Source organism: Eublepharis macularius, chromosome 7 (assembly GCF_028583425.1).
Source record: "Eublepharis macularius isolate TG4126 chromosome 7, MPM_Emac_v1.0, whole genome shotgun sequence".
In the NCBI taxonomy this organism is placed as follows: Eukaryota; Metazoa; Chordata; class Lepidosauria; order Squamata; family Eublepharidae; genus Eublepharis; species Eublepharis macularius.
In genome coordinates, this window is record NC_072796.1 from 97,384,757 (window position 1) to 97,616,974 (window position 232,218).

General features: G+C 41.8%; 1 protein-coding gene across 1 annotated transcript; it reads left to right on the top strand.

Annotated features, from left to right (window-relative positions):
- Positions 1-9,441: 9,441 nt before the first annotated feature.
- Positions 9,442-224,905, top strand: KCNB2 (potassium voltage-gated channel subfamily B member 2). Its single transcript, XM_054985337.1, has 2 exons — positions 9,442-10,020; positions 222,743-224,905. Exons 1-2 carry the CDS (start codon positions 9,442-9,444, stop codon positions 224,903-224,905), a joined length of 2,742 nt encoding a protein of 913 aa, XP_054841312.1.
- Positions 224,906-232,218: the final 7,313 nt, after the last annotated feature.

A 232,218-nucleotide genomic window follows, 5' to 3' on the forward strand; every position in this document is an offset into this window, starting at 1 on the left:
TGCTTATCCAGGTATCTTTCCCACCTCTTCTGGTGATATGATATTATACTAAATGAAGAAGTGTGACAGTTAACACACTTTCAGTAGACAGCCCCAGAAGACTGCCTCTTACCCTTTCCCTCTCTGCCCCACAGCCACAATGGAGGCTTCATTTCTGGCTAGCTTTACCATCAATCATAATGCACCAAAATAAATAAGACGCTTATGGGGATCTCATGTATTAAGCCATATAGCATGGCTCTACATCATTCTTCTGGTATTTCCATAGAACATAGATGGGTGAAAAAGCTCTTTGAATGGACAACAAAGTACCAAGGCTTGTAAGAAAGTGCTAATACTTATCTTCCCAGAGCCCTCACAGGTGATATGGCTCAGGATTTGGATGCAAACAACTGCATGAAATCCTAACTCCACTGGGGCTTCAAGAACAAAACATCCCATAGAGGTAAGTTAGGAAAGGGGAGCCCCTATCTCAAAGTAGGGGTCATAAATTCCCTCCATATCTGATCCAACCAGTTTGTCTTCACTTCTGCTCTCACAATATAGAGGAACTGTGAATTGACTTTGTACTCCTTTCTTACTTTATAGGTTGTGGTTGTATAACTTACAGGCATCACAACATAAGTTTTCAGGTTGCAGATAAAGAAGATCTATTCCCCATAAACACCAAATACAATTTAATTCCCACCATGTGCCAATGTAGGCGATGGAAAACACAATCAGAATTGTTGGTGAAAACCTAACAGTCTACTCTATCTGCTCATCAGATAGTCATGTTTCTTTCTTGCACAATCAAAGCCAGTACAGAAACTATAGAGAGAACTGCAGTGCATCTCCCTACATGGGAAAGGCGAGTATTGTCCAGATGACCACAGTCTCTCTCCTAATATGTAAATCCCCAAAGTATAGAAAATACTAGTGGAAGAGTGAAGACCAGGGCTGTGACATATAGGATGAAATGTTGCATAATCTATTCTCAGTCATTCGGCCAGTGAGCTGCCAATTGCAGATACTGTGTTTTCCAGCATCTGTACTTTCATGCATTACCCTCCCAAATCTTTGTTCTCTTTTCAGGCAACATGGCAGTTCTGTAACATTCAGGAAGCTTTCCTATCTCGGTTCCATGTAGACTACCAGTGAAGAATACAGCAGCAGCCACAGGGAGAAGATGAAAGCCAACTGTACCTTTGTGTAGTTGTTGTCTTGATCCTCTTCTGTGCTTTTCCAGGTTATATAGCAATATCTCGGTTATATAACAATATCATTTGCCTATATCTTGTGTTGAGGACAGCATAGAATTTGATAATGATGGAAAAGTTATCATTGCACATATCATAGCAGGGTCTTGAAGGATCATCATTACAGCTTTAAAAAGGGCAAAATTGACAAGTACTAAATAAGCCAAAAACTTACATAGCTGAGGGCTGGCCTTTCAAGAAGATTCCAGAAAACTTACAGTCATAAAAACATGTGACCCATGGATCATGCCTTTCCTGGGGTGCAATCTCTCTGAAACTTGGGTGGTCTTTGGAGGACAGTGAGGAGTATGTCCCCGGCAAATTTGGTGAGTATTGGACATTGGGAAGGTCAGTTTGTAACCCCTCAAAGTAGCTGCCTTCCAACAGGCAGTTCCATTTTTGCCACTGTGAAGAGAAAATGACAGCCAAGGGGGACCCATGGATCGTGCCTTTCCCGGGGTGCAATCTCTCTGAAACTTGGGGGGTCTTTGGAGGACAGTGAGGACTATGTCCCCTGCAAATTTGGTGGGTATTGGACATTGGGAAGGTCAGTTTGTGGGGTGTTTAAAGGGCCCTGCCCTTGCATGTGGCAGGAAAGGGCCCTTTAAACTATCAGCTGGCAGGCGGCAGGGGGAATTCTCCCTGCCACCTGCCAGCTGATAGTTTAAAGGAATCTCTAAGGGGCCACAAACAATGAACATGTTTGTGAACGGGGTCATGTTCGTTACTGTTCGTTGTTTGTTGTTCGTGGATGGCAACGAATAACAAACAGCTTGTTCATGGTTTTTTTCCCCGTTCATGCCTATGTCTATACCAGACTACCTACTTACCCAGGACTCTCTTTTTTCTGCAAGTCACCTGTTACAGCTCTTTCTGAATATGTTAAATATAAACCAGAAGTATAAACAGTACATTGAATGTAAAAAAAAAAAGAGCCAGACCACACAAGTTTAAAATTGGGAACTTTGTTCATGTCAAACTACCATACTGAATCAGAAAAGTCCTGAAAGCAGCAGATGACAAGAATGCTGACTCTTCTTTTGGACTTGAAAGCCTTATAGATACTGTAGAAGAAAAGGAAGGACACAGAATACCAGAATTTATCCCACCTCCCAGTCCTTGTGCCACTCCAATAATTAGAAGGAGCGCAAAAAAAGAAGGCTGCCTAAAAAACTTGAGGATTTTCTAACTGAGGCCTTTTCTTCATGGGCAATTTACACCTCTCTTTTGAGTGTTTGCTCCTCAAGGATCAGATTTGTTATGGCCACCTACAATGCCGCTTTTAATCCCAATCTGGATGCTGTCCTTTTTTTGTCTACACTACCATAAAATAAGGAGGGTTTTGTGGTGAGGTGTGGACATCGCTCTCAGAATCACTGTTGGTGTTACTGCTGCAGTCACATCACACACACACCCCATTTTTAAAAATTTAATATATACTCAATTGCGTTATTACATTATGACATTACAACATTACGATAACCAGAGGTGCCCAGCACTAAAGTGTTAGCAGTTGGAAAAAAGCAAAAACAAAATGAAAGCGAAAGGAACCCTAACATGGCATGCATGCTGTGTCGGTGCAGAGTAACCCCAAACTCAGAAGTTTTTACACAAAAAGCATAGATAGTTACTCTTTGAAAATCTAAAAGAGATCCATGTAACCACTGCACATATTAAACCTATAATTATATTGTAATTATGCACCTTTTTAAAAAGAAAGTTAATTATGTTATAACATCATCATGTCATTGTTATTGCATTGTGTCAGTTTCCCACCCTGTTGCTGGCCTCTACCTCCCAGCTCTGGAGCAGCCAGGCAGAGCTCTCCAGTTTGGACCATGGGAGGTGTGTGTGTGTGTGTCATAAATCCTAAATAAAAATGTCTACTCAGAGTATGACTGTCATGTACTGGTGAAATTAAAAAAAAAACCATAATGATGATATAACATCATGATGTTGGGTTTTTTGCCTGCATTAAGCCACAAAACTCTGTCTTAAAGAGCTTACAACCCCTTAATGATATTTCAGGACATAGTCTTAAAACACTGGAAGCCCTCAAGATTAGAAGCAGGATTTAAAAAGATGGAATCATGTTTCATATACTGAAGAAGGGGTACATTAGAACTGATTTTTGGCACAATAGTCCACAGTTGTCAAAAGAAGAGACAAGTATTTGAAATAAGCTGTGACAGAAAACCAGTTAGCCAAGCAACAAAGATCATTCTGCAGCATTACAAAAATTTGACTCACTTGTTGTGACAGCTTCCGAAACTAGATTACGGCACATCAAATAAACTAAAAATACAAAAATGTCATTAGAGTATCTATCTATGAGCAGAATGAGAAATAAGACAAATCTCAAAGAATTAAAAACCCTACATTTAAGGTAAAATCAAAAAGAGTCCAGTAGCACCTTTAAGACTAACCAATTTTATTATAGCATAAGCTTTCGAGAATCAAGTTCTCTATCAGGCATCTGATGAAGAGAACTTGATTCTCGAAAGCTTATGCTATAATAAAATTGGTTAGTCTTAAAGGTGCTACTGGACTCTTTTTGATTTTGCTACTACAGACTAACACGGCTAACTCCTCTGGATCTATGACCATGGAAAGCACTACATTTAAGGTAGTGTTTTTTTAGATGATGTATATCTGTGTTTGGGCACATGACCAAGAGAATGATCACAGAAGAAAAATTTGTGTGTTGATGTCTGGTGACCATGGCTCATCAGTCACAGAACACCTGTTTTTCTTGCAGCTTCAGTCCCTGGCATCTCTGTTTAAAGGGATCAGGTAATAGGTGATGATAGGTGATCCTGGAGAGCAGTTACCAGTCAGATTATACAATAGTGACCTTAAAAGACCAAAAATCGGACTCAGTATAAACATCATTATGTGTTCTAAGACCTGTGACCAGAAGACGGAGCATTATTTTGATGCTTCTGGAAATGAAAGAGAAACAAGTCAAGTCAGTCATTATAATTATATGTGAATTTACTATGGAAGTTGCCTTTTTAAAGGCTATGAGACAACACTAGGGAAAGTATCTGAGCTAAATTGGGGTGGTGTGGAATTTATGATTTTATATAAACTGTAAACTCAATACAGTAAAATATTGGAGATGCAGCCTGATCAGTATCTAATTACCAGTTCTGTGATGCTACCCAGCAAAAAGATACCAACAAACCTAAGTGTGCTGTATGCTGTATGTTCATATCCTTGGAGCTAAATAAAGGGGTCAAGTTACAACCTAAAATAAAATATATTATAAAATAGAATAAAATAAAATACATTTAGAAAGTATTTATTATAAATGTGCACATATATAGACAAAAACAAGTTTAAAACTTAAGGCCAATTGACAACTGAGGAAGGCCTTAGGGCCAAAACACGTCTGGCCAGTTTTTGTACTGTAACATGGTCTGTTTGTACTGTCATTGCAGTGTACCATCGTCTGTACATTGGGAATGTTCTAGCAAGATTTAGCATATGCAGGGCCGGATTGACAGGGGGGAAGGGGGTAGTCTGCCCCCAGTGCCGCCGAAGAGGGGGCACCGGGCACAGCTGCCAGCCTCCGGGAGTGTGCCAGCAGCAGTGTGGTTAGCTGAGTGGTGGGTGGAAAGCCGGCCACACCATTCGCCTGCCCCGCAGGACAAGGAGCACGCAGCAAGGCAGCTGCCCCCTCAGCGGGGCAGGCAAATAGCACGGGCAGCCTCCCAGCCGCCCGCACTGCTGCCGCCAGCTCCACAGCACACCGTGTGCCAGAGTAGTCAGCTTGCCACGCTGGCAGCACGCTCCGCCCTGTGTGATGACATCACAGAAAGGACATCATCATGGAGCACCGGGAGCACGTGCGCTGCGCTGGACTTGGGTTGCCCTGGGTGCCGGCAACCCTAGATCCAGCCCTGAGCATATGTATGTAGCCTGCCATTCAAGCCTTATGTTTTAAACTTGTTTTTAATCTGTATATGTGCACATTTATAATTAATACTTTATAAATATATTTTATTTTAGGTTGTAACTTGATCCCTCTATTTTGTTGCCTTGCTTGTTTGGGTTGAGTTTGTGGGGACCTTTCCCCAAACCCCCTTTTTCTTCCATGTTGTCCATATCCCTGGAGCTGTCTGGTAACCATTTTTTCCCAAATTTCTTTTATTGTCAAATAACTTAAAATCTGTTTATAATATGACAACTCAGTTATGAATACCTGGGCATTTTTATAGATTTTTTTAGGCTCACCAGTATAAACCATTTGTAAACTATTTTAATTGGTATGGCTTTCTCAAAGGATCTAAGTAGATGGGAGGGAGTTGAGGAAAGCATCAACAGCCTCTCAGGTAGGGTTGCCAACTCTGGGTTAGGAAATTCCTGGAGGTTTGGAGGTGGAACCATGAGAAGGACGGAGTTTGGGAAGGGGAGGGACCTCAGCAGGGTATAATGCCATGAAGTCCACCCTCGAGGACAGCCTTTTTGTCCAGGGGAACTGATGCAATCTGGAGATGAGTTGTAATTCTGGGAGATCTTCAGGCCCCACCTGCAGATTGGCAACCCTACTCTAACATCTTGGCTCAGCCTAACTCAAATGATATTAATGCTGATTTCATAGTATCTCAGATCACTCAACACAGTATGGATTCAACATGGCTTTTTAAATTGTGTTTATGTAGCATCAGTTTATTGTAGAGGGGGGAAAGTATGGGAAATAGAAAGTTAGTTATGCTACTTTTTATAATTGTTACTTAACTCATCCAAATTTAGCAAGTGGGAGCTGATCAGTTCTACAGTCTTAAACACACAAAGTTAGATCCTAAGCTTTGTTAATTGGCTGGATCTTTCCACCTCTTTATTTCTTCAGCTGCTCCTGAGAGTATGGGAATCCCCAGAAATAGTAGTAGTAGTAGTAGTAGTAATCTGCTCTTCTAGACAGATTAGTGCCTCACTCAGACTCAATGTTATCTCCACAATACATCTGGGGAGCTGGGGCTGAGAAGAATGGCTTACTCAAGGCTCGTGGTAGTAGTGGGATTCAAACCAGCAGAGTGCTGATTTGCAACCCAGTCACTTAGCCACTATGCTACAGCAGTACTCTGTAATGTGAAATGTAATGCTGGGGAGTAATATATCTTAAGTAATAAATCTGAGGAAATAATAGATCACCCCTTTTGTCACAAGTCAGTGAACATAATTTAATCGTTAATGTTGGAGTAGGATATGGGAAACCTAGGATTGAATATCCAGTCTATCATGGAAGCTTGCTGCATAACCTTCGGCCAGTAACACTCTCAACCCAACCTACTTCACAGGATTGTTATGAGTTTAAAATGGAGAAGAGGTGAACAGTGTAAGCTGTTCTGGGTCCCCGTTGGGGAGACAAGTGAGGTACAAATGAAATAAATAAATAATCAAACTAGCGGAAGTGCCTTCCTCTGACCAAGGGGAATCTTTTGTCTCTAACCTTTAGATAAGTTAGAATAGGAAAAATTTTCTCAGGAAATTCTTCCCAATCCAGCCAACCCCTTTGTGATCTGTTTGAGGGCAATTCTATGGTGATAAACTGAATTCTGTAAGTTTAAAACATAGAGCCAATTGACAACTGAGGAAGGCCTTAGAAATGCGTCTGGTCGGTTTTTGTATTGTACCATGGTCTGTTTGTATTGTCATTGAGTGATTCCTCACATGTTGGATAATGCACTTCCAATCCTCTTTATAGATCATTTGGAACAGATTTTTTCATGCGCGGAACAAAAAATCCACCTCAAACGATTGATAAAGTGCATTGAAAGTGCATTATCCAATGTGTGCAGAATCACTCATTGCACTGTACCATCATCTGTACATTGGGAATGAAAATGTGTAGGAATCTGATGAAATTACACAGGACTTTTGGCTGTGTGTAGGCCATTCAGTCTTAGGTCTTATGGTTTTGAGCTCCTCTATTCCACAGCTATGGCCCCAGTTTTAGTCTCACATTTACCTTGGAAGAAAAAGCATCACATTCAACATTCACTCATTCACTTGATTAGTCAGTTCCCAGTGGAATGGAAGGATAGAATCTGTTGGAAAGACCTTGGTCTGAGGTGAAATGAAAGTTCTGTCTATGACATTTATATACCACGACATTTCCATGATACATTATTTAAGGCTTCAGGAGAAAAAAATGCTTTTAATAGAAGGTGTTTCAAAGGAAAAGAGAATAGAAATAAATAGCATGGTAGCTTTGTGTTTCTATAACATTTATTTTCACAAGTGATGTTGCCAAACAACTTTCATGAAGGAGGGAAATAAATATTATAGGATTAAATTATCTGTATGCTTACATGATTTGGGATGCTTTCTCTTTCTGTTGGCCACAGAGGGCCAGGAATCAATTTTTAAGTATAATGCTGAGTACAAAGAATGAAAAGCAAAATCTTTGTGGGTTATGACTTTGCAATTAGTATGTAGTCTTATACTCCTGCTAATTACATTTGTATTTGATCACTCACCACTAAGAAGATAAATGAGTTTTACCATACCCTTTTATTTCTTCAATTGTCCACAGAAGTGAAATGAATTTATTCTTTTGGAGAGAAATATTAGATAAATGTGATTAAAGTATTTTCCTTTTATTTCCTTGCAGTTATTATTGATTAATTGAGGGCAGTCCATGAGAGTGCCTCAGAGGGATGGAATTTGTTTCTTCACACAATGAAGCAGAAAAGGCTTATCAAAGGAACAGAAACATTATTATTAAATCATTCCCTCTAATAGTAAAGTTCACAGTTGAGTGCCTATTGCAAATGGAGACACACATATACAAGGAAGGGATTCCTGCACATTGAAGGGATTTGTCAGGTATTCAGGGAAAAAATTACTTTGCAAATTTAAAAAAGACCCACCAACAGCTTATTAAGGGTAGAACATTCTGATCACTCTCTAGAATGCTCTGAATGTCCAGTTAAAGATAAGCAAAAAATAGAGATGAGAGAGGTGAAAGGCAAATAGGTGTGAGCTTCTAAAGCTGGTATCTGTACTTAACAAATTTAGGAATTATGAAGGTGTTTGTAATACACTCTCAACCTTTGAGATGCTGGTTACTGTAGATGTTGTTTCTGCAATAATTTATTTATCTATGAAGAATTTATATGATATCATCCCAGAGATAAATGTTCTAGTCAAATGAGCACCTCACATGGCCTCATTAACTCACTAGTCTAACTAAAATGTGGCCACCAGCAGCATTCCCTGAACTATGAAACCGAGTGTTTTTGTGTTTATTTTTTTAAAAAAACATTGTTCATAACTGGGGATAGTATAGCATCAAAAGACTAACATACAATAAATGTAACATCCATGAACAAAGCTGCAAAGTTTTGAAGAAGGCAAATGGTGCAGCATCCTTACAGAAGCTAAATACGTATGCAGCTGGCCAGTACTGGATGGAATACTTCTTGGGAACCCCATATACACTGCCTTAAATTCTGTGATAGAAGAAAGGCAGGATATAAATAGAATGGATAAAAAACTTAAATGAAGATTTCATACTGTTGAAACTAGAGATGGGCATGAACTGGAAAAAACAAACCATGCGGTTCGTGGTTTGTAGCATTTCATGAACCACGAACTTTCACGAACCTGCTCCGGTTTGTTTGAGTCGTGAAAATGTCACACAGCAAATTGCCACTTCTGGGTCTGCAGAAGGTCACTTCCGGGCCAGCAGAAGGCCACTTCCGGGTCAGCAGAAGGTCTGCAGGAAGTCCATCCCCTGTTGCCTAGGAACCTGATTGATCAGCACCAGGCTGATCATCACCAGGCTCTTTTGCAGTGAAAAATCAAAAAACAAACCAAATGAACCATCCTAAACTTCATTTCGGTTTGTCAGAAATGGGCTCTGTCGAACCACTGGTTTGCAAACCACAAACTAGCCCGGTTCGTCATGAATTTTGGTTTGTATTTTGTTTCGTGCCCATCTCTAGTTGAAACATTTTGCATTTACTGTAAGAGACTGAGAGGAGTTAGCCGTGTTAGTCTGTAGTAGCAAAATCAAAAAGAGTCCAGTAGCACCTTTAAGATTAACCAATTTTATTGTAGCATCTTACATTATTCTGAACAGTGGATTCTTCTATCTTTCAGCTTCAGAAATGGAGGAAACTCTCTGAAGAGGACCCAACCTGACTTCTTATTCTCCTAAAAATTCTGGCTTTGTTGCTGCATCCTTTTCAGGATGGCTGAAAAGGCTCCTCCAGGGATAAACAGAAAGTCTTCTAGGTCAACCCAGTCCCTGCCTCCAGAACCAGTGGACATAATCAGGAGTAAAGCATGTTCAAGGAGAGTCAAAATCAATGTGGGTGGACTCAACCATGAAGTTCTATGGAGGACTTTAGATAGACTTCCACGGACACGATTAGGGAAGCTCAGAGATTGCAATACTCATGAATCTTTACTAGAAGTATGTGATGACTATGAGCTCAATGACAATGAATATTTCTTTGATCGACACCCTGGTGCTTTCACTTCCATTTTGAATTTCTACAGGACAGGGAAGCTACACATGATGGAGGAAATGTGTGCCCTTTCTTTTGGCCAGGAGCTAGATTACTGGGGGATTGATGAAATATATTTAGAATCTTGTTGCCAGGCAAGATACCATCAGAAGAAAGAACAAATGAATGAAGAATTAAGGCGAGAAGCAGAAACTATGAGAGAAAGAGAAGGGGAGGAGTTTGATAACACCTGCTGCCCAGAGAAAAGGAAAAAACTCTGGGACCTGCTGGAGAAACCCAACTCCTCTGTGGCTGCAAAGGTAGGACAGAAAGATAAAACAAAAATATCTAGAGTATGAGTTCCTGTTGCTTGTATGTCATGAAAAAATAAAAGGAAAATGTTTATTATAAAGATTGCTGGTTTCATAGTTATATGCTGTCTTTTGGATTTCCCTCAATCCAGAATTCTTGTACAGAGTTCCATGCACTTCATGGGGCCTCGGCTGTACATTAAGCTGCCCCCTAACATGCAGAATCCTTAGATGTAGACTTCGGTGCACTGTGAACTATTGTGGCCACATAACAAAATATGGGGAAGTCATTGCATAACCGTATAGAACTGCATACAACTATTTGGTTTGGTTTGTTCTGACTTGTTTTTGTTGTTGTTGAGAAATGGCATGTGAGCAGATGTACTTTTTGTAAATTGTCTATTTAAGCTCCAATTTTATCACTGTGATTAATCACAAAATTTCTCAGTATTAGTATGAGTGAGCTTAGTATAAGGCTGACATTGTGTTTTGTCTGAAACTTTAACAGAGAAAGAACTTGTGACTTGACCAGGTACCTCTCCCAAATAGCTGGGAAACCCATTGACAAAGTGTTATAAGGAACTATCTAGACAAGGCTATGTAGGTTTTTTAAAAAATTGCGCATGTGCACTCTCTCTCTCTCTCTGACTTCTGGCTTCTGTCTCCTCTGTGTGAATTCATTTGTTGGCAAAGGACATGGAATTCCTTTTGTATTTGTACATAGGCTGCCATATTGAGGCACACTTAAAAATTAAATATGCAAAGTATGCAGATTGGATTCATTCAGTAGCTACATGACTTGTATCAAGTTTTAATATGTTTTTGATGGTTTTATGTTTGGAAATCAACAAAAAATAATCATTGCATTATATGGATATAGTGTATGACATTACACCATATGAAGGATGCATAACTCAATTTTGTTGTTGTCTCCCCCACTGTAACATCCGGAAAAGGGGCCTCAGATGTGAGAGGCAGGATGAGAAGGCAGAATAATTCATAAGCTCTTAATTGAGTAATTTCACTAAAAAACCAAAGCACAAGTTAGTGCACAAGTTGACCCCACTGCTCAAACCAAAGATATAATGTCCAAAGCCATTCTTAAGTTATATACTTCACTACCATCTACCAAAGAGAAGTTCTATAGGCTTTAATGAGATAATCCTGATGCAAATGTGTTATGGAGTGCAACTGATGTTTCCTTCCTTCCTTCCTTCATCCTGGTTCAAATACATACTTTCAAGGCCTATTCTTTGAATGTACTTATTCATTTACTATTTAAACATTACTGAATGAGTTCTCAAGCTCCAGTACTATCCCAGTTTAACTATGCAATAATGTTCTTGCATCTAATTCCTAGTTTATTATTTAGAAGCAATGAATTATACTTCACTAGCAACAAAGCCCGTTGTGTGAAAAAAGACAACAGGATCTAGAAAACAGTCATTTTTAAAATTTTACATGAAACATAAAAATCAGTGGTGAAAGATTTCTGTGTCGTCACACAGCCATAAATTTAGCGCCAAACTAGCACCATCTCCAACTGAATGCTCACCTTATTCCAGTTCTGTTGTGATTTCGCCATTCTCCCCAAATCATGCTTTGTGACTCTTTATGTTGTTCTCATCCGCTTCCTTGTAAATGCCCTGGATTGAACACTTTGCAATGCTAAAGCGCTCACTTCCCGGATCATCTGTCCCTCCTAATGCTGATTCTACCGCCCCACACTCCCACAAGCCCCAGTGCAACCCACAATTAAGCCTCAAAGTATTTTTTTTTAAGGTAAGCCTTATAGCGCTATTGCGATCTTCTGCCATGCAAGAACAACTGAAGCAATTTACATCGATTGAGTACACTGACATTTCCTCTAAAATTTTAGTGCCAGGTAGCCAATGCCATGGATTCTCTGCTTCACTGCCCATCTTCCCGCCCCCTTTATCTATATATATCAATGTTGGCCCAGCACAACATTGGTATAACAGAAGTGCAATATAGCGCAACTATGCGGGGGGGATTTTTAAGAGGGGGAGGATTTTCTGGCCCCATTTCCGGAGGCACTTTGACTGCCCATCAAATTGTGCTTTTTCCTGTTAATGTGACCGACTGGAAGCGCAAGCAGTCACCAAAAGATGGGAAAATCCATTCTGATAACGATAACAGAGGAAACGATTTCTAGCGCAAAACTGACGAAATAAGGGGCTGTGTGACGATGGCCAGTGTTTTTTGTAAAGATTTTGTTGTAATTGGGAAGTGACTTGTCATGCTGTGGTCTAGGGACAACAGAGCTTACTCTGAGGAAACTGCCTTCAGGATTGCAGCCTAAGCAATCTTCCCCGTGCCTCCTCTCAGCACTCTCCCACTCTGGCCTCAAGGCCACTGTGAAGCACCCGCTTGCCACTGGAAGGGGACCTGCCGAATCGATGGCCGAAGCACTCCTCCCTGAGCCTCCCCTCAGCACTCTCCTGCTCTGGCCTCCAGGCCACTGCAAACCACCCGCTTGCCACCAGGAAGAGTGTTCAGGCTGTTGATTCACTGGTCCCCCTACTGGCAGCAAGCAGGCACTTTGCAGTGGCCTCGAGGCAAGAGTCATCAACAATGCACCTGTGTGAGAATAAAAAGTCGTCACCAATACAGCTTGCCTTTTATACAGTAGGATAGTGTATTATCCTGTCTATGGTTGCTCTATCTATACAAACAGAATTAAAATTACTGCTTTTGCTGACCCAGAATCCTACAGTAGAATGTTATTAACCAGCTGTGCACTCAAGATTTGAGAGATTAGTCTGGAGTAGATGGGGTATGTCATTGAGCTGACAGACTGAATCCCTGTAGAACGAGACTAAATCAAAAGATTTCTATAACTTGGCCAGCTTACTGATTCCGACTCTGTCGTCCATATATAGTTGACCTACCTTTTTTTTCACAAGGGTAATGACCCTATCTGTGAAGTAAAATAATGGCTTCGAGTGAAATAATTGCTGTACAGCAAAGCTGCACAATGTTTTTTGCTTCAGTCAATATTATGGTTGCCAACCTTCAGACAGGGCCTGGAGATCTCCTGGAATTGCAACACCCTCCCTAGTCTCCACCCTCCAAATCTCTAGGAACTAGGCTTGTCATCCCCTGCCATCATCACCCGCCCTGCTCATTTGGCTGTAGGGATTCTATTCCCTCAGTTGGGATGAGTGATCCCTTGCTCCCAGTCTCTGCCCCCTACCACCTCTCACCTGGCCAGCAGAGGGAAAAGGCACAGGGAATGGGCCCAGGAGGCAAAAAACCTCCAGGGAAAGCATGCAGTAGGTGCACTCCTGGCAGCGTTCAACATTATTTCCTCAAGTGATGTCATTACACTGGTGGTAGGCGTACTACCATGCTTCATAGGGACCAATTTTACCTCTGAAAGGGCTGAATTGGCCCCATGTGAAGCACAAGAGCATGCCTGCCACTGGAGCAATGACATCACTTCCAGGAGGGTATAGGGTTCTGGCAACTCTACCTGGCTTGTGGGCACAAAAGGTTGGAGGGGGAGTCCCTACATTATGTATACCAATATTGCTGCAGTGATTGCCATGTTCATGGTGGGATTGTGGGACAATGCCATCTGTAACCATGTAGAGGACCCATTCACCATAGTATCTCAGGGCCAAGCTACAAGTGACAAATGACACTTGAACGGCAAGTGAATTGAGTGGAGCACAAGTGAACAGGGAGAAATACACTTGCCATTCAAGTGTCATTCATCATCACTTGTAGCTTTGCCCTCAGAAGCAGAATCAGCCAAATGGAACATGTAATCTGTGAGCCATTACCTAACAGTGCATTCCTATACAGAGTTACTCCTGTCTAAAGGTACTGAAACAAGTGGACTTAGACTGGGGTAACTTTCCAAAGGATTGCTGATAGGTGCATAGAGCTATAAATAATCTCTTCTCATGTAGTTCACTTATTTGCACATAGGCAGGATCATATCGTCTTTCCCAATAACCATTCCCAATAATCATTCTAGACCAAAGAGTTGAATTATCATAATGTAGGTATATTGCAAAGCAGTTCCTTCACAGCAAATAATTTCAAACTCTGCAAGCTAGAGAAGTAATGGCAAGTATTAAATGTATGCTCTCTAAAAATAGATTGTTGTTGCTTTAATTAATTAAGAAACCATTAATATTATTACATTATTTTAATAACAGTAAGAGTAAGTAATGTGTGAAAAAGTCCATAATGTCAGTGAATTTGCTTGTTCAAGAAAAAGGAGAAATACAACTCTTCATTTCCTTGTAAAATGTTGGGAATTTTAACGTTAAATCATGCCACATTTTGATCATAAAATGTTGAGACCCTCAAGATAGTATTGTTTTGGGGAAGGAAATTGTGATTACTGCTACTTTTCTGATTTTCAAACATAATGTAGGATGGAACTTAAACTGTCCTGCAGTCCTAGAACTTAAAAGCTGATTGGATAACAAAACAGCTAGAGAAAATTAGCAATATCGTGTTTTTTATCTTCTTTCTGTTTACATTTTCACGAAAAAGTTAAATTAATCAGATCCATTGCTTGTTCTGTAGACTGTTGGCATCATGAGTATACTTGAATGGCTGATTTTTAAAAAAGAGTTTCCAAATATTGTCTGCCTTGAAGTCCTACCACCTGACTCAAGTCTTGCCCACTAATTCATGATGTGATGAGTTGTTGTTTTTGTCATTAAGGGACATTGCACATACTCCAAGAAACTAGTTTCATCATTATTATTTGTACCACTCCATAGATAGAGTTCCCAGGTCTCCTGCTATTGCAAGAGGATTCCTGCTGATTACCTGCATTGCCTGCCACCACTCTGGGTGGGAGCAGGAGAAAAATAAAGCAAAAATGCCAGTGTCCTCCAAGCTGGTACATCCTTTCTATGTATAACCCAAAAGTGGCAGTGGGTAGCTCTGGAATTACCATACTTTCTGATGGTTCTTACAGCCACCCACTGTCACTTCTGAGAGCTGAAATACATGATACAAATGCCATGTGAACGACACGCGAATGGACTTACATGTGTCTTCCCATTGCTTTCCTGCACACTTCCCAACGCAGCTAAACTGCTCTTGATCCTGTGTCCATGATGGCATGGGTTTCTTCTGTACTCCTCCAAGATGCAGGAATGGTATCCCATCATGCACTGCCAGTTTGTACATGCTTAAACCATCTCCTGTAACTGTCCCCTGTCCCCTATTGCCTTTCTGTGCAGGAAGAGGGAAGTGGAAGCAAAACAGAACCACCACTCTGCAACAGTGACTCAATGATATGGTCCTAGACTCCTCCTCCCTCCTCCCTTCCCAACCTAGAGTTAGCAATTCTGCCTAGAACCAAATGAAACCCTGAGATTTATGTCCCAGATCTCCAATAGTTCAGACTATAATATGCATGAGACAGAACCTGGGAGCTTAAGTGCAGTGTCTGATGGACCAGAATATAGAGCTTTGCACCCAGCTCTTCTCTTTTTTACTAAAAAGATATTTCAAGACCCTCTTTCAAACGGATATCCAGAGTAGGATTTATTTATTATATCATTAATGATCTGGATCTAGGGGTGCCAACTCTAGCTTGGAAAATTCCTGGAAATTTGAGGGCAGTGCCTGGAGGATGGAGTTTTTGGGGGAAAGGGAGCTCAGTGGGGACATGATGACATAGGAGTCTGCCCTCCAAAGCTGCCTTTTTCCCCCAGGGGAACTGATCTCTGTAGTGAAGGTGAAAAGATGAACCAAAGTAACATCATATTAGCTTTCAGCAAAAACCTGTAAACTCTGCATAACCACAGAGCTCATGGAAAATGTTTTTCCTTCAGCAAATGTAACTCACATTGTTATATAATCGTTACATGACTAACCACAACCGAAGGATGTAGCCCCCCACAAAAACCACAAGGATTGTTTAAGCTTGCCATAAGAGAGGTTCATATTGGCAAATATAGGCACGTGACACAGGCAAGACAAAGGTCAAATAGAAAAACAAAATTGTGGAAATTATTCAGTGTACTTGCCAGGTAAAAGAAAGGTGACTACAAATCAAACATCAGTGACAGAGATTTTGCCTTTGATCTACCTGTGCACATTTGAATATAAAAGTCAAGTCTGTAGCTATGAAGGGTAGATAATTTGCTTTCAGAACCTGAAAGCAAATTCTCTCTGTGATCCAGATCACAATAAGGACCACAAGGTTGTTTCCAAAATTTGAAGTGGAAGTCTTCTCTTGAATCTACTCCTCAGGTCCTAAGGGGACTAAACAGTTTTCCCATCAGTAGCCTGGAGAGCAGTTATAATTCTGGGAGAGCTCCAAGCTCCAGCTGGAAGTTGGCAAGCCTAGCAGAATCCCATGGAAAAGATCTATTCTACTCACATAAGGGAAGAAGTGATTTTCATTTATTGTCACTCTGCTGTGGCAGCCCTTCAGCTCCCCTTCATGCTGCTCCTGGGAGCAAAATTTTGGGAGGGCCATTCAGGCTGCCAGGTTAAGGGGAAGTTCTGCTTCCATGGATGAAATTTAGACATGATCCAACCCTGTATCCTGCCTTTCAAGGGGGGAAAACCCTACTAAGGTGGCTTTCCATAAGATATTTTAACAACAATAGCATAACAATAAAATACAATAAAGCATAAATTGCAAAAGATACAAGCCAAGCCAAACACCAAGAGAAACATACTGCTTCAGTGACAAACCATCATCCAGTATTAGCAAACAGAATAAGATCAAAATAAAAAAATAAAGTGCCACCATTATCAGATGAGCCCAGATGACCAAAAAGAGGGGTTTTTTTAAAAAAAAAAAGGTTTCTGAAAGTTTGAAGGAAAGGAACTAGATGTATCTCCAGACAAAAGTCCAGTGTCTTGGAGCTGCCACTGAGAAGAGCCATTTTCACACATCCTTATTTTAGCACCACAGTATTGCAGTTGTTCCGCTATACTCACAGCTGTACATATATCCTCATAATCCACCTGTGAAAAACCCATCATCCTCTGTCATCATTGTACTTTCTCAGGGAACGCAGATTTCCCATTTATTTTGCTATGCAATGAGTTTTTATTGCTCTTTTTGCATGCATGAGAATGCTTGGAAATGCCTCTCCAGAGACCGCCCACTCAACCCCTCCTCTTTTCTTGGTTTCTGCTCCCTAGGAAGAGATTTTCCTGACCATGACCAGGACTCCTGCAAGCCTCTGTGGACTCCTGGTGACAATTAGGCCTAAATGTTATTTTAAAAGGACACCTGTGTTGCACTATTCTAAAAGGAACTGACCGTACTCATCTAAAGGGAACTGACCGTACTAACAGCAGCTTTTAAAAACCAAGGACATTAAATGTTTAATGTTAAAGTTACGCTTTGCAAATAACGGAACACCCCCTAGACGGTTGGATTTTTAAAAATATTTGTAGTGGCAGCTCAATCGCTGTCACTATAATGCAAACTGAGTTTTGAGCAGGAACACAACAGCTGGCAGTGGTTTGTTGAGCATGCGTGCACCATTTTGAAATCACTGACTCCCAAGGTTCTCCCCACCAATGTCTTTTAAAATAAATTGGCAGGCAAAAAATACAGCCTATCACAGGCTACCGTTGGGGAGGGGAGGTTCAGTCTTGCATATAGAAACAGTGATATAGCACAAATCTGGGTTCCTTTTTTAAAAAAAAAAAGGCAAAATGGGCAGGAAGGTGCTTTCATCAGCTGTGACATGAGCTTATCCACCACCCAGAATAGCAGTTTTCTGCGGCATGTGAACTGCTGGAAACATACGCAGCTGCACAACTCAAGGCAATGTGAACTGTGCGTCATGATAGCGAGACTGCAACTAACAGCCTCATAGCACAAAAAGTGCTAAAATAAGGACATGTGAAAACAGCCAAGGTCCTGTACCCAACCTTCCAAACCTTCAGTGGCAATGAGTTAAAGAGCAGAGTCTCTCCAGCTGATAAAAACGAGCAGGCAACTTCGTATTTGAAGAAGATCGTTTTCTTTCCCACGAGAAAGCATACAAGACAAATTCTTGTCCTTTTCCCATGATAATTCAAAATATATTTATCAAGCCTTGCTGATGCCCCCTTCAGTATTTCCCATAGAACAAGAGAGAACAGTACAAGAAAGAAAGAACTTGTTATTTAATGCTTTAAATTTTAGAAATAAGAAGGTTGGGGAGAGTTACTTTGAGAAACAGCCTGCTAGTTTCTGACAACACATTGAAGACCTTGAAAAGAAGGAATAAACTCTGAAATCTTGGATAGTAGTGTCTCCCAAAGTCCTCTTTAAGCAACAGTTTTCACATAATTCATATATAGCACTAGAACCTCTACTCAGCTACCCTGAATTGAAAGCCAAGCTTGATACTGTTTACCCTTAGTTTAAAAAGTAATGGTAAAAGTATCTTTAATATCAGGAAATACATGTGAGGTTAGAGTTTTGCTCAAAGATGCAATACAGCTGCAGATGGTAATTGATTTTGCTTTAAAAGCTTGTACTTGTGGTCCAGTAAGTCAATTATTAAAATATTATTTACCTTCAGTACTTTCTAAATAGGTATCATATAATAAATGATTCTGCATTTTTATTTTTATCTGGCATAATTATGAAAAAGTAAGTCCACTATTTGAGCTTTCCTACCTTGGTAGAATTTTATTGCGTTGGTGAATTATAAATGATGTTTCTCTCTGAGTCACTAGTCACTATTTCCACATTACAGAATTCTGATGTTTGAATAAAACAAGTAAAATACCCACTGACAGTGACCTGTTAGTTGTTGACAGTTCCTCATAACTCAGATACACCAGGGATAGTGAGCCAAACTCAGTCAATATATCAATTGCTTCCAACAGCTGCAAAGAGAATATCCCCAGATTCAGAGAAGAAAGGGATCTTTCCTGTCATGAGCTATGAAAGAGGACTCCATTGGATTAACAGTGCTTTATGAGTAAAGCAACAGTACACCCCACTTTCACTTAAGTGGAAAACATTAATAAATAACACTGTGCATAATCTAAAGTGCTTCATAATTCTGTCTTTGACTTATTTTTGTAATCTTGGGCAGACAGCAAAAGTGTGCTGGAATGCAGGCGGGGAGTCTGCCTCAAGCTTCTCTAAGAGTCCGGAGTACAACCAAGCCGACCGGGGAGCAAGCAGGGAGCGTAATCCAGGGAGCCGAATTCAAAGGTCAGAGCCAAGAGAGCAGTCAGAGCAGAGCTGGGTCGCAGTAGAACCGGGCAGGTCTGTGCGTAGGTGCGTCTACAATGAGGGGAAGGGCGTCCCAGCTTAAGAGCAATCACCTCCAGGGCAGTGCTGCATCCTGCTAAGACTCAAAGTCACTATGCCGCTGTTTGAGTGCCTGAAGCCTTGCACTTCATCTCCTTTCCCGTGCAGCAAGATGCTGCCGCACCCTACGCTGCCTTTCAGGCTCAGGGGAGCTTGGTGGGGATGTTGCCCTAGTCTCAACTGCTGGTGCAGGTAGGGGAACAGCCTCTGTCTCTGAGTCTGCCCTGGATTCCTCAGCCTGCTCCGGCAAGGGTTCCTGCTGTTCCCCTCCCTGCTGGTCTTCCAAGCGGCTGACTCTGGAGGGGCTTGGAATACTCTCTCCCCTGTCATCCTCCCTGAGGTCTTCATCCTCTGAGGACTCAGAGCCCACAACTAAAAGGTTCAACAAACTGCATTTGGCTGGGTGTGTTAAATAGTGATGGTTTGACATAGAAGAATCAATCATAGATTAAAATATTTACATTTCTAATCTTTTGGTCAAATTCTAATTAGGCATGAATAATTTTCCTATGAAGCTGTAGGAGTTCCTTGAGACAATATGGTCTCCATATACGCTTCAGTCTCAGAACCAAAACACACGAGAAGAAATACCTAGATTCAGCACGTGTTCTCTTACCTCAAGGTTTGCCGGGATCTGTAGGCGTCCTGGAAGCTTAAAGTTTAGCATTTACAGAGCAGCAGCAGGAAGGGAAATACAGGCGCCTGTATTTCCCTTCTCCTTCCTGCTGCTCTGTAAATGCTAAACTTGTTCTCTTACCTCAAAGTTTGTTGGGAAGTGTAGGTGTCTTGGCAGCTTAAAGTTTAGCATTTACAGAGCAGCAGGAAGGGGAAGGGAAATACAGGTGCCTGTATTTCCCTTCCTGCTGCTGCTCTGTAAATGCTACAGATGCCTACAGATCCCGGCAAACCTTGAGGTAAGAGACACGTGCTGAATCTAGGTATTTCTTCTCGTGTGTTTTGGCTCTAAGACTCCTGTTTAGCATCTTCCTGGAATCTTAGCTTAGAAAATAAATGATGACATATATCAAGTATAAACTTCCATGAATTATAAAGAAATATTTAATAGTCAGTTGATAAATTAAGTGCTTTGGTAGGGATCCCAGGACGCCTCCAGTGGTGAGCAACCCCTTGCCTGCTGGTTGCTGGGTTGCAAGCTGCCCGGCGATTGACTGCCAATGGAAGGCACCCCGGGCATTTGATCAGCATGTGTGCTCACAGCTGGCATGACGACATCACTTTTGGAAATGAAGCCATTGTTCCAGCTGTGGATGGCGCAATAACATCTGTCCTGGAAGTGATGTTGTTGCGTTGGTGCTAGGAGTGCACATGTGCTTTGCATACACAAAAGAACCTCCTGCTGGTGAATAATAGGCCCTCCCCATCCCGCTGGGAGGGTACGGGGACCTGGCAACCCTAACTTAGGGTAACCAAAAGTTTGCTCCATGTAGGCTTGCCCAGGCGGGGGATCCCCTGCTCCCACCTCCTCCTCCCACCCCCATTTACCTGGCCAGTGGGGGGGTGCGACCCCCAGGGCGCCTCCCTGGCAATACGCCGCACCCCCATGCCCTGCCATGGCGCACCTCTGTGCCGAATCAGGCCTGCAGCTGAGCGATTCAGTCCTTTGGTGAGCATGGAAGCGCTCCCAGGCCGCCCTTTGACCTGTGTGATGAAGTCACTTCCTGGAAGACGTCATCATGCATGCTGGGAGCCTGTGCCCGAGAGGAAAGACGCTGAAGCCTCAACAGGGTAAGTGCCAGGCTCCCATGCTTTCTCCGGGGGACTCAAGGGACCTGACAAACCTAGCTCCATGCCATACGCAGAAGTGATCTATTGCATTCTGTAGCATCCTTTGCATTCGTCCGGCCCATGCATGGAGTCACCTGATCTATAACACATCTTAACTGGAATATTTTGCTTAAACCAATGCTAGTCTCTTGTAGTCAACAGAACTTAAACAGTATTAAAACCAAATGCTTTAACTTAATTGGATTGTGGGTTTGACCCATTAATGGTTTGCAGTTTTGTGATCAAAATTTGCTGTGTTTGTCACTTCAGATCCTGCTAGGTTTGCCAGCCTCCAGGTAATGGCTGCAGATCTCCTAGAATTACAACTTATCTTCAGGTGATAGAGATCAGTTCCCTTGTAGAAAATGGCTGTTTTGGAGGGTAGAATTTATGGCATTATACCCTGCTGAGGTCTCCCCAAATCCTTCCGTCTCCAAGCTCCAGCACTGAAATCTCCAGGAATTTCCCAACCTGGAGATGGCAACCCTAGGTCCAGTGCACTATCCGCCTGTGCACCAATTTTAGTGTTTTCCAGCTTTGACCATAGCATGTGCCTTGATTGGCTTAGCTTTCTGTAGCATGCTGCCTTATGAAATAGGTACAGTTTTACTGATGAACAGAACTGCTCTGCACATCCACTTTTAACAGATTCTGTTACATAAGAAATAATCTAGTTGGTACTCATCCTTGCTAGCCATCACTCCCTGATGTACTGTCTTGATGGTAGAAACTATACTGCTTTGCTATTCCCAAATAACCAATTTGATCTTGCTTTTACTTTTCGCTGTTTACATAAAGCCACTCACCCGTCACTTTCTGCTTACCAATACTTTTTCTCTCCTGTTCTTCTCCTGCCCCTTCTTAGATTTCTCCTCCCTTTCCTTAATTTGTCTGACCTTGTTTGTTTGCCAAGCTTAATTTTGTGTACACCCATTCACCAATTACATTCATCCCATGAATTTTTTCTTTAGGCTCCCACTCTCAGGTCATTAGTATCCTTTGTGATCCCTAATCAGAACTTTTGGATTATAATTTTGCTTTGGAAAGAACTGCCAGAGGAAGAAGGATTATATAAGATGGTGTCCCAAGTCTTCTTAGATGAAACATCAATAATAATCTCGCAAGGCAGCTGACGCTTCGTTGCATATTTTGAAGATGTCCGACAGACTTCCAGAATATCGCTTTTTAACTCTTCTTTAGTTGCCTTTGCGGATGACGCCAAAAGTTCCGACACCAAATCCTTTAAGTTTTCACTTTCCTCCTCCTTCACATTCTGAAGGCGCAATACCGTCTGAGCACAATCCACTTGTAGCCCTATCAATTGATTCTCCAAAAGCTTTACTTCTTTGTTTGTTGCTTTCATGAGTACTGCGTTTTCCCGAGCAGACTGCTCTGCCCCAGACGCTACGTCTTTAATGGTTTTCACTTCGTTCTCAACTGAGCCAACCCTTTGACCGATTTCATTTAGCTTATCAACAAAAGGCTTCATAGCTTCAACGACCGACCATTTAACCACCTCTTCAAGAGACTCTCCTTTCCCCTGCAAAGCAGCCGAAACAGATTTGCCCACAGCAGGGCTCTGCTTTTTCGTCGCCATCTTAGGGGGGGGGGGAGTCTGCCAACTAAGTTCCAAAACTCAACGAAGGGGAAGATATCCGAACCTTCTTAGCTTCAACTCCCACCAATCCTTCGCATACGCTTGAAATAACAGAAGAGATTCGCTTACTTACAGGTTTTCACCTTAAATTTGCTTATTGCCGTTCTCCATGGCCCGGCAGCACGCGATGTGCTGCGCAAGTCTGCCGGCCTCCGTAGGAGCAGATGGGCAATTTACCCCCTGCATCGACTTCAGGGGGCTCTTCCCGCAGCGCTCCGGACCCTGACCCCCTCACTGGTAGTCCTGGGGGTTAACCCTTGCAGGTCAACCGCCCGGTCAGGCTGCTCGGGTGCTTCCTCCCGGACCTGCGGAGAGGAGCGTCCGACATGGCCGGGAAAACGAAACCAAATCGAGACCTATCTAGATTCTTCAGTGGATAACACACATCACAAGTTTATGTGTTACCTAAACATGAATTTATGCTGCCTCTCCTAGAGCAGGTTACCAATTGTGTTAAAAATGATACACATTTTATAGCACATTATTCTCAGCAACTAGTCACATTTAGACATGGGCATGAACATCATTACGAACGCAAAAAAGCCCACGAAGAGCCTGTTCGGCTGTTTGTGAACAGGCTGTTCATGAGGCCCCATTCCATATGAACAGGTGGTCATTGGAAGCCTCATTTGTTGCTGTGTTGCTGTTCATCAAGCCAGACAGTCTGGCACCTGCAATCAATTCCCATGGCAACTCAGGCAGGGATTGTCTGAACTCCTGCTGTTGCCCTGGAAACTGGGAATCAAAGAGGAGTTTAAATGCTGGTTCCTGTGCCGCTGCTCAGAGGCACGGAAAGGGGCATTTAAACCCCTGAATCAGCTGCTTGTCGGGGGCTTCCCCGACAAGCAGCTGAATGCCAGCTGCCCCTCTCCTGGTGCGAGAGGGATGGGGAGAATCTCCCCACGCCTCTTAACACCAAGAGAACCGGCGCCACAGGGCTTCTTCTGCCTGGTGCAAGAGGGATAGGGAGAATCTCTCTGGCCCGCTCTCATGGGGCAGATGTGGCCCCAGGGCGCCGGCCCTGCCAGGTGCGTGGGAACAGAAGAATCTCCCTGCCCCATTCACACCAGGCAGAAGCAGCCCTGAAGCACCGGCCCTGCCGGGTGCAAGCAGGCCGGGGAGAAACTCCCTGCCCCATTCGCACAGGGCAGATGCAGCCCCATGGTGCCAGCCCTGCCAGGTGCGAGCAGACCAGGAAGAATCTCCCTGGCCTGCTCACACAGGGCAGATGCAGCTGTACCGCGCTGGCCCTGCTGGGTGCAAGTGGGCCAGGGAGAATCTCCCTGGTCCGCCTGCACAAGGCAGATGCGAACCAGCCGTGCCAGCCCTGCCAGGTGTGAGTGGGAAGGGGAGAATCTCCCTGGCCCGCTCACCCGGGGCAGCTGCGGCCCCGGGGTGCCGGCCCTGCTGGGTGCGAGCAGCCCAGGGAGAATCTCCCTGCCCCACTTGCATGGGGCAGGAGTGACCAAGGGGCACCATCCCTGCCAGGTGAGAGCAGGCCAGAGAGAATCTCCCTGGCCTGCTCATATGGGGCAGATGTGGCCCCAGGGCGCCGGCCCTGCCAGGTGTGAGCAGGAATGGGAGAATCTCCCTGCGCTGCTCACACCGGGCAGAAGCAGCCCTGGGGCGCTGGCTCTGCCAGGTGCGAGCAGGAAAGGGAGAATCTCCCCACACCACTCACACTGGGTAGAAGAAGCCTGGCAGCGCTGGGGTGGGGTGGATGGGGGGTGGGTTTGTTTAAACGGCCCTACCGCTTGCAAGTGGCAGGACAGGGCCCTTTAAACTATCAGCTGGCAGGTGGCAGGGGAGGATTCCCTCCTGCCACCTGCCAGCTGATAGTTTAAAGGGGTCTTTAAAGGGCCAGATAAGTTGATTAGAGGGGAGGGGGGACTAAGTGGGGGAATTTGAGGGGGGCTGCAGGCCCCCACAAACAGCAAACGACAAACCAGTTTGTGACAGCATCATGTTCGTCAATGTTCATTGTTCGTTGTTAGTGGATGACAACAAACCACGAACAGCATGTTCAGGTTTTTTTCCCATTTGTGCCCATGTCTAATTACATTCACTCATATGTGATGTTAATTAAAAATACAATGCTCTGCAATTATGTTGGCCTTTATACAGATGAAAATGAGCAATGATAAATTAGATGCAAATGCAAATCTAGCCATTGATCATACAAATTATATCCACATCCTAGAAAAATAGCAAATCTGTATTATATCACTGTGTGCTGAGTTTGGCATGCTGATCTCTGTCTTATCTGCTTGGTGATGTAATACTACACTTAGGCAGATAAATTCCTGAAGAGTGTATTACTGCCTGTACAGGTTTGTATGTGTTGTTTATGCCAACAAATGAATGACATTTGTCCTATTCCATGGCAGCATTTTTGTTACTATTCCACATTCCTCACTGCTGTGGTATATTAAAGGCTAGAGAAAACACAACTATAAGAAAAAACAGTATCTTATCAGAAAGATCTGTCTGATTGATAATACTGTCGGTTACTTGGTCAGGAACTATTCTCATGCGAGCTCAGTTGAAGTGAATGGTGGTTGCATCTAGAAAGCCATGTCAGTCTGGACAGCACATACGTTATTTAAAGGCCAAGACCATTCTTTAGCAGAAATGCAAAAACCATCATTGGTTTATATCAGCTGAGAGTCTAGCTGTCATGAGCTTTCAAACTGTAATTGCTCAGTTAGTAAATACGGTGTATTCCATATCAGATGGGTATCTGTTGTTCCTGATCATTGTAGGCAAGTCAGGTACTAGTAATAGGGTTGTCAACTCTGGGTTGGGAAATTCCTGGAGTTTTGGTGGTGGAGCTTGGGGAGAGTGGAGGGGAGGGATTTGTGGTATTTACTGGGACATAAACTCTCTCCTATATATTGTCTTAGCGAGCAGTGCTGAAAGATATAGAATAGCCGTATATAATATTCCCATCAAATAGCAACCCTGAAGTAATAATATTGCCAGCTTCCAGGTGGGTCCTAGAATTGTCATGGAATTACAACTGATCTCCAGAAGAAATGGCAGCTTCATAGAGTAGACTCTATGGCAGAGGTCCCCGACATGCAGCCTGTGGACACCAAGGTCCCTACCAACACCCTGTGACTCCCAATTCTTTTTAGAAAGTGAGTGGGAACAGGTGGAGCTTTTGCCTGACAGGGCATCTGATTGACAACAAGACGTATCTCAGTTCTAGACACCTCCAAATATTAAAAAAGTATGACTAATCTAATTTCTGGTTAATATTCAGATCAAGCATAAAATTATAATTCCGTTGACGTTAATGAGAATTTTGTTGCTGACCCCATTAAAACAAATACCTGTCTGCAACATGAACTTACTTTTTATGCAATATGTGTCAAGAGCGGTTTTGCACTTTGTTGGACTAATACCTAAACACTTTGGCTCCACTTGCCTAAAATCTGTGTGGATTATCTAAGATGTTCTGTCCTTTTCTGTGTGAGGAAAACAAAATAGGAGCCTAACCAAGGGAAAGTTCTTCACAAAATACATCTAATAGTAACTCCCCCCTCCAGTGGTGGTGAATTTCACTGCAGGAGGACACTGCCACCATGAATTCAGTGTTTTCACTTATCTTTTATTGTGTTCCAGTTGATGCAACCGCAAGAGTTTGACAGTGCTTAAAATAGCAGAGCTATAGGACATGCCAGAACTTTCCCAAGGGCAGCCAAGTAACAATAATACAGTTCCGGATGTTGACTATCAAATCCAGGATGCTCCTCTGGAACAGAGATGACATTCCTTGCAGTAGAATGTTCACTTCAACTTAACTTTGTTTATTGCAATATTGTATGCATCAGAATTTTCAGAGAACTTTAAGGATACTATCCATAGAGGAAGAAAACAATCCTTTTAAATAATCACTTAAATTTCTAATTTACAAGCATACTGTCTGACTCCATATGAAGCTGTTTCCTCTGATTCCATCTCTAGCAGCCAACAAAAAATGTAAAAATAAGAGTGAACGATAGTGGTCTGGCATGGCCAAAGAGATGATTAGCTGGAAATATGCTGATCTTTCATTCCTTTGGATGTCTGTCCCTATACTGACTAGAGTTATTACAAAACTCCCAGGGAAAAAGTGGTTTATATAATTCTCCTCTCCTAATTTTATCCTCACAACAACCCTGTGAGGTAGGCTAGGCTGGGAAAGCATGACTGGTCCAAGGGCACCCAGCATGCTTCCATGGCAGAGTGAGGATTCGAACCACGTCACCCAGATCCTAGTCTAACATAGTAACATTCTCTCTCAGTGATACTTTGTTCTATGGTGACTCAGTAGTAAATGAAAAACCCAGTGATCTGAATTAGGCTAGAATCCAGCCTTTGTGCTAAGGCTGGCTTGATCATGTATATGGCAGCTGCATGACTATTCTGTTTCTCTGTCATCACTAGTGAAAATTTGGAAGCATAGACACTGGCTACAGACCATCCACTATTTTGTAGTACTTTTCTCCACCAGCCACCATTTCCTCTGTATTTTCTCCTCACTGTGCCACCAGAAGGTTTTTTGAAAACTTTTACAATAATCAGGAAAATAATCCAGAAAGATTTTACCAAACAGTGTGAGAAAGAGTGTACCAAGGACAAGAGAAGCCTGGAGAATGGATGATGAAACGATGTCTTAAAGCAGATGTTCTTTGACCCATAAAAGCTGCAGTTTGAAAGCCAAGACAGAAGAGACACCTCTGTGTAGATGGGGTCTAACTCCATTGTCAGAGAGATGTTGGATGGTATTTGTCAAAAACCAGAAGAAAAAAACGTAATGCTGCATAGCAAATAAAATAGCTTGTGCTGCTTGTGCCAACAAGAAATTCCATTCAGCATGTGCAAGTCTTTACTGGAATGTTGAAGAAAGGGGAAATAGATGTGGCTTCCATAACAGATACTTGGATAGAGGAAATTGATGTGTGGTGTGTCTGTTCCCAGGGGCGGTGCCAGAGTTTCTGGTGCCCGCAGCTGCCCCTACATGCACATGCACAGAGTGCGTGCCCCCTAGACTGCGTGATGACGTCACTGCATGTGACATCATCACGCAGCAAGCTGGCCCCATTGGCCAGCGGGTGGCTGGGATGGTACGCAGAGGCTGGGAAGGTTTCGCACGCTGCCCCGGACACCTGCTGCGCCTGGCCCATGGCTGCTGCACCCGGCCGGGGGTGGTGGTGTTGGCGGCAGCGGCGTGGGGCTGGCCGGCTGTAGCAGCTGTGGGCCAGGCGCACGAGCTCCGTGGCATGCGCCCCCACCCCCCGGCGCCCCCTCCGGTGCCCCCTTCAGTGCCTCAGCGCTCGAGGCGGGGGCCAGGCCTGCCTCAGTGGGTGCACTGGCCCTGTCTGTTCCCTACCTGGCTAAATCAGCCTTGCAATGGCTGAAGGGAGGGGGTTGCTATTATCCTTTGTGAGTCACTCAACTTCCACAGACTTCCAATACAAACTATAGCTGGCATTGACTGTATGCTCCTTTCATAGGAACTAGAGATAGACTGGGTATTCTGCTTGTTTACTGCCCACCCAGCGCCATAAGCACCCTTTCTGAGTCGCCAGAGATGCTGTCAGATGTAGTGTTGGAGACACCTAGACTAACTGTTCTGGGGGACTTCAACATCCATGCGGAGCACTCCACATCAGAGCTGGCCCAGGAATTTATAGCTTCCCTGGCACCCTTAGGCCTCTCTCAAATAGTGGCAGACCCCACGCATGAAAGAGGCCACACCTTAGACTTAGACTTTGCACTGAGCCTTTGAAGGAAAGTCTTGTTTCAGGGTTGTAGATTTGGCATGAACTGTGGTCTGACCATTATCTACTGACAGCAAACATGAATATGGCCCCAACACCCCAACAAAAGGGAGGACTCATTAAAATGGTTTGCCCACAAAGGCTCATAGATCCTTCTAGATTACAAAATGCCCTGGAGGATTTTAGGATTCCAAATGCTTTATTGAGGCTGTAGTAGGAGCTTTGGATACAAGCATTGCATCAGCTAGTTCATGACCATCTCAATTGTTCAAGGTATCTTGACATCTTCTCACTCTTAAATCTGAACCTTTACAGCCTCAAGAACAGATAGTTAGCTGTGATGCCTTTACAAGTTTTTTGCCAATAAAATGGCATGACTGCATTCTTATCAGGATGTCAGGTGTAATATAGGCAAAATGGAATAAATGCTTCACACACTGTCTGTGTCACGTATGGACCACTTTAACCAAGTTACATTGGTGGATATTGACAGGATCCTGACATCTGTGAAGGCCACTACTTGTGCGCTGGATCCATGCCCATCTTGGCTGTTAAAATCATGTGTGAACCACATAAATGAGCCCTTCAGGTCTATTATAAATCAGTCTCAAACTTAGGGCACCTTCCCTCAGCCACTCAAGCAGGCAGTTGTCTGCCCACTAATTTAAAAAACATCCCTAGGCAAAAATGACATGGCCAATTATTGCCCAGTCTCCAATCTGCCCTTTCCAGGTAAAGTGATTGAGAGAGCAGTAGCTTACCAGCTCCAAGTCTTCTTGGATAACTCTGGTGCTTTGAACCCTTTTCAGTCTGAATTCAAGCCAGGCTATGGAATGGAGGCAGCTTTGAGTGATGATCTCTCCTGAATGTAGCCAAAAGCTTCATTGTTGCTCCTCCTGGATCTTTCTGCAGCCTTTGATACAGTAGAAACTGCCATCTTGCTGAGGCAATTGGAGACAGAAGTGGGTATCAAGGGATGTGCCTTGGACTAGTTTAAATTGTTTCTCATCCTGTTGGAGACCAGCTATCTCCAGAGTGGGATTTATCTTGTGAGGTTTCACAGGGCGCAATCTTAACCACTATCTTATTGAATCTTTATGTAAAGGCTTTAGGAGAATCCAATCATAGCTATGGAATTGGATGCCATCAGTATGCAGATGACACCCCACTATGTATCTCATTATCCAAATTACCATGGGATGCAATAGAACTCTTGGGTCACTGCCTGATAGCTGTGGTCAAATGGCTGAAAGCAAACAAACATTCACAACCCAACCACTTAACCACTACCCTACATCAACTTTGCCTTCCCAACAAGCATCACTTCTGTCTTGTCTGGGTTCAGTTTCAATTTGTTTGCTTTCAGCCATTTGACCACAGCTATCAGGCAGTGACCCAAGAGTTCTATTGCATCCCATGGTAATTTGGATAATGAGATACATAGTGGGGTGTCATCTGCATACTGATGGCATCCAGTTCCATAGCTATGATTGGATTCTCCTAAAGGCTTTACATAAAGATTCAATAGTAGTTGGGTTGTGAATCAGCACTGTCCTGGTACAAATCCCACTACTGTCATTAGCTCAGTAGGTGGCCTTGGATAAGCCATTCCTTTCAGCACCAGCTCCCTAACTGTATTGCAGGGATAATAATAACACTGACTTTGTTCACTGTTTTGAGTTGGCCACTAATCTGTCCAGAAGAGTGGTATACAAGCACAGTTATTATTATAAGCACAGTTATTATTATCTTGAAGGACATTGTAGTCCTAACCTTTGATGGAGTTTGTCTGACCCTTACAGACTCAGTTAAGAGCTCAGGGGTTATATTGGATGCAGTGCTACTGCTAGAAAAGCAAATTAAGGCAACTGCAAAGAACACTTTCTACAAACGCAGACTTGTCTGGAAGATGGCCCCCTACTTCAACATGGCCAGTCTTGCCACCTGGATCCATGCCCTGGTAACATTGAAGCAAAGAAGGATTACTATGCCACCTCCATAGCATCTGCAAGCTCACACCCAGCAAAATTGTTTCAAGTAGTTCGGTCCTGGACTGCCAAATTGATAATTTGGTTATTAGCTGTGAGGCTTTGGGGAGCTTTTTTGCAGATAAAGTCTTGTCTCTCCACCGCAACCTGCCTGCCAGTTGATACAGTAAGGGAACGGGAGACCCCTTGGCTGTCCTCTGGGCCAATCTTAGATCACTTCAGTCTGGTCTCCCAGGAGAATATTGACAGGATCCTGCAGCGGGTGAGGCCCACTATGTGGTCCTTGGACCCTTGCCGTTCGTGGCTGGTGAAAGCCAGCGTGGATGGGCTGAGGGCTTCACTGGAGGCCATTATCAACTTATCTTTGAGCTCTGGGGGTTTTCCCCGAGCGTTAAAGGGAAGCTGTGGTGAAGCCTCTCCTGAAAAAAACAACTTTGTACTCCACCGACCTGTCCAGTTACCGCCCAGTCTCGAACCTCCCATTTCTGGGTAAGGTGATTGAACGGGCGGTGGTGGAGCAGCCGCAGGCTTTCCTGGAAGATGCATCGCTCCTGGACCCATTCCAGTCTGGCTTCCTCCCAGGCCATGGGACTGAGAAAGTGTTGGTCGCCCTCGCAGATGATCTCCATAGACATCTGGATTGAGGCAGGTCGGCGCTGCTGGTGTTATTGGCTCTTTCGGCAGCGTTCGACACAGTTGACTATGAATTGTTGACCCACCGTCTTGCCGATGTGGGGATACGAGGAACTGCCTTAAAGTTGCTTGTCTCTTTTCTCCACGGTCGGGGACAGAGGGTGGCACTAGGGGAGAGGGTGTCTGCTCACCAACCATTGGTATGTGGTGTCCCCCAGGGGGCGATTCTCTCCCCATTGTTGTTCAATCTGTATATGCGCCTCCTCGCCTAGCTGGCACGGAGTTTCGGACTGGGTTGCCACCAGTATACTGATGACACCCAGTTGTATCTGTTGTTGGACGGACGGCCTGGCTCAGCTCCAGAAGCCCTGATTAGAGCTTTGGATGCCGTGTCTGGTTGGGTGAAGCAGAGCGGACTGAAGTTAAATCCTATGAAGATGGAGTTCCTGTATTTAGGTCATGGGATGTTGAAGGGGGGTTCCAGCTTCTGGCCTTCGATGGCACACCACTTGTGCCCGTTTCACCGGTCAGAAGACTTGGCATGATGCTGGACTCCTCTTTATCAATGGAGGACCAAGTCACGGTAGTTGCCCGGTATGCTTTTTTCCATCTTCAGCAGGCCAGGCAGCTTGCTCCCTATCTCTCAACCCGTGACCTGGAAACAGTGATCCATGCAACGGTCATCTGCTCTGAGCCTGCTGGAAATGTGGGGAGGGCAGAATAAAAATCGAAAATAAATAAATAAATAAATAAATAAATAAATAAATAAATAAATAAAATCTCCAGATTGGATTACTGGCACTCTCTCTATGCAGGGCTTTTCTTGAATCTGACCCAGAAATTACAGCGGGTCCAGAACTCTTCTGCCTGTGTCTTGATGGGGGTACCTTTCAGGACACATGTAACTCCAGTTCTGCAGCAGCTACACTGGCTTCCCATGGAGTTCTGAATCAGGTTCAAGGTTTTGGTATCAACTTATAAAGCCCTAAATGGACTGGGACCAGCATACCTGAGGGACGGTCTCTTTCCATATACTCCCCAGAGGGTGCCGAGATCAGCTGGTAAACACCTACTGGTGGTCCCTAACCCCAGGGAGGCTTGATTTGCCTCAATCAGGGCCAGGGCCTTTTTGGTCCTGGCCCCGACCTGGTGGAACTCTCTGTCTGAGGACACTCGGGCCTGCCAAGATTTTGTTTCCTTCAGGTGGGCCTGTAAGATGGAGATTTTCCACCAGGCGTATGGTTGAGGCCATCGGGTTTCCACCAAATTAGCCTCTCTCCCGGTCTCCTCTATGTCTGTAGGGGTTATTGACCATCTACCCCCCCATATATGACTGACTGACTACGCATGGTTAAGACACACCTCCACCTCCATCAGATGTTTTTATACGGTGAGCAGGTGTTTTATTAGGAAGCTGTGTTAATTTATTGTGATTTTATCTTGCATATTTTATCTTCTGTTGTAACCCGCCCTGAGCTCACTTGTGGGGAGGGTGGGATATCATCATCATCATCATCATCATCATCATCATCATCATCATCATCATCATCATCATCGAGACTTTGGTTGTTGTGGATTTTCTGGGCTGTATAGCTGTGGTCTTGGTGTTGTAGTTCCTGACGTTTCGCCAGCAGCTGTGACTGGCATCTTCAGAGGTGTAGCGCCAAAAGACAGAGATCTCTCAGTGTCACAGTGTGGAAAAGAAGTTGGCAGGTAATTTATATCTACTCAGGAAGGTAGGGTTGGGCTGAGTCATCCTGTAAGAGTTTCCCAGGGTGTGCGATGCTAATGGAGGGAGGTTTCACTGTATCCTGAGGAGGTTCTTTTGCATATGGATTGGTGCTTGATATGCTAATCTTCTCTGCAGGGTATTGTTGGGTATATAGTATTTTGTTAGCCTGGTGTTTTTCAGGACTGGAAACCATGCTCTATTCATTCTTAAGGTCTCTTCTTTCCTGTTGAAATTGTGCTTATGCTTATGAATTTCAATGGCTTCCCTGTGCAATCTGACGAAGTAGTTGGAAGTGTTGGCCAGTATTTTAGTGTCCTGGAATAGGATACTGTGTCCTGTTTGAGTCAGGCTATGTTCAGCCACTGCTGATTTTTCTGGATGGCCAAGTCTGCAGTGTCTTTCATGTTCTTTTATTCTTGTCTGGATGCTACGCTTTGTGGTCCCGATGTAAACTTGTCCACAGCTGCAGGGTATGCGGTATACTCCTGCAGAGGTGAGGGGGGTCTCTACTGTCTTTTGCTGATCGTAGCATCTGTTGTATTTTTCTGGTGGGTCTGAATACTGCTTGAAGGTTGTGCTTTTCCATAAGCTTTCCCATCTGATCAGTGATTCCTTTGATATATGGCAAAAACACTTTTCCTGTGGGAGACTGTTTTTCCTTGGTTGTTTGATTTATCTTTGGTTTAATTGCTCTTCTGATTTCATTTCTGGAGTAGCCATTTGCTTCAAGTGTGTGATTTAGATTATTAGTTTCCTCATTGAGAAAGTGCGGTTCACTTATCTGTGCACGGTCTACTAATGTTTTTATTATGCCTCTTTTCTGTCGAGGGTGGTGATTGGAGTTTTTGTGTAAGTACCAATCTGTGTGAGTTGGTTTCCTGTAGACCTTGTGACCTAACTGAAAGTTTGCTTTGCGGATGACCAAGGTATCTAGAAATGAAAGTTTTCCCCCGATTTCTTTCTCCATGGTGAATTATATGATCAGGTGGATATTGTTGAGGTGATTTAAAAGGTGGTTTACTTCTTTTCCACACTGTGACACTGACACATCTCTGTCTTTTGGTGCTACACCTCTGAAGATGCCAGTCACAGCTGCTGGCGAAACGTCAGGAACTACAATGCCAAGACCACAGCTATACAGCCCGGAAAATCCACAACAACCATCGTTCTCCGGCCATGAAAGCCTTCGACAATACATCATTGAGACTTGACTGCTGTATTATAAGTCTCCCCTCTAAGTTAACTTGGGGACTTTAGTCGGTGCAGAACACTGCAGCTTGGCTATTATCAGGAGCTAGGAGGAACGTGAACATCCATTCCATTATTTAATCACTCTATTGGCTACCTAACAGGTATCGTATAATTCATGGTATTGACTATCATATACAAAACTCTTCATGGCTTTCATCCATCTTATTTACAGGACTGCCTTTCTCCTGTGGTCCACCATGGCAGCTCTGACTCTTGACAGCTTACACTCTGAAAATCTTGGTGGTCTCTAAAGTGTCACTGGACTCAAATCCTGCGGTTCTACTGAAACCCAACATTGCTAACCATCTAACACTATGTAGATTTTCTGAATAACATTGATATTTCCAGTGCCTTATTCATTAAGCCCACTGCTGCTAGCATGATGTCAAACTCATGTGATCTAAACATAGTTCTACTGATAAATAATGGAAATATTCATCCGTTTCATGTCTTCAGATACATAGTACATTGTGACATACCAGAGATTCCAGATTGTAGTCCAGTTCTCTATCAAGCAGATCATATCATCTCAATACTTACTGCTCAACATTATCCGCCTTTTGAATTAATTATTTTTTGTCATATTTCACCTTGGAAAGGTTTCATTTATCCTTCTGTCTTGCAATTTAATTGGGATGGGTCCACATTTGTAGTCCATTAAGAATCATGTATACTTACACCGCAGCCCTTTGTGAAGGCACTTTGTAGCATTCCCACTTATAAAATGTTCCAAAATTACCATTTGAAGAACCTTGGAAACAATGAACACTTTAATAATTAATGGAACTGATTTCATCTCTCTTACACAGATACTCTGAGGACAAAGTGTACTAAAATGTTCTTATAATGTTCAGATAATTTTCATAATGCTCACTTTTTGTATATAAGCAGAATGTACTGTTTTGTTTATGAGTGGAATGGTCTTAAATATAGCAGTGAGGTGACGTCATGAGTCATGACATGTTAATTTCTATTATGATATTTGTTGCTGGTATTAATGACAACTATAGAAAGAATAAGCAGTCTTAAATATCCCTCCCCACTTTTGCCTATAGACAAGCACAGCTATTTAAAGAGAGGCAGAGGTTTGGATGGATCCTTTCCCTTTCCCTCTTAGTCTGCTTTTGTCTTTAGTTCAACATCAACAGTTTGTTTGATGGGGTATGAAATTGAAAAAAGAAAATTGGTCTTGAAGGAGTCCATTGATACAATGGACTCCTGATCATATATCTACTACCCTCTGGCAGTATTAGAATAACGCTAGTCTATGTAGCCAAAGCATTTTCAAATAAACAAACCGTAGCTTGGCTATTTCAACAGTTTTGATTCCAATAAAGTCACTGTTTGAAGCCATAGGAAGAGTGAATGGGGAACAAACACTAAGATATTTGTGTTTATTTCTTTTCTGCCAGCCTTTTTAGAGATGCATCCTCCCTCAGGGCTTTTTGTCCTGGAAAAAGATTATTTATCTGAAAGGGAACAGTTCAGGAACCAAAGTCTTCAGAGAGTTAACCCAAGCCAAGAAGCAAAATGCTGGCTGAAGGAGATTCTGTTGCAAACAAATGACAGAGTCATCATTTTTCCTACCATTAGAGTTGCCAGATGGGGTCTGCAGAAATACTGGACCCCGAGCAGAGGGGAGGTGGCACTCATCGGTTTTTTAAAAAGCAGCATGTGTGCAAAGCGTGCATGCTCCCCCCTCCAGTGTGATGATGTCACTCCCAGAGTGACATCATCACACTGCCCCATTTCTGGGCAGGAAGTCTGGCCAGCCACCCCTAGGTGGTGTTGCAGAGAAGATCGAGAAGGTCAAGCAGCCAGCTGGCCACTCCTGGGTGGTGCAATGCAGCTGGCTGACTGGCTACTCCCACCAGTGCCAGGAGGCCACCTAAGCACCAAAGCTGACTGAGGAGGAGGGAGGAGGGGTGGAGAAAAGTGGAGGGGCCAGGTGTCAGTTTGGGGGGAATATTTTTCCTGGATGTCCGGAGTGGGCCTCGCCCACCCCGGACTGAGCCCTACCTCCCAGCCCGACGAACCCCGAAGGGGCCCGTCGCCAGCCTCCCGGCCCCCGCCAAGCACCCCCGCTTACCCAAGGGCCCGCAGCGGCGGGCCCAGAGACACCAGTCACCCGGAGCTTCCCCGGCATGCCAACGCTGGGCCTGCCGCCGCCGCTGGAGCAGCGGGGCCTACCGCCGCCATTACGGCCGGGGCGGCCGGGCTTGCTGCCGCCGCCGCCGGAGCGGCCGGGCCTGCCGCCGCCGCGGCTGCCGCCGGGGCGGCCGGGCCTGCTGCCGCCGCGGCGGCCACCGGAGCGGCCAGGCCTGCCACCGCTGCGGCCGCCGCTGGGGCGGCCGGGCCTGCCGCCGCCGCCGCCGCCGCCGAGGCTCGTGGTGGCAGGGAGGCCAAAACCGGGCCGGCCGCCCGGCGCAGCGACGGCAGCAGGATGGAGGGAGGGAAGCAGCCGTGGGAACAGGGCAGCACGGCCGCCGCCGCGGCCGCCCCAGGCAGCATCCCGGGGGCGGGTGCGGCTGAACGCCGGCAGGGGGAGGGCCCAGCTGGGACAGGTGAGGGGAGGGACGCCCAGCCAGCCGTCCCAGCGCTGGGTTGGCTGGATGGCTCCTGGGAGGGCTCCCCAGTCTGAGGGGACGCTGGGGATTGGTGAAGGGTGGGAGAGGGGAGAAACAGGCACAGAGGCAACGGCGTGGGCGGAGGGGGTGATGGAGAGGCGGTTGGCCCAACCAGGTGGGAACAGCCAGGTGTCGGTGCCAGGGACGGGTGATTCTGGGGAGGGGATTGGTGGAGAACCAGGGGGCAGAGCCAGGAGGGACTATAAGAGGGAAGCTCCTGATGACGCCGGGGAGGTTGGAAGGTTGGTCAGAGAGAGTGCGAGAGACTTCCAAGGCAGCAGATAGGAGGCAGACTCTGGTGCCCAAACCACTGCCCCTATCTAGTCTGAGGCAGAGGGAGCACCCTCAACCTCCCCCTGGTGGTAGCCCGGAGGACGGCAGGACGAGGGGAAGGTGCGGCCGGTGGGGCGGCGCCTCACAAACTGGTGGAGAATGCAGGCACTAGCAGCCCCGTGAGGCCCCCGCACCCGCACCTCCCCACCCCAGCCGGTTGGAGCAGCTCCCGGCCCCTCCTACGCCCAGCGGTGCTGAAGGCAACGAGTGCGGAGACCCCTGCCGAGGCCGCCAGCTCCACAATGGATCTCGCGCAGTTTGGCCAGTGGCTAACTGAGCACCAGGGGCAACTACTGAAGGAGGTGGCTCAGCAGCAGCTGGACGCGCTGGCTGCCCTGGCCCGCCAGCAGCAAGATGCCCAGGCGGCTCTCATCAGAGACCTCCAACAAGCGCTGGCCGGCGCCGGTCCTGGAGCTGGCGGCGCGGCCGGGCCCGCCTCCCGGCCGCCTTTCCACTTCGCCAAGCTGGGCCCGGAAGACGACGTGGACGCATTCCTGGAGGCCTTTGAGCGGACAGCAGAAGCTGTGGGGTGGGCGCCGGCTCAGTGGGCCTACATCATTGGACCTTATCTTACGGGGGAGGCGCAAGCCGCCCTGAAGGCCCTCCCCAAAGCCGAGAGTGCTGACTACGCGAGGCTGAAGGCAGCGATATTGGATCGCTACGAGATCACGCCGGAGACTTACCGGCAGAAGTTCCGGTCCATCGCCTTCCAAAAAGGAGACCGTCCCCGCACCCTGGTGGCCAATCTCCAAGACGCAGCCTACCGCTGGCTGAAGCCCACCTCGGACGAGGGCTGGAGGATCGCCGACCAGGTGGTGCTTGAGCAGTTACTGCAGGTGATCCCCGCTCGGGCCCGGAATTGCGTGGCCTACAACAAGCCCGCCACCTTAAAGGAAGCCACCACGTTGTGGGAAAACGTGATGGCCATGGAGTCCCGGGAGCCCGCGAAGCAGGAACTCCGCCCTGGTGGTGAAGGGAGCCGCAACACGGGTGAAAAAGGGGAGCGAGCTCGACCAGGCCCTCGGCCTCCTGCTCCCGGACACCTGGGCCGGGCGACCGGAGGGCCCCCAACCGGGCCCCGGCTAGCCCTTCCGCCACCCGTCACCCCCACCACGGCCAAACCCAGCGGCTCCACCCGGGAGACGGGAGACAAGGGACCGTGCTTCACGTGCGGGCAACGGGGGCACTGGAAGAGGGAATGCCCCCTGATGGAGTGTGATCTGGGCTGGGATACGGCCCTGCCCGCGACGAGCCGGGCCCCCCGGCCCCCTCCCATGCTCGTCCTGGTTTCAGTAGCAGGGAGGAAGTTGACGGTGCTCCTCGACAGCGGGAGCTCCGTGTCGATGATCCGCTCCCACCTGTTGCCCCCGGACCTGCCGGTGATCCACCAAGCCGTCATCGCCTGCGTCCACAATCACGTGGAGGAGTGCCCGGTTGTCCTGGTTCCCGTGACGTACCGCGGGCAGATGTGCGAGACGCCCTTGGCCCGGGTGCAGGCTCTACCCTACCCGGTCTTGCTGGGGATAGACTCCCCCCACTTCCGCCCCGCCATGAAGACGGCCCTCCCCCCTGACCAGGAGGAAGCCGGGGAGACCCTGGTCGGAGAGGACGAGGAAGACGACGAGGGACGCCCGGGGGGGAGCGGAGCCGGGGATGCCCCAGCCCAACTCCGCCAGGGATGGGGAGAAGAACCCCGGTTCGCCACCGATCAAGCCGAGGACCCCTCACTGGAGGGCCTATGCAGGATGACCGCAGTAAGTGAGGGTCGGGTCCTCGATTCCCGCCGGGCAGGGCGGCTACTGCGAGTCGTCCGTGCGGGGGGCGTCGGTACCCGCCTGGTGAAGGGAGGCCAGGGGGAGGTGACCCAGCTGTTGGTTCCGGCTGCCCACCGCCCGGAGGTCCTCCGGGCTGCCCACGACCACCCGTGGGGGGGCCATCAGGGCGCCCGAGGTACGACGGCCCGGATCGAAGCCCACTTCTTCTGGCCGGGGCTAACCAAGGAGGTCAAGCGCTACTGCCAGGCCTGCCTGCTTTGCCAGCGACAAGCCACCCGCCGGCCATCCCGGGCCCCACTGGCCCCGCTGCCCATCATTGAGGAGCCCTTCGCCAGGATTGCTATGGACTTCGTCGGTCCCCTGCCCCGGACCCCGCGAGGAGCCCGTTATATCCTGGTCCTGATGGACTACGCCACCCGGTACCCCGAGGCCATTCCCCTCCGGGACATGAAGGCCCCGGGGGTCGCCCGGGTGCTGCTACGGTTCTTCGCCCAAGTGGGGTTGCCTCAGGAGTTGCTGTCGGACTGCGGAAAGCCCTTCACGGCCCAGCTCACCAGACACCTGTGCCGGACGCTGCGTGTTCGACAGATCTTCACCAGCATCTACCACCCTCAAACTGACGGGCTGGTGGAGAAGTTCAACCAGACCCTGAAGGCGATGATCCACAAGCTGGCCCATGACCGCCCCCAACAGTGGGACTTGTACATAGATCCCTTACTCTTTGCGGTCCGCGAGACCCCCCAGGCCTCCACTGGCTACGCCCCCTTTGAGCTCCTATACGGGCGGCGGCCCCGGGGTATACTGGGGCTGGTGGAGGAGCAGTGGGCCCCGGCGGCTACCCCCGAGGGACGTCCCACCCCCGAGTACGTCCGGGACCTCCAGACCCGTCTCGAGGCGTGTCGGGCCGCCGCTCGTGAACACCTCCGGGAGGCCCAACGGTCCCAGAAGGCCTACTACGATTGGGGGGCCAGGGCTCAAACATTCCAGGTGGGAGAGAAGGTCCTGGTCCACCACCGAGTCATGGGCCCGGGCCCAGGGGCCCCGTGGCGCGGACCCTATCCCATCACTAAGGTGCGGGGGCCCCTGTCATACGAAGTCCAGTGTGGTCCAAACCCCCGGTACCGGAAGAGGCTGCACGTCAATGATCTAAAAGCCTGGCACGAGGCGGAGATGCTCCAATGCAACCTATCCCCTGACCCCCTGGAGCTTCCCGCTGGCAAGTTGCCATGGACCCCGAGCGGCCCCACCGGAGAGGAGCCGGTCCTAGACCCGGGCCTCTGGGACGACCAGCTGGCACAGGCGAGAGCAGTGGTCCGCCAGCACCCTAGCCTTTTCTCCTGCCGGCCAGGCCGAACCGCGGTGCTGGTTCACCACATACCCACCCCCCCTGGGCAGGTGGCGCGAGCCCCCTGGAGACCATTGCCTTTAAAACGATGGGAGATCGTGACCAAGGAAGTAGAGGACATGCTCCGCCTCGACGTGATTGAGCCCTCCCGCAGTGCGTGGCGGAGCCCCATCGTGCTAGTGGGGCAGCCGGATGGCTCCGTCCGCTTCTGCGTGGACTACTGGCAAGTCAACGCCATTGCCACCTTTGACGCCTACCCCATGCCCCGGGCCGACGTGCTGATTGATCAACTGGGAACAGCCCGTTACCTGTCGGCTCTGGACCTCACGAAGGGGTACTGGCAGATACCCATGGCAGCTGAGGACCGGGAGAAGACGGCCTTTGCGACCCCCCACGGCTTGTTCCAGTTCAAGGTCATGCCCTTTGGCCTACATGGGGCCGCCGCCACCTTCCAGCGCCTCGTGGATCATGTGCTGGCCCATTGCCAAGGGTTCGCCCGAGCCTATATAGATGATATCATCATCTTTAGTCTGGACTGGCAGTCGCACCTGCAACACCTGAACACAGTCCTGGCGGCATTGGCCGGGGCAGGCCTGCGAGTCAACCCCCGCAAAAGCCGGATTGGGTTCCAGGAACTCACATACCTTGGCTTCCAAGTGGGCCACGGGGTTCTACGGCCCGTGCCCGATAAGGTCACCACATTGGAGCAGAGCCCTCGCCCTCGAACTAAACGCCAGATGCGACGCTTCCTAGGGCTGGTGGGCTATTACAGTAAGTTCATACCCCACTTCGCCAGCCAAGCCAGCCCCCTGTCCGACTGCCTGCGTAAGGACCAGCCTACTACTATTCACTGGAACCCCGACCGGCTCCAAGCCTTCGAAGCCTTGCGCGGAGCCCTGTCCGGAGCCCCCGTGCTACGGAACCCGGACTTTGAGCGACCCTTCCTCGTCCAGACGGACGCCTCCGATGTCGGGCTGGGGGCGGTCCTATCCCAGGGGGTTGACGGCCAGGAACACCCCGTGTTATTTATCAGTCGGAAGCTGCAACCCGCGGAGGTCAAGTACGCTACCGTCGAGAAGGAGGCCCTGGCGGTGAAGTGGGCAGTCGGTGCACTCCAGTTCTACCTGGCCAACAACCACTTTACCCTGGTCACGGACCACGCCCCCTGCTGTGGATGGCCCGCATGAAGGACCACAACCCACGGGTTCTCAGATGGTACCTCTCTCTGCTCCCTTTCAGCTTCCAGCTGCGGCACCGTCCAGGTCGACTCCATGCAAATGCGGACTACATGTCACGGATCCCGGAACAGCAGGCGGACCAGGAAGCACCGGACTCCAGGGGGGGTGTCCGGAGTGGGCCTCGCCCACCCCGGACTGGGCCCTACCCCCCAGCCCGACGGACCCCCAAGGGGCCCGTCGCCAGCCTCCCGGCCCCCGCCAAGCACCCCCGCTTACCCAAGGGCCCGCGGCGGCGGGCCCAGAGACACCAGTCACCCGGAGCTTCCCCGGCATGCCAACGCCGGGCCTGCCGCCACCGCCAGAGCAGCAGGGCCTACCGCCGCCATTACGGCCGGGGCAGCCGGGCTTGCTGCCGCCGCCGCCACCGGAGCGGCCGGGCCTGCCGCCGCCGCGGCCGCCGCCGGGGCGGCTGGCCCTGCCGCCGCCGCAGCCGCCGCCGGGGTGGCCGGGCCTGCCGCCGCGGCCGCCGCCACTGAGGCTCGCGGCGGCGGGGAGGCCGAAACCGGGCCGGCCGCCCGGCGCGGCGACGGCAGCAGGATGGAGGGAGGGAAGCAGCCGCGGGAACAGGGTAGCACGGCTGCCGCCGCGGCCGCCCCAGACAGCATCCCGTGGGCGGGCACGGCTGAACGCCGGCAGGGGGAGGGCCCAGCTGGGACAGGTGAGGGGAGGGACGCCCAGCCAGCCGTCCCAGCGCTGGGTTGGCTGGATGGCTCCTGGGAGGGCTCCCCAGTCTGAGGGGACGCTGGGGATTGGTGAAGGGTGGGAGAGGGGAGAAACAGGCACAGAGGCAACGGCGTGGGCGGAGGGGGTGATGGAGAGGCGGTTGGCCCAACCAGGTGCGAACAGCCAGGTGTCGGTGCCAGGGACGGGTGATTCTGGGGAGGGGATTGGTGGAGAACCAGGGGGCAGAGCCAGGAGGGACTATAAGAGGGAAGCTCTCGATGACGCCGGGGAGGAGAAGGCTGGTTGGAAGGTTGGTCAGAGAGAGTGCGAGAGACTTCCAAGGCAGCAGATAGGAGGCAGACTCTGGTGCCCAAACCACTGCCCCTATCTAGTCTGAGGCAGAGGGAGCACCCTCAACCTCCCCCTGGTGGTAGCCCGGAGGATGGCAGGATGAGGGGAAGGTGCGGCCGGCGGGGCGGGGCCTCACACTGGATAACTAGCAACTCTACCTTTTCATTTATATCCACCCATTTCTTCCTGGAAAATACAGACATTATTAGAAAATTTGTAAGCCAGCTAACCTTATATATCTTATTTATTGAATTACATTATGACCCCCCTCTGTGTGTGTGTGTGTGTGTGTGTGTGTGTGAGTGAGTGAGTGAGTGAGTGAGTGAGTGAGTGAGTGTGGCTGCTCCTCTGGAGTCCCTGTATCAATCAATTTGAATGCAGTGATTTACATATTAATGAATTTTTATTCAGAGGTACTGACTGACTAGAAAAGAAAAAGAAGTGGATAGGAGAGAAGGAAGGGTTTTTCCTTGCAAAGCTATTAATATGTGCAACAGACATTAAAGAAACATAATGAGATGTCTACAGCTACAGTAGGGCAATAATAGAATATTTTCTCTTATTGTACAGGTTATATGTTTTGCCTATGTAAATCTGTGTACTTATCTGCTGAGAAATCTCAGACTGCAAGAAACAGTTCTCTTCTTTTGTTGATTTACTGGTGAAGTTTATTGAGGATGCTGAAGCTTAGGCTCAAGACATTCACCTGCACATCCAAACCAAAGGCAATTTTGTGTGACAGCCTGACAGGACATCACTATAAAAGGAATGACTATAAATTTTAATGGATGCCTAGCTGGGGAGGGGATGGTACACTTTTTCAGCAGAAGAGGAGGCAGGCCATTCTATTCAATGATATCAAATATTTTGGCATTCATTGTTGAATCATTTTCACAAATAAGGGAGGTTTCATGAGCTTCATGGTGTTATATCAGAACACATTTCCTGTTTGGGAGATATACTGTACTATAATAAATAGACCTGGTGACTTTTATCTCAGTTCATCTATGTCCTAATGTACTGTGCCTCTTAATTAACATATAACAACTTTTTTTCTCATGACAATTCTTCCAAAATAGCAAGGAAAAGAAAACTTTATAATAAAGTCTTCTTGATGTTGCTCAGATTTATTAACCTTCCAGAGAACAAAAATAATCTGTGGTACATCTTTCCCCAGGACCAGCTAATTTTTGCCATCTACAATTGGTAAATCTTTACTAACACATAACAAAGCACAAACACACATAGAAAGCAAAGCACAGTTCTACAAGCACTGGTATATTATGCAGATTCAGTTGAATATATGGTGGTTGCTTTCTAGCAGCTGAATGAATAATGTGTGTTATGTGCTGTCAAATCGCCTCCAACCTATGGCAACTCTATGAATGAAAGATCTCCAAAATGTCCTATCATTAATAGACTTGCTCAGATCATGCAAAATGAGTTAAGCCATTTCATCTTACGTCTTCCTATTTTCCTACTGCCTTCCACTTTTCTTAGCATTATTGACTTTTCCACAGAATCTTGTCTTCTCCTGATGTGACCAAAGTATGATAGCCTCATTTTTGTCATTTTAGGTTATAGGGAGAATTCAGACTTAATTTGATCTAGTACCCACTTATTTGTCTTTTTGGCCATTCATGGTATCTGCAAAACTCTCCTTCAGCACCACATTTCAAATGAATCAATTTTCTTCCTGTCAGCTTTCTTCACTGTCCAACTTTTACATCCATATATAGTAATAGGGAATACCATAGTTTGGATTATCTTGATCTTGGTCTCCATAAAAATACATCCTTATCTTTAAGGATCTTTTCTAGTTCTCTCACAGCTGCTCTTCCAAGTCTCAATTTTCTTCTTATTTCTTGGTTGCAGTCTTCCTTTGGGTTGATAATTTCTCCCTTTCTCTCTCCCTCTCCCCTCATTTCTTGTTATTCTTGCTTCTGCTTCCCTCACTCCTCCTGAGTAAAAGCCCACCCCTCCTATTCCAGGCTTGTTTTTGAGTGACTAGACCAGGCTTCCAAACAAAGTAAACATAATACTAATCTTGACAGAACTATGGCCAGACTCTGAACAAGTCAATTGTATGTATTCAGCATGTTTACCATATGATTATTTTGCAAAACAAGAAGAGATATTGTTTGGCTCTACCTCCTTGCAACAGACACACTAATTTCTATTATAATATATCCACCTCTTAGGGTTTCCAGATGGGCTCCGTAAAAATACCGCACCCTGAGTAGGTGTGTGTGTGGGGGGGTAGTACTCACTTTAAGATTGATTTTGGTACATGCACAAAATGCACATGCTCCTAGCCCCAGTGTGAAGACATCACTTTCAGAAATGATGTCTTCGTGCAAGGTCATACAGGCCCCCAGCCTGAGTTTCTCAGTGGTGGGCTGCATAGTGGGGGCAGGTGGTGGGGAGCTGTCCTGGCCAGGCCAGCCCTCCCTGGGAGCACCCCTCAATGGGGAGTGGAGAGATGGGGTGCTGTGGGCCTGGTCTGTGAGCAGTTCCAGCCCCTGAACCAAGTCCTGCCTGTTCTGCAGTGGTGAGTGGGCAGGCTTCCTCACCTTTCTCCTTCCTCACCTTTCTCTTCCCTTCCTCCTCTTCTCCTTCCAGTCCAGCCAAGTGTCTGGTATTTTCAGGACATTTCTTCCAGACAGTCCAAGGAAATACTGAATTCTCTGGGTGAAAACCATACACCTGTCAACACTACCACCTCTTGTACCAGCCATTTTTGGGTGATGATCACCCCTCCCTCTCAAAATTCCAAAAGTGTCTACATGCTGAAAAGATTTGGGGACCCCACTACATCACCCTGCCTTTCAATGATCCCTATAATTTTGCTTTTCTTTTAAAAGATAATGATAATTTTATGTATATATTTTCAGGTGAAGATGAGCAATTACAAGATCAGAAAGATGTATGGGTCAATTTGAAATCAATAACATGCAGTAGGAAGGAGGCCACAATTCAGACCTGGAGAACTATTACAAAATTTAGAATGCACAGAAGATATGTGTAATTAACCCCACTCCCCTCATTCAGCACTCTACTACTACTGAACAGGGATAAAAAGTGGTCTACCTATTCCTAGTCTCTTGCGAATTGTAAATGTTATTGGTAAAAAGGCTCATGTTTTAAAAAAATAAAAATGTTTTCTTAATGAAACTGCTAGAGATAATATTAAATAGAAAAAGAGCAACACATTTCTGTATCTTATGTTACCTCTTCAGCAGCTTTTCAGCGAATTGCATGCAGAGACAAAGAAATCTATTATAATAACCAGTGCAAAGAAATAGAAGAAAACAACAAAAAAGAAAGAGCAAGAGATTTATTCCACAAAATCTGGGAAATCAAAGGGAAATTCAAACAATGCATAGGGATGCTGAAAAATCAATATGAAAATAAGTATCTGATCAGGACAAAGAAAAGATACGCTGAAGAACTATACAGAAGAGATGGAAGGATGACAGATTCTTTCAAAGAAGAATCTTCAGAGGAAGAACCTGCAACATTAGAAAATGAAGCAGCACTCAAAGAAATTGGGAGAAACAAATCACTAGGAGTAGATGATATACCAACAGAACTATTTCAAGCTATAGAAACTGAGTCCAACAAAATCTTAAGAATATGTCAACAAAAATGGAAAACAAAACAATGGTTCACACACTGGAAATGCTCAATCTTATATATCAGTTCCGAAAAAACGAGATTCCAAAGAGAGCAGCAACTATCAGACCATTGCATTAATTTCCTGCACAAGCAAAATTATGCTCAAAATTCTACAACAAAGACTCTTACCATATATGGAATGAGAAATGCCAGATGTTTAAGCTGGATTTAGAAAAGAAAGAGGCGTTAGAGATCATATTGCAAATTTGCAATGCCTGCAGAGCATACCAAGACAATTCAGAAGAAAATTAGCCTGTATTTTATAGATTACAGAAAAGCTTCAACTGTGTGGATCATGGATGGTGTTAAAAGAAATGGGTATGCTGCAACATCTGATTGTTTTGATGTGCAACCTGTTCTCTGGACAAGAGGCTACTGTTAGGACTGAATATGGAGAAACAGAATGGTTTTCAATTGTATATTATCTTCCTGTCTGTTGAACCTAGATGCAGAACATATCATAAGGAAATTTGGATTGGATTTAGAAGAAGCTGGAGTGAACATTGGTGGAAGGAATATCAACAATTTGAGATATACAGATGACACCACATTACTGAAATATGCAGATGACACCACATTACTGGCAGAAAATAGTGAAGACTTCAAATTACTACTGATGAAAGTTAAAAGAGAAAGTACTGAAGCAGGATTACAGCTGAACATCAAGAAGACAAAAGTAATGACTACTGAGGAATTACACAATTTTACAATTTATGATTGACAATGAAGAAATTGAAATAAAGATGTTCTGTTCTTTGGCTCAGTCATCAACCCAAAGGGAGACTTCAACCAAGAAATCAGAAGGAGATTGAGACAAGGAAGGGCAGCCATAAAGGAACTGGAAAACTTCATAAGAATAAAGATGTGTCACTGGGGACCAATATCAAGATAATCCACACTATAGTATTCCCCATTACCATGTATGGCTGTGAACGTTGGACAGTGAAGAAAGCTGACAGGAATAAAATTGATTCATTTGATATGTGAAGCTGGAAGAGAGTTTTATGGATACCATGGACAGCTAAAAAGACAAATAAGTGGGCTTTAGATCAAATCAAGTCTGGATTCTTCCTAGAAGTTAAAATGACGAAACTCAGACTATCACATCATGAAAAGACAAGATTCACTGGAAAAGTAAAAAAATATTAGAAAAAGTAGAAGGCAGTAGGAAAAGTGAAGACCCAAAATATGTTAGCTTGACTCTAAAAAGGAAACTATGGCCTCCAGTTTGCAAGATTTCCCCGCAATGGATTCAGCCCGCAAATATGAAGTTCCACAAAATATCTAGGTTTATTTTTTTTTCACTGAACAGATAACTTTATTAAACAATTCATTTGTGTACATGCTCGAATAAATTGCAATAGTTTTGTAACACAAACTTGAGACACATCCTACAAACTGAAAATATATGGGTTTATGAAAGGTGGTATAAAATATCTGGGTTGCAGATGAGCGAAATTGGCACCATTCCATATCAGCAACCCAGAGTTTGTCTGCTGCTTCCAAGACAAGTCAACTTTTAAGTAGAAGATGAAATACTTTTAAATTCAGATCATCCTAGCTGCCCTTTGGAGATCGAGAGTGGGTAACAAGCTCCACAGACTAACCACTGATTTAGCATACTCAAGTGAAGATTATATGGCATAGGGTGCATTTTGAAAGCGCAGCTCAAATGCAAGCCTGCAGTTGTTGTTGGGTTTTTTGCTGAACCACAAAATTTTCTTTTAAGTATATCACATAATGCAGCAGGAACAGCTAAATGAGTTCTCATAAAATAGGCCTAAATGTACACTGGCATTAGCTATGCTGTAAATGCAAGCTAGCATCAGACAACTGGTGCTTTTGAGGGAAATGGAAAAGCTCATGTTTAATCTGTTCAACAATGACTCATATGAAAGTTCTTAAAATAACGATAATGATTATCTTCTGTCCAATCATAAGGAGGAGATATTTAGTTCACTTGCAAAAAGAGCTGGGTGCAAAAAAAAAAAAGATAAAGGAAAAAGGAAAGTGGCAGCTGGCTGGGGTTTGTTGTGACAAGGAATATCTCCAATATAACATTTAATTCATATCCAATGGCTGCAGCAGAATAATAGCTCTTTAAAAATGCTAATTAGAAGTGTCTCAAGCACATTCCATTTCTGAATGAGAATACTCCCTCTGTGATTGTAAACAAGATGTCATTAAGCCTTACTGCCATGTTTCTTCAAGAAAATTTGTCCTTTTGAATGCAGTTTTGCCTATTCCTTAATCTCTTTACCCTCAGAATAGTTTCTTCAAAGCATGTTAGTAGCTCAGTTTTAGACTTTGGGCTCAGTCATCTTCATAGAGACACCCACTTTTAAATGATAATACATCCTTTGAATGTAATGCACAGAATAAACATTCAACAAGCTTCTCTCATCTTATTCCACCATCTCCCAGATAAGCACATTTGATGTAATCTGATTATATGCATATTAACAAAGAATTAAATTGCAGTGTGCTCAATAGTGCTGTGAGCTGGGGCTGTGGATTTACATCTGAAAGTCCAGGCCTGATAGTACTGCTGAACAGAGATGAGTACAGAATGAAAAATAAACGAACCGCTCGGTTCATGGTTCGTTAATTTCCATGGAACACAAATTTAACAAACTCACCCAATTTCATAAACGGTTCGAAGTTCGGGGTTCAGGGGGCCCAGGATAGTCCCCTTCATGCTCAGAGAAAAAAGCACCCTTTTCCCAAACACCACCCTAGTCCCCAGGCAGTAAGAAAAACAAGAAAGAAAGAGAAAAGAAAGAAGGCTTTTCAGCCCCTTTTCCAGCAGCCAGAAGTGCAGGCCAAAAATCCCAATCCCAATCCCAATCCCAATCCCAACACCACAGCCAGCCACCAAGCCACCAAACTCTCCTCCCTCTTCCACTCTAGAGAAACTGAAACCAGGAATCACACAGCTTCCCTTATCTATGGAAAAAGCCAAGAGATTGAACAACACTGTTTGGCAGGAAAACCTGCTTAACATGGTTTTGGAAGGAAAAGATTGGTGTTACCATGGCTGCTGAAGGCCCATCTCCTCAGTTGCCTTGGAGATTCTGACCCTCCCCCCCTTTTCCTGGCTGGATAGGCCAGAGTGGAAGCTCTCTAGTTGGCAGGGACAGCTGCCAATCAAGCCTGGAGGCCTCAGATTGGGGGCAAGCTAAAGACTTCCACCGTTGCCTGGGCAAGGGAGTGTTTGGCGCCAAAAGTGTCCAAACCAGCAACGGAACGGTAAGAAAAGTTCGTTTGGTTCAAAAAAATGCAGTCCCACGGAAAGTATGGTTCTTTGACTACTAACTGGCCATTCCGTACGGAATTTTGTTCTGTAGTTTGTTTTGTGCCCATCTCTACTACTGAATGATGTGAACACAAAAATACTGATACTTAAGGACCTTTCTAATGGCTCTAAACATTCTGGGACCACTTAATCCTATATGGAACTGCCTGTCAGATAAAATAGTCTCTGTGTCGCCTACCATAGGACATAACCTAGATGATAACAAGATGCAAGGCCTTCCTTGGGTGGAGCCTTCACTGAAGAACTCCTTCATCATAGTGATTTACTTGGTGCCTGGCATGGTGAACTTCAGGCATGAAGTTTTTAAAACTTTATTCCTAGACTTTTTTAAAGTTTCTTTTTTACTTTCATGGATATTCTGCTACTAAATATTTTTTTTTAGGTTTGTGACTTTATTGCTATTTACAATATTTCCCCATGCTATGTTTATTATTCAAAATGATGCTTTTATTAGTTGCTCTTCTTGATGTTGTTAGTAGGGATGTGCGTTGGAATATTTCCAGTCTGAATATATATATTTGGGTATCCAGACTGATATTCAGGATTCTCGAGAATACCACTATCAAGGTCCCTAATATTATGGGAAATATTTGAGGTGATACTGTTCGTTTGGAAAAGTTGAACTGTTCTGAAGGAAATTTTTCGTTATGTTTTTAATAAGAGTTAACTGCATTTGATGATTTACATATTTAAAAAACACAAAAATTTCTAAGATAGATAGATAGACAGAGACAGACAGACAGACAGACAGACAGACAGATCCATCCATCCATACATACATACATACATACATATGTACACACTATAGGTTTTGTTAGACTTTCAAAATAATAATAAACCCAGTTTTCTGGACTGGTTCAGGCAGGTAGTCATGTTGGTCTGAAGTAGAATAGCAGGATTTGAGTCCAGTGGCATCTGAAGAAGAATCTGGAAGAGTCCAGTGCTTTGACTCTCAAAGGGAGCTTTGACTCTCAAAAGCTCATACCCCGAAAATCTTGCTGGTCTCTGCTGGCAACTGGCAGGAAGTTTAGGGGGTGAGGACATGCACACTATATCACTTGCGGCACAAACCTAGAAGTGACATCATCCCGCTAGCATGACATACTAGGATTGCTTGAAAACTCTGTGGTTTTACCACAGATACTATAACATCCTTCCCTGTACCTCTCTTTTCCATTCCCCCCGTGCCATTCTACTGAGCAGCAATGAGTACTTGGGGGTTCAGGAGGTCAGGAGGTCTTATATTATAGCAGGAGACCTAGTCCCCCTAGGTACATATTTATCTTCATTTGTAGATTTTGACGTGTCATTGAATACTTCATTTACTTCTAGTGCTATCTAAAGCATTTACTGTAGCCTCCTTGTTATATAGTTAGGGGATTTTTATATCTATTATTTGTACCCATCACATTGATTCAATTGCTAGATATTATACCAGCTAAAGGGATTAGTTCTTTTGAAAAAACAAATATAACAAATGTAAAGTATACAGCAGATACTAAAGGTCTGGTTTATGTTGTGCTGGGTTTTGAATTTTGCTTTAATGAGATTTTCACGAGACAAAGTATTTTTCCCCTCTGGGCTCTTTTCATTTGAAAATATCTTTCTGTGAGCTCTTTTTAAGCAGTCTCCAAACATTTCTATAAAACTGGTGTTTGCTCTTGATCAGAGCAAATATGATTCATTTTCAAGTTTGCACACTCCTTCTCTGCTCCCTCATGCATAGGCAAGATTGAACACTTCCTGGTTTAATATGTCTCATGGGCACTGTTACACCCTTCTAGGGTACATTTCACACAAGTGGTTGAAGTAAACTGGGAAATGAGTGTGACTCTATGGCTGTGACAATAATTCAGGCAGGATATCCAGCAACAGTTGCAGTCCTCTTTTATCACTACACAGTAGGCAAATCACTAGTATACAGGTATAATAGTACATTCCGTTGCCTTATGTACAGAACTGAAAAACCAGACAGGTTTGGGCCCAAAGGCCTCCCTCAGTGGCATGAACATCTCGTAACCAGCACCCCATGAATAAATTACATTAAACATTTGTAACGTCTCCTTGTATGGGTTCTATGGGGCGTAGGAAGCAGACTTTGGCCGTTTTCACACAGCCACACGCCCGGAAGATTGCGCGAAACTCACAGCATAAAAGTATCTTCCTAGCATAATTTCCTGGGTCAATCCTGTTTAATGGTCCTTTTTCTGATGTCATCAGGTCATTAAAGAGGATAGTGCCAGGAGATCATGCTAGGAAGACATTTCATGCCATGAGTTTGCACGATCCCCCAGGGCGCATGTGAAAATGGCCTTTCACGCAATTTCAAGTTAAGAAAAACATCTTTTAATAACCTTTTAAAACAATTAAGACAATGGTCGAATCCACATTACTCATTCTAAGTCGCATGTTCCCCACATTCCCCACGCAATCCCGAGTGCCGGTCACATTACCTCATTAAACAGACGCATTTCATTCGCGTTTCTCCTGAATATGTGGTCACAGGTTTTCAACGGGAGTTTTACGGTGGCCGTGAACGGGCCAATGCGCAATTTACGCGGTTTTTTTAAAAACCACCCTCCTTCCTGTCTCTCCGGCCGTTCCGAGAGTTCCTATTGGCTGATTCAACTTGCAAGTGCTCCGTAGTCTGCAAAAGACTGTTTTTGACTTCATAGCATTGGATTTATTGATTATGCTGTTTCTGAATCAAATCTGGTAGTTTGAAAAATCATTTTGGGGTGAATCCATCCTCAGAACAGACTGGCGAAACCCTTTTTAACTGTTTTTAATTTTTTTAATTTTATATTACTGTAATATCGAAATTACGAAATATCGAAATAATGACACTCCAAGGAAGTGAAACTTCAGTAAAATTCAGGCACTGAACTGTCCTGCATAGGAAATGCCCACGAAAGCTTCCCACATGCTTCCAAATTTCCAAAAAAGAAACGGGAGAGAGCCATCAGTGCTGTCAGTGGGGGAAAGAGAGGCATCATTATGTTCAATGATGTTTCTTTATAAGGCAAGATCGAAATAACGGAAAAGTGCGCTCAAAAAAATAAAAAAAAATGGGCCGGAAAAAAAGGTCCCGCCCAAAAAAGCGGTTTTCGAGCAGCTGCGTGACTGGAGGGACGCGCGAGAAAGACGGATTGGAAGCAGGAATGTGAACGAAGAGGAAAAAATCGTGGATTGGAGGCAAATGGAAGATATCCGATAAACATGCAGGTAATGGGTGAATGTGGATTCGACCAATATAACTATTTTTTTCTAAAATCGTAACTCCAACCATACAGAAACTTTAAACCAACAATGTCTTTGAAAAGGTAAACAAATCAACTTGTCTGATTCCACTAAGTGATAGAGTCCTTTTTCACAATCTTAACAATTTGAAGCAACTGGAACCCAGGCTTCTGTCCTCTTCTTGGGGAATTACAGCCCTGCAAAAATAATACAATCCCAGTAACACCAACCAGACACAATACACAAACACCACTTTTAGTCATATTGTTCACATACAACATTTCTGATTACCTTATTCAAGATGATAAGAGCAAATTAATTATTATTCTGCACCCCACCAACCAGCTTCTTTCTCAGCTGCCCGGCTCTAGCTCCTGAGTCCGCCCTACTGTACTAAACCAATAACCTCATAAAGGTTACACATACATGACCTAGCACACAATAAACCCGGAATGGAAAAAAGAGAAAAAAGGAGACAAAATATATAATCATTAATACCAACATAAAACAAATATATTATAATAAAATTACATGGAGAGAAATTTATTAGAATTCTGCCCCAGAACACCATAATTCCAATGAATTCATTCCATGTTCTCTTAAATTTCATCTCAGCATAATTTTATATCTGTATTATACTATTATACAATTATAACTGTACATAAGTGATTTTATTGTGTATATATACCAAGTTTTAGTACTTATATGTAGAACCATTTTGAGTTAATCTAACTTCTGTATTTCTAACTGATGTATTAAATTTTATACCATATTTCTAATTCATATTTTTATATTCAATAATTTTAAATATTTTCTTTTGTTCCAACCTTCTTGACTACCCTTGGTTTGCAGGATTCTTTCGTTCCCTCACCCTTTTTGTTGTCCTTACCTAGAAGTGTATCATCCCAGCCTGGCTAGGTCCATAATAGACCCCCACCAAACTATCACTGTCTATTTATTTCTCCTTTTATTTTTACCCAGAGGCTCTGAATTGACCTTCCATGCTTAGATTCATGTATTTCTTCATAAATACATACATTCTTGACATATGATGCTACTCCTCCCACCTTCCTTATTCATCTATTCCTTTTAAACAAGTTGTACCCCTCAATACTAATATTCGAATTGTGAATCTCATCCCACCAAGTATCAATAATATGTATTCAGTCATAGTCTCCTTCCTATATTAAGAATTCAAGCTCCTCCTGTTTGTTTCCTATACTTGGCCCATTAGTGTAGAGACATCATAATCCATGATTTATGCACCCCAAATGCTTCCTTTTGTCCTTACCTGCAAATTATAGGGTCCCTGCATATAGGGTTGCCAGGCCCCCTCAACCTCCCGGTGGGGGACAAGGGCCTGGCACTTACCTTTGGGGAGAGGGGGTGCATGCGCACAGAGTGCGCGTACGTGCCCCCACAGTCGTGATGATGTCACTTCAGGAGTGACGTCATTGCGCAGCCCCTGAGCAGGCTGTTTTCAGGTGCTGTGGAGCGCACCTGCACTACGCTGCACTGGAAATGGGCTGTTCTGCTGCAAATCGGGCCTGTTTTTGAGGTGCTGCAGAGCACAGAAGTGTTACTGCACTCTGCAGCACCTCAAAATGGGCCCGATCCAGAACGTGCCCGTTTTGGGCGCAGGAGTGTTCCTGTGCTCCACAGCAGCTTAAAACAGGCCCGATCCATGGCAGAACAGGCCCGTTTTGGGGTGCTGCAGAGCGCAGGAGCACTCCTGCACTTGCAGCTGCTGAAAACAGGCCCTGTTTGCCGTAGATCGGGCCCATTTTGAGCACTGCAGAGCACAGGAGCACCCCTGCACTCCACAGCAGCCCCGATCTGGGTCAAAATGGGCTCGATCCCGGAGGCTGTGGTGCACGGGAGTGCACCGCTCCATGGGGAAGCATGCAAGGAAGGTGCACGCCCCACCACTGCTCAGGTCAGTGGGGGCGGGTTGTGGGGACCGGGGGTCTGGGATCCCTACCTGCATATGATCCCTCAAACTCCCCTGCCAAACTATCACACAAAATTCCTTGTTTGCTCCTCATCCTCCTGTTCACTCACTCCAGATTGTGAGCTCACTAGGTTTGTGAGACTATTTATACAGCAGTGTAACTGCAGCTGTATAAATAATATTTTAGTTTGACACATATATAAATAAATTACAGTGCCATCCTAGGCAAGTCTACTCAGAATCCTACTCAGGTCTATTCAGTGGAGCTTACTCCCAGGAAAGTGTTCTGAGAATGTCACTGTTAATTTATTAATCACTGGGGAAGCCTGTTAAAAGATTTTTAGCCAGTGCTATAAATGCTGCTGAAGTCACTTCTAGATACAGCTAGCACGATAAATGCTGTCTGATGTCAGGTCAAGATGATAAGTAATAAAACCGTGAAAGTAAACTTGCTGAGCAATGCAGCTATGGTAATCATTAGCAAGCCCTTGTGTTCAGTCTTCTTCCAGATGGCTACCAGAAGCTGGGGAACAACATTATGAGGGAAACCCCCAATACAGACATGTTTTAGATTGTTCAAAGACTTAAATGTTTTAAATAAAGAACATGGAAATAAGATCCCTTCGTGCTACACTGTTGCTTTGTACACAGTGTTGCGGGTTAAGATATGAACATGCATAATCTCCTATACTGCTGCAATTTTTTTCAGAAGTTTCTTCTGATGTATAAAAATAAATGCAGATTTTGAAAATGTAGAATATCTGTTAAAATGCTATCATTTAATCTTAACCCATGGAATATCAGAAATAATCAAAAGATTTTCCATTCAGCCCCTTATCTTCAGGGGATGAAGAGATTTCCCATTTCATTGAAGGATAAGAAAGTCTCTTCATGAACATAGGCCTTCTTCCTGGCTTGCACTAATAATTTTCTTCTAGGTAAGAAGGGGGGATTTGTAATTGGATGAGCAGAACTCAGAGATCATGGTCTCTGTATTGTCGAAGGCTTTCACGGCCGGAGAACGATGGCTGTTGTGGGTTTTCCGGGCTGTATTGCCGTGGTCTTGGCATTGTAGTTCCTGACGTTTCGCCAGCAGCTGTGGTTGGCATCTTCAGAGGTGTAGCACCAAAAGACAGAGATCTCTCAGTGTCACAGTGTGGACTCCACACTGTGTGTGACAGAGATCTCTCAGTGTCACAGTGTGGACTCCACACTGTGTGTGACAGAGATCTCTCAGTGTCACAGTGTGGACTCCACACTGTGACACTGAGAGATCTCTGTCTTTTGGTGCTACACCTCTGAAGATGCCAGCCACAGCTGCTGGCGAAACGTCAGGAACTACAATGCCAAGACCACGGCAACACAGCCCGGAAAACCCACAACAGCCATCATGGTCTCTGTCTCTAAATACTATTAATTTTAATATATAAGGGCAAGACTGCTTTGTATATGCACAAGGCCAGAACTATTTAGAATTTATACCTGATTAAAAATCAAAATAACATACACAATATTAATAAAATAGGGGAGGAGTGTGGGAACAACAGGGTAAATCCTTCCTTCCAGACTGTCATCTCTGGCCTGAAGTAAGCACAAGCTATATGCTACCTTCTTTGTCATCATTTTAGAAGGGAAGAGAACACTTCTTTTCCTCTGGACAAAAGAGGAAAGCAAATTAGGGTCCCGATACAGTGCACCAAACAGCATTGCCTCTAAGCCCATGCTTTTTCCATTCACTCTGTGATATTTTAGAATCAAATTTCTCCTCTCTCATTCAACCCAAACAACTGCTAACCCTATTTACCCATGCCCTGCATATGAAGGTTGCCAGATCTCCCTCCTTTGGGGTACCAGGGGGGGGGGGGCTGATGTCATGCAACACCATGATGTCACTTCCAGACCCAGAAGTGATGTTATGGTGTCCCACAATACTCTTAAGAATTTCCAAAATGAGTAAAACCTACAGAGATTAGGATAATTCATACATTGTACAATTGGAGAACTGTTTATAAAATATCTTCTAGTTGCAGTTTTCTTCTGATGTGTTGCAAAGAAGGCAAAATGAGAATTAGATGGCTCTGTCTACCATTGTCCACACCATCCACTGCTCCAGCAGCCCACTGGGCCAGCTACCTCTGATTATCAGCTGACTAATTTTTAAACATGGATTGAATCAGAATTGCCTTCCACAGAAGTATATCTTGAGTGACTAAGAGAGATTCATTCAATCAATTTCTGTTTCTCCCGATATGGGCAATGCATTTTAAGGCACCATTCCAAGCCACCTTATTCAAATAACTGAAAATAACAATTGTGTCCCAAGGTCATCCAACCAAGCACCTCCCCCAATGAATTATTGTTTAAAGCAAGACTTGTTACTGAATAAAAGCCTTTCATCTCATGAGATCCCGATTAGTAGCCTGTGTACCTCAACAACCGTCTATGTTAGCAAATGTTATAGATGATCAAACTATTTTTATATATATTGTATGGTCTGTTCCATCAATGACCTCTCATGATTTTGGCTGTTGTAAGAACAAGAATGGATTTACAGGCTGCATTTGTTGTACCATCTGTTGTTCTTTTCCTCATTCACAAATTGTAAGGGGACTCTTCAGCTGGGGCTAAAATTAAACAGCATTTCCTTCCGAGACAATTTCCTTTAGCTGCTCCACAGCTATAGCGACACTACCATTATTTATCCAGTTGATTTGAGGTTTGTACCATCATCCCTGACAGCCAATCAGCCTAAGTGCATTTCCCCACTCATGTGCTTTGCCATTCACATATCTGAAGTGGATGCTGGTAGCCCATACAGCTAGGAGATGAAGCTAATTAGTAGAAGTGGAGTTGCTAGAAGGTACTCATGGGAAATGTCAAGAAGTCATCAGTGCCTTGCAAAATCACTGTAGCTCATCTTGTTACCTGGGCCAGTGATGAAGCACATCTGGGCTAACAATACTGCCAAAAGCACTTGGCATTGCTCTATGGCAGCTAGTGAGTGTTGGTGCCTCTGTGAGAGTTTTGCACAAGATTTCTTTGTTTTACTAAGCCAGTGATAGCTTTTTGGTTGTACCTTTTTAGTCCTTTTGTTTCTGTGACTTCAAAAGAAGATCTGTTTATTGCATGCTTTTAAGGTCATGCACTTTGTAAGAAAGCAAAGGGTGTGAAGTCAAGTTCTATATATCTTGACCATAACCCCAGATGTTTGGTTAGCATTTTTTTAACGGATACTTTTTCATTGCAGCAGCTCTCACAAACTGCGAATGAATAGCAGTTGAAAAAATTGAAAACTTTAAATTATTTACTTGCAAAACCCAGAATGATTCAGTGAGAGCTCACAGGGAAATTTTTCTTATCACAGCACAAAGTCACTTGTGTGTTTTTGGACAGCTGCCATTTTATTTGGGGATAGACAGAAAAGCAGATGCATTGGAAAGGCAATTACCCTTTTATTTCCGTCTCTCCTGTGTCCCTGATAAGATACATGACTGGATCAAGGTTGACAACCATAGAGAACAAATTCAAGATGAAAGAGTATATTACATGTAAGCATTTTTAAAAGTACTATATGACAATCAAAATGCATGGCTAATATTTCAGGTGGGACTGTAAGAGGTTCAAAACAATAGGCTTGTTTTGAGTTAGTATCTGTAAAATTGCACTGTGTCACATCTTGCCTGTGATTTTTTTCAGGGGAGAAAATGGTGTTGTGTGTATATTGCCTCCCAACACATATGTATGTGCCATAGGTACATGTCGCTGCTTCCAATCATTTACTTCCACTTCACTACTTGATCCCAACCAGTAGAGGTAAAGTAGTGGACAAGATAATTGATCACATAGTGCTATAATCAGATGTGGTCACTGAGGTCAAATAAAGAAGCATTATCCTCACTGCCTGGGTGGAAGGACTTGATCCCTTCCTGCATTGTGCTAGAAGGTGACTTCTTTGCCCACCATTGCAGCACAACACAGAAGATGGAGAGTATAAGCTGAATGACTGGCAATACATTTATTAATTGTAAGCCACCTCAACCGGTCTCTGGACAGGTGACATGTAATTTTCCTAAGTAAAAATAATTACCTATCTTACAATGTTGTGCTGTGGACAGTGAAACTATCCTCCCAGTGCAGCGGAGACATATTTTCTCCTCTTTCCCCTAATGGTACAGCTGACTGATGCTTTTGTCCTTTTTAGTGAACCCTCCTGAAAAATTCTTGCAAAGTTCTTAACTTATGAAGACCTAAGTATTAATGTACCTAAGTTTAATGTACCATCTTAGTGCACAATTAAACTGAGTTGAGCTGAAGTAAGGAACACTATTCATGAAAATATTTTATATTTGTTAAGCTGATGAAAATATATGACCCTTTTTGATCACAAATTTCAGAATCTATTCTACCAAATCATTTGGGATAGTAGTTCACAGTAACGTGCAACAATTTCAGGAACCACTGTTTCCTCTTGTGATATATGAAATAGGATCTTTGGTGGGTTATCTGTGCCAAATAAGAGTAACTAAGTCAGTAGCTGAACAGGGACATGTGTCTCGACCCTGGGATTTATTTCTGAGTAAAGATGGATAAGATGGATATGACAGGGTTGCTAATCAGTCTTAAACACAGAAGTAAGCCATGGCAAAATCTAGAGGTGTGCACCTGAAGAATATTTGGGTTTCCCGCTTTGGGAAAAAGCTTCGGAAAAAACTCTGAAATCCGAAGTGGCATGCTGCTTCGGATTTGGGTTTCTAAGTCGCTTCGGTATGCTCCATAAAGATTCAGAGCATACTGAAGTGACGGGGGAGGGGGGAGGCCACTTCCATCCTTTAACCCCATCCCCCCACCCCACCTACCTGGTCAGGCTCCAGTCACCGTCGCAGCTGGCCAGCAGAGAGGGCCTTCCCTGCCGCTGCTGCGGCTGGCACAGCTGGACAGCAGAGAGGTCCTTCTCTGCCATCGGTGCGGCTGGTGCAGCTGGCCAGCAGAGAGGGCCTTCCCTGCCGTCAGTGCAGCTGGCACGGCTGGCCAGCAGAGAGGGCCTTCCCTGCCGCCAGCGCTGTGCTGGCATGGCTGGCCAGCAAAGAGGGCCTTCCTTACTACCGGTACCGTGCCGGCACTGCTGGCCAGCAGAGAGGGCCACCACCACCAGTGGCCAGCAGGGAGACGGGAGGGCCTTCTCCTCCAGCCGGTGCCAGGTAAGTGGGGGTGGGGACGAAAGGATGGGAATGGAAAAGTTTAAAGGGCCCTGTCGTGTGCAATAGGGCCCTTTAAACTTAACCCCCCAGGGCCCCCGAAGCTTCCCAAAGCATTATGAATGCTTCAGGAAGCTTTGTTTCAGTATTTCCGAATCAAAGCCGATTCGGGTATTTTACCTGAATTGAATTCTTGAACTGCACACCACTAGTGAAATCCATGAAATTTACCTACAACTACCTTATTTAGTATCAAGGTTTAGAATTCCACAGTGGAAGGGTTTTTTTTGTTTTTGATGGTAGTTTGTGTGTTGTTTCATCTCTAGAACTGGCATAATCATTCTGAAACAGTATTAAAACTTTAATTAATGATTTGATTGTTAATATATACTAGTTATTGATAAGCATTTTTATTAGAAATTTAGATAATCAGTTAGAATATTTGTATATAACCAAGCACAGTGAAATTCCTTTGTTTATTCAGGCTTATATAAATGCTAATATATTGTTTACTGAACAAAATTGTTAATGTGACCAATTAAAATTAGTAGGAATAAATACCAGTGTATTTAAACAAAAAAGATGACTAATGAGGAGGGGCTTTTGAGTTCTTATGCAGTGTGAAATTGAGATCCCTGGGAACGAAACTCAATGCGGTATGTTAGCAACTTTCACAGAAAAAAATGGGACTGAAAAATTAAACCAACCTGACAGAGATCTTCGAGCTGTGCAGAATCCACCTCTCAGTGCATCCGTATGTTTGTTGTTGTAAAAATAATTAAAATGAATTTCTACTCTCTCCCTGCTAAAAACACACACACACTCTACCAGTACTAGTTTAATACTTAGGAAACGCAAGGGTTTCTGGTTTTTTGCTACTGTGCTTTGAAATGATAATGCACTGCTGGAGAAAATAGTGTTTTCTGTGCCTGAACACCAAGGTTAACAATAATTAGCTGCTTTCCTTGTGTGGGTAATTATATAATCTTGATCTACATAACAGAAGAGCAGCATGCAGCATATTTAGTCTTCATAACAAGGGCTCCACTACAATTTTCCAAGCTAGATCATGAGGCACATTCTGAAGAATTCCTTGAAAAGATGGTTTCTTGGTTGCATATTCAACTTTGTTCACCTTGCTGGTGTATGCAAGGAGGGGTTATGATGTCTGTGATGTGGTAATGGTGTTACAGCTCATAGGTGTAGTATCAGTAGTGCACAACGGTATCCTTGCGCAATTGAATTTCCAGCATTGCAGAACCAATTATAGTCTATTCCATCTACCATGTTGTGCCACTCCCCATCTCGTTTTGCTTCCAGGAGCAGGACTGGCACTGCCCAACAGGAAGATCAGGCAAAGATGGATGGATTTCCCATGTTAAACTGAAAACCAGGAGGTAGCTGTTGCCCTGGGTCTCTCTCCTATGCCTGCTCTCACATTTTTCATCCGAATGTCCTTTATTGATTGTAGCCAAGCCAAAAAGAATGGCTGCTGGCATCTCCTACTAAGGAACTATGAATCCTGCTTTATTTGAATTATAGTATAGCAGAAAACATTCTGCTACACCGCCAACTTAATCAGTCACCCTGTGCCCATGTTGTAGCTCCCAGTTGACTTTGTGCTTTCCAACACTGGTAGAGTGCATAGCAGAGGGAAGCAGTTCTTCTACTTATTTTAACTATTTGCCTTCCTGGTGAAGGAAGTGCAAGGTCTGCATCTCTTCCAGTGCTGGAAATGCATCAGATATGAAGGGAATCACAGCCCTCCACATATCTCCTCTGCTGGCCTTAGACAGAGTACAGTAGTAGAAGAGAGATCAAAGGGTATCTCTGTATCCCTCACTTTTAAAGGGAAAAGGGCAAGCAGAGACACTTGTTCTGCAGCTGATTCTCAGCTGAAAATCAAATCCAAACTACACATGATGCCATAAATGGAAGTTGAAATGCATAATTTGACCCTGAAAAGCAGCTATCAGAAAAGGAGGTAATCAGGATCGAGTCACTTTGGGCACACACAACTTGGCCCAATGTTCAAATTTGGTTTCCCTCCCCCAAATCTGGTTCTCTTTCCTCCTAGTGACTCACCATGTTGAACACAGCCAGCGTCTCGCATACTGTGGCCTTCCTAGTACTTGATACTCTCCTCTCTTACACATATTTACAGTGTACCACAGACATGAGTTTTAAGAAAATAATAACAAAGCGAGAGCATGACTGAGAAAGATCTTCCCACACCAGGAAGTAAACTACAGCCTTTTAAATTTCTAGTCTGTTCCTCACCACATCCAAAAATTTGCCTGAAGTCATAGATTCTTTAGGTCTGTATGATAGCCCACCTATATTTGTACTTCCTATTGCCAGCTGCTACATAAGTTGACAATCCAATGAATTCAGACTGTGAATATCCATTTAGGACTGATTCACATTTTCCATACATGGGAATCTTGCAAGTGATCTGCTGCCTGGATTAACATGAAAAGATAATATATGAATTTATTTACTATCAGCTTGTTAACTCTGGTAGAAGCAATTCATATACTATTTATAACACATTCTTGTTCCCATGGGCATCCAGGCTACATCTCACCAACTTTAGGAAAACCTATCTGGCAATCCACATAGATGGTAAAATCACTTGGCCTGTTTATCACATCTGGATGCAGTGCACTGGGTACCATAACAGGGGAAGCTTCCCCCCCCCCTTTTTTTAACCTAGTGCATGGGAAATGGACCAATAGATAGGAAAGAATCTGAATCTCTCATGGTGGGAGAAGGGACCTGACACTTACCTGGGGTGATCTCACACATGCACTTCCTGAGGGCATGACAATGTCACTTCTGGAAATGATATAATCACACCAGGTGACAGGCATGCTCCCACACTTTACAGGGGTCCACAGTGAAGTGTGGGACCATTGCACTCTGCCTGCTGCAATGATATCACTTCTGGCGGCAATATTGTCACACCCAGCGGGAACACACCCACTGTGTGCTGGCCCAAGACGTTTTTTGCCCCATAGGCCCATTCCTTGGCCCTTTTCCTCCCACTGGCCATGTAGGTGGCAGTGGGAGCAGGGAAGGCTGGGAGCAAAAGATCCCTTGCCCCCACCAGAGAACTAGCAGCCCTAATTGTCAGGCAGGCTAGGGAAATGGCTAAGCACATGTTCCTGCCGATGACATCACTTTGAGTGGCACCAGAAGCAACAGCCATGGTGCGAATCTGCCCCAGCATGATGGTGTCACTTCTAGTTGCATCAGAAAGGATGTGATTAGTGGGACCATGTGAGTGCTTGGGACCATGTGAGTATACAGATGACACCCACCTCAGCTTCTCTTTTTCACTGAATATTACGGATAACCAGTGCCTCAGATCACATAGTAAGACATGCATCCCAGTTTACTAAATGAAAACCTGTATAGCACAGCACTGGTAAAAGTCAAACAGGAAGTGTGAACAGGCACAAGGCCAGTATATCCTTGGTACAAAGGTACTGTGAGGCCCAGATGCTGGGACTACAGAAGTTCCCAAGTGGGAACATTCAGCTGTCTCTGCCTTCATCCTGTGAAAATTTGATCCCTGTACCAGACAGTCACTCTAGCAAGGGAACAGCAGGCATATTATAGTTGCCTAGCAACCTCAGGACAATCCTCAATACTGTCATCAAGAAGTGACCTGCAAGACTTCAAAATCTCAAATGAGATGCATCTTACTCAGAAATGGGCACCTACAATCAACTTCTGTGTTTTCAGTCATATTTTCCTATAATGCAGCACTTAGTTGCACATCACTTAGCTGCATATCTATATCGCTAGAAATGGCCTAATGTTTATGGAATGCAACTGGAAGTAAGCAAATGTAATGGAAAATGTACTGCATTTGAAGGAGGTTTGCACCTTCGTGTTAGATTGATTCAGAGCATATTATAGCCACAGGGAGAAAAGTGTTCTTTATTCAGTAGTGACACTTGGAAGACACAGCTACCAGTGATGCTTACAAACATGGCAGTGGCTGGGATTTGACAGCTTCTTAAATGATTGCTATGATTTTGTTCTGTTTCTAGTCACTGTTGCCTTATGGTCAAAATGTGCAGTCTGTCACTAACAGAATCTACAGGCTGCCTGCAATCTAGCTTTGGAAAAGTTTCCAGCTAGACCCATATGTCAACACTGTGAAGCTTTCAAAGGTTTTTTTTATATATAAACAAAACAGAAAATCCACAAAAAGTCATTACATCTACCAACAGTTTGTTATCTATTAAGTATCTGGCCATCTGTAAAGCAAGTCTGACTACTACATTCACACTATGAACACACGCAGTGGCTTTGCACTGTCTTAGGTAATACTATTCACTCTCTAAATTAATAGTATTTCAATGGCATTTCTAGACAATTGATAAATGTAGTTGTGACAGAGGATCCAGATGTCTTTCCTCTGGCTAAAACAGCAGCTATGGCAACATTGCATTTTGTAGCACAGAAATTGTTGTATTTTACCTCCTGAAAATGCATTCTCTGCTCTCCATTACTCTATTCCATATCTATTAAGTTGGAGCTGCATTGCAGAAAGTGCATGCAAGGGTGTCAAGTGCATGCATTATGTGTGAGAGTCTGCAGTTTTTTCTCCAAAGGTGCTTTGTCAAAGGCATCTTTGACGAAGCATCCTAATTTGTATCCCTTTTTAAATGAGAAAAGGATAATGAGCATTAGCAAAGCAACTTCATTCATACATGCCAATTCTGGCTGGGAAAATTCCTGGAGAATCAGGAGGGAGAGAGGCCTCAGGGGGGTATAAAACCTTACAGTCTGCCCTTCAAAGTAACCATTTTCTTCAGGGGAACTGATCTCGGCAGTCTGGAGATCAGTTATTCCAAGAGATCGCCAGGCCTCACCTGAAGGTTGATAACCCTAAGCAATCCTATGCCCTTTTTTGTTATTGTTGTTAGTTATATTCTCTTCCCTGCTGCTGTTTAAAAATATAGCTGATGGCTATGCTCTTCCCCTCTCCAACAACACTGGAGTTAATTTCTTGTGTGTTCAAATAAAATCGTTTAAGAAGACCAAGCACTGAACCGGCAATCTTCCAGAGGCGTAAGTGTCAAGCCTGCAGCAATGCTACCCTCTACTCAGCCTGCACAGGGACAAGATATTGCTGTGTCCATGCTGGATCAGGGGGGACTGCTGCTAGTATAGCTATGGAAAGCCCAACGACTGTGGATTGGGTAAATAGGAGAAAGAGATAATTACATATTAAAAATGCATATGTGCCTTGTTGCTAGGGGTTTCCTCCTCTCTTCTTTTGCTCATAGGATCTTTTTTTTAGTTCATCGCAAAATAAGCTCACAGCTGAAAAAAGAATTTCTGCAGCTGTTGCATTTATTCACTGCAGTCTGTAACCATTCCCTGTGTATGCAGAGATTACAGGTTATTATTCCTACACCATTCCTAAAATAATGACATCTCCTTTTAAGTGGAAGTGTGGCCTGTCTGCTGCAGAAATGCAGCATGTCCTCTTTCTGCAGAGAGGAAACAAAACAACAGGGCAAGTCCACCTTGGGCAAACTTTTGGCTAACCCAAGAGACCCATGATGGCCGCAAACAGTGCAGAAAGGAGCTCTCATTTCCTTTAGTTACGGCTTCTCCTCTATCTGGATTAATTGCTGGATACAGATTATTTCTCTCTAAAGCAGCTGTGCCCAAGTTAAATTCTGGCAGACAGCTGGGGTTACTAATAGCTGATACATTTAACACTGAATATGTATGCCTAGGTAGGTTCAGGAACAGTGACAAGATGTCAGCATATTGGCTAAACACCTTCTTAAAAGCTTTCTTTCATTAACAGATATTGACACTCTTTGAAATTCATGTCTAATAGGGAAAATACAGTGCTGTATAGCATGGACTGTTTTCACTGAAGACTGGGAAACCAACCAAAAAAGACGCTCTGTTCCAGCACTGAGTTTAGCTCACTAAATTCAGTTATCACTTAGCATGTAATTATTATGTTGTGGTCCTGATTAATAATCAAAAATAACCTAACATGTAATCTATCCTGTACAACAGTTCCCATTAATGTGTGAGTTGGCGACTTCGTAAGCAAGTTATGCCCTTAACAAGTGAAAAGGGCCAAAAAACTTCTTTCCAGTAGTCTAACAGTAGATCGAAACATATTTTTGTAGAGAACGGAAGCCATAGTAGTGGATGAAAAAGATGGATATCTGGCAGATAAGGTGCTTTTCCGTGCTAAATTAAGCTGCACAGAGGACTCAGAAGACATGAACACTATAAGTGGCTGTAATCTGCGTTGATAGGTTTAGAAAGTCAACAGCCAAAAATAATACAAGAGATCATTAAACATCAATGTGCAGGAGTTGGTGTCATCAAGATGTCTGATGCCATGTGCGGGATGTCCTGAAGTAGTCACTACTATCCCCTGGGTCATGAAACCTGAGGCTGGATATTGACAAAGGAGCAAAGCTTGTCCGATCTGCCTGGAGAGGCTTAGACACACAGAGAGATTATATTTGTCAGTTGAAAGAGCAATGTCAAAGAAAAGCCAGCCCAGGGCAAAGGTATCACTGCAGTCATTTCACTGGGCGTGTTGCTACAAAATCTAGCAAACCTGTTTCACAGTTCTTGAAATAATTAATTTTATGATTAAAGAAACACTTTATGACTGCAGCCTTCTACACGTGTTTTTTGGCAGCCACACTGGGATATATATATATATGTATAATCACAACAGATTGGAACTGATTTCACTTAAATTGGTAGTTACATTTCTCACATCTGCAATTTGATTGTAAAACAGGTTTACTTTGGCTATACTGTATATTCACTTTAAAAGTTACTTTCTTCTGTTTTCTTTCCCATATTAATGAAGTTCACAAATGATTAATGCCACACTAAAAGGTGTTCTTGGCACTCTTGCGATGAGTTCTTGTTTCTTACCTATTTCATGTCTCCTGCATTTTTGGTTCCCTTTGTATGAGGGGATCTCCAGTGTCATTTTAGTGCTAATAGGTGGGGGAGGTAAATTTAATCCTTTCCCTGTGTGCTGTCTTTCAAACAGCCTGTCATTGCTGCTATTGATAAATTTGATACTGCCTCTCTACAGTTGTATTCAAGGTGGTTTACAATTCAAAATAAAACAAGAGGAAAAAGGGGAAACAAGCAAATTCAGGTTTGGCACTTTGATAACTTATCTAACTATTCCGTGATGACTTGATGGAATGACTCCTGCATTGTGTCATAGACATAGGAATATAGGGGAACAGTTGCTGGTCTTGACTAAAAATCATGGAAGATGCTTCTGCAGGCCAGAAATAAGACTGACCTGGTATCTCAGCTAAATATGCTAAAGAAGGAGTCCCGACACCCAGAACAGAACAGCCTTAGAGATGGACAAGGAACAAAGGAGTAACGTTTTAATGGTGAATTCAAAGAAAACAGAAACTTAGCTTTATTGCAAGGAACAAACTGGCTGCAACTATAGCTCCTCCCTTAGCTGTCTGACCTGTGACCAGACGCTGCATTTCCAGTTCCTGACACAGAATGGACACTTGTCAGCATCCCTCAAGTTCTGATGAGAAATGTAGGCGTCCTGGGCTTGCAGCTTGGCTCTCCGTTTAATTGAAGTTTACAGACTGGCAGTCTATTGGAGGGAGAACATGCAGTCGGGAGAGGACTGCAGGCATCAGGCTCTCTCACCAGGTGCCCCCTTCCCCTCCACTGGGTGTATGTGTGGGGTTTCTGTAAACTTCAATTACATGGACAGCCAAGCTGTAAGACCAGGACGCCTACATTTCCCATCAAAACTTGAGGGAAGCTGACAAGTGTCCAACCTGTGTCAGGCATCACTTGTAGCTTGGCTCCCAGGAAAGCCCAGTCTCTTCTGATCTTGGAAGCTAAGCAGGGACAGCCTTGGTTAGTAAGTGGATGGGAGACCTAAAGGAAGACCAGGGTTGCTACGCAGAGGCAGGCAATGACAAAGTACCTCTGTTAGTCTCTTGCCTTGAAAACTCTACCTGGGGTCACCAGAAGTCAGCTGTGGTTTGAGAGCACTCTCCACCAGTGACTAGATGCACTTTGTTGCAGCAACCTCTGTTGGTCAGGATAGCTATCTATTCTAACATCCACTTTATCATATTTGTTGAAGAAGTCATGCACAGAAAATCAGTAACATAACCAAACATTGTATTGTCGAAGGCTTTCATGGCCGGAGAACGATGGTTGTTGTGGGTTTTCCGGGCTGTATTGTCGTGGTCTTGGCATTGTAGTTCCTGACGTTTCGCCAGCAGCTGTGGCTGGCATCTTCAGAGGTGTAGCACCAAAAGACAGAGATCTCTCAGTGACACTCAGTTGACACTGAGAGATCTCTGTCTTTTGGTGCTACACCTCTGAAGATGCCAGCCACAGCTGCTGGCGAAACGTCAGGAACTACAATGCCAAGACCACGACAATACAGCCCGGAAAACCCACAACAACCATAACCAAACATTTTTTAAACTTTATAAATATAGTGATATAAGCAATACTGATGTAATGCTAGTAAATTGTGACCCTCTTAACAATGCATCACATAATCTTCGTATCATGCTGGTGTCTTGATGTGGTTGTGGGTTCATGTACTTTTCTTGGGGTCACTATGTGTACCTGCATATCCCTGTTCCTACTCTCTGTTTCTGATACACCTTTTGGGCTGCAGGGTTGCAAGCCTTGTGATATTAAAAGGTGACTCAGATATGATATTGCTGTCCGTTGTAGCCTCATTTTAGTGTTGTTGACTTTTCTGGCCATTTCCAGGAGACAAATGAGATTACAATCATGGTCTGTAATGGTATCTCCACGACCGTACGCTAAAATGTCATCTGCAATGTTGCTTACTCTGTGATGCCTGCCAAGACATCCCGTTGATGTTGTTGATACTCTTCAGCTGCTGGTTTTATATCGAAGGGCATTCACAACCATCTGTAGCAGCCTTTTGGAGTCCAAAAGGTAGTAAGGTGGCTGCTCTCTTGATCTAGTGAAATTGCCAACATCCATCTTTTGCATCTAGCACTGAAAATATTTTTGCTTTGGTGAAGTCAGGTAAAATTTCTTCTGTAGTGGGCATTTGGTAGTGATCTCTCAGTACTGCCTTGTTTAAATGGCTTGGGTCTTTGCAAATACAAAATTCACCATGTTTTTCTATGATTACCATGTTGCTTATCCACTTGGTTGATTCACTTTGGCTATAATCTTTTTCCATTTGCCTGATAGCTTTCATGAGTTTGTCTTTAATGCTACTGGGACTCTATGTGGTAAATATTGCACTGGCTGAATAGTTTCTTCTACTTGCAGATGGAACATGCCTGGGAAGCATCCAAATCCTTCAAAGATATCCTTGTAGTTTTTTGAGCATTTGTTTCTTTGATATGCTAGGTCCTTGTTCTTTGATGAAACATGCATCAGCATTTGTATCAAGTACATGGATTGTCAGTGGTACATTGAGTGTTACATGTGTTCATTAGTATTTGCTGATAGGATGGGCTTCTAGTTGGAATTTACAACCTGGAAATCCAGTTGGTACTCCTTTCCTTGGTATTCTGCTCCCAGTACACCTTGACTTAGTGGTGTGATGATGGTGCCATCATACAGTTTTAGTTTGACTTTAGTTGGTGATAGTTTTGCTGCCCCATCCTGCATCATGTTAAGAAAGTCTCTGTAATTCATTACATTCATAGATGCACCCCTGTCTGTTTGGCGCTCAATTTCATCTTTGTGCCAAAACCACAGTATTTCTTTACAGGGTTCCAATACTAGTTTTACAAACCACCTTGGGGTTTTAGCACTTATTGTGTTAATGCCATGCATGCAGAAAACATCAATATCTGAATTATTGCATTGATCCTTATTGTTTACTTGTCTCAAGTGGTGTATAGTTTTGTAAACTCTGACATAATGATTTTTTCCTCCACAACTGCTACATGTAGTGTCAAAAGCTGGGCAATTTCCAGAGTCATGCGGCATGTCACAATACCTTTTTTCCCCTATATTACTGTTCATTCAACCCAGTGGTCTCAAACAGCCACAAACATGTCACAATATCCCCAACTTTCATTTTGGAATCTGCTGCATGTATTGTTCTTACATGATTGTTTTTGTTGAATATTGCATTTCCTTTTGTGAATATAATGCATACTCTTAGCATCTGATGGGTGGATCACTTGCATTTGAATGGAAATTTGTTCACTAGCTGTGCATATGCCTATTGCTTCTTGCAGAGTTAATGTAGGCTTTCTGAGCATTTTCATTTGTGTTCGTCTTTTATATCTTGGCCAATCTGTCTCTGATCAGTACTTCTTGTAAACTGCCATATGCGCATGGATCTGCCATTTTATGCACCCTGGCAGCATTCTGGTCTGTGGTTTCAGTAGGTTCTTGTACACATTTGTTTAAGAGATATCTTTCATAGATTACATTTCTGGCAGGCTCAAAACGTCTTTGCTGTCCCTGTAATAATTTGAAGGGATCTTCCCTGTCTGCTGATATATCTAGATTCTGCTGGAGTAAGTAACATCCCTCTCCATCACAGACAATAAAGTTGCAAGTCTGACTTTTTTGTCTTTGCCATCTAATCCTGTTGCAATTTCATAATTCTCCCATTATGTCTTGAAAAACTTTTAAGTTATTGAAATCTTCAGCTTTCATGATCATAGGCCCAAGAACGGGAATTAGGCTGGCTGACATAGCTGAAATATGTCTCTAAGTGGACTTGATAATTCTTGACAGCTGAGCTTCTTTTTTAGAAACATGAGGTTCATGGCAATTAGCCATGGACCAGTTTGCTCCAGCCCACTTCATCTGAATACTGCTCAAGGCTTGATTGGTGGGGGCTGAGGTAGGTGGCTCAGCCAGTCTGGATGAGCCAGCAGGGGATGTGGCTGGATTCCCTGTCCCTCCGCCTCCACTCGCCACAGAGATTGAGTGCCCCAAGTGCTGAGCAGCATCTCCTGAACCTGATAGGTGCTTTATGCCTCATCAATGGAGGTGGACTTGGCACCTCTCAGCACAGGAGGCTGTGCAGGATATGATAAACAAGGCAGGCCAAAGCCACCAGCCAAGTTTGGAGCCAGGGTAGACTTGCCAAGCAGGCACACACAAGGAGGCTGTCTAGTGCAGCCCGCCCTCAAAATAGTCAGCTTATGGTATAAGTATTTGATGGAGATCAGCAGTTTAAAGTGGAAGACTAATAAATAAATTTCTTGAACCCACATAATTGATGTCTGTCTTTACTGCCTTGGGTCGCATTTGGGGGTGCTGGGACAAGTACTCACACTTCTGTAGGGCTGCCCATCCCCCACCCGGGGTGGGGTATCCCCTGTTCCCACCTCCTCTCCCCGACCTCGGTTACCTGGCCAGCAGGGGGTGTGCCCCCCAGGGTGCCCCCTGGCAGCGCAGTGTGCCCCTGGGTGGCGCAGTGCACCCCCAGGCAGCACAGCACACCCCCGTACCCCACAATGGGCCCATTTTGGACCAAATTGGGCCCACGGGGGGCGATTCAGCCCTTCAGCAAGCACAAGAGCACACACCGGGCTGCCCTTTGACCCGCATGATGACATCACTTCCCAGAAGTGACATCATCATGCGCACCGGGAGCATGTGCTATGCGCGTGCACAGAGAGCGACACTGGATGCCACAGAAGGTGAGTGAAGGGTTCACAGTCCCCCACCAAGGGACTAGAGAGACCTGGCAACCCTGCACTTCTGACACCATATTTTAATAGTTCATTCAAGGAAAACAGATGCCTAGCTTCACTGACTCAGGCTTTATTGCAAGCAATTCTGCAACAAACTGGTTGCAACTATAACTCCTTCCATAGCACTATGACCTCTGACTTTCCAGTTCCTTACTGACTAGATGCAGTCTTTGTTGCAGCACCCTCTGTTGGTCATGATAACTATGTATTCTAACAAGTAACTTGGCATTTCATAGATTAGAAATAGTATGATTAATATCAATGCACATATTATGTGTCTGGGCCTAGGTGCGAAAAGCATCTGAGAATGAATACAGATGATGATATACAAGTGAATAAATACAAGAGAGAGGATATAGTTCAAAAGATGAGTGTATTGGTTGATGGCCAGAATATTGTCATATATATCAGAAGCTTGTGATCCCTATTTTTTATATTCTTTGTTATGATTAAAAACTAATGAACTAATGTAACTTTTATACATTTTAAGAATATATTTTAGTCTAAATAACTTTGTATGGTATTTGAAGTTATAAGATAATTAATGAGTCAAGAACAGTAAGAGTCCAGTAGCACCTTTAAGACTAACCAACTTTATTGTTGCATAAGCTTTTGAGAACCACAGTTCTCTTCATCAGATGCATGGAGAGAACTGTGGTTCTTAAAAGCTTATGCTACAATGAAGTTGGATAGTCTTAAAGGTGCTGCTGGACTCTTTATTATTTTGCGACTACAGACTAACACGGCTAACTGATCTGGATCTATGAGTCAAGAATGTTAGCCCTATTAGGTGGGACAGCCAGCTATTTTTGAAGATGATATGGGAAACTAACTTGATCTGGAGCATGCAAGTTTTCATAATTATGGTAAGAATTAATGGGCTCAAATATTCAAATTCAGTGGCTGGTACTATCATATTCTTTTGTCAGTCAAAGTTAAAAGAGTAAATAAATATTTTTTTAAATAAAAAGTTGTATGGAGGCAAGAATTCTCTGGTAATATTTTTACATGTACTATACTAGCAAACCAAAAAAAGTTGTTGAGTTATACTTCTTGCTAGGAGAGGAAAAACCAGTTATAGGAATACTAACTAGTTGCCTGGAGCCTCTTAAGAGCAGTCTGTATCTGAATCAAGCCTCATAATCTGAAACAATTAGACAATTCTATGAGTATGAAGTTGATCCTACACAGGCTGATGGAAGGGGGAGACTCCCCTAGCTTACCTCTCCATCTCATTCAGCCAGCTGCTATTGTTGAGGAGAGTATGCAGGCAACAAACACAGCTGGACAAGTAACAAGTCCAGGGGGCCCTTTGAAGTCTAAAACTATGCAGAGAGAGATAAAATTTAGTAATGGGCTTATTTTAATAATATTATTCATATTTTACTCACATAGAATGCTTTGCTATCTTTCCTTTATACATTACCAAAGGTGTTAGTTTCCTTTCATCAACCTTGCCTCTCATTTTTTTTTCATTTAAGATGCATTTTATCTTGTTCTTATTACCTATACAATAGTGTTCTTTTTGCTTCATGCTTCTTATTGTTTTGTTCTTTCCATCAGCCCAATGGAAAATATCTTGGGTTTAGGGAGTGACATAGTAATCTTCCTCTACATCCATCTGGAGACCACCAGATTGCCACATACCATACTTTAAAATGTGTAATTCCATTCTCCAGCAGTCTTCTAATAAGTATCTTGGGTCTTTATTTTCCTTCCTACCTGCAGTATGTCCCTTCCTTTCATGTTTTCTTTATGAATTCCTCTGTGATAATTTGTGTGTGTGTGTGTGTGTGATATGTGTGTGATCCCATTTATGGCTCTACTTGCTTGGTTAGATTTCCATAGCAAATTTATCTGCCTAACTGAATTCTAGGTGGCTCAGTTTCCATTGCTGTTACTTTCAATATTATCCGTTGATTACTTCCATTAAAGATTGGTCATATTAAACAGAGAGTGCATAATCATCAGGTAGCTTTATTTTAAGAGAAAATCTTTAACTCAATAAGCTACTAGCAAGAGCCAAATGTGTAGCTTTCCTGTTGCTGCTAAGATTGCCAATGTAGTGCTGCAGGAAATGGGATTTCCACATGGCGTGTCAGGTTTCCCCATAATTTCCTTCTACAGTCGCCTACCAGCAGCCATTCTGTGTCCCCATACCATAAGATTTCTTTAAAAGTTGGCAACTAAATATCATTATGTTGATATAACATTATAACAATATGTGTGACAGATTCACTGAATTCCCAGCTTTATTTTTTTAAGTAATCCTAAAGCTCCTTTCATTGCAGTGATAGGGAGCTACAGACTTCGTTTTTAATTCGAGCACTTGCTGGTATGGCAAGCTTGAAGGAATAATATATTACAAATGAATTTCTGACTTTGATTCGAGCATGCATGTTTTCACTAAAGAATGCTGTACATCATGAATTCTGTCATGTTGAAGCTTCACAGACCTTGATTTTCATGCTCTTACAAGAAGTCATTAAATACAGAATAGTTTAACTTCCATGTTAGAATGAATGCATGGTGGACATATCAAAGGAATGCAGCTATTTTGAGACCACAGTGATGTTCTTTCACTGAATTGAGATTTCTGGTGGATTCATTAAATGTATGGTAGATTTTATAATGGCCACCAAAATTTCTGATCAGATTTTTGAAATGATAGGACTGCGATATTTTGCCTGGCTTTTTGAGCAAGTATTGCTTAATCTCCTTGTGTCAATTCAAAATTCAGCTCTCCCTTTTGTATTCAGGTGTTTCCTTTTCCCCCTGTATCACCTTAACAACTACTGACTGAACAGAATGGAAATACACTATTCTGACAAATTTGTTTTCAGGAATATTTGGGTGTAGTAATGTGTAACAGGAAATTGATTCCTGCCATCTTTACATAAACGTTGTCATTCTCTCTTTCGCCTGGACAGATTACATCCTAATGGATAGGAAAGGCATGGAAGCATTTCTCCTCTGGAGATGTGGAAGTGGCTGCTGTCCATTTGGTGCTTTGGCCTTTGTCACTGTGACTTGACTAGGGTTTCCAGGTCCCCCTGTACTCCTGGTGGGAGGTGGGGGCCCCAGCTCCTACCTTTTGGGTGTCTCCTTCCGGGAAGTGACATCATCACACAGGTTGTGGCCGCCCCAGGAGCGCTCCTGTGGTTCACAGGAGGCCTGATTCAGGCCCGATTTGGCCCGTAATGGGCTGCTGCAGAACAGGGGAGCACACCCCCGCCCAGCAGTGGCCCTATCTGGGCCGTTTCAGCCTGAAACAGCCTGGATCAGGCCCGAATCAGCCTGGAACAGTGTCTGCCATGTGGGGAAGCACTCCCCCCCCCATCGCAGTGGCCCAATCCAGGCTGATTTGGGCCTGATCCAGGCTGTTGCGGGAGTGTGCTGCGCCACCCAGGAGGGCACCCATGAGGCCCTGGCCTCCCCTACCGGCCAGTTAAGCAGGGATGGGGCATGGAGGGTGGGAGCAGGGGATCCCCCACCCCGAGCAGGGGAATGGCAACCCTAGAGTTGACTCAGCCACATCTTTAAAATTTCAGAGCTTACTGCATAGTGAATGGCCTATTAAAATGTTGCATGAGGGAATAATAATTTATTTATTATGTAAAATATTTCTATGCCATCTTTCTACCCTAAGGTGAAAAATAGTTGAAATCTTCTGTTGACCACCCCCAAAACAGAACTCAGTGCTGCCCAGTGCACAACTAAGGAACTGGGTTGAGTGGGACCTGAACTACAGCCACCAACACCCCCCCCCCCCACACACACACACATATTTCTAGACTTTATTTATCTGAGAATCCTGTGTTCTTACTCCAGACCTTGGAAACAAAATATTGTGCATGCAAATTTAACTAGAGAGATGTTCCCCTCTGCCACAGTGGATTTTCCCAAGGCAAGATGGGCTTCTACAGTCAGGCAAGGGGTATCTTTCACACTTGGCACTAACAGTGCTGATTTAGCAGTCTTATGGCTGTCATGAGACTTACGACAAATGCTCCTCTGAGCTTTTGAAACACAATTGCTCCCTGGGGCTTCTTTTTATATGCATTTTCTCAAATAATTCTCTCTCAGGTCTCAACAGGAGAACTGTTGAGGAGAAATTGAAACTTCATGGATTTAATCCCTTGGCCCAACAGCATCTTGGACTAAATAAACAACAAATATGAGATACAGCCATTCAAGTTGACAGAGCACAGGCTCCGTCTGCTCTGTTTCTAGGAATCGTGGCAAACTCCTGGGAGTGGTGTCATCGTGCTGACCCAAGAGTGCGCCCTGGAAGCCTATTCCCCCGCCTTCCCCCCTACCAGCCAGGTGAGTGGTGGGGGGGGGGAGTGGAGGATGGCAGCAGTGCTCTGATTAGCGTCTGTTACCAAAACAAACGAACAAACAAACGAGTAGAAAGCTGATGGCCATGGCTTTACTTGTAATTAGTTTCCCAGGGAACTCTGCATAGTGGAGCAGATTCTTGGCTGATCTTGAAGGTCAATTAAAGGTCAATGAAAAGTGGATGATATGTTCTGGATAACCATGGACTCTTGTCCTTCATTGGCCCCAATTTTCTTCCAAGAGCTCAGATTTGAAAGTATATACTTAATTTATAAAGTCTTGTTGCAATCAGATTTGAGACGACTTCATTCTTGAGAAATCGTGATAGTTGGGTTTATTTATGCAAGTAAGATTTTCTTAATCACAGAAAACCCAGCTGTTTTGACTGATTTGCAGAAGTTTTCGCCCTCCCTTTCCCTGCCCTCCATTTACAATTGCTTAATCTGTTTTAAGTCCTATGTCATAATGAAGATTATGTAAATGTGTGCTCTGAACATGACAGCCAATGATTTTAGTTACAAACTGAGAATGATGTAAAAAATGACACTTGCTTCCTTAAGGAACAAGTTCCTTTCTTTGATCATCCAACCATTCTGGTTTACATTTGTGTTTATGCTGATGGGATAGAATTACACAACTTGAAAGAAAAATCTGAAATTAATGGGAGAAATAGCACATTTAGTGGAGGAAGAATGCTTCCTAGAATCTGGGGAGGGGCCAGAGCAGAATGACTTATTAACTATTCCACTTGTTTCTTATCTTGTGACTTAGTAAGCTTTGTATTGTGATAAAATGACTCCACTTTAGATGTGTTAGAGGTTTTTCATATGTATATTTAACAGTTTTGTTTATTGATTGTCCCAGCTGTTGATTGCTTGGGCTTACACTGTGAAATCTACCTTGGGTCTCAGTAAGAAAGGTGGGTTATAACTATAAATAAATAAAGTCACAATCAACATACAACAACTCCATCAAGGGGCTGTTAAGGCAAGTGAGGAGTAGAGGTGTTTGCCATTGCCATCCTCTGCAGAGTCTTCCTTGGTGGTCTCATTCAAGTACCAACCCTGTTCAGTTTTCAAGATCTGACGAGATAGGGCTATTTCATAGCATCAACCAATCCTACCCCAGTACTTTGCCAAGCACTTTAATCATAAATTCAGCTAACAAAACTTAGTGCCCTTGTTAGTCTTAAAGGTTCTACTGGACTTTTTACTATTTTGCAACTACAGACTAACACAGCTAACTCCTCTGGATAATCAACTTCCAAATTGTTCACTATAACCTATTCTGTTTTGTAAAATCTTTTGGTGGTAAAAATGTCCTCTGTTCTAACTCTTTAGCTTTCATCACTCCCTTTTCTTCAGCTTTTGGCAGAATATGCTGCTTTCACACAGGAAAATGCAGTTGCAAACTATTATTAAAGTGCAGTATCCAACATGAGTGAAAGCAGCCATAATGTCATTGCCCAACTATCAGTTCTCAACTTCAAACTTTTGATTCTCAACCTCAAACATTATACAAGGCTTCGTTTAAACTAGAACTACCTAATCAACCGATCGTATGTATGCATACATGCAAGCATGTTTGCACAGATGAATTAATGAATGAATCATCAAGTCACAAATGATTTACAGTGACCACAGCAAGGGCTTTCAAGGCAAGTGAGAAGCACAGAATGTTGAGAATGTGTGTTGAGAATGTATATTCCCCTCTCTCAGTTGGTCATGTTGTACACACACCTGAACTGAACAGAGACTGAGAATCTGGCTGCCAACATCTTTATATAATTGTGTTTAAAGCTGGGAAAAATAACTTCCTGTAAATAACAAATCCCTTCAAGGAGCTTTGTTACGTTCTAAAAACCATTTACAATCTTTTCTGAGTACATTTTTGTAACTGTGTAAAATGATTTGCATAACAAAAATACATTAATCATACAGAAAAACCACAGTTAAAATGTCAGTTGGAGCTATTAAATTCAAGAGCCACCACCCTACCTCGACCCCTTCCCTTCAGTTCTCATTTTATTTCTATTGTCATTTTTGGCTCCTCAATTTTTTAACTGTTGCATTAATTATTACCTAACTACTTCTGATAAGAATACAATCAGGCAAACAATTTCAACATTATTATTGTGGTGCAGGCACACAGTGTGATATATAAACTACTTAAAATCTTGTCAAATGTTACAATTCCTATTATCCTTGCATTGGAAGCATTTGCCAGATATGAACTATCACTATGAATATTTAAAAGCCCCAAACACCTTGATGCCAGACTATTATTCATCCTGTCAGACATTGTGATGTTCATGGAACAAAACATCTGAAAGTTTTCTTGAACCCTAGTTTCTACAATAGGAGGGTTTCCTAGAATTCACATATAGGTTCTAGATAGTTCTGCATTAGTCACTTTGAGGGGTCCCTCCTCAATATTCTAATGACAGAACAGCAAAGCCGGTTGGATCAGGATACAGGTCGTATATTAGACAGTAATACAAGAAAATAATACAGCTAATGAAACCATCAAATAGAACCATTTCTCTTTTTTAAAGGGATGTAGTGGAAAATAGCAAGAGTCCAGTAGCACCTATAAGACTAACAAAATTAGTCGTAGGGTATGAGCTTTCGTGAGTCACACAGATGTGATGTTGTGGGGCACACATGCAACTCCCATGTTTCTAGCAGTTGCTAGGCATGGCCTGGCAGTGCCATCAGGTACTACTTTTAGTGTTCTGCATAGTCTCTGAGGATAGTCCATTGTCCAGGGTTGAACCCCTACCCCCACACTTACGGGCTTGGCATAGGCTGCTGGGCCCAAAAAAGGAGACGGAAAGCAGAAGAGACACAACAAGGCAGCCAGCCTCGAGCAGAGCTCCAGCACCACTAATAGAACCTTCAGACCCCTCCTCAGATTTCTGAGGCCCACTGCAACTCCCAAGCCTGGATGTGGTGACTGCAGAGGGAGCCTCAGTCCCAGACTCCAACTTGAGGCAAGGGAGTCTGATATCCATCGACAATGGATGTTAGCTAGCGTGATGCAAAAGGAGAGGGAATCATTTATCGTATTTCTTGAAAGTTGTAATAACATCCTCAGTAGCTTTGTACCATTAAAGCATCTAAACTGATTTTTAGTGTTGTTCTTTCCAGCTGGGCTGCTGTGTAACATTCAGTAGCAATTGCTGATGACAAAAGTGTGCCAACGTGTGAGATCCTGTTGCAGCTCAAAGCCTCCTGGAACTAACCCTGTTGGTCTAACAAGCTGTGCTAGTTGCTCCAGTTTGGCATCACAGTAAGTAGAACGTGCACTGCAATAGATTGTGACAAAATCAGAAAGCTCATTGCACCGGCTTCTTTTATTTAAGATAATAGCTACAGACAAAGTGAGGCCATTGGGAATAGCAAGCGCTTTCAGCAGAGATTCTAAGGCTGCAGCCTATAGATTGTTTTACTTATTTACAATATTTATGCGCCATTTTTCCAGAAGATAACAAAGCAGATAACATAAAATACTTAAACCAATGTTAAAATATGTTTAAACATCTAAATTAGAGTATCCTATTATATAAAAGGCTAACTGTATTCCTGACAACTCACTTCCTACCCTGGTGCAACTCAAGAGTGCGCTGCTGTAGAGGGAAGCCCAGACAAGGCAGCCCATCCCTCCACAGAGCATGCTGCGGCAGGAAACCCAGGCTGGGATGAGGCACAGAGCAGGTGGCAATGCCTCCCCCCCACCCCCGCCTTCAACAAGCTGGATCTGGAGCAGAGCAGGTAGCAATGCCTGCTCCCTGACTTCACTCAGCCCTAGGATCAGGAGCAGGTGGCAACGCCCACCCCTGCCTTCACCTGGCTGGGATCAAGCGTGGAACAGGAAGCAATGCCCGCTCCCCCTTCATCCAGCCAGGATCAGAAGCAAAGCAGGTGGCAATGCCTGCCGCCCCACTTCAACCCACCGGAATCAGGTGCAGAGCAGGTGGCAATACCCACCCACCCCCCTTCACCCAGCCAGGATCAGGTGCAGAGCAGGCGGCTATACCCATCCCCCTTCTCCTGGCCACAATCAGGTGCGGAGCAGGAGGCAATGCTGGCCCCCCTTCACCTGGCCAGGATCAGGCGTGGAGCAGGTGGCAATACCTGCTCCCCCTTCACCCAGCTGGGATCAGATGCAGAGAAGGAGGCAATGCCCACCTGCCCACCCTCCCCTTTCAAGCGCCCATTGTATTTTTTCCCCACAACAAGCTTTGTTACTAGTATAGTATATATATCTAGAATATATATATACTCTATATAAATACAAATCAGTTTTTATTCCTGAGCCTTCCATGTACTGTAATCTTGTTAGTGTTAGATCCAAAAGAGGCCTTGCAGGAGCAGAAGGCACTTTTGCTAGCGCAGAAAGGGGAGGTTTGCAATTGTCATACCATGGATTTTTCTCTAGAGTTGCAGTTTTCTATGCTGCATTCAACACTCAAGAATCCCCCAACTTTCAGGAGCAACTGCATGGGTAGTACACAGGACTGTGGAAGATATACAGAAGCAGAAAAGATCCATTCTGTGAACAGACTGGAGCTGGCAGTTCTATTGAACAAACCCTTTCTAACTTATACTACCGGGGGGGGGGGATTCAGTCAATGATTAATGAAATATGAGTTTATTTTTCAAATGGAAAAATGCTACAAGGAAAGATGGCATAGAGTTTGTGTTTTTAAATCTTATTTAGTGCTGGGTTTAGTTTCTAGTCTGCAAGAAATTATGATGGATGCATTTATTACTTATTATTTCAAAATTCAGTGACCTATAATAACTAAAGTTTAAGTTTCAGTACAGGTTTAGAACTACATTTTTGTCCTTTAAAGTCTTGTCTTCCATAAGCTACTGAATGGTCTTGCCGGGTCTGTTTACTTAGGATTACATCGTAAGATCTAGTTTGTTATTTGTTCTATTGTTCTATTGTTCTTGTGGTTGTTTTCAGCTCAAAAAATTAGTTTTCTGAAGCTTTAAGTCTAAAATACTACTTTTAACAGCCATAAACATTATCTCCCTTTCCTTAATCATTGCATGTCCTTTTAATCTATTATTTGGAGAACTTCAGTTAAAAATGCATCTCCTTTGATCATGTTGGCAAAAGTATTCTGTGTAGTCAAGTTTAAAATACTTAGACACAATCTTTTCCCTGAATCTCCTTAACACACCAACACCCTTCCTCCCTTTTTAAAACACCCACACATTTTTGTGCAGATGGAGAGATGTGACAGATCCTGGAATTAGCAAACCCTGGGCTTTTTTCCCCCTACATTTTTAATCTGCTCCAGTCCTCCATCCACTTCATAGTCCTTTGATCTACAGTCATGTTCAAAGGGAATGAACTACTTAACAAGACATCTGTTCATGGCACATGTTCGCTTTCAGTCCCATGCTTGACCCTTCCAATATTTGTAGTTACTTCTAAGCCAGTGCTAATATGATTATCATAGCTAGTCAGCTCATATTGTTCTGACTTGCATTGTCTAGGCTGTGACAGGCTTAAGTAAAATATCAACTGTTTGCAATTATGTCTGTGTATTTGCTTTTTTGTGAGTGAATAATATCAGTAACTAGCAAAACAGTATTTGTCTCTTTTTGTTCCTCTGTAGATCAATATTGCAACAAATGCCAAAAGACGTTCAGGCTATATGGCATTTTCAACTGAAATGCTGGCAATATGACATTCAGGCTGTATGGCATTTTGGCCACATTTGTGCACATCTCCACAAAAGATGTAACAAAAGAGATGTAACATCATAAATAGGGAGAATGTTCACCAGGACACTCAACGCTGCACTTTATTGCATTATTTTCCATGGAGGTTGCTGAACATCCAGAATAATGGATGTGAGAAACAACTTCTTGACTTTGTAAACCAGTTTGGTTGGGAATACACCATCTGCTTTAAATAGTATCCTATCAGACTCCCTTTTCAGATGTTATGATTGTGCATACCAGAAAGCTGGCATGTATGTGGAGAACCTCCTGATATATGCAGTCACCATGTTGTCTGAAAGGGGCAATGTACAGATTTCATCTTCAGTAGACACAAACTAAACACCTGAAAAATAAGCAGGTACAGAGGTCATGCAATGTGGGCTATGGGTTGCACCTTTCAGACAACATGCCAATTGCACATATTGGAAGAATTAAGGGTAACATAGAGCCCTGTGGAGCAGAGTGGTAAGCTGCAGTACTGCAGCCCAAGCTCTGCTCACGACCTGAGTTCGATCCTGGTGGAAGCCAGGTTCAGGTAGCCGGCTCAAGATTGACTCAGCCTTCCATCCTTCTGAGGTTGGTAAAATGAGTACCCAGTTTCCTAGGGGTAAAGTGTAGATGACTGGGGAAGGCAATGGGAAACCAACCCATAAAAAAGTCTGCCAAGAAAACGTCATGATGCGACATTCTCCATGAGTCAGTAATGACTTGGTGCTTGCACAGGGGACTACCTTTACCTTTTTAACGGAGAGTAGCTGAGGGCACCTTGTTCAGGTGCCCATAGAATTGGATCTCAGGATCTTATTTTCCTGAAACTTAGGTCTTTAGTGAACAGGAAGGAGTAGTTTCTCTGCACATTTGGTGGAGTTTTCTTGAAAACTATCTAGCTTCTTAGATAGTTTTCCCCATAGGGAATAATGGCCAAATAAATTTGGGATTCTCTAATCTTACTGAGCCAGATGAGAACCTGGCCTGAATTACAGAGATACTGAATTATTTTGTATTAATGAAACCTGGATCCAGATTCAACCAAAAAAAATGGGGGGGGGGTGCACACCTCTAGTGAACAGACAGAGTCCCAGGCAAGGATTCTTTAAATAAAATGAAGCTATATTGAAAAAATATCCTAAGCTAACACAGTCACACTTTCAGTCACTTGTGGTTTGGTTGGTCAGACTTTATGATGGGGAACCCAAAACAGCCACATGGACTGCTCAAATAGGAGTGCTTAAATGAGAATCGAATGTAAAACTCTGCCCATGTCTGTCTTTGATCCCATCCTTTGTAGGGGGTGACATCACAGTATCTCTGGTCCTTCTCTGCTCTTTCTTCACACGTTTGCCTTTCCCCGTTACTCTCCAAAGGTGATTGTGCCCAGTACTTGCTCGCTATCGGATGTTCCTTAATGACATCCTTGTTGCTCATTTGCCAGGCTCACTGGCTCCATTTGTCTCTGGTTGCTTCAGGGTTGATTCTCCTTATCTTGCCATACAAGGCTGGAGGGGGAAGAAAAAGGCTGACTACATGGAGAGGTTCAAGCACAACACAAGTGTCCTTATGGAGTGTAGCAAGCTGTTCAAGAGCCAGAGTGGGGATCCTTGACCTTCAGCCTACTTCAGCTTGTCACATATTCTTGCAAGCATTTTCCTAAACTTGGCTTAGGCCCAGGTTGCTGAATTCGCAGGATAGTTCAGGGATAGTTGCAGTTTGTAAATTAGCTGTTTTTTCTTCACCATGAAGACTTAGAAGCAGACATAAAAGCATTTATTAAGAAAGCATAACTAATGAAATCTATATTCTATGTCTTAATCAGGTAGTATGGAAAAGAGGCTGTGTAATTTATCAGTGGAATCAGTTTCCTAGGGATGTGGTGGGTTCCCCCTCATTAGCAATCTTCAAGGAGCAGCTGGACAAATACTTTTTAGGGATGCTTTAGGCTAGCCCTACATTGGGCAGGGGGTAAAGGCCCTTCCAGTTCTATGATTCTATGATATATGCATTTTCTTTCCATATTGTTGTAACATTTCCCTGTCTACCACGTAGCCTGATTTTGGCACTTTCTGTAACATCCAGTGAAGGCCTGTACCACAAAGCAAATCACAACATTAAATAAGGCTATTGGTTTATTTCTGATAATCTATTGATGATACCTATGAATGAGCTCAAATATCTAAACTAAAAGCTCTAAGTTTGGGGATGATAAAGTGCAACCCATCACTTCTATGTCATGTGATGCAGGAGCATGCACGCCCATTTTGGTCGTGTGCCTCCTGGGTGGAGTGTGCAAGGTCAACCAGTTCCCCACACTTCCTCTACCATCTTCCAGGTGAGTAGTGGAGGGGGAGTTGGTGGCAGGGAATCTCCTGCCTTTAGCAAGGGAGTGGCAACCATAGCTCTTACTGTTTCATTCAGGCCTGCACATTTAATTATATTAATTATTTGATTATTTTAATTATTTAATTAACTCCTTTTCTCCTTCTCTTCCACAAGCCCTCAAGCAAATCAGTAATTTGGCTGGATGCAGACAAACTGAATCATTTATCCCAATCTAAGCAGTAGTATTCCTTGATGCTAGTTCAGCTCACATTCCTGGTAGACAGTGTTGCCAAGGTTTTGTTTTAGACTCCCATTGAGGTTCCAAAAGCTGTAAAACTGGGTGGGGGATCATATTTGCAGAAGGGGGGCTGTAGTTTGCAAGTGAATGTAATGGTACAATTTTTGAGACACATTTTAACAGATGTCAAATATAGACTTTTTTTAAAAGATTGGGCATATCTTTTTTTTCTTTGCAACTTAGGAAAAAAACAGAAGTTTGATGTAGAAAGGAGAACTTCAGCTCAATAGTCAGTCTTTTTAAAGGATCTACTACCAGATTAGACTGAAAGTCCATGCAGTCTATTACCCAGTTACCAATAGTGGCTAGACAGGCTCCTTTATGAAGCCTACAAGCAATCCTCAGCCAATGATTCCATATGTTAAATATTGCCTGCCTCTGCAGCCCTGGTCTTCATTGGTGGTCTCCCATCCAATTACTAACCAAGGCTAGCTCTATTTAGCTTCTGAGATCTGATGAGATCAGGCTCACCTGGGCTATCCAGGTCAGGGCATGTTAAGTATGTGTTGTGTGAAATAGTATTTCCTTGTCTATTCTGAAACATTTAGTAATCAGTTTCTCTGGGTGACCCAAAGTTGGAAAGAGAGGGGAGAATATCTCTGTCCATTCTCTATCACTTTATATTTGCTTATATTAAATTTGTTTGCCATTCCATTACACGTTCAGTCAGAATTGAATGTTCCTTTTGGAAATATTCAGTCTGCTTAGATTGTCACCATCTCGAATAATTAAGCAACACCTGCAAGATTGGCTATTAGAGGTGTGCAAGCTGGGTCTGAGAACCGGGTTAAACAAATGGATTTTTGCCAATCTGGCTAAATTTGACTTTCCTAGATCAAATTAGAGAATCCCAGGTGGAGCCAGGCTCCAGATCAAGACCTCTTCCCCCAGATAAATCTGGGTTAATCTGGGAAATGTGGCTTCAGCCTCTTGGCTGGCTGTTTTCCTGTCTTCTCCCATGTTTTTTTTTGTTTTTACAAGAGGGGAGGGGGAATGAGGCAGGGAGAGGGGAGTGAGTAGCCAGTTTGTATAGGAGCTCTCCTTGTCTGCCAGGCTTCTACGAGTGATACTGGTTCAGTTGGGCTGAAGTGCAACAGTATCCTTTGCTTCAGTTTGGTTTTGGTGGAATTCTTTATTTGATGTTGGTCCCCTTGCTTTACTTTGATTCTGGAGGATTCCATTGCCTTGCTTCAGTTTAGTTTTGTTGGGCTTACTCTGGGTTCAGCTTGCATTTGAGAGTGTGCCTCTGGCCAGTGGCCATCTTGCTTCTGTGTGTGTTTCTTACTGAGAGCTAGCTTAGAAATTTCCCTGCAATAGGGGGCACTTTGGTTTGGGGAAAACTTCAGTTTGATTCTGTTGGGCTTCCTCTTGCATTTGGGAGTGTGCCTTTGGCCAGTGGCCACCTTGCCCTTTTGTGTATCTGATTGAGAGCTAGCTTGGACATTTTATATCCATAGGAAACAATGGAGAGTGGCTGAGCATGTTTTTCAGGGGGCACCTGGCTTTTGGAGGAACTTCAGTTTGGTTCGATTGGGCTTTCTCTGGGCTGAGATTGCATTTGGGAGTGTGCCTCTGGCCAGTGGCAGCCTTACCACTGTGTGTTTCTGCCCAAGAGTCTGCTTGGAAATGTTTTTCCCATAGGCAACAACAGAGAGTAGCTGGGGGCACCTTTTTCAGGGGCCCATAGAATTGGACTCTAGGGTCCAATAATCCGGGAACATGGGGTGGGGAGGTGTTCTTTAGTGAACAGTCAGGAGTAGGTTCTCTGCAAATTTGAAGTTTACTTGAAAAATCGACTCCAGGCCCTGGCTATCTCCCTAATCATTTCCCCATACAGAATGATGTCTAGATAGATCAAGGATTCCCTAATCTGTCTGAAATGGATCAGAGAATCTTTTCCAGATTTCTGGAATCCCAATTTTGGGGAGATCCCTGAAACCAAGATCCTGATTTCCTGCTTTTTTTTTTGGTGCACACTCTTATTGGTTACCTCATTGATAATCACTGATTCCATATTACTTCTCAATACATTAAATAGGAATTCACATTCTTACGGGATTCCATTTTTTATTTCTCTCTACTGTGAAAACTGCCCACTTTTTTCCACTTCCAGTTTTTTTTTACTAGTTATCAGTCTATAAGATTACCTGTCCACTTTATCCCATAACTGGTAAATTCTCTCAAATCTTTAATGAAAGACAATGACAAGGAGTCTGTGTATACAATATTTTTGGATCATTCTATCTATATGCTTATTGACATTCTCAAAGTATTATGAAAGCTGAAGAATCTATGTTCATTCACTCTCTCTGATACATGTTCTTTGATATGGTTAACAACACTAACTAATGCTTTTTAGCAATTTACCCAGCTGAGATGTTATTCTGCAGTTTTCTGGATCTTGTATCGCTGGATCCCTATTTGTGGCTTTCTGTTTCCTAGTAAGGAGGCTGATTTTATTAAGTTGCATATTTTTGTTAACAGATCAGCATTTCCACGTTTATATTCTTTAAGAATTCTAGTATAAATGTCATCTAACCCTAGTGACTTGGTAACTTGTAATTTATCATGAGTTCTAAAATATTTGTCACCTCTGCTTGCATAACCTCTTCAGATGCACTCTCCCCAAACACTGATTCAGATATGTCTATCTTTCCAATATTTTCCATAGTGAAGATGCATAAAGAATTCAGTTGAATAAAGAACTGTCTGCAGTCACCATATTGTCTGTTGCTACTCGCTTTACAGATTTGTCTTCTAAGGCTCCCATTGTCTCTGGCTTTTTTTTCCTGTTCATGGTTTATTTTTAAAAATATGTTTTAAATCTTTAGAAACTTGTTCCTCAGATGTCATCTTTGCTCACTATACCATCAGCTTACAATTGTTTTAACTAGGATTTGTACATTTTTGTGTTTCTTATTTGGGCAAGACTTCATCTTTTTAAATAATGCTCTTTTTTTTTTTGCTTTTCATGGCTTCCTTGAGTATGCCATTTAACTCCATCCCTTCACCCTCCCCCCATCAATTACCTTTTGACTAATCTCTCATTTTTGAGAAATTTCCTCACAAAGTATCAGTTGGAGCCGATAATTTAAACATTGGTCTGTGTACAGCCTCCTTTGCAATGGTGGTTTGACTTATTGGCTTATTGCTCTTCCTAATGATGAGGAATTTCTAAAGCAATTTAAAATGTAATGACAAGAGTTTAGTAAGATTTTTGGATCAGATCCAAAATTAAGAGCTGATTTTTTAAATTCTGTTGAATCCAAGAAGGTTTCAGTCATGAAAACCATAAGAATTTGGAGGGGGTGGGAATAAAACAACAAATGTCTTATGACCATTAGCTCTGTTCATTCACAGAAACAGATTGTGCAGGTTTCAACTGGTTAGCAACTCTGTTACAAATAATTCATAAGCCTATTTCCTGTGAAAAGTTTTACATCAGGAGGTGGGCTGGCATCCACAGTGCATTCTACTAAATATCACATCCTTAAGCACATAATTACTGTTTATTCTGCCAGGTCTTTAATGACAGGATGAACAGTAAGAACTCTGGGTATAGGCCAGATATAGGAACATTTGGGGAGGAAGATCACTTAGAGGCACTCACAGTTGAAAATAAAAACACTGTTCTTCATGAATGAAGGTCCTGCCTGCTCTTGGCTTAGTGTGACTTGTTTGCCTTTAGTCACTTTTCTGACTATGGGGCCCAAGCAGGAGAAAGGTAGGATCCAAGAATAGTCCCGCCATTCTAAAAATGGTTCTTCTGACAGGCCTCCAGCCTAAACAGGCACGTCTGTGGTTGGTAAAATGAACTATGGGATACAGCATGAAAAGAAGAGTGATGTGCAAAGAATATGTCCTATTCTTCCTGTGCCTCACTTTTTGAAGATAGAGTGTGAATGTAGGCATCTCTCCCAGTATTCCTCATTGAAAGGAACTTTTATTATTTGTTTGGTCTTCCCACAGAACATGCTACTTCCTCTCACATTCGTCAAGTCCTTTCAGATGTTTAACTGTTGGGGAAAGGACCTGTGCCAGTTTGCCAGAGACAAGAAATCCTTGCTAATAAGGAGCAGCAGATTGGAGTAGCCATTGGTGCCACAGGGCTGGAATAGATTTGGGATTGTGGTGGAATATTAACCATGTCTTTTCACAATTGCCTGTCAAAAGTTGGGAGGCAACATTAACAGGGCTCATTTCGAGGGGGAACATGCAGGAACACAGTTCCAGCAGTTCCCCCAAAGAGGTCACATGTCAGGTGGCCCCACTCACCTGATTCTTGGCCATTTTGGGCCCATTTCAGCCTGGATAGGGCCTCTGACGGGTGCTGATCACTCTCCTGCTCAGTAGCGGCCTGATCCTGACCATTTTGGGGCCCTTTTTGGCCATTTTGGGCCCAATTTTGACCCTGAATGGCCAGGATTGGGTCCAAAACAGCCAGGATAGGTGATGTCAGGAGGTGTGGCATATGCAAATCAGTTATGCTAATGACACACTTCTGGTGATGTCAAGGGGTGTGGCACATGCTAATGAGTTGTGCTAATGAGTTCCTCCAGCTCTTTTTCTATGAAATGCCCCCTGAACATTAATATGCATCCTGCAATCGGTACTCCCAGGATTGTTTTAGTCTTCATTTCTATGATTACCTAGGTCTATTTTAGTGATAATTATATAATACATGAAGCAAGACTCATGCTTAATTTGGAAATATTTCAATGTCCAGTAAGTGAGAGAACTCCCAGAATAAACACAGTATACAAACAGCAGGATTTGAGTCCAGAGGTGTTTTAGAGACATTTTCAGGGTATAAGCTTTCAGGAGTCAAAGTCTGCTTCTTCAGATACCTTCAGATATCTGAAGAAAGTAGCTTTGACTCTTGAAAATCTTGTTGATCTCTAAACAACTCTGTAAAAAAGCTCAGACAGATCAATAACAAAGCCTAATGAATGTGTTTGTTTGTCTTTGCCCTTCACAGATTGTTCTTATATTGGCCCAGGCTTGAAAAACTGATTTCTGCTTATTGTGTGTTTACAATTGAGGCATTTTGTGTTCCAGTGCCCTTTCTGAGCTTCCTCTGATTACCTGAGTATCCTGCCTCTTCTAGGCAGGGTGAGTACAGTTCTAGAACAAACTGGTAGGTAGGTATTGCCCACTGACTTTGGTGTAATTCCATATATGTTCTGGTTAAAGGAGCAGGCTGAAAATGGCTACTGGTACAGTTGCACTTAGACATCCCTAGATAGTCTCCTGGGATCCATATTCTTAGTGCTTCTTTTTTGGCAGTGCAGTCCAATGTCAAGTTGGAAAAATAAGCAAGATATTATGTTACATATGATTGCCTCTCTGTATGGTGGGAACTAAACAGAAAAGAAAAATCTTTTTAGAGAACTTACAGGTTGGTTCCAATTAATGCAGAGGGAAGTGAGCAAATATGATTGCCTTTTCCTTAGAATGTTCATAATGCCATAGAAGCCATGTTGTTACTAATTTCAATGTGAGACCAGTATGTAGTAGCTTGTTTTTCTTCAGTGTCCTTCAAAGGAGCTAGCTATATGATGGGAGGCAGTGTGGGCTAAAATGAAGTTAGTAATTTCATACCAGTGTAGACAGGAAGGATACTGAATCCCTTTTCCCGCCAACATTTTTCTGCTCACAATATTGCACTCCGCTTCTTTTCTTCCAGAAAAGCTTGGAAGTAAATCCTGCAGGGAGAAAGCATTTTTAGAGGAGAAGCACAGGCAATTCAGCACCTGTTTGTTGCTGACCCGTAGGAATCTAGTAAAAAGGATGTAGATTTCAGTCTCAGACTTTAAAAAAAATGAAACTGACTACTGAATGTCTCCCTGTGTCTTTGGTATCTGTTCATAAATCTTGCTACTAGTTCCTGTAGTCACTTCTTGAATAGATGCCACTGAGTGCAGGTACAAAAAGCAAACAAGGTAATCTATCCAATGTCAGTCATTTAAAAGATGGATCCAACGGTACAACCACAAAGAGAGGATGCTTTGTGCAAGTCATCCATTACATGATCTGAATGGCCATAACCTCAGGGATATTGGATTTTCTCCAATAAATTAGATGACTTAATATTTGTACTGCGGGAAATCGTGTTGCTCTCTAAGATACCACTGAACTCAAATCCTGCTGTTATGGAACTGTACTTGAGACAAACTTTACCAGGAATCTGATAAGGAGCTTGCAGGTAATCAAGGCAGTTCTATGTTTGTCTAGCTATCATGGTGGAATTCTCAGCACTCCTAGACATGACAACCTGCCAACATGCTGAGATTGCTGTTTATGTGTAATACAAACAGCACCCAGTGATTCTGTATTATTGTACTGGCTTATATGTGGATCAGATTCACTAGGTTTGGAAGTATTTTTTTTCATTCATTGCTATTCTCAAATGGGATTATTTCTATAACTTCTATCTCTGTGGCTCTTGTGAGTTTTTCTTTATCAACTATTTTCCCTTAGTTTTTCCATCAATGACTTGTAGATGATGTTTCTTACTAACGCTTATGCCTCTAGTATGAATAACTGAATGAGGAAGGAAGAGCCTAAGGTGACTTCACCTAGGATACTAACAGTGAAATCCTAAAAAGAGTTACTCCCATCTAAGCCCAGTGATTTCAATGGGCTTAGGCTGGAATAATTTTTTTTAGGATTGCACTGTAAAAGCACTTATGTCATCCGATTTAGGTACATTTGTGATAAGGATTACTGTGGAACAAAAAGCAAGCTGCCTCAGCCATTTTAAAAATGAAAGCAATTCTACCTTGAGTCAGTTTTATGCAGAAACAAAATGCACTTTTATGAAAACACTCAAACTCTATATAAGGAATGTGGATTCTTTTTCTGGCAAAGCAGCTAAGCAGTAAAAATAGTCATTTCTTTTTAAAAATGACAGCACTACTGTACTTCCACTCCCCTATTCTAGAGAGATTTATTCCTAGTTTCCTAACTCTTACAGAACAGCCGGTGTCTCCTAGTTAGACTCATTGTAGTGAATGTGCCGGCACAGCTCAAAGGTATTAGATAAATTATCGGCAAGTAAAGTAGCTTGGTTACCTTTAATCTGTACTGAAATTAGCAAACTATTTTGAGCACAGTTTCCATTGTGTAGTATGGAAGCCAGAGACCCATTGGGCAAGTATCACTTTATCATGTAATTAAGCACAATCCCTTAGTTTTGTTTCCATCATAGGAATAGGGCAGTTCCCCTTGTGTCTCTTGTGAGATTTCTGTCATGATAAGTGGAATTATATAGTCACCATTTTAATTCCCTGGCTATAAGGATCTGGCCTCGAGAGTCCCCAAATACGCACACACTTCAGTATTCTTTCCAGCAATTGAGATTTTTTGATTCTGCTATATTCATTAACATAGCATAGAGCCAGCATTATAATTAGTGCAAATGTTTGTATATAAAACATGTGGCAAACATGGCTGTGCTCATTCACTGTGGGATCTAATTTTAGGACTGTCACTATCTTCAGTACTTAAGACTAGTTTTAAATTAAACGAATGAACACCAAAGCCCTCTCAACTCAAACCGTGCAAATGCCAAGTTCACTCTGTTGTGAGAAGGATGTCACAGAATCAAGCCCAAACTCTTATTTATATAATTACTGACATCATATTGTATTAGGCTAATTCTGTTTTGTACCAGTGAATGGAAAACCTTGGTCTTGCATGACCTAATTAGTGCCAATCCGAAAATAAGTAATGTAAGATGCCTGTAATATAAACTTCATAAGAAAAGCCTTTCTTTGAAGACTGAAGTAAGGCAAGAATTTAAAAAGTGGTTTGGTTTCAGTTACCACCATGGTTTAATTAAACTAACTAGAGTTAGTGTAGGTGTCTGACCACTAACTATGATTACTTAGAATCCATCAAATCAGGATTTGAAACTGGCTACAGAGATGTTTAGAGTGAATATCAATAAGTTGATTGATGGTTTTGCAGACAAACCATAGTCTTTAAAAAAAAACACCATGGTTTCATGTTATATCTGAACCAAGTCAGTGGTTAGTATCTAAGGATTCTGGTTCGTGCAAACTGCTTCTCTATAAAGGGGTAGGAGCTGGGGGTGAGGGTCCAGTTTTCTCTTCCAGAGGGAAAGGTTTCCTTGAACTTCATGGCTAAAGTTGCCAACTAACCAGGTCACAAATTCCAGATGGATAACCATCTAAGATGCAAAACAACAGTGTCTTCTGGAACATTAGACACGCACATTTGTGTTCCACCTTCAAAATGTGTGGGCCAAAGCTTATTTCTTCAAATACATAATGTGGATCCTCTGTTGCCAAACAGCACCCACACACACACGCACATGTAGTATGCAGAAGGAACTGTAAGTAGAAAGGTCAAAGGACCAAGAAATGCATGAAGTCCAGAGCCTGACATTATTATGTGAAATTCATATATAATGAAGCAACTACAGTGAAAGTTTACAGTAACTGGTGATAATGAAGTTTCCCTAGTTTTGATTAACTGGTTAAAATCCTGGGTTTTTTGTGTGAATTTGGGAAGTGATACAAATATCTTCATGAATTCTAGCTGAGACTTTTTTCTCAGCCATTTTTTTAAAAAGTTGTACTGCTTAAGTGAATGGAGGAGTTTTGCACTCAGTTCCACCTCCAACCTGCAGAATGCAAACTGCTGTGAAACACCCCGAGACCCACCAAAAGCTACTGGATTCCCTCCCCACCTCTCCATAATTGTTGGGCAGTAACACAACTAGGAATGGCAGATTAATAAGTACAATTACTAACTCCGGGCTCGGAAATTCATGGAGGCGTGCCCTGGGGAAAGTAGAGTTTGAAGAGAGAGGGAGCTTAGCATAGTATGAGGCCATATAGCCCACTATCCAATGAGCTCCACTCTCCAAAGCAGCCATTTTCTTCAGAAGAACTGATCTCTGTAGTCTGGAGACCAGATGTAATTCTGAGAGATGTCCAAGCATTGGCTGGTAATTGGCAACCCTAGGCTCATGTAATCCCAAAACCAACACATCACAGTGTGCCACCATTTGAGTTCTCCAGAACTCTTCATCAGAGGTGGTGATGGTAGTGGGAAAATCTCTTGGGCTATGATCATAAGTCAGCATTCTTACAGAAGAAGAATTCTTAGGTGGGCTCAGGTTGTACCATGAACCAAGGTACCCAGGTGGGGAAGTAAGGGCTGGGCAGTAAGCTGTGCCACCAAGTTCATAAAAATGTGGTGGGATGGGTAGTGAGAGAAGGAACATACCTCTTTCCATCTTCTTCTTTCCTCTCCTCTCCAATTAATAGGTTTACCAGGTCCTCCCAGGCAACTGTAAGAGGGCAGGGATTGACTGTGGTGGAGTGGGGGGCAGGACTTACTGGCTGCAGGACATGCCTATTGATGATGTAATGACATCACCAGCGATGTGCTGGCATCACTTCCAGAAGTATCATCATGTTTGTTCAGGGGCGAGTACCCCAAGTACCCCGGACTTGCCATAGACCCCTTACCTACAAACCGACGGCACCCCAGCAGCAGGCACAGAGAGCCCAGAGGAGATGACACACCTCCAGCCAGTGGAGAAGGAGGGGGGGAAAGGAGCCAGCTGGAAAAGCCAGTCAGGTGTGTGCTGCCCAGCCAAGCCTTAAAGGGCAAGAGACACACATGCCTACCTGGGATGCTGACACCAGGGCAAACAGGCTAGACATCTCTACCCAGGTCCTAGGGGGAACCAGCTGTGAAGTTTACCCTGGGGAACTGGCCAGAAGCCAGGAGACCAGGGTGGCTCCTCATGAGCAGAGGCAGCCAAGCCACATTGCCTGGAAAGGCCCTGCCAGCCCCACCCTGCAGGAAAGGATAAGGGGGCAAGGAGGAATGAGAGGAAGAACACCTGAGGGTGCCACCAGCTGGGTTACATCTAGCCCCACCCTGCAAGAAAGAATAGGAGAGCAGGGAGAGATTGGGATGAGAAACACCTGAGGGCATACCCAGCTGGAGGGCATCAGGGATAGGGCAGAGCCTGGGAGGAAGGGAGGGGGAAGATGGGAGAAGCCCTATAAAGGCAGGCTCAGTTGGGAGCTCATGCCCATGCCAAAGCCTGACAATGTCTCTGGCCTGCCAGAACCACTGTGGTAGTTGGGCAAAAACTCGTGATTTTTGCCAAAATACCAGAGCTTCACCCAGGCATATAGAAAGTGATGTTAGCATGTTGCCAGGGCTGTCATTATGTCCCCAGCAAGCACACCCTGCAGCCTGTAAATCCCCCTGTTTCCTGCCATTTTTTCTCCTGCTGGCCAGCTGAGTGCCTGCAGGGGATGTATCCTGGGGGTGGAGGCTGACAACCCTACAACTAAGTGAGTTGGTCTCAATGCATGCCAGTCTTTTAGGTTTAGGGCAACACTCTAGCCTGGCCTCCTAGCCTCCATGGCAGACTGTAGAGATTCGAAGGCGAAGTCATGGACAGTCACCACCATTTTCCTCCTGCTGCCCAATATCTCACAGCTAAGGGACTTAGAATAGCAAAGTTCTGCCTGCAGTGGGCAAATACAAGCCTAGACCAAGAACAATGCATTCTAAGCTAGAGTTTTAACTCAAATACTGTCACAGTTTATGCTACTTACATGTTTATGAAAGCAAGTAGTAAATCTCAGTCTGAAGAAAAAAATGCTAATCACAACATGATGACAATGTCCAAGTAGTGTTGCTCATAAATTTCTTCTTTTTCTGATAGTTCCCTAAGAGTTCAATATAAGTTCATTGTGACAGACACACTCCACAAAATAGATGCAGAGGAGTTAGCCGTGTTAGTCTGTGGTAGCAAAATCAAAAAGAGTCCAGTAGCACCTTTAAGACTAACCAATTTTATTATAGCATAAGCTTTCGAGAATCAAGTTCTCTTCGTCAGATGTCTGTATCAGGCATCTGACGAAGAGAACTTGATTCTCGAAAGCTTATGCTACAATAAAATTGGTTAGTCTTAAAGGTGCTACTGGACTCTTTTTGATTTTACTCCACAAAATAGAAGCCACTTAATAATGCAATGGAGTCCACATTTATATCAGCATTAATGCAAAATAAAAGTAAATATCATTACTAGCCTTTTCAATAAATGCTAAAATAATGATTCACTCTTTGGGAATACTTTTTTCATTTTACTTTGGCTGAAATCAGGCATGCAAATAATTTAACAGATTGATAACTGTGGTTGCATACCTAATTAATTTTTTATGCGCTAGAGGAAAAAATTATATGGTGTGTTAGCTTCATCCGAGCTAGGTATAAGAGGTTTTTTTTTCTGCAGCAGCTGCTTTTATACATAGAATAGCATCATTAATATGCAAATCTAAACAGAGTTACACCCATCTTAATCAATTTAAAGTGGATGTAGAAGGGTGTAACTTGGTTTAGGATTGTCCTAAAGCATATTATAAAGCACAACTGCATTAGCCATCCTTATCACAGTGAAGCCTTCAGCTAAGAAAAAATGGTTATTGTGCTAATGATAAACTATGAAATATGAACATTCTTTATTGTACCAACATCTATTAGTGATAGAATACAATCTTTTGAATCACAAAATCAGCTTGAAGATCTTGTAGCAGAAATGAAGAGAATGTACTCAAACACTGGTTCACATACATATAAAGAAAATTTCACTTGCTAGACTCCTATGATTGACTTTAAAAACTAGTAAAATATATAGTTTGAAATTTCTTCTTAGTTTAATAATAATAATAACATTCAGTTTATATACTGCCCTTCAGGACAACTTAACACTCAGTCAGAGCAGTTTACAAAGTATGAGAGGGGGTTAAGTTTTTTTGGTTTTATAGCTTTTTTCTCCACAGCTCTAGTCAACTGGGAGAAAGTGTAGGAACAAATAATGACTGTTTATGATAAAGGGGGTCATTGGAATGCAACAGGGGTTGAGTGGCCATTTTGACCACCAGGGCTTTTCCTGGTGAGCTGTGGCCTGTCCTCCTCCAAACAGGGCCAGGCCATTGGCAAGAAAGGAAGCACTAACTAAACCTTGTCTGCCATGGGAATGACATCACACAACCATGCTCCATGTGGGACTGGCTGGGGAGGGAGGCTGGTTCTTTCTCCCTCAGTGTCTCATTTATGGGGAAAGGGCTGTGGCATCCCACTCTCTTGTTTTTCCTTCTGAATGAGGCCGGATTCAGAAGAATGTCTGACATGGTTCATGAGCAAATTTTTCACTCCCTTTGCTAAAAATTTATGTTCACATCATTGTCACGAACCTCTGCTGGGCAAATATGCAGCAAGTTTGTACACACAACCCTGTAGCGCTGCCATCCTCCATGTGGGGTCTGGAAATCTCCCAGATTTATAACTGATCTCCAACATCTGTTCCTCTGTAGAAAATGGCAGCTTCAAAGGGTGGACTTTATGGCATTACACTCTGCTGATGTCCCACCTCTCCCCAAACCCCGCCCTCCCTAGGCTCCACCCCAAAATCTCCAGGAATTTCCCAATCAGGATCTGGCAACTCTGCCTCTGTCCTCCTCACCTTGCACAAGATGCACAGTTGAAAGCTTCCCAGTTTCAGAAGCACTGGATCAAATTCCACTTCGCTGTAACTTCCAAATGCCACCTGGACAAACAGTTGTTTGTTCTTTACAAACTGGAGTTCAAAAGTGGGAATAATCTGCAGTATTTGAAAGATGCAGGAATTTGATACTAGGCTTTTGGAGAGGGTTATGATGATATCTTAAATGTTCACTTCAGTGTAAATCCTTCCCAAATCAGTGTAGCTTACTTCTGAGTAAATGTATTTAGTATCAAAATATGAATGTGGAACTGATGTTTCTATCAGAAAATGCTTAATAGGCAAGATAGTGCTTGCCCCCTCAGAATCTACTGTACCTTCCAAATATTATTTCCTGTGCTGTCACTTCAACGGAATTGTAAAAGCAGCATGACATTCATTCAAATATCATCCAGTACTGTTCATAATTGATCCAAAACTGATTTGGGAAAGAGATTTCATGAGCTGTAAAAATAAACAATAGTTTATAATGTTTATAATGCATTGACATAAACCAGTTCAGAGCACAGCTTTTTTTCCCCTAAAAAAACTTAATATGGCAGAATTGCTGTTTAAGTGACTGACATATTTTAAGAAAGCAAAAGATAATTTTTAAAAATAATCTATTAATCCTTATGCATTACTTAAATGCATTTAGTAAATATATTACTTTATCCCAAGAAATATTTTGAACAGTAACATTGAGTAATAATATTCATTAAGGAGCTACTCACTGATTTGGAAACCTTTAATTACATCTAATTGAAGACAAGTAGGACTATTTCAATTTTAAAAACTATGAAATGCTAACAGGTATAAGTTCAGGAATAAAGAACCAGAAGTTTGTAGGGTGATGTAGATCAAGAATGCTGACCAAGGGGTTAATACTTTGACTGAAATTTCATAACTTCTTAACTGTACTCACAGGTCACTTTCTTGCCTAGAATCTTGTTTCTATTCAGTACAGCAAAGAATCCTGTGACTCATGAGAGCAGAAAAATCACATATTTTGTTACGATGATCTTCTAAATGAAAAGCAGTTATTATCTTGATAGAGCCAAAAAGATGTAAGGTGTTTAGCACAAGGTAATATTTACCCTCTTTTCTCTTTCTGATGTGTCTTCATTTTCTCTATTCTTATCATTTACAGTTTAGAGATATTACATATGGCAATGGTGATAGACTCACATCCAAAAACAAATGTGTATTGCCTTTAATTAGGACCAACCAAAGTCACACAAAATACCATGCATGCTTATGAGCTCACCAGAATTCTTCCTCAGGCTGGATGTAACAACATTTTTAAAAGATAAGAGGGTGAAAAGCAGATTCCCTGTGCCTAAATGTTACAATCTGATCATGCACATATCTGTGAACTGCATGTGGGCACATAGCTTAATTTTATTGCTAGTGCCAAATTACATTGCATTCTCTGGAAGACACTGTTTATTCTATGTTATACCCTCTTTGTTCTTTCACTGAAATACAGAAACCAGCCAAATTCTAGTCAAAACCCTGCAAGATGCTCAGTTCCCTTTTAAGCTGAGAGCAGCAGGAAGCACCTTGAAAGTCTCCCTATTGACAATGTTTGAGATAAAGTTAAGGTGTTGTCCTAAGTAATAGAGTTAGTTAAAGCCAAAGTGTGTGGTACACTCACGAATCAGGGAAGGCCCCAATAAATCCCCATGAAGTGTAGCTGGGAAGTATTTAAAGTTCTAGAGGGGTAGCTGTGCTGGGCCGTTTCCAGACAGCTTACCTGCAGCCGCTCCATGCCGCAACGTCGCGGATCTTGCCGGGGAAAACGCGAAATATCGCGTTTTCTTGCGCGAGTTTTGCGCGACGTCGCGCAAAACTCGCGCGAGAAAACGCGATATTTCGCGTTTTCCCCGGCACGATCCGCGATGTTGCGGCATGGAGCGGCTGCAGGTAAGCTGTCTGGAAACGGCCCTGGTCTACTATAGCAAAATAAAACAGATTCTAGTGACACTTTAAAGACTAGCAATACTTGTTCTACTGTGAGAAGACAGAGCTCATTTCTTCAGATGCTACATGGAATTAAATCGTTTTCCAGCTTTTTATAAGTAAAATTGTCATAGGCCAGGTCAGCACAGGCAGGATAGTTTGAGTCCAGTCCAAGGTTGGTGCATGAGTTCAAAGCCAAGTGAGAGTTTCAAGTCCAAAGCCCCAAATCCAGAAGCCAAGTCAAGAGGTCTGTAGGTCAGTTACCAGTCAGAGCAAGGGCTATCCAGAAGCAGGGTCATGATACGGTCTGGTGGTGGCAGGGGCAAGGGGGCAAGGGCCAGCAGAGTGGCCACAGCAGGAACAGGATTCTGACGTGTTGCTTCCATGCCTCCTGGTTGTCTGTGGCAAGGTTTTATAGATAGGCTGGGCTGGCAGCCAGCTGCTTGGGAACTATCCTGTGCTTACTTCCTCATCGCTCTCCACAAGCAGTTGGTGTCTGGCCGGGAGGCGCGCACTCTGCCGCCTCTCTTGCAGCTCCACCCACTGCTTTTGCCTACGGCGCTCTCTGGGTGAAGCTGGGGATTTGGGCGTCCTTGGCAGTGCTTCACCAGTGGTGGTAGAACTGGAGCGCATTGGTGCTGCTGGCTCAGATGCTGACTGAGGGCTTTGGGTAATTGCTGGCTGGGCTTCACCAGTGGTGTTTTGGCTGCAGGGTGTTGGGGCTGCTGGCTCAGCTGCTGGCCGTGGACTCTGATCTCCCAGCAGCTGTTCCTCTGGATTACCGGCTTCAGCTGCATCAGGGCTGGCTTGGCAGGCTACACAAGGCTCTTCTTCCTCCGAGGAGACCTCAGCCTCACTGGGCCCCATGACACAAATTAGCAAATGCGGTGGGGGGGAGGTGGAGGGATGAGAAGATCAGGGATTTAAACAATGTTACAAAAGAGGTAGTGTGATGTGAAATTTGAACTATGGGATGCCTGGCAGCCCTAATAATAGATTGAAGTCAGAGGTCCCAGCTTCCCGTGACATACAAATAAATGTCGGTAAAGGGTATCGTATGATACGATATGTCAAGAAGAGCCAGTTTAGGTTTCTAAAAAATGGGTCCTCTTGAGCTATTATAAATTAGTGAGTAGGAAATCCAAGGCCGATTCCAGACGGCCCGAAACGTCGCGTGTCGTCGCATGGAAAATGCGAAATATCGCGTTTTCTCGCGCGAGTTTTGCGCGACGTCACACAAAACTCACGCGAGTTTTGCGCGACGTCACGCAAAACTTGCGCGAGAAAACGCAATATTTCGCGTTTTCCGCGTGACAACGTGCGACGTTTCGGGATGGGGAGGGCCATCTGGAATCGGCCCAAGTCTCTGTTTAACCCAGGATCTTTCAATCTAGACAATGTTTATTTGTACCTCACGAGAAGTTCATGATGAAATAAAATTTGCAAGACTTTATGGAGATACTGGACTTCTGGAGTATTTAAAGCACAATCTGGGCAGGTGAAAGGGGAGAGCTTTGCCCTTTCTGTATTTCTGTGATTCTGTTGTTCTTTTAAAAGAGTCCAGTCAGTTTCTGTAACTGCATTTGATGGCCCTCTGGAGAAAATCAGCTGGAAGAATTGATTCAGGAAGAAAAGCATAGTCAGTACAAAGGTTCAACTTTTCTCTCCAGGCACTTTTTCCTCTCCTGCTTGTCAACCCTAGCCCACCTCTCACTTTGTAAGGTTTCAGCATGACCCAGCTTGGGTCATGGCACATAACATCTTGTTTCAACCCAATGATCCACTACAAAGCACAAGAACAGAAAACTCTGGTAAGACGCATTTTAAAAACACATGAAGAATGAAGTCTGTGTCTATCTTGCTCAGTTTGTATGCCTGCATCAGAAAGAGGATCACCTGCTGTGGTCTGTTTCACAAATGACTTAAACACAGGAATACCAGACAGGTCACTAAAGGACCGCAGCCACAGTAGATCACTTATAATCAGACTATCAGAGTCAAGTGGTGAGCTAACTGCATTCCTCTGCCACTCTCCAGCCAGCGCATACATGATCGCATTCTGCCATTTTTATGGCTAGCTAATGGGAAAACTAGATCAGCACACAAAAAAGTTTACTTTAAGTATTTTAAGTGTTTGGATGTTTGCTCTCCAGTGCTGATGGCTTCTGTGCTGTAGAATTGCTTGAAGAGACTAAATATGTCCAGATACACGGAATAATGCTCCCACGCTCTAGGCTTTTGAAATGATGCAAAACTGTACTGTACTTACTGAGGGGCTGTACTGTAGGGAAGTGGTCTGAAAGAACTGCATAAGTAAAAGGATAGGGAGGGACTAAAAAAGGTAAAAGTAATCCCCTGCGCAAGCACCGATTCATTACTGATCCATTGGGGGATGTCGCATCACAACATTTTCTTGCAGACTTGCCCAGTCATCTACACTTTACCCCCAGGAAACTGCGTACTCATTTTACCGACCTTGGAAGGATGGAAGGCTGAGTCAACCTTGACCTGTTTACCTGAACCTGGCTTCCACCAGGATCTAACTCAGGTCGTGAGCAGAGCTTGGGCTGCAGTACTGCAGCTTACCATTCTGAGCCACGGGGCTCTGTAGGGAGGGACTATAGACTTTATTTTGTACTGTCTGTTGCTGTAAGTATGATCCTACTGGCTAGTTTATATATTGTTTAATGTGTCAGTCTTAGAATTGCTTGTGCTGTGTTTTAGCATTTCTTCAGCTATGTATTAGATTCCTGCTGGTTTTATATACCCGATTACATTGTTTATTGAAATGTCCTTGAAATTGACTACTGACTCACACTGTGTAAATTGCCTTGAGTCTAAGTGAGGAAGGTGGACTATAAATAATGTAAATGAATAAATAAATTATACAGTGATACTATTCACTAATGGAGAAATAAACCAAACAGGTGATTAATTGATTGTGAACTATTGTGCATACCAAGCCCTGGCCTGATAATCTTTATGCTTTTAAAACTAGTAATGTGATTGTTTCATGTTCCCTGCCTAGCTTAGTAAGTTTAGTAAGTCTATATCAGTTATATCACTAATTTAACTTTGCCTCAGCCAAACAATAAAGGCAGCTTTTAAAATTGCCACTAAAGCTTGATGATGTAATCATTAGTTATTGAAAACAAGAAGTTTCAGTTATGTAATGTTCCACTAGTTTATTCATTTACATTATTTATAGTCCATCTTTCGCACTGAGACTCAAAACTGATTACACAGTGTAAAACAATAACACCTGGTAAAAAATTCTATAGGACTAGGATTAGAAAAATTAGAAACAGTGCAAAAAAAATCAGACATGATACATCATGAACAATGCAGAAAATGGAATTACGAAAGTAGAAGACAACGTTGTAAGAGCTAGATCATATATACAATAAAAAGTGTAATAGACTACAATTTCTTTATAAAAGTGCTTTCCTGAACAGTTGCATCGTACTACAGCTCTATTTCCTGTATAAAAATGCCCTCCTGAACAAGTCTGTTTTGCATATTTTGTAGAATGACAGAAGGGCGAGAGCTTTCCCGGCCCCCCTCAAGCAGGCCATTCCACAGTGAGGAAGCCATAACAGAGAATGCACACGGTCAAGCAGCTATTGATCTTACCCAGTTGCAGATGGCGCCTGGATGAACAAGGCTGTCAAAGAGCAACATAGCAGGAGGGGTGGTGGTACAGATATGAAGGTCCAAGGCTATGAAGGGCTTTGTATGTGATAAACATTACCTTAAATTGAACCTGCTAACTGATGAGTATAAATTGAGAGACTTTAGTATGGTTATGTGACTTAGGGCCAAACAACTTCAAACATTGGGTGCTTCCAAGAGGTTTCTCTCTTTTAAAACACAGGCTGAGAGAGACCACAACTGGGATCAGGATTGTGGTGTGAGTCTTTAAACTTTTCCTCCATTTCATTTCCCCAACTTGAGATAATCCCATACCACTCCCATTTGTTCTGTTGGAGCACACACACACCCTTCAGGATTCTGCAATGGTACATGACTGGTCTGTAGATTATATTTTCTTCCTCCTTGATATTCAGAAGAGCTCCTCTGTAATATAGCCGATGTCAGGACACAGAGGATGTATGCAGAAGACTGGACAAATGTTCTAGTCAGTTTCTTTTCTTATCTGCCTACTCCTGCAATTTGTAAAGTAGGGAAGAGCAGAAGCACATAGATTGGATAACAAGGCCAAACATAATCTGCCTCTGGTTAAACAAAGCAATTTTTCCTGATCATGTTGTAGATGTCATCTTATGTACCAAAGACGACATAAATTCAGAATTTGTCTTCCATAAATATTTTCCAGACATTAATTGTCTGCAACATGAAAAGACAAACGTAATAGTGTTTTTATTCATAAAAACGTTTCAAAGAACACTACAGATTGACTCCTAGAAACTACCCTTCTGTTTAATAAATGCATCCTGCCATGTACATTAGAACAGATTTAATTTAATTTTTTAATTAAAAATTCCTCTATTTTAATACATCAAATCTTCACAATGATCTGCTGGCAATTAAGAATTATGTGGAAAGATAATTTCAAACATTGAACACATGTGAGGAAATAACAATCTGCCTCACAGTCAATTTGTGTGTGGACAAAGTGGTGGATGTTCTCCCAGTGAGTTCTTGTAAATAACGTGCGTAGCACTTGCATAGATTTACAATGCAAGGCTCACTACAGTTAATCACGTGCCTCTGCTTGATCATAATTATTCAGTAATTTCTTAAGAAATAAGTACAGAATTTCACATTAGGCATTGCTTAGGCATTGCTTAGTCCACAGTTGTCATTGCAGTCCACTGTTATTAGACTAAGATACTCGAGTCTGTGGCGCACAGAGCTGGTAGTCCATTTCAGTAATGTGGCCCTTGTTGCGGAAATGAATGGTACAACTTGATGTATCATATATTTATGTTATTTATTTTATGTTATTTATTTAAAATCTTTTTTATGCTGCCTTTCCCCTCAGTTTAGGATTCCCAAGGTAGTGAGCAGTCAAAAATATTAAAACAAGCTTTTAAAATATGTAATATAAAAATAATTTAAAACAACAGTTGTACAAAACACATACACAATTAAAATGCATTACACAGAAAGAAGGAAACACAGACAAAACACATGAGTCTTCACCTGCTGGCAGAAGACAGTAGGGCTGCCAGTCCCCCGGTGGGGGCAAGGGATCCTCAGTTCCCAGCCTCTGCCCCCTGTCACTGCTTACCTGGCTTACCAAAGGAAAAAACAACAATTGTGAAAGCTTACTAAGATGTCCAAGTCAATACCAGTTAACCTTCAATAAAATATATTTCAAAAATGTGTCTATTTTGTGAGTACAAGTCATATGTCCAGAATACACATTGGTGAAAATACACTTACACTTTAAGTCAACCTCCAAAATAGTCTGTAACTCATAATGAATCCCTCTATAACAATAGTGCTAGTACTTAACATACAATAAATACCTTTTATAAATAGTGTTCATAAATATATCAGTAAATAATTCAATATTGCATTAGTCCATACACTGTTACAGTCCCAAGTTCCAGAACAGCATGCTAAGAAATATATGCATTTAGCGATCCATATCAAAATCTTCAGAGGATCATATCAAAGTCCAGTTTCAGGTCCAAAGCTGCTGTTGTGTATTTTATGCTGTTTATTTCTGTAGAGCCCAAAAATCAATCAGCGGAGTCTGGCTAATAGGTCATCTGGTGCATTTGTCCCATTTCATTGCTTTTTTCAAAGCAGACACAATGTGGACTAATATCCATGTAGCTACTAGAGAAACATTGTTGCAAAGTTCCCACACGAGTCCTATACCTATTGACTCACAAGAAAGGCTTGATTTAAAGGGACATTGTTTGAGACCACATAGCTACTTTGCATAGGTAGCAGTTCAGTTTCAGTAAGATGATTTGAAAAGTCCCATGAGAGCGTGCTTTTGCTTCTGTCAGAGACAGATTTAAATCAGGCAAAGTCCTATTGAACAAAGTGCACATGACCATACTGCACTTGTCAGGGCTTGCCGCCGCCCTCGCTGGGCGTGGCATTGGGCGGTCTGCTCCTGACATCATAGGGGGGCCAGGGATGCTGCAGGACCCTGCTCTGTGAAAGGAGGGGCGGTATACCTCACCCAGACTCCCTCTCAGTCCACTCGCTAGCCTGCTCAACCTGGCCTGCTTGCCCCCTGTGTCCTTCTTCATCCCCTCCTTCCAGAACTCTCCTCCAAACCTCCACTCTGGCATTGCACCGCTCTCACTCCACATTATCACTCCTTACTCACATCCACCACCCCAGGGCTCTTCCCAGCCAGCTTTTATAGGGCTTCCTTCTACTGCCCCACCCCTCTTCCAGCCCAGTCTTGGGCTGCACCAAGCAGTTGCAGCTGGGATAGCTGATCTGGCCCCACTGACCAGCACCAGCTGTGCCTTGTTCCCTGGCTGCCCAGCCTCCCTGCCTTGGCTGATTGCTGAAGGCCTGTCCAGCTGCAGTCCCCTGGCTAGCAGCTCGGCCTCCCTGGCTGAGCTGATGGCTGAAGGTGGGTCCAGCTGCGGCTCCTTGGCTGGTTGCCCAGGGCTTCCTGCAGAGTGCCTCCAATAGCCCCACCTGGAGTGGCTTGGCTTCTGGCAACTCCTGGGCCAGGCTACTATTTTCTACTACTACTATTTGGGTGGGTTCTGCCTTGCTTAGTCTCCTTTCCTTCCCCAGGGGAGTGGGACTCGCTGGCTTCTCTCTGTCTCCCCCTGATTCCTGAGGCCCTGGGCCTTTGCCTCTTGCCCCTGGCGCCGGCAGGTTCTGGCTCCATTTGCCCGTGGGAGGGGATGACCTGCTGTCCCCAGGCTGCCCCCTCTGCTTGCCAGTCAGACCGGTTGACCTACTGCCTGCTGGCTGACCAGTTGACCTGCTGGCTGCTGGCTGCCCCCTCTGTTTGCCCGTCAGCCCGGTTGACCTGCTGTTCCCTCTTGTCAAGTCTGGGGGCTGGGGCTCAGACCCCGGACAGCACTTTCAAATTGTCCCCTCTGCTCAGAAACATCCTAGGTTTACTATAGAATAGCTGGCATACAAAGGAGCTCCTAAATTTTAGGCTCAGCTCCTAAACTTTCATAGTCAAAAATCATGTATATGGGTGACCCTTGCGCTATTAAGACAAGCTCAGTTTCCACTTGAATTTCATGCTTTTCTACCATGTCAGTGAATGGCTAAATTGACACATGCCCCTCTCTGGTCCCTTTGCAGAATATTTTTAATGACCTGATCAAATGCCAATTTACTGGGAAAGTATGTTTCTGTTTAATGGATTTTGTTTTGCCTTTTTTGTTACCACAGCTGTGACATTTCCTTATCTGTTTTACCCGTCAAATAAAAACATACTAACATTCCCAAAAGTTTTGTAATTTAGGGAAGTAGATACTAGCACTGTAAAAAATACAGCATGCCAGTGCACACTGGGGTAAAAAGAAAAACATTATTTTTCCTAATTTTTGAATTTCCAGGGTATAAGATATATTGGCAGCACTAAGCAGGCAACAGTATTCAATGGAAAATCGCTGGAAAGAACAATTAATCTAATGCTTTTCCTTCAGCCAGAAAATTCATTTTGAACATTGTGTTTAATGTAGAATTGTGTCATGTTACATTCCATTCCTATAAACTATTATTTTTATCTTCCATGGTATTCTATTTCAATTTCATTCCTAGACAGATTTTTGGCAGATAAGAATTACTTTATTACAAGTGGGGGATCTGCAAGGACTTATGGAGGGGTGTCTCATTTTCCCTCCCCCACCAGGTCCTCTTTCCCTTCCCTAGCCCCCATAGCTTTCCCTAGCCCCCCCCCTTTTCCTGCTTCCTTGTTTCCTTCCTACCACCGTTGTCTGCCCTTTTTCTTTACCTTTCCCCCTTTCACCCCAGGCAGCCCAGTTGCATGTGCTGACTGAGCTGGGCCCAGTTGCATGGTGGGGAACCTGTAAGGACTTCTGTAAGGTGTTTCACTTTTCCCTATATTCCTTTCTCCACACGATTTCCTCTTTCCTTCCTCCTGGCAGCCTCCGTAGGCTCTCCTTTCCCTATGTCCTTCTCTCCTTCAAACTCACTAAACAACTTACTTTTCATCTGTCCTTGCCCTTTTCATCTACGTTTATTAATTTCATTTATGTACTGCCTTTTTCCACAATGGGAACCCAAAGCAGCTTACTTCATTCTCTTTGTCTCCATATTATCCTCACAGCAATCCTGAGAGGTAAGTTGGCTGAGAGTGTCTGGCTGAATTAAAGTTACCCAGTGAGTTTCCACAGCAGAATGGTGATTCAAACCTGGTCTCCCACATCCTAATCTGAAATCTAACCACTACACTGGCTTTTGTTGTGGGGGGCTGCTGTTGAATAGTAGCAAACAGCCAGGCCTGAGTGAGAGTCTCTCTACACAAGACACATTACAAAAGGATGCTTAAGTAAAGGGAGATGGCACAGAGGGTTTGTTTATTTCATCTTCACCTCCTAGAAAAAGAGGTGAAATTGACAGAACCTTAGGGAGGTAAAGATGAAATAAATAAACTGTCTGAGGAGTAATCTTTGCCTGCTCTAGAGAGGTGAAACTGAAAGAGCCTTTGGCTCTGTCTCTTTAACTACCCTTCCCAGCTAACATTGCATCACTTGAGCATCCTCGTGTAATTTGTCTCATGTAGAGAGACTCTGAGTCATGCATGTCATGTGATATCAATCCACCTAGTGGTTGCTGGAGGACCTGGTCCTCATGAGTCCTCCCTCAAAGGCCAAACTGGTCTTCAGAAGGGCCCTGCCCCTCCCCCTGCCTTTTCCTGACAGAAACCTGAAATACTGACCTACTACTTGGTTGCCTAGTAAAAGCCACTGCAGACATCTGATTAAAGCTACAGGAGCTCCTTTAATCATTTTGGGTTTTTTTAACCCCCAATGTATTTTTTTTAGATTTCAGGGGTTTTTTTCTGGCAAAACTGGGGCATCTTTCAGGTGTGTAGAAAGATCTGCCTTGTCCATTTATGGCTTCAATCCCTGGATTTAAGTATTCTCAGATCAGGGCCACTTGTCTATTAGTATCTCAGATTTGATTATGAGTGCTGAATGGAGATACTTGATCTTGTGAAAGCATTTCCATATCTTCATTACAGCAAAAGTAATTTCATAGAACTAAAATTAAGTTATGGCTTGGTTTGGAAGTGTTAGGAAGTGTTACCAAATTTACTTAATAACAGAGCTAGTGTAATGGTTAGAGTGTGGGACTAGAATCAGGGTGGCTCAGTTTCAAATCCTCACACTACTGTAAAAGCTCACTGGGTGACCTGGGCCCAGTCACGCACTCTTTGTTACCTCACAGGGTTGCTGGGAAGATAAAAGGAAAAAGGAAACAAACTCTGTACACTGCTGTGAACTCCTTGGAGGAAATGCAAAATATACTGGTTAGTTAGATAGATTAACAATATAATCTAAAGTGCATTTGTATTGGTTTAAATAGACACCTAAGCTCATCATAGAGTGGGTCAGAAACTTGTTACTTGGCTAAATGCCTTGATGTGAGTCCTCCATAATCTTTCATAATAAAGATTAGCTATTTTTCTCTAATTTGAGACATATGTAACAAAATGCATCTTCCAGGAGTGAAAATACACATTACATTTAGTTTCATGATCATTTTAAATCAGTTTACCAAATGCTGCTGCTGGGGTGACTTTTAAATAGTTTTCTCTACTGTCTTTTCTCTACCAAAAATGTCACCTTTAATTGCTTTTACCTTTTTCAGGGAAATAGAACAAGTACCATACATTTGGTTGGTGACAACAAAAAAACTTCCCCCATATCACCATATTGGTGAAAGGCATTGGCTTCTGGGCCCAACCCACCCTCAACGAGAGCTGAGCCAAGATCTCATGTCAATGCCCCAAAGGATCATCAGTGACTAGAACTGCTAGAAGAAGAAATGGATGTACTTTGCATAGGGCAACAAAATACCTTGCACTGGGTTACCACTTGTTACATAAGTAGATCAATAGAAGGCCATTACTCATTTCCATTTTGCAGGCAGTGCAGAGAAATTCATTGACCTTCATGTGTCAGAGGATCTGTGTCAGGCTTTCTATGGTGGTGGTAGGAAAGTGCTATAAATCTGTGGCCAACTTATGGTGACCCCTGCTATGGTTTTCAAAGCAAGAGACTAACAGAGAAGGTTTGTCATTACCTCAGGACAGCAACCCCGGTCTTCGTTGGAGGTCTCCCATCCAATTATTAACCAAGGCCGACCTTGCTTACCTTCCAAGATCTGACAAGATCAAGCTTTCCTTGACTATCCAGGTCAGGGCCAGGCTTTCTATACTGACTCCAAATTCATATAAATGTGTTTGCTTTCATCTATTCTACCCCCTTTATCACCATCATATTCCATAAAAGAAAGGCAGATTTTCTAAATCAGATAATGCATCTCCTATATAACAATAAAATTGCAGAATAAATTGAAAATACTATCTAAGTTAGAAAAGAGGATCAAAAATAGTAGCAAAAATTGTGAGCCTCTCAATCTCTTGATTCTTTGGTTTTCTGTTAGCTTTGTAGCTGTCTCTTCTGAGATTTTATATTTGAAAGAACTTCTGGATTATGAATTAGGATTATGTATAAAAAACTTTATTGCATTTTTTATTTCTTCTATGAGAATTCAGACTGTGTACGTGCTTCCTACAAATGCTTCTTAGCTCCTTCCCTTCAGCCCTGGTAGTATATTAGCAGAACAAGTCAGAACAGAATTCTATTTGTGGCAGTGTGGAAGAGAAGAGTTGAGCAGGGCTTGGATTTTATAATTAAATTAAGAGGCCTGATGAAAAAGAAAACCAAATCTGGGCTGCTTTTTATAGTAATTTGAAATATTCTCTATTCTAACAAGGAAAATCCACCAGTATTTGTTGCTAATTAGTATTTTTTTTCTTTGAAAGCAAGCATTGAATGAAAGGAAAATGAAACAGCCATCTAGCTTAGCTCAATAAAGTACATTTTCTTCCAGCCTAGAAATCACTTTATATTTTAACATATACTCAGAACAACTGTTTTTTAGAAGGTTGATTCAAATGATCTTGATGGAGGTTGAGCAACTTGCCATAAACTCATGGTCTGTGTTGCTCTTTTGTGTGATCTTTCAGCATCTTCTGGAATCCTCACAACTGCAGAGATTGTCTGTGTTCCTAGCCCTCAGTAGCAGTAAATTAATGTTATGACATGTAAGATCCAATTACAACAATTGGTAGCATGGCCATCAGAACTAAATAAGTTGCTCTTAATACAAACACATTGTGCATGTAGGAAGTCCCAATTAATTTTAATAGTGGAAGCTAATGTCTGTGTGCAAATGAATGAGGAAAGTTGTGATGAACATAAGCACTTCACATGCATCAGATCACTGAATCCAAAATTCAGAGAAAAAGAGTGCTTATTTCCATGGAACTGCAGAATTGGAAGGCCATTCATTTTAGCTGCCTGAGGAGATATAAAGACTTAACAGATTTATATTCCTTCAGAAGCCCAGGGAACAAGATGAACTTGAATTAGTCATTCTATCAAGTTTGTTTATAACATTTACACAAACAAAGCTGGGAAGGGAAAACCCCTTCTTCCCAATATTCTCCTCTATGTCAATTCAGGGCTAGTACCATAAAAACTTTTTCCTTGAAGTATTGTGGTTTTTCACTCTGTTAAATTAGTAGTTTTGAATGAAAGACAACTACACAGATCCCCGCAAAGGTCAGGCTGTTTAGGTACCATTTCTCTTTGTGGGTGTGTGGGTGTGTCACATCCTGAGATATCGCTTGGGGACACAGAATTTAAAATCAGCCATCAGTGATAGATCATATGAACTTAGAACCCATCAACAGAGGCAGTTTTATCACGCACTAACAACTATGTGAAATTAAAGTGTCAACACTGGATTTTGTCTCTAGGAAATGATGCTTCTTATAAAACTTTTAAAAATTGGCTTAGAAAACATGAGAATTTGAATGCGATATGAAAATGGGCAGCTTTTCAACCCGTCTCTGCATTCAGATTCTACAGCCTGGATTCCTTCACATTAGTTTCAGTTAGCAGCTGTGAGAATCAGAAACTTACTTTTAAACTGAAAACTGAGATTTTGGGATTATAATTTTGGTTTGCTCAGAATGCACAGAATTTGAGAGGGAAGAATCCATGGATAAGAAGATAACATTATTATTTGGAAAACAAAAACGATTTAAGATTTGTGTGTGTGTATTGACTGAACATGGCTGGGGAACATCTTGTATTTTTGTGAAATCTAAATCTAGCTAATTTAAAAAATCTTAAATTCTTAGTAATACTTTTTATAGTAAAACATGAAGTGTTTTAAGAAAAGTTTGCTTTTTTCTTATAGATGTGAAAAGAAATGATAATGCTACTGTTATGTTCCCTACAGTGGGAGCTCATTAAATTCAAATATATAACTTGAATATATTCAGAATATATTACTAGTAACTACCTATTTTTGTATGTTATCAGAAGTCATTGGTTTGTATCAAAAAGAACTTTTTTTTTTGCTTTAATGCAATCCCTGGGGATATGGCTAAAAGATGGGATCAACTACCATAAATTGTTGTCCTATTGATGCTTTGAATGCTCCTCCTGGCTCATTTCTTGAAGTAAAATGTATCCCTCAGTGTGAAAAGAATATGTAGCTATGCTCCAAAACCAGCATGCTAAAGTGAAGGATGCTCCTTTGAACTACTATAAATGGCAACTGTCATCTTGGCATTTATGAACCCCACTGTTGAGTAAAGCTTTTTTTGAAAGCATTTCCATCAATCAAAAGGACAATATCACATTGCCATCTTTACTGTAACCTTTTGGAGGCACTCTTAAGAGACAGACAAATATCAAAATATTTGTTTGAAAAATGGTGGGGATAAAGGCGTTAATCAGATGTAGCTGGTTTGTTTTCCTCTAGATAACCTTTTCATAAATAGTCAATTAGAGCATCTTTGCAGGAGAACAGACTAAGAAGAACATATTAATCAGCCCTCAGCTTTTTTACCATAGGGGGGAAAAAAGATTTTATAAACTGTTCAGATGTATATAGTGTAGACATGTTTAAGATTTTCTCTGTAACCAAAAAAATGATTTCTGGTACCATACCTCTTTTTGCCAGTTTTCTTGAGTTCATGCCTACAAATGTTTTTAAAAAAAGCCAAAGCAGACTAAACAAGAAGACAAACATTAGCAAGCAGCAAGGTTGGCCCTTTGTTAGGACTCAGAAGCATGACCGTCTTGTGCTGTGATGATTACAGAAATCTTGCTTCATTTACCTACCCATCAAAATGTATTAATTGTAGTGTGAATTATTATGTTCCAAGGCAGCTGGTGCAAATCAGGGTAACCCAGTGAGTTCCCTCAATTAGACCCACAAATTATGCATCATTTTACAAATTACTATAGTAAATATGTATTTTGCTATATGGAGATGATTTCCAAGTAGGAAGTTTGTAATCCTACTTGGAAGAGAGAAGTTAACCCTACAATGCTGTTGTTGTGATAGTCTCTGTGGATATTGTGATTTACTATATCATTTCCATTGTGGTGGGAATAGGGATCCCATTCCCCCAGGGGTGGGGGGTGGAGGATCTCCCACTTTCACCGTCCACATCCCACTACAACTTACCTAGCTGGTGGGGGGAAGGGTGCAGGAATGGGCCTCCTGAGCACACTCCCATGGCAGCACAATGATGTCACTCCCCAGGAGTGATATCATTGCACCACCCCAAGAGTGCTCCTTGCACATCGCAGCAGACTGATTTGAACTCCAAATGGGCCAAATCACTTCTGGGAAGTGATGTCATTGTGCAGGAGCAGGGGTGTGCACATGCGAAGAACACAACAGGAGTGCCAAAAAAGTAAGCGCTGGGTTCTCCCCTCTTCCCCCTGCTGGGACCTGGTAACTCTAACTGGGAATGCCATACTGTTGTGACCTTGCCTATAGAAAGTGAGTGGTATTGCAGCAGATCAGTAAGAAAAATATTTATCTCTTGATGTGCTAGTGGGTACTGCCTGGTTACTGGTCACTTGCTGAAAAACTATGGATGCTGGGGAGAATGGGAGTGATAGGATGGAAAGGAATTGTAGCTCAGCTAATAATGTATGTGAATTAAAGGCCAATTCATACATAAATGTTCATAATTTGCTGACTTATTATTACTTGATGACATCCTTCTGAGTAAAGTGTCTGAATTAACAATATATGTTTCAGCTGTTACTGAATCTGTGATTGCTGATCCCTGTATGCCATTAATTGCTTGATGGTGCTATAGCACAGAATGATGCGCATGTAAGATAGCCCTTAGTTAGGAAATTAAGAGTGTTGTCTTGTACAGAAGTGCCAAAATAATCTGTTCTGCTCTTTTCCCAGTCTTTTGAAGAAAGCAGAAGATCTCTGCTACATACTGCAGCATATTAGTGGCCATTTCCACACATGTTGAATAATGCACTTTCAATGCACTTTCGCAATCCTTTTGAAGTGGATCTTTTGTTCCACACATGGAAAATCAGTTTCAAATGTTCACTAAAGAGTATTGAAAGTGGATTATCCAACGTGTGTGGAAGCAGCCAGTCTTTGCCCTGGAGATAATTAACTAGTGGTTATATTATACACCTTTTTATGGTTTGTGCACTTTTGACAGAACATTTCTCAATTATCTAATAAATTATCAATTTCTCAATTATCTAATAAAGTAATTACAAATGGATTCTGAAATTTCACAGTCATTAACTGAAAACCCAAATATTGTGGATAATTTGAATAGGAAGTGGAATAGAAACCAAGTATTATCAACCATAGCTAAGAACTAAAACATAAAGTCTTGTTTTGCATATAGGGGAAAGCCCTTTGCAGTCAGTATATCCTTGAGCACTCACATTAATCTCATGGGAAACCATAAATTCTAAGAGAGTCTTAAGGAGATTTAAAGGAAGACATAAAGATTCAAAGCAAATTACTCCAGGGATTCCTGATTTGCCTCCTCTACTAGCGCACACAGTCCAGGCTGATTTAAAGTATTATGTTTCAAAAGAATCCTGCATCTATTTGGCTTTTCATTATTTTGTGAAAAACTAGGCCAGATTTTCCCTTCCAGCAAGTCTTAGTTCACACTTTGATATCTGAAAGCATAGTCTCTGCATGTCCTGATTCTCTTGGCCTTTATTCTGCTGTAGTAGCCTCTTTTGTGCATGAGAGCTCATAAATTTCATGATTTCAGGCTGAATGCTATTGGAGTTTGACTACAACTAGTATTATCGCCCTGATTTTATTTCCATTAGGCGGAAATAAATGATGTTTCTCATTACAAATGAGAAACATTTGGAACCTTGATTGATTCCAGTGCTATCAAATATGGTCCATAATATCATCACACTTTCTTTAGGGATTGTGTAAATTCTGTTACATTTTCTGTAGGATCTTTTTCCTGGAATATCATCCACCATTTTACTTTACTTACATTTAAATTGCATTAAATTAAGATATGATGAACATTAGTCCTCTTTACTTTCACTTGCAAAGGCAATGTTGCCAGGAATGTGCAATATTTGTTCTGATTAATCTCAGGTATCAAAGCTTAGTCTTCTTTCAGTACAAGAAATCTAGACAGGAATAAGCCTTCCTGCTGTACAATAGAGTTTAGCTAAGCATGTATATAGGGCTGCCAGTCCCCTGGTGGGGGCGGCAGATCCCCTACTCCTAGACTCTGCCCCCCTACCTCTGCTGCCACTCCCTAGCCAGTGGGGAGAAAAGGCCCCAGGGAACAGGCCTGGGAGGCAAAAAACCTCCCCGGCCAGGAGACAGCAGGCCGGCTCCCCACAGGCACAAGGATAACACTTCCGGGAGTAACATCATTGTGCCTGTGGCAGGCATGCACCCCGCCCTTCACAGAACTTTACAAAATTGGCCCATGAAGGGCTGGAGTATGCCCACTGTGATGATGTTACTCCTGGAAGTGTGCATGTGAGGACTCTCAAAAGGTGAGTGCCAGGTAACTCCTCTCCCACCAGGAGAGAAAGAGGACCTGACAACTCTATATGTATAAGCCCTTTCTGTAGTGTTTTTCCATGGGGCTAAATTAGGAACCAAACTTGCAAGACAAATGGCAATTTAAGAAATTTCTTTCAGTCAAACCTTTCAATAGTCAGAATAATACGACTCGATTTTTATAACTAAATGCATACATAGGTGTATGTCTTTAGATTCCATTAAGTAACTGGTTGGTTTTTGGTACCACTTTGGAGTGAATAAAGTCCAACTTTTCAGGTCCACCAAGTATCAGTTGTTTGATACAGTCTTCTTGATTAAAGAAACAAACTGGAACCTAAGTCTTCAACTTAGACTAAAATAATAACAAGTCCAGTAATAATACCAAACAAAATTTAACCACCCTTTCTTTTTTTGCTCAACAATTTTCACATACAGCATGTTTCCAGTTACTTTATTCAAAGTGATAAGACCACAGAAATTTTTATCAAGCTCCCCAGCAAACAGCTTCTTCCTCAGCTGCTCAGTTCCAGACACTGACTCTGCCCTACTGGGCTAAACCAACTAGCTCATGGGGGTTACACATGGGGGTTACACAGTTCTCTGCCCAAGAGACCACGGTGTATCCCTGAGAAACTGGCAGTGCCATTGAAACTTGGCTTGTTTTTGCTGCATCTGGCCAAATAAAATCTTCTTTTTCTCTCTTCGCATTTGCTTGCTGGCAAATCAAAGTAGACTTTGCAGCTTCTTGTCACTCAAGCCAAAAAGGCTGCCTGCCCTTGCTCTGAACTAGCGTTGTAATGTTTCTGTTTCTTGGAATGTTGAGGTCTGATGACTGCTTCAGGAACTGAACTGCTTCCACTGCTCTGCTTCAGTAATACAAACTGTGTCAAGAGAGAGTTTTTAAAGATGTATGGGATACTGGTGGTGTCTGAGAAGTGCCCAAGTTTTTGAAAGTGTCAGATATTTTTCTAAATTCATATTCAAGTGACCCCTTCAACAGCAACAGTAATACATCCCATAAAGTGGAAAGTTTGGTAAAAATTTATGAAAAAACACCAATACTCTTGATTATTCCCTCCCCCCTTCACGAATGAAAATGCCAAGGGTTTGAATTTTCTGCCTTAGTACTTGTAGACAAGGTTTAAATGTGAAAAGTTCAGCTTCTTAGGAATGTGAGTATATCATCTCTCTGCCTTATGTTGGAAATAGGCATTTCTATATTTATTAAAAGCATTTCTTTTCCACTCTTTTGTTCTAATATGGATCCTTGGGGTATGTTACAGTAACATTTTAGCAATATAAATATCAAAATATAATGCTACATATAATACAAAAAATCCATGCTGTATATAAAAAAGCAACAACACAGAAAAGTTAAAACTAAAAGATTAAAAGGAATTCTAACTGCGTACATTTTTTAAAAATTGCTTCTTCAAGAAAAACAATTAGATAGGTGATTTGACATGCAAAGAGACAGACTTTGCTGGAGATGTAGTGATGGTTATGGATTCCCATCGAAGGACTTGCTTTCCCTTCAACTTGCTTCACACTCCTGCCCTGGCTCACCCTTTGCTCAGCAAACAGATGGGCAGAGTCTGTCAGCTCAGGGGAAAGAAGCCATTGCCAGATACTACCAGGAGCTGAACCAGTTGGGAGAGACTGCAGTTCCAAAGAGCAGGGAGTTTGGGCACGGGATGGGTAAGCACCAGAAGGCAAGCCGCTGAAAGACAGAGTGTTTGTTATACTCTGTTGTCTGCTATAGCCACCAGAAAAGGAACTAGCCCTTAGGAAAAACTGGAGGTGCTAAAAGTAAACAAGGGCAATTTGTACTATTGTTCTCTGGAAAATATGAGTTCATTTCTAAATAGCAAAATCCATTACTTTTGTGGAACATTACCTCAATATGGGCATTTTTTTCTTTCATGCCAGCAATTAACAAAATGTTACTAATATTTTTCCATATAACAATTGTCCATTTGCATTTATGTGTGTATATTATATATGTATGTATGTATGTATGTAATGTAATGTAAAATTCACGTGGATTTGTTTTTGGGGTGATTTATCTGTTTTACAGTTAGGCCAGCAACACAGATGTGAACCCAATCAGGACCAGCAATTGACCCCTGACATTTTTATTAGAAAATAACCTTTACTTCCCAAACAGAAAAGGAGATGAGGGACAGATATAAAAGAAAGTCTTTCACTATCATTAAAAAAGCAATTTTCTATTACAACGTATTATCTTTCTTGCTCTGTAGTGTATTAGAAAAACAATGTGAGGTTGCATATTTGGGCATTTGAACAGAACTATTTTCTGACTTTTTCAACAAGAATGATACACTGTTTTATTGTGAAGCTTCCCTTTGGAAGATCAGGCATTCTGAGGGATGGCTGCCCTATGGCGGCCCTTCTAAAATAATTTCTTATTAGTTTAGTCATCATCTGCTGAGCTATCCATATACCTCAATGACTTTGCAGATTGGCTTGAGAAACTGCAGTATGGTAGTACAAGTGTTAGACTAGATTCTCACTCAGCCACTGGCAGACCTTGGGCCAGTAAAACACAGGGTTGTTGTGAGGATAAAATGAGGAACAGAGAACTAGGTACGCCACCCTGAGTTCCTTAGAAGAAGCATGGGATAGATTCTGCCATGGGTTTGCCATGGCATGGCAATCTCATGTGAACTTCACCTTATGGTAACAGGGAGCAATTTAAAGCCATCTTCTTAAGGTGCGGGCTTGCCCTCAGTCTTCTGAGAATCAGTGTTCCTAAGAAGGAGTATTTAGGATTCCATTGTAACTCTTTTCATATTACTTTTTATTGTTTGGAATTAGTGTAGTCTGGTATTTATAGCACTTCTACACTGCATTTTATTTTACTTATTTTACTTCCAGTAATGTATGGAAGAGTCACAACCTCGCATAATGAAACTTTGGGGACCCACCAGGCATTTCTGAAAATGCTGATAGATATTGGCAGCCCATTTTCAAAGAAGCATGCAAATGATCACCTACTTACCGCCTTAATAGAACGTTTAGACAGCTAATGGGTTTTCTGCCCTTTTTTCTGTCAGTTCTGGACCCATACTGTTGCAATAGCTAACAATCAGATCATCCCAATGTATTTCTTATTTCTTCTCCTAATACTGTGTTTAGCACGTTTCAAGCTTGACCTACGATTTGTTACAAGGGGTGATGAGAAAGCTGTCTAAGGAGAATTATTGTTTGTCATTGTGAAATAAGGGCATCTCCCAGCATGTATCCTTCTAAGAGTACTATTGCAATTTGCCTCTTCAGTGATAAAGTTGTGAAAGGACAGCAATATAGTAATGGTGAGAAAAGAGCTTCTGGGAAGTCTTTGTCATTTGCCTTTAATTTGTGGAAGCTAAGCTATAATTTATGTTGATTAAAATGTATCCATTCCTTCTTCTCTCCTGCTGTTAATGTTACTGAATTAGAACCCTAGAATTCAAGAGAGCAAAAAGCCACTGTTCTATGTTACTGTCTCATGAGTAAACATGGAAAGTCAAGGAGGACCCATACCAATTTTTACAAATCTGGCTTTTATGCTTTTTATTCTTGTTTGCTGAGACTGTTGTTTGAGGCTGTTGTTCGTTTGAGAGGATTATCTGGAAGCAGTGGTAGGACAAAAATATCTTTCTAGTTATTCTTGAAGAACAGTGTTATTTAGAATCATAGAGAGGTATCACTGTGAATGTCAGAAGTTAAAGATGGACAATATTTACCAGCAAATCAATATTTTCCCTTTTAACCATAAAAGTAATAGCCTTGATCTAGCTAAAGTTTGTCATTACCAGTGATATCTTAAAATTAGATTTGATAGGTGTAACCTATTAGATAGGTGTAACAACAGGAGCCAAGAAGATTCATTCTGGGCCTGTTGACTCTGGCTTGGCTCTTTAGTCTGGGCTGCTCATAGATTTACTCCTTTCTTGTCGATTCCTTGCTGAAATTTCTGCCTCCCTCCCTCTATTGAGCCATATGCCTGCCTGCAGGCCAGCAGCCTTCACATTAAACCACTGATGGCACTGATTTTAAAATGTAAGGAATATCTTTTGGGTTATTTTCTCCCAAATGCTAACAATAATAACTGTGATGCTAAAGTGACTGTTCCAGAGGTTATTTTTAAAAAGCCCACAACCATTAATGACAAAACAATAATTTAAAGCATATTATTTTGGTGCATAATTTTTAGTTATAATCTTAGCATAGAAAATGCTATATTTAATTGTAACAGGACACAATTGTCACTGGGAGGGAGAGGAAGTATATTCCCCCTTCTCAAATTCTCACATCATTAGCAAGTCTGACTGTTACAAGCTTATCTTCAGCAGAAAGGAGACCTACATTTGAAATGAATAAAATAAATCTCACTTCAATAGCTTTGGTGAAACTTGCAGTCCAGCTTCATTCTTCAGTCTTGCAGATCGAGTGACTCAAAAACATTCAAGAAACCTGTAAGTCCCCTCTTCACATGCATCACCTTTCTTCTAGTGCAGCCTAAAGACCATGTTCATTTCTGCCCAATGTAAAAGGAAACACAGTGAAGTTATTAATTATAATTAGATTATGTACTTCAGCTATTATCCACTGTAAACATTTTTAGAATTATTTGTGAATTCTAGTGCAGCTGTTTTTGCAGTTAGTCACTGTTTTAGTCACAGATTTAACCTAGTGTGGTATAGTGATTACAGTGGTAAGCTAGGATCTGAGAGACCCGGATTCAAATCTCCCTTCTGGTGTAGATGCTTACTAGGTGATCTTGGGCCAGTCCCACACTCTCAACTTAACTTGTACCACAGGGTTTATTTATCATTTTTTTTATTTATTTCAAATTTGTATTCTGCCCTCCCCGCGAGCAGGCTCAGGGCGGATAACAACATATTAAAAATACAATTAAAATTCATGTTCATTAAAAGCAACACATTTAAAACAGGATAGTGGACAGCCTTCACAGGGAGGGTTAAGATTCATACACCCCTTTTTCCAGGCCAGCGGAGGCCCAGCCTCAGCCATACACCTGGCGGAACAACTCTGTCTTGCAGGCCCAGTGAAAAGATAGTAGGTCTTGTCGGGCCCTGATTTCAGCAGACAGAGCGTTCCACCAGGTGGGAGCCAGGACTGAAAAGGCCCTGGCTCTAGTCGAGGCTAGGCAGGCCTCCTTGGGGCCAGGGACCACCAACAGCTGTTTGTCCCCTGATTGGTGTGTCCTCTGGGGAATATATGGGGAGAGACGGTCCTGTAGATACGCTGGTCCCAGTCCGCACAGGGCCTTATAGGTCAATACCAGAACCGGGCCAGCCGTCCATCATCAGATACAACTGGGTGTCATCTGCATATTGATGACACCCAAGTCTGAAACTGTCCAACTGGGCAAGGGGGTGCATATAGATGTTGAACAATAATGGGGAGAGTATTGCTCCCTGTGGGACCCCGCACACCAAAGGGTGGTGGGATGACAATTTGTCCCCAAGCACCACCTTCTGTCCCCGACCATGGAGAAAAGAGACAAGCCACTGTAAGGCAGTCCCTCGTATCCCCACATCGGCGAGGCGGTGAGTCAGAAGATGGTAAACAACTGTATTGAACGATGTATTGTCGAAGGCTTTCACGGCCGGAGAACGATGGTTGTTGGGGGTTTTCCGGGCTGTATTGCCGTGGTCTTGGCATTGTAGTTCCTGACGTTTCGCCAGCAGCTGTGGCTGGCATCTTCAGAGGTGTAGCACCAAAAGACAGAGATCTCTCAGTGTCACAGTGTGGAAAAGATGTAGGTCATTTGTATCTACTCAGGAGGGGTGGGGTTGAGCTGAGTCATTCTGTAAGAGCTTCCCAGGGTGTGGAATGCTAATGGCGGGAGGCTTCACTGTATCCTGAGGAGGTTCTTTTGCATATGGATTGGTGCTTGATGTGCTAATCTTCTCTGCAGGGCTATTGTCGGGTGTGGAGTGTTTTGTTGGCCTGGTGTTTTTCAGAACTGGAGCCCATGCTCTGTTCATTCTTAAGGTTTCTTCTTTCCTGTTGAAGTTTTGCTTATGCTTGTGAATTTCAATGGCTTCCCTGTGCAGTCTGACAAAGTAGTTGGAAGTGTTGTCCAGTATTTTGGTGTCCTGGAATAAGATACTGTGCCCTGTTTGAGTTAGGCTATGTTCAGCCACTGCTGATTTTTCAGGCTGTCCAAGTCTGCAGTGTCTTTCATGTTCTTTTATTCTTGTCTGGATGCTACGCTTTGTGGTCCCGATGTAAACTTGTCCACAGCTGCAGGGTATACGGTATACTCCTGCAGAGGTGAGGGGGTCTCTGCTGTCTTTTGCTGATCGTAGCATCTGTTGTATTTTTCGGGTGGGTCTGAATACTGCTTGAAGGTTATGCTTTTTCATAAGCTTTCCCATCTGATCAGTAATTCCTTTGATATATGGCAAAAACACTTTTCCTGTAGGTGACTGTTTTTCCTTGGTTGTTTGATTCATCCTGGGTTTGATTGCTCTTCGGATTTCATTTCTGGAGTAGCCATTTGCCTGAAGTGCGTGGTTTAGATGATTAATTTCCTCATTGAGAAAGCGCGGCTCACATATCCGTCTTGCACGATCCACTAATGTTTTCATTATGCCTCTTTTCTGTCGGGGGTGGTGATTGGAGTTTTTGTGTAAGTACCGATCAGTGTGAGTTGGTTTCCAACTCACACTGATCGGTACTTACACAAAAACTCCAATCACCACCCCCGACAGAAAAGAGGCATAATGAAAACATTAGTGGATCGTGCAAGACGGATATGTGAGCCGCGCTTTCTCAATGAGGAAATTAATCATCTAAACCATGCACTTCAGGCAAATGGCTACTCCAGAAATGAAATCCGAAGAGCAATCAAACCCAGGATGAATCAAACAACCAAAGAAAAACAGTCTCCCACAGGAAAAGTGTTTTTGCCATATATCAAAGGAATTACTGATCAGATGGGAAAGCTTATGAAAAAGCATAACCTTCAAGCAGTATTCAGACCCACCCGAAAAATACAACAGATGCTACGATCAGCAAAAGACAGCAGAGACCCCCTCACCTCTGCAGGAGTATACCGTATACCCTGCAGCTGTGGACAAGTTTACAGCGGGACCACAAAGCGTAGCATCCAGACAAGAATAAAAGAACATGAAAGATACTGCAGACTTGGACAGCCTGAAAAATCAGCAGTGGCTGAACATAGCCTAACTCAAACAGGGCACAGTATCTTATTCCAGGACACCAAAATACTGGACAACACTTCCAACTACTTTGTCAGACTGCACAGGGAAGCCATTGAAATTCACAAGCATAAGCAAAACTTCAACAGGAAAGAAGAAACCTTAAGAATGAACAGAGCATGGGCTCCAGTTCTGAAAAACACCAGGCCAACAAAACACTCCACACCCGACAATAGCCCTGCAGAGAAGTTTAGCACATCAAGCACCAATCCATATGCAAAAGAACCTCCTCAGGATACAATGAAGCCTCCCGCCATTAGCATTCCACACCCTGGGAAACTCTTACAGAATGACTCAGCTCAACCCCACCCCTCCTGAGTAGATACAAATGACCTACATCTTTTCCACACTGTGACACTGAGAGATCTCTGTCTTTTGGTGCTACACCTCTGAAGATGCCAGCCACAGCTGCTGGCGAAACGTCAGGAACTACAATGCCAAGACCACGGCAATACAGCCCGGAAAACCCCCAACAACCAACTGTATTGAACGTTGCTGACCGATCCAATAATATCAGCAGCGCCAAGCCACCTCGATCCAGATCATCTGTGTGGGCAACCAGCAATGTCTCTGTCCCATGTCCTGGATGGAACCCGGGGGCTGAGACATCCTTCAGGAAGCCCTGCAGCTGTTCCACCACTGCCTGCTCAATCACTTTTCCCAGAAATGGGAGGTTCGAAACTGGGCAGTAACTGACCAGGTCAGTGGGGTCCAGCAATGGTTTCTTTAAAAGAGACCTCACCACAGCTTCCTTTAATGGCCCAGGAAAAACCCCAGAGCCTAAGGATAGGTTGACAATGGCCTCCAGCAAGAACCACAGCCCCTCGGCACTGGCCTTGACCAGCCACAATGGGCATGGGTCCAAGGGACATGTGGTGGGCCTAACTGATCGCAGGGTCCTGTCAATTTCCTCCCCAGAGAGTGGGCTGAAATGATCAAATATTGGCCCCGAAGATGGCCAAGGGGTCTCTAGCTCATTCACTGAATCAACTGTGGCTGGCAAGTTGCAGCGGAGAGACGAGATTTTATCAGCAAAAAAAGCTCCCAAAAGCCTCACAGCTAATATCCGAATTCAAAATTTGACGGCCTCCCTTTGGCAAGGAGACCAATGACCAAACCACATTAAACAATTTTGCTGGGTGTGAGCTAGCTGATGTGATGGAGGCTGCATAAAACTATTTCTTCACAGCCTTCACTGCCACCTCATAGGCTTTCATCAATGTCCTATAAGATGATCTTGCCTCTTCGTCCCGAGATCACTGCCACACTCGCTCAAGCCGTCTTAGCTCCCGCTTCTTCTGTCGGAGCTCCTCTGTATACCAGGGAGCCCGTCATGCATGGGGGCAAAGAGGGCGACGGGGGGGCAATTTCATTGATGGCTTCAGAGAGCTGGCATTGCCAGTCCTCCACCAGTTCATCTAATGAACCACCATGGAGCATTAGATCCCACAAAGCATTCTGGAACCCAATCGGGTCCATAAGTCTCTGCAGGCAGCTCACCGCCCTTGCGGGGGGCGGTATCCCCAAGCAAGCCTTCAGGACCGAGTGGTTTGACCATGGCACCGGTTCTACTACTTCCAGATCTACATTTAACCCCATCCCAAAGATCGAAAAAAACGTGTGGCCTGCTGGATGTGTAGGGGTCGACACATGGCCCCAGTGCTGCCATGGTTGTTTTGAGTACAAAATGGAGGAGAGGAGAATGATGTAAGCAGCTTTGGGTTCCCATTGGGGAGAAAGGCAGAATGTAAATGAAGTAAAATAAATATAAATGAATAAGATAAATAATTTGTATAGACTGTTACCAGAACTGCTCTTTATTATAATGGGGAATTAGCTGTAGCAGTCTGTAACTTAATATTAAGCGCGGATCATAACCTATGTATACGGAGGTCCCGATCCCAGACACTCTAGTGAAAAAGAGGCAGACTACAAATAAGTTCCAAACACGCGTATTTAGTGTGGCGTAAGCCTAAACTTGCACATGCATACAAGAGAACACACAAGATCTAAGAAATACAGAGTAGGAAATACAGAGACGTTCGCATTAGCGGGTTCCCAACGATGATAGGGGGAATACTCACTTATCCTGAAGCGAAGCAGAGACACAACAGCGAGGGGGGGTGGCCCAATGCCAGCACTGGAACCACAGACGGACAGCAAGGAGGTCTGGATAGGGAATGGCCGAGGCCCCGAGTGGTCTGAGAGACCAGCTTAAACACCCCAAAACGTACCCTGGGGCTGGTGCTGTACTTGGTGGTTCTCACAGTTTAAAACAAAGGTTCTAATGGGCTACTGAATGGCTTGGATGGGCCACTTTGGTAATCAGATTGTGATAAGTGACACCTCAGGAAGAGGGGACAAAAGAGGGAGGGGGAAATCCAAGTGGGCTGAAAGGATGTTCCAGCGGACAGGGCTTGTCCTGATGTCATCAGCTTCTGGAATGCGGAGGTTTCTTTGAGATGCATTCTCTAAGTGCTTGGGATGGTCGGCACTTAGTTCTTCTCCGGGGCGGCTCCTAAGATATGCAGAGCGGAGCGAGGGGCTCTCGCTGCGGACGTGGTGTGCCCGCTTCGCCGAAATGGCTTCTCAAAGCAGTCTTCTTCCCAGGGTCTTCTTGCTGCCTGAGAACATGGATGCCGGCTGGGCATAGCTGGGGCTGGATAGCAGGCTGCCCGGTAGCGAGGGCAAGCTCGGCGACCGGCCCGCGGGAGGCTCCAGGCGGGAACTGACCAGGGAGCGCCTAGCCAGGCTCGCTGGAGGTTTCCCCGGCTGGCGCCCGGCTGCTAGCCGCGGCTTGGGCCCATATGAGGCAGGCTTCCATTGAGGCAGGGGGAACAACACTTCAAAACACAGTCCAAAGCAGGGAACAGGCACGGTCCGTGGCAGATGGCAATGCAGGCACGGGGTGCACTTGTAACGCAGTCCAAACACACACTGGGAAGTCCAGATACAGGGCAGGGCAGGGCTGCCCAGAAAGAGAGTCCTTTGTGCAGTTATCCAAACATGGAGTCAGTAAACTACACAGTCTATTGCAGCAGCAAGGTAATTGACACGCAGGCAGGAAACTGACACGTGTATTAACACACACACAGGTGTAAAGCAATCTTTGTGTAGTAATAACAGCAATGCAGGAAACTTTAACACAGTTCATGGCAGGCTTTAAAGCAGGGGAGGGGGCCTACTTGGCAACAAGACCTATTCTAAATCAAGTAATAACAATACAAGAGATTAACTTTGCCATTAAAAAATTAAAGGCAGCGAAGACTCCAGGTTCAGTTGGATTGATGACTGCTTATTATAAATGTTTTGAGGACATTGTAGCTGTACACCTACAAAAAGTGATGGAGGAGATACAGAGGAAGAATTTACCACTGATGTAGCAAAATAATGGACTGTGCTATTATTACAAAGCCTGTAAAATACTTAGGAATAAATGTATCGGTACAAAATGACAACCTGTATAAGGATAATTATTTAAAAATGTGGACAAGCCTTACTGAAAACTTGCAAATATGGGGAAAATTGAATATTTTGTGGCTAGGAAGAATTTCTGCTCTTAAAATGGATATATTACCAAAATTGAACTTTTTGTTTCAAACAGTGCCAATTCATCTAGATCAAAAGATTTTAAATAAGTTGCAGAAAGTAATAAATGATTTTATATGGAAAGGGAAGAAACCAAGAATCAGGTTTAAAGTATTACAGAATGAAAATGTGAGGAGGACTGGCAGTACTGAATATTAAATTGTACCACCAGGCAGTGGCATTAGTTTGGATAACCAACTGGATTATAAATCCAAGTAGAAGACACATTATATTGGAGACAACTGATGCTAAAGAGGGTATTCACAACTATTTATGGTTTAAGAAATCGCTGAAATCCATTCAAAAGCAAGACGGTATTCATATACTAAGAGAGGAACTACTTAAAATATGGTTTTAATACAGAAATAGATTGAGCCCAATTTCACCACTGATGTCACCAATAAATGCTGACTGTGATGCACCACTAGAAATATCAGTTTAGCTATGAATTTATGACAGATAAGCAAGGTAATGTGAAAACTTGGCAAGAAATTCAAGCTCAAGGGAAAAATATTCCCTGGTTGATGTATCATCAAATAGTATCGAAGTTCAAAGAACAAACTCTCAAAAAAGGTGGCTTATTAAGAGAAAAAAACAGAATTCGAACTACTAATAACTGGTGACTTGAAGCATTTACTTGGAAAAATTTACAAACTTTTACTTCACCACACAGAAATGGAAAAAGTTAAAAACTGTATGTTAAAATGGATGAAAAATTTTGGAGAAACCATCTCCATGAATCAATTGGAAGATCTATGGACCAAAGATATTAAATTTACAGATTGCCAATTGTTAAGAGAAAACTGTTACAAAATGTTCTTTAGAGGGTATACTATCCCCAAAGATATTGTGAGAATTAGTAAGGACTATAGTGGATAGTGTTGGAAATGTATGGATGCAACATTTTATCACGTGGTGGACATGCAAGGAAGCACGGAGATATTGAATAAAGATACATGAAGAGAAGCAGAAGATTCTCAAGCTCAGGTATGAGTTGAACCCAAAAAATACAAAAGAACAAGGAGACCTTTTCTGGTATATGATGACAGCCACGAGAGTACCGTATGCAGCAAAATGGAAAACAGATTCATGTCTGAGTGGATAGACAAGATGTACAATGGCTTAATTAACATCCTATGTGCACAATAGATCAATATTGGAATTCTGGAAAAAAATGAAAGATTTCTTTGATTATTTAAGTTGAAACGAAACTAAATTAAGGTGATTATATTATAAAGATAAAATATAGAAGAGATGACTGATTAAAAATTACTGACATTAAAGTTTGAGTATAAGCAATTAAGGAGAGGGGGAAAGAACTATTATATAATCTAGTTGTGCTGTTATATACTTCAAATATATTTTTCTGTTGTAATTTAAATCTAATTCAAATGTAGTATTTTGTATAAGTTTCTATGAACTTTCTACTGTCATTCCTATCTTTTCTTCTTAAATATAACCTTCACTTAAATTAAATAAAATAATTCATAGAGGTAGTCTCTATACCATCCCTATTGAGCTCCATCTTTTCCCCAAACTCTCCCCCCAGATCTCTAGGAATTTTCTAACCCAGTGTTGGCAACCCTACCCCTGAGATGGCAGCACACAGTAGTTGATAAGTTTTAGAAAGGAGAAAGATGGGGAGGGAAAGAAGCAGAGGAATGAATATATGAAGCTACCTTATACCAAATTTGATTTAGTCCATAAATCCCAGGAATACTTGCACTCATCTTCAAGATGTTGAGAGGATGTAGGAAAAACTATTGTAGTAGGTTATCAACTTCAAGGAAACTAAAACATACAGGCTGCTTGATATCGCCTGCTTTTGAGGTGAAATACTATGGCCAACAAGCAGAAGATTATTAGAAAAGGCTATCCCAGGCCAAGGAACTAGAAGTCTCCTCCAAGATTGCTGCTCCAAAGTTGCACGTAATCTTATTAGCATAAGTTTAGTTCTTTATAGAGTATGCTAAGGATGTGCCACCTTCAAAGATACTCAAAGGACAGAGAAAGGACTACTGTGTAAATAGTTGCACTTTGGACATCTTAATTATTAATGTCACTTTCTTTTGGCAAATGTATATAGGTATCTGAGGGATAAAAGCTTAGAATTAGAGTCTGTGGAGAAGGCAGTATAGTTTGCATTACATTTTTAGAAATATGCTATTTTGTCAAGGGCAGCTAATTCTTCAAGGCAGGAATTTTTTGTAAAAGTATATTTTATTTTTACAGATATATGTAATACTGCAGTTTAATACTTGTACCGCAGGCAGAAGTCTCAGGCATAGCAGAAGTAAATGTCTGTCTGTCTGATATAAAATCCAAAATCTTGAACCTGTTTCTAAAGTTGGCTTTACGTAATTTGTATGTATTGATGGACATCCAGGGCTATTTCACAGGCAGCTTGCCTCTGATTTTTAAGTGCCTTGAATTGAAACAAGTATGGTTGCCATTTAGGGAGGGTAAGTGAGCAGTGCTCCTCAATGCATTTTCTAACACATGTGACTGTCCCAGGAGTTTCTGGTGCATTTGTTATTATGAACTATAACCACATTTTAAGTGATTGCATCAAATGTTCTTGAGAGAAATATACCAGCTTTCCCCTCTCCACACCCAATTAAATATATCCCAGAGCATGATTTTTGAACCTTGTTATGATTATTTCACTCTCCTGCTAAATTCTGAAATGATACCTATGGAAACATACCAGCAAAGGGATCCTTTTTGGTGTTGCTGTGTTGAAATTTCAATATCACTGCTTCTTTAAGGAAGTGGATCTCTTTCATGTTTTTCATCCGTAGCATAAAGTAAGTTTGGGTAGTTCTGATGTAACAGTAATAGGGTTGCCATATCTCCTTACCCTCCTGGCAGGAGGGGGGAACCTGTCACTTACTGGAGGTGTTTTCTTCATGTGGGCAAGGCTCATGTGCATCACCACTAAGCATGATAACATCGCTTCTGGAAGTGACATCATTGTACCCAGCAGGAGCACACCTGCTTCATGCTGGCCTGGGAGGCTTTTTGCCTCCGGGGCCCATTCCCTGGGCCTTCCCCCACCCCCGCTAGCCAGATAAGTGATGGTAGGGCAGAGGCTGGGAGGGGGGATCCCCTGCCTCCACGGAGGGACTTGGCCACAACAACCAGGGAAAAAGCCCGGATAGCGGAAACTTGCAAACCGAAAGTCCGGGAATACACAATGAACCAACCGTTCTTTTTTTCTATTTTTATAAACACTATATTAGTGCAAAGGTGCAAAAGTGCAAAGTGCAAATGAATAAATATAATATGCAATAAATATAATTGAATTTCTCGTTTCTTCTGTCCAAGTCATTATGATGATAAATGTATCAATGTCCAAAGGGAGTATAGTGAAAGCCCACACTGGGGACTCGGCAATGAGCAAACGGGAAGTCACAAAGTTGGAGGGGGGGGTTACCCCAGTCCAAGCTGAAGGAAAATCCAGAATGTGCCGACGGGATTATGCGTGCATATTATACAATTCCCGTTTCGTATATATCATACTTCTTCCTGGGCACAATTAAAGCTGGAAGGTCATCAATTTGATAATTGATAATTTAATTGTGCCCAGGAAGATAAGTGTGCCTTTGCACGAATATAGTGTTTATAAAAATAGAAAAAAAGAAAAAAGAACGATTGGTTCATTGTATATTCCCGGACTTTCGGTTTGCAAGTTCCACGGAGGGACTTGGCAGCCCTAAACAGTAACCTCAACTGACTGTTGTCTTTGAAACCTTCTTCCTGCTTGGACATCTTTCATAACATTACTACAACACAATTCTCAATATTACATTGTTTAGTCATGCTTATTTGCTTTTGCCTGCAAGCCTCACTCTCTAATTAAGCTGTAGCATTGTTATTTTATATCCTACGGCTTTTTTTGGTCAGTTTCACTTATTAGCTTAGCTAATTAAGTGCATCTTTAACCAGAATATTAGCAATGAAATGCTAAATACCATAGCAATTGCTTTTCTCCCTTCTTTAGATTCCCCACTAGCATTGGAGTTGCAATGTGGATTAATTTGGTTGAGTACTGAGATCTTGGAAATTCCAAGTTGATTTAATTAGTTGTAAATGTAGCTTGCTTTGAACTTACCCCAATTCACTATACCAGAGTACTATGATTTAATTTATTTTAGTTTCACTGGAGTGTAACTAAATTGATTTAATTGCATTACCCTAGTTTAACTGGTTTGTGGACTGCAGACATTGGGAAACCTCCCCCCCCCCCGCATTCGGAATGAAGAGACAGACACAAGGCTTGGGTGTAAACAGGCTGAGCCAAGGGGTCAACGGGACCTCCTCCTTGACCTGTCTAGGTGAACACCCACTGCTCCAGGCGCAAGCCATCCAAGTGCATGGCTGTAACCCAGCTGGCGAGGCAAGTGATTCCCCCCTTAAAGCTCCATAACCCCCAAACCGTAAGGCCCTGAGGGAAGGACTTGTACAGGGGGTCCTACGGGCAGTCTACCCTCTCAGCTGGCAGCCATAAAGCCCGCCTGCCAATCCGAGACACACCCTCATTCCCCACCAATGGGAAGGTGCCACCAGGTGCTCACCAGCCCACTCTGCCTACCCAAACTAACCTGCCAGGAAACAGGGCAGATCCTCTAACTGAACCCAGCAATGACTAACTAACCAGCAGTACAAGATAGGCAAAAAAGACCACTTCCCATGGAGCCATTTCAGGAAGAAGTGAAAAAAATCCTACCTGGCCCCATAAAACAGCGACCGGCTAGTCCTGTACTGCAAAAGGGGTGAGGTGGGCGGGTTGAGCTTTCACAGCATCTGCTGAAGGGAAGGAGGCAGAGCCAGCCTTTATAGGCTCTGCCCCCTCACCACCAAATTCCTTGGATGCCTAGGAACAAGTCGCTGCTCTCTCCCTCTGTGCAGAGAAGCAAATGGCGGCACCCAGATGACCGTGCTGTGCGCGTCCTAGGAGTGCCGTTTTGTGTGTTATGTGCCATCAAGTTGGTTCTGACTTATGGCAACTAAAACATCGCCTAAAACATCTTATCATTAACAGGTCATGATTTCCTTTATTTATTTATTTTATTTTATCAAATGTATACCCCACCCTCCCTGCAAATGGGTTCAGGGCAGCTAACAACATATATTATACCATTAAAACCATATACACATCTTTAAAAACATAAAAACAGTACAAACAACCTGGTGTTGTGATCAATTCAGGCTATAATAAATATCTAAAAAATACATGTACATAGCTACGGCACAGCCCAGGGCGGCCACCAGAAGAGCACAGGGTGTGGCAAACAGGAAGGGGACAATTCACTGGCTCTCAGCCAAAGGCCTGGTGGAATATCTCCATTTTGCAAGCCCTGCAGAACTCTAACAGGTCCCACAGGGCCTGTATCTCAATTGGGAGTGTGTTCCACCAGGTTGAGGCCAGATGAATGTCCCACAGGCTGGGGACCACCAGGAGCTGCTTATCCATAGAATGCAAGGCCCTACAAGGGACATAGTGGGAGAGGGAGTCCACAGGTATGCAGGTCCCAGTCCGTAAAGAGCTTTAAACATTTAAAACAACACTTTGAACTGGATCCAAACTGAATGGGAATGCAGCTGGCACAGCACAGGATGGATATGTGCCCCAAATGGCATCCCCATAAGGACACGTGCTGCCGCATTCTGGACCACTTGTAACTTCTGAGTCAAGCCCAAAGGCAGCCTAGTGTAAAGGGAGTCACAGTAATCCAACCTGGAGGTGACCATTGCATGGATTACTGAAGCCAGGTCCCGGGGAAAGAGATAAGATACCAATTGCCTGCTGAAAATGAAAGAAGGCAGATCTGGCAACGGCCATGACCTGGGCCTCCATAGAAAGCATGGGATTCAGGCTCTTCACCGTTGGTGACAGCTGTAATAGCACACTGTTAAGGGTTGGGAGTCAGGGCCCCACATCCATTGCCCCATGACCCAGGTACAGAACCTCCATCTTCAGAGGATTCAGCTTCAAGAGACTCTGACGTAACCATTGAGTCAATCAATCTCATGTTGGGTCTTCCTCTTTTCCTGCTGCTTTCTACCTTTCCTAGTATTCTTGTTTTTTCCAGTGAGTCTTGTCTTGTCTTCTCATGACCAAAGTACAATAGCCTAATTTTAGCTTCTAGTGAGATTTCAGACTTCATTTGATCTAGAACCCACTTATTGGTCGTTTTGTCCATCTGTGACATCTGTAAAACTCCTCCCACACCATATTTCAAATGAATCCATTTTTTTCCTTTCAGCTTTCTTCATTGTCCAACTTTCACATCTACACATAGTAATGGAGAATTACTTTTTTCTTGAAGTTCAGCTGTAATCCTGCTTCATCACTTTCTCTTGTAACCTTCATCAGCAGTCGTTTCAGATCTTCACTATTTTCTGCCAGTAATGTGGTGTCATCTGCATATCTCATATTGTTAATGTTCCTTCCACAAATTTTTACTCCACCTTCAACTAAATCTAATCCAGCTTTCCTTATGATATATTCTGCACGTTCAACAGATAGGGAGATCATATACATCCTTATCTGAGAACCTTGCCAATTGGAAACCTAACCATTCTGTTTCCCTAACATCCTAAAAGTAGCCTCTTGTCCAGAGTACAGATTATACATCAAATCAATCAGATGTTATTGTGCCCCCATTTCTGTTAACACTCTTTATAGTTTTTCATGATCCACACAGTTGAAGGCTTTGCCGTAATCTATAAAATGCAGGCTGATTTTCTTCTTAAATTCTTTGTTATGCTCCATTAGCCATTATTCCATTATGGTAAGAGTCTTTGCTGTAAAATTTTGAGCATCGCTTTGCTTACATGGGAAGTTATTGCTATGGTCCAATAATTGCTGCAATCTTTGACATCTCCTTTTTCTGAATTGGAATTTAAAACAAGTGTTTCCAGTCTGTTGGCCATTCTTTTTCATATTTGTTGACATAGTACCACCTATTAGGGGCATGATTTGGAAAAAAAATCGATATAGCTTTGCATTCAAGATTGAAAGCGGGGTGGCTTTTTACTGTGATTGCTGATCTTCATAGGAAATTATTAGTTCGGGATTCATATTCATATGGTTTTTCAGGTTCTTGTGTTTCAGGACAATTCTTGTCAATGGAGAATATGAGGGTCTGGAGCAGTTGTTTATAAAGATAATGGCATCAAATTTGCACAGAACATAGTCCTCCCTCTAATCTAAAGAACGCCTAAGTTTCAAGCAGGTTGGACATAGAAGTTTGATTTAAAGACCCCCCCAAACAGTAGGTTCCTGTGACCCCCTTTCACACTGCCACCCACCATAAACCTCTCTTCACAGGCCTGGAGCTACACAGGCAATCAAGGGCAGTCACAACATGACAACTGTCTAAACCCTATTTTTAGGTAGAGAGCCCTGACCCAAATCGATACTGGGTCCCCTCTCTGCTTTTCCCAAAAGCTCCTCCAGACAAGTAGCCAGCTCCCTATATTTACTTACACTCTGCAAAGACTAATTTGGACAAGTAGCCAGCTCCCTATATTTACTTACACTCTGCAAAGACTAATTTGGATTTGAACTGAAATAGTGTCATACTATATGATCAACTACATTTATCAAGCCTGTGAAATTTGCTGCTCCAGGAAAAGTAGGTTAGGTGTGTTCCTTTTCCTCATCGGTCATACTCTGAACCTGGCCATCAGCATGCAGATCAAAAAATCTGCACAATGGGGCCAGTTAAGGACTGGGGATATGTTTCTACAAACCTGGGAAACCCTAGGGCAGGGGTGGGCAATTGTTTTGGCTCAGGGGCCACTTTGTGGGAGCGGAGGTTAGCGGAGGGCCGCACCTTTTAAAATGATTGCATTCATTAGTTAACTTTGCATTTCAGAAAAGGTATAAATTGTATCATAAAAATCAATAAATATAAATTAAATAAAATAGTGGTAGTTTTATTCAATTTATTTATTGTGCTAATTTCATATCATCTATAGCTGCAAGCACATTTAATTTTAGAATCAGTTTAATGAGACAAATGTACCCTATCACACTTTTCTACAATTTTTTTGAAATCAGGAGTGAGATTGCGCACGGTCGCGCATGGGAAGGAAATCTCGGTTCAAGGCGGATTTTTCTGACAGTCTTGGCGGGCCACAAAAAACTCCGTAGCGGGCCGCATGTGGCCCATGGGCCGCAATTTGCCCACCCCTGCCCTAGGGGAAAAATAATAAACATGTATAAAATAGGGTGGAATTTGAAAATTAAAAGGAATGAGAAACAAGGTGGGAAATATCACTAGGTAAGGCCAGTATGAGCATGATGTTTAACATGTCATACAACACAATGGATGCACATATTAAAAGTTCCAAAGCTTATGAAGCTAGCTATGGAATTTCACAGGATTTATTCGGTCACTATGGCATTTTGATTATTTAACCTAGTTGCCATGGCTTCTAACTAAAGACTGCTTTTCATCGGGGGGTTTTCATAGCTCTGAACAATTTGTTTTTCTCTTGGAGACCATGCCAGCAAGCAGGAAAGTTGTAGCTGTATAATATAGGCATTTTTCATATTCATTGAAATAATCTAGAGGTTGCTCTTGAGTCCAATTACCATGCTTCCTAATACCTGCATGTGTTAGTGTTTTAATTTCTGATACCATGGTTCCACAGAACATGAGCTATAAAAGTGCGTAAAAACCATTTTTTCTAGCAAACATAACATGCACAAAGTTCTTTGTATTTCTCACTTGTCTAGAAGTAACCCTGAAGTTTGAACACAGCAGAAGCCCTGAGTATGGAGAGAGAGAAGAGGTCTAAATTTGGGATATGCAGGTGATCAAGTCAGCTTTATGAGGTGTTTCTCTGAGATGTTCCAAATATCCCCTCCAACATCCATTGCTTAGTAGACATGACTTACTAGACTGCAAAAATCACAGGAGGACAGGCTGTGCTTCAGCATTGGAAATTGAGTGAATGGTGACCTTGGCATAACATCTTTTGGTGCTAGCTCCCCATTTCATGTGTGTGCTGAAAAGGGAAGTAATGTTCCCTCTCCCTTCATCACCTTGCATCAGTTATTACTGTGTTCGTAAAAATACAGAGACAGAGAGAACTCAGAAGATCTTAAAGTTATTGTGAGCTAAAAGTGAAGAAGAAAATTATCCAAGTCTTGTTGAGTTCCACTGATTCCTTATCAATTGGTGATGTAGTTTCTGGCCAATAGCAGGAGTAACAGTTGTGCTAATCAGTTAAAGTTTTTCTGTATTCAGAAAGAAATAAGATAACATTTTAGACACAACTATTATTACAATAATGGGAGGAGAGGGTTGAATATGTCATTTGGGACCAGATTGAACTGTGTAGTGAAGGCTTTGTTCTGAAATAAGCAATTAGGGATCTGATACTACAGTATTATATTACATTGAAGTAGGAAATTAATATGATTGTACTTGAATTATTTAAAATCATATATTTATGACTGGGCTTGTTCAACTTTTTTTAAAAGTCTCCCTGGCCAGTTTATAGAATACTTAAAGCTTGGCTGGAAAAAGATCAAGTTAAAGATAATGTAAGATGTTCCCTTAAATCAATGACAAGTACTGTGTGCTGCTGAAATATTGATTCTTCATAATACTTTAGCAATTACTTTAAATGACCTCTGCCAAGTCTGTTAATATTTACAGTCCTTCACACTACAGTTCTCCTATCAGAAACTACTTGCTGAAAAGAGACTATTTCCAGTAAAATAGAAGAATGGGTTATGTAATGGCTCTATAACCACTTGGCCCTACCATTACTTTCCTTGTGCAGATGCACATGTAAGTCAGTAACGTCTTTTTATCAAGTCAGAATAAATTTGAGCTTTTTTCTAGCTGGCAGTTGTGCTCTCTGGCTGATGTGGACTAGAGATGGGCACAAACCAGAAAAAAAACAAACCATGCGGTTCATGGTTCGTCGCATTTCACAAACCATGAACCATGAACTTTCACAAACCTGCCCTGGTTTGTGAACCAGTTTGTTTGATTCATGAAAACATCACATCCATATCAGCAAATCATCACTTTCAGGTCAGCAGAAGGTCACTTCCAGGCTAGCAGAAATCCACTTCCAGGTCAGCAGAAGGTCTGCAGGAAGTCCATCCCCTGTTGCCTAGGAAACTGATTGATTGGCACCTGGCTGTCTGCAGTAATGAACCAAAAACCGAACCAAACAAACCAGCCTAAAGTTTGTTGCAGTTTGACAGAAATGGGCTCTGACAAACTGCCAGTTTGTGAGCCACGAACTGGCCCGGTTTGTCACGAACTTTGGTTCATATTTCTGTTCATGCCCATCTCTAATGTGGACCTACTAAATGTTTACAACACAGGCTACCAATATAGGCTACCATTGTACATGATGCAAGCTTGATATGCAAACATTAGAATGTTTCCTTGGAAGTAAATCCTAGTAAATGTGTATGGTTTCAGCCTTAATCAGATACTGAGGTTTAAATAGTAGTAGACAACTTTTAAATTAGTTTTATCAAATTAATTCAGCTTTCCCACCTAAGGCAATGAACTTAAGAAAGGATCACATTATTGATTGGTTGGTTGATAGTAAATAAAAGTATATTGATCTCCTCTCACAGGACACCTAGAATATTGTATAATATAACAATTTGCATAGAAATACAGTAACATTTCTGAAACCTTCTTCTGAATTGAGGGAGATCACATACACCTCTGGTGGGCTGTCTACCATATCTATCTTAAAGCCAAACTAAGTCTAAACATCTTACATGCCGTGCATTCCTTCAGACATATGACAACATTATGATATACTGAAATACTAAAATGTCCCAGACTAAATAATAAATTGGAAAATATGTTTGAATAAAATATGTAAAACTACATATTTTAAAATTTTGCCTAACTTTTAATTTTTTTATTCTCTTGTTTATCATTTTGCATTTATAGGACATATTTTATTTAACAAGTTAGACTACAGTGCTAAAGACTGAGTAAGCCTCATCGAAGAACATTGGACATATTTTCAAGTAGATCTGTTTAGGATTAATCCCAGTGTACAAAAAGAAAAAAACTTTAAAAAGAGAGATTATTTCCTCTAAATGGTTAAAAAGGAGGTAAAAATTATAAAAAGAACATGCTTATCAAATGCAGACATTGCACTATGTGACTCAGCTTACTATCAGGAATCAATGAGCCACATCATTGTTCATGGAAGCGCAAGGAATAGAATGTAAAGAATAGAATGGATCATATTCTGCCCTCTGAAAGAACCATCATTCATGACCCAATGTGCTGCCTGAATTTTTTTTCTCAATGTTTGTACATCTACAGGAATCGACATTTGGAGCTGTTTACCACTTTTGAGCAATTGTTGCTTTTCTGCAAACTTTGAGGTTCTGAGATTCTGAGTAGTCCCATTGTGCAGATATTTTTTAACTACATGGAGGCCTCCCACGGATGTTGAATATGTAGCCAGTGACCTTCATAATGTGCATTTTTTTGTCATTTGAGAAAATAATTGGTTGCATCCCAAGTACTGTGAGCAGTACTTTCCTATCTCCCTGCTCCTAATGTAACCCAGGGTTCAGGGTCTAAATTGTTTGGTGTGGTTTATTTCCTTGACTCATCTGCAGAAAGTTATATCCCAGACCAAAGTGGCCTCGTGGGTAGATTTTTTATTTTCTCAGAGGCCATCTATGACTACTAGATATATTGATTTCTATGAGGTTTGGCTTGGTTTATTTCCTTAAATTATCTGGAGCTATTTTCTCTGCTGGTACATTTTGGATTGCTCCTTCCTCTTTGTCTGCTGGTTTGTACAGATGTATTTGCATTGCAACATCACATTAGGCTACACTTTTGTGTAGTATTCTTTGGAGTCAGCGGGAAAAATAAATTGGCAACAACTGAAATACTTTGCACACTGTGTTTTGTTATGTGGCTTTGACTTCAGTGAAAGCTGGATGTGATTTTAATGGCATTTAAGAATGCTCAGCAGACGGTTCTTCATGCCCTCAAGGATTTGACCCATACACTGAGCTATATGCCAGCAGTTCATTACTACTGAATTGTAAGGAAGAAAAATGGTTATTAAAGGAATGGTTTGCAGGCTTTGCCATAATGTACCCATTCAGATAGAGTTACCCTTTCTTACTGCTATAAAAATAATGTCCTGTGTAGATGAAGCCTTAATTTAATTAATTAATTGATTGTTTTTCATTTACATTGTTTACCATCTGCCTTTCTGAGTGAGACTCAAAGCAAGTTACACAATGTAGTACAAAGAGAGAGTATGACAGGCCCAGCAAGCTTCAGTGGCAGAGTGGGGATTTGAACCTGGGTCTCCCAGATCCCAGTCCGACACTCAGCAGATGTTCACACTAGTGTTTCATGTGGCTAGTATGTAAAGTGCAAATGACATATTTGCATGGTCACACACCGTTAAACTACCTTTTGCTTGAATCTAGTAATTCTGAAAGTGTGGAACTGCCTGTATTTCAGATGAGATTTGAACCAGGGACTTCTCAGCTCTGAACTTCACCCTCGTAGCTGATAATGCCATGTGATGATTCATGCATCAAGTATTGTCTGAACCATCTATGTACAAACTTTAAAAATACTGTTAATTTTTATAATGTTTATATAAGGCCTAATTGATTCAAACCAGGTGTGGTATATGCAAATCTATTATAATGTATTTTATATATGTTGAGCCAACTTAATATTTTATTATGTATGTAGGCAGGGCCGGCGCCAGAGGTTTCAGCGCCTGCGGCGGCGGGCGCGCACGCGCCCCACGGGAGGCGTGATGACGTCATCGCAGACGTCATCACGCACCACGGGGGGGCTGGGCTGCGCGCAGACCGCCGAGCGCAGAAGCTGCGGGCTGCTGCTGGAGCAGTGTGTGGAGGCTGCTCCATGCGCTGCCCCAGCAGCAGCTCACAGCTTCTGCGTTCGGCTGGGGCGGAGGAGCGCGCAGCTGAGCTGGCGTGGCTGGCTGCAGCAGTAGCTGTAGCCAGCCAGGCAGCCCCGTGCCGCCGCCGCCACATGCCCCAGCCGAGTGCAGAAGCTGCGGGCTGCTGCTGTAGCGGCGCGCGGAGGCTGCTCCGTGCGCCGGCCCAGCAGCAGCTCACGGCTTCTGCGCCCGGCTGGGGCGGAGGAGCGCGCAGCTGAACTGGCGTGGCTGGCTATAGCTGCTGCTGCAGCCAGCCAGCCAGCTCCGTGCTGCTGCCGCCGCGCACCCCAGCTGGGCGCAGAAGCCGCGAGCCACTGCTCGAGCGGCGCACAGAGGCTGCGCCCAGCTGAGGTGTGTGGCGGTGGCGGCGGCGGCGGCAGCAAGGGGCTGGCTGGCTGGCTGGCTGCAGCAGTAGCTACAGGCAGCCCTGTCATGCCAGCTTCGCTGCGCGCGCCTCTGCCCCCAACACCCCCTCCAGCGCCCCTCCAGTGCCCGCGCGCCCGAGGCCACCGCCTACCTGGCCTCCATGGGTGCGCCGGCCCTGTATGTAGGGGAGGGAAGTTGGCATGGTATAGTCCAATTTTGCCAGATTTCAGAAGCTAAGTAGCTTTGGTACTTGGATGGGTGACCAGTGACCACCAAGGAAGACTCCACAGAGGAAAGCAGTAGCAAATCACCTCTGCTTCTTCTCGCTCGCCTTGAAAGCCCCTTGCTGGGGTCACCATAAGTTGGTTGCAACAATGACATGTAGATATGTACGTCAGGTGGGATTTGAATATCCCAGCAAAACAACTGGAAATTAGTTTGATAGGACCTTGAGCATATTGTGCTTCAACCCAGACAACTACAATAATAATGCATAATTACTTTTACTTTTACATAATTACTTTTACTTTACTTTAAAATTACTTTTAATTTGGAGCTGTGTAACCATACCCCAAAACTGTACCACTAATTTCCAATGGAAGCTAAATTTCTTTCCACTTGTTCCTCTACTGCCAGTGAATATCCAGAATGTAGGAAGTCATTTTATTTTGTACTCACAGATATTAATCAGCTGCTCTAGAGGTCCATGCCTCTGTGGAGGAAATTACATTTTCCAGGCACTCAAATAGCAGTATATATTGTTTCAAAATATAACATTTTCCTGTACTACTGTCTGAAATCCCGTATGAATTTTTGTTTTGTAAGTGCTATGTTAAGAGTACCTGTTGGCAACTGCCCGTGACTCCATTGGTGATACTACTGGCAGTGTTCTTCTGGTTGGACCCATTATTTTCTTATGGCATAGATCCAAAACAAAGTGATCCTTACCTGGATGATACCCTCGTATCTATTCTACAGAAATTCCTAGACATTTGAACTATAGAATGCAAGAGAATATGTGCGCAGATTTTCAGGTTGCTGCTGTCTAGGGCCTAACTGAATGGCGAAAGAACAGGAACTTCATGGAATCAATCCAGTTATCTGTAATTGCTGTCACATAAAGATTTTTTAAAATATGACCTAATTAACTTCTAAAGAAAGATTACAAAATGCAACTTCAGACTAAGATAGTTGGCCACAGATTACGTTGACTGAAATATTCACTCATATTCTGCCACTGCTTAGCCATGATGACTAACTGATCATCCATTCTAAATCATACAAATGGCTGTGACCCAGACAAATCTTTAGAAATGTGTACTGTGTGTTTTAAAAATGACTGTGAAGTCTTTGTCATAAGAATTGAAATTGGCAGCTTGACAGATGAAGAATTTCCATTCCATTAGGTGCTTTTAATTGCAGTTATTATGAATGGTCTGAACCTTTCATACCTGAGTTGCTGCATGGAGGAAGTTATTTTTAGCATTTGTAGCCCAAAGCGACTGTTGCTACCCTACAGAGACATAGCCAGAGAGATACTTTCCATCGTGCAGTTTCAGGCTCAGTAGGGTAAATTAAGAGCATTACCTGATATGCCATTATTAAAAGATATGAATAAATAGTATACAAATAGGCACTGAAATAGAAAATGAGTAAGAGAAATGCAGATATAAAGACTGCCTGGACAGTTTGCTCAAAGGTGCATTTGATCTATTTATAAAAGGAGATATCTTTATGGTGTGTGTTGAGTTGTTCTCCCCACAGAATGCATACAGGAAGCATACCATTTGCTCTCTCTGTAAAGAGTTGTCAGTGTTTGAAAAGGTTAAATGCTGAAATTAGGGCACTGACTTGCCTTCCTTAGTGTCAGGCAGTTGGTCAAGGTAATAGTTCCTGCTGTAATGAATTATATACTTCCTACTGTACAATGTGCATTTTTAATTCTCGTGAACAAACGGAGACAGCTGGGTAGAAGCTGATTACTATCTGTAAACTGAAGGACAAGCTGTGTTTATCTGAAGGCAATTCAGAGATCTACAATGGACAGAGATGGGCCTTTGTCTACTCTGCTGAGTAGTTCTGTGATTCATGATCGAAATTATAGTCACTTCACCATCTTGAGGCTATTTAATAATAAGGTTTGTATACCACTATCTTGGCATTAACTGGGAACTGGCGTGTCTGCTCATATTTCTCTAGCATTCCCTGGTGCAGCAAGTCACAAACTGCCAAGCATTTTATTGTATTTTAAGAACATTTTGTACCAATACATACCTTTTTCTTATTTTGAAATGAACATATCTCATTTTGTAACCACTTATTTCTGCATTACTTTCTGAATAATATTTTTGAAAATTTCTTACAAATATATTCACTTTGCGGGCATCAGAATCTATATAATAGTATACAGCTTACCACTTGACAGGATGGTTTGGATGCCAAGTTACTTTGGTCTGCTGTACACACTAGTTGCTGGTATACACTGACATGAGAAATCTATAGCAAAAAACCCCAGCAAATTTGAAGCCTTCCTCCAGCCTATGGTACCTTTCTCCACTGGAAGTGTTTCTTTTTCCATTAGAAGAGACTGTTCCATCAGAGGAAGGATCCTTAGGCAGGAGAAAGACTTCAGACTTGGCTGAGTACATAGGCAGGACACAAGCCCGTATCTTTAAAAATTATGATTGGAATGCTAAATTTAGAATACTTGTTCAAAAATTACACAGATTATTCCTTTTCTGAATATAACCAAGGAAAAATGAACACATGGAAAAGAGAAAGTCAGGATTGTGCTAACTAGCTCTGCCCCAACCTATGCATGTACATCTGAATCTGTGTACAGAATCTGTGTACATCTGAATCTGCATATAGACAGACAGACAGACAGACAGACAGACAGACAGACAGACAGACAGACAGACAGACAGACAGACAGACAGACAGACAGACAGACAGATAGATAGATAGATAGACAGATAGATAGATAGATAGATAGATAGATAGATAGATAGATAGATAGATAGATAGATAGATAGATAGATAGATAGATAGATAGATATAACATGTATAGGCTCTATGGACAGGCTTGGATGAACAAATCCGAACAGCAGATGTGATCTCAGCCATACAGTCCCACCTCCTTGCATTCAGTCTTTCTTTGTCATAGTCTGAAAAGAGCTATTCAGATGTAGAAAAATGTTCTGTAGCCTTTTCAGTTGTCTGTATAGGTAAGATTTGAAAATTACAATACAATAAATATCTTTAAAAACCTGTTAATTTCATACAATATTGGTGATGCCTTTGTATGATCTGCATATGAAGTTACACTATCTCACCTAACAGATTTGCTTGTTTAGTCAGTGTTAATTAAATTATAAAACAAAGCATTTCATTATTAGGTATACAATATACAAGTTAAAAGAATCTTCAATTAAAGAATACAAATATAAATGTTAAAATATATGGTAAAAAGTACATAATATAATTAAAATTGAGTATAAAATATCAAATAGCATCCTGCCTAAACATTTTAAAATTTGGAGATAGAGACCTAAAAACAGCAACAATGTGGTAGCCTCCTAATATGATCTGAATCAGAGCTCAGGTGCATCAGACTGGAATTTATTGCGCAATTTAATCACCTGTGCACAAAATTTGGCTGTTACCTTAGTAATAGCTGGAGTTTCATCAATTAGTAGTTTATCTAAGCATACACTGTCCGTCACTATAGCAGATCTATCCATAAGAAGAAGAATTGTCTTGACTCAAATTTCTTTATAGAGGGGACAGTGTAAAAGGATATGTCTCAAAGTTTCCACCTCAGCTAGAGGGCAGGGGCAGATCCTCTCAGAATATATGAACTTTTTGTATCTCCCTTCCAAAATCATTGATGGCATGGCACTACATCTAGCCAGTTTAAAAGCCCTCCTGTGAGGTAGAAAATCTAAAGATTTAAGATATTGGGCCATTTTCATACTAAATTTTGTTGCCTCGGGAGCCCTGAATCCAGGGGACTTTATTAGGTCTTGTTGCCATTCAATGTTGCAAATTCTTTGTTTGATTGTATATTTTGCCTGGTCGATGGTTTGTGATAGAAGAGAGCCAGCTGAGAGGCCCATTCTTTCAAGACTTTCCTCAACCATACATAGCAATCTTGGTTGGTAAGAGTCTTGCATTGCAAAGAAGAGAAGGCCTTTTGGATTCCTACAAATTTTAAGCAATTGGAAAGTGGAAGCCAACAAAATTCTCGCCTCAATCCTCATTAATCTCATTTCTAAGTGAAGAAGGGAGTTAGGTACACCTGGTGGAACTTGTAAAATGGCACATAAGAATTTAGATTGTCTTTTCTAAGGATTTCAAACTTATAGCCGAAATTCCAATAACAGAGCCATAGAGGAGTTGGGCTATTACTTTGGCCTCGAAGAGGAATTAAAGTGTAATGAATTAACTTGACATCTTTAGCAATATCAAACTACCCAATAGGTACAACAGCAGACAGTACCTAATAGTTTAGTCTATAGTCCATGTCCCTGTTATGCTTATGATAATGCCAGTGTTAAGTAATTCATTTCTATAGCATTGTATGCACAGGGCCATGGAGATTTTTGTGATTCATCCTGTCATTTCATACTGTCAGTTTTTCTTGGTGCCGCCTCAAATATTAGACTTGCACCAGCTTAGCATTGTATGATTGTAATCATTTATAACCTTTCTTCAGCAGTGTTTCATGTGAGTCATTTCATAGTTGTAGCCCTATCGTACATACAGGATATATTCCAAGTAAACATGCAAAGAACTACAAATTTATTTTTAAGTTATCCTCCCCACCATGTACTGCATGTGGTTATCTTCCTCACCTCTCTGGCTTATGCGGATCATTTTCATCAGTTTCCCATTTGCAACCACATTCCCTTTTGTGTCTTCATTAGATCCCATAAGAATACTTACCATTCTTACACCACATCTTTGGATTATTAAAGTGAATAGTTTGAACTCTGATTGCTCCTAGAGTGGCACTTGATAAGCACTGTTCAGATTAATGGGCGGATGCTTTAAAGTGAAATTCTCTTAATTCCTCATTACCTAATTTCTTCCTGAAATTTCTCCCAGCAATCAATTCATTTCCTCTTTTTATGAATCTGGAATCTGTTTTGAATCAAGTCCATTTTGATCAAAGAGAAATTTGAAGAGAAAAGGAACAGGTTCTGCAAGATTAAAGAATTTCAGTCTGTAGATTTCTCAGAGGTAGGCAATGGCTTTCCAAAACTTCCTATCCTTCTGTGGTGTGTAACATAAAACAACTGCAAGAACAGAAGTTATAAAAGGATGCATTGATTTGTCTACAAAAAGAAATGAAAGAAAAGCCTCTTTTTAAAAAAAGAATAAGAGGAATCTGAGAGTCCTTCCTCATGAGACCTCTTACATGAGGACACTCCAGTGAAGGAAGACGCAATGTTAGCTGGGAAGCTGAGTTTTAAAAGACTGATCAGAAGGCCCTGTCAATTTCTCCTCTCTACAGAGCCAGCAAAGATCCTTAGTTTATTTCCACATCCCAGAAGGCTCTGTCAGTAGGAGCAATTGTTGCTGGCTCCGTAGAGAGGGGAAATTGACAGAGCCTTCTAGTCTCTTTTAAAATTCGGCTTCTTGGCTAACATTTGCATATCCCTTCACTTGAGCATCCTCATATAAGAGGTTTCATGTAGAGAGACTCAATGTCTATATCTGAAAAGTGAAGTTTGGAAAAATGAAATTACCCTCACCATAACAATGCTACATGGAGGCATGCCAACACAACAGGCTGCCCCATCTGCATTCATACCCTTCCATACAATCAGAAACCTTGCAAGAAGCAGGACTTTTAAACCCAAGTAGAGGTCTGCTCATACTTTCCCCTGAATATGTACGTCAGAAGGGGAAATCCCAATTCCCACTATGTGTTTTCATGAATTTGAAGGTGTGAATTCCTTTTCCCAACATACTGACATGAAGCTGTTAGTCCACGTTAAGAGCAACCTATGAATTAATTTTATAACTATCTTTAGAATCCTTCTTTCCATTCCACAACTATCTAACAAATATATTATGGCCATGGCCAATTGCTGTAAAAGTTTCTCTAAAATGAAAAAGTAATATATTAAGGGACATGAGCAACTAAGTTCTCCTGCACAAGCCCCTTTGAAATGAATAGAGCTGCAAAGAAGATAGTTCATTATAGGAAACGTGCAAAATAATGGATTTTGCTTTAAGTTGGCAGTTTTTAACATCACTGTTCATAAAGAATCCAGCAAAATGGAGAATTTTCAGGAAAAAAAGATTGGTGAACAGAATGCAGTTTTTATGTCTAAAATTATCTGATGCTTTCTCTGACAAAGCTCTTAGTTACACATCAACAGGTTTGTTCAATTCCTCTCTTCATTAGCCAAATCTAAGACTGAAACAATTTAAAAAACACTATCACCATTAGAGAGAGAGAGTTAGACCAAAAACACTGTGTAAAAATGCAATGGCAGCCATGAGTAGGAGATGATAATGCCTACCAAAGTCACAAATCGTGTATTTTATTATATATTCATTGAGATGCATATTGGTCTTATTCCTCTGTCTTACCTTATACAAAAAATCACACAAAGCATTGAAATACCTTATTACATGTGATACACCATTTCTAAGGTCAAATACAATATACTTACATCATATTCAAACATAAATAACATGAACACTGGTGACCAGCTCCTACAAAAGGCAGCGTACAAACACAATTAAAGGTAGTCCTTTATACTAATCAGTAACAGCTGGAAAGCAGCATAATTGTTAAAGCAGTACACAATCGGTAAACCTCCATTAGAGAAAACACATATAGTCACTATTGATGTCGTTTAACCCCCTTGGGGCTAGAGTGTTGAGTTTATATCTCCAAAAAGTCTCCTTACGGTGTAAATCTATATCTATTGCTTCTGGATCTTTTTCATTTGATGTATACAAGATGGTATACTTTAAATCCGTTTCCTTATGCCCCACCTCCACAAAATGGTTAACCAGAGGGACTTCAACCACTTTATTTTTTATTCGTGAGAGGTGTTCAAGTATCCTCAGTTTAACCATCCGATTTGTTTTGCCTACATATAGGAGCGTGCATTGACACCTAATCAGATATACCCCATTCACCGTATTGCAGTTGGTAAAGTTGTGTGTCATTTTTAACCCCAATGTAATTAGCTCCTGCATGCGCATAACGAGTGGGAAGACTCTGCAATTACCACAGGCATGGTGCCCCGCAGGTAAATTTCTGGGTATAATCCTCATGGTGCGAACAAATTCAGATCGAATCAACATGTCCTTAATATTTCTAGTTCTACGAAAGGACTAGAATTTGTTAACCCTCTGGTTAACCACTTTGACAAAGATACAGAAACGGGACATTCCAAATGAACCAGTCAGCTCATTAGATGGTCTACTGTATCCTGCATAATCGGACCTATACTTGGACACGAGCCTATGAACTGTTTGGAATGAACTGGACTTTGCCTTAGTTGGCTTTTTTGAATGTGGAACTGATTTTTCTCATAGGATTTACCATCAATTGCAACAATTGCATTCACTACTCCTGTATAGGTATGAGTATGGGGTCTGCGTGCACTACTATTGATTGATTGGAAATGAAATGTTTTGTATGTTGAAAATAGTGAATTGAAATTGTGAGATGTTGACTGTTACTTTGATTCATTAGTTTTCATGACTTTTGACTTGGTTGCACAGTATCATAGGCAAACAGTCCCAGTCAAGGACCAAGGGATAATTAATGAAGACTTATGAGTAGAATTAATCACAGTCTGAGTAGTGTAGCAAGCCAGACTGGACTTCCAGTGGTTGACACTGTTAGGCAGAGCAGAAATAAAACACAGCGGAGGCATACAGTGCTGGTTAAAAAGGTAAAAACCAGTTTATTTAGGAACTACATACTAGAGAGTAAAGGGGAGAGATAGAGATAGGTGCTTGCTATCTGACTACATCAAGAAGAGGATAAGGAGAGAGAAGAAGCAGGATATTGCCCTGTTTAGCCTAATAGGAGAAAAGACAAGGAAATGACCCCTGGGAAACAAGAGAGATGCTGCCCTCACTATCCTAACTAAGTGGTCCTTGCTGCCCCCTGCATGGAAGGCTCTTCTTCCCTTCTTCCTTCTTGTACACCAGACATTGCTATTTCCAACAGAAACCCACATTTCAGCATTTCAGTCCCTTCCTCAGTAAAGGAAACTGGCAGAACATCAAACATACAATCAAGATCAAATATTTCCTCCAAACTAATATAAAATGTAAAAAAATAATTTAAATGTACAGCATGGTAAGGGTATGCATAATAGAAAATACACCTGGAAATCCCTGTTTTGTTTTGTTAAAGCAGCTTCCAGAACACTGAACAAAATCTGGAAACAGCTTCCAGAATGCTGAACAAAATTTACCACCAGCAGCAGGAAGGCACTCACTTCCAGGGCAGCATCTTGTTTTCCTGAACAGCATTCACCAATCACACCGCAAGGGGAGAGAGCCTTTACATTATTAATTAACTCGGTGGGAAGGGGGAATGAGCACAATACACATAAATGCATCTCCCCACCCCTGCCTAACTAGATTTCCAGGGTGTGAGCTTTCTGAACTACAACGTTTAAAAACCAGTAGGAGAACATTTCAGTCTGTTAGGACATTCCATTGTTTACCTCAGAGCAGCAGTTGTCAAGCAGAGAAATTTCAAAGGAAAATTACAAGGAGAGATTGCTGAAATTGAGTTTATTTGTTAATTTGGAACAGTGGATCCCCTAGGGCTGAAGTGGAACACAGGATTTTTCTTGCATTACTGATGCTAATTTTACGCACTTCACACCTATGTCCTATCAACCTAATTACAACATGTATTACAGTTAGCTTCCTGACAATCTCATTTGCAATGTCCCTTCAACACTCTACCTAGATTTTAAACACTCCTACCTTTTTCCAGTCCATATTTCTGTTGCAGGGAGCTTTGACTCTCGAAAGCTCACACCATGGAAATCTAGTTGGTCTCTAAGATGCTACTAGACCGGAAACTTGCTCTTCTGTTTCTCAGGATTGTTTATATGAATTTAATGGGATGTATGTCAATCTGAGTTCCAGAACATATCGAAATAACAACCTAAATAAATAAAATTAACTCTTAGATCCATCTACATCTTATACTAGTAAAGAGATTCTGTCCCTGTTACACTGTGCAGCCAATGCCCATACTTTCTTGAATTCAGAAAAGCAGTTGTATAATCGGAACATAATCGGTATGCTATCCTTTCTTTTGTACTGATGATATAAAAGAGGCTGCAATTATATCCTCATGGTTCTGTCATACTTTCTGCAGCCAAGACAGAATGGTCAATAGCTCTGCTTCTGTCTTTTTCCAAAGTTTATCCAACAATTTTCTGACTTTAGAAGTAGTCAGTTTTTGCTTTGTATCATAAACTTCAACGTTGTGTGGCTAGATTTGTTGCAGCCACTTCAAGCATCTGAGTAATTTGAGAGGGAAGTCATTTATCAGTTGATACCTCATCATTGTATGAATGCTTCGTGTTTTAGCATCTTTTTAAAGTGGTACTTAAACCTTCCACAGTGCCCTTGGCCTACCATTTCCTGATATCTAGGTGAGTATATCAGTGCTGTGGTAACTGCACTTTAACTGTACTTAAAGTTATATTAGGTGTGAATGTGTAATACTGATATTGATCTTCTGAAGCCATCCGAGGTTCAGATAGAATTTCACGTCCGCAGAGGACTGGATCCACTGCAGTATGAAGTTGCTTTTGCTTACACCAAGAATTTTCTGGTCTTCCTTTTAGGCCGGCTCATCAACAAGCCCTTCACAAAGTCAGGAAACCTTCTAGAATGAATTGTTTGCAACAAGAGGTTGCAGTTAAAGGGTTTGGTGATTTTCCTTTCCATGTGTCTGTGAGGGTGTCTGCTGCCTGTAAATAATCTAATAAGACACACACTTACAAACTAGAAATAAGGTTGTTCTCCCAAGGGCTGTATAAGGTCTCTTACCAACCTCCTTTCAAAATGCTGATCCAGACAGATGAATTCAGCTGAACATAGGCAAACTGTCTGTTCCAGAAGCACATTCTCCTATGAGCTGAGAACATAAAACACACTGTATTTTTTCTTTCTTTAATTTCATTGGAGCAAGCCAGAGTGTAGCACGCTGAAACTCCATGGGCTTACACTTATATTCCTTAAGGCTACACACATTAAGAAAAAAATAAGTAGCTTTAAATGAAAAAAAAAGTTTTACTTATCCAGATTACAAATGAGGAGAAATGGTGAAAGTAGAAAGTTGGGGGATGGGATAAAATTGGCCATTTAAAAATCCATAAATAGGGTTATTATTGAATCCATTACTTCATTATGATGCAGTAATCTTATCTCCTAGCCCATCTAAAGACCTAGATAAGGATTTGATTCAGATGTAATGACAAGCTGTCTCTCTTCATATCCTATTATTCTTTCTCACTTCAGATCAGTGCCTACAAAATGTCATGCTAAGCTGCAATTAAACTCCAATTTGCTGGTGACAGGAAAGAACATGGCTTGTTCGTCATGTCTGCTCTTTCCTTACATCTCCATTTGTCATTATGTGAATGAACCTTATGGATTCTTGGATTTCCTTGCACTTGCTTTACCTCACACATGGCTCAGTAATTAATGGTGTAATTTGAAGCAGAGTTACACCCTTCTAAGCCTTTCAACCTCAACAGACTGAAGTGTGATGTACCTCTGCATAGGATTGTAATGTAAACACTTCCACCATACGTTGTTGTTACACATGAACCACATTTGAGGTGAAGGATCCCCTGGGGACATTTATATATGACAAACTGCAGTTTAGATGTAAACTGCAGTTTGTCATAAATAAATGTCCCCCGGGCGATCCTTCACCTCAAATGTGGTTCATACTTCAGTCTGTATCCATCCCTCCTGAGCAGTGTACCAGCCATAACAAGTGATTTAGACCACAAACATAGTGCAAGAGTTGTGTAGAAGAGTCAAATACCCCTTCCTTTGTTGCATGGCACAGTGCACATCAATTCCTGTGTTCCTTTTTCAATTTACAGTTGAAAAACCAGGTGTATTTTTCCATGGGCTTGTCTAATTTGGCCATGAACCTCACTCCTCCTGCTGAAGACCATTTGCTCAAGGCCTTACAAAGTGTAATTCAACAGAGATGCAATGTGGTCTGTAGAGCTATATTCATTGCTCTCATCAGCTGGAAAAGAGACTAACAGGGTTTGTAACAATTTATAGTATCTGTCAAAGCTGGCATGCCGCTGAGGGTAGAACATGACATCTAGCGTATCTTGCAGGTGGGCAATCCAAATAGATTAAAAAGGAAATACTATCAAATATTTGTTTTCCCAACATCACTATGAGCCTAAAGACTCATTCAGTTGTGGAACTGGAGTGAGGATATTTTTAGGATTTCCCATGAAAGTTAATTAAATATGCAACTCTGGAAATTATGAATAAGCAAAATTACAAAACATCTGTGTGTAAAATAATTTGATGCTATGTTTGAAACTTCATTCTTTGAAACTGGGGAATCAATTCAGGTGTCTTGGCTGAATTCCAGCCTGGTTAATTACAGTTTGCATCTGGGATGTTCTCTTTCCAGTAGTGCTTGTATACAACAGAAGCAATGTTGTATAGTGGCACCAGACACATAGAGGCTTTTAGATTAGAGACAGCTGGAGCTTAGAGAGAACAATAATTTGTTATTAATGTGTTTCAGATTTTACAGATGTGCATGGCTTCAGTAGCACTGTGTGTGACTTCCACAGAATACAGTGGCAGCCTGCTTAAAGCAAATGCCAACAATTCTGCTTTGTAATTCTGCCTGTTTTTTGCAGTCATGTGAAAACCAGTTATTACAATATATATTTCATAGCCCATCTTTCTTGGTGCTGCTCAAGGGACAATATGAAACAATGCAATCAAATAGCATTATAAAAATTAGAAACAAAAAGTATAGGCATGATGTATCATAAACAAATGCAGAAAATGGAATGATAACAGTAGAAGACAATGCAGTAAGAATATAGTAATATAAACAGTGGAATAGATTACAACCCTGCTTGTCTTATAAATGTCTTCTAGAACCATTCCATTATATTACTACCATATTCCATGAACAATTCTGTTTTACACAGTCTAGAAAATGAAAGAAGTGTAGCTTATATATAGGCTAGCCATTCCTGTGCCCAGGGTGGGGGAACTTCAACTGCCATCCTCTTGGCTTTTTCTATTGGTAAGTTCCATTAGATAGCATCTATTTTAAAAGGACCAATTTTTAAAAACTGAGAATCCCATTTCCTTAGTTCATCATTCATAGTTCCTGTGATGAAATTCTGTACTGACATTTTCTTGATCAATTGGGCCAAATGACAGATTCTACCAGACAAATCCAGATAAAGTAAGCCTCATGTTCATACAGCTTCTATAATAAAAATTCTGATCTGTGTTCCCCTAGCACACTTGCCAAGCCATATTACAGAGTATGCCCTTCTATGCCACAGAATTCAATCAGCTTAGAAGATGCAGCTCTGCTTAAGACAGCTGTGTGATGCATATTGCACAATAATGGTAGCAGCAGCTTGTCCTTTATTTATTGCATTTGGCACCTTCCCTATGACGTCAGTTTACTTTAGACTTATAAATAAGTATGGTTGCCAACTGGCCAGGTGAAAAAGCCAAGATTTCACACACACACACACACACACACCCAAAACACCCCTGTGATGTAAGTTAGTCTGAAACACAGTGACAGGCCCAAAATCACCCAGTGATTTTTCATTGCTAAGCAGGGACTTGAGTCTCCCTGGTGTACATCCAATACTCTATCCACTATACCACAACTGGATTTCTCACAACACATATTGGAAAAATCTTTTAAGTGCCCTGAAAGAAATGCGCACTAACAAAATCAATTTGATATGGAAGTCATTGTATTGATTTCTGCCTAAAATACTACTTGGAAAGAAAGTGCTAGTATCCCCACTGTGGGCATATTGTATAAAGCTCACCTTCAGTTGGCTTGTGTTATAAAGATATTTATCTCCTTAGTATCAGCTGAAGCTGTAGCTCAATGGAAATATCAGAGGCTTCTGAAAGTCTGAAATATGGAGTCTGGTCACTTAGTTAATCTACAAACCAGAGGAACAATATAAAGTTTATCCTGCTATGTGACCATTCATCCCTTGTAGTTGATCAGAATAGCTCTTAAATGGAGGCCTGTTATGTGGAGCTGGTGTCTAGTCCTAAATCCCAGAAGTGATGTCATCATGCAATCATGCAATCCCGGGAGTGCGCACGCACATATATTGTGAGGTGTACCCCCTCCTACTGGGAGTTGCCCCGGGTGAGAGCTTCCCCCACCTCTTTCCCTAGAAAAAAAGCCCTGGAAGCTCCAGAGCAGCAGAAAAAGCTCACCCCAGAACTAGGCAGTGGGGGAGGATTGCCTGGTTACCTAACCAGCAGGAAGAGAGACCTGACATTTACCTTTCAGATCTTCAGTTTGGGCCCCTGTGAAGTGTGGGTGCATGCCTGCTGCTGGGTACAATGACATGACGTATGGAAATGACATCATCACACCCGGCTGGAGAGTGCCTGCTACACTCTGGCCCGGGAGGGTTTTTGCCTCCTGGGCCGTTCCCCAAGCCTTCCCCCCCCCAGTCAAGTGAGTAGCAGTAGAGAGCAGAGATTGGGAGCAGGGGATCCCCCACCCCCACGATGGGACCTGGCAGCCCTACGTTGGTGGATTGTGAAAGAACCATGGGGGGGGGGGGTTCCTTTATAGGACAGCACAGAATGTTCACATGCTCTAATGGCTGCCACATGGATTGATAAGGTAATATTAGAGTTGTAAATTACACTGGTTTAAGATCTGAAATTTAAAACAATAATAGATGACCACAGTAAAGACAGTCATTATTCTATACCTCAGGTTTATACAAGCAGCATGTTGTTTCACTTCACATGCTAATTATTTAGATCTGCATTGCTCCAAGTTCTTGGGTTTCAAGAAGCTGTTCTAAACTTTTATGAAAAATATTCTTCATATAGCTATGGTGGGACGCTTTGCTGATGTCATGGTTATAGGCTTGACCATTAACAAGTAAAGTGTAGTTGTTTTCTGAAGGGAAAAAAAGAGATCAGATGATAATTGTGATTGACAGATAATTGCAAATAACTATTAGTGTAATCAAAAACATTAAATAGCTGTGTGGTATAGACAAGGGAATGTACACAAATTGAACATTTATGGAATCATAAGTCAATATACTAATGCCCAGAGGAATTGGCAACACTCCTACAATTTAGTTTGGTTTGAGAGCACAGCATCTATGAAGACTGATGAGCAACTTGTCTGCGATTAGGTACTGCTTATTTACAGGCAAATACTTTTCTTTGTATTCAAATTATGATTTTCCATTTTGATTATATATACTTTAAAATGGTGAATATTTTCAGGTTTAGAGAAGATGCCTAAACCATTGACCTTATGTCTTGAAAGGGAGATGATGGCACTGTTGGCAGAGTTCAGGGAATAATCCAATCCAGGTTTTTGAATTTGCTTTCAATGAATTTACTGCAACAGGATCTTTGCAGGCCATTAATGCAACAGAGAGGCCTTCAGAGCACAAGCACTAACACATACTGATACGCAGCTGAGAAAGAAAAACAACAAGAAGTAGGTTGAACTACAGAACGCTCCACGGCTTCCTCTAAGTTATAAGTGGACTAAATTAGACTACACTACTTTTTCAGCAGTATTTACAGTAACTAGACTCTTAGCAGGCTGTTGCTTCTTCGACAGGCACATGGGCATTTTTTTAAAACCATAAATGGACATTTTAACATTTTTTAAAAGAATGTTGCATATGACAAAGAACTCCCCAGTCTTCTAGTTACAATGATGCATGTTCCATTTTGTAATACACACACATTAGTGTAGTATAGGAAGCAAACACGTATTACCACCTGCAGCCAACAAATCCTTAACAAAAAATGATCTGATTTGAAGAGCACCACCAGCTGAAATCGCCTGATTTGAACATTAGATCTTGAGATATGTTTTATCTTTCCAAAAATAACACATAGCACTTATAATTTCCGCATTTGTTTCCAGGCAAAGGCAGAATCTAGCCAACATCCCCAATAATAATACAAACAGATGGCTGTTGTGGGTTTTCCGGGCTGTATTGCCGTGGTCTTGGCATTGTAGTTCCTGACGTTTCGCCAGCAGCTGTGGCTGGCATCTTCAGAGGTGTAGCACCAAAAGAGAGAGATCTCTCAGTGTCACAGTATGGAAAAGATGTAGGTCATTTGTATCTACTCAGGAGGGGTGGGGTTGAGCTGAGTCATCCTGTAAGAGTTTCACCAGGCTAACAAAACATTCTATCCCCGACAATAGCCCTGCAGAGAAGATTAGCACATCAAGCACCAATCCATATGCAAAAGAACCTCCTCAGGATACAGTGAAGCCTCCTGCCATTAGCATTCCACACCCTGGGAAACTCTTACAGGACAACCCACCGGCAACCCAGATAAAAGGAAGAGATTGGGGGGGAGGGGGGATTAAGCCCGAGAAGAACCCAAGGACTCACAACGCAGAAAGAAATCAGCGCGGTAAAAGGATTTTTTTAAAAGTGCTCTAGAATAGAAAGGAGGAGAAATGGAGAAAAGAGAAAGCTCTCTTGCAGCTGAAGCCCCAAAGCCCCAAGGCACAAGCCGCGCTCTCACACACGCACACACAAAAATTCCCCACAGCAAGCAGTTGCTAAGCTAGAACTAACTCGCGTCCCCGCACCAGGAGAATGGAGCCGACACTTTGCGCGCGTTGTCTTTTATACAGAAAGGGTGATCTCTGTTTGGCTGACAGAGCTGCCAATCAAGGTTTCCTGGGCTACGATTTGTGTGTTCCAAACGGGGAAGGTGGTTCCACCGTTGCCTAGGAAATTGTTTGAGCGGGAATCCTGGCATGACGGGCCAACGGACACACGGACAGAAAGCCCCAATGTTCGGCGCTTTCGTGAGAAAAACACAAGCCCACGGCCCGCGTGTTCGCGAAGCACGAACTGGGTAAGTTCGTGAAGAAATTAGGTCCGTAATGCGGACCGTGCCCACCTCTAATGTCCACTATCACCATTGTTATTTGTTATGGTCTTAGAAATATTACTAAGGCAGATTAGAGATGATGACAACATAAAAGGAATAAAAATAAAGGGATCTTCTTATAAGTTGAGAGCTTTTGCAGATGATGTGATGTTTATAGCAGAAGATTCGTTACAAACTTTGCCAAGATTACTTGATAAAATTAAGGAATTTGGAAATCTGGCAGGATTTTTTATAAATAAAAAGAAGTCAAAAATAATAACCAAGAATATGACCAAGAAGAAGCAACAGGAACTGAGTGAACTAACAAATTGTGAAGTGGTACATAAGACTAAATATTTGGGAATAGAGCTGACAGCCAAAAATATTGATTTATTCAAGCTCTGGACACAAATTGAAAGAGATATGTTAAAATGGAATAAATTAAACTTATCGTGGTTTGGTCAGATTGCCACAGTTAAAATGAACGTGCTGCCCAGAATTATGTTCCTAATGCAAACAATACCAATTATTAAAGACAAAAAACAATTTGAAAAATGGCAGAAGAAAATATCGGAATTTGTGTGGGCAGGAAAAAAACCAAGAGTAAAGATGAAAGTACTTTGTGATGCTAAGGAAAGAGGTGGAATGCAGTTACCTGATCTTCGACTTTACCACGAACCGATATGTCTAGTCTGGTTAAAAGAATGGGTGTCCTTAACCAATCATAAATTATTAACTTTGGAAGGCTATAATAATCTTTTTGGATGGCATGCATATCTGTGGTACAATAAATACAAAATGGATGCAATGTTCCAACACCACTATTTGAAAAGAAATTTACTGTTGACTTGGCTAAAGTATAAAAAACCAGAAGAAACCACTGAAGAAACCAGACCAGAAGACCAGAAGAAACCAGACCAGAAGAAACCACTGTGGATTATACCAGCTGAGGTGATCAACCCAAATTTAGAATACAAAGGAAGAGAATGGCTTACCCTCAAGGACTTAACAGAAGTAGTAGATAAGGAGGTAAAACTTAAATCAAATGAGGAGTTGCCATTTAAGTATGGTTGGTTACAATATAGACAAATTAAAGACTTATTTGACTCAGATCAAAGGAAGACAGACTTTAGAATTAAGAACTCAGAATTCGAAGAACTTTTGCTAGGAGATAATTTTTTTTTTTTTGAAAAAAATTTTATTGGGTTAGAATCCGTTGTTTTTACATTTGCATTCAATTTTCCCCACATTTTCCATTTCTAACCCCCTCCCTTTCCCCCCCTTTTGTTGACTTCCAACAGTTTTCCAATCCTTTGTCCCTTTTCCCTTATTTCTATTAAATTCCTCTATCTAAAACAAATATATATTCCCCATTATTCTAAGCAGTACATCCTTAACTATTTTTATTATTATATACCCAAACTGTAAGTCTTTGTTTCCATCTTAGATAAACAATTTATCCCGTTTTCCAATTTTAAATATTTCTATATATCATATACCATATAAATCTTACGCATTTAAATCAAACAATTTGACTTATTCTCTATATATTGCTCATTCTATCTTTTTATAATAATTCTATATAGCTATCATCGCATAGTCAATCAATTTGACTCGTCTATACCTTCAGACATTCAGTTTGGTACATTATACAAATCTTATCAAAGAAAGAAAATATTGTTGGTTACTCAATCCTTATATTTAATCCTTATAGTTAATTATTTTCTATCAATATTCTATTTGTTAACCTATATTTATCTATATATATGTCAATCTGTTAATCTAACTGCTTATAAATTCACATTTATCTCTTCTCCCCCCGGTAAAGTCACCCCCCTCTACATTTTATTATACTTCAGTAGTTCTCAAACTGCCACAGTTTTCCTCCCACCTCCCATTTCTTCTCCAGATATTGTTTCAGCTTCTCCCAGTCTGTGTTAAACTGCCCTGAGTCCAGATTTCTCAGTTTTCTTGTCATCTTATCCATTTCTGCCATGTACAGCAATTTGTAGATCCAATCTTCAATAGTTGGCACTTCTTGTACTTTCCATTTTTGCGCATACAATAGTCTGGCTGCTGCTGTCATATAAAATATCAACGTCCTATGATGAGCTGGAATTCCCTCCATTCCCAAGTTTAGTAGCAGGAGTTCTGGGTTCTTATTTATTTGAAATTGTAAAATTTCACTCATTTCTCTTATTATTTCCCCCCAGTACTGCCTAGCTACCTCACACGACCACCACATATGATAGAGGGAGCCCTCATGCTTCCTACATTTCCAGCATTTATTAGAAGTGTTCAAATTCCCTAGCGCAATCTTCTTTGGTGTCATGTACCAACGATAAATCATTTTGTAGATATTCTCTTTAATATTTGTACATGTCGTTGTCTTCATTGTAGTCTTCCACAAGTATTCCCATGCCTCCATTGTTATCTCTTTGTTAAAATTTATAGCCCATTTCACCATTTGTGTTTTAACTGTCTCATCCTCAGTATACCATTTCAACAGTAATTGGTATACCTTGGATATTCTTTTCTTGTCCTCTTTAAGAAGGGTCTGCTCTAGTTCCGAATTCTCAGTTCGTATACCTCCCTTTACAGAGTCCGAGTTATACAAATCTCTGATCTGTCTATACTGGAACCAATCGTAGTTCGGTGATAGTTCCTCTTGCGTCTTTATTCTAAGTTTAGATGCTTCTATTTTAGTTATTTCTTTGTAAGTTAAACATTGTCGTTCGTTATCAACAGCTCTCGGGTCTATCACCTCATATGGAACCACCCACCAAGGAGTTCCTTCTTATAGGTAAATTCTGTACTTCTTCCAGATTGTATATAGACTTCTCCGTACAAAATGGTGCAGGAACATCGAGTTGACCTTTACTTTGTCATGCCATAGGTATGCATGCCATCCAAATATTTTTTTATATCCCTCTAGGGCTAATAGTTTCTTGTTCTTTAATGTCATCCACTCTTTCAGCCAAACTAGGCAGATTGCATCGTGGTAAAGTCTCAGGTTGGGCAGTTGCATTCCGCCTCTTTCCTTTGCATCTTGTAGAACTTTCATTTTCACTCGAGGCTTCTTGCCTGCCCATACAAAATCTGATAATTTCCTCTGCCATTTTTCAAATTGTTTAGAGTCTCTGATGATTGGTATTGTCTGTAGCAAAAACATCACTCTTGGTAACACATTCATTTTAACTGCTGCAATCCTACCCAACCATGACAGATTGAGCCTATTCCATTTAATCAAGTCTCTCTCAATCTGAGTCCATAGTTTTTCATAATTATTCTTGAATATATCTATATTCTTTGCAGTCAGTTCAATTCCCAAATATTTCACCTTACTTGTTACTTCACAGTCCATTGTTTCCATTAACAATTGTTGCTTCTGCTTAGTCATATTTTTGCATAATATCTTTGACTTCTTTTTATTAATAAAGAAACCTGCCAAGTCTCCAAACTCCTTGATCTTATCTATCACTTTTGGCATGTTCTCCAGTGGGTCCTCTACAATTAACATTATGTCATCCGCAAATGCTCTGACCTTGTATGAATAGTCCTTTATTTTTATTCCTCGAATTTCCTCGTCTTGTCGTATTTGTATCATCAGAATCTCCAATACTAAAATGAACAACAGTGGAGACAACGGGCAACCTTGTCTTGTTCCTTTGCTTATAGTCAATGTCTTAGTCAATTCATCATTCACCACAATTGCTGCAGTCTGGTCTCTGTAGATTTCCTTAATTGCTCTGATGAATCTTTCTCCTAATTGTAGCTTTTCCATAGTGGCAAACATAAAGTCCCAGTTTAAATTGTCAAATGCCTTTTCAGCGTCAACAAAGAAGAAACCAACCTCTTTATCACAACGCTTATCATAATATTCAATAGCATCGATCACTGTCCTTAAATTGTCTCTTATTTGTCTGTCTGGCAGAAAGCCTGCTTGCTCCTCCTCTATAACTTCCGAAAGCCACCCCTTCAGTCTCTCCGCCAGTATCTTCGCAAAAATTTTATAGTCATTGTTGAGTAACGATATAGGTCTGTAATTTTTCACACTAGTCAAGTCTTGGCCCTCTTTTGGGATCAATGATATATTCGCTTCAGACCAAGTGTCTGGAATCCTTTGATCCCTTAGAACCCCATTGATCACCTCCTTTAGGAATGGTGCCAGCTCATTGGCCATAGTCTTATAAAATTTAGCTGTAAGTCCATCTGGCCCTGGCGCCTTTCCTAGATTTGCAGATTGTATTGCCTTACTTATTTCCTCATCCGTTACTTCACTGTTCAGTTTATTTCTCCAAGCGTCCGAGATTTCTGGAAGTGTCATTTTCTCCAGATATGACGCTATTGAATCTTTATTTACTTCTTTCTTATTATACAGTTTAGCGTAGAATTTATAAAAGGCTCTACTAATGGTATTCTGTTCCAAATATGTTTTGTCATCTTCACAAATTTTATTTATTATTTTCTTTTCCCTTCTCTTCTTCAGTTGCCATGCCAGGTACTTCCCAGGTTTATTTGCACCCTCAAACACTTTCTGATTCAGCCTTTTGAGATTCCACTCCAATTCTTTGTTACTCATTGCGGTTAGCTGTTCTTGCAGTATTTTAATTTCCTGGTATAATTTCTTTTTCCCTGGTCTCTTTTTTAACTGTATTTCCTTAGTTTTTATTTTCTCCTCAATCTCTTGTCTCTTCTCCTCTTTCTTCTTTCTTGCTCTACCATTTAAGTCCATTAGTATGCCCCTTATAACCGCCTTGTAAGCATCCCAAACTTTATCAGTTGGTACTTCTTTATTCACGTTGTATTGTATGAAAAACTTTGTCTCTCTTCTCAATATTTCCATATTCTCTTTTTCCTGTAACAAATCCTCATTTATTCTCCATGCTTTCCTTTTTCTCCTTTTCCCTAGCTTCCACATAATTGGGTTGTGATCTGAGCCTACCATCGGCATTATTTCTACATCTTTAGTCCATAACGCCAAGTCTTTTGAGGCCCAGATCATGTCAATTCTTGATAATGTGGAGTGCCTTGCAGAATAAAAAGTAAACTGCCTGCTTTTAGGATATTCTCTCCTCCATACATCTTCAAGAGTCTCTTGTTGAGTCAACTCAAAAAAGAGCTTTGGTAATAGTCCTCTTTTCTTTTGTGCCATTGTAGTCTTTTTATCCAGTTCCAAGTCTGTCACTCCATTGAAGTCTCCAGCAAGAATTATCTGGTCATATGAAAGATCGTCTAAATGCTTCCTCAAATCCTCAAAGAAGCTCTCTTTTGCACCGTTAGGTGCATAGATTCCGACTACCAACACTCTCTTTAAATTCCAAGTACATTCCACTGCTACAAATCTGGCTTCCACATCTTTCATTATGAATTTTGGTTGTAGCTCCTCTTTTACATACAACACCACTCCTCTTTTTTTTCTTACTTGAGGCCGCTACAAAGTCTTTGCCCAATTTTCCCAGTTTTAAATATTTTACATCCTGTTTTCGAATATGAGTCTCTTGCAAACAAACAATATCACATTTTTGTTTTAATAACCAGTGAAAAATATTTTTTCTCTTGTTCGGTGAATTTAGTCCATTTACATTCCAAGATAATACTTTACACTCCATGTTCATAATCTTGTTGGTAAGTCTTTTTCATTGTCCCTTATAAATCGCTCCATCTCCCGCTCAGATCTGATACGCTTTTTGGCACCTCCAAATTCGAAGGACAAACCCTCTGGAAGCTCCCATCTGTACCTGATTTTCATGTCCTTCAACATCTGAATTAGCGTTTTATATTTTTTCCAATCTAGTAACACTGATCTGGGTAATTCCTTCATTATAATAATTGTCTTGCCATCGATCTCCAATGGATCTTGAAACTGTTTAATCACAATCTTCTCTTTCATGTTTCTTGTTGTAAATTGTACAATCACGTCTCTTGGTACTTTTCTCTGGGTTGCAATTCTCGAATTCACACGATATGCCACATCTAGGATAGCCACAACATCCTCCTCCTCCTTCCCCAGGTATTCAGCTAACACCTCCGTCATCTGTTCTTGCGCTGTCTTTCCTTCCATTTCCGGCAGACCGCGAAATCTCAGCTGCTTCTCCATATGTCTACTTTCCGCAACCGCCATCCTTCCCCTCATCAGTCTCATCTCTGTTTGTTGCGTATCTGCTAAGTTCTCCATCGCTCCTTCTACTGTTTTAACTCTCTGCTGCGTCCCTTGTAATTCACTTTGTATTGTGTCCATACCTTTTTTCACTTCTGACAGCTCCGATTTTACTTCTGACAGCTCCGATTTTACTGTCTGTTTAACCTCTTTAATCAGCTCCAATTTCATGTCTTTAAATTCTTTAATCACCTCTAAAAGTTTTTTATCCAGGTTTTCTATTGCCGATTGCCACTCTTTCTTCGACATCATGGGGCTTGCTTTAGCTCGCTCCCACGAGTCCGCTCTCTTCCTTAGCTCCGTGGCGTTAAATTTGGTACCTTTTTTATTTCAAATGTCCCGGTCTTCTTGCATAAATTAATTTTAAAGGGTCCAAAATGTCGGGCGTCTTTTCTCTATGGTCTCTCTATGATTTTATAATCCAATATGGCCTACTTCCTTTTCCGCTGAGGCCGCGACCCTTCCCCTCTCAAAGATGGCGATTCCCTTCTTCCTGCCCTCCAGCAAGGGCCGCTTCTCTCCAGCCGCTCTATTGTTGTTACGCACTTCCTGTCTCCCGTCTTCCTACAGCAGATCTCGCGATGGTGTCTTTTTCTCACAGCTCCAAAGCCACAGGTATTCAAAACAATAGTCCAATTTCTTTAATAACTTCTTTAAACTTAGTCTCTTTTCAAATACAAACCCTGCCGGAGCTTCCCCTCCTTTTCGCTAGTCTGTTGCAGTTTAAAAATCTACTTTTTTTCCTCTCTGTTTTTATCAATCTGTCCCGTATCAGAAGATAGTGATCTTTACCTTCCCTTCACTTTCCTCGGGTTGTAATCGCTGTTTCGATTTCAAATTCTCCTTTCCACTTCTTCCCCCAATCGAAGCTTGGGTATGTAGGTCTTATGCCAGCCGAGTTGGCCCCAAAACTGCCGCAGAGATTGTAGCCGACCCGTCGCAGGGTGGGACCTCAAGGATCGGGAGGGGACCCGTTACGCAGAGCCCCCCCTCGTCCGAGATCTAACTCACCCTAGGGTCTTGAGCGTTCTTTGCCTGCTCTCCGCCTGAGAGCAGTCGGCCGCGGGCTATTTTCACCACGCCGGCCACTTAAAACGGCAGTCCGGTCAGCTCCGCAAATGGAGCTGCGTTAGACCTCCATGAATCCCAAACCGGAAGTCGCTAGGAGATAATAATAAAGCAATTTCTAAAATGTATAAATTGTTATTGAAGTGGTTTACAGAAGATGAAATAGTCAAGGTGCAGATGGTAAAGTGGGCAATAAATTGTAATAATGAAATAACGATGGAAGCATGGGAACAATTGTGGAAAAACACATTAAAATATCAACATGTACCAGTATTAGAGAGAATGGCTATAAAATGTTATATAGATGGTATTTAACACCAAAAAAATTAGCCATAGCCAATAAACAGCTATCTAATAAGTGTTGGAAATGTAAGGAGCATGAAGGTTCTCTATTTCATATGTGGTGGACTTGTCGCAAGGCTAGAGACCTTTGGACTAAAATATGTGCCGAGATGTCCTTGATACTCCAGTATAATGTTGTTAAAAATTCAGAAATGTTGTTATTATCTTTGAATTTAGAAGATGTTAATAGAAATGATAAGACATTGTTATATTATATGATAACAGCAGCAAGAATATTATATGCTCAATACTGGAAGAAAGAAGAAATACCTGAAACTGAAGAATGGACAAGGAAATTGTTGTACATGGCTGAAATGGACAAATAACAAGAAATTTGAAAGATCAAGATCCAAAAATATTTTTGGAAAAAGCTGAAAAAATATATGGAAAAGAAATGGGATGTTAAGGGACAATTATGATCTTTCGAAGGGTTTTAATGATACTAAGTAGGTAAGATATAGTTAAGATCTTTACCAATAACAAGATAAGAACAACTATAGTATAGAAACTATGGGATATTAATAACCGGGGGGTTGGAGTGCTGTTGGAAGTCAACAGGGAAAAGGGAGAGGGGAGGGGGTGGGGAAGTATATCTAGGGGAATTGAAATGGATTGTATTTGTGTTTTAATCTGATTATATATTGACCCATCCAATAAAATTATTTTTTAAAAAAGAAAGAAAGAAATAGCGTTGCCAGCTTCCAGGTGGTGGCTGGAAATCTCCCAGAATTACAACAGATCTCCACTGACAGAGATCAGTTCCCCTGGAGAAAAAGCTTTGGAGGATGGGTACCATGGTATTATACACAACTGAGGCTCTGCCGCTTCCCAAGCCCCACACTCTCCAGGCTCCTCCCCCCAAATCTCCAGGAATTTCTCAACCTGGGGCTGGTAACCCTACGTTGAAATCAATGGGCTAAGACTGCAGTAACTCTGCTTAGGATTTCACTGTTAGTCCATCCCACTTCTCCAAAAGTACAATTCAGTTAAACCTGGTCTAGGCCTTTCAGTTGCCCAGAGACTTCAGCCTCCTCCTAAATTTGTCATTGCCGTTTGTGAGTCAGTTCAGACAAAGAACTGAGGTGATAATAGATGTCATGAAGACACAAGTCATAAATATGCGGTTGTGGGCCATGATGACTGATTGTTTGAATGTTCTGATACATCATAAATTCATGGTGAAACCAAACTCATAGAAGGTCTTGTAAAATCAGGAGACAGAGCTGAAGCATGGGGGAGGGATTTTTTCAGGAATGTGGGTTGCAAACATATTGCTGCAATAGGATCTGATGATGATATTTGGGAAAAAATGTTTTTTCTTGAATCATGAAATTGCAAATAAATTTGACGAGATCAGAAAGATTTCTAGGCATATAAATCAGTGCAAATGATGTAGTAAACCACTAACTACTTTGTTATACATTACCAGGTTTGGAAAGTATGTTTGTGGATTATTTTTGCTCCCCTCCCTTCCATCTTTACTACAAAGAGCCATAGTATTTCCCAATAATTTCAGACAGATTACTTCAGCACTGTTCATCAGACTTCTAAAATGGAAGATTATACAATCAGTTTGGGGCATTTTGTCCCCAGGTATACATATATTATAAACACATTGCTCTTTATGTAAGCAAAGACTATTTTAACCTTCTTAGGCCCTTTTCGCACTTACGGTTTAAACCGCCATTTATGAGCATTCACCCCGATCGCAGTGGCTTCGGCATTGCACCTGTTCATTTCACACTGTCCACTGCAATTTCGATTTGGTGTCTGTGCTTCATTTCAAAACCTCGGTGCAATTTTGGGCTTTTGGGGCCTTGCAATTCACGTCACACTTTTTATAAAAAAATTGAGCATGCGTAGTAACGTTGCAATGTTGGAACCCTTCCCCCCTTTTTGCTGATTGGGCTGTCCCCTGCCCACCGGAGAGGCAATTGGTGGCAGAGTTCTGGGGGAAAACATATACCACTCTCATTTTTTTAAATCAAGCCAGGAAAGGGTTAAAATGCTGCCGATTAATCTCCTCCCAGGAAACAGAGGCTTGTTTCCAAAGGGCTGTGCAAAATGCTTGGGTTTTTTCCCCCTCTTTGGCAAAGTCTGAAACATGCCTGGGAGGGAGGGAAAAGCAGCCGTTTAATCCTTTCCTGGCTTTTAAAGCCAGGAAGAAAGTGCAGGAACATTACAACGTTGCAACCCATTCTTGTCTTTAAAAAAAAAAAGAATGTGTGTGCATACCCTAAGGGAGGAAGGAGAAAGCAGCTAGAGGAGGTAAAGGCTTTTTGCCTTTCTTGGCTGTGGTGGGTTAAGCTGAGAAGCTAAGGGTGGTCCTCTCTAGCTTTGGGGCTTTTTGTGTGTAGTTTTGTGTTGATTTGAGTGTAGTTTTGAGGCTGAGTGTGTTTGGGCTTGATTGTGTTTGAGGGTGAGTGTGTTTGTAAGGTTGCTGGGGGTTGCTGGAGTACAAGCCACACACCCCTTTGTGCTCACCTCCTGTGCTTAGCAGGAAGTGACCTTTTGCATTGAAAAGGCAACTGCTGGGCAGGGGCAGAGCAGAGTCACCTGGGCTCAGGAGCACATGGTCTGCAGCTGCTAGAGGAGGTAAGGGCTTTTTGCCTTTCTTGGCTGTGGTGGGTTAAGCTGAGAAGCTAAAGGTGGTCCTCTCTAGCTTTGGGGCTTTTTGTGTGTAGTTTTGTGTTGATTTGAGTGTAGTTTTGAGGCTGAGTGTGTTTGGGCTTGATTGTGTTTGAGGGTGAGTGTGTTTGTAAGGCTGCTGGGGGTTGCTGGAGTACAAGCCACACACCCCCTTTGTGCTCACCTCCTGTGCTTAGCAGGAAGTGACCTTTTGCATTGAAAAGGCAACTGCTGGGCAGGGGCGCGAGCCTTTGGCGCAAGCCGAAGGGCGAGAGCTAAAGGGCTCTTGGCCTGTGGCTCTTAGCCGGGGGATCATAGCCGTTTTCTTTCCTCTTAGTGTGTTATTCCTAAAACAGAATAATGAAGTCAGAATGCCAGCAGGGGGTTGGGGGCTTTCCAGTGTATTGCACTGAGTGTCACATGTATGACTATCTGCCTTCTGGTCAGAAGTCCTGGATGTGTGCTCGCTGCAAGGAGCTCCTGGTTCTCAGGGAACGAGTACGTACCCTTGAGGCCAAGGTGGCTGACCTGGAGAAGCGGAGACAGTTAGATAGGCACGAGGACAAGATTCTCAGGGACAGGATAGATGTGTCCCACTCTAAAAATGGCAGTGTTCTTGTTGTCAAGGAGAATGAGGATCTTGTGGAATCAGGGCACCGTACTGAGGATAAGGGGAACATGCCCTCAGAAGGGACCTCTTCTTCAGTTGGTGAGCAGGTTTCCTTTCGCATCAAGGAACCATCCCTGGGTGGGGCGGGAGGGAGGCTCTTGGTAGTTGGTGATTCGATCCTTAGACAAGTAGATAGCTGGGTGGCACAACCGCGTTCTGACCGTATGGTGACTTGCCTGCCTGGTGCGAAGGTAGCGGACATTACGCGTGTTATAGATAGGCTGGTAGATAGTGCTGGGGAAGAGTCAGCAGTCGTGGTCCATGTTGGAACCAACGATGTTGGGAAATGCAGTCGTGAGGTCTTGGAACAAAAATTTAGGCTGTTAGGCAGGAGACTCAAGGCCAGGACCTCCAAGGTAGCCTTCTCAGAAGTGCTACCTGTTCCACGCGCAGGGCCAGAGAGACAAACGCAGATCAGGAGTCTCAATGCGTGGATGAGACGATGGTGTAGGGAGGAAGGGTTCAAGTTTGTTAGGCACTGGGATTCTTTTTGGGACAAGCGGGAGCTGTACAAGAGAGACGGTCTCCACTTGTCCCGAGAAGGAACCCGGCTGCTGGCACTTAAAATCAAAAAGGTGGCAGAGCAGTTTTTAAACTAAATGCTAGGGGAAAGCCGACAAGAGATAAAGTGTCTCTGGTTCAGGATGGTTCATCTCAGAGAGATGAAGGGCTAGGTATAACACTTCTACAGGGAGATAGATTAGAGTTGTCAACTGAGATGGAGACAAACAGTGCAGATGACCTAACTACGTCTCGAGGCAAAGTGTGCCGGGGAAGTTACAGGTGTTTATATACAAATGCTAGAAGTGTCCGAGGTAAAATTGGGGAGCTGGAATGTTTAGTGTTGGGCGAATCCATAGACATTGTGGGCATATCAGAAACTTGGTGGGATGAGGAAAATCAGTGGGACACGGTGATTCCTGGATATAAATTATATCGGAAGGATAGGGAGGGAAGGGTTGGTGGTGGGGTGGCTCTATATGTCAGAGAAGGTATACATTCCAGTAAGATTGAGAAGGTAACTGAATTAGATTCGCTTCTGGAAATGCTATGGGTTGAAATTACGGGCCCAAATGGAAACTTAACTGTGGGAGTTTGTTATCGCCCTCCAGATCAGAAAATAGAGGAGGATTATAAAATGATGACAGGATTAAAGATGGCTGCTAAACAAAAAAACTGTGTTGTAATGGGTGATTTTAACTACCCACACATTGACTGGGCCAATGGGTGTTCGAATCGGGGGAGAGAAAGTGAGTTTCTAGACTGTCTCAATGACTGTGCTATGGAACAGATGGTTACAGAACCTACTAGGGGAGAGGTGATCCTGGATTTGGTCTTCAGTAATGCTGAAGACCTGGTGAGAGATGTAAATGTGATTGCACCACTTGGGAACAGTGACCATAATGTTATTGAGTACAACATATGTATAAATAGGAAATTGCCAAATAAGACCAACACAGCCATGTTTAACTTCAAAAGGGGTAACTTTTCTGAGATGAGGGGGTACGTGAAGAAGAAACTGAAAGGGAAAGTAAAAAAGGTCAAAACACTTGGGGAATCTTGGAGACTATTTAAAACTACAATCCTGGAAGCTCAAATTAAATATATACCGCTGGTTAGGAAAGGCACAAATAGGTTTAGGAAAAGGCCAGCATGGTTAACAAGCAATGTAATAGAAGCTGTAAAAGGTAAAAAGGATTCTTTTAGGCAGTGGAAAACTAGTCGGAGTGAGGTTGATAAAAAGGAGCATAAGCTGTGGCAAAAAAAGTGCAAGTCTGTGATCAGAGAGGCAAAACGGGAATATGAGGAGCATATTGCAAAGAACATAAAGAAAAACAATAAACAATTCTTTAAATATATTAGAAGTAGGAAACCAGCTAGGGAGGCAGTGGGGCCCTTGGATGACCAAGGCGTAAAAGGATTACTAAAGGGTGATAGGGAAATGGCCGAGAAGCTGAATGCGTTCTTTGCTTCGGTCTTCACTGTGGAAGATAAGAAGTGCATGCCCACTCCGGAAGCACTGACTTTGGGAGGGGTTTTGAAAGACCTGAGTCACATTGAGGTGACGAGAGAGGAGGTTATGCGACTGCTAGATAATTTAAAAACTGATAAATCACCGGGCCCAGATGGCATACATCCAAGAGTTCGGAAAGAACTCAAGTGTGAACTTGTAGATCTCCTCACAAAAATATGTAATCTGTCATTAAACTCTGCATCTGTTCCTGAGGACTGGAAGGTAGCTAATGTTGTCCCCATCTTTAAAAAAGATTCCAGGGGAGATCCGGGAAATTACAGGCCAGTCAGCCTGACGTCAATATCGGGTAAGTTGGTGGAAACTATTATCAAAAATAAAATTAGTGGGCACATTGATGACCAAAAGCTGATGAGGAAAACTCAGCATGGGTTCTGTAAGGGAAGATCTTGTCTCACCAATCTGTTAGAGTTCTTTGAGAGAGTGAACAAACAAGTGGACAAGGGAGACCCGATAGATATTGTTTATCTTGACTTCCAGAAAGCTTTTGACAAAGTTCCTCATCAAAGGTTCCTAAGTAAGCTCAGTAGCTATGGGATAAAGGGCCAAGTCCTCTTGTGGATCGAAAACTGGCTAATTAATAGGAAACAGAGAGTGAGTATAAACGGGCACTTCTCACAGTGGAGGGTGGTGAGCAGTGGGGTGCCACAGGGGTCGGTATTGGGTCCAATGCTTTTTAACTTGTTTATTAATGATTTGGAATTGGGATTAAGCAGTGAAGTGGCTAAATTTGCAGATGACACGAAATTGTTCAGGGTGGTGAAAGCCAGAGAGGATTGTGAGGCACTCCAAAGGGATCTGTCGAGGCTAGAAGAGTGGGCATCCATGTGGCAAATGAGGTTCAATGTAGCCAAGTGCAAAGTAATGCACATTGGAACCAAAAATCCAAAATATAAATACAAGTTGATGGGGTCTGAACTGGTGGAGACTGACCAAGAGAGAGATCTTGGAGTCATGATAGATAACTCACTGAAAACGTCAGCACAGTGTGCGACTGCCATTAAAAAAGCTAATGCTATGCTAGGGGTTATTAGGAAAGGGATTGAAAACAAATCAGCCGGTATCATAATGCCTCTGTATAAATCGATGGTGAGGCCTCATTTGGAGTACTGTGTACAGTTCTGGTCGCCACACCTTAAAAAAGATATCATAGCACTGGAAAAAGTACAGAGAAGGGCAACTAAAATGATTAAAGGGTTGGAACACTTTCCCTATGAGGAAAGATTGAGGCGCTTGGGGCTCTTTAGCCTGGAGAAAAGACGACTGAGGGGAGACATGATAGAGGTTTACAAGATAATGCACGGGTTAGAGAAGGTAGAGAAAGATGTGTTTTTCTCCCTTTCTCACAATACAAGAACTCGTGGGCACTCTATGAAATTATTGAGCAGTCGGGTTAGAACAGATAGAAGAAAATACTACTTTACACAAAGGGTGATAAACACATGGAATTCGTTGCCACAGGAGGTGGTGGCAACTACAAGCATTGCCAGCTTCAAGAGGGGACTGGACAAATATATGGAGCAGAGGTCCATCAGTGGCTATTAGCCACAGGAGATAGATGGTATTCTCTTTGTGGGGAGGTGGTGCTCTGTTGTCTTGGTGCTGGAAGGAAGGCAGTGGGAGGGCTTCTGGTGTCCTGGCCTCACTGACAGTCCTTTAGATGGCACTGGATTTCTAGCCACTGTGTGTGACAGAATGTTGGACTGGATGGGCCACTGGCCTGATCCAACATGGCTTTGCTTATGTTCTTATGTTCTTATGCTTAACACTTTCCTTGATTTTAAAGCTAGCAGGGAATTAGCAGCAAGCTTAGGAATCATTCCTGGCTTTTGAAAAAAAATAAAACAGCATGCATACCGGAAGGAAGGAAACCAACGAAGAAGCAGCCTTATGACCCTCAGCTCGCTTTACTAAAAAAAATGGTGGACAAGGAGTTCAGAGAGCTGAGGAGGGTGGGAGTGGTTAATTCTGCACAAACCAATCAGCTCCCAGGGAAAAGGAGAGGGGGGAGAAGAGAAGCAAAAAGGAGGCAAAAGTGTTCACATTAGCAAAATGCGGGCCAGCTGCCAGTCGGCAGCGAACTTAAAAAAACATCGGGGTATGTCCGCAGGGGGAAAAATCGGGGATACAGTGGACAAAAAGCGAGACTGCATCCCATGACTGCTTTTAAGTGTGAAAACCTTGCAAACATGGGATGTGGAACAGGTACAAACGCACTCTAAAAAACGAGTGCGAAATGTACCTTAGTTTCATATAAGGTCCATTAGCTGTCCTTTGTGTTTTCAGTGGAATTGACTATTGACTGTGACCTGATGTCACCACTGAATCAGCTCTGCATCTAACATCTGTAGCACAACACAGACTATACCAGAATTTTGCTTTTTCCTTTTCCTTTTTTTGGGGGGGGGGGGGAGAGGGGGGAATGCCATCCTGAAGAAGAGTTCAGGAGAACTCAAAAGCTTGTAAACTTTTATATGTCATTTGGAGCCAATTTGGTGTAGTGGTTAAGAGTGCAGGACTCTAATCTGGAGAGCTGGGTTTGATTCCCCACTCCACCACTTGAAGCCAGCTGGGTGACCATGGGCTACTCACAGCTCTCTGGAGCTCTCTCAGCCCCACCCACCTCACAGGGTGTTTGTTGTGGGGATAATAACATATTTTGTAAACTGCTCTGAGCAGGCATTAAGTTGTCCTGAAGGGCAGTATATAAATCAAATGTTGTTGTTGATGATGATGATGGAACTAATAAAAGATATTCTGTGGATTGACTTTGTATTTGCCCCATAGTGGAACTCCACGTGCACTAATTGCAGCATGTGGAGCCCCACGGTGAAGCAAATTTGCCTTCTGCAGCCATTTCAGCTCAGAAAATGACGCAGAAAATGATGCTTAGTAACATTACTTCTCTGATATCATAACTATATGCAAAAAGAAAAGTGATGTGTCAGGAAAGGGGGATGGCTCAGCTCATGTTGCACGTAGAGATGGGCACCAACAGCAATACAATATAAAAAAAAAACCACCAACAGCCCAATCTGCTGTTCACGAACAAGCTGTTCGTGAGGCCCCATTCTAAATGAACAGGTGGCCATTGCAAGCCTCATTCGTTGCTGATCGTCAAGCCAGACAGTCTGGCACCTGCAATCAGTTCCCTTGCCAACTTAGGCAGGGATTGTCTGAACTCTGCCTGAACTCCTGCCGTTGCCCTGGAAACCCCAATCTAAGCCCAATTTAGCTTGACAGGCAGGTCATCCCTCCAAGTGTGGTGCTCCAAATTTGTTGCAGGAGAGCAAAGACCATGGGGGAGCGGGAGCTCACAGATTTGGCTAGTCTTTGCAGACAGTGGAGAGGGAGAGACAGCTGCTGTTAGCATTTTGATAGAGAGACAGGGAGAGTGCATTGCAGCTTGAATTTTCTTTGTGTGTGGTGGGATATGGATCTACCCCTTCAGGTTCCAGGGCTGCTGCCAGGCTCTGGGGCCAAGCTATTATTTACTATTGGTACCTTTCCCGCTGCCTGCTCAGGTAGGGTTTCTAGGAGTGGTACGGTAGGGATCTACCCACCCTCAGGTTCCAGGGCTGCTGCCAGGCTCTGGGACCAAGCTATTATTTATTATCGGTACCTTTCCTGGTACCTGCTCAGGTCAGGTTTCTGGGAGTGGTGCAGTAGGGATCTTGACCAAACTTGGATGATGGCTGGAGGAGAGCCTGCTGGCCCGCCCAAACAGCCAACCACAAACATGTTTGTGAACAGGGTCGTGTTCGTGGTTGTTTGTGAGTCCCTGTTCATGGATGGCAACGAACAACAAACATCATGTTTGGGGGGGTTTTCTGTTTGTGCCCGTCTCTAGTCACAGGTCGGGCCTTAGGCAGCACCTATATACAACTTGCCTTGATCTCACAACAGTCTGCCCAGGGGAACTATGTGTAATTTTCAGGGTTAGTGCAGGTGGCATAGTCTACAGAAGAGCAACACAGAAAACCCTGCATAACTCTTCTGCAGGATTCTTCACACACCTCCATGTTTCTGTTAAAATGCCGAGCTGGAAGGAAGAGATGGATTTACTTTTATATTTGATATTCTAAGGGCTTTTCATGTAACAATTGGTTTCTACAAAAGAAACCCTTGCAACATAAAAGACAGTTTAATTGTCCCAATTCAAAGATGCATTTTATTGTTGTTATCCTTTGGGGGATCAAGGCCTTTATCCCACATAATCTGAGAAGCTGCAAAAGCTTCAGTTTCTAAAATGAAATAAGAACATGATAAAGCAGTAGCAGCAAGAAAGCTTGAACAAACATTTGATTTCCCTGTGTCTTAAATGTTTCTTTAAAATCCCTTTAAATTATCAGCTAGGTGGAAGGGCATCTTGCAGCAGTAAAAATAGAGCTGGAAGCTTAAAGCAGTAACCATATGCATATTTATCTGAGTAAGCCCCATCCAAAACAGTGGCATTACATTCCCTTAAAAATATGTAGATATAGAGAAACATGATACGTTGTCTCTTTTCTATAAAAATCCTGATAGCAAACACCAGATTGCCTTGTAACGGCATATCTTTAAAAACCATCATGTAGCTTTATTTTACTATTCCTTTCACTTTCAGTATGACTTATTGCTTTTTCCAGTACTAGGAAGAAAATATTAAATTCTTTTCCAGTAAGTAATGAAAGTCTCAAGAATTAGAACTGTATCTTCCAACAGTTTATAAAACAAAATAAAAGTCCATGGCGTATTGACTCTTAATTAATTTGATTTGAAGTAAATTCTTGTAAACAGTACTGTTTCTATTTATTTATTTTTCATTTATAGCCTGCCTTTCTCCCTGGAACTCAAATCCAACAGAACTCCCTGGAACTCAAAGCAACAGATAATATGTAAGGCAATATAGTGATGAAGTCTATGGTCACTAACTCATTAGCAAAGCATCTGAGACCCTATCCCTACAACACAATCCTCCCATTTTGAGTAAAAAGCCTTTTTTAATAGTTTGGTTTTGCCTGGTTTACAAAAAACAAGGAGAGTTGGGGCTTTCCTGACCTCCTCGTGCAGGTGATTCCACAGGATAGGAGCCACCACAGAGAAAGGCTGCTGTTGACTTCACCTGTGTGCAGCCTGGCACCTGCAGGAGACCTCGTTCAGATGAGTGAAGCTGCCGTGGAGGAACATAGGGAGGGAGGCGGTCCTGGCAGTCCTGTAGGTATGCTGGACCAAAGCTGTGAAGAACTTTGTATGTAATAACCAATACCTTGAACTGAGCATGGTAACTGATGGGTAGCCAATGGAGCGACTGCAGGATGGGAGTGTTGTTCATGCTCCTGCTCGCTCCTGGTAACAGTCGAGCTGCAGCATTTTGCACTAATTGGAGCCTCCTAGTTAACTTAGATGGGAGGCCTATGTCTAGTGCATTACAATAGTCAAGCCTTGATGTTACCATAGCATGGATCCAAATGGCCAAGTTGGCTGTGTCAAGATAAGAAGCCATCTTCCAGGCTAGAGTGAGGTTGTAGAAAGCATTTGTTGCCGCTGCCTTAACTTGTTTTTCTAGTAATAACGCTGGATCCAGTATAACCCCTAGGCTCTTAACTGAGTCTGCAAGGGTCAGATGAACTCCATTGAAAGTGGAGAGTACAATGTCCTTCAAGATCTCTGGCTTCCCAAGAAACATCTCTTCAGTCTTGTCTGGGTTCAATTTCAATTTGTTGTTTTTCAACCATTTCACTACGGTTATCAGGCATCAATCTAAGATTTTTACTGCATCCTGTGGGGACCTGGATAGTGAGATATAGAGTTGGGTATCATTTGCACATTGATGACATCCAACTCCATAGCTGCAAATGAGTTCTCCTAAAGGCTTTACACAGAGGTTGAATAACATGGGAGTTAAGATTGTGCCCTGTGGAACCCCAAAGAATAGTTCCCATTCTAAAGACAGCTGATCTCTGATGGCAACCCTTTGAGTCCGCTCCATGAGAAACAATTTAAACCAGTCCAGGGCACATCCTTTGATGCCCACTTCTGTTTCTAAATGCGTCAATAGGATGGCATGGTCTACTGTATCAAAGGCTGCAGACAGATCCAATAGAAGCAGTAAGAAGGCAATTAAGTGGAATTGGTAGAAAGCCTTTTTGGGAACTGCATCAGGTTGCTTCTCCAGCAATAAAGCTAGATCCAGAATCTCCCCTAGGCTCATAACCAAATCAGTGAGAGACAACTGGATCCCATCAAAAGTATCCCATTTCCTGGTTTTACAAAAGGGGTACAGTTATTCTTATCCAAAGGACTGTGCAGGATACATTGTGTGGAAATAAAGCCTAATCAGTCCCTCTTCCAACTGCACCTTCTGTTCCCATGAAAACCATCAAAAGGTATATGCCATGAAAACCATAAAAAGGTATAATCTATGAGACATTTTGGCAAGAAAAATCAACAGCTCTCTCCTGTGTAGACACCTTCATGTATAATCATAAGCAACGCTTTTGTGTGGTGGTACTCACTGTACTGAGTACCAATGCCTTTTGGGTGGGAAACTCTCCCAAGTCCTGAAGGGAAATTGGTGGATATCAGCGCAATTTTATATATGAATACCAGCACCTTTAAAAAACAAAACAAAAAAAAATCTGCTGTCTTTCTTGACCCTCCTGTTGCACTACTAAATTTGTATGCAATACTGTTCAGAATACCCATCCTACATCCCACTGATGTGAGGAAAATCTATACATTTAATGAAAAAAGGAGACTTTGGGTGTGCAAAATTTCCTTTTCCCAAAAAAATTCAGGGAAACTGTTTTTTTCTGTGCCTTCTGGTATTTTTTATCTTTTGTCTCCTCCACCCCCTTATTCTGCCTTCCATTTGCTGTTAACAACTGGTTTCCCCTTCCAAGCAATTACATTTCCAGCAAGCAGAAAGGGTGGAAGTTGTATGTCTAGTTGAATCATGTAAGCTGGATCAGATGTGACAACTTTGAGTAAGCTGCTGTTCAGATCTATGAATCAAGAAACAAAAGATCTGCCCTAGAGTTTATAACCTTGGTGCACCTTAGAATCACCAAAAATAGTCCTTGCAATGGGCTGTTCGTTAATAACAGTATTTGAAAAATTTGGAAACACAAAATATATTGCACTCTGTGCTATTTAAACAGTAACCTTTAAGCTGTTTAAAAGAGGGGAGTGCAAAGCACTGGATTAATCTGCTTAGAGGCCAGATGTTTCAAGGACAGTGGAGGAGTCAGAATTAAGTCATGTTCAAATGGCTTTCTCGGTGAAGGATTCCTCCACTCTACTTCAGATAAAGCAAATTACTAGGATTTTCAAAATCTGTTAAAGTTAGGCTCTAGTTTATCAGAGACAAGAAAACCTCCACAGGCCCCAGGACAAAGATTCTCTCTGCCCGTCCTTTTCACCATCTAGACCCAATCCAATTGTATGTTATTTTATTTTATTTTTGTTTTATTTACTGAAATTACACACTGCTTTTCTCCCCAATGGGGACCCAAAATGACACTAGCCCAAGGTTACCTAGCAAACTTCCATATCAGAGCATGGACTCAAACCCAGGTCTCTAGGCCAAAATTGTAACCACTAGACAACACTGTTTGAAAATAACTGATGTGTCAGTCTTTTAACTTCAAATATTCAGGCTGTTCTTTGCCATTGCAGAGGTAATGCATAAACTGCATCATTTCCACATCTATCTTGAACAACATACAAACATATGCATTGGATTTTGTTTAGATTAGTTTTTTTTTAAAAAAAATGTTTTCTGCAGGTAACTTCTAGGAAGCAGTAATATAGTATTGACAAAGAAAAAAGGACAGAGGATTTGATTGCAGTCCCATTTTAACCCTGTCCTAAAGAAGGCTAAAAACTAACAAAGGCCACAGAGAAGATGAGCAACAGCTTTTAGGATGTTGTGCAACACAAAATAAAGAATATTTTCTTGTTCTGCTTTCCCAGGCCCTACAGTAAAGCCAGGCCCTGAAAATTTCTGCCCACCATCTCATCTCTTAGAGCCCCTGATCAGAGATAAAACAAGATGCAGCAAAATATTCCATGTAGGGTATCACAGGATTTTCTGGGAGACTCATGCAACAGCCAGGGCCAGATCGATGGGGGGGCAGGGGAGCCAAAGAGGGGGAGCCGGGCACAGCTGCCAGCTGCTGGGAGCGTGCTGGAGCTGGCGGCAGCAGCGCGGGTGGCTGAGCGGACGCTGGGAGGCCGCCCGCGCCGTTCGCCTGCCTCGCTGATGGGGCGGCTGGCTTGCTGTGCGTGAAGGAAAGGGAGTGTGCGGCAAGCCGGCCACCCCATCAGCGAGGCAGGCAAATGGCGCAGGCAGCCTCCCAGCCCTCCGCTCAGCCACCCGTGCTGCTGCCGCCAGCTCCACAGAGCACCGTGCACCAGGGCAGCCAGCTTGCCGCCGGAAGTGACTTCATCATGCAGTGCCAGGAGCACATGTGTGTTGCGTGCGGGTGGGATGAATGCTGGTCTTGGGTTGCCCTGGGTGCTGGCAACCTTAGATCCGGCCCTGGCAACAGCCACCTGGAATAGGATAATATCAAACGTTAGTGGCTTCCTGATGAACAGCATCATACGTTTAAGGGGCTCAGGTGATATTTCTCATGCTATAATTGTAGGCATGTTGCTTTTCTTCAGATTGAACTCAGGAGTCAGAGTATTACTAAGGGTCACTCTAGACCAGTGATGGCGAACCTTTTTGAGCCCAAGTGCCCAAACTGCAACACAAAACCAACTTATTTATTTCAAAGTGCTAACACTGCAATTAAACCTGAATACTGAGGTTTTAGTTTAGAAAAAATAACTCATACAGTTGTCCGAACTAATTAACATCTCTCTCTTTCTCTCTCACTCACTCATGAGCCACGAATGAAAATAAAGCAAGTGAAATCAAAGCAGCTTGCCTTTCTTTACACTAGCAGCGTCTTGCAAGCACTCTCTCTCTCACTCACTTAGGAGTCACAATGGAAGTAAAGCAAGTTAAATCAAAGCAGCTTGCCCTCCTTTAGAAAGCCAGGCCTAGCAGCCCGGCTGCTGCCTCCACTTCCTGCTGCTAAAGAGACTGGCAGCAGGGAGGCAGTGTTGAGGAAAAGGAATCACATGGGCAGGGCCAAAATCCACGTGATCACTTTTCAGAGCTATGGGAATGCCGTTGCAGCACGTTCCCCCTCCAAATGAGCCCTGGACATAGCAATCCGGCAACTTGGCTCGTGTGCCCACAGAGAGGGCTCCACGTGCCAGCTGTGGCACACGTGCCATAGGTTCGCCGTCGCTGCTCTAGACATTACTTCTTTTACAAGTTTGCCACAAAGCCAACCTGTTCTCTGCTCAGTCACACAGCAGCTCCAGGGAATGGCTTCTATTAAAAAAAAGAGCATAAATGGGCTTGGAAAGCTGCCATTGGGGGAGGGGAGTTCCTGCTTTTCTCCTAAGTTTTTTTCTCTGTGCAAAAACAGTGCAGGGTTGGGGAGAGTTTTCCCATTTCTGCTGCCGCACTTGCACACAATACCTCCACTTGGAGCAGCAGAAATGGGGAAACATCTATCCTCTGCACTGTCCATTTGGTGTTATCTGTTAAACTCCAGGAATTGTTGGATAACCCTGATTAGCTTGAGATCAATATCAATGGATATTTTAGCCATAGTTTGACCCTGAAACTGACTTGATCATTCGTATGGATCACCTACACTGGGAAGCCTCAGCACTTCCAGTGTCATTGACCACTGTATGATTTTAGTCCACCCACCTGGATTGGAATTAGGATGCACTGGGATCCAGTAGTTCTGATCTGATGGAGTGAGGGAAGAGGGTATGTTTTCACTCCATGACATTTGTACTATTCTGTTCCCCCATGCTGTTTATTATCTATACGAAATTGCTGGGTGAGAAAATCCAGTAATTTAGAATCATCAGTATGCTGACTCTCCTTTATTATTATAGAATATCTGTAGTCGACTATATGGGGCTGTGCATTTCTAAAACTCATATATTTCCCAGGTTAAATCAGGCAATGCTCCAAGACAGATTATATTTCCCCTGGAGCAGCTATATTAGTATAATATCCTGTCAACCTCAAAAATAAGTAATATAATTCTAATAAAAACCTATCTTCTGAGTTTAAAAAATTGGTACCATTTTTAATGCATAATCTGGAACGACATGCACAGACATCTGTGTGAGAATCCTGATGAATGCACACACCAAAAAAAAACCCATGACTTTTTGTTATAGTATTAGAAGAAGTCTACTGATATAGAAATTAGCTGAAAACATATTTAAACTCATTAGCTTGTTTGGAACTAAGCATCTGTTGTAGGAAACACTTGGAACTGTAAAATCAGATGTACAATGTCTTAACCTAGTTGGTGGTACTTCCTCAGAAAAGGTCCTCTGTATTCAGTGTGTATGTGTATTGCCTTTTTGCCTGTTAGACTTTGTTGCCCTCTATAATAATCTTTTTTCCCTACATGCATTAAATGATTATTGAAGTTTCTCATAACTTCTTTTCACTGTTCTATTTCACTGTTCTCAGTACAGTGTGCGTTTTTGTGCAGTCCGCAGCCCAGCTTTGGAACTGGTTTTCATGGATGGGGGGTCAAGCTGTAGGCTGTAAGAGGTCAAATAGAATAATAAACTTACAGTGCAATCCTGATAGCACTTTCCTGTGAGTAAGCTGCTTGAGTGGAATTCTGAGTAGACCTGCTTAGGATTGCAACCCTAGAGTAATAAGCACATACATGAATATATCTGGGCAGAGAAAGGCTCAGGCTCAGCAGGTATCTTTACAAGTAACACCATAATTTTTAAAGCATAATTTTTTCTTCCTTGGGTATGACTCTTTAAAAATATTTGTCAACCATTCAAAGAATATTTGTATTAGACAATTCTGTCAGTAAAACGTCTTCACTTTCTGTCTCACTTTTATGCAGCTGACTTCCAGTAGAGGCACTATATATGACTGAATAGTTGGAAATTGTGTCCTCCAGATTTGCATCAGCTTCTGTGTATGAGATTATCTTGGTAAAATATCTCCTCCCATACATTAACGCTGGACATTTGATATTTCTTGTACACATTTACAGGAATCGGGGCAGGAGGGAGTCTCCATATGGTTAAAAGACTTATTCAGTGTTGGATAACTGAATGTGGGTCTTCCTCTATGTCGAGTGAAACCCTGGGCGATGTAGGATGACAGCAGCACGCTATGGGAGTGATGGTTTCCCTCACAGGGCTATATGAATATTTTTTGAGCCTTAGAATTAGAGCTTGTGATATAAAACTTCCATTTAAAAATACCTTATCTCCCAGTTTTGAACTGCACACATGTAACGATTATTTGAGAGCAAGCAGCTGATCCAAATTCAACACATTTACATATCATAAATGTACCCTATTAATGGCAATATGCATGTGATTGGATAACTTTAAAACAAAATGGAATTATCGTTTATATGTTCTGGCTAGCAATAAAGAGCATTGTTTTGGCCAGGGGTCATTTCGTAGAAAAAGAGCAGCAGGAACTCATTAGCATAACTCATTAGCATAACTGGTTTGCATATGCCACACTCCCTGACATCACCTATCCTAGCTGTTTTGGACCCAATCCTGGCCATTCAGGGCCGAAATTGGGCCCAAAATGGCAAAAGGGGGCTGAAAATGGCCAAAAAGGGGCCAAAATGGTCCCTACTGAGCAGGAAGGTGATCCACCACCCATCAGAGGCCCAATCCTGACCGTTTCAGAACCAATCATGGCTATTTTAGGCCTGATCCTGGAAATTTTAGCCAAATCCAGGCTGAAACGGGCTCAAAACGGCCAAAAATCAGGTGGACAGGGCCACCTGACATGTGACCTCTTTGGAGAACTACCGGAACTGCATTCCTGCACGTTCCCCCTCAAAATGAGCCCTGGTTTTGGCTGAAATCACTCTGGGCTGCAATCATTCTGAGCTCCAGGCTCAGTACACAATAGTATATAATTTGATATTTTGGCCAACAAAAGAGTTCTTACCAACAGGGTCCTTGCCCCAACTTACTCCTGCCCCATAGGGTTCACACTTCTTGCCAAACTATGATTCATGTTCTGGGAACATGCCGTGTGCTTCTTCCTCCCCCTGCCCTTCTTCTCCTCTAGTGTACCATGATTTAATGAGATGCTTCTGCTGTAGCATAACTATATTTACCCTGTACAAATGACATATGTATAGGGTTAACATGCATAGACTGGAAGCTGAACCAAGCACATCGGCCTCTCCATGTGTCTTTGCATCATGTCGGCATGGTATCTAGCTGTGCAGACTCCTTTCCTATGATCCGAATGCTTGTTTTGTAGGCGCATGTGCACTGTGCAAATGTGTGTAGAAAAACTTGCATAGGCAGAGGGATCGGCAGTGCAATAAGTGAAGGGCAATTTGGGGGGAGAATAGGGGAAGATGGCAAAGATCCTGTCTGCTCCACTAATGGTATCTGGATATGTGCCATAGAACCCAAACTCTCTTTTGCAGTTACAGAGAATGCATCAAAATCAACGTACAGAGGGGTTTTTTTTTCGATAATCAGGTTTCTCAATTTATTCTACATAGCACCAAGAGAAATCTTACTCTCATGAATACATTGACATTTGGATCAGTTTGGGGAATTGCTGTAGTTCGCTAATGAATGGCTCCTGAGTCCTGACTTTCCACTGGGGACAACCCAAAGGCCAACTTTAATGTATGTTGGTTAGTTTCTTTCACATTTTACATTCTGGCTGCTTAGTCATCTGATTAACATTTGGTTTTGTTTATTATAAGGAAATCTGCAACACATTCTGAGTTACAGCAGATGGTCAGGGTTGCTAGTTGCATGTTACTTTGGGGAGAAAAACATTATTGCAGGGAGAATACCTTCTTTCTAGCAGCATAATTGTTTTAAAATCCCTTTGATTTGTCATGCAACAATAGAGAGTCCACTCATAATGAATGTAATGCATAATGCTATGGCACTGACTTCAAGACAAGCTTGCCAGTTCAATATATGGTTTCACAATGTGCCTAACTCAGGTGCCAGGAAGTTCAAGGTAACCTTTGCAAGACATGTTATCTTTGTAATAATGTGTTTTCAAAGATGTTTTCCACTTGGGGGCAGACTTGTGCTGTTGTTACCTGTTGCTCCTGCAGCTGCTGATACAGTGCAGTGGCAATAAGGCTTCTGTGTGCCTGGGGTCCCTGTCATTTCTGTGCTGTAGTGCTGAAGCTGTGGCCAACCCCCCCCCTCCAGATTTTTAAGGGTTTTTTTTAATTGGCAAGTGAATATCATTATAATATAATTATGTTTACCAAGTTTTCTGAATTCCTGGCCTTCGTGTTTTTTTCAAGTCTCTGTTTTTAAAATTCCCTTTTATTGGGTCAATATGCAGTTCCCTTTATATAGGGCTAGAGACTTACTATTGAAAAGCAGGCTGTGGCAGTGGCCAAGAACACCTCCTATCAGCTGCATCGGGTTAGCCAGCACTTTCCTTTCTTAGACTCATCTGATTTGACTATGTTGATCCATGCTTCTGTAATCTGGATTACATGGTTGGATTTCTGAAACATGCTCCGTGTTGGGCTGCCCTTGAAGACAACTTTGAAACTGTAGCTGATTCAGAATAAGGAAGCCTGACTGTTGTCAGGGGTTACCAGTGGTTATGTTCCTCATACGGTTGTGCGTTTTGAAACAGCTACACAGGCTGCCAATTTCAGTTCTAGAAGCTGGTTATTATGACCTTGAAAGCCTTCATATATTGGGGGATTGTGTCCTTGCCATCTGCTGCACCTGTGAAGCCAGCAACCCTTCTCTCTTGGTTAGACTGCCGCTGCACCTGCGCACCAAACAACAGCACATAGGCTTCCTTCTCACCGGCACCATAGTAGCCAGCCCTGTCTTCCTCTTACTCCATCATGACTCCTACTGAGCCACCAGGAGAGCAGTGGAGCACCTCTGCTTTGATTCTCTCTTAGTAAATAAATATAAAATAAGCAGTTACCGCCTGCCCTGCTCATTCCCAGTGATTCTAGGGCCTCATCCTCAAGTTTTGCCTGGAGCCCCAGAATCACTAGGACCAGTCCTGCTTTTGACAAACAGTTTTAGCCTTACATGTTCCAGATGACCCAGGTGAATTCCCAAGTATCCTGAGACATAAGAATCCATGGCTTGGGTGGTTCCCCAAGTCTATCATCCCTTCCTCTCTTCTACCACAGAGTAGTGCATTTGCCGCACATCATTGTTTTGGACTAGGGTTGCCAGTCCCCCACTGGGGGCAAGGGATCCACCACTCCCACCCTCCACCCCTGCCCCTGCTTACCTTTTTAGTGGGAGGGGAGGCAGGGGCATGCACTACTGGGCATGCTATTGCACGGTGTGGCACATTTTGTCATGGGCTGAGCCCAAACTGGACCATGACATGTTTCTACAGGCCACAGCAGCCCAATCCAGGCCAAATCAGCCTGAATCAGGCCCAGATCACCCCCCTGCAGAGTGCAGGAGTGCTCCCAGGGTGGCTTGCATGATGACATCACTTCCCTGAAGTGACATCATCATGCAGGTAGAGAACGCGTATGCACTGATGGGAAGAAGGCAAGGTAGGTGCCAGACATCAAGCCTCCTGCCCAGGGGCTGAGGGGATCTGGCAACCCTAATTTGGACACTGTTTCAACTAACAGAAGGGGGCAACTTTGCCAATTTCTGCCTCCCACACCAGACCCCCTATTCACCTCTCATGTTGTTCCTGAGGGCCTTCTGTCCTCTAAGAACAGTCTTATGAGAGGCATTTTGGAGTGTAGGGGGAGGCAAGAGGCCCAATCCACTATGAAAATGCCTTTTGTTAGCCTAGATATACTGCAGGATCCAAGACATAGTCTGTTGTTACACCCACAGCCACACCTTAGGGTTTGCAATCTTCCTTATAAAATGTGATTTAATCATGGTTTGATATCCTGATTTGTGAAGACAAATGCAAACCATAGTTTGCTGTTCAAGCCTAACAACAAATTAAGGTTTGACATGAAAATGGAAGCCTTTCATTAAATCACTGCATTTAAGGAGAAGGAGACAAAGTGTGAGAGTCCAGGGACTGATACAGATTTATTCTTCAAATGGCCATGATCTATAATGAAGAATACCTTAGACAAGAGGAGTAAAAATGCCCTTGGTGTTCGATGTTTCGCAGCAACAAGTACACTATGCCAAAGTTAGAAGGAATCCAGTTATATATAGGACAGCGAAGGGCATACTGTCCTGTGAACTATACGGCAAATATTTCAAAGTGGCAGTCTGTTCTTATGGGAAAATGCAGGCTTTGGGGTGACTGCATCCTTGTAATTTCCCATAAAAACCAGTTGCAGTTTGAGGAACATGTTTTAAATCTGATGAAGAGAGCTATGGCTCTGGAAAGTTTATACTACAATAAAGTTGGTTAGTCTTAAAGTTGCTACTGGACTCTTTACCGTTTTAAATCCTGTGATCCTCAATTTGTAGGGAGGGGCTCTCAGATGCTTCGCTAATGAATTAAGGACCATAGACCTCACCACTGCTTGTTGTCTTAAATATGTGCTCCTATGAGCTACTTGTGCTTCATGTGGTCTAATATCAGCTCTAGAATTGCTTATGTTCTGTTTCAGCATACTGTATTGGATTCTTACTAATGCTATGTCTTTGTAAAATTGTGTTTTTGGCAATGTCCTTGAAATTGACTGTACTAATCTCACACTGGGTAATCAGCCTTGAGTCTCAGTGAGAAAGGCAAGCTAGAAATGACATAAATAAAATAAATAAATAAATAAATAAATAAATAAATAAATAACAATTTTAAAAGATAGGAGCACCTGAGGTTTTTCAGCACCCAGATCCGCATCTTTCACATCAAGTCTGGTTTGTCTCACCTGAGAAATGCTGGATTGCAATGTCTGAAGTATCTGGAAACTGTATGGAGCTGGACTGTATCTCTTGTCAGGGATTTTTCAACATCAGTATTTAATTGCTGGGCTTAGAGGGTGGAGACAATTATCTACAGATTCTATTTATTGTCTGGGACCACGAGATTTTAGGTCTATGTTTAAAAATACTTTGGGGGGATATTCAAATGTATTAATTCAGTACAAACTGTTTATTTAAAACTCTTATATTGTGTGTCTTTTAGAACATCAGGTGTGTTATCAAACCAATGGAAAATAAGAATTGATATGACACAGGACCTTATTAGGCTATTTTGGTCAAACAGACAAGGACAGGAAGAACAGCCTTTACAAGCTCCGCTTTCTATTTTTTAAAAAAACCTAGAGACCTAGGGTGTATTTTATACTCTTATTTACAAAGGCACAGAGAGAGACCAAGTGTTTTTGTTTGCAGCAGCAAGCACAAGGGCAGAGCTAAAGAAACATCCATTCATGCTACAGGCTTATGCAGGAGTATATTGTTCATCAAACCTCTCTTCTAGCAACGGGAACACAGGGGAATTAGATGTGGCCTTAGACCCAGGACAGCCACCAAAGTGGCAACTCCAGACTGAGTTCCACCTCATCTCATCACATGTAATTATGAAAACACATGCCATGATTCAGCACATTGTGGGTTTTCCTACTTCCACTCTACATTATTAGCTGCTGTTGGGGAACATTTAAAAAATATCTTTATGATGCCACATCATGTATTTCCATGCTTATACATTAAGGAGAGAGTAAGGACAACTCGGCATGGGATTGCAACCCTGTGTTCAGTGCCACATCAATTTCTGCCCATAGCCCTTAGCAACTGGAAGTGATGGAGGTGGGGAGTCCTATACATGACTGACAATCATCTGATAATACATATGGTAAACAAATACTACATGCTGTATGTGGTACTGTAGCACACAGTCACATTCCCTTTATTACATCACCTTCTTGAACCATTGCATTATAACAAAGCCCTGTTGACTTTATAAAATCCCTTCCTAAACGATTCTGTTTTACGTAGCTTGTAGAATGCCAGCAGCATGGGGCCTTCCTGATCTTCATGTAAACTGCCTTTTTGTAGATGGATAAATGAGGTCCATTGATTAATCATATACAACAGAAACTTGTCTGAAAAAGCAACTGATGCAATGTATAATGTTATAATGGGAAACAAATCCAAGTTAGAACATTACAGGAGAATTTCCACAGTGTTTCAGTATAGTTTTTTAATGAGGCATTCAAGAGCATATTAAATGTATAGGTACATTTGGTAAATGTTTTGTTGCAATTTCTTTGAGGTTTTCTGTTTTAAAAAATAAAATGAGTGGCCCGTGTCTTTCCTATTACCTCTCAAGGCTTAACTGAGAAGCACCAGGGCATCTGGATTTGTGCTTAGCATCCAGATTATATTAATGGTCAGTAATTCCATACCATGTACCGGATAATACAGAGTGCCTTTGTCTTTCAACCTGGAAGGCTTGATTTCATTCTGCTTTGCACCTTGCCCTTCCCAGTTTCTTCTGCAAAAAGGGTTTTTCTTCCAAAGTTGTCACTGCTGCAAGTTCATTGCTATTGCCTGCAGTATCATTGCTGCAAGATCCATCTTCAGACATAGAACGTGGCTCTTGTTCTCCTGTGTCCCCTCTCTGGGACTAAAGCTTGCTCAAGGTATTCTACATGCAATACATACATTCAGGCTTGGAGTGGGGGGTGTGCAGGTAAAAGGAGGGGAATGGCAACAGTAGTACAGATACTAGGACAGTATTGTAAATCTGGGTTAATGGAGAGAAGCTACTTCATCCATCCTCTTACTTATTCATGCATTTACAGGGGAAAAAATGGTAATGCATCTATGGCAACAATGAATATTTATTTCAGAAAACTACATTTCTGATTTTGAAATTGTAGAACTGGATCCAACCAGTTTTTTACCAGGGGATGAAAGGATCCCTTTTGATCACCAAAATGGCTATATTTAGGATCATAGAACAATAGCCAAGTGGGACAGGGACTGTAATAAGGAGTGGAATTAGGCAAGATTGAGCCAGCTGGATCCCATGCACATTTTGAAGCATGAAAAAACAAAAAGAGACTTTCTATTTAAATATCTATTTAAATATGATATTTCAGAATCATATAGACAGAGAATTCACACTCATTACAGATTCTGGGCCAACATACTGTCCCTGAACCTTCTTAATGGAGTTTCAGTAATCATTTTAGCCATTGAGAAGGAGGTTAAAGTTCAGTTTTGTAGGCTTATGTATGCTTACTCAGTCATCTTCTGCATATCTCAGCAATATGTGTTGCCTTGGGTACTGCTTTGTCAGTATTGGCATTTTGATTTGTACATCTCTTCTAATCTCACTGGATTTCATGAGAGGAAGGAGAGATTTAAGGCTGCTGGTTTCAGTATTTATCTAATTTAAGTAATGCTGGACATATTACAAAACAGCACATTGACTTCCATCTGTCTGCCCTTTCTAATGATCTGTTTCCTAAAAGGAACTTAGAGATTTATTACACTGAAAATTGTGAAGCATAGGGGAGATGCGGTGTGAAGCCAGGATAAATCTCTTTAAATACCAAGTGACAAAATGTAAGTTTGAGCCCAGATTGAATCAGTTATTTTGATCTAGAAATATTTCTGTATTGGGAAGAAATACAATATGACATTTTTAGCCACATCTTCTCTCAAAGAACCATTTGATAAATCTTGATATAGGCCATTTAACCTTTCAATCTCTAGTTGGTCTACAGCAAACTGCAAACCTTATTAGTTATCACAATGACTTGCGTATCAAGAACTCACTGTTGTAGCAGTGAAATACCATAAACAAAGTGGTTTGTGCTTATATTGTAGGCAAATATACCAGCGTAAATATTTTGGGATTATGAAAAGATTGGTAGATCTTCCATAATTTCTCTCCTTGTTGCTTAATTATTAGTTTTCTGTGCTGATCATGACTGCAGGAGGAATGTATCTTGGGTGAATTAATTATTCCATTCCTTCAAGTTCCTTTTCCAGGCTGGAATCCTACCCCTTTCTAATAAAAATCATGGGTTGGCTACAGCCAGCTTTTTCATTCAATTTCACCCAGTTCCACTCACTACAGTCCTTCATGGCTTTTGTCCATGCAGGGCCTACATTCCCCAGTATAGACTTTTTGATGGTGACTTTTTTGTCACAACAGCCTAAATAGCCCAGTTTGGTGCCAGCTCATCACTCAGAGCGTGCAAAGCTAAGAAGGATTGGCCATGGTCAGGATTTGGATGGGAGGCTACCAAGGAAGCTTAGGGGTGGTATGTGGAGAAAGGCCATGGTAAACCACCTCTGCTCGTCTTAAACACCTAGTCATAGGGGTTGCCATGAATCAGTTGTGATTCAGCAACACATTCCTTCTCCTCCTCCTGATGCTGCTGTCACCACCAAAAAAACTAGTTGGATTCGACAAAATGGTATCATTTAATAGGTTGGGCTTGTTTAGATTTTTTTCAAAAATATGTAAAATCACATTGTACATGACTTTGAACTCTTTAAAGTACAGGTTATAAATTCCATAAATAATAATAAATAAACAACACTTGAACTGTTAAAATAATCCAGTTATCACACTGGTGTCCACATTAAGAAGTTCAGAGAGTCATGTATGAGCCCTCTCCTTATTTTATCCTTATCATCCTGCCGGGTAAGGTTGTCAGAGAGATGTTGATGGGCGTGATACCACCCAGTGAGCTCTAAAGTCCAAGCATATACATGTACCTGGGACTCTGTGGACTAAGTCCAACAGTATCCACTACAGAACCTGGCTTCTGTTTGTTTACTAAGATCAGAAGGTAACTTTCTGACAAAAATGGTTGAACAGTTACCATCCTCTTTGCTTCCACCTACTTTCCATTATCAGCTTTATATATAATTCTCCATTATCAGAATTATATAGCCAACCTTTGCATGGTTCTTTGCTTGTTTGACATTAATCATCTTAATTCATTTATACTGCTGTGCTTGAAAGACCCAATATGTAAATTTTTCAAAAGACTTACTGAGACTTTTTAAGCTTCATTACACTGGGCATAAAGATGTCATCTTATTCACAATTCTATAATTTATAAAGTATGCCTGGTTTCATTTCCATGTTCCTTAATTGTATATGAAGAGTTTAGATTAGTTCCATCAATCTTCTTTGTACTACTATTTAAATTATATCATTACCAGACTACTTCTATTATAGAATACAAATCATATTCCATAATCTGATGGCTAAAATTTAAATGTTTAATTCTATTTACCAATATGGTCACATTTTAGTAAATCCTTTTGAGATACGTAACATATTTTTATGTATAATTAGTACGTTGCTGAATGTTGATATGCAAAGGGAAAGAAGCAGAAGGGCCTTCCCCTCCCCCTCAAAATTTTCTGGATCTCTCTTGAAGGAATGTGTTTTGGATACCTTGCAGCATGATTGTATTTGTAAGTCTGAGCTTCAGTGACTGTGGCACAAACAATGACTGCCAGAATGAACTTTATTTCAACACTGAGGTCTCTGGAAAGCAGCAGCTGTGAGAAATCAAATATTTACAGGTTTTCTAAGAAAGTAAGATGGGATGGAGCTACATAGGCAACTTGTGCAGTGTGAGAGAGAAAAGAGCAGCTTGAGCTTAATTATTATTTCCAGAAATAGGTGTCATATTATAAAAGAGAATTACACACATATAATTAGACACATATGCCTCTCTTATGACTATGGCAATGTTAGATCTATGAGGCGCGGAACCATTAGCTGATCAAAATTCTGTAGAGTTTTTTTTCATGTGTCAGTTGACTATTTCAGATCTGATCAGACTACAGCAAATTGAAAAGCAAATTCAAAATATCTGCCCCTTATGGGCTGCCAAGCCCTGGTGGGGGCAGGAATCCTCGGTCCCCAAATCTTATTGGAAGCAGCAGTGGGGGGGAGGCCTCATAGGAAATTCTTACTATAGAGTTTTGACAATTCCTAGAGCTTCCAAGAAGTAACAAAGCTCTAGGATTCACCTGAACTCTATGATAAGAACTTTCTTTAAGTAGATAAGGCCTTTAAAAAAAATTCTCACTGGCTGCTGTTGCCCCCCCCCCCCAGCCTTCCCACTAGTTGTCAGATGGTGCTTGCCTAACAACCCTACTTGTGTCTGGATACAATATCACATAAGTTGTGAGAACTGACATGTGAAAATGACATTTCTTCATACCTTTTGTAAAATATAGTTGTATTGTCTGCAATGAAAAAACAGGAACACTTTTTTAAGCAAAGGGATTTGTACCTTTGGCATGCTTGACTGGTCTGTTTATTTCAACAGGAAAGTTAAATGTATACTTAAATTTCTCCTGTGAAAGCAATTGGATCTATATATCTGTGTATGTGTGTATACATACATGGGTGTGTATATTAACTAGAAGCAAAATATTTATGCCAACCAAAAGAGATTGTGTGACTAGATTATAAATAATTAGATGAAAGAGTTGGAACATCCAAAATGAAAATTTTTAAATGTCACATTTCCAAATGTGTGTGAACAAATATGTACATGTCTGAAAGAGAGATTTGACTCTTTTTAGGACTTAACTAATTAATAATTCTATACCAGACAAGAACTTTGTCACATTAACTTCCAGTTCAGATATTGCTCTGGGGATTAAGGCATTTGCACTTCATAAAGTGAAACTCTCTTCCTATAATAATTAGCTTTTTGGAGAACATAGCACATACCTTTGTAGAACTGCATAATTAAAATGTAGGAAATAAGTCCATTCCTATTAATAGCTGTTTCATTATAGAGTAATGATTTGTATCTAAACATTCTTCCCTTTTTAGAAAGCTGGTCTGTCCCAAGGAATTCTATTAGCTCAATGTATCTGCACCCATTTCAAGTTAACGGAACTGAATGAGCCTTTTGTGCAGAGGATAATGCTGCATATTTACAGTGCAATCCTAAGAACACTTTCCTGGGAGTAATCTCCACTGAGTATACCTAAATAGGATTCTCTGAGTAATAGGATTACTCTCTTCATGACAAAAGTGTGGTATTTCCCAATATCATGTAAACAAATATCATGTTGTGGCAATGCAATACTATTTTAAGGCTAGCTTAAACAAAGTAAAGTAGTAAGCAGGCTTTGAGTACATGAGAATTCTTCATCAGGCTAAGCAAGAAAAGAGAAAGTGGGGTGTATATTGCAAAGCATGATGTGATTGTTGCGGAAGCCCCAATCTGAGACGGCAGTGTGCAATACCATAGTTTTAAAACAAAATGAAAAGCTATTATGCTATGCATGCTCAGCGTGACTTACTCCCAGGTAAGTGTGCATAGGACTTCAGCCTGAATTTTGCTACAAAAAGATGTTATATTGAAGTAAAGTATTCCTGTTTTTCTCCCTGGCTTATGTATTAAGCCAGCAGTAACTTGGATATGCTACAGCGTAACTGGATAACACAACTATCTTGTAAAAGACAGCAGAATCAAAGAAAAATAACACAGTGGTTGTCCTTAAAGAGTAAATCTGGAGATTGATTTTAGGCGTTACAGTGTAAAGTCATGTGATTTGTTTTCTTCTGGATCTGAGTGGAAGAATCTTTGTAGACCTGTAGTGGCTGCCAGCAGCCCTGGGAATCTCCAAAGATGTTAGTGAATCATTTCACTCTGCAGCACTGGAGTTGTCACACCCAGCAGCATAGTCAAACAGGTAAGAGGAATGAGATGCCAATTTCAGTACAAACCAATGAACACCAAGTTAGGAACCTCAGCGCTGCAAACTTCTGCAAGCCTGGTTGTTACCTAAACCTCTGGAAACTAATTTATATTAACTGTCTGTGCAATCCTAAAGTCACTTTCCTAAAGTAAACCCCATTGAGTACGCTGGAGCAGGATTGAGTAGAACTGTTTAGGATTTTTCTCTGTATTTTTAGACTATGGAGAAAATGACAGTATTTAAATGAATGAATGAAGAATATAGAAATTATTATTGTAATGAACCTTATTGAAGTATGAACCACTGCATTTTAAGAAGAAAATGAAAAAGGATTTGCTAGAAATAGTATTAAAGAGGAAAGCAATTTTGGCAACAATTTAGGTATACAAAGAATTGTTTAACGAGTAATTAGCTATTCAGCTCATTATTACAACAATCTTCCAAGAATATATAATCATTACATATTCAAGCTGACCTTGTAAGTTGTAATACCCTTAGCAGTCTACAAATTTATTACTTAGATTTGCTTCCTGAAAGCAATAATTATGCTTGATCGTTTTTTAAACATTGTATTCCATATGCAAGCTCTTTGTAACATGCTATAGTAGGACCAATAGAAAGAACACACAAAACATTGAAGCAAGGGAAAGTCATAAACACATCTTGGACTCTAAGCAACAGGGGGATATTTCCTCTGCTTTCTATTTACCATACATAGAAAATTTTGGCACTTTATTTACCAGTAAAGACAGATATGGGCATGGGTGGGGGAGCTGCTAGGTAGGCAGAAGGCAGTTAAGGATAATTATAATGAGTCTCTCTATATAGCAGGGTTATGAATCCACTCATAGCACTTTATTCTTTCCTTGGATTAGTTGACAAATGATCTGATGTACCTACAAGTGGATTTTATAACAGAATCAATTTTACAGCTTTATTAGATTGTCACATAATCAAAATGCATCAGGTCTTAGACCACCCCAGTAAACATCAATAAGGATGTAAATGAAGTCTGGCATTTCTGAATAGCTTGCTTGTGTGTTCCTATATATTTCTATTACCATGCAGCGCAAACAAGTAATAGACAATTGAATAAAAATCTTAATTGTTTTGATTGCTATTATTTAAGTATGAGTGCAGGACTCTAATCTGGAGAGCCGTGTTTGATTCTCCACTCCTCCACTTGATGCCAGCTGGGTGACCTTGGTTCAGTCACAGCTCTCTCAAGCTCTCTCAGCCCTGCCTACCTCACAGGGTATTTTGTTGTGCTGATAATAATAACATACTTTGTAAACCACTCTGAGTGGGTGTTAAGTCATCCTGAAGGGTGGTATATAAATCAAATATTATTATTATTTTGATTTGCCAAACTGAAGTGATGTTTCTGTTGTGTCAGCATTGAGGAGACTTCTGGTTACCATTTGTACTTGGGTAACCAGTACAAATTTATTAAGAGGGAAGTTGATTTACACTTAGCAAAGACTCCTTTTTTAGGAGCTTCTAAAAGCCGCACTCATTACACTTCTGTAATAAATACTTTGGTTTACCAGAAAGAGCTTGAGAAACATGGAATTTTCTAAGATCACCCTATGATACCACTGATTTATATAAATTTATTTAAACACATGGGCTGTTTTTTCATAGCAAGGGCCTTTACAGCAGCCTATACAAACCCCCTTTCCTGCTTTAAGTACTTCTAAAACTAATGTGTACGTTTGGTATATTTTGTATGGCAGAGGACAATTTTTTAAAAAGACATCATTGGCAGTCTTAGACTGGTGCTGCAAGACTTGTTTATTTTTGCTGCAACAGAACAACATAGCTACCCATCTGAAAGAAGAAGGCAATAACTCAGCCAGCCCTCTGGAATTAAGAATAAACCATGTGAAAATGTTCTCTGGAATTTATCAAACTGTATTTCCTGACTTTATAACTGAGATAGCTACCTTCATCCATTTGTAAATTAACAGCAAAACTTGCTTCTTCTGGGAATCTGTATGAACACACTGCCTTAAAGGAACGTACAGGTGTTATTGGAATCAGTGAGAATATTCCCAGAAAATTACATTCTCAAAGAAAATTGGATGACATAAGAGAGCCAGTTTGGTATAGTGGTTAAGAGTGGTGGGATTCTAATCTGGAGAACCGGGTTTGATTCCCCACTCCTCCCTCCACTTGAAGCCAACTGGGTAACCTTGGGTCAGTCACAGCTTCTTGGAGTTCTCTCAGCCCCACCCACCTCACAGGATGTTTGTTGTGGGGATAATAATAACATAGTTTGTAAACCCCCCTGAGTGGTGTTGTTGCCATGAAGGGTGGTATATAAATCGAATATTATTATTGTTATCAGAGCTTTTTTTCAGCAGGAACGCAGTAGAACGGAGTTCCGGAACCTCTTGAAAAAGGTCACATGGCTGGTGGCCCTGCCCCCTGATCTCCAGACAGAGGGGAGTTTAGATTGCCCTCCGCAATCTAAACTCCCCTCTGTCTGGAGATCAGGGGGCGGGGCCACCAGCCATGTGACCATTTTCTCCAAGGGCGACCCACTGAGTTCCACCACCTCTTTTCCCAGAAAAAAAGCTCTGGTTGTTATTATTAGTAGTAGTAAACTAAAAATGTGTCTCAGCATGTTGTATGGCAAAATGCTGACTTCATACCAATAGCTGAAGAGCAACAGAAGTTTGAACTTGGCTAAGTTGTCGCTGCTAGTGCTTTTCAGTTGCAAAGATAAGGACAAGACTGTTCCTTTGGGCAGGTGTACCTTGGCATTCTGCGTATCCTCAGATATTTCACTTTTATGTTTTAATGCATGCACATCTTATGACACAATATAGACAATATGCTTTACAGTCATACTGAATCTGCTCTGTCAAGTACAATGTAGTAAGTATATCAGACATGATGCTGCTCCTGAAGAGAGAGCTGATGTGCTACTACAGATTTTAGTTTCCTATCCTGAGTTTAGGAAATTGCTGTATTGAGTTATGGAACAATTGATATGGAGGTATCAATATGATATCCACCCAAGTACCACTAATTCCAGAAATGTGTTAGGGAAATATTTCAGACTAAAGTGATAAACATCTACCTGAGCAGTAGCCCTTCAGATTGTAGGTAGAAGCTCACAGGATTGAATGCTCTTCTATATTAAAAACAATATTCTGTGCAAATAGAAAAAAAATATCAAGTTGTTTGTCATTAGTTAAACCCATTTCTCTGACGGATAAGTTTCCTATATGTAGGAATTTGATTGATTGTTTTTTGTATAGAGAAGCCACCTTCAGTTTAAAGAGGTGCATCACATCCTTTAGCAGGAAAAAGGGTTGGATCCAACCAGCCTTTCCACTGGTGAAAAAATGGTGGAAGGAGTCCCCTTTGACCACTAAAAAGGCTGCGTTGGAGATCATGGAAACTGCATAGACAAAGGCCATGTGTGATGGATGCTGTAATAATGAAGAGAATTAAGCAAGTATTGAGTGAATAGCTGGCTGGGAGATTCCTACTCTGCTAGTTCCATGCTACTCCTGATAAGTTGGAGTAGTCAACAAAAACAAGCACCACATTGAAATGACTCATACTGGCCCTGCACTATGATCTACTCCATAGACCACCAAGGTCACGCTCAGCAGAGTTCTCAGCACAACTGTCTTTAAAAGGATCATCAAATAGGTAAGGAGTATGTACAATAAACCACATTTACAAAAAACAAACTGAAGAAACATAAGAACACACCCCAAAACAGCACAATATACAATACACTAATTATTTTGTATAATACATAAAAAAGCTCTAATTCCATCTAGAAACGTCAAGTCCTTCTGCTAGCTAATCTTTTTTTGATCCAAATTTCAAGTTGCCATGTTGGCCACTGGGAGAGGAAGCCAAAAGTTACAATAGCATAATACATTTATTAAGACTAACTAAGAAGTGCTTATTTCATAGACTCTCCCTTTCTGCCTTTCTGTTAGCAGCATTGCAGATTTGCAGAGGTCATTAAGCAGAGGCAACATACGAGTTCTGAAGAGGAAACTATCAGCCTGAGCCCAAACATTTTCCGTTTATCTTTTTCCATGCTGTACAGAGATCCAGAGCTGATGTAAATCATTGTAGCACCAACAGTTTGGAGGACGCTGATTTATTCTAGCAATTGATCAGCACAATATAAAGTGTAGTATATTTCTTCTTCATGGCACACTAAAATGATATGTCAGAGGCCTATTTTTCAAAAATGCCAAGTGCTTATTTCCAAACACCACTCATTGACAACACCTGGGACTGCATATATATCTGGAAATTGTGATAAAGCTAGTCCATAGATATTTTCACTGCACAGTGAAATAGGTTCCATAGATTTGACATCATGAGCTCCTTCGATTTGTAGCTAGCCCTAGACATTGCAAACAGGTTGAATGAAAGCTGTATGGAGTGGCTCTAGTCAGAACCCCTCCTCAAATTTCTAGAATAAATATAATATCTTGTGACTTCAGATTAATGGAAAAGGAGAGCCACAACAGTACCGCAACATATATTTCAGTTGGCATTCCAATCACATTCCAATCACATGATCTCTCCAGTCCCCAGCTGACTGGGCACCGTCAGAAAGCTCTGGTACCCTCCTTTAAAACGCACTCTCTCCTTTTGTAAATAAATGCTTTCATGTGCATTTAATATATAACAGCAGCTCCAGATGCTTAAATCTGCTTTCTGAAATATGATTGGGGGGGTGGGGGAGTAACTGAGTGGATAATACAATGTCAGAATCAGCCTTTAGTTGTCATGGTGATTTGTTTTCTTTGCTTTACAACCGAAGCCTGCTACTTACTCTTTATTCTACCCATTTTTTTACTGCTTTCATACTGCACACTGCTGGAAACCTTTTGCCCCTTTTGTTCCCTAGCTGGGTTTCATCCCTGCATTGTGAGTTCTCTGTGCTTCTTTGCCTGTTTATTCAAAGTCCTTTGCTTTCTCTCTCCTGAAGATATTTTGTAATGCTTCTGATTGGTCTCTGGCTTTCAATTTACAGCTTTTTCTCTCCTCTAATACAGAGATTGACATTCTCCAAATTTCTATTTCAATTTTTAAAAATAAAATCTGACCTGTAGTCTTTATTCTGTGAAGCATGGGAAAGCTGCAGTTTTGAAGTGAAGAGAAATTGTCTTCAAAGTCAACTGAGAGGTTTGGAAAGATATTACATTGGCTGCCTTTTTTCTGAGAGGTTTTTTTTAAATAAACAAGTAAACAAACCTACACACATCAGTGATAAGTAGTTAAGATACAAAGTTTAAAATGTACTGTAATTCATCTTTGACAGGTATTGTATTTCAGCAAATGATCCATTGCCTTGGTGGTATCAATTGGGATAATTGCTATCTGTTTAGAGTCAGCTGAAAGCTCAATATGGACCTTATAGGATTACATGCATTTCATGGATGCTTGCTGACTAATCTCATTTACAGATATGAGTAACATAATTTTAAATGTCTTGGGTCCACCACACATTGTTTGTAGGAGTAAACTTAAAAGTGTAGACGTGTGAATACAACCATCATGTATGTGCAAATATGTGCATCCTTCTGGTCACGTGTTAGGAACGGGGAGCCAGGATTTGCTGTGAATTTCTTTTCAATGCAAACTCAGTGACAAACCCAGGTCCGTAGCCATGTACTGTGCAAATCAGTTGACAGATTTTTTTCTTAAAAGTACTTCCTGAGAATGGCTGTTATAAAGAAGATAAAGGAAGCAGATATGAAAGCTCTGGCCTTACTCGGGACAGTTCCATTCACTGGAGTTTCAAATGATGATTGAAAAAAAGAGCATGCCCTCAAATGTTCTTGGTATTTATAACACTGTTGTTTCTAAAAGAATTTTGCAACCAGGATGTTGGGGGGTTTACTGAAGGATCTCTTCCAGGTAAATTTAGGCAGAAACTGATCTAACACTGTAGCAAGAGGATTAATGACAGGGACTGATTACAGACTGGTCTGTAGATAAAGACCAACATCTAGAAGATTAAACTGAGAAGAAATGTTGAGTTGGCAGAACCAGCAAGCGCCAGTAGTTGTGGAGGGAGAAAGGCTGAAGGAAAGGAATTGGTTTGTATGGAAAAGGTATGCAGGCAGGCTTGGAGACACAAGGAGAAGCATTGAGCAGGGCCGGATCTACAGTTGCCAGCGCCCAGGGCAACTGTAGTCAGGCTCTACGCGCACGCACATAGCGCACACGTGCTGCTTTCGCTGCATGATAACGTCACTCCTGTGATGTCATCACGCTGGGGCGCCCCCACCCCACCCCCGCAGCAAGCCGGCTGTCCCAGCACGCCGCGGAGCTGGTGGCAGCGTGAGTGGCTTGGAGGCTGCCCGCGCCATTCACCCACCACGCAGGACAAGGGGCGGCCGGCTTGCCACGCACCCCTTGTCCTGGGGAAAGGCTAACGGCGCGGGCAGCCTTTCCTTTCCCCAGGACAAGGGGCGGCTGACTTGCTGAGCGCCCCTTGTCCTGGGGAAAGGCAAACGGCGCAGGTGGCCTCCCAGCCACCTGCGCTGCCTTTTGCCTTTCCCCAGGACAAGGGGCGGCCGGCTTGCTGTGTGCCCCTTGTCCTGGGGAAAGGTGAATGGCGCGGGTGGCTTCCCAGCCACCCATGCTGCCTTTTGGACAGGCTATCCTGTCCAAAAGCCGGCCGCCCCTTGTCCTGGGGAAAGGCAAAAGGCAGCGCAGGTGGCTGGGAGGCCACCCGCACCGTTCGCCTTTCCCCAGGCGCGCTCCCGGGGCTGGCAGCGCGTTCCTGGGGCTGGCAACTGCGCCCGGCACCCCCTCTTTGACACCGCCCTGGCATTGAGGAAAAGAGTTACACTCCAAACTAGGAAGCACTGTAACAAGCACTGTTCATATTTTTTCCTAGCTAGTTTACATTTTTATCCTACCCTTTCTTCATGGAACTCAAGGCCCTCCTCCATTTTATTCTTACAATCAATCCTGTGAGTAGGGTTGCCAGCCTCCAGGTAGTGGCTGGAGATCTCCTGGAATTATAACTGGTCTCCAGGCCACAGGGATGAGTTCACCTGGAGAAAATGGCTTCTTTGGGGGGTGGACTCTATGGAATTATGCCATGCTAAGGTCCTTTCCCACCCCAACCCACCCCTTTCTCCAGGTTTCACCCCCCAGATCTCCAGGAATTTCCTAACTTGGAGCTGGCAACCCTACCTGTGAGGTAGGGGATGTGGCTCAGTGGGAGAGCATTTGCTTGGCATGCAGAAAGTCCCAGGTTCAATCCCTATCATCTCCAGTTAAAAGGATCTGGTAGTAGGTGATGTGAAAGACCCCTACTGGAAATCCTGGAGAGCCATTGCCAGTCTGAGTAAACAATACTAACCTTGATGGTCTGATTCAGTATGAGGCAGCTCCATATATTCGTGTGAGGTAGTATACCTGAAAGTGAATGGCCAGCCTAAGATACACTGAGCTTCATAGCAACGGGGGATTTGAACCAGGTCTCCTAGTTCAGCACTCCAACTGGACTCTTCTATCCAAGTATTAACTAGGGCTGAACCAGCTTTGCTTCTGAGATCTGACAAGACTAGGATAGCCTGTCCAAATCCTAGGGCATCACGCTGATGTCACATCAGCAATATGAAATTACCTCTGAGTATTCACAGGAAGAGACATTGTGCCATTGGCACTACAATCTCCCCCTGTTCCTGTCCCCTCCCATTCCCATTGGTTGCTAGTGGCTGGCAACCCTAAGACCAAAGTAGATGGAGACAGGAAGCACAAGTCAAGCAGCAAGATGGGCATTGTAGTTTTGGAAGGTCCTTCCAAAAAAGAGCAAAAAGATAGCACAATACATTATGACATAGGATCCACATAATGGTCCCGACTCCCGAGCCATAAGACTTCTGTTGTAAGTCAGATGTACATATGGAGAAGTAGCCTTCTAAGGGGCACATCACATTTTGCACCTCTACATGTTCCCCATAGTTAATTAGACGGTCCTTTTAATTAAAACCCTTAACTAAAGAACTGATCTTCTGTATTTTTAAATACCCCTCCCCAATTTCTTGTGTTGTAAAAAGTTTTATACTGCAAGAAAATCAGATGCAGACATTCTATTTTCAGGCAGCATCACAACTTCACAGCCAGCTCCACAGGTTTAAATAGAGCTCTATTGATGCTCACTGGCAGCTGATCCTTCCAAACAACTGTTAAAGGACAGTCAACCACAGGGTGACAGGCTTGTCAAAGCCAACATATTTCACCTTACCAAAATTTAACATTACTTCTATACATGCAATACTGTAATATTAGTCTTCCAAGTAGCATATATTACAGCTTTAAAACTCTCTCTTCTTAACCTTCTCAGCCTGCTCTTTTATGGTGTTTTTATTTTTTGGTTGTTGTTAATTAGTTTAAGGCCCATTGAGTATTGTTGCAATGTGATCGCTTTGGCTAATTGATCCCCTCCATTTTAGACATAAGATTTCATCATTCCAAAAAATTCACCGTGCTGCTTGTGACAAGATGCAGTACACACAGGATGGCAAGAACCTAATATTAAGTGAACATAGGAAGAATTCTGCTGAGCTCAGATCAATGGCTCATCTAATACAGCATCTTACTTCCCTCAGTGGCCAACTAGATGCATAACAGAGGATCAAAGGCAAATGCTTTCCCTTATGATCTTACTGTATTTATGTAAATTTTATACACACACACATTCACACATGTTGAATATTATTGTAATGTTTTTAGTGTTTTAATGTCTGATGTTTTCTACCTTGGGGATCCTATTTGTGTGGGAAAGTGGCATATAATTGTTTTAAATAAATAAATAATACTGCCTCTGACTATCGAGGCTCCAATTAGCCATCATGGTTAATTTTCTTTGATGGTTGTCCTTCATGAATCTGTATAATCTATCTAGGCTAGTGGCCATCATTGCATCTTGAAGCAGTGGATTTCACAAATTAAGTTGCTTCTAGGATTGCCAGGTCAAGCCTTGCAACTAGCAGGAGGCTTGTGCAGCGACTTACGGGGAGGAGTGATGCTGCTGACATGACTACATCACTTCCAGGTTGTACCAGTTTTACTATACAATCGCTAATTCCTAAAGATATCCATTGTCCCTTCAGGTTTGTATGCAACCTATTGTCACTTCCAGATTATACCCAAAGTGATGTCCCAGAATAGAAGCTGGCAGCGGTGATCAGCAAGAGACTTGGCAACCCCCATACTTGTACTATTTTTATTTTGAGTTATTTATTTAAATATTTATACCCTACCTTTCCTCTTTAGTTTATGGCAGCTTGCAGGTTATAATTAAAACGTTACAAATTAAAACCAAATAACATTAAAAATCTCAAATACCAGCCCCTCCCCCAAATATGCCTGCTGTTCATATCCCATCAAAAAGGCAAACAGACATGTTTGTGGTAATTTCTAATTATGGTGATCTTGCCACCTCCTCAGGGAGCCAGTTCCACAGAGTGGTCAGCCTGTCAAAAGCTGCTGAAAGATCTAAGCATATCAACAGTTCCATTCCTTCCACACAAATCATCGTATTTCCAACAACCATTCAGGTTTTCTTCAGCTTTGCTGCCAATTTCCCCAACCTACCTGTCATTCCTGACAGAAAAGTGACTTTGAGGAAAGTGTGAATGGGAAGATACGGATTTCTGTACCTCTTTGCCCATATCCAGAACCTCATCCTGTGATTCCTGCTCCACACAGCCAGAAAGCTTTTTGCCATTTTTAAAATTATTGATAATAATGGTATACCTATAACCGTATTTTTAAAAACATGTCAAAAAGCCTGCCAGAGGCAATTGGGGGCGAAATGATGGGTGTGAGGGAAATACATTTGCATTTGCAGCAGCAATTAGAGAGAAATGGGGGATCATCTCTGTGCAAACACAACCTTAATTACATATTAGGTGAAGAAGTTCTTTCTTCAGTCTTACTTGGAATCTACTGCTATCAGCTTCATTGGGTACCGATCTCCAGTATTACAAGAGAGTGAGGAACAGTTCTCTCTCCACTTTCTTCATACTATGCTTACTTTTATAAACCTATATCATGTCCCCCGTGCCCTTTAGCATTTTTTTCCGCTCACCAGTTTTCCCACCTTAGTAAGAAGAATGCCTGCCCATTCTCCAACCAACTGAGAAAAAACATATATATCTTTTTCAGTTTAAAAATAAAATGCACCTCTGATTTTATTCCCCTCAAAACTCCTACACTCCAGGGTCTGTGAAATACTGTCTTCGAGACAGAAACCAGTGAGAATTGAAGAACAATAAGCCAGACTTTAGACGTGCAGCTATTAAGCTACTCCATATGTTAATAAATATATACAGTAAATGCTTTCATGGATGCTGAGTTGCAATATGCCACAGTTTAATCCCTAAGATTTGCTGGACTTAAGCTCACAGCACTTAAATGCTAATAAACTAATACCAACTTCTCATTTTAAGAAGGAAATATGCTTCAGTTTTAGTGATTCATACTGGACAAGGCAGAATCATACATTAGTTACAAAACTGATTTATTCATTTAAACCTTCTTCATCCTCCTGGAGGGAAATTTTGGAAAATAAATCTCATTTTTAACCAGAAGCTGATAAGCAAGTAATTTATCAAGTCCCATAATAGTTAAATGAAACGAAGGATAAAAATCAACAAAAGTACTGACACATGTGTTGAAAATAAATGGGATGGAATAAAACTGGTGATACGTTTGCATTAGAGGATAGGAGAAGGAGCTTCTGCCTCATTTGAAAAGATGAATTAATTCACCAGGTCTTTCTGCTGCATCTATGTGAAGAAGGAAAAATAGCTCTTATGTCCTATAATACTGCTAATACCTTTTCTGCCACTTTCACTTTTATCTCACATGAATGACACCATGGCCATCATAATTGATGGCCAGATGTGGATAGAAAACACCATAATTTTATCTTCTAAATACCAGGATTCAGTGGAATCCTGCTTATACCTGAAAACAATTTGCACATCAAGTTCTCATCTGGGACACTGTTTTATGCCTAAGTTGAGACTGCTCTTCCCAATCAAACTGATTTGAAATAAGCTTTCTCTTGATAAGTATCTACAAGTATGTGACTTGTTTAATTATGTGCATTTCCTTCTCTGCACACACACACACACAAATTATTCTTAAAAGATACTTTTCAGCATCTCATGTAAACTTTATTTGAATAAGAATAAGAATATTCTTTATTTTTCCTGACATTCATCTGGAGTCTATGGGCAAAAAAATGTGATTGAATAGAGATGGCAGTGGTATCGCTTCAGCCTGCAAATGGGGATGCTGTTTTTTCATATTGTGCCACATAAAAAATAACATTTCAGGGAGCAGTGCTTAAGCTTAGCTCATTCCCTGCTGCATTGATTTTCTCATTGCACTGAACTCTGTACAAGGAGACATTTTAAAAATGTGATCCATATCTGTACTCTGAAGTAGTATAATCTAACACTTCTTCTGCTGAAACTGGCACAAGGTACTACTGAATCCAAAACTTGATCTTTTTCTAAGGTAGCAAATGCATATAGAGTTTAAAGAGGTCCAATATAGACCAAGAAGCTGGGATAGAAAAAGTTCAGATAGATAACAGCTCAGAATAAAAATGATATGATTGTAAGAGACTCACAAACACCATTTGTCAATATCTGAAAGGAATGGGGTGGGGGGGAGTTAACACTGGATTTTCAAAAAAGTTACATGACCTTATGATCAAAAAGTAAGATATAACAAATCTAACAAAATACATAAATAAGACACAAAATTTACAATATACTTGGTGGTTTGTCAAATAGAAATCCCTTGATTACTAGTCCCAGGTCACTTAATAAAGGTTTTGATTGTGGCAAAGTGTTTTATAGGGTCTGCCCAACCACTATATCTAATATTAAATGGCTTGGCACCAGTGACTATGTCAAAAACCACAAAAAAAGAGCAACCCACAAAGATGGGGTCTCTGCATAATCAGCAGACTCTGCAGGAAAAAAGTCTGAATTTGCAAATCAGCCTGCTCAGTCCTGAGAACTCAGAGAATGAGAGACTTGGACAGATGGGATGGATTTCCCTGCTACACATCCATATGGGCTCTCAGTTTGTCACAAATAAAGTGAGGCAGTGAGATTTCACTGATTGCTGTATATTAAAAAAATACAAGGCAAGGAAGTTAAACATCCCCTGTGCTAAGTGTATGCCTGCACATAGCCTATGCACACCCATCACTTGGTATCAGAACACAAGTGAAAGTGCAAAATAGGCCATGAGTGGGATGGAACATTTAACATCCCTGCCCAAGAACATACAAATTTGCTGTTACAATCAGGCCCTTCCATTGCCAGCTGTATATAAAGGTGGGGAAAATTCATATTTCATCACATGGGTCAGAGTAGTTTTGCCCTTAGAAAGGTAAGAAATTGTTAAACATGCTGTATGTTAATAATATTTTCCACTACAGTTACTTTAATCTTTTGATTAGCATGCTTCAGAATGACTAAGTATTTTTAGAATCTTTCCTGTCTGGTGTTTTATCCTCTTGCTATGATATTTCCAGATATCTTACTGTATGCATAATGAGTTGCAAAGTTTAGTCAACAGGACAGGCCATATATAGCATTCAGCTTTATGTAACTTCTGGGTACAGAAATTCGACAAACACTATCTCAAGGTCTCTGTCTGATTAAATGGTTACAAACCTTTCTCGTGAGCTGACAGATTCTGGCAGTTAAACTGAAAGTTATGATGATGTGATAGCTTTAGAGAAGGCTGCCTGGAAGTGCAATGCGGTATAACAAAAATTGTTTTTATGACTAATTTTGTTGTACATAGCCAGGTTCATTTGACTTGTTCTTATACAATAATATTATTTTCAAAACTCAAGTTTAATTGATGTATTTAATGAATTTATTGAATTGTGATCTAGAAAACTGGAGATCACAAAGTTCTCCTTTCTCACATGTCCATGCTTTTGAGACTAAGTGGCAGATGCAAAGGGTTGACTTCTATAAATCATGAATGGAAGAAGTTCATTCTCCCATTCCCTTTCATCTTCCTGTGCTCCTCAAAAGATCATTCCGGAAGACTGAGAACCTCTTAGGAGCACAGTAGGATGCAACATAGTGGGGGAGGCTTAAAATAAGCAAAAAGCAACCCCTCCCCTCTCTTCTGTATCTGGAGCAAGCACTTGCAACAAGAGAAAAGCAATTTCTGTCAATTTCCTTCTCTTGCTGCACAGCCTGCCCTTATGTGCCACATCCCACTGTGTTCTAATGGATCCTGAATCCTGAACCTTCAGCAATAGCTTGGGGGAGTGCAGAAAGCTCTAGCAGAAAGGTCCATTCTGTGATCTTCTTCCACTAGGATCCAACTCAAAGACCGCAGTGGTAAACGCACTGTCCAAGAACCAGAGGAGTTAGCCGTGTTAGTCTGCAGTAGCAAAATAGCAAAGAGTCCACTAGCACCTTTAAGACTAACCAACTTTATTGTAGCATAAGCTTTTGAGAACCTCTCAAAAGCTTATGCTACAATAAAGTTGGTTAGTCTTAAAGGTGCTAGTGGACTCTTTGCTATTTTGCTACTGCAGACTAACACGGCTAACTCCTCTGGTTCTTGGACAGTGCGTTTACCACTGCGGTCTTTGAGTTGGATCCTAGTGGAAGAAGATCACAGAATGGACCTTTCTGCTAGAATTTTTTTGCTATTTTGCTACTGTCCAAGAAGTTGATTTAGTCCTTGAACTTATTTAAGACTGCAAACCTTGATGTTTTCCTTATTACTGCTTAATGCTCCTTAAGTTACGTGGGAAATTCTTTCTAATGTAACAAGACCCATTTGTTTAAGCTAGGGCTTAATGCCAATAATGTATAGAGCCAGGAGTGGAGGGTCTATTTTTTAAAGCAAAGGGAACACAGAAGTGAAGATACTGAACTTGTTTACATTGCTGCTTTTCTTTCCCTCCCACAAAGCCTCTCCCCTGCATGTTCTTTTCCCAGTCAAATTCGCTTCCAGTTTCAGAGCTGAGCTGGGAGGAGAGTGGAGTCAGGAGGTGCACTGCAGGCTCTACTCGTGCTCTGCTTTTGTCCTAGCAATCAGGTATCCAAGCCTGGCTTTGTATTTGGTTGGAATAGGCTCAGATTTCAACAAGCAGATGTTGCACAATCACATGTAATTTGAGCTACAGTGGAAGTTGTCAAACAAGTTCATGCAAAAACAGATGACAAAAAGAAGAGACAACGTTGCCCTGCATTCATTTAACCACTACACTAACTATTTAAAGAACAACCAATGTGTTGTAGTGGTCAGAGTGTCAGACTAGGACCAGGGAATGAATACCTGAGTTCAAATCCTCACTCAGCCATGTAGTTCACTGGGTGACCTATTTGCCAAATCACACTCTCTCAACTTAATCTACCTCATGGAGTTGTTGCGAGGATGAAATGGAGGAATAAACCACGTACACCACTCTGAGTTCCTTGAAGGAAGAGAAGGATAAAAATGGTTTAATGAGGTAGAACATGCCTCCTAGCCTATGGGTAAGAAGAGGAAGAAAGTAGGGTTTCCAGCCTCCAGGTGGTGACTGGAGATCTCCTGTAATTACAATTGATCTCTAGGCCACAAAAATCAGTTCCCCTGGAAAAAAAATGACTACCATGGAAGATGGATTCTATAGCATAATATCCCACTGAGGTCCCTCCCCAACCCCTGCCTTCCTCAGACTTCACTCTACTCCACCCCACATCTCCAGGAATTTCCCAACTTGGAGCTCCCGACTCTAGAGGGATGGAAGGGCTTTACACTGAATAGTGCAATAGAGGAGGTGAAGACAGGCTGTTGAAACAGTGGGTCTGGGGTAGGAGTTTGAATGCTTTAGAATGCTTGAAAATGAAGATGTTCTGGGTATAGGATACAAATTAAAGATCTGGGGCAAAGAAAGAGGAGACATTGGGTAAAATAATAGAGAAGATACAGCCAAGATTTAAAAGATGAAATTTAAAAATAAGGTGTGGGAGTTTGAAGCTGACAAGGAGTCAGTGAAAGTGAAAAGGGTTATCATAGTAATAGAAGAATAAAATGACCATAGGTGGGTTTCAAACATTGTAATTGGCTTATCTGTCATTGGATCACAGGAAGGACCACAGTCAAGTATGGCATAGTGAACACATTGTTAAACAGTTGTTTGCACAAACATTACAAATATACAAATGTTTCCTGTCTATGTTAAATATAAATGAGGCCTTTTGAACTGAATTGGAGAGGAAGATATGGCAAAGGAAGACAGTAAAGAGTAGCTGAATGGTAAGCAGAACTCAGACAAGGATTTTGTCACCTGGAAGAAAAGACAGATCCTGGTAATGTTGAAAAGGAACAAATGGCCTGATATATTCTTCTTGTACTGAATTCCAAAGGAGGCAAAAAAAGAATAGAAATTTATCAGCTTTAACATATTCTACTCAGCAACAGATTTCTTTGTTCTTGTTACAGGCAAGAAGATGCTCTTCTCGACTGTTTGAGCAGGCAATGCAGCTCTTGCTGAATATGCATTAAATATATATTCACATTGTAATTTTGTCATTGTAAGGAGACCATAGCCAGGCTTAGACTTGTGAATACCTGGATGGTAAAACAGAGACATCTACTGGTTAAAATGTAGAAACTGTCTTGATATTAATTCTAAGGAAATTTTACTTATGAACACATTTTCAGTCTAGTAGAAAAAATAATGTTATTGACAGGCACAAAGTAACACTAGTGGATTTAAATCATGTCTAATAATACTCAGCCTTGTTCAACTAAAACAAAAAGTCTCTTTTTTATCACAGAGAGCAGACTCGGGTAAGAGCCTAGGGGTTATACTGGATCCAGCGCTACTGCCAGAAAAGCAAATTAAGGCAGCTGCAAAAAATGCTTTCCACAAACTCAGACTAGCCTGGATCCTTGACATGGCTGATCTGACCGTCTGGATTCATGCCATGGTAACATTGAGAGTTAACTCACAGACTCCAGTTGATGCAGAAGACTGCAGCTCAGCTATTATCACAAAGTAAGAAAATCATGAATTTTACTTCCATTCTATAGTAACTCCATTGGCTACCTATTGACCAAGCCCAATTCAAGGTATTTGCTATCACCTACAAAGAATTTCATGGCTACCTATTGACCAAGCCCAATTCAAGGTATTTGCTATCACCTACAAAGAACTTCATGGCCTTGATCCATCATATCTACAGGAAAGAATTCTCAAGATGGTGGCTGTGAGGCTCACATTTGCGGGCTCTCTGCTGATTCTGTCTGCTGGGATATTTATAGCCAGGTAGGTTGAAAATATCAACCCAAACTGGTCTCTTTATCTCTAAGAGACTCCCAAGTGAGTGATACTGGGCTGATCTGGGGAGTTTGGGGCTCTTTAATTAGAGTTGAAATCTCCCCGACCCCAGAGACGCAAGAACATCTTCGCAGAGGCAAAATCATACATAGCTGAAATGCCAAGGAAGCTGACCTGAGACTAAATATTTTTCTTATTGTGCAAGGACCTCTCTGCTTTTCTTTCTATTTTTCTCTTCTTTAAAAGGAAGCTTTGGATAGTGATTATTTTCTTTTTCCCTGTTTGGATTATCGTCATTGCTTAAAAAAAACATCATCTCCCTTTGTAAAGGAATTGTAAAGGAACTGTGAACTGCATTTTACTTCTGCTGTTTATAACATCTGGCGAAAAAACTCTCCACCTTTCTATCAAAAGTAAGAAGAACTTTTTTAATTGCATCTGGGAAACTAGCAGGTTTCGGGCGTTATCTATTTTCTTCCTCCCTTTGACTTTAATATATGAATCTAATTTTCACTTTCCTTTTCTGAGAAGAAACCAAGACGAAACTGCTTTCTAAACCTGGAGAAAGGAAATCTGGAAAATGGAATTCAGGAGAAATAATTTGAGCTTTTGCAGAACATTTGAGAATCTGGATTTCATGGACTTAAAGAGTGCATATTGTTGTTCAACACGAAACTATCTGAAGGCTCAAGGGGACTTCGATCCAGGAGGCCTGTTTTGACGAGACCATCCAGTGATTATATGGCTCTGTGGAAGCTGACTAAACTCAGTAATCAAATTAGGCACATAACTTAGAAGGAAATATGAAGAAAACGAACATAAACGGAGATTGAGGGGGAGATTTATAATAGTTAAATAATAAGAGTAAAACTAACAAGTTAAGATACAAAATTTGCCAGGCTGAGTAAAATATTGAAAATAAAATGTTCAGGGGTTCTCTTTTGTGATGATTATTATTAGATATCCTATTCATAAGCATTAGAATGGTGATGGAGAAGAAAACTTCCCTGAAGTTTACATATTTTGATATATCTAGGTACTGTGATTTATACAATTAGACACTAATTGGATTATTAATTAGACACTAATTGGATTATTATTTTGCCTTGAATGATTATACGGGGAGCTTTTTGGAAGTTGATAATGGAATAACGAACACACATGGAGAATGAGGGGAAGATTCATTTTAAGGCCTATATATTTTGTTATAGTGTAATTAAAACTAAAATAGACTAACAGTTTATTTTAGTCAATAATCTAACAGTTAAATAAAATAATCAAATTAACAAGCTAAGATATTAAACTTTATTTAGGGGTGATGGAGGGAAACATACTTTGATGTTTATACATTTAACCATTGTGATTTATTTAATTAGAAATTAATTGGTTCTCTTAGACTCATTCCTTTACTGTTGTTTTTCTGTACGTCCTTTTCTTCTGCATGCTTGGATGAAATTCTGTCATATGTTAAAATAATCAAACTAACATACTAAATAAACTAATAAATTAGCAAGTATTCTTTTTTTCATAGGTTGAATATAATGCTGAATATAAAATGTTTAAGTAGAGTTGCAAAAGTATGATATTCAGTTTTGTTATGTATTGTGCTTATATTTCCTATGCAACTTAAATCTATTATCTATATTTTTCTATTGTAGCTTAATGTATTCTGTATAAGGTTCTATGCACTTTCAATTGTTATTGCTTTTTTATTTCTAATTTTTTTAAAAAATGTAAAAACATATCTACGGGACTGCCTTTCTCCCTATGTTCAGCCACGGAAGCTTCACTCAACTAAACAAGGCCTTCTACATGTGTGACCTTACACATGCGCAAAATCAACAGCTGCTTGTACATGTGTGTTCTCTGTGGTGGACTCCATTTTATGGAATTATCTACCTGAGGTTAGGAAATCTCCCACTCTTCTGGCCTTCTGCAAACAATGCAGAACTGAATTATTCAAGAGCACTTTTTGCTCATTTAGGAGGGCTGTGCAGTACAGGAGTGTTTTCATAGAGATCCATCAGTAAAGGGATAGGGAGAGATCACAAACTTTACTACTAGGGTTGCCAGCTCCAAGTTGGAAAATTCCTGGAGATCTGGGGTGGGGGGTAAAACCTGGAGAAAGTGGGGTTTGGGGAGGGAACGGGCCTTGGCATGGCAGAATTCCATAGAGTCCACCCCCCAAAGTAGCCATTTTCTCCAGGGGAATTGATCTCTATGGCCTGGAGACCAGTTGTAATTCCAGGAGATCTCCAGCCACTACCTGGAGGCTGGCAACCCTCTTTACTACTATTGCTGTAAATATTGATGGACTATAGAGTCCACTACTATTGCGGTAGGCATGATCCTACTGGGTTGCTGTGTTGTTTAATATGTCCATGGTAAAATTGCTTATGCTCTGTGTTGGCATTTCCTCAGCTCTGTATTGATTTCTGTGGGTTTTTAAAATCTTAACACATTTGCATATATATACCCATTACATGTTTTATTGAAATATCTTTAATATTGACCCACACTTGGAATCTGCTTTGAGTCTCAGTGAGAAAGGTAGACTATAAATAACATAAATGAATAAATAAATAAGTTACTATACAACGTGAAGGGTGTAGATGTTATGAAGAATAAACGTTGTACAAAATATGCCAAGACTGCCTGGTGCATGTTGTCTCATTTACCCAAGTAGAGAAATGACTTTTCAAATATTTGTAAGATGTTTTGTGGCTGAATGATATGCTACTATCACTGTTTGCAAAATGTGATGTGTATGGCAAAACAAAAATCTAAGCCATAGTGTGAGTTGGAGAAAATCAAAACGTCATATTTTCCAGTTCCAAGAAGAAACCGTGGGGTAGCTACAGGCAGAAGACCTATGTGGATGTTTCTCCCACAGACACTGTGGGATGTAGGCTTGCTGCCCCATGCCATCCTCCTTTTAGGCCCTTTGAATTGATTTTTCCCCTTTCCTTACAGTCATGCTGTAGCATTATAGAAAAGTTCAGTATGGAAATGGAAAAGGAGGAGAAAGGAGAGTTTCTAGGAGGTGGGGAGGGGCCACCAAAATGCTATTATGTCTGTGCTTTTGCACAGGCATGATTGAGAAATGGGAAAAAAGCGGGGGAATGGGCACCAGCAAGAACAGCAAGAAATAGGGGTGCCCTGGCGATACCCTGCCCCACTTGCTGCTGCTACCATGGGTGGGGACACGTTTTCCCACTCCATTGTAGATGCAGCCTGTAAGGCAAACTATGATGTCGAGGATAAGCATTCTAGCCTTACTTTTCTCCCCAACATGTTAATTTTCTAGTAAATGTTAATACAAGGGAGAATTCAAGCAGTCTGAAGTCTTTCAAGAGCTCTCAGTTACAATATGAAAGTGGTCCAAATGGCTAAAAAATGTTCCTCATTTCAATGTTAGGTGTGAGTAAAAGTGACAGAACATGGAAAATTATTGGTTTTGTTCCAGATTTGAAGCATCACATTATCTTATTTGACTCCTGTAACATTGCAAAAGTTTGTATATTTGGACATTTTTTTTCCAGAAGTCCCACATGTATTTTTAAAACACAAAGACGGAAATTCAATATTAGCAATATTTTTCATTATGGCAACCTTTGGTGTGTGTGCTATGTGCTGTCAAGGCAACCCCATCAATTAATGACCTCCAAAATGTCCTCTCATTAAATGCTTTGCTGAAGCCTTGCAAACTGAAGGCTGTGGCTTCCTTTGTGGAGTTACTATTATATAAGTGTTGGTTTGCCCTTTTAAAACTGTTGTTCTGTAGAACACAAAGGACATTTGTGGTGCTATATAATACATTGTATTGTATTGCATGCTCCCCAACCAGAATAGCATCAAAAGCAGCCACACTTTCAAAATTCAGTAACTGTAATTTTGGATTACTGTTCATCAGACCTCAGGCTGCAGATGCTTGGAATGGACCATATGGAACTGGGAATTTGAAGCCAGCCTGAGTGTTGTCACTCAGTGAAGGTAGAGGATCAGCAAAAGGGCAGGGAAATAACTTTCTAGCTATAATACTTTAAAGTGTAGTTGAACAAGGAAGGAACTCTTCATGACAGATAATGAATGATGTTCAACTGAATGCTATTCTATTATGTTACTTCATAACTAATAATATATATAGATGACAAAAAAGAATGGGGATTTAAGAGATTTAGGCCAAACAGGAACATGGATATTAAAAGAAGAATCAAGCTGTAAGACAGAGGCCCCTTTAACAATACTTATGCAAAGTAGAGTCAGTTGAGGCAGGGGGTGGGTTGCTGGTTTGGATGTACTGCATTTATGTGGCAGTGGCATTTAGGCCATTTTACACCATATGCTGGATGATATTTCGAGTGGCAAGCTCTACCATTCCATCCAGTTCACGCAATTAAAAAAAAATGATTCTGGCAACAATTCATTACCTGTTTCTGGATGTGGGAGTCCCAAATTTAAATCTGCTGAGGTAGGAAGGTGATGATTTGGACAAGTTGCTGTTTCTCAGCTAAACTATTTCTGAGCTTCTTGAAAAAAGCTCAGAAGGATACAAATATAGTAATGGATGAGATAGGATCACCATCAAGAAATATAAATTATTCTAGTTTATTACCATTTCAGTTTGCAAAAGTGAAATATGTAAAATTCCATCTTTATATTACCTTGGTAACAAATCATCGCAACCTATAGAAAAATGAACTGCCTTCCTCTTGGTTAGGAGAGACTGCTTTACTTATTCTGATCTTTCAAACAATCTAACAGTTAATACAAAGAGACTCAACGTTTTCCAGTCCTTACCTATTTTTTAAAAAATAAGTTAGCTAGGTTTGAGATCAAAATTATATAAATACATGAAATGACTAGTAAATTCCATTATCTATATTCTCAGGTAGTGTGATCAGCACCACATTTGTGGACAGCTCAACAAACTACCACTTTGTGTTTAATTTTATGAGAATATTGATTGAATTAAAGCAGCTTTCAAAGCCACATGATTATTCTGGGTGTGGGTGTGGGTGTTCCTTTTTAGGCACAAGATTCTAAAGGAGCAATACAGCAACAAAACAACACTGCACTTTGCTAAACTTGGCAAAACAATTACTCTCTGACATCACATAAATCTCTGGCATATAGCAACCCTATGCTGACTCATGCCTTTTAGCTATTAATGTGATGCTTGTACCTTGCTAATTTTCTATCTAATGTGATGCTCAACATCATACTCTGTTTCAAAGCCAATTGAAGTAAATGGGTATTATCACATGGTATTTAGTAAGCTTTAATTCAGTTACCCAGTTGCTCAAATAAGCTGACTTTTCTCTTGGTGTAATGTTTTTAATGTAATGTATTTAATTTGGATTTTATTTCTGCTTGCTAATGAATAGTTTTTAAAATTTTACTGAGAGTGAAAACACAGGCCCCTGAGGAAAGGAGGGGGGCTGGATGGGTGAGTGGTGTGTGATCTGATTGGATGCTAACTGTACCCTAGGAGGTGGGCATAAGCTGCAGTTTTTAGTCAGTGTGCTGAGAGAAAGTGCTCATTCTAGTTGAGACAGGCAAACTGTGCTGAGCCTGAGAGAAAGTCTGTGTGTTTCTGTGAGATAGTTAACCAGCCAGGAGATTCTGGTTAAGTCAGTTCGGGGTGTCACAGAGAAAGGATTCTGGCTAAATCAGGCAAACTGCATGGAAGACTGACATCCTAACTCTATCTAAGTCAGGCAAACTGTGTATATCTGAGAGAGAGATTATCTAGGTGAGACAAGCTGTCTGGAAAGGCCTGAGTGAATCTATGTCTGTGTGGGTGATAAGAGTTTACTCTGTTAGTGAAGACCTGTGTGGAAAATTACTCTGTGTGACTGAGTCTGTGAATATACCTGTGAGAAAATATAATTATTTTTGATACCACCAAGTTTAAGAACTTTTCTGAAACCAATATGCTTATCAAAACTCTGCAACCACCATGCTTATGTCCTTATAAATAAGTTCTACTTTTCTTTAAGCAAGAAAGATCTCTTCTTTCGTCACAACTACCATCACATGGTGACAGTTCTGTTGAACTACCATTTATAACAAGCCTTCCTATATTACCAGTTAAACTAAGAAGGTCTAAAGTGAAAGCCTTTGGTGGCAGTGAAGACTTTTTGAGGGAGTCAGGGAGGTAGCAATACAAAGGTCACACAAAAGAGAAGGCATTATCAAGGTAAAATCTTGAGTACAGAACTCCTGAAGCTCTGTGTGAGTGGAAATTAAAAGAGTGTTGTTTGTGAGTCCGTGACCAGAGCCCTCCTGGGGTGTAAGATTAAGGTAAAATAAGGAAGAGCTAGATTAAAGACCTAAAGGCAAAGGTTTAGAAAGGTTTAAATACAGATAAAAGAAAATCATTACATGTGGTTTCTGACTTTTCTTGGTCTTAGTTTATCATTGATCATGGCTATTGATTTTCTGTCTAGACAGCCTTATACTTTAACAAAATTATTAAATACATTGGATGATATTTCATTGTAAAATTAATGATGCTTAGCTGATAATATTTTAATCTATAAAACTCAGGCAAAATAACTGGATAAAAATATGCATTTTATTTTTTCTTACACAAATAAGTCAACAGGTCTTAACAAACAGCAGTGAAAAATATTGATAGAGGCGTTAGAATACCAAATCAGATTCAGCCAGCTGTGAGCTGTGTGCTCCATAATATCCAAGTAGTTGGAGCACAAAATCCTAATACTCGGGTCAGCAGAGGAATCCTTATTGCAGGAACACACACACCACTGGGGAAATCTGACTGGTGGGAATCTGCACAAGGGCTTTCTTAGCAGCTGTTCCTGCTGTTTACAATGTGCCTCTTGTACTACGGACAGTTGCCTTTTTAGAAGCCTTTTGGTGTACACTGGGTTGTTTTTTTATTATAGAGGATCTTTGTTACTTTAATCTATCTCCAGTATTTGTAAGTTTTTAGCTGCTGTTTTAATTGCTGGTTTGGGTTTTAATATTTGAAGCCACCATAAGTATTTATTTTTCAATAGAAAAACAGGCACAAATATTCTGATAAATAAATGACATTTGCTTTGGGAAAAGGATATTGCTTAGAAGAAGAAATGGGTGAAACTGAGGCAGAACATGAGAAATTAATTTTAGTCATTTTTACTTACAAGTTATCCCTTAATGTGCCAGTCAAGAAGTAATGAACATGCATGAGCCATTATGGGGTTATGCTACAGTGTGTATGCCATACAGTGCAGAAGTTCTTTCACTTATAGATTTTAAGCTCCTTGGGACAGAAATTTTTCTTCTAAATGAAGATTTTTCCATTGAATGAATCTTTCCACAAAAGGAACACTGCAAAGGAAGATTTCTCATTTAGTTGTCCACATAGACAGCTTGTCTGTTATATTTGCTGCATTTCATTTGAATCTCATTATGCACTACATGGCTTATTGAAATTACTAGTTTAACAACAGTTAAATTGCGTATTGAAATTACTGTTTAACAGCAGTGACATTGCTGCTTTCACACATGCTGAATAATGCACTTTCAATTCACTTTAGCAATCATTTGCAAGTGGATTTTCCCATTTCACACAGTTAAATCCACTTGCAAAGTGGAATATAGCTATTTCTTACATAGGTGAAAAGGATGAAAGAAAACAAACAGTTAAATGTAAAGCTTTAAGCATCCTGAAATAATGTAGTGATTAGCAGAAGCCAGGCAGGATTAACTCTTGAAAAACTAACATTGTCTCCCTTTTTTTTATTGGATGACTAGTTTAATGGACCATGGCAACAGTTTAGGCATAATCTTGATTTCAGTAAAACAGGTGGCTGTTTCTCATTAGTTAGTGAACTGGTTGAATGTGGACAGGATTGCAGCACTGTCAATAAACCTCTTGATGCCAGCACTGAGAAGCGTGAGAAAGGCTTTTTCCTATTTATTAGCCCTTCAAAGCAACTGGTTGGTCATTCTAAAACAGGGTGCTGGATTAGTTGGTCCACTGATCTGACCCAGCTGGGCTTTTCTTATTTTTTTATAGGATCAATCTGATGGAAAGTTTCGAGATGGGTGCTGCGGTGCCTGGTCTTGGGCATGGTATTTGTTAATGTTTTTTTCAATAACTTTAATGAAAGAGCTTCCTGAATTGAGCAGGGAGTTGAACTAGATGAGCTATAAGACCATTTTCATCTCTATGAGTCTATGAATTTCTGTTGCATCTTTTATGTTTTCATTCTTTCTGTTCCCCTTCCAAGTACTGATGTGCAAATTTTCTGTTACATTGATGATATCAGGAATCAAATTAGGTGCACAGGAACAAAGCCAGTTTTAAATGCTTGTTAAAAAGTGGACACATACCAGCAAAAACTACAGTGAGTGCAGCGCACTGAATAATTAACAATGAAGAGAAATGAGAATTTTTAAAATGATTATTCACACATCACAAAGCCACTTTATCTAGAAGTATTTTAACACTGTATAATTTTTTTTTATCTTGTAACAAGAATGAAACATATTGCTGAAGATATACCTCATTTGTATGCAGAATTTCCTTATAAAGAATAAAACAAAGTAAAAACTTTCACCTGACATGAAATAACAGAAGTGAATTGCTGGAGTTTTTTTGTTGCTCTATTTAAACAGCAAAAAGTACTAGCCAAAAACAAAGTACAAGTTAAGAGAACAGTAAAAAATAAATAGTTGTGGTGTTTGCTATTGCTGGTTTCAGGTAGATTCCATTATTTTGAGAAGGATAACAGAGTATCCCTCAATGCATTATGGTGAAATAATGGGCTGTCATTTCCTGTAGTCTAATCAGAGCCTTTTGAGTCATTCTCATTATGGAACTCCCATTTCACATTGATACAGAATACATGTTGTTCCTTCCACATGAATATCTCCCAAAACAGCATCTCTGTGGTGTGTTCTCCATCCCCTGCGTGACATATTTATGAGCTCTTACCACAAGTACAGCCATCATACAGTAGGTGATCTCAATTCTAATCTGAGCTATAAAGCCCAACTAGCAGAAGAAAACTTGTCTCAGCATATTCCCTGTGCCAAGAGTAATGTGACTGACTGCATTCTGGAGTTTACAAGACAGTGAGGATAGTTTGGTTCATGTACAAAAACCAGCCTACTGTCTACTCAGGACAGAGATTCAGAGTTCCAAACCTACTAACACTTCTTTTTAAAGTGTTCTTTTTTTCAGAGTTCCAAATCTACTAACACTTCTTTTTAAAGTCCAATATATTTTCATCGGTTGTAAACCAACTGAACAACCAATGAGTTCTTGCCAAATTATTTAATGAATTATCACATAATTTCACTAATTTAAAATTTTTCTTGCCTTAAGATATTTGGGTACTATAAGTGTGGGGTAGGGAAAGTGGATCAGACTTACCTGTAGGGTTGCCTGCCTCCAGGTGGTGGTTGGAGATCTCCCAGAATTACAACTGATCTCCAGGCCACAGAGATCAGTTCCCCTGGAGAAACAGCTGTTCTGGAGGTGGAATTCTATAGCAATATATCCTGCTGAGCCCCCTTCCCTCCCTGAACCCTGCCCTCTCTAGGTTCCACCCTCTTCCCAAACCTCCAGGAATTTCCCAACCCAGAGCTAGCAACCCTACTATGTGTTTAACCAAGCTAATTCTAAAACATGCTCTTGGTCCTCCTGAAAATGGTGTAATTTAGAATAGCATGCTCCTTATTCTGGGTTGATTTTGATAAGAGACGGTACCAAGCACATGTCTACTCATAAGCTGTATAAGGTTCCCCAAAATTAGTTTTATCCGTTTTTATTTAATTTCTTTCAGGCTAAACCCTTCCTTTATTTTTTATTCTTTAAGTGTTGATTGTAAGTCTTAACAGAAAGTAAGTTCACTGAATTTAGTAAAACTTATTTCTAAGCAAATGTGGTTAGGGTTGGACTATTAAAGTTGCTTTTTGGTTAGGATTGGACTATTAAAGGGTCTTTTCAGAATTCCTGGTGCGCAGGTCAGCGCCAAAAATGCTTTATAATGCAATCCATAGGAGAATTATACCTTTCTAAGTCTATAGAAATGAATGGGCTTAGAATGGTGTGACTCTGCTTAAGATTGCACTATTGCTCTGCAACCCTAAAGTCTCTTTCTGGGTGTAGGCCTCACTGATTAGATTTCAGTAAGATTCTGAGTAGACCTGCTGAGGATGGCACCATCATTTAGTATGAGTGATCCCAGTAGAAACAGAAGCTGAACCCCACATAGAGACCAAAGGAAAGAGTGGGCAGTTCATTTCTCTAAAGTAAGCCATACAGAGGTCTTCGCTTGCAGGAACATAGCATGTTTAGCATAGAAATACTGAGCAGTGGATGCATCCTGATTGTAGGAAGAGCCTTACAGGTGCCACAGGAGAAGCTGTTTCACATCCGGCTGTGCTCATGCAGAGTAATGGGTGGCAGACTGTCTTTAGAAGAGTAACACTGGCTTTTTCCACACGTCCTAAATATAGTACCCCACTCACTGAACACTGGCGGCTTTCCTACACGATTTCTGATGTCACCATTTCCAAAATGGATGCAGGCAGTTTTGATTCCATTTTCGTGGCACCACGAAAACAGAATCAAAACTGCCTTATCCGTTTTGGAAGCAGTGACGTCAGAAATCGCACAGAAAAGCCGCCAGTGTTCAGTGAGTGGGGCGCAATTTTTAGGACATATGGAAACAGCCATTGTCAGAAGACACATTTCATAGACTTTTTTAAAAAAACAACACCATAGCCTCTCATTTAATACAAAAACAACTATTGGGTTAAGCTCATCCTTTGATCTCCTTTCAACACCAAAACCAAGTGGGAATACTTAAGAGTTGAAATTGCAGGAAAACTTACCTAACAAATCTAGTGTACTGTTCCTGACACTGCTCTACCATTTTCTTCTTATTGCTGTTTCTTTACTCTGGAAACTGGAGCATTTTTTTCCTTTTGTCCCCTACCAGTTGCTTTCTGCTACCAAAAAGCTAAATGGTGCAAATAATTAAAGAGATTGTGTGGATGTGACGTGGCTGTAATTACACCACAGGACACCTATGGAAGTGGAGGGATCCTGCTTCTTTATGTTCATAAACTAAGTAATAGAAGAATGTCTGCACTTGGATTAAAGCAGCCATGGGCTGAATGTTTACCTCTTAACAGTTTAGGGCCAAAATAGAGTTTTCAGAGAGGCTGAAATGTTTCCCAACCTTGCTTGCTGTTCATTGTCTGCTATTATCAGGTTGGCTGCTGCTTCAGAAACAATTTTTAAATGCTTCTTGAAAATCAGCTGCTGATGTTTAGAGATCATTAGAACTGGTATGAAGTCCAGGGGTGAAGCCAGAATGAGGAAGTAGAAGAAATCTTCCCACCCTGTACAAATGATAGAAAACCTTGACATTCAGAAACAGCTTTTTAGGGAGGGGAGTAGTTTACTGCAGCTAGAACAATAAGAGACCAAAAGTCCATCCATGATTTTTCTTTGATCGAGTCCATAGCAAGCTTGATGACATCATAATACTTTGTAACTAATCATTATTGACCAAGTGGCCACATTGCAAAACCATTTGAGAGTGAGGACATTTCCTGGATCGACATGGCCTCACCCTAATCGACAAATATTTTTACCCTCTTTTCTGATACTTTTAAAAATTGCCAAAAAGAGCATATGATGAATCTGTTCTATTTGACATAGCTATTTCCTTTCTGTCAGCAAATGCCTAGCTTTCCCCCTTTCCCTACCATCTCCAACCGGCTGTCCATTTACCTTTAATTTCTCATTACAATAGCCCAGAGAGATGAACACTGAATCTTCTTTCCTGTAATCATTAATTTGAATCATAATATAGAAAATGGAAGCTTCATCTTGGAATAAATTTCCCATTTCAGAATGTGTAAGATAGTGACTCCAGAACACAGGAAGTGGGTGCTTTCCCTCCAATCCTGAAATTTTCCCCTACTTACCAAGAAGGACTTTAATTTCTCAGAGGATTCCATTCTTTTTCCTTCTTGCTCACTTTCTCTGCCTAATGCATGTGTGAAACCACACACACACACACACACGGTTTCACTGGATCTGCTGGTTGTCACTAACAGCAGTTTGGCGGGTTTCTAGCAGAGATATGGTGCAAAAGGAAAGGCTTCTATCCCTTTTCTTAAAAGACATGGCCTTTACTCAGTTCTGAGGCCATCATGTGCCTTAAAGCAGGGATGCAGAATACTTGACCTTTGGTCGTGCCTGTTTGAACGGATTCACCTATGCATGGAGATAGATTTACCTGTGTTTGGGGGGTTTAGCACAATCCTTGGGCAATGTGGCTTAAGGTTTGCTTTGATTTAGAGCACAGATGGCCAAATTCTCTAATGAACACACATGAAACTACTTTATACTGAATCAGACCATTGGTCCATCAAGGTCCACATTATCTACTGAGACTGTTTGTGGCTCTCCAGGGTCTCAGGTAGAGGCCTTTCAAATCACCTACAGCTTTTAGCTGGAAGTGCCAGGGACTGAACTTTCTGTATGCAAAACAGGTGCTCCATCACTGAGCCCTGGAACCTCCCTAGATCTCATGACCCATTTCATTCTGAGATTCGTTGAACTCCAGAACAAAAACAGTGCCAACTAGCACTACAGTAAGGCCTTTAGTTATAAACATATGTTCATAGAAACCATTACATACAAATATTTTTTTACTTATTTACAACATTTATACCCACTTTTTTGTACTTATGAGGGCCACCAAGGTGGCTAGAAGATTAAAAACATACATAATAAAAACATATCTTAAAACTGTTAAAACCAAACATACACGAACTTAAAATAATTAAAACTAAGCTAAAATAAACATGCAAAAACAAAAAAAACCAACTGTAACAATATGTCCTGATATTACATACAGAATTCAGAAGACAGATATTATATTGAAGTATTCAATATTTTTTCTCACAAGCAGGGCTGGCGCACCTATTGAGGCCAGGTAGGCGGTTGCCGCAGGGTGCAGGGTGCCGGAGGAGGCGCTGGGGGCAGGAGCGCGTGCCACAGAGCTGCAGCCTCCCAGCCCTCCCACTGTGTGCTGCCGCCGCCACCAGCACACACCCCCGGCCAGGTGCAGCAACCGCGGGCAGGCGTCTGGGGTGGCACAGGGCAACCGAGCCCTGGGCACTATTGTGGGCACTATTTAGGTAGAGTTAGTGTCTTGTTTCAGACCATATATGGTTATTTATCAGAAGCATTTTGCCTTTGATAATGAAGTGTTTCAAAAGGGAACACAACAAACATACTTAAAACATGAGATTGTGCTCCTCTTCTAAAGGATAGTGTCTTTTGAAAAGGGAATTCTAGGGGGGAAGTGTGCAATGCTATAAAAGTGACATTAAACTTGGTAGGAAAGATGCTAGAGAATTCCCATTTGCAAATAAAAATTGTACATCACAGTATGAAATACGTCAAAGTCAGGTCTGATTTATCCACTCCTCCTCTTGTCTCAGAATAAGGAAAAATGCTGACTGATGTAGAAGCAGGACTATGAGCTGTGATTTTTTTAAAAAAGAATCTTTGTTTTTGTATTTCTGGAAATCAGCACTGAGGCACCTTGTCTGGGACCCTTACATTGTACTGTAAAAACTAGGACAGAATTCTTGGTTATTCTTGTGCTCTCTCTCGCTCTCTCTCTCTCTCTCTCATTTGCTCTCTCTCTCTCTCTTTGTGTGTGTGTTACTGTACTTTTTGGCACTTCTACATCTTTGGAAGAATATAACCGCCAGAAAATGCTTTTAAATGAATCATTTCTCAGAAATAGGCACAAATGATTTCCTCCCTTTTTGCTTCAGTGAGCCTAAATTGAACTTCAAAGCAGAAAACAATTTACTTTAGTACTTTTAATGGAAAACAGATATTATTAAAGCCTTTTTATGGAAAAAATGCATTTCCAAACACTGTACTTTGATAAATTTATTTCACATAGCTGTAGCATCTTCTCAAATTATCTTAAAGCTGTCCATTTTCTTTTAACTTACAAATGAACCAAGTGCTTAAACCATAAAATACTAAAATATGGTGAGATTTTATTCCTATACTTCTTGTACAATAAATACAGATTTAAAATTATGGTTTGAGTTCAAAGGATTTCTTCCATAAGAGCAAAGAATTTTGTCCTTATGGAAGGTATCTTCCAGTCATGGAAGAATCTTTCCTTAAGTGAACCATCTCTGTTAAAATATCATATGACAAGATAGGATCTCAGCTCTCTCTGTGGTCATTATTCACAGTAGCTAGTGAACCTTTTGGGGCGGGGGGAACAGTATGACTACTATAGCACTTGTTTATGAAGCCCTTGTATCAACAGGCTGTCTCTCCTTCATTCAACATAGGTAATGTAACACAAGTTATTGCATCAGGGACAATTTACACATCTCCAAATGCTGTGTCATAATATTCTTTATACATTTTTTATTGTCATTTTTCATTTCAAAATTATGGGCTATTCATGTTTGAGGTAGCTGTAGGGTCAGTTCTCTACCCAACCTAAGTATTTGGGGTGCCACAATGAGCAACAGGTGCTTAGTTTGCTGCCAATCAGCAGTAGCACAGGAGGAGATAACGGGCATGGCTGCTGCCTGTTGCTACCACTTAGATCTGTGCTGTTGCTAGCCAGGTTCCAAGCAAATCCTTGCAGCATTGCTAGCATAGGGCAGCAAAAAACCTAGAACAAGCCCTGAGTTCTGCTTAAGAGCCAAACAATATGCGTTTCTGGAAGCTCAGTAGATGGATTCTACATGGCCCTTTGCTCACAGGGATCCCTCAAGCAGGTTTTCTGGGTGCATGGGTGGTTCTAGGGAAGAGAGGTGGGAAGTTCTTCTTACACAAGCAAACACTGTTTGCACATCTTTAGAATCCAACTTACAATAAATTCCCCTGTTTGATGTAGTGGTTAAGAGCCGCAGGACTCTAATCTAGAGAACCAGGTTTGATTCTCCACTCCTCTGCTTGAAGCCAGTTGGCTGACTTTGGGTCAGTCACAGCTCTCTCAGAGCTCTCTCAGCCTCACCCACCTCACAGGGTGCTTGTTGTGAGAATAATAATAACACACTTTGTAAATTGCTTTGAGTGTGGCATTACGTTGTTGTGAAAGGCGGAATATAAATTGAATATTGTTAGTGTTTTGTTGTTATTGGGTGCATGTACACATGTAGACACACGGCTATGGCCATCAACTGCTCTCAAAAATGAATGATCAGGTACTGATACTGAGGTGTGCAGGCTAGATTTCTAACTAATCTCTAAAGGCAGAGAGATACTAAATATAATAGAACAGGAGCATAGAGACACCTTAAAGATTAACATTTATTTCAGCATGAGCTTTTATGAGTCATAACAAAATTGATAAATAGATGGTATTTACAGAAATCATAGTAAAACTTGGGAATCACAGTGAGAAGGACATGGTCACTTACAGGGCCCCTGCGACAGCACTTTCGAGGGTCCAGTATGAATTAGTCATGGGTGATGGCTGTATAGCCTCAATATAACAAGACTGAATATGAAACTCTATTAGTGTACTGTTTCTGTGGCTGAATATCAAGCATCCATTATGATTTGCTAACACCAGTTTTGCCTGTTTTTGTTTTACAGATTTTGGCCATTGTATCCATTTTGTTCATTGTACTGTCCACAATTGCACTCTCACTCAACACTCTACCTGAACTTCAAGAACTTGATGAATTTGGACAGCTAAATGACAACCCCCAGCTAGCACATGTAGAAGCTGTGTGTATAGCTTGGTTTACTATGGAGTACCTTTTGCGTTTCCTATCATCTCCAAACAAGTGGAAGTTCTTCAAAGGTCCACTAAATGTGATTGATTTGCTGGCCATTTTGCCATATTATGTCACTATTTTCCTCACAGAATCCAACAAAAGTGTGCTACAGTTCCAAAATGTCCGCCGTGTGGTTCAGATATTCCGAATCATGAGAATACTAAGGATTCTTAAACTTGCCAGACATTCTACAGGCCTTCAGTCTTTAGGATTTACTCTCAGGAGGAGTTACAATGAATTGGGTTTGTTGATATTATTTTTAGCAATGGGAATTATGATATTTTCCAGTCTTGTATTTTTTGCTGAGAAGGATGAAGATGCTACAAAGTTTACAAGTATCCCTGCATCGTTTTGGTGGGCCACTATCACTATGACAACAGTAGGTTATGGTGATATTTATCCCAAGACTTTACTTGGCAAAATAGTTGGAGGGTTATGCTGTATTGCTGGGGTGCTAGTAATAGCCCTGCCCATTCCTATCATAGTAAACAATTTCTCAGAGTTCTACAAAGAACAAAAACGGCAGGAGAAAGCCATTAAAAGAAGAGAGGCACTTGAGCGAGCAAAAAGAAATGGAAGCATTGTCTCAATGAATCTAAAAGATGCCTTTGCTCGCAGCATGGAGCTGATAGATGTAGCTGTAGATTCCAGCAAGACTGAGGAAGCAGCCAATCTGAAACAAACCCCTGATGATAATCATCTATCTCCAAGCCGGTGGAAATGGGCCAGGAGGACAATATCTGAAACAAGTTCTAATAAGTCCTTAGAGAACAAATACCAAGAAGTAAGCCAGAAAGATTCCCATGAAAAGCTAAACAACACTGCATTATCCTCCAGTCCTCAACATCTGAGCGCTCAGAAACTTGAAATGTTGTACAATGAAATTACTAAAACTCAATCTCAGCCGAATCTTAATGCCAATTACCGAAACCCATCAGCAAAACCTTCGCTCTGTGAGGAAGAAATAGAAATGGAAGAGGTTACTGGACAAGAAGAACTACTGGCATCAGGACCCAGACATTTAATAACTGACATGAGAAGCATTTCTAGCATTGACAGCTTTGCCAGCTGTGCCACTGATTTCACTGAGACAGACCGGTCCCCACTTCCTCCATACTCTGGTTCTCATCTGCAGCTCCGGTTCTCACTCCCAAGTGAGTCTCTCCATTTAGAAGACCAAAGAGCAAAGAGTTCTCAGCTTTTATTACTCTCCAGAGATAAAATATTTGCCCCCAGGGACATTACTTTTGAATATCCCACTGATACTGCTATGAACACTGATAACACTGGCTCCCAAACTCCACTTCAAACTAATTTCCACTTTGACAGTGCGATGGACAGTCCCAAAAGTTCTCTGAAAGGAAGTAATCCATTAAAATCAAGATCCCTTAAGGTTAATTTTAAAGAAAACAGAGGCAGTGCTCCACAAACACCACCTAGCACTGCAAGGCCATTGCCAGTAACAGCAGCAGCAGGCCTCATGCAATCTACTCCTCAGCATATCAGCACCATTCTTTTAGAAGAAAATTCCTCCCGAGGAGAAGGACCTTTGCTAGGTGTTGATGTGCCAGCGCTTTGCCAGGGAACTTCCAAGACATCACCCCCTCAGTTTCCCAAACAAAAGCTTTTTACTTTCCCTTCCAAGGAGAGGAGAAGCTTCACTGAAATAGACACTGGAGAAGATGATGACTTTATGGAGATTCCTGGCACAAGACATGACAAGCAAGAGGAAATCAAGACAAACTGCTTTGGAGATAAACACAAAGATGACAATCATTTAACAGAAGAACCTCTGGTCAGCTCTTCTCCCAAACGCTTGTCTCACAACTGTACTCAAGGCATTTACCATGGCGGGGGGGAAGTAAAAGCAGACAATAGCCAAGGAGGACACAAAATGGAAAACCATTTGTTTTCCCCAGAAATCCATACAAATCCTGGAGAAGCTGGTTACTGTCCCACACGGGAAACTAGTATGTGACTAGTTATGAGAGCAATAATCACAAAAACTAATTTCTTATAACTGCAATTAGTAATGCCTATGAACTAAAGTGTGGCAAGCCTCAAAAGTACATAAAATGTTATTTTTGCATGGCATGAAGAGTTGTTTAGTTTAAGTACTGTTTCATTTAAAAGTGGGAATCTGCTTTTTGTAACAAAAAGGAGGTGGGATCAGGAAAAATATGACAGAAGAATTATGAGAAAAATAAACAGCTCTGTTAGGAGCCCGTCTTCTGCAATCTCTGACATTTTTGATCCTTTTGCTTAAGACTGTAGAATGATTTTTTTTAAAAAAAAAAATCTTTTTACCCTGTTTCCTCTTGGTTTTAATGAACTTTGGAATTTGCACACAAAATGATGAAATGTCGATGCATGTGTTTATAATGGTATGAAATAAGGTGCTTTGAGCCTGCAAAATGCATATATTTGTAAATAATTTGCATTGGGGGGGGGAGATCTACAGTTATCAAGGATCTGTGGACAACATATTTCCTGGAACACAGGTACTTCCTTCACAGTCCGCTGCTTGGAGGATTTGTACAGACTTATGTTGCAAACTTGCAACATCTTCTTAAAGCATCTCACCTATCTTGCTTTCTGTTAAAAAGCTCATAAAGTATAAGCTACAGAGTTTTACACCTTATTGTGAACTAAATCATAGCTCCAATTATTTTTATTTACATAGTCTTCACTGATGTAGGTCCCTGGATAAACTCCTATTATGACTGCACAAGATTTAATGACCAGAAATTGAAAGTTTGCCAAATCAAAACAAAGTCAAACAAAAAACAAGGCATCATATATTATACAAAATAATTATTTTGATGGCAATAAAATGTGCCAAATGATCATGAAAAGTTTTATATTAAGAGTTCAGCTTGTTTATTACAGTCATGATCAGTCTATGGGTTATTGTTAAAATATCATATTTGGAAGACGTGGATGTTGCATTCTGCATCTGATGTCACTTTATAAATGCTGTGTCATTTGTTGTCTGCTTTTCCACTAGTAGGCATCCCAATTGTATTTAATTCAGAACATCAGTGAGAACACCTCCCCATGAATTAACTGACAAGGATAGCTAATAATGAAGACACAAAATACTAGGCGAATGCAGCTGATCTTTTTAATGCATCCTAGTCTCTGTACATGAGACGCCTCGCTCATGTTCATCATGTGTGGGAGATATAATATTAACCAGGAAGCATCATGTAAAAAGACAGAGCCTACAGATATCACTCCTTAGAGGGTTTGTTAATTTCATCTTCACCTCCACCAAAGGCTCTGTCAATTTCACCTCTCCAGTCTAAAACTGAGTGGGATTGCAACTAGAGAGCAGCGAGGAATGGAAATGGGCTGGAGCTGCCTTCCAGAGCTGGACTTGGATCTGGAGAGGTTATAATGGGCTGAAGTTTCCCCTTCTGGTATTTCACAGCCCCTTCACACAGCTCCAGTGTATAACAAAGCCTTTGCCCTGCTGCCTGCTCTGTCTTTTTAAACTACTCTTCCCAGCTAACATTGCATCTCCTGACCTGAGTTCTTCATGTGTCAGATGTCTCATGTAGACAGACTCTCCAACTCAACAGAGACGTGCTGAATTCAGCCTTTGCTTTGGATGAGTTCCCTATATCCCATTAATCATGTAGTTTTCCAATTAACACGCAGCAAACCAGACCATTTAGAACGTCTATTATGTCCCTTCACATCTCTTCCTTTACGTACATGCAGTTCACATTATTGAAGAAAGCCTCACCTGCAATGAGATTATTTAGCATGAGAACTGAATTTCTCACACATACAAATGTCCATTACTATTCCATTTTCTTGCAAAAAGCAATGTTCTAATGTTAGTGTTCTTTCTTCATCATCACAAAATCTATTCCAATTATTGTGATTTTACACAGTGCAGAAAGTAATCTCTCTGTAATTCACTTTGCTTCAGCAAAATAATTTCTAATATAGCTGAGTGCAGTTTAACGATTCTTATAAACTTATTTTTCTTCAAAAGACAGTTTTTTCTAGAGAACAACTTTCAATAAGAAACGGATTCTTCTTATTTTTCCTTCTGGAAGAATCACAGCAAAATATGAATCATAAATTTAGTTTTTTTAGACCAAATAACAAGCATAGAAAAAATAAGTCATTTGGAAGCCACATACTAATGGAAATCTCCCCCCCCCCCCCCCGCAGCAGTCTCTAAGATTTTCAAAAAGTTGATGCTGGAAGTCACAGGACATGAACGAACAAAAAGCCAACTGATCCCACAGGCTGTATGTAGTGAGAAGAGGTAACAGTGAAAAAAATGCACCCGTCTTACTCTTGCCCCAGCAATGCCTTTGCAATGGTCAAAGCACCACTGGAGCTATTTCACCTTGTTCCCATTCTCACTGCAGCCCACTAAGCCATGTGTCTTTTTCCTATGCAGGGCCCACAATCTCCAGCTTTTCACAGGGCTCAGGACATTGCTGGAAGAAGGGGAGAGTAGGAACAACCCAAATCCACAAACTACCTCCCTTTGCTGTTAAAATACCTTTTAATATTTATTTTCAGATATTATTAATTTGAACCCTTGAGTAAAATGTAATTTCTAAAAAACAATGTCTGGTCATTAAGTCTCAAAGTACAAATTTGTTCTTAGCTGTCCAGAAAATTTAATTCTGTTTCTGCATTTGATTTAATTATGTGGCACTCTGCTTAACACGTTTGAATAACTTGTGTTCCATTTCATGAAACTTCTTCATTTGTTTTTGACTTATTGATAGATATTCTCATTGACTAAATGCTAGCCAGCTTTTATGAGACATTGCTCTGTATTTTCTGTACAGTTTTTTGACATTATATACTTTTATTTGCTTTGCCTTTAATACAATAACCATATAAAGACCAAAAAAAAAAAAAAAGCTAAATCAAACTTTGGCCTTAGGTTGAAAATTTGCATTCAAGCAATTGGTAGCTTGGTCGATGGTTTCAATGAAGTCATGAATTCACTCATAATCCTTACCTAGGAAATCTCTAACTGACTGGCATGACTGTTCTTGAGCTACAGACATAATTCTCCAGTGTTTATGCTCTTTTCATAAGGAATCATGGCATCTTTCATGTTTTCTGAGTCCTGCTGGTGCATCACATCAAGTAAAATGTTCACATCCCCATTTTACAGATGAAGAACTAAAGATCAGACATGATGACTTGCTTCAGTTCATAACTGAGCTAAGACTCCCATGTTATATCTCCCAAGTGCAGGATCATCATGTAACATTCTGGGTGCCCTTTGCTACTGAATACAGAAAGAGGTCATTTTAACCCTTGATCAAGTGAGCCTGTCCTCCCATATGTAGTCAGGAATAAATCTGTTGGTGAAACAAAAAAACCCAGATCATTACTTCTATGGTATTATAACGAAGCAAACACAGGGCACTGCTATGTTGTTCTCAGAAACATGCATTTTCTGACAGCTGAGAAGGCTGTTTCAACACCTTTCCCTTGTAGAGGTGAGGGGGAAGGGCATGATTTTCTATGGTCAGCAAGACAGAAGAGCAAACCTTCCAGCATGTGCAGAATCAAGGGTGGGGTGGGGAAAGCTATATAGGAGCTGGCAGCCACCCACTCACCCTCTTTGACTATTGCCAAGGAGCAGTTAAGCTCACTGAATGGAGGGATAAGTACAGGGGGAGAGGAAGCAGATGGTGGATGGCACCCAAATCAACCCACCACTTTGCTGTAATAAAGCTGGATTTGTCCATCTTATATCAGCTTCTTCTGGATCCTTCCACCTTCTTAGTTTTCCAGCCACTTTCTCTGGGGGTTTCCTACCTTTGGAGGGCTCCAGCCATGCCAGCCTCCCCTGGGGCACACTTTCTAAAAGGGGGCCAAGCACACAACTCAGACCTGTAACAACTCATCAGCTGCTCCATCAAGCTGAGTCCAAGCTGTGAGCATCCCTTCCTACTATATTAATATGAATCTCTATAAAGATATCATATAACACACGTTGCCCTGTATCTGCAATTAGAAATAAAGCCTTACTAAAGAGGCATGCTACCCTCAAATATGCCAACAGAACTGATAACACACTATGGTGTATGCAGGCAACAATATGCTGTATATACATTTTTGTTTCGTTCTTTCAGTGTATTCTCTGGCTTCTTAGGGAAGTAACATCTAAGTACATATTACCACTCCTTATTCCTTGAAACAGAAAACAGTCAGTACCATGGTTTTAGCAGGCTTTTGATATGTAAACAGATGCTTCTGCTGCCTCATGGCTACATCTTATACTTGTTTTTACTCCAAAAGAGAGTTAAAATTAGCATGAAATGTTTAATTCGTTTTTTAAAAACATTGAGATTTTTATTACAGTTAATGCTTACAGTTTAATTTGCCCTCCTGGATTTTTTCTCATTAATGCATAATTTGGAAAACATTTGAGCATATTTTAGACAACATGGAGCAGCGCCAATCTAACAGCCCAGCAAGACATGCAGCTGCCAACAGGAAGAAAGGCAGTGTACCTGTGAGGCAACAAGGTATGCTTAAAGAAAAGTACACCTGTATTTATTTTGTGGTGCTTGTATGGCAAATGAATTATTGCTACAAAGGCCAGCACCACGGCTCTTGTTTCAACTCTTCTATGTCATCTTCACATCAATGACGCTCTCAAAACTCATTCAGTTTTTTGGTTATGGGTTGCCCCTTGCGGCTGCAATATTCCAACCAGGTACATGCTGCACTGAAGCCAGCAGGACATAATCAAATATGGTTGGTTGACAATGGCATCCAGAGGCTTGGATCATTCCCCTCCCCCACCACACCATTTTTTGCTGATTCTGCCCTGCCACTGCAGAACTACACATTGCTCTGGGTACTGGGGCTCTCCTAAACCTAGGGGCCAACATTTTGGGGGAGATGGACGCCTAAAGTGGGAGGGGGAGGCAGGCAAATTCTCTTCCCTTAGCTCCTCTTGCAGTACTTCTAACAAAACTAGACAAGGATACTTTTCTAGTTATATGAAATGTTAAGGTGTCAACGTTTTTCTACAGCCAGATTAGTCTAGGATTCTTTATTTCCACAGATGAGATGCAGCTGTAGCTGGGAAAAGTTAGAATTATGAATTCCTATGAAAACAAAGTTTATATTAAAGGAAATATAGACCAGAAAGGAATCAGTGATGTGGACAGAACTGTGAATCAAAACATTGGATAGAGTGTTCCGAGGCTTTTAACCATAACACATGCATTGTTCCAGCCTAACCTGAAGTCACAAAATGCATAGAGTTTAAGGAAGCTTTACTGTCCCATAAAATTTTGTAGCATCCAATATGCCACTCGGGCATAGATACTTATGGAAGATACATGACATTTTTGACTTCTGGTACTATAGATTGTTTCAATCAAGTGACAGCAGAGGGCAATGAAGCTCCTTAATTAGGAAAATTAATAATTTTCAGGAACAGGAAAACAACTCCCTTAATATGCTTGATCTGAAGACTGGCACTTTGGCATCAGCAGCTGCACACCCCCACCCACCCCTGACTTTCTTTCCCTCATCTTTTAACCAATATGTTGAATAAGCTAGCACATCTGGCTGGAGCATCAGTGCTCTGTGTTAAAGTGCCATTAAGTCACAGCTGACTTATTGCAACCCCTGATGAGGTTTTCAAGGCAAGAGACAGTCGGAGATTGTTTGCTGTTACCTGCCTCTATGTAGCAACCCTGGACTGCTCCTGAGATCTGATGAGACTGAGCTAGCCTGAGCCACCCAGGGTAGGGCAGTGCTCACAGATAAGGTGCAGCAGCTTGAGTGATTGTTCTGAGGAGCACAGAGCTGTTGTCCTTTTCTGTGATATCTCTGTGTGGTATTCAAGGCACTGTTTACCATTAAGCATCAAAGACTGAAAAGTCCAGCAATGTCAGTTGGAAGGCACTAATTCTTGCTGCTACCACATACACATATTGTCCAGAGCAAATTCATTAAAATTAAAAACAGTCATTAGACCAACAGTGTCTGCAAATAGAATTACTTGATTTATAATAAATGAAAATACACCCAGGCCTGCAGCCTACTTTTTTTCCTATTTACTACACATAAATAGTTACCACTTAAGCACACCTGATAGATAGAGAACCAGCTTCTCAGTACTGCTGTTTCTCATCATCTGAAAATGCTCATCTGAAAATGCTGTGTGAAAATGCTCTTCCTGTGGTTTCAGTATATTTCCTTTGGCCTGTTTGTATGTCCTGATCATCCCAATACTTATTCAGGGAAATTTTAGATTCAGTCAGATAAATATCTCATGATAGTAATTCAGGATCGGTTCCAAAGAAACCCCACATGCAAGTGGAAAGCACCCTTTGCACGCATTTGGAGGTGCCCTGATTTCTCCCAAGTATCCTATGCCACATTTACGCCAGTTCATGGGTCCCTGGACCCTCTTTGGGAGGGCTGCAGTGATAAAAATGCCACACATAAAGCACCTTGTATTTATGCATCCCCAAAAAAGTATTTTTGGCTACACCTGCAATCCTTAAACAAACAAAGTCCCTTGTGAAAAGCTAAACTAAAGGATCCGTTCATTTATATGGCTTCAGGCAAAAAGGGTTTCCTGTCTTTCTCAGCTCAGACAAGTGTGGGATGGGGAAAATCCCAAATCCCCAGCATTGTGCAAAGACTCATCACTCGAGATTCTCACCAAAGTTATGCAGGGCTTTAGCCATCACATTATATGCAAGTCAGTGAGTGACAGTCACAGAGATAAAATGAAACATTTAGGGGTCAGCTTTCAGTGAAAAGAGCTCAGCACTTAGCCTGTTGCTTTGAAATAATTGTAAATAACCACTAAATATTTATTATTTCATGTTTATAAGTTATGTTACTTCCTGTATTTGTTTCTTAAAAATGGTAGCATGAATTCAGTTTCATTAATTTTGTTTTCTTCTATGAATACTATGAATGCTGCAGGGGAGAAAGCACAACAGTATTTTTTAAAATTTATCTTGGCTGAATAGCTGTGTGTGTTCACTCTTACTCATTTTTCAAGGAAGGAAAGCATTTCATTGTAAACTGCTACACTAACAGCATATCCTCATTTTTTAAAACAAAAAAGTCTTTCAGTAGGAGATAAATGCATATATAAGTCTTGTCTAACACCAGCCTTTACAAAATGCCCCATCCAATATGGGAAAGTATGCTGCTTTTGTTGTATATATTGTTTGTCTTGAGGGGAGGGCTGGAAAATACTGTTCTTACAGGGCATTTTGTAATGGTAACAGCATCCGATGTGCTTTGTTGCATTAT

What these genes read in the sequence shown, in the direction of transcription:
- KCNB2 (XM_054985337.1), top strand. Translation starts at nt 9,442, where the DNA reads ATGGCTGAAAAGGCTCCTCCAGGGATAAACAGAAAGTCTTCTAGGTCA. An exon ending in ACTCCTCTGTGGCTGCAAAG is followed by an intron (nt 10,021 to 222,742) that starts GTAGGACAGAAA and finishes TTTGTTTTACAG; the next exon opens with ATTTTGGCCATTGTATCCAT.